Here is a 274,992-nt window from a genome sequence, read left to right as displayed (position 1 = left end):
CAAGTGAGGACCAAGGGTGGGCCAGTGTCCCCAGCGCCTTAACTCTGGGGCCCAGGGAGGCTTTCCAAGCTTGGGTGGGGCTTCCCTCCTGTGGAGTTCCCGGGGCTCTTTGGTTGGCTCTTATGCTAAGGGCCAAAGCAGGTACCCCCTGAGAGGGGTGGGGCACTATCCTTTTCTTTTGGGAAACTTTGGCTGCTGCAGTCATTTTGCCCTCATCTCAGGAGTGTTGAACCAAGGTCATCAGTCTCTAATCAGCCTCCCACCTCCACCCCTATCTGTTTCTCTCCCGAACCCCCTTATCCCCACCTCATGCTTCCTGACTCCACTGGGTCCCCAGCCCAGACCCTGCTTTCATTCTGATGGCCTTAACTGCACTGGAGGCAGAACTTCCCAGGAGGGGAAGGGACAGACTAGTGGCTGGGCCAACTTCTGATCATTCCAGGTAGAGGAGCTTCATCTAACACTCTGTGACTGAGCCTGTCCCCACGACGCTTCCTGTGCTGCCTGCCTCAGCAAATTCCCATGGGTTGTAAAGGCAGCAGGCAGGGACCTGGAAGGTGGAGCTGCTGACAGGTGCAAGGGTCCAGTCAGACCCACAGGCCCTGCTCTAGAGATGTCTTGTATAGGCTGTTGATTGTTATGAATAAACGTCCAACCCTCAGCCGACACTGCGAGTAGCCAGGCTTTCTGCTAATCATGGCCCCGGATTTTAGCTGCCACACTTATCCTGGTGCTGCCCTGGCTGGCATGTGAACTCCAAGGCCTGCACAGAAACCTCGACTTTCCCCGCTCCCAGCATCTAGTTACGTTTGAACCTAACTTTGGTCTCGGATCCCAGACTTCTCACGGGAGGAGCATGTCTGCAGGGGGAGAGCATTCATCGATGCCAACCGTCGCCAGCCTGCCCCCTGCTCCCATGGGGCAGGGCCGACCCCGGATCCTGACAGCCCTGCCGGCCCCCTCCCACCCGGGCTCGCCACGCCCCTCGCAGTCTGGCCGCAGGAATGCCGGGAGCCTCGTGTTGGATTCCGGGAAATGTAGTCCCTTGTTGGCACCTGCAACAAGGTCCTCGGTGGGGAGAGCTGGTTCCCGGGTTGTGCCGGCCAAACGCAGGCCTGGACCCAGGCTGTGGGCTGTCCCTCCCCAGCGGCTTCAGCCGCCCCTCCCCCGCGGGCGGACAGATTAGAGCAGCGCAGCGGGTGACTTTCTTCATTGCAACTTGGCATCGGGCGCTGGCCCTGTCCTCGAGAACCGCGTGTCGAGTGGCGTCTGTGGGTTCAGCTTGCTGTCAGGTCCGTGGGCGGAGCCTTCACTGCGGCCGTGACGGGGGTCGCGCCGGGGCCGGCGCCGACCCGGCTAAGTGCCGGAGTTGGGCCCATGGTTGTGGTGGCGGCCGCAGGCTTGGCAGCAGTCGTGCCTTCGCGCGGCCCTTCCAGCGGTCGCACCCTCGCGGGGGCTCGCGGCCTTTTCCGCCTTCGGGCCCCACCTGGCGTCCAGGCTTTCAGCGGGATAGCAGCGGCTGGACCAGGTTGGAGTGGAGACCGACACGCGGGCAACGGTGACTTCCGGCGCCGGGGTGGCCGCGGCGGGTACGCTCGCCGAGACCCGGGCCGCGGCGGGGGATGGCATCGGGCCGCCGAGAAAGTGTCCACCGCCCAAGGGCAGCGGACGCCAGGCCGGGAAAAAACGCAGCATATTGCATCATAGAGATGCGGGACGGCTCTGAGAGAAGGGGGGCGCCCGGAGCGGGCCGGGTCAGCCAATCCAATGTGAGCACTCTTCTCTTTCCCAGGAGTCTCTGCACGGGCTCTTTCAGTAAATCCAAGTCTCTACACATTACCTCCCCAAATGTCTTTGGTCAGTCTCCATATCCGAAAAAGTAAAAATTCAGGTCCTTGTGTCTAATAAAGTAGACATTAAACCCCTTGTTCAAGCTCAAGCCCAAGGGAGTGGGATAAAGATGCCAGAGTTTCTGAGGGGGCTCTGCCTTAGGGGCTGGTCAGATCCCTTCACTCAGGTTTGACCCCTTACAGCCCTCAGCAGTCCTGGGTGGCCTCAGCAGCTCTGATACCCTGGGCCCCTGGGATGGGCAGACCAAAGTTCCTCCTGAACAACCCTGACCTTAGCTGGCTTCAGGGGTGAGTGAGCAGATGTTGGCCTCAGCGGTCAAGGTGCCTGTCTTAGCCAGAACTAGGGCCACTTTTGTGTGATTGGCCAGAGTTCAGCAGAGCATCTGACACTGACCACTCTCTAAAACTTCCTTGGACTGTGGTGCTACAGTCTCTTGACTGTTCTCACACTGTCTTCTGCTGGTCCTATTCTCCACCCCTAAGCTCCACCCTTTCCTCTCCTCTCCACCACTCTCCCTGTATGTTTATCCGTGGCTTTGGCCACAGCTAAGCTGCTAAGATCCAGTGCTCCAGTGCAGTTCTCCTTCCTGAGTTCCAGACCTAGAAAAACAACACCGTGGGGGGCGGGGGGGGGGGCGGGTAAGGTCGTGACTCTCCTCCTCCCAATGGTGCTCTATCCCCCAAGTTCCAGGCAACACACTCTGGCTTCTGTTCTCTACCTCAATCTCTACCCTTCTATGCTTTAACCATCTCCTCTACCACCAAGTAACTTATATACGTTCTGTCCCCCACTCCACTCCTAACCCCTCCTCTCTGCTTCGGGTCACCTCCTCCAGCCAGCCTGATCTGCTGTGGCAGGTACCATGTCTCGGTCCACAGCCTTTTCTGCTAAGTCTGAACCGATAACTGTGCTCCAGTGCCTGTTCTTTCCCTGAAGTCCCCTCACTTCACTAAAGACTCCTGTGCTGGGATCAGGGCAGGGAACACAGAATGCAGGATAGACTTCACCCCACTCCTTGCTTTCCAGATGGGGAAGAGGGAGAGAGTGACCCTGTCCCAGAAGTCTGGGTCAGAGAGACACAGGGAAACTGGAGACAAAGCTTCCTGGGTGGGACAGAGGCAGGCTACAGATTAGAGCAAGTGTTGATCTCAGGGGGCCATGGGCAGGCGTAGGCCCAGGAGATGGTGCTGAAGCAAGCCTGGTATTGAGAATTCAGCAAGAGCAGTCCTGCCTGACCAGACAGTGTGGAGCCCAGGCCAGGCCCAGGCAGGCCCTGTGCTGGGGGAGGAGAGCCTCAGTTGGGTGCAGAGCCTGCTCCCGGCTGTTCTGGTTTCCCTCACTGCCTTGCTGTGATCTTGGGCAAGTGGCTTCCCTTCTCTGAGCCTCCCTATACAGTGAGGGCTCATGGGCTACATCCTGACAGTGAGGTCTCCACTCATCTCCTTGGGGTCTAGGAGGCTCTGGTCCACAGGAGGGCTGACTAGGCCCCAGGTGAACCAGGGAAGGTGCCACCAGCTTCTGGAATTAGATCTTCAGAGCTTTCCCTTGTGGCCATCTGGGAAGAGTGCAGTGGTTGTGGTCAGAGAGGCCTCCCCTGGGGCTGCATGGCTGGACTAGAGCCAGCTGTGGCCAGGGTCACCAGGCAGCCACCCAGCAGTCGCCATGTCATGCTGGTGGCAAAGCCAGGCACCAACAAGACCTGCTTGGCTCTGCCACCATCTCAGCACATTTCTCCCCCTTTCTCCCAAGGACATGGATTTAAAACAAATCCATAAACCCTCAGGCCTACCCGCAAACACTGTTTGGGGAGTTGAGGGCATCTGAGCAAAGGGTGCAGGTGCCTGGGCCGGGCTGAACTTTTGAGGTTACACACACAGCCTGGCTCTGGGGACAGGCTCCTTTAGCTTGCTCCAGGCTTGAAAGAGAAGACAGAAAACACCTGGGAAATCTTATTCCCTTTATTCTCTTCAACTAATCAACATGACCACCAGTGACACAACACTGTTATTGACACACAACACTCAAAAGTGGGGCCTCTCTTCACTCCACGGGAACAGGTCAGGTTGAGTGGGGCTTCCCTCATGGGGGCAAAGGAGTCTGGGGGCCCCCAGCTTGGGAGCAGTATCATGGAATTCCACCTCTTGGTTGTGATGGTTTCAAGTTTCCCCACCATTCAGGATTCATGCCCAGTTCTGCCGTGTTCCCACGTGACCTCCATAGCCAAAGAAGTTTCAAGTTGCACCCTAAGCTCAGATCAGCGTCTACTCTCCCCTCTGCTTTCACCAATGACTCTGTGACCCCGTCTGTTGGGCTCCTCCACCAGGGCACTTCTGAAGTCAGGCCTGCATGGAGCTGGACAAGAGGGTTTGGCTACACTGTGCCTTCTGGACGAAGTTCTGGTGGGCATGCACCGGCCGTCCCCTGGACCTTTGCCTAATCCGGTCAGAGGGACTCTGGCCACTGCCACCTCCCCAAGCCAGCTCCCTGCTTAGTTCCTCCCAAGATGTAGCTAGCTCTGGGAGGGAAGCACCTGGGTAAAGAAGTTTGGGGAGGTGGGCCAGAGAGAACAGGTCATGACCCAAAGGTCTCTGATTCTGCCCCTTTCCTGCTACGAAACCCCAGATCCCAACTTATCATGTCCACACCATCCATTCAGTACTGGAGCCAAGACCGCTGGCCCTCACCCGTCCCTACAACATGCGAGCATCCTACTACATATGCTACACCCTAGTCCTCAATAGGCCTACGGTTGGCCTTTGACCACACTGACACTTCCCCCACCCCCGCCCTGGACTGGCCTCCAAGCCCCAAAGGCTGCTCTCCAGTCTTCTGAAGACAGATTCCTCAGACCTGTTTCCGGGGGGAGCTGTTTCTAGCTTTTCAAGGGGGTCTGTCTCTACAACTGAAGCTTCTTCCTACTACCATCTTAGAAAAAAATCTGCTTTGACTTGGAGGATTGTCTCCTGTTCCTCAGTCTCATGGGACACCCCCTCTGTTGACACTTCTGTCAGTAGAGATTCGGCAGGCAGGCTCCTTCTCCCCTCTCAGTAGTGCTTCCTGACCTGGCACTTGGGTGGGGTGGGGTTTATGCAGATGGTGACAAGGGTCTCCCCACAATCATCCAAGGCCTGCCTTTTCCTTCTCCCCAGCAGGCCTTGGGTTTTTCCTCTTACAGTGTTCTAGATTTTGATCCTTTGAATTTAAGGTCATCCCTTTGGGGGGCAAGAGAGATGAAGGGTGAAGGGCTTTCACCTGTTGATCTTTTAGGTAATGGAATTAGAGGTTTCTTCCACAGCTCTGAGGAATCCGGGCCACCCTCTCCAGGGATGCGACTTCCGAAGGGCCCCCTCACCTGGCATCTCAGTTCTCTGACTCCTGGGCCACAGTGCACGACTGGTGCCAGCATCAGGTCAGGGGGCACTTCCTTTGGGCCCAGCGCCAGACAGAGTTCTCTCCTTCTTTAAGGGCCTCCAGGGTTAGGGGTGGGGTTCTTTTTACAGATGTTGCACGAGTTTCCACTCAACCATTTCCTAGGGCAGCAGCCTCTCTCCCCTCCTGCCACACACACCCAGTCACGTGAGCGGGTTTGGCTGGGTTAATGAAAGAGTGTGACGGTGTGGTGTACGAGGACAGGAGATGGGCCTGGCAGGGGTGTGGGTTTCTCATCTTTTCATTTCCCTCTGGCGGTTTCTGGCTAGGGAGGAGAGGAGCCACAGGGGTGGGATCTGTCCCCTCCTAAGGCCACGATCGGGCTGGGTCGTCACCACCTCAGAGAGCTCCGAGTACCAGGGTGAGGAAGGTGGTCAGGCCTCCATATGCTGTTCAGGGACCCATGCCCCAGTCTGCGGGGGTGCCTGGACACCCACCACTATGTGCTGGCTGGCTCATCCCGCCAGCAGCCTTGCTAACAGCTCAGATCAAGAGTGAGGTTTAAAAGCAGGTTGCTGGCTACTCAGAGTGCTCTATTCTGTCGACTTGCTGTCCCTCGTTGCCACAGAGAACCCACACGTGGCTCTCGTTGACTTGGAGAAGAGAAGTCTAGGGAGTATTTAACCACACACAGGCCTGGAGTCTCTGAAGGGCTTTATTCTTTGGAGGTCGACTAGCAGTGGTTCCCCTCTCCACTGAGGACAGAATTCGAGGAAGTGAGCTGCCACGGCAGCAAGACTGGTGGCAGTTGGGTTTCAGGAGACACCTCCTGACAGTGAGACCTGAGAATGAGCAGGAGGGCCCCTCCATCCCTGGAGCGTCTTGGAGTGGAAGTCCCCAGTCCTGCCTGGCTGCAGGGAGGGAGCCCTGGCGGCCTGAGCTGGGATCTGCTTGCACTTGCAGCTTAACAAGCTCCCGGAAACGGGGAGGAACAGGGCAGCCCCAAGAGTTTGCTGGGTTCCTTCCAGACGTGGCTTCACCTTGGTTCACGTTCCTCAAAGCACTCTAACAGAAATCCCTCCCTGCCCCCTAATTTTTTTGTGGTTTCCCAATATTCTTTAAAGTTTCTCTGCACCCCAAACTTCAGCCTTTAAAAAGGCTCGACATCACTTTTTTTTTCCTTCCCCATTTTTGGGTTCTTCCTGATAAGGAATTCCATGGGCCTCTTCCTCTAAAACGCAATCACCTAAGATCAGCCTCATCCCCCAAAGAACCCCCAGGGCAGCAAGCTGAACTTTCTCTTCCTAGTTCCCTGGGTCATTTCTTCTCTGTGGGCCTGGGGGCTCCTTATCGCTTATTTTTCTCCTCTCCCCACACTAGTCCCCAAGCGTTTTCCTCAGTATCATTGTCCAAGGTTTCTGGGAGAGAGGCTCCCTCCATACTCCAGGGGGAGAGAACACTGTGAAACAAGTTCATGGGAGGCTCTACTACACCTTCCAGGGGTCACTCCTCTTGAGTCAATGCCATTGGATTCCCTGCACTTCCATGACCCTATAGTTTCACAAGGATTTTGATACAGTTTTATAGGGTTGTCTAGAGACGTATTGGGACCTCTTCCTACAATTAATAGGGTTTTTATCCACTATGGTTTATAGGGTTTTTCTGCTACAGACTTAAGGGCTTTTTTTTTTCCTACATATTTATAGGGTTTCTAACCCAACAGTTTTTCTCTACTGCCTTATAAGTGGTTCCCACCAACAATTTTATAGGGTTTCTCATCACTGATGTAAAAGCACTATTTTTACCCAGGGTTCTTTATCCTCCACTTCTCTACAACCTGATAGGGTTTTCCTCCTTTCCCCACATGATTTTTGGGGAGATCCAGTGTTCCTCTCAGGAGAGAGAGGCCCCTGGTCTCCAGACCCATTTCACAAGGTGACCCCTGGGTGGCAGCTCCTATGGAGGAGGAGGGCTGCGACTTCTGTGAATCCATCTCCACACTCAGGGCACAAATAGGGCTTTTCTTCCAAGAGGGTCTTGGGGTTTTCCCCATCCCCATGGCTGCTGCTCCCCGTGGGGGTGGGGGCCTCTCCCTCACCTTCCTGGCTTGTAGACAGAGTGGCTGGCTCTGGAGGGGGATCCTCAGGTGTGGGGGACTTTTCCTGGGTGTGGGTCTCCTGGTGCCGGGACAACGCCAGGCGATCAAGAAAGGAGGCCCCACAATCTGAGCAGCTGTAGGGCCTGGCCCCCAGGGGGCTCCTGAGGTGCTCCAGGAGGACAGAAGAGCTCTTCCCCAGCTCCGGACTCTTCTGAGTTTTCCCACCCGCATGGACTTTCTGGTGCAGCAGCAGCTCGGAGCTGAGGGCAAAGCTTTTTTTGCATTCAGGGCATTTAAAGGGCTTTCCGCTCAGAAAGGGACTGGGCCCTGCCCCCTCCCCTAGACCAATCCTATAATCGGGGAAGAGAAAGGGCTTTTCGTTGCCGTGGGTGAGCTGATGTTGGAGGAGCACGGCGCGATCCAGAAAACTTTCTCCACAGTGGGAACAAATGTAGGATTTGGAGGAGAGGAGGCCCAGCCTTTGGCTGAAGCTCTCCTGTCCCTCCGGCGTTTTAAAGGGCTGTCCGGGGGGTTCAGCTCTGCCCTCCGCAGCACCTGGGTAGGAATTCCCTCCGAAAGGGAGCCTGGGGGGTCGGAACTGAGGCGCCTTGGGGGCTGGGTGTGCAATGAGGCCATCTGAATTTTTGTAGGGGTTTTCTCCAATATGGATCCGCTGATGCTGCATGAAGATACCCTCGTCGTTGAATCCCTTTCCGCAGACAAGACACTTGTGGGGTTTGGCTCCGGGGGGTGGCGTCAGCAGGGTGGGGTCACCCAGCCCCAGCAGGGTGTCACCCTGAGCTCTCCGGGCTGGTGTCTTGCCCCTTTCGTGGACCACCCGATGCTGCTCCAGCTCGTGTGCCTCCAGGAAGGCCTTTCCACAGTCGGAGCACACAAACAAGTTCTCATCCATGTGGGTGCGCACGTGGGTGATGAGGTTGGAGCTCTGGCTGAAGCTCTTGCCGCACTCAGGGCACTTGTAGGGCTTCTCGCCTGTGTGGGTGCGTCGGTGCTGGATGAGGTGGGAGCTCCGGATGAAGCTCTTGCCGCAGTCGGAGCACTTGTAGGGCTTCTCGCCCGTATGGATGCGCTGGTGGCGGATGAGGGTGGAGCTCATGATGAAGCTCTTGCCGCAGTCGGCACAGATGTAGGGCCGCTCGCCGCGGTGGATGCGCTGGTGGTTGATGAGGTTGGAGCTGACGCTGAAGCTCTTGCCGCACTCGGGGCACTTGTAGGGCCGCTCCCCTGTGTGCGTGCGCTGGTGCCGCAGCAGCGTGGCGCTCAGCGTGAAGGTCTTGCCGCACACCGGGCACTTGAAGGGGTCCTCTCGCAGGTGAGTCCGCTGGTGCTTGATGAGGGTGGAGCTGTGGCCAAAGCTCTTGCCGCACTCCAGGCACTCGTAGGGCTTCTCCCCGGTGTGCGTGCGCTGGTGCTGGGTCAGCTCGGAGCTCTGGATGAAGCTCTTGCCGCACTCGGTGCAGCGGTACGGCTTCTCGCCCGCGTGGATCTTCTGGTGCTTGAGGAGGTTGTGGTTCTGGCCGAAGCGCTTGCCGCACTCGGGGCACTTGTAGGGCTTCTCACCCGTGTGCGTGGCCTGGTGCTGAATGAGGTCCGAGCTGCGGTAGAAGGCCCGCCGGCACTCACCACACTTGTACGGCTTCTCGCCGGTGTGCGACCGCTGGTGCTTGATGAGATTGGTGCTCTGGGTGAAGGCCTTCTCGCACTCCGTGCACTTGTAGGGCTTCTCGCCCGTGTGCGTGCGCTGGTGCTGCACCAGGTTGGAGCTCCAGCTGAAGCACTTGCCGCAGTCGGGGCACTTGTAGGGCTTCTCGCCCGTGTGTGTGCGCTGGTGCTGCACCAGGTGCGAGCTCTGCGTGAAGCTCTTGCCGCACTCCGAGCAGGTGTTGGGCCGCTCGCCCGTGTGGATGCGCTGGTGCCGCAGCAACTTGGACCACTGGCTGAAGCTCTTGCCACACTCGTTGCAGATGTAGGGCTTCTCAGCTCCAGAGGGGCGGCCCTGCACCAGCTCCCGCAGGCTGGGCTCGTTCGCCGGGACCACTGGGGGGCTGTTCCACGTGGTCAGAGTCCCCCACTGCCAGCTGGCCTCACAGGCCTTGGTCCAGTCAGATGGGGTGGGGACTACCTCTGGGGTGGGGGGATCCAGAGGGGTCTGGTGGTCCAAGGGGCTGGGGTGATCCAGTGGGGTTGGGGGGTCCTGAGGACCTGAGGAATCCTGGGAGGGTCTCTCCAAAGGCATCTCTGATGGGTCCTTAAATTCTGGACTCTGAGCTGGATCTCCCAAGATGATCTCCTCCCCAGAACTTTCCTGCTGAGGGCTCTCCTCTTCATTTCCACTCTCGGTACCTACAGAGAGAAAGGGAGTCTCCAGCCCCTATCTCCTTTCAGAACATGGGGTTGGGTTTTGCTTCCCTCCCCTGGGTATCCCCCAGAATCTGGGCCCCTCCCTGCACTGGGGCCACTGTCTTGTCAGGACTGCAGTCCCTTCTGGTGCCCCTCACCTCTATGAGCATCGCTGGGGCTCTGTTCAGGACCCTGAAGACCTGAGCTCCACAGCACCGTGTCAGGCTCCATCCCAGAGCTCCGGACTGCCCGGTGTTCCAGGGACCCTGGTGGGAGGGGCAGGGGAGAAGACAGGAACACACAATGGCAGCGGATCTGCTTTTCTTTACTTCCGAGCTGGCTGGCCCGGGCACTAGTGCTCATCCTGTGAACTTCATTCAGTTCCCCACCTCCCCATTTCTCTGGGCCTGAATTCTCACCCTGGCCCCCCCCTCCCCTCTGCAGGCCTGATTCGGCTCCAAATCTTAAGATCACAACTAAGCCGGTAGGTGAATTTAAGAGTGTAATTACAAGCTCATCAGTCATAACCCTTTAAACCCAGACTGGGGGCTAGAGAAGTATCTGACACCCACAGGGGAAGGAGGCGCTCACCCCAGCCCTCTGATGCCCAGAGGCTGGGAAACCTGTTATTTCGCTAATCAGAGGAAGCTCATTAAGACTCTAATTTTCCTCCTTAATGGGGCTGCTAATTGGGACCAATAAACTTGCCTTATGAGCCCAGAGAACTGACAGTGCCTGGAAAACTTGAAGGGTTAAAAAAAAAAAAAAAAAGCAAAAAGCAAGAAAGCAATCAGATTTCCCTGAGGGGAAAAGGCCTCCGAAAAGGACTGGGGCCTTTTTCCGTTATCCAAGCACAGAAAGGTCAAGCCAGAGTTGTGGTGGTGATGGGGGGAGCAGTTTGAAGCCATCGGGGGCTTCTGCAGGGATGACCTTGAAAAGAAAATGGGAAGGAGAAGGGAAAAGTGGGTGGAGGCCACCCAGCTGTTGATTCGGTTGCCCATGCTGTCCTTATCTCTCCTGATCCTCCCCACAGACCTGCAAGAGGATCCAGGAGGCAGCTTGTCCATTTTACAGATCAGGAAATCAACACTCAGAGATTTCTCCAAGGTCACATACTGGTAAGTGTGGCAGGTCTAAGACCAGAAATGCAAGGTTCTGGGTCTGGCTTGCCCCGGCCTCTGCTAGGAAGATGACCTTGGGAGTCACATGAAACTCCTAAATGTGGGCTGCTGGCAGGAGACAGCTGAGGAGGAAAGCTTGGACACAACCTACAAGTCATGAGATGGAGAAATGCCCAGGACCACCAGCTTTCCTTGGCTTATTGCATCCAGTGATGATGTCCTGCAGTCTGGGTGGAAGCCCCCCATTAACACTCCCATCCCGGCACCCCTTCTTCTATTTTGTTTGATCTGTTGTTGTTGTATCCTGTGCCTAGGACGGTGCCTGATACGTAAGAGGTGCTTCATAAATTTTGTTGAACAAATGAAGGGGAGTGAGTGAGACCCCCTTGTTCCTGAAAAACCTGTCTGGTCTAATGCCTTTTAGGTCATTTTGCACGGGGGTTGGTGCCAAAGAAACAGGAGTTCGGAGTGGCCTTCAGGTAAAACCTAGCTTAGCTATCGCTCCAGAAAGGGTGACAGGATTCCAAGTTGAGGGAATAAGGCCGCCAGAGCTAAATTCTAGGTTCCCACAATGTTTAGGTTTTAACAGAGCCCCTGGGGAGGGCCCAGGCTCTGAGTGGCTGTGTGGGATGGGCACTGTGTATGGGGTCAGTGGTGCAAGACATGGCAAAGACAAGGAGGCAGCTGGGAGGCAACCAAAGTGAAGCAGGGGCAGGCTGAACCCTGCCAAATAGCGGTAGGGGATATAGGTGTTGGATTTGGGGAAGTAAATTAATTTCTTCACCTCCGCAGCTCCTAAAGCCACGAAATGCCCCTGCCCCCCCATCTGTAGGTGTCTTTGGAGGGTGGGAGCTGGGCGCGGTGGGCGCGGGGCCGTGGGAGCGGGGCCTCCGCCCAGCTGGGGGCTGCCTCTTCTGAAGAGTAAGGACAGGTAAGCGCCTCTGAAGCCTCATCGTCCTCATCGTCCGGAGAAATTCAAGCTCAGCGCTCCCGAGCGGAAGGGAAAGGGTTAAAGCCCAGGCCGCCATGGAGCAGAGAAGTGGGAACACCTAGGGAGGCGAGGAGGGCAGGCCCCGGGCACCGGCCTTGCACCCCGGCCGGCCTCACCGCGGAGGGCAGGGAAGGACGGGAGGAGGCGGCTGCCTCGCACGGAGGTGCGGAGAGCGGCCCAGGGTGACCCTGACACGAAGGCGGCTGCGGGAAGGCAGCCGCCCTGGCCCGGCCCCCCGCGCCCAACGCCCGCACCAGCTCGGCGCGGACCCCCGGACCGCTGCTCGGACGGCTCCCCGCGACCCTCTTCCGGCTCCGGGGCCGGAGCCCGGCATCCTGGCCCCCCACGGCCCGCGGGGCCCCCGGGATTCCGGCGCTCGCTGCGCCCCGGCCCGCCGGCGGCCCCATTCCCTCTTCCCAGAATGCTCACGCCCTCCTCCCCTCCCCCACGGCCAGACCCTCGCGCTCTTCCCAGAATCCTCGGCCCCTCGCGGCCCCGGCCCGGCCCCCACCCCACCGGCGCCCGGGGCGGGGAGGGGGCGCAGGCCCGCGCGCCCCCGCCTCCCGCGCCCCATTGTTCCCGGCGGCCGTCCCGGGCCCTCCGGGCCACCCCCCAGGAACCCAGGCGTCCCCAACTCACGGCTCTGGGGTCTGGGGAAGGCCGGAAGGCAGAATCCAGCCCCAGGGGACTTAACCCCTTGAATGCCCTGACTCGGGGGCCGGGCTGGACGCCGAGGACTCTGGGGTCCTTCTCAAGGGGTGATCCCAGGCTGAGGACCCGGGGACCAGTTCAGGGTGACTGGGACGGAGCAGGAAGTGACCCCAGCTTCCCGGGCCCCTCTAGCCTGGAGTCAGAGCATCAGCTCTATGGGATTTAACCCTTTGCCTCCCGCAGCCTGGGAAAAAAAGAGGACGGGGAGCAGAGAGGTGGCCGAGACGACGCCCCTCTCTCTGTCTCCAGCGGGAGCGGGGCCTCCGGGGGAGCCCAGATGCTAGTGGGGGGGTCTCTGGATTGCTGGCCACTATCCATCTCGGAGGGGCTCTACCGGCCACTCCCGGAAAGCCCCATTTCCGATTTGGTGGCTGCTGGTCACCCGGGGGCCTGCCTTTGTTGGGACTCAGACCCAGGGTTGGGGCTCAGATGCCTGGGTTGTAGGGTGGGAGCACGACAGGTGCCGACAGGGAACAGCCTACAGACTAGAAATGGCTTAAATGGAGTAGTAAGTCCAGGCAACTAGAGTTTGGGCTGAGGGGACAAGCCCAGCTGGGAGGGATTTGCAGCCTGCCTTGCCTCTTCCCCGTTAGCCCCCTCAGAGCTGCCTTGGTGGCTGGAGGGAAGTTGGGTGGGGGTGTCCCTGCCCTGGGGGGGGGGGGGCTTTCCCAGCCACTCAGGGGCACCTGGCTCAGAGCAGGAGAAGCCTTTCAAATCCCAAGGCCCAGGTGACCTAGGCTCCCAATTTTTATAGCCTTTATCTCATCCCTCCCCACCACAATCTGAGACCATCCGCATTTTACAGGAGGGGAAACTGAGTTGTGAGAAGTGAGGTAACTCACTTAAAGGCCAGGTCGTTACTGCCATTGCCCATATTTGTCTGGTGAAGCCCGGGCAGTGCGGGGAGCACGGTGGTGGAGAGATCTCCCAGGGGAACAGGAATTGAGCTTTCTATCCTTAAGATCTCAAGAAGTTTGACAGTGTGGAAGCTATAGACACAGGAGAGTCACAGGAGAAAGTGAACGGGACTAGCTGTCCAGGGACGCGAGGGAGCAAGCCCAGGAACAAACCGTGTGTCACACATTGCTGAAGAGGATGCGGTCCCTCTGGGCTACATCTGGGGTGCAGAGAGTGTGGTCACCAGGAGAAGAGGGGCCCCGGGTCCTGCCTCTGCTCGCTTCTCTGTCTCCTTCACCCACCTTCCCGTCCAGGCACGTGCCCCTCTTATCTCTGGCTCCCTCACCTGTGATTCCTTACTCTCACCTCAGGGCCTTGGCCCTTCCTGGCCTCCCCTTCTCTGCTCTGTTTCTCACAGCACAGCAGGCAGCAAACCCCAACAGAACGTTTGCGAGTTTGCCGTCTGTGTGCACCTGTGCCTCCCTCACACGCATACGCACACCGCACACCGTCACGTCAGCACCACCAGGGGAAGGGCTTGGTCTCTTGGCTTCCCTGCTGTCTCCCCAGCTCCTGGAACAGTGCCCAGCATGTAGTAGGTGCTCAGTTCACTCAACGCGTGGGATGAAGTCCTTCTCCTGCCTCCTCCATCCATTTCTGGATCAACCCCCAGGCGGGACAGATGTGGCCAAGTCAGGTAAAACTGGGCTCTGGCTTCATAATCACATTCATAGTTCAGACAACTTCACCCCCCGCCCCCCCCATCATTCTGAGAGACAGGTGAGGAAGAGGCAGACTGGGGATCGGGATCCGAGTGGTGGATCTGGCCCTCGCTACTGTCTCCTCCCCTGAACCACTGCAAAAGCCTGACCTGGCCTGGGGGCAGTAAGTCTGGGGGGCGAGGAGGGAAGCTGCACCTGGAGGCTCCCAGATTTTGATTTGGCCTACACCCTTTCTGGTGTGTGTGCATGTTTAACTGAATGAATCGCCACCTTTAAAAATCAGTACGTTTGGGGTACCTGGGTGGCTCAGTGGCTGAGTGTATGCCTTCGGCCCAGGTCCAGATCCTGGGGTCCTGGGATCAAGTCCCCCAGTAGGGAGCCTGCTTCTCCCTCTGCCTTTGTCTCTGTTTCTCTCTCTCGTGTCTCTCGTGAATACATAAAATCTTAAAAAGAAAAACATTAGGGCAGCCCTGGTGCCTCAGCGGTTTAGCGCCGCCTTCAGCCCAGAGCATGATCTTGGAGACCCAGGATCGAGTCCCGCATCGGGCTCCCTGCATGGAGCCTGCTTCTCCCTCTGCCTGTGTCTCTGCCTATCTCTCTCTCATAAACAAAATTAAAAAAAAAATTAGTATGTTTCACATGCAAGTCCAGATTTCCCACTTCTTTGGAAAATCCAAAGATGTGGCAACAAGACCCAAATGTGCACATGGGAGCCACTGGCTGAGCAGTAGCTTCCTTCCTTACAAGGCCACTGGCTTTCCAGTGTGTCAGTCCCTGTCACTCCTATTGTGTCTCCAACCCTGAGGCTGAGAGGTGGTTTCAGTATATCCGTGATCTTCCACTGTTGATGCTCCAACACCCACTTCATGGTAGGTGCTGATTCTGTGCCCCTTGGTGTGCTCCCCAGGTTCAGAGTGGTAAGTATGAGGATGATGTCTTCTGAGTAGTTACATTTATTGAGTATTTACTATGTGCCAGATGCTATTCCAAGGGCTCCATGAATCTTCACAATAATTTGCGAAACCAATATTATTCTGACAATAGAGTAAGTCCCTGGTACACAGCTAACAAGTGACAGAGCTGGATTCAGATCCAGGCACACTGACATTAGAACCACATGGCTACTAACCACAACTCTCAGAATGGCTCATGTGTGTCTGGGACCAGAGCGTGAGCCACTCAGCCTCGCCATCCTCTCCCACACCTTACTCCAGGAGCTGGAGAGAGGAATCAATTGGCAAGGGTGTTCAGGCCAAGCCATTCTCCAGCAACAGTTTGCTTGTCCTGCTCCTAGGGAAGCAAAGGGTACACTGACTGTAGGTGACAGTATGCTGTCCTGTCACCTACAGTCAGCTGGGACGCTGGACAGAAAGGAGACCCTCCTGGCAGAGTACACCTGGAAGGATGAGGACTGTTCTCCCTTTGGCTTTCCCGGGTAGACCACCGCCATGCTCTTCTCAGCCACAGCTTGGCAGCCTTCCACGTGGCCCCTTAGCCATGTGGGCCCTTGTGTTCTGAGCCCAGGGTTGTGTGAAAGCGGTGAGGTCCTGTAGGTGGACCCTGTCCGGACCCTGCTCTGTCCTCACTGCTCAGTGTGGTGGTCGTGGGCAACTCACTTTGCCTCTTGGAGATTTGGGTGCATCTTTGGAAAGGGGATGAGGTTTGGTTCCCAAAGGGACAGGAGGGTTAAATGAGATACGAGAATTCAGAGTCAGCCAGGGTGCCTCATTCTCTCTCATCAGAGTGCACAGCCCCCGGCCCGCTGGGCAGGAGAGCCAGGAGCCTGGAAAGTGTGTCCTGAGAGAGACGGGGAGTGCGTAACTTCAGAGGATCTGGGGCCGTGACCTGAGACTCCAATCCTCTGCTCTATGGAGGGGCCATTCTTAGGCAGGATGCAAGAGCTGAGGAGCTGCCACCTGAGAAGCCTGCTTCTGACCCCACCCTTCTCACTGGGACAGCTGCCAGGCAGGGGACCTCTAGCCAGTGCCACCAGGACCAGAAGGGCCTTCTTTCCTGGAGATGTGCATGCCCACAGGGTGTATTGGGGGCTGCTTCTTGGGAATGTGGTCCTCAACTGTAGAACAAGAGCAGGGTCCCAGGACTGGGAGATCCTGTCTGCCTCTAGAGTCCAGGATCGGTCACTCCTCTGCTCAAGAACCTTCCGTGGCTCCCTAAGACTTCTCACATTGAGTCCTACCCTCCTGGTGCCTCCTAACCACCATGTCCCTAAGGCTCAGAGCCACGTCCTTCCTTTACATTCTCTTCCTCAGACATTTCCTGTTCGATGTGGTCAGTTCCAAAAACCCTTCCATGTCAGCTGCTAGCCTTGTCCCTGACCTTGAGGCCTTGTTCTTTCTGTCCATTTGCCTAACAGACCTGTCCATGTCACGGTCATCCAGATTCACCAGCTTCATCGCTCTCCGTGATACCTAGTCATCCTGCTCCCCAAGGCCTGAGCGGCTCTCCTCTGTACCCTGTTCATTAGAAAGTCCTCAGGCCTATGGCACCTTGCTGAGTCTGCCCACCTCTTCTGTCGCCCTGCCCCAGGCCATTGTCATGCCCTGGTTCTCATCCCTGAATGACCACAGTAACTTTCTGACAGGTTCTCCTGCCTCCAGCTCCGTTGGCTTCTTCCCACCCATCTGGTCCCCCAAGGTTCTTCCAAAAAAGCACCAGTGTGTTCACCCTCAGAATGCCTCCTTCAGTCCTTATCATCAGTAGAGAAGGTTTTTGTTTTGTTTTTTAATTTTTGAAAATTAAGAACTTTTATAATTTTATATCTTAACAATAACTTTGATTAAGCTATAGAAAGTCACATAATTGGGTGAATAATACATATTTATATATTAAGTAAATGTAGGCATGTATAATTTAAAAATAAATATGGGGCACTTGGCTGGCTCAGTCAGTAAAACATTCAACTCTTGATCTCAGGGTCATGAGTTCAAGCCCCACGTTGGGCATGGAGCCTACTTAAAAAATTTTTTTTAATAAATAAAACATTAAAGTAAATAAGATATATGTATACTGTTTGTTACTAAGTATTTTCTTTTTTTTTTATAATTTTTATTTATTTATGATAGTCACACAGAGAGAGGAGAGAGGCTGAGACACAGGCAGAGAGAGAAGCAGGCTCCATGCAGCGGGAGCCCAACATGGGATTCGATCCTGGGTCTCCAGGATCGCGCCCTGGGCCAAAGGCAGGCACCAAACCGCTGTGCCACCCAGGGATCCCTGTTACTAAGTATTTTCATGAAGGTGTGAACTGAAGTAGCTCTGTCATCACGTGTCTGGGCCTCAGTCACCTCATCTGCAAAATGACACTTCAGATCAAATGTTCTCAACGGTAAGAGTCTGACCATATGGAAAACTTTTGTGTATACTTGACTATTTGGAGAGGATACATAAGTGCCTGGAAAGGACAGTGACTTCTGGGGAGGAGGCCTGAGGATCTGGGATAGGAGGAAGGCTTAACTTTGGATTCTTTGATTTTGTTTGATGATCTCCAATTTGTAAAAGTCACTTTTTATTTTTTATTTTTTTATTAAAAAATTTATTATTTTTATTTATTTTATTTTATTTTTTTAAAGATTTTATTTATTCATGAGAGACATAGAAAGAGAGAGAGAGGCAGAGGCACAGGCAGAGGGAGAAGCAAGCTCCATGCAAGGAGCCCGACGTGGGACTCGATCCTGGGACCCCAGGATCATGCCCTGGGCTGAAGACAGGGACTAAACAGCTGAGCCACCCAGGGATCCCCTAAAAATTTTTTTTAAATTTATTTATGATAGTCACACAGAGAGAGAGAGAGAGAGAGGCAGAGACACAGGCAGAGGGAGAAGCAGGCTCCATGCACTGGGAGCCCAATGTGGGACTCGATCCCGGGTCTCCAGGATTGTACCCTGGGCCAAAGGCAGGCACTAAACCGCTGCGCCACCTAGGGATCCCCAAAAGTCACTTTTTAAATGGTAAATGTTGGGACGCCTGGGTGGCTCAGCAGTTGAGCAGTTGAGCAGCTGCCTTCGGCTCAGGGCATGATCCCAGGGTTGTGGGATAAGGTCCTGCATCCAGCTCCCCTCAGGGAGCCTGCTTCTCTCTTTGCCTATGTTTCTGCCTTGTCTCTGTGTCTCTCATGAATAAATGATAAAATCTCAAAAAAGAAAAAAAGTATATAAATGGTAAACGTTTACAGTATAAGGCTGGACTGGAGATCATGGGTTAAAATAACACATTGATTTCTTTTTCAGGTTTGTTCTGATCCAAGTCACATTAAATTAAATTCAACTGATTTCCTACCCATATGTTACGCGTGGACTAACCTTCAAGAGAGGTCCCCATTCCCCCTGGAACAGATGCTCTACTGCAGCCTAAGCATGGGAAAGGAGATTGAAGACAGATGGAAGAGAGGATTATATTGTCACACACGGTTACAATACTTAAAAAAAAATCGGTAAGCTCCCAAACACTTGAAGCCTGATTCTACCCTTGGCACACCCCAAGGACCCTAGACTTGTGGCTGGAGAAGTCTAAATGCCAGAGCACCTGGTCCTTTTTGAAACCAACCAGCCTTTTCCCTCCTCTGCTCAGTGCCCCCCACCCCCAGTAATCCCCATTGTCATGCAATGTCTGTCCCAGGCTCCACCCCAACCCTCCCCCAACACAGGATGGTCCTGCTTCTGGGGCCTTTCATCAAGCACTGACTCCCTTGGCCTCCTCTAGAAGGCCTCTGCTTCTCCCCTCCACACAGACAAATCTTGTCTGTCTTCAGAGTCCTGTTCAAATGCCAGCCAACCTAAGTCTGGGCCCTGGTATTCACCCTCATTGATTGTTTTATAACCTATGATTTCACTCACATTAAGGCATTTGTTTCTCTTGGTAGAGGCAGTTATCCTCACCTTTTTATTCATGAGGGAACAGGACTTCAGACAGGCAACATGTTCCAGTCACAGAGCATCCATGAGAACTTGGGATCCATAGGTCTTGGATTTTCTGACTGCGAGTCTGAGACTTCCCTCATTCAGAATCCAGCTAAATTCCTCCTCTTCTCTCCTAAACTACATCGTCTCCTAGAGAACCATCCTCAGCTTTTGTCACAAACTGACTGCAGGGATTCCTATGTTTTACTAGCCAACTTGGCCACATCTGGGTACCCTGTATGGTGTTGATATTTTTCTTCAGTTCAGTGTGTTTGTCTTCACTGAAAGAAACATATCTGAGAAGGAAACTCAATATCAGTGTGATAAATAGAAAATTGCTTGTTGGGCAGCCCGGGTGGCTCAGTGGTTTAGCGGCCCAGGACCTGATCCTGGAGACCCTGGGATCAAGTCCCATGTCGGGCTCCCTGCATGGAGCCTGCTTCTCCCTCTGCCTGTGTCTCTGCCTCTCTCTCTGTGTGTCTCATGAATAAATAAATAAAATTTAAAAAAAAAGAAAAGAAAATTGCTTGTTACTGGGGAGCCTGGGTGGCTCAGTTAGAAGAGCATCCAACTCTTGATTGTGGGGTTGTGAATTTGAGCCCCACATTGGGTGGGTCTTAAATAACTAAGACTTAAAAAAAAAAGAAAATTGCTAATTATAAGTGTAAAAATAAATACAAGGCAAAAGTAATACCAAATGGTTCAAAGACCTAACACTATAGAATTTTTAGAAGAAAACTTAGGGGTTAATCTTCATGATCTTGGATTTGTCATTGGCTTCTTAGATATGATACCAAAAATACAAGCAACAAAAGAAAAAATAGGTAAATGGGACTTAATCAAATTTAAAAATTTTGTACATCGAAGGAAAGTATCAAGCAGGTGAAGACACCACAGAATGGGAGAGGAAATGTTAACAAACCATGTGTCTGGTAAGGGACTAGTATCCAGCATATATAAAAAACTGTAGGGGCACCTGGATGGCTCAGTCGGTTAAGGGTCTGACTCTTGTTTTCGGCTCAGGTCATGATCTCACTGAATGTGGAGCCTGCTTGAGATTCTCTCCCTCTCCCTCTGAAGAAAAGAAAGAAAGAAAGAGAAAGAAGAAAGAAAGAAAGAAGAAAGAAAGAAAGAAAGAAAGAAAGAAAGAAAGAAAGAAAGAAAGAAAGAAAGAAAGAGAAAGAGAAAGAAAAAGAGAGGAAAGGGATCCCTGGGTGGCGCAGCTGTTTGGCGCCTGCCTTTGGCCGGGGCGCGATCCTGGAGACCTGGGATCGAATCCCACGTCGGGCTCCCGGTGCATGGAGCCTGCTTCTCCCTCTGCCTGTGTCTCTGCCTCTCTCCCTCTCTCTCTCTCTCTCTCTCTCTCTCTCTCTGTGACTATCATAAATAAATAAAAATTAAAAGAAAGAGAAAGAAAGAAAGAAGAAAGAAAGAAAGAAAGAAAGAAAGAAAGAAAGAAAGAAAGAAAGAAAGAACTGTAAAAACTCAACAATAAAGTCAACTCAATCAAAACATGGGCAAAGAGCTTGGACATTTCTCCAGAGAAGATCTACAGATGGCCAACAAACACATGAAAAGATGGTTAACATCATTGGCCATGAGGAACATGCAAATCAAAACCCCATTGAGATCCCTCTTCACGCCCACAGGGACAGTTATAATAATACTTTCTAAAAACCTGAGAGTAACCAGTGTTGGTAAGGATGTGGAGAAACTTCAGCAACCCTCATACATTGCTGGTGGGAATGTAAAATGGTGCAGCCACTGGAAAACCACTGGGTGGTTCCTCAAAAAATTTCCTAATTTCCTAAACATAGGACCTACCTATGACAGAGCAATACCAGGTCTGTACCCAGGAGAAATGAAAACGTATGTTTACGCAAAAACTTGTACACAGATGCTCATAGCAGCACTATTCGTAATAGCCAAAAAGTGGAAACAACCCAAATGTCCATCAAGGTATGAATAGATGAACAAAATGTGGTGCGTATCCATACAATGGAATATCATTAAGCCATAAAAAGGAATAAATTGCTGCTATGTGTTACAACCTGGATGAACCTTGAAAACTTTGTTAAGTGCAATGTAATAGATATACAGGGGCTGCCTATTTTATGATTCTGTTTATATGAAGTATCCAGAACAGGTGAATCCAGAGAGACACAAAGCAGATGAATGGTTGCCAGGGGCTGGGGAGAGGTAGGAATGGGGAGTGATGGCTTAAAGGGTACAAGACTTCCTTTGAGGTGATGGAGTGTTCTGGAACTAGATAGACATGATGACTATAGATAAATGTATGAGATGTCACCGAATTGTATACTTCAAAATGATTGAAATTATGAATGTTATGTGAATTTTACAATTAAAAATTCAGTTAGAAAAAAAAAAATTCAGTTAGAGGTGCCTGGGAGACTCAGTTGGTTAAGCATCTGCCTTTGGCTCAGGTTATGATCTCAGGGTCCTGGGATCGAGCCCACATCAGGCTCCCTGCTCAGGGAGGAGTCTGCTTCTCCCTCTGCCCCTTCCCCTGCTCGTGCTCTCTCTCTCAGATAAATAAAATCTTTTTATTTTTTTTTTAATTTTATTTATTTATTCATGACACACACACACACACACACACACACACAGAGGCGGTCTGTGCCTCTGTGACAGACCGCAGAGGGAGAAGCAGGCTCCATGCAGGGAGCCCAATGTAGGACTCGATCCCAGGTCTCCAGGACCACACCCGGGACTGAAGGTGGTGCTACCACTGAGCCACCCGGGCTGCCCTAAAATCTTTTTAAAAATTCAATATTAAATTATGTTAATAAGTGCCTTCAATATATTGTTGCACAATTAGGGGAAGGCTCTGGTGAAGGGGCTCATTTCATGTGTATGTGAGAGTGACAGAGACAGAGGCACAGTGGGAGTTAGGAGGTGATAAAAGCCTCGCACCAACCTGAGACCCTGCCCTGGGTGGAATCAAAGGGTTCTCCTGGGAAGGAGAACAGGAAGGACCACCTTTCTCCTGGTGCTGTCTCAACCCACTGGCAGAGACACCTGATGCCACCTGGGCACACCTTGCCTGCCATGTGGATGCCGGTACAGGTTATGTCACCGGCTCCGGGGACAGATACCATGGCATTTCCACCTAGACTTAATCCAACAGCTGAAGGCCACATTGCGGGGGCTGCCTGCCCAGAGATGGGATCTTTCCGCAGTTTGTCTGTCCTGAGGGGGCACCTTTCTGTAAAGCACTGAAAGACACCACAGATTGGCAGTGGTCCTCTGTCGTGAGACAGCTGGCAGTGCAAGGGTAGGAACTGGAAAGCTGCCAGTCAGACTTTGTTTCAATTCTTGTTTCTGTCACATTCAGCTGTGAGACCTTGTTCTAATTACTGGACCTTCTCTGAATCTCCATTTCCTTGTCTGTAAAATAGGGAAATAACCCTTCCAGAGTGTGAAAACTGAGTGAGGTGTGTGCACATACCGTTAATTTTTTTTCCTGGTAGTTACCTTAAGCTTTCATCTTTGGCTTTTTTTTTTTTTTTTTTTGCGCTAGAAAAATAATATAACTAATGAAAATATTAAAAAGTGAAATTACTAAAAAAAGTGAAATTATTCATTTTTTCATCTCCTATTTCAACTATTTTTGCCTTTCGTTGTATTTCTTTCTAAGCTTTTTTTTTTTTTAAACTTAGTTATAGGTTTTTGTTGCTCCTTGTCTTCACGGCCATAACTTTAATGGCCATCTACACAATTCCTTCTATGTACACCATATTTTGCTCAGTCATTTCCATGTTGTTGAATATTTACACTGTCTCCTGTTTTTGTTCTAATAAAACTTCAGTGAACATCTCTGAGGATATATATCTCTGAAATTTTGTCTGTTTTTTTTTTAATTTTTATTTATTTATGATAGTCACACACACAGAGAGAGAGAGAGGCAGAGACATAGGCAGAGGGAGAAGCAGGCTCCATGCACCGGGAGCCTGACGTGGGATTCGATCCCGGGTCTCCAGGATCACGCCCTGGGCCAAAGGCAGGCGCTTAACCGCTGCGCCACCCAGGGACCCTTGTCTGTTTTCTTAAAAGACATTCCTAGCAATAGAAATGTTGGGTCAAATCTAGGAGAATTTCCCTGGCTTTGGTGATGCAAATTATTATGCAACCTTATAATTTGTTGTGACTCTAAATGCAGAATATGGGGCAGCCCGGGTGGCTCAGCGGTTTAGCGCCGCTTTCGGCCCAGGGCCTAATCCTGGAGACTGGGTATCAAGTCCTGTGTCAGGCTCCCTGCGTGGCACCTGCTTCTCCCTCTGCCTGTGTCTCTGCCTCTCTCTGCATCTCTCATGAATAAATAAATAAAACCTTAAAAAAAAATAAATGCCGAATACTCAGTCTCTGTCTTGCCTAAAGGATGTGAGGAGAGATTTGATTACATGCTTTGCTGAAGTCCATCTAAGTGAAATCTAGAACATTTCCTTGGTTTGTGAACCTAGTAAGTAACCTTATAACCATGAAAAATCATTCCTACTTCCTAGGGTTAAAGGCACTGTCACATGCCCGCCAGCATAAGTGAGCACTCGACCAGCATTCCTTTTTCTTGTTCTCACCTTGTAAAGTGTGTGAGAGTACTCTGGGACTACAGGTCTCTATGGCCTTCTAGTGATCTCTGCTTTCCTTACCAGGCTCTGAGGATTTGACTTCTGTAAGGTTATTATCACCTGATTAATGGCTTCTGATTGCTAAGAGGTTTTGTTTTGCTTTGTAGACTTGTTCATTTCCAAATACAGGTCCATAAGGAGAACTATGAAGTCAGGGATGTGCAGCCTTTCTCTAATAATATACGACAGTATAGATATTTAAAAGATATTAAATCAGATATTAAAAAGCCACCTTTAAGTGGGTACCATAAAGGAGATGAGGGAGTCTGGCAGTTGTGCTTGTTTCTTTATTTATACCTTGCTTGGTTTCAAAAAAGGACCCGAGGCATTTACAGAGCCACATATCCAAGGACAGGTGCCTGGCATCTAGTAAGACCCACAGCTGCTCAGCATCGGCGATTATCACTGACTATAGCAGTAGTGATAAAGGGTCATTAACAAGACAAAAACAAAAAACAAACCCAAAACCAGAAAAGGCAGAGGGAAAATAAAGGGGGAAATGATAACATGAATCCAGAGTTGGTGCACAGAACATATGTATAAAACTCTGCTGATAGAATTCCTAAAAGTGAGTTACACATTTGCTGAGCTTTCCAGAGGCCCAAGCAGAAGTTGGTTAGGTAATTCATGTGAGGTTCGGGAGAAAGTTCTGTCAGTCCTCATCAAAATGACATTTTGTAATTCAGAGGACCATGTCTTCAACCCTATCCCCTAATTCTGAATCCAGTCCAACACAGAGACAGATGTGCTGTAGGAGGTGGATCATGGCTGCGCTAAATTCATAAATTCAGCCAGTCTGCTTTTAAAGCCACTGTTACAAATCACACACCCCGGCCTTAAGCAACCCCAATAAGGGGATTAGCTACAACATATGTCCTTTGGCTCTAGGGGGTTGGTAGATACACATATTTCCTCCTTGCCAGCCCCAGGAGCCATTCACAAAGAATAGAACAGGGTGGCCCTTGAGATATACACTGGCAAGAAGATGGCTTTGTTTCCCATTGTATGGGGATGATATGTGGAGTGTCCGCTGTTTGGTTTTTCACCCTTGAGATCCGACCACCTGGTTTGGAGCAAGCCTGCCTTTCACAGGGGCAATCAAGCTGTGCTTGTGTCCAGCTGTTCTGTCTCCAGATCATCTCCCTGAGAAATCAGGGGTCTAGGGCCTATAATCCCAGAGGACTTGGATTTGACCTTCTTCCTTTCATTTTAGCTAACATCTTTTGTGCCAAGCATTTGACATGAATTATTTTAGTTTTACCATAACTCTGGCAGGTAGCTATTGCTGCCCCTTTTTTACACTGACACAATAAAATTCCAGAGATATACGAAGTGCTTTCCCCAAGGTTACCCTGCTAGTAAGAGCTGTGATTTAATGCAATTCTGTAGGATTCGAGATTCTTATTCTTCCCTGCACCAGATGATTCTTGTGAATCATCTATCCGACGGTCTGATTTAGGATTCCAACTGAGTTAAACATCAAGTTTTCTGACCTTTGGCTTGTGTTATTAATATCCTTCCCTTGTTTTGAAAACTGGTAGGTACTTCATTGGTCTGTTTCCAGATTTTCTATCTCTTCTCCAATGAGTCAGGTGTCAATTGCTCATTGGCGATTTTTCTCATTTTACTTCTCCAAGTCAGCTCAGGAGATGAGGATTGAGTCAAAGATTAATGCTCTTTAAAATTTTTTATACCTCTAATATCTAACTATTTCCTCTTACCAGTGTTTGTTATAAAAGAAATCTCAGGGGTGCCTGGGTGGCTCAGTCAGTTAAGCAAATGCCTTTGCTCAGGTCATGATCCCAGGATCCTGGGATTGAGCCTTGCCTGCATCAGGGCCCTGCTCACTGGGGAGTATGCTTCTCCTTTTGCCCCTCCCCCAGCTCATGCTTTCATTCTCTCTCTCTTTCTCTCTGAAATAAATAAATAATTTTTAAAACCCCAAGAAATCTCATAATAAAAAAACAACCCATGTAACACTATTTTTAACCTAAGAGGTTTGCAAATATAGTTTGCTTATAGACTATGTGGAGAATCAGGCACTCTCAAACATTAGTAGAGAGCAGACATCTGCACTGCCTCTTTTGGGGGAAGGAAAATTTGGCAACTGATCAAAATTTAAAATGTGCACACCCTTTGACCCAACAACTCCACTTCTAGAGCCTACAGGCATGGTGGCACGTGCACCCAAAGATGTGTTCACAGTGCTATTCAGCAAAATGTTGCTTCTATAGCAAAAGATTGAACATAATCTACATGTCCACTAACAGGGAAGTCAACTGAATAAATTATGGCATATCCATATACCAGAATACTCTGCAGCTGTGAAAATAGGAAGCAGCCATGTACAGACCGACACGAGACATTCTCCAAAATACGCTGTTATGTGAAAGAAGCAAGGGGAAAAGCAAGTAACTGCAGTGCGTTATCATATTTGTGTTTTTCTAAAAGGAGACACTTGCATATACATAGACTATCTTTAGAAAGACACACAAGAAATCAGTCACAGTGCTCAGGAGATGATGACGGGGGCTAGGGACAGGCAGAGGCAGGAGGGCAGCCCGTTTTTCCTTTTTTGCCTTTGTATATTATGTGAATTTTTCCCCCTAAATATAAAAAGAAGTGAAAAGGAAAAATGTAGGGGCGGCTGGGTGGCTCAGATGGTGAGGCATCTGCCTTTGGCTCATGTCATGATCTCAGGGTCCCGGGATCAAGCCCGACATCAGGGGGAAGGGAGCCCACTTCTCCCTCTGCCTTGCCTGCTGCTCCCTTTGCTGCACACACACTCTCTCTCTGTCAAATAAATAAAATTTTAAAAAAGAAAATTTTAAAAAGTAACCTTATTAGAAAACCTCTATCCTGTGTTGTAAGGGCATGATTTTTCTCGCTGAAGAAAGTGAATATGGCCCTTAGACCAGGGAGGCACCGGACTCCTCATTGCACCCTTGGGTGTGTGACATGAGATACCCAGAGCCCTGTTCTGACTAAACCACTAATTTGTGGAGTGACCCTGGGAAAACCTCACACTTCCCTGGTATTAGGGTGCAGAGGACAAAATGGACAATGTCCTGCCATCCAAAAGCTTAAACTAGGTAGAGGGAGTGGCGTGGCCAAGGGTGTGGAGGTGAGAAAGTCTCTGGTTCTTCATCTCTCAGGGCCACCCACCCCTGGCTCTCACAGCTCTCATGCTGGGACTCTCCCCAGCTGCCTTCCTGCAAGACTATCAAGGTACTAAATCTCTAGCGAACGAAAGGCAAGGACAGCCTGACCATGTCCTCCAGGCTCCATGAACCCTAATGAAAGGCTATTAGTACTAAACACTGGAGCCCAGCGGAAACTGCCCAGAAGGACCCCGAGAAGCAGGGAGAAGTGGCAGGCCGGACTGGTCCCTGAGGTTCCCACAGGTTGTGTCAAAGGTTGGACTGCTTTGTAATCATTTTTGCACATGAAAACATGAATTTACTTTATCCTTAAAAAATAAGGGTGCCTGGGGGCGCATGGGTTGCTCAGTTGGTTGAGCATCCAACTTTTGGTTTCTTCCCAGGTGTTGATCTCCAGGTCAGGAAATCCAGCCCCTCATGGGCCTCTGCACTCAGAGTGGAGTCTGCTTGAGGCTCTCTGTCTCCCTCTCCCTCTGCTCTTCCCCTGCGTGCTCTGTCTAAAATCAATCAATCAATCATTAAAAAAAAAAAAAATAGGGGTGCCTGGCTGGCTCAGTCAGAAGAGCATGCGACTCTTGATCTCCAGGTGGTGAGTTCCAGCCCCAAGTTGAGTGTAGAGATTGTTAAAATAATAATAATAATAATAATAATAATAATAATAAACTTTAAAATATATATTTCCTCAGTGCCTTTCTCTCTTTGGATGTCTGCAACTTGCTTCTTTTGAAGGTCACAGTATACTTGTCTTTAAGCAAGGAGAGCATCCTTGCTGGGGCAGCGCCTTCATTACTGAGATCAGCCTGGTTGGGAACTGGGTGGTTTTGCACAGCCTCCTCAGCTCTGGACTAGCGGGGCATCCGGGTCTGACAGCACTATTGCTTTCGGTTCAGAATTTCCAGAAAAGGTTTCCAAAATCAGAGCTGCAGTGTGGAGGAGAAAAAAAACCATGCGCCCTGCAGTCAGAGGGCCTTGAGTTCAAACCCTACGCCCACATCCCCTCAGTTCCTAACTCCCTCATAACATGGGAATACTAATACTGCCTTCACAGACCTGCCCTAGGGCTGTAGAGACAGGTGTGTCAGGAAGCCCGCACAAAGAAGGCCCTCCATAAATACCAGCTCTTATCATGTCCATTACGTTCTTCATTCTCATGCCACAAGACTGACCCTCGCGCACCTGCCTTTTTCCAAGGGGCGCAGTAAAAATCGTAGCAATGACGACTAGCATTTACTGAGCACTGATTAAGCGACAGACCCTCTTCTAAGTCCTTTACGGGTTCACTGAATCCTTACAGCCGCCTTTGCGGTAGATACGGGGATTTCACAGATCGGCCAGCAGAGGCTCAGAGAGGTTCAATAACCTGCCCGAGGCGGCCCAGCACCTCAGCCGAGCAGGCCCACGAGCCCAGCGAGTCGGGCGCTGTCCTTTAGATAAGGGCACGTTCGGTTCAAGGACCGAACCGAACGGTTGCGCAGGGAGAACACAAGTCAACTCAGCCCTTGGCGGGGCCGAAGGGGTTATTCCCACTGAGACGCCGGCGCCCGGGGCTGCTAGAGAGGCCGAGCCAGGGGCGGGAGGAGCGCGCACTTCCGGCCGCCGCGGGACTCGGGGCGCCCCGGGGCCGGCTCGCAGATCGGGGCGCGCGGGGCGGCCTCGGGGCGCAGAGGGCGGGGCCCCCGGGGCTCCAGAGTGGGAGCGCCGAGCGCGGAGGTGTCGGATCGTGGCCGCCCGGCGGCTCCTGGCCTCTCCCCATAGGCAGGCGGGCGGGCGGTCCCCCTCCCCGGGACCCCGACCCCCCCCCCCCCGGGACCCCGAGCCTCCGGGAGCCCCGGCTCCGAGAGCGCCTGCGCCTTCCGCCCCCTCCCCGGTGCCGGCCCGTCCGCCTCCCCCTTGGTCCCCACAGCCGCCCCGAGAAGCCGGTGGCTTCACCCCCACCTTATGGGCGACTCGCTCATACCGCCTGTTCCGTAAAGAGCCGGAGCCGCTTGCTGGGCCGGAGCGGAGCGGAGCGGGGCTGCGCGGCGCCGGGCGGGCCCTGGCGCTCCTGACCCCTCGGGACCGTGGGGCCGGCTTCTGGAACCTCTGCGGGCCCCCACCCGACCTGGCCGGCCCTGCCCTTTGGGGTGAGAGAGCCTCGCTCAGTTTTGCTCCCGCGGCCCCCGGCTTCCCGCATCCTCCAGTGCCTGGTACACTTCACCTTCTTCTTGTCCGCTCCGTTTTGCTCATCCCGCTGCCACCCTCTTCCAACCGCATTGCCACAAACCTGACTGCAGTGACCTTCAACTCTGACTGCTTCCTCGCTATTTCACATGCCGCTGTACACCTCACCGGTCCCCAAACCTCTGTATCAAGTCACACCCCTGTTCAAAGAAGGTTTTTGGTAAAAACTGAAGCTGTTAATGAGCTCAAGTCAAAACTCTTTAGCACAGCATTCGAGGCCACATAAAACTTTGCTTCACCCAATCTTCCTAACCGATCTCTCTCTTGGTTCCCTGAGGAGAAGTACAGACTGGTAGCTACGATTTGAAAGTGTGTTTCAACTGGTAGGCAATTTCTTTGGAAAATTAGAGTTGATATTTACTTTAGATTTGAGAGGTTCATTTGAAAAACAGTAAGAGCCAGATTTCTAGCTTTTGATGCATCAGTAGAGCTGGAAACGGTGTGCTCATGTTCTTACACTATGGAATGGGTTCAAAGTGAGAAGTGGGTGTCCCCCTGAGGAGGACTGCGTCCCCTGGTTCGCCCTCCACTCCCAAGTCTTCCCTGTCTCAGAGCCTGGGGATCAGCCGGCATGCTTGCACCGATGTTTTCCCCCTAAGAGAAGCAGGTTTGGGTTCCTGTGTCTCTATCAAAAGTGCACAAATGGAAGGTAAACCAAGAGGCATTCAGGTGTAAAGACCCCAGAGGATAAGCAGTCAGCCTCCACGCAGGTCCTATTCTTTCCTGTATCCCATAGCCATTTAAATTCCCTACTCGGGCAGCCCCGGTGGCGCAGCGGTTTGGCACCGCCTGCAGCCCGGGGTGTGATCCTGGAGACCAGGGATCGAGTCCCACGTCGGGCTCCCTGCGTGGAGCTTGCTTCTCCCTGTGTCTCTGCCTCTCTCTCGCTCTCTCTGAATGAATAAATAAATAAATCTTTTAAAAAAATAAAATAAATTTCCTACTCAAGGGCAGCCCCGGTGGCGCAGCGGTTTGGCGCCGCCTGCAGCCCGGGGTGTGATCCTGGGCACCCGGGATCGAGTCCCACGTCGGGCTCCCTGAACGGAGCCTGCTTCTCCCTCTGCCTGTGTCTCTGCCTCTTTCTCTCTGTGCCTCTCATGAATAAATAAAAATCTTAAAAAAAAAAATTTCCTAATCAGGCCCTAAAGGAATCCCTCACATACAGCCAGATAAATGGCCTCACAGACTCTCAAATGAACCTGAGGACTATATCTTTGCACCATCTCTAGTGAGTCAACTCTATTCTGCAAGGTCCTTGGCTAGATCTCCTACTGTGGGAAAGCTTCCCTGCCAGCCAGCCTTCCAACCAACTCCATCCATCCATCTTGTCATGATTTATGGAGGCCAGGCTCTGAGTTAGCTGGGTCATGACCAAACCACCACCACCTCCCTCCTGTGGATTTCTATGACTGTGACTCAATCAGAATCTTATACAATCTTGCACCCATGGTAGGTGATCGATAAATACTTATCAACTGGGTAAGTGGCATAGTCATGCCCATCATAGTCCCCTTGTTACGTGGTAAGATCTTTGAGGGAGGGGTCCGAATCGTATCCATCTTTGCACTGCCCTAGTGACTAACGCACTGCCTGGCACGTAGTGGGCATTTGGAAATATCCAAGGGGAAAAAAAAAAAAGGAAATATCCAAGGAAACATGTGCCATAAAGAGATGCCCCAGACAAGCAATAGATACCGAGATTCAGTCCAGTCCTGTGGCTGGAAGCAGCGCCCCCTCTCCCCTAACCCTGAGGGATGCAGGGGAATGGAAAGGCAGCCCCAGAGAATAGAGAACAGAGGGCTTACTCAGTCCTGACAGCCAGGAGCACTTCACAGACCCCTCGACCTGGAGGCTCTGCTCAGGATTCAGCTGAAGCTGTGTCCAGGACCCAGCTGTATCCATATGACCTTGTGAGTGAAACCCAACCCGATTCTGATTCTGAATTCCAAGCTCTAGAATAACAACAATGGTTAGCATGTACTGAGGGACTCTGAGCCAAGCACTGCCAAGTGCTTCATACCCATGGCCTCCTTCCAGCCCTACAACGCTGCGAAGTCAATGCTGTGAGTATCTCTTCTTTGCAGATGACAAGGCTGAGTCTCCAATAGAGAGCTCCGTGCCTAAGGCCACATAGTAACGGGCCGAGCCAGGAGTTCAAGTTCATGTGGGCTGAATCCAGGGCTCCTATGCTTAGCTCTGTGCTCCTTCCAAACATCCAAGGCTGTATTTAATACCACTGAACTGTACACTTCACAATATTAAGGTGGCAAATGTTATGTGTACTTTTATTTGATATTTAAAAAGCGAAACAAAAAACTCAAGGGGGATCCCTGGGTGGCGCAGCAGTTTAGCGCCTGCCTTGGCCCAGGGCACGATCCTGGAGACCTGGGATCGAATCCCACGTCGGGCTCCCGGTGCGTGGAGCCTGCTTCTCCCTCTGCCTATGTCTCTGCCTCTCTCTCTCTCTCTCTCTCTCTGTGACTATCATAAATAAATAAAAATTTTAAAAAAAGTTTCTAAATAACTCAAGGGGTGCCTGGGTGGCTCAGTGGTTGAGTGTCTGCCTTTGGCTCAGGTCGTGATCCCAGGGTCCTGGGATCAAGTCCCACATTAGGTTCCCTGCTGGAAGCCTGCTTCTCCCTCTGCCTATGTCTCTGCCTCTATGTGTGTGTCTCATGAATAAACGAATAAAAAAAAAAAAAAACTCAGGCTGGAGAGGGATTTGGGGCAGGTCCCAGGGACTGAGCATTCCACTTTACTAGGGTTCTGGATAATGTGCCAAGTAGTAAACATGAGGCAAATGCCAAACCCAACTCCCCATTCATTAATTTTGTCCCATGGCCTTTAACTCCCTACCTAAAGAATTAAAAATTATACTTTTAGAATTAATACATACCTTCAAAACTCCCTAAGAGTCCAAAGAGAAAATTTTGGCTTAAAAAAAAAATCAAACTGACAATGTAGCTTTAAACTCTTGAGGATCAAGCCTGGATTCACAGGAGAAAGTCACAGGAGAGAAAAGTAGTCCCCCCCACCCCAACCAAAATAAAGGGCAGAGAAGGAAAGCGATAATTAATCAAATGTTTACTATATGCCAGGGACTGACCGCTGCTTTCATATTTTATCTCACTGAATCCTTACAACTATGAGGGTTTTATCCTATTGTGCAGAAGAAGGAAGTGAAGCTTTAGAATGTTTCGTAATTTTGTGAACGTTAAACTGATTCTGAGAGCTGGCATTGGATCGGAAACCAGTCCTGGTTGTCAGAGAAATGACTGGAGGGGCACCTGGCTGGCCAGTTGGAGAAGCATGGGACTCCTGATCTTGAGGTTGTGGGTTTGAGCACCACATTGGGTGTAGAGATTACTTTAAAAAATAAAAAAAAAATTTTTTTTAAAAGGTGACCAGCATTCATCCTCTCTGCTGTCTCTATATGATTCAGTTAAAAAAGCTCTTAACTTATGAATTCATCACACTAGTTCCTCATCACCCAAATGATTCGGGGTTGGGGGGATCTCTTTCTGTCTCTTGCCTCACAGTTCCAAATCTGTTAGATTTACCACATACTTTTTTAAGATTTTCCTTTTTAAAAGATTTTATTTATTTATTCATGAGAGACACACACACACACAGAGGCAGAGACACAGGCAGAGGGAGAAGCAGGCTCACCACAGGGAGCCCGATGTGGGACCCTGGGATCATGACCTGAGCCAAAGGCAGCCATTCAACCACTGAGCCACCCAGGTGTCCCAAGACTTTCCCTTTTTGTTACAAAAGTGCCCCAGCATGTTGTAGTTCATTCATTTATTTATTTGCTCATTCAATAAGTATTGAGTGCTTGTTCTGGGCTCTTCTAGACACTGTAGATATACTTGTAAACAAGACAGCTAAAAATTAAAACCCAAACCCCCAAATCCCTGTCCTTACAGAGGTTAAACCCTAAGGAAGACAGATGGCTAATAAGAAGAAACAACAAAAGTAGCTGGGGAGTGTGGAGGGTAGGGAAGGTGTTGAAGTCTCAGGTAGAGAGGCCAGGGGAGACTTCTCTGACATGTGACGCTCCCTCCAAGAACTCCTCTAGGAAGAAGACAACCCAGACCAGGAGGAAGGCTACCCACACACTATCTGCTGTCTCTGAAGTAGCCCAGGAGGGGGAGAAAATCACAAAAGATTGATGCTGGTTTCTTTTCCTTCTCAACATTCCCTTTTGTTCTTTCTGATTTTCTCTTAGACGTCTCCCACTTCTTCACTCTCCCATGAGACTCACCTCTATACTGCGGTGTGTATACTTCTCCCCTCTCCTTTTTTTCCCCTCTCCTTTTAAATTTTTATTATTTTTAAAAGATTTTTTTTCATGAGAGACACACACAGAGAGGCAGAGACACAGGCAGAGGGAGAAGCAGGCTCTCTATGGGGAACCTGATGTGGGACTCGATCCCAAGACCCCAGAATCACGACCTGAGCCAAAGGCAGCTGCTCAATCACTGAGCCGCTTTTTATTTTTTAAATATTTTATTTACTTATGAGAAACACACACACAGAGAGGCAGAGACATAGACAGAGGGAGAAGCAGGCTCCATGCAGGGAGCCCGACGTGGTACTCGATCCGGGGGACTCCAGGATCACGCCCTGGGCCGAAGGCAGGTGCTAAACCGCTGAGCCACCCAGAGATCCCCACTGAGCCACTTTTAAAAGTCATCTCTACACCCAAAGTGGGGCTTGAACTCAACTCCAGACCAAGAGTTGCACTGACTGAGCCAGCCAAACGCCCCGTCTCCTTCCTTTCTTTATCCCAGTTCCAACCAGGGTAGACAAGAAATGAAGTGGCAGGGAGCAGGAGAACCAGCATGCTTCCTTCAGTTACATGGAGCCAGGCAGAGTGCAAAGTGGTGGTTGGAGCAGGAGGTAGACCACCTGGGGGTGATGCCCTTCGAGATTCAAGAATGTCTGCCAGGGCAGATACCCCAGAACGGCAACCCAGATTTCCTAAGAATGAGGGGATAGAACTCATAGAACCTAGGGAAGAAGCAAAGGCACGTTTTGGTTTGCTTTGTTATTGCTTTCTTTAAAAAAAATTTTTTTTAAGTGTTCTCTACATCCAATATGGGGCTTGAACTCATAACTCCAGGATCAGAGTGACATACTCCACTGACTGAGTCAGCCAGGCGCCCCTGTTATTCTTTCTGGCGGGTCTCCTTTGTTGTTGCAGCTTCATGGAGATAGGGTTCCCGTACTGTACACTTTGACTTCAAGTGTGGTGCACAGTCCAGTGAGTTTCAGTCTATTCAAGAGTTGTGCAACTGTCACCATAATTTTAGAACATTTTCATCACTCCTGGAACAAACTTTGTATGTATTAGGAATCACTTCTTGTTTCTCCTCAGTCTACACACACACACACACACACACACATGCACTTTAAGCAACCACTAATGTACTTTCTGTCTCTATAAGATTTGCCTCATCTGGATATTTCATCTAAACGTCACATTTGGGTTTGGGATTTAGTTGTGTTTTTGTTGTTGTTGTTGTTGTTGTTGTTTTTGCTTTTTAGTTGTGGGGTTTTTGTTTGTTTGTTTGTTTGTTTTTAGAAAGTAAGTGGATGACCACTGCAGAATATCACAGAGTGGGCTTTGGGAACACGAGAAGTTGAGAAGCTCTTCTGGGAAGATAAGGGTGACAGGAAAAGCAGAAGAGGGAAATAACTTGCTTCTGTTTTATTTTTTATTGCTGTGTCCTGCATTGTAGGTCACCCAAATGTAGGCAGGATACAAATCTCAAGTAAACAAACATGGGAAGTTTCTAATTAAATTGAAAAGATTTAAAGTTACAAACTAAATTGCTTTTATTTCTGTGGACAATTTCTTTATCTGCTTTTACATGTTTATGCCTTCTGTTTGCTGACACTATGTGCAAAGCGACTGATCATGCAGTCAAGTCAGAAAACCTGGGTTCTTCATATTTGCAGCCTGACTTAGCTACTCTCGTAGTTTTCTCTTCTGTAAAGTGTGAGGGTTAAAGGATGGAGGATTATTCCATTCTCCTCTCCAGCATCATCTCCTGAACTGCAGGCTTTCACTTCTTCAGTAACTGTTGACAGTCTACTTTATTTTTAGGTGCCATTCTACTTTTCCCTTCATTCCTGGAACTTCTGGGCACAGAAAGTGGAGGAGGATGAGCAGAGAGCAACATGAATCGCTTTTAACAGGTACACATGTTGAACATTTATAAGGAAACTCTACACGTGTTATCAAGGCTGCTTCATAACTAGGAAGAATAAAAAGGGACCTTAGAGGACATCTAGTCCAATGCCCTTCACAGTGAGATGAGAGGACAAGCATACAAACGAGATGTGACTTGTCCAAGGCCACACTAGTGAGTGCCAGAGCTGGGGCCAGTTCTGGGTTTCCCCATGCCTATTCATTTACACTTGAGAAAGCCAAGCCCACAGAAGCCCAGGGACTTCCGTAAAGAAAAGGACCTGTCAGATAGGGCAGGCTCCTTGGAAATCATCTGCTGAATCTGATTCCTCTTTTAACAGCGGCTTAGGCGAAGTGCCGGTCTTGGGCCGAGGTTTCTCGGAATCTCCGGGCTGGCACCGCAGTCTGAATGAATAACCGGAGAACCTGTGATCGCAGGATCCCGGGGCTGAGGCACGTTCCCCGCGCCGGCCCCGGACGATTACCTGGGGAAGGGCTCCTGCGTCCCGGGCTCCGAGGGCTCCTTGCCCGGCCCGAGCCTCGGAATCCTGCCCCCGGCTGCAAACCGCTGGGGGCGTGACGCGAGCCCTGTTGGGGGCGTGGCCCTATAGTATCCAGCCAATCCTAAGCCGCGCCGTGTTAGGGGCGGGAAACCCGATTCCACACCCCGCCCATTTGCCCTCTAGGCGGGGGTAGAGCTCCGCGGTGACCTAGGCAACCGCCCCAGCGTACCGCCCACCTGCTAAATTTGCTGCGTCCAGCCCTCTTGGCACCACCTTTCGGAAAGCGAAGTCCTTTAAGGGGCAGAAAGGACGGAGATTTTGATTGGTTGGCTGGATGAGTGACCCTGGCGCTGGGGGAAGGGGAGTCTCGCCCAGGTTGGACTTGGGAAGCTTGGAACACAGGCTTTGCAGAAGCTGAGCAGAGAAAGGGCTTTGGTGAACTAAAAATTCAGTGTTTGCAATCCAAAGTAGCTGCCTTTCTGGATGCGTGTGAAGGCAGTGGGAGTCCAAGAACCTTTGGGTCGCACCACCTGGTATTATTAGTCATACTTTAAAAATATATATAAATATATAAATAGATATTTAGAGAGAGTGAGCCAGTGGGGGACGGGATAGAGGAAGAGGGAGAGAGAGATGATCTAAAGCAGACTTCCTGATGAGTGCGGAGCCCCACGGTGGGGTGGGAGGGGCTTGATGTCTCGACCCTGAGGTCACAGCCTCAGCCAGAATCTAGAGTCCCCAGTTTAACTGACTGAACCACCCAGGCGCCCCATGTTAGACATACGGCATTTAAAGTTTAAATTTGGGGTGCCTGGGTGTCTCAGTTGATTAAGACTTTGCCTTTGGCTGGGGTCATGATCCCAGAGTCCTGGGATGGAGTCCCACAACGGGCTCCCTGCTCAGCAGAGAGTCTGCTTCTCCGCCTCTGTCTCCCCCTGCTTGTGCTCAAATAAATAAATAAATAAAATCTTTTAAAAAATCATTTAAATTTAACATTTATTGAGCACCTGCCACTGTGACAGACACTGTTCTAAGTTCTTGGGCTCAGTAAAGAAAACAGATTTCTGGTATCTTTTTTTTTTTTTTAAAGATTTTATTTATTTATTCATGAGAGACACACACACACACACACACACACAGAGGCCAAGACACAGGCAGAGGGAGAAGCAGGCTCCATGCAGAGAGCCCGATATGGGACTCAATCCTGGGTTTCCAGGATCATGTCCTGGGCAGAAGGCAGGCGCCAAACTGCTGAGCCACCCAGGGATCCGGTAGCTTCTGTTCTTAAATGAGGGAGACAATACGTTATGTAGTGTGTTAGAAGATGTGACAAGTCTATGGGGGGAAAAGCATAGTACAGATAAGGATTTCTACACTTATCTGTAGGTGTGCATGTAGGAATATATTCCAAGACTCCCAGTAGATGCCTGAAACTCCAGATAGTATTGAACCTAATATATACTATATTTTTTTTCTTATACATACATACCTATGATAAAGTTTAATTTATAAGTTAGGCACAGTAAGGCTAGATTTAATACCAGTGAGAAAGTGAGATCCAAACAAAGAATTGGAGGAAAGATGGTTAACCAATGAGCTTTCTGGTGGAAAAGCATGCCAGGCAGAGGGAACAGCTACTGGTGTTACTGGAGAACAGCAAGTGTGGGTGGAGCATTGTGAGTGAGAGGGGAGTGGTAGGAAGCGACTGGGGGGGGGGGTGCAGATTTTATTGGGTCTTGTATGGTTGGCTTTTACTCTCAAACAGGGACCCGTTGTAGTCTTTTTGAGCAAAAGAGTGACATCATCTGACTTATATTTTATTTTATTTTTATTTTTTTTTAAAGATTTTATTTATTTATTCATGATAGTCACAGAGAGAGAGAGAGAGAGACGCAGAGACACAGGCAGAGGGAGAAGCAGGCTCCATGCAGGGAGCCCGACGTGGGATTCGATCCCGAGTCTCCAGGATCGCGCCCTGGGCCAAAGGCAGGAGCCAAACCACTGCGCCACCCAGGGATCCCTGACTTATATTTTAAAACAACAATTCTGGCTGCTAGGTTGAGAACTAACCAGAGGGACAAGAAGAGAAATCAGCAGGCCTGCTAGAAGATTATTGCAATAATGCATGCCATGGCGTGCAGGAGGTGACGGTAGCTTGTACCAGATTGATGATGATACAAGCAGTGAGAAATGGTCAGATACTGTATGTATTCTGAAAGTAGAGCCCCCAGGATTTCTCAAGATGTTGGAAATGGGGGATCCCTGGGTGGCGCAGCGGTTTGGCGCCTGCCTTTGGCCCAGGGCGCGATCCTGGAGATCCGGGATCGAATCCCACGTCAGGCTCCAGGTGCATGGAGCCTGCTTCTCCCTCTGCCTATGTCTCTGCCTCTCTCTCTCTCTCTCTCTCTGTGACTATCATAAATGAATAAAAAATTTTAAAAAAATGTTGGAAATGGGTTATGAGATAGAGACACAAATTCAGAATCACTCCGAGGTTTTTGACGTGAGGAACTGAAGGAGGAGTTGCCATCAATCGAGATAGAAAAGGCTGAGAGGGAGCAGCCTTGGGGGCTTGGGAAAATAAATGTTTACAATATTTACAAGGAGAGTGTCTTTATTATTATTATTATTTTATTTTTAAGTAATCTCTACACCCAATGTGGGGCTCAAATTCTAACCTCTGAGATCAAAGTTCACATGCTCCACCAACGGGCCAGCCCACCGCTGCACAAGGAGATTCTTTCTTTCTTTCTTTCTTTCTTTCTTTCTTTCTTTCTTTCTTTCTTTCTTTCTTTCTTTCTTTCTTTCCTTTTTTTAAGATTTTATTTATTTATTCATGAGAGACACACACACACACACACAGAGGCAGAGAGAGAAGCAGGCTCCATGCAGGGAGCCGGAGGTGGGACTCGATCCTGGGTCTCAAGGATCACGCCCTGGGTTGAAGGTGGCGCTAAACCGCTGAGCCACCAGGGCTGCCCAAGGAGAATGTTTCAATCAGAGAAGCACAGAAGTGACCAGGCACAGAACAGGGTTTGGTAACATAGTCAAGAAGGCTTCCTCTTACCTCTGTAAGGGATAGGAGTTACGCCAGTGAGTCTCTAATGAGTGATAGTGGCCTATCAGAATCACTAGAGAAATCTTTTCCATCTAAGCCACTGAGAGGGGCGCCTGGTTGACTCAGTCACTTTAGTGTTCAACTCTTGATTTTGCCCAGGTCATGAACTCAGGGTCATGAGACTGAGTTCCATGTCAGGCTCTGCACTAGGCATGGAGCTTGCTTAACATTCTCTCCCTCCATTCCTTCTGCCCTTCTCTCCTCAACTCCCGCCCCCTTCTTTTGCATGTACTCTTAAACAAACAAACAAACAAACAAACAAACAATAAAACCACTGAGACTATCTTTACTCCCCTGAATCTTGTTTACTGGTGGGGGTTGGAAGGGGTGGTGGGAGCAGTGGCGGCCGGAGTGTGTGCAGTATGTCCATCAATGAGGACTGAGGGTGACAAGGAGGGAGGGCAGGAGGGTATCTACTCTTTAGTAAAGGGCTCATCTTGTGGAACAAGTATTTCCCTCAAGTTGGAAATCAGCCATCAAGTGACAGGACTGGAGAGAAGCATCCTGTTCAGTCTCTAGACTTTCATTCTTTTAGTCACATTTTTATTTGTAGAAATGGTATAATAAGACATTATCAGGAGACTCCTATTAAATATGGTAGTCTGCAGGCACTTATCTCTAGCTTTTCCAGAAAGTCTTTTAAAATAAGAGGGAAACCAGACACCTGGGTGGCTCGGCGGTTGGGCGTCAGCCTTCAGCTTAGGGCGTGATCCTGGAGTCCCGGGATCAAGTCCCAGTATCGAGTCCCATGTCCGGCTCCCCACAAGGAGCCTGCTTCTCCCTCTGCCTGTGTTTCTGCCTCTGTGTGTGTGTGTGTGTGTCTCATGAATAAATAAATAAAATCTTTAAAAAAAATAAGAGGGAAGGAATTCTTCTTAAAGATTTTATTTATTTACTCATGAGAGACAGAGAGGCAGAGGGAGAAGCAGGCTCCATGCAAGAAGCCTGATGCGAGACTCGACCCAGGTACTCTGGGATCATGCCCTGAGCCAAAGGCAGATGCTCAACCACTGAGCCATTCAGGCGTCCCAGGAATTTTTAAACAGGTCTAAGGACACAAAAACAAAGAACTATAGAGGAGATGAGAACTGGTAAGAGATAACTTTTTTTTTTTTTTTTAAGCTTAAAAGCAGAGAACCCGCTCGGGTAAATATAGCAGGCTATTCAAACTAATCTGCTTACTGAAAACAATGAAAATACAGAATAAAAGATATAAAATAATAATTAAAAAAATAACATTACTGTATTATTAGTTTCGGGGGTAGAACTTAGTGATTCATCAGTTGCATATCACACCCAGTGCTAGGTACATCACATGCCCTCCTTCATGCCCATCACCTAGTTACTCCTTTCCCCCACCTCCACAGTTTGTTTCCCGTAGTTGAAAGTCTCTTACGGTCTCTCTCTCTCTGTCTTTTTATCTATTTTATTTTTCCTTCCCTTCCCCAATGTTTATCTACTTTGTTTCTAAATTCCACATAATAATAAACTTCTTAAAAGTACCGAAGAAAGAGGGATCCCTGGGTGGCTCAGTGGTTTGGCACCTGCCTTCCGCCCAGGGCGTGATCCTGGAGTCCCAGGATTGAGTCCCACATCAGGTTCCCTACATGAAGCCTGATTCTCCCTCTGCCTGTATCTTTGCCTCTCTGTGTCTCTCATAAATAAATAAATAAAATCTTAAAAAAAAAAAGAAAAGTACTGAAGAACAGGGGTGCCTGGGTGGCTCAGTCCGTTAAGCATTTGCCTTTGGCTCAGGTCATGATCCTGGGGTCCTAGGATGGAGCCCCCTGCATGAGGTTCCCTGCTCAGAGGGAAGCCTGCTTCCCCCTCCTCCACTGCCCTTCTCTCTGCTTATGTGCTCTGTCAAATAAAAATCTAAAAAAAAAAAAAAAAAAGGTACTGAAGAACAAAGAGGAAGTATCAACCTAAAATCTAGGTGGAAATGTGAACCTAGAGAGAAACCTAAGCACTGATACTGCCTTCACCCTGAAAGCATTTGCTAAACTAGGTCAACTTGAGCAGGCGGTTCAGGACAGAAATCTAATCCTCCTCCCAGTGATTAAGAAGAGATGCCCCCTGCTGGATTAAGAAAGGAGTTAACCAAGAGTGACCTAACCCAGGCCCCCTGCCCTAGGGGAATTGCAAAGTAAGTTTCTAGGTGCTGAGCACAACATAGGGAAGAAACTATTTCTGAGTTGTGATAGGGAGGCAGGCCTGGAGTGGATATGTAGCTTCAAATCACATCATTTTGTAGTCAAAACCAAACCAAACCAAAACAAAAAAACACTCCAAAACAAAAACTCCTCAAGCTGTATATTTAGTTTACAGTGACCACAAATTGGAAGCGTTTAGGCAACTAGTAGAAGCAAATTACTTCAAATAAGTTCAAAGAGAATATACAGTTAGAAATATCCCAGCATACAGAAATGATAGAAAGCAGAAGCCAACACTTGTATTTCATATATTGGAATTATTACATAAAAATTATAATCTCTGGGATCCCTGGGTGGCGCAGCGGTTTGGCGCCTGCCTTTGGCCCAGGGCGCGATCCTGGAGACCCGGGATCGAATCCCACATCGGGCTCCCGGTGCATGGAGCCTGCTTCTCCCTCTGCCTGTGTCTCTGCCTCTCTCTCTCTCTCTCTGTGACTATCATAAATAAATAAAAATTAAAAAAATTATAATCTCTGATTATTATGTTTATTTATTTATGTATTATTTATGTATTTAAGTAATCTCTACACCCCAACATGGGGCTTGAACTCACAACCCCAAGATCAAGAGCCACATGTTCTACTCACTGAGCCAGCCAGGCACCTCTGATTATTATGTTCAAAGAAATAAAATATAAACTTGAAAAATAATTGCAAGAATCAGGAAACACCACCACTACCACCACCAAATAACCTAGCAGATTTGAAAAAAAGCCAAATAGAATATAAATACAATACAAATAGCCAAATATAATAACTGAAATTAAAAACTCAATAGAAAGGAACTGCCTCATCTCACAAAATATGTATAGAAAAAAATCTACAGGGGTACCTGGGTGGCTCAGTTGGTTAAGCATTTGACTCTTAATTTCTGCTCAGGTCATGATCTAGGGGTCATGAGCTCATGCCCAGTGCAGAGCCAGCTTAAGATTTTCTCTTTCCCTCTCCCTCTTCCCCTCCTCGTCCCTGTTCATACATACTCTCTCTCTAAGAAAATGATAATTAATTTAAAAAAAGAAAAAAAATCTATAGTCAAGATCATACTTAAAGGTAAAATATTGTGGGGTGGCACCTTGGTGGCTCAGTCAGTTAAGCATCTGCCTTCAGCTCAGGTCATGATCCCAGGGTCCTGGAACCGATCCCTGCTTTGGGCTCCTTGCTCGTCCAGGAGCTGGCTTCTCCCTCTCCCTCTGCCTGCCACTTCCCCTGCTTGAGCGCTCTCTCTGTCAAATAAATAAATAAAATATTTTTTAAAAAAGGTAAAATATGGGATCCCTGGGTGGCTCAGCGTTTTGGCGCCTGCCTTTGGCCCAGGGCGCGATCCTGGAGTCCCGGGATCGAGCTCCCGGCATGGAGCCTGCTTCTCCCTCCTCCTGTGTCTCTGCCTCTCTCTCTCTCTCTCTCTCTCTCTCTCTCTCTCTCATAAATAAATAAATACATCTTTAAAAAAAAAAAGGTAAAATATCGTATGCTTTCACTCTAAGATTGTGAACAAGCCAGAGATGACCACTTTCACCACACCTATTTGATTTTATTAGAGGTACTAGCTAGTGCAATGAGGCAAGTAAAACAAAAGGCATAAGTATCGGAAGAGAAGAAATAAATTGTCTCCATTTGGAGCTGACATTATTTATAAGGAAACCATAAAAACAGCTACTAGAACTAATAAATGAATTTAGCTGTGTCTAGGATATAAGGTCAAAATACAAAAATCAATTGTATTTTTTTAAGTTGGAGTTTTTGTTATAACGTTAACAACATTTGGAAAATAACATTTAAAGTGTCCATTCTCACCTCTCATATGCAACAAAATAATGGAAGTTCTAACTCATGCAATAGGGCAAGAAAATAAAATAAAAGGCATTTGGATTGTAATGAAAGAAACTAAATGCTCTACTTGTAGATAACATGATTGTTTACAGAGTAAATACCAGGACTCTACCAAAAAAACTCCTAGAATTCAGCAAGGTCTCAGAATGTAACAACATTAAAAAAATAAATTGTGCATCTATGTACTAGCAGTGAACATGTGGACACTGAAGTTAAAAACAGAATACCATTTAGATTCTCTCAAAACAACAAAAAAGAAATATTTTAGGTGTAAATCTAATAAAACATGTGTAGGACTTATATGCTGAAAATAACCCAATACAGATAAAAGAAATCAATGAAGATCTGGGGTGCCTGGGTGGCTCAGTTGGTTAAGTGTCTGACTCTTGGTTTCAGCCCAGGTTGTGATCTCAGGGTCATGAGATCAAGCCCCGTGTTCCGCTCCATGCTCAGTGGAGAATCTGCTTGAGGATTCTCTCCCTCTCCCTCTCTGTTCCTCCCCTCACTCATGTGAGCTCATGCACACACTTTCTCTGTCTCTAAAATAAATAAATTTTTAAAAAAGTAATCAATGAAGATCTATGTAAATGGAGAGACATACTGTGTTTCTGGGTTGGAAGTCTCAACAGCAAAAATATTAATTCTCCCTAAATTAACATACAGGTTCAACTATATTCCTATCAAAATCTCAGCAAGATGGATGCCTGAGTGGCTCAGAGGTTGAGCATTTGCCTTCAGCTCAGGGTGTGACCCCGGAGTTCCAGAATGGAGTCCTACATGGGGCTCCCTGTGTGGAGCCTGCTTCTCCTTTTGCCTGTGTCTCTGCTTCTCTCTGTGTCTTTCATGAATAAATAAATAAAATATATTATTTAAAGTCCCAGCAAGATTTTTTGTAGATATAGACAAGATTATTCCAAAATGTATATAAAAGGCAAAGGAACTAGAATAGCTAAAACAATTTTGAAAAAAGAAGGATAAAATGGAAAGAGTCAGTTTACCAGATTTTAAGACATTATACAGCTAGAAATTGATGCACACAAATATTCCCAGCTAATTTTTAAAAGATTTTATTTATTCATTCATGAGAGACACACAGAGAGAGTCAGAAACACAGGCAGAGGGAGAAGTAGGCTTCCCAGCTAATTTTTACAAAGGTACAGAAGCAATTCAATGGTGCTAGAGCAATTAGGCATCCATAGGCAAAAACAAAAACAAAAACAAACCCCAAAAGACCATACACAAAAATTAGCTCAAAATGAATTATAGCCTTAAATATTAAATGTAAAAACTATACAACATTTTTTTTAAAGCATAGAAGAAAATTTTCAGGCTTTAAGGTTAGACTAAGGGTTCTTTTTTTTTTTAAGATTTTATTTATCCATTCATGAGAGACAGAGAGAGAAGCAGAGACGCAGGCAGAGGGAGAAGCAGGCTCCATGCAGGGAGCCCGACGTGGACCTGATCCGAGACCCCGGGGTCATGCCCCAAGCTGAAGGCAGGCACCAAACCACGGAGCCACCCAGGGATCCCCTAGACTAAGGATTCTTAAACTTGACACTAGACTCATGATTCATAAAAGAAAAAACAATAAATGAACATCAAAATTTAAAACTTTAGGGACGCCTGGGTAGCCTGGGTAGCTCAATGGTTGACCGTCTGCCTTTGGCTCAGGGCATGATCCTGGAGTCCTGGGATCGAGTCCCGCATCGGGCTCCCTGAATGGAGGCTGCTTCTCCCTCTGCCTTTCTTTCTGTGTCTCTCATGAATAAATAAATAAAATCTTTTTTAAAAATTTAAAAATAGCTTTATTGATATATAATTCAGATACCATACATTCATCTATTTAAAGTGTACAATTCAATAGGCTCTTTATATGTCATTAATTTTTTAAAATTTGGTTATATGTAACATAAAGTTTACCATTTTAACTATTTTTAAATGTACAATTCAGTGATATTAATTGCATTCAATGTTGCATTAATGTTGTACAATCCTCACCACTATTTCCAAAACATTTTTAGACAGAACCCTATAATCATTAGGCAATAACTGCTCATTTCTCCCTCCTTTCAGAACCTGGTAACTTCTAATATCCTTTCCCTGTGAATTTGTCTATTCTAGAGATCTCATATAAGTGGAATCACACAATATTTGTTCTCTTGCATCTGGCTTATTTCACTTAGCATGTTTTCAAGTTTTATCTGTGTTGTAGTATGTACTAGAACTTCATTCCTTTATACGACTGAAAAAATTCCATTATGTGTATACACCACGTTTTGTTTATCCATTTATCCGTGGATAGTTTGGGTTATTTCCACCTTTTGGTTATTATGAGTAATGGTGCAATGAACATTGGCATGCAAGTGACTGCTTGAATCCTTGCTTTCAGTTTGTTTGGAAGGAAGAAATAGTTTAATCATATGGCAACTCTATGTGTATCCTTTTAAGTAACTACCCAACTATTTTCTACAGCTGAAAGTAGAGTATTGAGGGATCCCTGGGTGGCTCAGCGGTTAAGTGCCTGCCTTCTGTCCAGGGCGTGAACCTGGAGTCTTGGGATCAAGTCCCACATGGGGCTCTCTACATGGAGCCTGCTTCTCCCTCTGCCTGTGTCTCTGCCTCTCTCTGTGTCTCTCATAAATAAATAAATAAAATATTTTTTTAAAAAAAGTAGGGTATTGAAATCTCTAACTATTATTACTATAAAATTGTCTAGGGGTGCCTGGGTGGCTCGGTCAGTTAAGCATCTACCTTCAGCTCAGGTCATGATCTCGGGGTCCTGGGATCGAGCCCAACATTTGGTTCCCTGCTCCACAGGGAGCCTGCTTCTCCCTCTGCCTCTGCCTGATGCTCCCCCTGCTTATGTTCTCTCTCTGTGTCAAATAAATAAAGTCTTAAAAAATAAAATTGTCTATTTCTTCCTTTGATTCTGTCAATGTTTGCTTCATACACTAGAGGCTCTTTTATTAAATGTGAAAATATTTATAATTATTGTGACTCCTTTGTATTGAATCTTTTATCAATATATAATGTCCTTGGTCTCTTATTATCTTTTTCAATTTAAAGTCTATTTTGTCTAACAAACAAAAATTATATCTTGATAGTAATTTAGCCACCCCAGGTTTGTTTTGTTTACTGTTTGCATGGAATATCCTTTTCTATTCTTTTAGTTTCAACCTCTTTCAGATTTTTTAAAATTTACTTTGGAGAGAAAAGAGTGCAAGTGGGAGGAAAAGAAGAGGGAGAAGGACAAGTAGACTCCATGCTGAAGCAGGGCTCCATCTCATGACCCTGAAATCATGACCTGAGGTGAAATCAAGAGTCAGATACTTGGGTGGCTGGGTGGTACAATTGGTTAAAGCCTCTAACTCTTGGTTTTGGCTCAGGTCATGATCTTGGGGTCGTGGGATTGAGCCCCACATTAGTTCCAGCTCAGCATGGAGGCTGCTTGGAATTCTCTCCCTCTCCCCCTTTGCCCCTTTTCCTCCCCTGCATACACATGCACATGCACACACATACTCTCTGTAAAAATAAATAAATAAATAAATAAATAAATAAATACATCTTCTAAAAAACTATTAAAAAAAAAAGAGTTGGATGCCCAACCGCCTGAGCCACTTAGGCACCTCTCAACCTCTTTATATCCTTATATTTAAAGTGGATCTCAAAATAAATAAATAAATAAAATAAAGTGGATATCTTTTTTTAAAAAGATTTTATTTATTCATGAGAGACACACAGAGAGAGAGGCAGAGGCAGAGGGAGAAGCAGGCTCCATGCAGGGAGCCCAATGTGGGACTCAATCCTGGGACTCTAGGATCACACCCTGAGCTGAAGGCAGACGCTCAACCACTGAGCCACCCAGGCGTCCCTCTAGCATTTCTTAGGGCAGGTCTACTAATATTGATCTCCCTCAGCTTTCATTTATCTAAAAATATCTTAATTTCTCCTTCATTCTTGAAGGGTAATTTTTCCAGGTATAGAAATCTTGATTGACAGTTTATTTTTTGACAGAATTGAAGGAAGGAATAGATAATTCAATAATAATAATTGGAGTCTTCAATACGCCACTATCAATAATACATAGAGCTACTAGGCAGAAGATCAACAAAGGAGTAGACAACTTGAACAACACCATCAACCAATTAGCCTTAACATAAATCTGTAGAACACTCCATACTACAATAGCAGAATACACATTTTTATCAAGTGTGTATGGAATGTTGTTCAAGAGAGACCATATGTTAAGTCATAAAATATGTCTCAGGGCACCTAGGTGGCTCAGTTGGTTAAGTGTCTGACTCTTTGGACTCAGGTCATGATCTCAGGATCCTAGGATTGAGCCTATGTCAGGCTCCATTCTCAGCTGGGAGTCTGCTTGAGGATTCTTTCTCCCTCTTTTTTTTTTTTTTTAAGATTTTATTTATTTATTCGAGAGAGAGAGAGAGAGAGAGAGAGAGAGAGGCAGAGACCCAGGCATTGGGAGAAGCAGGCTCCACGCAGGGAATGCAGGGAGCCCAACGCGGGACTCAATCCCGGGATTCCAGGATCATGCCCTGGGCCAAAGGCAGGCAGTAATCTGCTGAGCCACCCAGGGATCCCTCTCTCCCTCTTTCTCTGCCCCTCCTTTCTGCTCATGCTCTCTCTCTCTCTCAAATAAATAAATAAATAAATAAATAATTTTAAAATGTCTCAGTAAATTTTTTATTTATTTTTGGTTTTAGTAAGTTTAAAAAGATTGAATCAAACAACTTTTTTTGAGGTATAATGAACACATAATATTATATTAGTTTCAGTGTGTAATGTAATGATTTGGTGTTTGTATACACTGTGAAATGAATCACAAAACTTTGACAAAAGTAGAATGATATTAGAAATCAGTAACAGGAGGAAATTTGAGAAATTCACAAATATGTGGAAATTAGGGAACATATTCTTACATAGCCAATGGAACAAAGGATAAATTATAATGAAAATTAGAAGACATTTTGAAATGAATGAAGATGAAAACATTACATACAAAATATATAAGATGCAGCTAATACAGTGTTTGGAGGGAATTTTACAGATATAAGTACCTACATTATATTTAATTTATCTATTCTTTTGTTATTCATGATTTTAGTATTTTTTAATGATTTTAGTATTATATCTAAAACTCCATTGTAGGGGATCCCTGGGTGGCTCAGTGGTTTAGCACCTGCCATGGGCCCAGGGCGTGATCCAGGAGACCCGGGATTGAGCCCTATATCGGGCTCCCTGCATGGAGCCTGCTTCTCCCTCTGCCTGTGTCTCTGTCTCTCTCTCTGTGTTTCTCATGAATAAATAAATAAAATCTTTAAAAATAAATAAATAAAAATAAAATTCCATTGCCAAATTCAATGTCATAAAGATTCACCACTTTATTTTCTTCTAAGAGTTATACTTTTAGCTCTTTTATTTAGGTCATTGATTCATTATGAGTTAATTTTTATATATGATGTAGGTATGGGTCCAGCTTTATGCTTTTGCATGTGGATATCCAGTTGTCCTAGTACCATTTCTTTCCACGTTGAATGGTTTGGCACCCTTACAAAAATCAATTGACCACAGATGTATGGCTTTATTTCTGGACTCTCATTTCTATCCCTTTGATCTATGTGTCTATTTCTAGGTAAGTACTATACTGTTTTGATTACTGAAGCACTGCAATAAGTTCTGAAATTGGGAAGTATGAATTCTCCAACTTTGTTCTCCTTTTTTGAAATTCTTTTGGCTCTCCAAAGACCCTTGCAACTTCATATAAATTTAAGGATTGGCTCTTCTATTTCTACAAAAAAAAAAAAAAAAGTCGTTGGCATTTTATAGGGATTGCATTGAATCTGTAGATCACTTTGGGTAGCATTGTCATCTTAACAATATTAAGTCTTTCAGTCCATAAACACATGGTGTCTTTCCATTAATCTGGGTCTTTAATTTCTTTCAACAATATTTAACAATTTTTAGCATACAGGTCTTTCACTTCTTTGGTTAAATTCATTCCTAGGTATTTTATTCTTTTTAAAGTTATTTTATTTATTTATTTATTAAATATATTTTTAAACACTTTCTTTTTTAAAAAGATTTATTATTTTATTTATTCATAGAGACACAGAGAGAGAAAGAGGCAGAGACACAGGCAGAGGGAGAAGCAGGCTCCATGCAGGGAGCCCGACGTGGGACTCGATCCCTAGTCTCCAGGATCACGCCCCGGGCTGCAGGCAGCACTAAATCGCTGCGCCACCGGGGCTGCCCTTTAAAGTTATTTTAAATAGAATTTTCCTTTTGGATGATTCATAGCTGATGTATAGAAACACAGCTGATTTTTTGGTATTAATCTTGTACCCTGCAACTTTGCTGAATTTGTTTATTAGTTCTAGTGATTTTTGTTTGGTGGAATCTTTGGGATTTATTTTCCATGCATAGGATCACATAATCTGTGAATAGAAATAGTTCTACTTCTTTTCCAGTTTGCATGCTTTTCATTTCTTTTCCTTGCCTAATTGCTCTGGCTAGAATTTGGAATAGCAATGGTGAAAGTGGGCATCCCAGTCTTGCCCTTGATCTTAGAGAGAAAACTTTCAGAGTTTCACCACCATGTTACCTGAGAGTTTTTCATAGCTGCACTTTATGATGTTGAAAATGAGTCCTTCTATTCCTAGTGTACTGAATGTTTTTATATTGAAAAGTATTGAAATTTATCATGTGTTATAGCATCAGTTAAGAAGATCATGTATTTTTTCCCCTTCATTCTGTTAGTGTGCTGTAGTACACTTATTAATTTTGTGTATTGAACCATGTTCGCATTTCTGGGATATATCCTAATTGGTCATGGTGTTTAATCCATTTATCTATCGATCAATTGATCGATCAATTTTATTTTCAAGTAATCTCTTCACCCAACATGAGGGTTGAACTTACAACCTTGAGATGAAGAGTCACATGCTCCAACAACTGAGCCAACCAGGCACTCCAATCCCCCAAATTTTGAGAACGTTTTCATTATTCTAAACAGAAATTCTGTACTCATTAAATAACAATCCTCTATTTTGTTTTGTTTTGTTTTGTTTTGAGAGAGAAAGAGAGAGAGAAGGAGCATGCAAGTGGGTGGGGGGGAAGGGTAGAGAGAGAAGGAGAGAGAATCTTAAGCAGGCTCCACTTTCAGTGCAGAGCCCAATATGGAGCTCGATCTCACAACCCTGAAATCATGATCTGAGCCGAAATCAACAGTCAGACATTTAACTGACTGAGCCACCCAGGTGCTCCTGCCCTAATCCTTTTAATATGCTATTGCATTTGTTTTCCTAATATTTTGTTGAGGATGTTTATACCAATATTCATAAGTAATACTGATCTACAATCTTCTCTTCTTGTGTTGTCTTGGTCTGACTTTGGTATCAGAGTAATCCTGGCTTCATGAGTTAGGAAGTATTTCTGCCTCTCATATTTTTTAAGAGTTTGAGAAGAATTAGTGTTAATTCTTCTTTAAATGTTCAGTAGAATTCAACAACGAAGCCATCAGGGATCACTGGCTTTTCTTGTTGTGTCCAGTGTCTTGAAAATCATTGTTTCATCTATTTTGTCCTGTTATTGTTATCTCAGGCAAGAGGGTAATCTGGTGTCAGTCACTCCATATTGGCCAGAGGTCAACATTAAGCCAATGCCTTTGTTTTTTATTGTGGTAAAATATATGTAACATAAAATTTACTATTTGTGATGGTTAATTATATGCATCTACCTGACTGAGCCTTGGGGTACCCAGATGTTTGGTTAAATACTATTTCTGGGTATGTCTGTGAGGATGTCTCTGGGTGATATTAAATCTGAGTTGGTAGACTGAGTAAAGCAGATTACCCTACCTAATGTGGATGGGTATCATTCCATGTGTTGAAGACCTGAATAGAATAAGAGGCTGTATAGGAAAGAATTCTCTCTGCCTGACTGTCTTTGAACTGGGATATCGGTCTTCTCCTTCTTTTGTTCTTAGACTGAAACTTATACCACTGGCTCCTGGGTTGGGACATCTCAGCCTCCATAATTGCAAGAGCCAATCCCTTTAAACAAATTTCTTCCTAAGATATATTGATTATGTTTCTCTAGAGAATTCTAATACTTAACCCTTTATAAGTGCACAATTCACTGGCAATTAAATACATTCTCGTGTTGTGCAATCATCAACGCTACCCATTTTGAGAACGTTTTCATTATTCTAAACAGAAACTCTGTACTCATTAAATAACAATCCTCTATTCCTGTTCCTACCATCCCTTGGTAACCTGTATTTTATCTTCTGTCTCTGTGAATTTACCTATTCTAGGGACCTCATATCTGTGGAATCATACAGTGTTTGTCTTTTTGTGACTGGCTCATTTTACTCATCATAAAGTCCTCGAGGGTCATCTGTGTTGTAGCAGGAGTCAGAATTTCCCTCCTTTTAAAGGCTGAATAATATTCCATTTTGTGTATATGTATCACATTTTGTTTATCAATTTGTCTATTGATGGAGATTGAGTTGTTTCTGCCTTTAGCTTTCATGAATAGTGCTGCTGTGGACTTGGGTATATAGTACATGTAAGGCATGCCTTTCTAAGCTCACGGTTCTTTTTTTTTTTAAAGATTTATTTATTTATGATAGACATAGAGAGAGAGAGAGGCAGAGACACAGGAGGAGGGAGAAGCAGGCTCCATGCTGGGAGCCCGTCGCGGGACTTGATCCCGGGACTCCAGGATTGCGCCCTGGGCCAAAGGCAGGCGCCAAACCGCTAAGCCACCCAGGGATTCCCGCTCACAGTTCTTTTCATCAAAGGAACCATGTAGTGGGCATCAGCTTTTTTCTGTCCAGTGACCCTCCCTTCTGTCATGGCCCTTCCTTCCCCATGAAAAGAAGAGAATCTATAATCAGGGATCAATCACCCCAATTGTGTGAAATATCTCCTCTGCCCCAATTGTGGTCACTTGGTCCCAAGCTGAACAAAGCAGGGCGGAGCTGAGGAAAGTGAGGTAGGGACACTGTTTGCAGCCTTACCACCAGCTATTTGGAAATTCCACTCTCAGGGAATAGAGCACACCTACATAAAGTATTGAGAGAGTTGGAGAGGATGCCCTGATTCCAGATGCCTCCATGGCCCAGGTGTACTTCTTTCCTTCCTGTGATGACTTGGATACTCCAATATCCCTCTCATCCTCTTGCCTAAGCTAGCACCTTTTGGATTTATGTCGTGTGCAACCAAAAGGACATAAACTCAAAAAAAAAAAAAAAAAAAAGATGTGAACTCACTACTCTGCTCGGTCCATGTCAGAATTCCTCCTGTCAGGAAGGAGTAAAGCAGTTTATCTTAGGTTAGATTCTCCTAGAAGCTTAACCCAGGCCAAGGATTAAAGGGCAAGTGATTTATTAAAGCAGTGGTCTCAGGAAAAACCATTAAGGGAATGAAGTAGGTGGATGAGTGAGGTAAGCAGGTGAAGAAGACTATAAAGTGTGTGTGCGCAGCTCTGGAGTAGAAATAGCACTGTAGGGATCCCTGGGTGGCGCAGTGGTTTAGCGCCTGCCTTTGGCCCAGGGCACGATCCTGGAGACCCGGGATCGAATCCCATGTTGGGTTCCCAGTGCATGGAGCCTGCTTCTCCCTCTGCCTGTGTCTCTGCCTCTCTCTCTCTCTCTCTCTGTGTGACTATCATAAATAAATAAAAATTAAAAAAAGAAAGAAAGAAATAGCACTGTATAATTGTCCTGCTCCAGTCCAAGGAGCTGGACTCCAGCACTGACATACCAGTCACCGACTATAAGCCCCCTTGGAGCAGGGAGGGTGTGAGGACATGAAAGTTCCCATGGATAAGTATGTTCTATATCCAAGGGCAAACCTCTGAAGGTTGCAGGTATAAGCCATTGGCAGGGAAACCCAGAATTCTGGCTCACAGTGCTGGTAAAAAGGATCTGAGGATCTGAGATGGAGGACACAGTGTTTGAAGTGACATCTGGGGAAAGCTTGGGCCTCTCTCTCTTCCTCGCAGCCCACCTGCCCCATCCCCCCCGTTAAGGCTGGAACTGCCATTAATACTCACATATCCATGAACTGGCTGACCCAGTGATCCATCATCAAAACTGATGTGTGTCACTCTGTGTTTGCATGCTGGGAAGCTGTCAGCTTTTCCTCGTTTTTCACAGTGACTTCTAATGTTCTACATGAGGCATTCTGTTTATCAAATGTGTACTGGCTAGAGAAAAAGAAAGAGGTTCTTTAAGGCCTTTTCTGCCTCCACAGCAAAGGCTCTGAATGCCAGCAATGGTCAGCCAGGCAATATAACAATGATTATAATAGTGAATTCTAGCTTTATTGAGCACTAAACTATGTACTATGCTTTATATTCATCTCATTTAATTGAATAATTATACAAGGGAGTTACCAGGGGGGGGGGGGTTGTCCCTTGGTGGCTCAACGGTTTAGCGCCTGCCTTCGGCCCAGGGTGTGATCCTGGAGTCCCAGGATCGAGTTCCCTGCAAGGAGCCTGCTTCTCCCTCTGCCTGCATTTCTGCCCCTCTCTCTCTCTCTCTCTCTCTCTGTCTCTCATGAATAAATAAATAAAGTCTTTAAAAACAAAAATAAAAAACAAGGGAGATACCATTATTATCTGCATTTTCCAGATAAGGAATCTAAGCTAATAAATGATGGAGGTGGGGTTTAAATCCAGGTTGTCTTGACTCCACAATTTAATTAATTTATCATGTGTTAAATAACAAAGATCCATGAAATAAAATATTGAATAATATTAGGAGAAACAGGGGAAGCTGGGTGGCTTAATGGTTGAGTGTCTGCCTTTGGCTCAGGTCATGGTCCCAGGGTCCTGGAATTGAGTCCCACATCCGGTTCCCCTCAGGGAGCCTGCTTCTCCCTCTGCCATGTCTCTGCCTTTCTCTCTGTGTCTCTCATGAATAGATTAAAAAAATCTTTTAAAAATATATATTAGGAGAAACATGAGAAACAGTTTTATTGGAAATATTCTAATACATTTTCTGAACAAGAAATCAAAAAATAAATAAGGACATAGCAGATATGAACATCCAAAGTTTTTTAACCTGAAAACAAATAGTGTACCTTCTATTCAAGTTCCATGGACAGTGACAAAATTCAACAAGAATATTAAGTTACAGAGAATATTTTGGTAAATTTTGAAAAGTGGAAATTCTAAAAGTCAGTCTCTGATCAAAATGCAATACAGCTAACAATAATATAAAACACGCCACTTAGAAATGGAAAAACATGAATAGCATATCAAATTACAAGAAGTAAATCAAGAGTAAAAAAACAAACCATTAGAAAATAATTTTAAAAACAGGATACAGTCAAAACTATCTGCAGAGGTAATTAACACCATTAAATGCTTTTAGGGTCAAAAAGAGAAAAATAAAATGAATTAAGCACATAAGTTGAGATTTTGGAAAAGAGCATAAAAATAGCCTTTCCTCCCCTAAAAAAAATGGAGAAAGGAAATACTTGAAATAGAAAACAGAAAAAAAAAACACACACCCAGAAGCTTAAGAGTAGGAGAGATGTGCCTTCCAGCCTGTTGACAGAGAGGTATATAGCAGCACTCAGCATGAACTTGGTCCTCTGACAGGTGTCCTCAATCCTCCCCCTCCTCACTGTGCATGCTCTGCTTGGTGTGCTATCTACTGCTGAGTTCAGTTACCCCAACTAGTAATGACTAGTAGTCATTTCTCCAACTAGTAACAATTTCTCTATGTCAGCACCACATCTTGTACACAATGTGCCTGCATGGTGGCATTTTCACATGCTTTACAACAAATTCTCTCCACTGTGATTCCTGTTCTATTAGACTTGCAGTCTTTAGAAGAGGAACTATGTCCTGATCATCAGTGTATCCTCAGGACTTGGGACAGGTGAGTCCTTAATAAATGTTTGTTGAATGAAGGAATGAGTGGATGGGCTCAAGCACTGACTCCTGAGTTACATTTGGTCGTGGGTTGCTTCTGTCCCCACTACCCAACCACAGGCTCCAAGCCAATGTCTTGAGGCCTGGAAATGAGTTATTCCAACAGTAAGAGGACTAACCATAAAGTAGCTGACTAATGGGATATTTATGTAACCGACAATGATTGTGTGGACAATGTCAATAAAATATGAGGAAAAAAGAAAAAAAAAAAGGAAAAAAAATATATGAGGAAAAAGGGCTTTGATTTTTTCCCTTATTTTTCTCTTCTGCTTGAATGATCAAATGTTTCCTTTGTGAAATGGAAAATAGTCCTCTCTGTCCTCAAGGCTTAGTTCAAATGCCACCTTCTCCAGAGAACTTTCTCTCATTTCTCCAACTAGTAATAATCTTGCCATTTCTGGCCTTCCAGAACATCTGCCCCTCCCTCTGGTCTCTTGAAATTCTACCTTTGCTTATTTGTGTCTCCATGAGCTGTGGATATTCTCTAGACAGGATTGTGGGTCTTCTGCATAGCACCACCCCTGATAAGTGAAGGATGCACTAGGATGTTCATCCAGACTCAGCCCATTTTCCTTGGCATGTGTAGGGGTGCAGACAGGACAGCATACTTTGAATGGGTGGTTGGTTGCCTGGCTGACAGACTACACTGAACTCAAAGCCTGTGAGGGCAGAGAATCACAGTGACCAAACAGACTCCCGCAAACCTCAGGATCAGCTTCCACCTACAATGCACCTTTTCACCTTTTCAATGGGCTTAGAAAAGATCCCAGAGGGAAGTTGTGCAGCTCCAGCTAGAATGAGCCAGGGAGATGAGGGATGCTATCATTACCAGAGGCTGAGAAATAGCCCTGAGGCAGATGTGTTGATCATCTTTTGTGCCCAGGTGGATAAGGAGAGGGCATTCCAGACACAGGGATCCATCTGAACAATTGTCAGTGGCAAGAGGATAGCAAATTTACTTTAGAAAGAACCATAGTGTTAGCCACTGCCATGACTCTCCCTCTTTACTTGGCTGTCAGAACAGTCTTTCTAAAACTCAGATCATACTGTGGCATTCACTCCCCTACTCAGAACTCTTCAGTGGTTCCCCATAGCCCTCAGTATTTGGTCTGACATTACAGGCTTCACACAACCTGGCCCCCCATCTCTCCATTGTCATCTCCTGCTACACACATCATGCCTCCAATCAGTGAACTCCCTTAGGATTCCTAGTCTTGCCTCTCTTTCCTCACTATACTTACAGCATTTCATCCAGGACCATGCATTCAAAAATCACCCATACATGGCAACTCCTAAATTGTCCTCTGCTCTGGACTTCTCTCCAGAACAAAACATATCCAATTACTACTTGACATCTTCACCTGGATGTCAAAGACATCTCAAACTCAACTATCTAAAATACCCATCTCAACTGACTCCCTTACTCTGCTTATCTTCCCCATATCAGTAAATATCTCCACCAACCACCCAGTTACTCCCTGGTCATTCCCTCTCTGTCCACTTGCACTTTCCCACACCATGAGTTCCCACCGATTCTATAGCCAAAGTTTCTTGAACATCCAAATTCATTCTCTGATCTAAGCCACATATCCCACCTGGACTACACAAGAGCCACCTGCCGGGTCTTCCTGCTTCCTCCTCTGAGCCCCTACAACATATTCTTACACACAGTCAGAGTCTAATATGCAAATTGAACAAAGCAGGGTAAAATCCAGGCTTCTAGTTTTAAGAGGCTTCTACTGGCCAAATCTGGGATAATTTGAGCACCAAAATAATTAAGGTTAATAACTAAGATTATTGGAAAGCAGTAGGAACCCAAAAGTCCCGGCTAATAATAAATATATAAATAAATAGGCAGGAAAATGTCAAGGGGAGAGAGAGCTGAAGCCATTCTGTAACCCTCCTAACACTGATTTGCTCCAGGCAAGAAGCCTCCTTGGATATTAAATCTCATCTACTTAGTAATCTCTGGAATAGGATATTTGCACATTTGTAACTATCTCCCTGATTGCTTATCAGTGACAAGGGAAAAACAGTAAGTACAGCTTAATCAGACAAAATTTAAATCACCAAGGAGGAGGAGATAGACTGTGTATGCCTTTTGTTGTCTCACGGGAAAGACACAGTAACATTTCTATCATCTTCCAGCAGGAATGTGTGATGAAGAAATAGAGGACAAATGAGGAACATTCTCTTAACGGGGAAAACTAAATTTTCCCATCATGTCAATGTCATGGAAGACAAAGCCAACTATTCCAGATTAAAGGAGACTAAAGAGGGATCCCTGGGTGGCGCAGCGGTTTGGCGCCTGCCTTTGGCCCAGGGCATGATCCTGGAGACCCGGGATCGAATCCCACATCAGGCTCCCGGTGCATGGAGCCTGCTTCTCCCTCTGCCTGTGTCTTTGCCTCTCTCTCTCTCTCTGTGACTACCATAAATAAATAAAAATTTTAAAAAAAGAGACTAAAGAGAAATAACAATGGAATGCATCACTTCATTTCTAGACTGGATTCTGGACTAGAGGGAAAATGCTATGTAAAGGACATTATTGAGCTAATTGACAAAAAAGGGTGGTAAATGAGATATTGTTTTGCATTATAGTTCAAAATAAGGGTCACATGTAACACTTCATATAGAGAAAGAATCGGTAATTTTAACAGGTGAATTTGGGACAAAGGACAGACGGATGCCCATTGTACTATTCACCTCTCTTTGTAACTTTGAAATTATTTCCAAATAAAAAGTTAACCCAAAGAATCCAGGCTCCTTAACATGGCCCACAAGGCACCTGCCACCCCCTTCCCCCCAGCCACCCTGTCCAGTCTTATCTTGACCAGTCTTATAACAGCCAGCATACTCAGCTCCATTAATCCATTGACATGGTTGCCTTTCAGGTTCCCCAACATAGCAGTTCTTGCTCACCCCTGGGTCTTCATGCGCACACCTACTATTGCCTTTATAAGGACTTCTCTTCCCCCAACTCAGTTCTCAGTGATACAATAATTATCATTTCTCAAAATGGTTTTTGACCCCCACTCTGACCTAATACAGACCTATTATATTCTTTCATAGCTCCTCGACTTTTGCTTCATGATACTTATCACAGTTTGTAATAGTTCATATTTTGGGAGGATTCCTTTTTTTTTTTTTTTTTTGGGAGGATTCCTAATGCCATCTTCTCTAGTAGCCTGAAAGCTCTCTAAAGCCAGGGATCTCATTTGTTTCACTCCTGAATGTTGTCCTCCATCCCTGCTACTGGACCTGGCACACTGCCAGGCACTTAGGACACAGCTAATTAAATGATGAATTCCACCCTCCAAGTTCACCCGCAAATTGTTGACAGCTCTCAGAGAACATACCCTACAATCCACATCTAGTTCCAGGAACGGATTCATGAGGCTCTGTCTATTCAGGCTTCTTGGATTCCCTATCACTACACCAGTGATTGAAACTAAGAGGCCATGGTAAGGAAGAAGGGGGACTTGGGGGAAGGCGTATGTTAATGGAGAGCTGATGAATTCAGCTGAGAGCCTGGAACCTCAGAGGGGGATGTCAAGGAGGTAGTTGGCTGGATTGAGCTGGTGCTCAGAGGGGCAGTTGGGATTAGAGAGGTGACCCATGGCCAAAGCTGTGGGCATCATCAGGAGGATCCCTCACACACCTGTATGTGCAAAAGAAAGATAAAAGAGTCCAAGGAATGGGGCCTGAAGGACCCAGACTTAAGGGCTACACAGGAAAAATGTCTCTGGAAGCAAAGAAACAGTGTCCAGAAAAGTAGGAGTAATATTGGGAAGGAGAAAGAGAAAGAGTTGTCATAGAATGCCAGAGAGGAGGCCAGTTAGGCGCTAAACCCCATACATTTGTGTTTCCTTTTTCCTTGTTCAAGCTCAGCATCTGGCATCCCATGAGTTAAGCTGGACTGGTGGGGACTAAGGGCTTGGACTCTTGCCTGAATCTTGACTCGACCACAAATAGGCTGTGTGACTTGGGGCCATGGACTTAATTCCCAGACTCCAAGCCCCTGTCTGTAAAACAGAAATTGTGCTAGTATTCACTTTTCAGGGCTGCTGCCAGGATTACATGAGCTCATCTCTGGAGAGCTCTTTGATCCATGTTTGGTTTATAGTCTGGGGAATGAGTGAACATCATAGGTGCACACATGGCAGGAGCCGGATGCACGGCCCAGCTAAGAGGATTGTTTTCCTAGGATTAGCCAATGATAGGGCTTCAGACAATAGTCAAAGAACCCCCTCACCACCTTCTATCCAGGTCCCCTTCCCCTGATCCAATCCCTATTAAACAAACCTATAGTGAGCAGATTCCATTTAACACAGTCCCTTCTCCAAAGCTTCTTTCTGAAAATTCTTTCCTTCCACCCTCCAAAGCGTGCCCAAGTCAGACGATGCCAGAGTCTGTCCACTTGATTGCAACTAAACCCTGTTTCCCAAGTAACCATGGTGACACCTCTTCCTCAACACAGCCACCTTCTGTGAATATCAGTAAGTATTCCCAGGCCTCTTACTCCCAGCTCTAATGTCTGTCAGTAACTTCTGACCATCCCATCTCTGAAGGAAAGAGAAGCATGTGGATACCACTTCACAGCTTAAAAAGCAAACATAACTCTCCTTTCATCCTCACAAAGGCCCTGTGAGGTAGATACAGCAGATGATAACTCCCCTGGCCCACGTTTATTGAGTATTTACACTGTACCATGCTCTGTGTGAGTCATTTTCATATGTGATCTCATTTAAACTCACCCAAATCCTATGAAGTGGGCTCAGTTTTTCCATTTTACAGAGGAGAAAAATGGGGCTCAGAGTGGCTAGAACTTGGCCCATATCAAAGAGGTAGTAAGTAATGGGTTCAAACCCTCAGACCATCTATTTGACTCTAAAGCCACACTTAACCCTTCAACAGTCTGGCCTCACAAAACAAGTATGTTATTTCCAGGCACCATCCTACCCATTAAATTGAAGCTCAGAGAGGTAAAGTAACTTGCCCAAAGTCTCACACCCAGGAACTAGCATGGAGCTGAGATCCACAATTGGATCTTCTGGCTCTGAGAGCCCTGAAACCAGGGAGCATCAGTGACTGGGCCTGATGATATACTAGGTAACTATTTCTGTAGTCAATTTGCCTTGCCAATCCTGCTCAGCCCAGGATAGTATTTCTATGCAGGAAGTCCTTCCTGATATTTTCTGGGAAATTTGTGTTTTTCTGAATCCCAAGACCAATCAGTAAAGAGATTGGGAAAATAGGAAAAAGTGTTCTAATTCTCCTGTGAGAATTCATGCTTAGCAATAAACATAGGGGCATTCCTGGTATGAAAGAATCACTGACATCCAGTAGAAAGCATGAGAAGAAAATACTGATATACAGAGTCCAAGATTAAGGCAGACGTGTCGGAAACTTGGGTCAGGAGGAGAGAAGTGGGGGTGCCTGGCTGGTTCAGTAAGAGGAGCATGTGACTCTTGATATTGTAAACAGAATATTAATCTGTTTACATGCATCATATATCTCATACAAATTCTATGAATGATGCTCCCAGAAATAAATTTTGGAAACAAGTCTTCAAATTGGCAATTTCAACACATACTTCTGTGTGGTACAGTTATCTTGATGAAGATTTAACATTTTGTTATTAAAATACTACCCAATAATGTTCTTTGATATTTTTTGGTTTTTCAATATTTGCTCTAGCCTACAGTTCTTTGTAACTACTCTCATTTATTTTAAAGAATACAGAAAATTATGAAAAATACAGAATAATATGATTTCAGGAATCCCAAAGAATTCCAATTTCTCATTTCCAAACCCTGAAGATGAGCATCTGTTGGGAAATTAGAAACCTTAGCCCAGAGGAAGTGGATGAGCTTCCAAGCAGCTTCTGGGATGGCAAACTACGAGGCCATCTTTCTTGGTTTTCAGGAAGTCTCTGCATAGGAGCAGATCCAAGAATAGAGCTTCCTTGGCCAATATCCCTCTAAAGGCAAGGATTCTGAGAAGAGGTTACTTCAGGGATCCATGGGCTGAGCCTGAAGTATTGGTCTTAATGTGGGATGTCTGAAGGCTCAAGTTTTATCTCAATCTCATTCCAGAGAGTATCTGCTCATTTTAATATACAAAGTTTTGTGCAATTATCATGAGAAAAATGGATGCTCCATAAATGGATGCCCTGTCAAACCTGCACTTTCACTCTTGTACCCGAAGAAGGGCTACAGCAAGCAGGGTGAGCTGTGGAATCAGGCGGGCAGACCTGGATCTGTATGCTGGTTTTGTGCCACATATGGGCTGTGTGACTTTGGGCAGGTCCCTTAACCTCTCTGAGATTTAGTTTCTCCATCTGTAAAATGTTGATAATGAAAACACCGGTGTCACTGGGATGTTGTGAGGATTAAATGAGATAATCGATGTAAATCACAATGCCTAGCACAGAGTAAGCTCTCAATAAATGGGAGACATTATTTGCTAATGTGACAGGCCCAGTGGTGGAGTCCGTGGAAGCTCTTGGAACCACTCAGGGCTCCTGTGCCCCCATCCTTCTGCAGGTGAGGATTTTCCAGGTCTCTGGGCTCTGCCAGAACCCTGGGATACCCCCTCCCAACACACACACACTAGCCCAGGATGCCTTCTCTGGTCCCTGCGGGGCCAGGCTGTGAGGCGAGTGGGCACCAGGGCAGAAAGGCCTCTGCCCCACGTGGTTCCCAGGGGACTGGCGAGTTTGGCACCAGGTGGAAGCTCTTGAAGCATGTCCTCTGGTGCTTGAGGTAACCCTGCCCCAGGCCTGGCATCCGTGGGCCCACCCAGGGTGGAGCTGGGTTTGGGGTTGAGGTGGGGCTGGAGGGGAGGTGGTGTTTGGGGTGGGAGATGGGGGTTCAGTGGGGGCGGGGTGCTGCATGGTTTCCATGTGTGCCCCCGCCCAGGGGGGTGGCTGGCGGTGTCGCAGGAGGCTGGAGGCCAGCAGACGCGGGGTGAGGGCACTGGTGACAGAGGAGGTGGGCATGGCGGAGCCTTCGCGGCCAAGTGTCCTCAGGCGCTGGGTGTGGTCCCAGTTGTGCCAGAGCCCTTTTCACACTTGGGGTGCCAGGGGAACCCGCTCACTGCGCGGGGGTCAGTGGCAAGCAAGATGGGTGCTGTGACCTTAGGTGCGGGGCAGGCTAGGGCAGCTCGCCACCCAAAGTTCTTGCTGTAGCTGTAGGGCTGGGAGGCTCCTTCCACCCTAGGGCATGGGCAGGTGGCTGGATCTTGGGGCGGCCAAGAGAGACCCAGGGGCCTCACCTTGCCTGGGGAGCCCACTCACCTCCCCTTCCCCTGGGGGATCGTCCTGGGTGCCCTAGGGGTCTTGCTTCCTCCCCCGGGGGCTCTGGTGTCTGGCAGCACCATGGAACCTGGCCGGGCATTTGTCCGGAGGCCTCTTCTGGGAAGGAGCCTCCTGAGGGGCTCTGTCTTCAGACCTTTCTCATGGAGGGCTCTTCTGGTCATTCTCACTCCCGAATCCTGCAGGAGGAAGAGAAGAATCTGGGTACTTACTGTTTTCTCCTCCCTCCACCCAATACTAGGAAAATTCTGCCTTGGGAATCTTCAGTGCAGCAACTTGGTGGGAAATCTGCCAAGGACAGAGTTTGGTGTTTCTGACAGCAGGTGGAGGTTGAGGTAGGGGTTTGTGGGAACCCAGATCCTGAAATTTGACAGAGCTGGGCCACTCTACACTTTGTTGCCATGTGATTGGAGGCAGGTTACACAACTTCTTACAGTCTTAGTGGGGATAATGGTGAAGGCAGCTTCAAAGGACTGTCAGTGTTCAGGGAGTCCACAGACCCTCAGGAGGGCAGGGCACAGCAGTGATACTTTAAATTGGAAAGGTCAAATATAAATCTGTGCCTTAAAATTTTTTCCAATTCTGTCGTTACCAGGTGAGGTCCAATATCCCCTCCCCCCCTACAAACTACCATGTATACCCCTAATGCCCAGATATCAGTGTCTTATATTATTTAGCATTAAAATAACTAGGAGTCCTTGGAGAGTAGCTGATTCCATTTCTTCTTCTTTTTTTTTTTTTTTTGATTCCATTTCTTAAACAAGAAAAATCTACAAGCATCTTGTTGATGCCAAAAAACAAGGATATTTTCAAGCATGTTAGGGTAGTGTTACAAAGACAAATATCCTAATTTTTTTCTTTTTAGATTGTATTTATTTATTCATTAGACACATACACACACACACACACACACACACACAGAAGCAGAGACACAGGCAGAAGCAGGCTCCATGTAGGAAGCCCAATGTGGGACTCGATCTCAGGACTCCAGGATCACGCCCCAAGCCAAAGGCAGATGCTCAACCGCTGAGCAATCCAGGCGTCCCGACAAATATCCTAATTAAATGGACTACCATTTTCAAAGCTATTACGATTTGAGCACCCTAAAATCTATAACAATCATTCTGCACAACTGAAATATCTGGGGAAGGCTGTGAGTCTCTCACCTACTCAAAAGTAGAAAGTTCAGGGATCCCTGGGTGGCGCAGCGGTTTGGCGCCTGCCTTTGGCCCAGGGCGCGATCCTGGAGACCTGGGATCGAATCCCACATCGGGCTCCCGGTGCATGGAGCCTGCTTCTCCCTCTGCCTGTGTCTCTGTGCCTCTCTCTCTCTGTGACTATCATAAAATAAAATCATCATACTATCATAAAATAAAAGCTACAGGTCCCATCACAAAAGATCCCCAGATTCTATAATAAGGGATTAATATTCAGGATAAAGAACTCTCACAGCTTAACAACCACAAAAGTAACAAACATTAAAAAATGGGCAAAGGACTCGAACAGACATTACTCCAAAGAACACCACAAATGGCTAACAAGCACATGAAAAGATGCTCAACATCGCTATTAGGGAAATGCAAATCAAAACCACAATGAGAAAACCACAAAACCACAAAAATCACACTCATTTGAATGGCTACTATTAAAGAAAACCCCAGAAAATAACAAATGTTGATGAGGGTATGGAGAAATTGAAACATTTGCAGACAGTTGGCAGGAATGTAAAATGGTGCAGCTATTGTGGAAAACAGTATGGCAGGCCTGAAAAGAGCTGGCAGGGAAGCACGCGTGGCTCAGCAGTTTAGCGCCGCCTTAGCCCATGGCATGACCCTGGAGTCCCGGGATTGAGTCCCGCATCGGGCTCCCTGCATGGAGCCTGCTTCTCCCTCTGCCTGTGTGTGTGTGTCTCTCTCTCCCTGAGTCTCTCATGAGTAAATAAATAAAATCTTAAAAAAAAAAAAAAAAAGAGAAGAGCTGGCAATTCCACTGCTGGGTAAACAAAAATAATTGAAAGCAGAGTCTTAAAGAAATGTTTGAACACCTAGTCAAGGGATGGAAGCAACCCAAGTGTCCATTGATGGATGAATGGATAAACAAAACATGGGATATTATATACAATGGAATATTATCCACTCCAAAAAAGGAAGGAACTTCTGACACGGGCTGCAACATGGGTAGATTATGAGGATATTCTGTTAAGTGAAATTAAGCCACAAAACAAAACAAGTACTGCATGATTTCATTCATAGGAGGCACCTAGGGTAGTCAAATTCAGAGCCAGAACGTGAAAGAGTGGGGGGTCAGAAATTGGGGGGAAAAGGGAAAGAGGAGTTACTGTTTAATGTGTACTGTTTCAGTTTTGCAGGATGAAAAGAGTTCTAGAGATTGATGGTGGTGATGGTTACACAACAAGATTAATGTACTCAATGCTACAGAATTTTCCACTTAAAAATGGTTAACATGGGGGTGACTGAGTAGCTCAGTTGGTTAAGCAGCTGCCTTTGGCTCAGGTCATGATCCCAAGGGACCTGGGATTGAGCCCCGCATCGGTGTCCCTGCTCAGTGGAGAGCGTGCTTCTCCCTCTCCCTCTGCCTGCTACTCCCCTTGCTTGTGCTCTCTGTCGTCAAATGAATAAATTTAAAAATCTTTTTTAAAAAAGATTTGCTTCAAAATAATAAGGGAGGAGAATCAGTAGCCATGAGTTGAAATTGTTTGAGTAGTAGGTGAGACACAAGCTGGGGGAGAAGCTGGCTCCATGCAGGGAGCCTGATGTGGGACTTGATCCCGAGACTCCAGGATCACAGCCAAAGAACACCAAACCGCAGGCAGGCACTAAACCGCTGAGCCACCCAGGGAGCCCTATATTTACCTTTCCATTTGTTTGACATTTCCATAAGTGTTTCTTTAAACATACAAAGGAAAGAGAGAGAGAGAAAGAGAAAAAAGAAAGAAGGAATAAACAAGAAATAAAGACAGAAAAAGAAAGAAACGTAAAAGCTACCCAAGGTAACAAGAAAACTTGATATAAACAGGAACCGGGGCTAAAGATCCTCAATTTTGAATCTTCATAACTGTGCAACCTGATCCCATGTCTCTGGCCAGAACCTGCATCTTGAGCTTATTCTGAGACAGTTTCCTTTTTCTTTTGGGTCTAGTAGGATTACAAAAACTCTTTAATGACTGTAGGATTACTGAAACCCGAGAAAGGTATAAAAATTGGAACCTCAGGAAGGTGTTGGAATTAAGTACAAGAGAGAAGGTTAAATCCATGGTTTTAGCACTTTTATAATCAGTTTTGATGGCCAGGTTTTAATAAATTCTGTAATTACTCCTTGTTTTGGGTTTTTAAAAAGATTCTGTTTACTTATTTGACAGAAAGCGAGAGTGCAAGAGCACAGCATGGGGATCAAAGCAGGGAGAGAAGCTGGCTCCCCACTGAGCAGGGAACCATAGTAGGGCTCAATCCCAGGATCCTGGGATCATGACCTGAGCTGAAGGCAGGCACCTAGCTGACTGAGCCACCCAGGCACCCCTACAATTACTCTATTTGTATATGCTTAAAGTATATGAGTAGTCAAAAGAATCCACCATATTAACTTTGTCTTTCTAGTTAAATTATTTAAAATAACTCAATCAGTTAAATTTGTAATCAACCCTAAGTCCCCTATGGGGGGGGGGAATGGCTTTCAATTGTTTCTTTTTGTTCTATAGAGTCTAATAAATTGAGCATATTTCTCTCCATCCCAGAACTCTCAAATATGAAATCATCTATCAGGGGATTCTTACCTCACATTAATGAGCAGATGCAGGTAGGACACTTGGCACAGGGCCTATAGCATAGGATGACCTCAAATCCAATTCAGATGAGCTCATTTATGGGAAAGGGAAGGGGTGCTGGTAGGGGTGGACATCAGAGAGGTGAAGCACAGAGAGGGGCTCTCACAGACGTGTGTCTGGTTGACTGAGTAGCTGCTTGATCCTTCAGCAAATGCTAACTGCACCAAGAGGGTGCCAGGTGCCAGAGATGTCATAGTTAAAAGGAGAGGCCCACCATTTCTCTTCCTTCCAAATCCCACTGGCCATCCCTGTCTTTCAGCCACAAACATCAACCTACCTTACTTTTTCCCTTTGGGCCACTCTCATGAATACAGCTACGATGTTCCAGGCCACTGAGGAGAAGCCCTGGCTTCTGGTCAAGAGGCAGAGAGTTAAGGTCTCAATTCAGGGCCTGGGAACTTACCTAATCTCCATCTAAGTGGTTAGAAGCATGGGCTTTGGATCCAATGGCATAGGTGTGAGTGAGTGAGTCCTGACTCAGTTGAACTTTTTGTTTTGGTTTGGGTTTTTGGGCTAGGTGGCTCAGCTTCTTTTATCCTTGACCTCCGGCAAGTAATATAACATCACTAGGCCTGTTTTCTTGCCTACCTCATCAGGGTAATGATCCCTACTCAACAGGGTTCCCAGGAAGATTTTTTAAAAATATTTTATTTATTCATGAGGCAGACACATAGGCAGAGGGAGAAGCAGGCTCTCTGTGGGGGCCCCGATGCGGGACTTGATCCCAAGAACCCGGCATCATGACCTGAGCCAAAGGCAGAAGCTCAACCACTGAGCCACCCAGGCACCCCTCCTGGGAGGATTACATGAGTTTATGTATATATGTGATTGTATGTAATATATCTATAATAATATGTAATATATGTATATAATATATAATATATACATATAATATATATGTATATAATATATCTATAATATATCTATAATAATATGTAATAATATGTAATATATCTATATCTGATCTATATCTTTATGTAGGTAGAGATATAAGCACTGAGGAACTTTAGTGGCTGTTATTACTTTAATATTATTACTTCAAAGTTGGCTCCTTAAAATATCTTTGCTTATGGATATAACCAAATAGATTAGATCAAACCACTGGCAAAAAGTATTGTTTGTTTTCCTGAGTATTAATTCATCACCCTATTCAGGCCAATTGATGGCTATTCTAGTTCACATTTTCCCCAAATCAACAACAGATAAAAATAGGTGAAGAATGTCAGAAAGAAGGTTCTGGGAAAACATGTCTCCAGAGACGACAGTGTGGGCAAGTGGTTGGAATGTAGAGGATGTATCTGATCTCCCTGGGACCAGGGCCACTGCTGAAAGCTTTGCAACCTACGCATGGCACAACTCTGCTTCCTGGTAACCAGAAATCTGTATAGTTATTACAACAGAGTTCCAATAGATGGCAGTAGATTGTTTTAAGGAAAGGGTACCTTTTCCTAATTCATGCAATCATGTTAGGAATTTATGAACCATTTGAAGAGTTGATTGTGGTCTGTCCAGATGAGAGGGCATATAACACACTTTACTGCCTTGTGTACCAGGCCAGGATCTAAGAAACCTGTGGCAGAGAGGAACTGCCTTCCCACAAGGTCTAGAGCAAAGATGAGAATTCCTGGTGTGGTAGACAGAATTCTAAAGATAATTCCCTAAAATTCCTGGCTCCTGGTTTTTCAATCAAACACTAAGCTAGGCACTGCTGCAAAGGGATTCTGAGGATATAACTAAAGGTGTAATTAAAGTTCCAAGACAGGGATCCCTGGGTGGCGCAGCGGTTTAGCGCTTGCCTTTGGCCCAGGGCGCGATCCTGGAGACCTGGGATCGAATCCCACGTCGGGCTCCCAGTACATGGAGCCTGCTTCTCCCTCTGCCTGTGTCTCTGCCCCTCTCTCTCTCTCTGTGTGTGACTATCATAAATAACTTTTAAAAATTAAAAAAAAAAGTACTATAAAAAAAAAGTTCCAAGACAGCTTATGTGAAGATATGGAGATTATTACCCCATCAACTAGTGACTTAAAAGCAGAGTTTTCTCCAGCTGGTAGCAGAAAAAGAAGTCAGAGACATGAAGCAGACTTGAAGCAGGAGGAAGACTGAGCTATTGCTGGCTTGAAGATGAAGGGAGCCATGGGATGAGGAATGTGACAGCCAGCAAGGAAACATCGAACACAACCCTACACAGCAAGGAATTGAATATGGCTAACCACCTGAACTCCTTTGGAAGTGGATTCTTCCCCTAAGCTTCTAAGTAAGAACCCAGCCCAGCCAACACCTTGACTTTGACCTTAAGAGACTAAGCTGAGAACCTCGTCAAACCAAGACACTGAGCAGAAAACCCAGCAAAGTCCATAGCATCTGTAAAGGGGTGTTGGTTTAAGCTGCTAAATTTGAGGTGATTTGTTATGCAGCCAGATAAGACTAATAGGCTTGGTTTCATGAAAGAGCTCAGTGGAAAGAACATGGGAACAGAACCCCTTCAGGAAAGGACTACAACATAACACTGGTGGGGAGGACACATTTTCCCCACTCCCAATATTTCTTTCCACATAGAGGGAGGACAACTGGTCTATACTCCTGCCTTTCCTCATCTCCTGGCCTACTTACGAAGGAGAAATATATTCATATACCAGTTCCTTCCTCTACTTTCCCTTGAGGGTACACCGGCTGGCTGAAACTTGGTTTCTCTTCTACTCCTCCACCTTCCAAGTTTTACAAGGGGAGAGTGGTCATGGTCCAGTGCTGCCAGTGACAGTAGACAAATAAATCATTCATTCTGGGAATTAATAACATGGCTCAGAACTCAAGAAGGGGGGTAAAAATATGGGACCCCTCCTCCTTCCCTGACATGTAACCCTGGAAGAGCCTACCTAACCTGCTCACCTGGAAGGGAGCTCTATAGGTAAACTGCTTACAGTTGACTGTGTGCTGCCTACATAAAAAAACGTATATGCCAAAGTTCTAACCCCTAGTACCTCCAGATGTGACTGTATTTGGAGAGAGGGTGTTTAAAGAGGCAATTAAGTTAAAATAAGGTCATAAGGGAGGGCCCTAAGCCAGCATGACTGGTGTCCTTAATAGGGAGAGATTAAGACACAGACACAAATCATATGCAGACACAGGGAGAAGATGACCATCTATAAGCCAAGGACAAGAGGTCTCAGAAGAAACCAAGCCTGCTGACACTTGGATTTCAGACTTCTAGCCCCTAGGACTGTGAGAGAATAAATTTTGTTGCTTCAGTCACCACTGTGGCACTTTGTTATGGTAGCCCTAGCAAACTAATACACTGGCCCCCATACCACTTCCCTGTTGGCAAGGACCTAGTATCCTGTTCTGGCTGCTAAGAGTAAAAAAAAAAATCATGAACAGTTAAAGAAAAGCTAATAGCCCACCTAAGGGGACCACACCGGACCCCTGGATGAAACAGTTCTAATTGAAATAAAAGTTGTTTGAAAAGGTCTGTTTAAAAAAAAAAAAAAAAGGTTACAAGAGGTCAAACTTCCTTGTCACCAGTCTTCTAATCCTATTCCTTCTGAGTCCCAGACCATCCAGCCAAATCATTAGCAACTGCCCCTGAATTAGCATAGTTGTGTACTTCTGGCCCTTTCTCATGCCACCCATACTGAACAACCAAAAGCACTTCTTGAAGTTCTGTCCACTGCAAGGACTTTTCTTCACCGCCATCCTTCAGGTTCACCCAAGTCAGGTTGCGGTCTCACAGCTGTCCCTGTCAGGTCACAAGAGCATATCAGACAGACTCATCTGTATAGGCTTGAGTTTTTTCTTCCTCAGTCAGCTGGGAATAAGGGCCACCCCAGCATGTCACAGGTACTGATTGAGGGAGAAAAGATGATGCAACAGGAATCACCTGCTCGTGTAAATGGCTCATGCCATCTGGATCTTTCCAAGCCTGGTCTCTTAGATATCATTTTCACTTGATAATACATTACTGCTGTTCACACCCAACCATACGGTTATATTGGCCAGACAACACTTCATTTGTGATGAGAATCTCAGGTTTCATGGTCACCTGAAGTCACCCAGGTAGGTGTTTGATCCCTACCAAGTCCCAATAGCAAACCAGAAACTGTTTCTCAAAAGAATGGTTGTCTGCAGAAGAGGGCCTCCATTTATCAAATATCCTGTGAGTCTTTCCTTTAATTTTGCTATTAACGAATACTGACTGGTTTCTGCTAAAGGATCGATATGGCATCCCTGTTTGCCATGGACACTTTGGGTGTCACTTGCCCTGCTAGATCAGCACCAAATGATAGGGCAGCATGTACAGCAGCCTCAACTGGTTGTAGGGTCTATTCTTATTCTGGTCCCTAGTCAAAACTGACCCCTCACGGTGACTCTATTGATGAGATATGTTATTTCCAAAATCCATGGGCCTACCAACCTTTGTGCATCTTTTGGAGTAACTAGTTGTATAAGGCACAACTCGTATTTCCCCTTGGAGAAGACATCCTTGCATACTCTAGACCACTGAATTTCTAGACACTTTCCTGAGTTGGTAGGCCCCTGAATTTTTTTGTGGAGTTTATCTCCTACTTTCTAGTTTGCATTTGTCTTACTATGGCAATTAAAATATTAAAAAAAAAGTATTTGTTACTTCCTGCTCATCAGCTCCAATAATATTGCCAATATAATGGATCAGTGTCATGTTTTGTGGAGTGCTAAGGTGATCAAGATCTCTGCATATTATATTATGTCAGGGTAGAACTGGCATAGCCCTGAAGATACATGATGGCCCTGCCAGCTAAAAGGAAAGTGCCCTGGTGAACCCTTCACACTGTCACTGAGAGGAAGCCAGGTGATAGCTACATGCCAAATATCCAGGGCTGTGCTGACTTTCCCTGGGAAAGACACTAAATCTGGGACAGTGGCTGCAAATGACATAAGTTCATGATGGTCCCCAGTCATTCTCCAAGACCCATCTGACTTCTGCACAGGCCATACTGTGGATTAAGTGGGTATGTGATAGGTCTCACTACAACTGCTTCTTTCAACTCTTTGACTGAGGCATCTGTGGCATGATGCACTTTTTCCAGGGATGTGGTATTTTTACTGGGTTGTTTTTGTAGGGAGGGGAAATTTCCAAGGCTTTCATTTAGTCCTTCCTACTCTGTTGGTTCCTAGTCTATGGATAAGAGAGCCTATATGGGGATTCTGCTACTATGTCAGTTTTTAATTTATTGCCTCTCATCTCCAAATTCACCCTCCAGTATCTGCCCTGAGATAATCAGTTGGACTATTTACGCATTTCTTGGCGCACTGAACGTGATGTTAAGCTTTACCAGTAGAGGGCACCCGAGGGCCATTGAACGAGGAAAGGGATGCCCTTCCTGGTTCTAGTTCTGTTGAGGTTTCAGTTTTCTCGTTTTTTTGCTGCGCAGTTTTGCCGCATGTATGTGGGCACATCCTTAGATATGTGTCCAGAGTAAGGAGTTCTTTGGTGGACCCCATAGATCCCAGCTTGCAACCGCCTTGCTGCACCTCCTCTTCCCGGACTCAGACACCAAAAGCCGGAGACCACATGCTGCCTTTGCGGTAAGTGGATTCCTTACCTCCTCCTTTTGCACACTCACCCACCCGTCTTGACCCTCATACAGCTTTTTCTAGCACTGAAGTTCTGCAGAGCAAGCTCTGTCTGGCCCTTGACTTCTATAGCAATCTGGTTTTCTCCTGCACTGTGCTCTTTCTTTCTCTCTCTCTCTTTTCTTTTTTTTTTTTTTTTTTTAACCAAATGCACTTTCTGTTTGACTCCCGCAATGGCTTGGCTTGCTACAGCGCTGGGCTCCTGTGTTGGCGCAGTTTTCTCCAGCACCAGGCTCTTGCATAGTAGTCATGCCCTGGCTCTTGACACCGGTCATGGCATGACTCTCTGCAGTGCTTAATCCCTGCACTAGCAAAGCTCTCGCGCGCCCTGGGCTCCTGCAAAACACACTTCCTATAGTCTTAGTTCCAGCAATACCCAGTAATTAACAACTTCACCTGACACTCTAGAGGACAGATTTCCAGAAAGTTCTATTGTGGGGGAAACATTGCTGACTTTCCTGCCATGCCCTTACCTTTTTTTTCTTTTTTTTTTCTAAGTTTCATTTACTTAAGTAGTCTCTATACCCAGCATGGTGCTCAAACTCACAACCCCAAGATCAACAGTTGGATGCTCTTCTGACTAAGCCAGACAGGAGCCCCTCTGCCAAGCCCTTTCAAATAAAGCTTGGATGTTACCTGGTGGAAGAGGACTCTTCTATCGGTGTTCTATCTCAGCCCTAGGGATAGGTAGCTAGCTGATCTTTATGCCTGCTACTTCTATATTCTTTAGAATTGTCTTTATTTTATTTTATTTTTAAGATTTTATTTATTCATTCATGATAGACATAGAGAGAGGCAGAGACACAGGCAGAGGGAGAGGGAGAAGCAGGCTCCCTCCCGGGAGTCTGACATGGGACTCGATTCTGGACTCCAGGATGGTGCCCTGGACCAAAGGCAGGTGCCAAACCGCTGAGCCACCCAGGGATCCCTAGAATTGTCTTTAGCTCTCATTAGCCTATTCTCTAATATTCCAGGCCCCTATTAATAATTCTTTATGTTAAACTTTCTCATTGTGGCTTCTGTCCCCTGATTGGATCTTGAATGATCTAATAATTGGTACTGGGAGTGGTCCTAGGAGACAGACCCACAAAGATGGGGTTTTGCAATTGATTTGGCCACACCCGGGCTTCAGCAGTGCTGAGTTCTTTGCCAGTGGGAACTGGTATGCTAATATTCCACAGTATGCAGCAGCATCACAGTTAAAGCTGTCACCTGTGGTTGATTGTGGTTGTGATGAAGGAACCCAAATGACTTCTACCCTTGACTACAATGGCAGTAGTAATGACTAATGACTGTGGAGTGGGATGGATTCTTTTCAGTGCATCTGCATGATCACAGAAAATGACAAGCTCAGGTCTACTAACTCTCAACACAAGTCAGTCTGAGAACCAGGGTGCTTCCATGACAGTCCTAAAACAATCTCTTAATTACATAGATCCAGTGCTAATACTGCTAAAAGTCAAACACAAAATGTGATTGTGCAGGTTGCTGAATTATAATGACAGTTGAATTCAGTATTATCAAATTTGTAATGGGAAAACTAGGGCATTGATCAGGAAAGAATAGGATCTAGAAATCCGGAATAGGGGGCAGCCCGGGTGGCTCAGCGGTTTAGCGCCACCTTCAGCCTAGGGCATGATCCTGGAGACCTGGAATAGAGTCCCACATCAGGCTCCCTGCATGGAGCCTGCTTCTCCCTCTGCCTGTGTCTCTGCCTCTCTCTCATTCTGTGTCTTTCATGAATAAATAAATAAAATCTTAAAAAACAAAAAAGAATAGGAATCTGGAATGGTGCATCTGGTTGGACCCAAATGAAGTGGACAGTATTGGGCAGCCTGGGTAGCTCAGCGGTTTAGCACCCCCTTCAGCTCAGGGTGTGATCCTGGAGAGCGAGATCGAGTCCCACGTCCAGCTCCCTGCATGGAGCCTGCTTCTCCCTCTGCCCGTGTCTCTGCCTCTCTCTCTCTCATGAATAAATAAATAAAATTTTAAAAAAATGAAGTGGACAATATTAAACTTCCAAGTCATTTTGCATCTCTCTTGCTGGGGAAATAGCTTACCTTCCTGTCTGAAGAGACCAGCCTTCCTGTCTGAAAACTGTGATAACTTCACTTGAGGCAAGTGCCTTAACAAAGGATGCTCATCCCCTCAAAATCTATCACAAGTTCCCTGTTGCCATCAGACCTTTAACAAGACCTTTAACAAGGATCAAATCTTAGTATGTTCCAGGAGGAGAGGTACACACTACAGTCCAGGAGAAAACAGTTAATATACCAAAAAGAATTGCAATATGTTGCTAATATGTTGGCAGAAACCTGGGAAGTGTGTGAAAATGGATTCTCGGGGTCTTAGACCAATGAGAGTAGAGCACTAAATAGGGCCAAATGCGTCAATATGGGTGTATTTACTAGGGATTCCAGACTTTTTATTTTATTTATTTATTTATAAGAGACATATAGAGAGAGGCAGAGACATAGAGGGAAAAGCAGGCTCTTGGCGGGGAACCTGATGCAGGGCTCAATCCCAGCAACGTAGGATCACAACCTGAGCCAAAGGAAGATGTTCAACCACTGAGCCACTCTGGCATCCCACCTTTGTATTTTCTGATAAGAAGTCAGGTATATAGGCTCCCTGCTCACTGGGGAGTCTGCTTTGCCTTCTCCCTCTGCATGCTCTCTCTCTCTCTCTCGTTCTCAAATCAATCATTTTTTTTTAAAGTCAGCTGTTAATCTTATTGAGGAGCCCTTGTACATGATGAATTACTTTTTTCTCTTGCTGCATTCAATATTCTCTGTCTTTTAAAGTTTGGCTATGATATGTTTAGATATGAAACTGTTTATCCTATTTTGAGCTTCTTGGATATATAGATTTTTTAAAATCAAAATTGGGAGGGTTTTGTCTATTATTTCTTCAAATATCCTTTCTATCCCGTTCTCTCCTCCCCTCTGGGACTCTCATTATATGTATGTTAATACACTTGATGTTGTCCCACAAATCTGTGGGGTGCTATTCATTTTTATTCATTCTTATTTCTTTCTGTTCCTCAGACTGAATAATCTCAGTTGACTTGTCTTGAAGGTTGCTGATTCTCCTGCTAGGTCAGATCTGCTACTGAGCCTTAGTGAATCGTTCATTCCAATTATTGTACTTTTTAACTCCAGAATTTTCATTTTACATATATATAATTTATATTATTATATTTATTATATACAGATTGTACATATGTAATTTTATCCACTTAATATTCTCTATTTGATAAGACATCTTTATACTTAAAATTTTTGAGACATGATTTTAGTTCTTTGAATATATTTATAATAGCTGATTTAAAGACTTTTTCTAGTAACTTCAATGTCTAGACTTTCTCTAGGACAGTTTCTTTTTACTGTTTTTTACCTTTACCTTTACACACTTTCCTGTTTCTTTGCATGTCATAATTTTTTGTTGAAAGTGACATCTTAAATATTTTAATGTGGCAACTCTGCAAATCAGATTCCACCCCTCCCCAGACTTTATTGTTGTTGCTGTTTGTTTGTTTAATGATTTTCCTAGAGTAATTCTGTAAAAAACTGTATTCTTTGCTGTGTGGCCACTGAAGTCTCTACTCAATTAGCTTAGTGATCAGCTAATGGTCGGACAGAGATTTCCTTAAATGCCTTCAACCAAGAAGTCTCCTGTGGGGCCTTGTGTGTCTGTGTGTGCAGTACTGCTTTAATCTTCACTTCTTGCTTGTACAAAACCCTCAAGGTTAGCTAGAGGTAAGAGCTTAGGATCTCCTCAGGTTTTTCCTGGGTATGCACACAACCCTACATTTGCTTATGAATGTCTAGGAATTTCCAGTAATATGCCAAAGCTTTCAAGGGCCTACATATCTCTCTCATTCCTTTTAAGTTGTTTGGTCAGCTTCTTGTGACCACAAACTGGTACCAGTCACCTTAGGCAGCTGAAATGTTAAACAATTGCCACTGATTGTTTTCTACACGTGCCCCAGAGTTATGGCCATTAGCATAGATAGAATTCTGATTTAGGTCAAAGACAAACTCTGAGAACAGGCTTTCTGGAGAGCTAACAGGTCAAATAGTGGCACTTCTCTGAGGATGGAGCTGTTGGAAAGCTTCAAACCTGTTCTGCCTCCTCTGGTGGCTGCTAAGCCATTGGTTTTCACAGCTCCCTTAGTTATAAGGCTTTTAGTTTTCAAGGTTTCTGTGGACCTGGAGAGAGAATGGGACTAGGGCAAGTTAAAATTTCACAGAGTTCACTGCTCTCATTAGAATACAGCTATTTTTCTTAAATAAACATTCCTTCAATTGGAGCTAACCTTTGGTTCATTTCCAGAGTTCTGAAAAAGCTTATTTTGACAATGTTTTTGCAGAGTTCTTGTTGCTTTAATGGAGGAGTAGATTTTTGGAAGTCTTTACTCCACTATTCTGGAAGTGTTTCTCTCCTGCTTGATCTATCTATACAATAGGAGAAATCATAGGTCTGGCAGCCAAAATACGAAGTGGAGAGTCACAGCCTCTTACCAGTTCCCAGACACAAGTCAATCATAGACTGAGAGCGCCTTGATTGAAGGTGATGCTAAGTCTCCTAGAGGAAGGAACCTGCATCACTGCTGCAAGTACTTATCATAAACCTTCTTCCCAGCCTTCCCCAGAAGGACCTACAGCTATTTAGTAGGGTATCTATGCACTGGGGAAAGAAAAATCCCAGATATTTCTGGGATTATTAGACATCTGGCTCTAAATAAGAAGTATTCCTGGGGACCTAAAATGCCACTGTGGTCCACCATTCAAAGTAGGGGCTTACTGCAATCAGGTGATAGATGGAGTCTTTTTACTCCAGGCTAATTAGTAGGCCCAGGTGGCTCATGGGTCGGCCCATGCTGTGGTTATTTCCTCAATGCCTGAATTTATAATTAGAATAGATACACTTGGTAATTGACACAGACACAAATGAGAGACTCAAAGATGCTGGAAGAAATCTTACAACACCTCAGACATATAAAGGAAAGGAAATCATGTCATTACATGTAAATTTTAAGGACAAATCCAAAAGACCTAACATGCAAATAGGAGTCCCCTAAGAAAAGAAAAGTAACGGATGGAAAGGGAGATTTGAGCCTAGGGATTAAAAGGAATCACATGAATAAAGATAAGTATCTAGACATTGCCTGATGAAATTCCTGAACTTCAGAAATAGAAAAAACAATAACAACAAAAAACTTACTTCTGGACTAGGTTATTTAAAAAAGGAATGAGAATCAGACTAGTTTTAAAGCCACCCATCTGCAATACTATGAGCTAGAAGACAGTAGAATACAGACTCTAGGAGAAAAGAACATAAGCCAAGAATCAAAAATGGCAATCATATCATTACCCAGCCAGGGCAAAAGAAGGACATCTAGCATACAAGATTCAGTGCATATATCATGTGCATGACCTTTCTGAGGGAAGTGCTCAAGAGTTCCTCAGTAATGATGGAGAGCTCGAGAAATGACAGATGAAGAAGTGAAGTAGCAGAGGTGAGCAATGAATCTTGCAATACATACATACATACATATAAATATAGTTCAGGGATCCCTGGGTGGCGCAGCGGTTTAGCGCCTGCCTTTGGCCCAGGGCGCGATCCTGGAGACCCGGGATCGAATCCCACGTCAGGCTCCTGGTGCATGGAGCCTGCTTCTCCCTCTGCCTGTGTCTCTGCCTCTCTCTCTCTCTCTGTGACTATCATAAATAAATAAAAATTAAAAAAATATATATATAGTTCAGCTTAAATGTTAGCAGTAGACTGGGAATTTGTGCTTTCTTAAGTGTTAAATAAGGATTCTTTTGCATAAGTGATTAACTTTAATGAAGAACCTAATAATAGATGAGGACAAAAAAATTGTAAAGTATCTTAGTAGTACTCTAGGAGAGTGAGGAAGGTCAAAGCATTCTAGAACTATCATCTTTTTTGGGGGTTTGTGAAAGAGAGGGCAAGTAAAATACTTGATGAAGGAGAAAGATTATGACCATGCACTGATAAAACAGTTTAAAAACAATTATGATTGGGATGCCTGGGTGGCTCAGTGTTTGAGTGTCTGCCTTTGGCTCAGGGCGTGATCCCAGAGTCCTGGGATCAAGTCCCGCATCAGGCTGCCTGCAGGGAGTCTGCTTCTCCCTCTGCCTATGTCTCTTTCTTTGTCTCTCATGAATAAAATAAATAAAATCTTTAAAAAAAAATAAAAACTATTAATAAAAATATAAAAAATAAAAAATATTATCATTGGGAAAAAGAAGATAAACACTAGCAGGTTCACAAAGAGGGGGAAAGGTTAGTAAATAGAAAATTGACCAAACCCATAAAAGTTTTTTTTAAGCAAACAGGGAAACATTAATGAAAAAATGAATAGTAAATATAAAATAAAGTGGCATGAAAAAAGTATGTAGATTAATTCAATAAACAGGAACACACTGAATTAATATCATGACAGAACTTGTCAGACTAAGTTACTTTTAAGATCTGCTATAAGCAGAAGAAAAAGTTAAAAATTCCTTTAATCTGCTATAAACAATTTATATGAAACATACATAAAACAAAAGTGAAAAAATATCTCAAATAAATAGATGGACAAAACAATTTCAGGCAAATGCAAACAGAAAACATGATTACGTAGGGGGTTTGCTGAGATTCTGGCAATGTTTATTTCTTGGTTTGGACAATGGTGGGTAGTTTACTTTAATAATATTATGCTAAAATGTGTATTTTCCTATGAATGTTTATGCATGTGGATGATATTTTATAACAGCAATAGGCAGAATAATCGCCCTTGCTCTAATTCCTAAAATGCCCATGTCCCAAACCCCAGGACCGGAGAATGTGTTACTTTACATGGCAGAAGGGACTTTGCAGATGTGATTAAGTTAAAGACCTTGAGATAGGGAGATTATCCTGGATTATCCAGGTGGCTCAGTATAATCACAAGGGTCCTTAAAATCAGAGAACATTTTCTGGCTATGGACAAAGGGAGATGTGACAGTGGAAGTAGGGTCACAGGGAAGTGACATTGCTGCTCTGAAGATGGGGGAAGAGGACGATAAGCCAAGGACTGTGGGTGGCTTCTGGAAACTGGAAAAGGCAAGGGAGTGGATTCTCTCCTAGACTATCAGAAGGAACATAGCCCTCGCCCACATCTTGACTTCTGAACTATAGAATTATAAGATAATAAATGTGTTGTTTTAAGGCACTAAATTTGTAGTAATTTGTTACAACAATAAAATACTAATCTCACAACAAAAAAAGATTTATTTTTTTTAAGATTTATTTATTTATTCATGAGAGATACAGAGAAAGAGAGGCAGAGACACAGGCAGAGGGAGAAGCAGGCTCCCTGCAGGGAGCCTGATGTGGGACTCGATCCCAGATCCTGGGATCAAGCTCTGAGCAGGAGGCAGATGCTCAACTGCTGAGCCACCCAGGTGTCCCCAAAAAACGATTTAAAAATTTTGCCTTCCTGGGTAGCTCAATAGGTTGAGCAACGAACTCCTGGTTTTGGATCAGGTCCTGATCAGGGTCTGCTTCTCTCTCTCCCTCTGCCCCTCCTGCTCATGCTCTCTCTCTCTCTGAAATAAATACATCTTTTAAAAAATTATCTTCTTGGGGCAGCCCGAGTGGCTCAGTGGTTTAGCGCCGCCTTCAGCCCAGGGCCTGATCCTGGAGACCAGGGATGGAGTCCCATGTCGGGCTCCCTAGCAGGGAACCTGCTTCTCCCTCTGCCTGTGTCTCTGCCTCTCTCTCTCTCTCATGAATAAATAAATAAAATCTTTAAAAAAATTATCTTCTTGTTAGGACTTCTGCTTCACCTTCCTTCTCTTCTCAGCATCACTTTTAATTTACAGTTTTCTCATGACCATAGCTTTGTGAGGCAGCAGTCAAGGGGAGAGAACAAGTGGAGAAAGCATCAAACCTGAAGGGGACTTGCTGAGTAACTCAGCCTATTGCTTTCCCTCTCTGAGCCCATAACTTTTAATTATTTTAATTGGATTTGTAATTATAATTATAAAGTGAACAAAGGCATTGTTCAGGAGTATAATCCTTTCCCAATCACAAAGTCTGCTTACACAAAACTCTTAAATATGTGGCTAACTACATACCTCTAGCATGCTCAGAACTTATGACAATCAAGTCTCCCCTCATAACTTTCCTAACGCTTAGGGCTAGGACCACCCTGTTGAGAATCCTTGCTATGGAAAGTTGAGTTCCTAAGCCTATCAGTGATTTGAGAGAGAAATGGTTCCTTTACTCCGAATGAACTGCAGATGTGGCTGCCCCTTGAATTAAGGAGACACCTAATATAAGGCCTTGACTTCTTTAACTGGGACTTCTCCCACCATGGGGGTTTGGAGGCATGTAATCATTTAAATTGGAGAAAGGGTACTATAATAAGTAGAGGCATTTCTATAAGGAAAGGGAACTGATCTTTATTTCATTATAAAAGCAGTGTACGTGCATTGTAGAAAGTTAAGAAACACAGATAAACAAAAATAAGAGTAACACTATAGTCATACCACCTAGTGATCCCTATTGCTAACATCTGGAATTGGTCTTTTCTAAGAGCCTGCCATGGAGACTAGCAGAGATTAGAACCTCCATGACTGGGATCCCTGGGTGGCGCAGTGGTTTAGCACCTGCCTTTGGCCCAGGGAGCGATCCTGGAGATCCCGGATCGAATCCCACGTCGGGCCCCCGGTGCATGGAGCCTGCTTCTTTCTCTGCCTCTCTCTCTCTCTGTGTGACTATCATAAATAAATTAAAAAAAAAAAAAAAGAACCTCCATGACTGCTGAAGGAGTGGACAGAAATTATTCCTTCCCTTTAAGTTAAGAAGTAGGATGAAGTGATCTCAACAAAACTCCCATCTAAAAATCTAGAAAAGTAGGGTGGTGGATAAAAATATGACCTCTAGCATATATATATATGTGTGTGTGTGTGTGTATGCATACACATTATACACACACAGCATTTAGCCCAGGGCCTGGCACCTTATTAAGACCCAGCAGAAAAAAAAAAAAAAAGACCCAGCAGATAAGCATTGTTATCACCACACAGGCTCAAGTGTCCCCATCTCTTCTCCAAACTCCAGCCCCCCAGCCTAGTTGCTGTTCTAGAACCCAGGCAGAAAATCTCTTTAGAACGTATGACTCCCCCCAAAAGGAAAGGAACTCCTTTATAAGAACTCTCTCTTGGGATCCCTGGGTGGCGCAGCAGTTTAGCGCCTGCCTTTGGCCCAGGGTGCGATCCTGGAGACCCGGGATCGAATCCCACATCGGGCTCCCGGTGCATGGAGCCTGCTTCATCCCTCTGCCTGTGTCTCTGCCTCTCTCTCTCTCTCTCACTGTGTGCCTATCATTAATAAGTAAAATAAAATAAAAAAATTAAAAAAAAGAGCTCTCTCTTTATAGTAGTCTTTGAGTCTAATTTTAAAATTGAAAATAAAACAAAACAAAACAAAACAGGGGCACCTGCGAGGCTCAGCTGCTTGGGCAAGTGATCTCAGGGTTGTGAGATGAGCCCTGGCTCCCCTGAGCATTCAGCGCTGAGTCAGCTTGTCCTCCTCCACCCCCCACTTGCACATGTGCAGTCTCTACCTCTAAAATAAGTAAGTAAAATCTTTAAAGAACAAAACAAAAAACTTTCTCCAACTTTTGTTAGAAAGTTGAGAGACGCCTGGGTGGCTCAGCGCTTGAGCGTCTGCCTTCAGCTCAGGGCATGATCCCGGGACTGGAGTCCGGCATCAGGCTCCCTGCAAGGAGCCTGCTTCTCCCTCTGCCTGTGTCTCTGCCTCTCTCTCTCTCTCACTGTGTCTCTCATGAATAAATAAACAAAATCAAAAAAAAAAAAAAAAAAGGAAGGAAGGAAGGAAGGAAAGAAAGAAGAAAGAAAGAAAGAAAGAAAGAGAGAAAGAAAAAAAGAAAAGAAAAGAAAAGAAAAGAAAAGAAAAGTTAGTTGAGAAACTAGAGGCGGGTAAAAAGAGATTTTGCAAATAAGGAAATGGAGCCAGAGAGAGTGAGAGGCTCACTTGGGTGCCACAGCCAGTTACCACCTCCCAGGAACCCACTTATGTGGTTCTCAACTCTGTCAGGTCACTAAAGCATTAACAGAGCAGGAGACTCAGAGATGGGCATTCAGGTTCCAATCCTGTTGCTCCATTCACTAGTTGTGTGATCCTGAGCAAGTCACTTGGCCTTCCTAAACCTGTTTGCTTGTCTATAAAATGGGGATAAGTCCTTATTGGGCTGTACCAAAGAACAGAGAAATTACACATTTACCCACCCATGTGGACACATAACAGTAACTTGGGTTAGCAGTCTTGAGGCAGGGTGAACAGCTTTAGTTAATTTATGCCCAGAGGCAGGAGCTGGGGAGGGAGAAAAGTGTCCTGAGTGAGAGATCCAAGTCTCAAAGTGCTCTGATTCCTCTTTGGGGAGGAGAGTCCTCAATTCTGCTTCCCAGGTAGCTACAAACTACTTTCCAATATATGGAATACTAAAGTATTGCTGTAAATGATGGAGGAGACAGTCTGACTTCTGAGTATGTGCTCTGTGTTTGAAAGCACACTCTGAAGTCAGATTATGTGGATTGAAACCTGTCTTTACTATTTACTACCTCTGGTGCCTGGGACAAAAGACTTAACTTCTCTGTGCCTCAGTTTTCCCATCTGTAAAATGGATACAATAATAGTACTTACCTCACAGAGTTGTTGAAATGATTTTTGTGAGATTATGCATATAGAGCTCTTAGAATAGTACCTGGATCAAAGTTAGTTATCTTGTTTTATAGTGGTCAAGAATTACTCTTAGATCTAAGCTGTTTGGGAGTTAGGGCTGAGACTCACTCAAGCTAACAATAGATGGACTTTTGATTGCCTTTGAAGGAGGACAGGGTATAGTTAACTTCAAGTTTGGGTCCAAGCTGAATTGCACAGCTACAAGATGAGAGGACTGAGTTACAAAGGTGTTGACAGCAGTGTGACAGGACTTGGTTGTTTTGTCTTCTATTTGTTTTTTGCTTAAGTTGAAGTTTAAAAATCAAACTCTCTCTGCCCTTGAGGAAAAGGAAACTAGTTTTATTGGAAATGGGCTTTGAGGGGCACCTAGGTGGCTTAGTCGGTTAAGAAGGTGCCTTTGGCTCAGGGCATGATCCCAGGGTCCTGGTTTTGAGGCCCACATCAGGCTCCCTGCTCGATGGGGAGCCTGCTTCTCCTCCTCCCTGTGTTGTTCCCCCTGCTTGTGCTCTCTCATTCTGTCAAATAAATAAAAATCTTAAAAAATAAAATAAAAAAGGAAAATGGGCTATGAGTTTAATGTGTTATTGAAACCCAGAGTAAAAAAAATTGAAGTGGAATAAGAAAGGTATATTAAGGGGAGAGGCAGAGTCCTGGTGCATGCCATGGCTGTGCTCCAGAAAGTAGCCAGTCTTGAGAGCAGATGGCTGCCTGGTATTCCAGGAAACATGGGAACCCTACATATAAGGAGTCTTCGCCCACCCAGAGATTCTGGTGTCCCACACAATATAGGGCAGAAGCCACTATGGGCTTGGATGGTGATTACCAACAGCAATCAAGATGAACCAGAGATTAGAGTCTCCTCAGCACCAAAACATGAGTGCTCAAGCACGCTCTCACACACGCACATACCCCTCGTTATCCAGGCAACACCTCCTGGGTTTTGATGTGCCCTTAAGAGAGGAAGAAAGCCCCAACAGTGACTGAGATGGGATTTCTGTTTAATCACAAATTAAGTTACTTTATAGAAATACGTGAATATTTGTTGAGATACCAAGAATAACAGAACCAGCCTGGGGACACCTGTGTGGCTCAGCGGTTGAACATCTGCCTTCGGCTCAGGGCATGATCTTGCAGTCCTGGGATCCAGTCCCACATTGGGCTCCCTGCATGGAGCCTGCTTCTCCCTCTGCCTCTGTCTCTCTCTCCATTTATCATGAATAAATAAAATCTTAAAAAAAAAAAAAAAGAACCAGCCTGGTTCCCACATATTTTGCTATCTTGGCTAGAATCTTCCCTCAAGGGATGGGTGGCGCAGCAGTTTAGCGCCTGCCTTTGGCCCAGGGAGCGATCCTGGAGATCCGGGATCGAATCCCACGTCGGGCTCCCGGTGCATGGAGCCTGCTTCTCCCTCTGCCTGTGTCTCTGCCTCTCTCTCTCTGTGTGATTATCAAAAATAAATAAAAATTAAAAAAAAAAATAGAATCTTCTCTCAAGCCTGCTCATCCATTCTTCTCCCTCAGTTTTAGGTCCAGATTTGTTAAGTAGTGGTGTTTGGAATTAGACCTTAGGTTAAGTCTAGGTTCTGTCACTGGTTGGGTGACCTCGGACAGGTTACCATACTAACTTTTCTGCGCCTGTTTCATGAGTAAGATGATGTACTGGAGAACCTCAAATCAATCTGGTGTTTCCCAAACTTCATTCATGTCTTACCTTCCCAACTTTTGGACATAATTGTGTACTATCTCTACTACTATTTATTTAATCTTGTCCTTTAAAAATGTTAACTCACTTTTTTTTTGGAAGCAAATTTATTCAGAAAGGAAATTTCATATCACTATCATAAAAAGGAAATACCTATCATTCATCCCAGAGTGGTAAAAACAAGTACAACAAAATCAAAGCAAGGCTATTCAATTCTAGCTGGGTATGGTTACAGGCCAAAGCTCTGAGCTGAGGCCTGGACTCTGTTTAAAAAAAGATTATCTCAGTCACAAAAGGCCATTTATGGCCTTATAGGAAATGGCAAATCTAGAGATACAAAGTAAAGTAGTGATAGTTTAAGACTGAGGGACAGGAAAGGGGGGGTTGTAATAAAAATGTTCTAGAGTTGACTATAGTGATAGCTGCACAATTCTATGAATATACTAAGAACCACTGAACTGTGGTGAACTGTATGATATGTGAACCTTATTTTAACAAAACTGTTATTAAAGGTGTTAAATCTGATTCTTTCACCTTGAGGAAAATGAAGGGATGCAGACACCTGACCCAAGCCCACTATTCTATAACCTGGCCAGGTCTGTGACACTCCCTCCCGCCCCCTTCACCTCTCAGCTTTTGCCCTTTGTGAAAGGATTTGGTCATAAGCCCTCAGTATTCCCCCTGCCCCCCCCCCCCCCCAAACATATCTGCCAGTCAAGGGAGACAAACCTGAGCTTACAGATCTCGCTACTCAGCCACTGACCTGCATCATCATGACTTTGGAGGAAATCGCTCTGAGCCTCACTTTTCTTACTGGTAAAGGTGGATACAACAGCACCTGCCTCAAGAGGTTGTAAAGAGGGTGAGAGGAGATACTCAGGTAGGGCTCCCGACACACAGAGACGTCCTTAGACTCCCCCTGCGGCGGCCTCAGTTTCCTTGACTGTGCGGTGGGAATACAGTGGATCCCGGGCTGCAAGTAATTTGAAGAAACCGACTCTCCTCGGCCTGTCCCGGGCTCCTCACGCCCCGCCTTACAGCAGGGGAAACCAAGGCCGCCCACGGTCGAACACCGCTAGTCCGGAACTCGGGGGCAGGGAGGCGGGGGCCCGCCCTAAAGGGCCCCGGGGGGAGGCCGCCGCGGGGCGGGCCTCAGAGGCACAGTCCTCCGCCGCGGCGCCGCCGGCCTACGGGGAAACCGCGAGCGCGCGGCGCAGCGCCACAGCCAGCCAGCGTCCTTCCCGAGGCGGCGGCGCGCTGACCAGCCCCCGGGGCGCCCCGCGCCGGAAGTCCGCCCGCGGCCGCTCTAGGACTGGAGCGCGGCGCTCGGTGCCCTTAACCCCCGCGGCGCCGGGGCGGGCTCGCCCGCGCTCGGCCGCTTCGGAGGCACGCGTCCCTCCTTTGTTTCCTCGGAGCTTCACAAAAGGCTGTGAGGGGAGAGGGCCTGGGGATCCCATTCTACAGGTGAGGGCACTGAAGTCACACCGCAGCTGAACCAAAGCCCAGGCGCCTTGTTTGGAGCTGTTTTCATTTACACCAACCGCGTCTCTCGGCATCCCTTACAGTATCTTAAAAGTATACACATTAAAACCTCAACTGGGGTTATTACAGATTACCACGAGCTTTTATTTTTCTTTGGCACTGAATTTCCTAATTTCCTAGAGTGCCTGCAATCCTACCCGTGATTCTCAAAATTAAAGGTTGGAAATAACTAGTACTTTCCAAAAATTTGGTTTACATACAGCTTCTCTCGTGTGCTGCAATTGGTTCCCACTGTTCCTGACATGTTCAAGGATGCTGGACCCCAAACATGAGGAAAAGATTATTGGCTCCAAGTTTCAGATGAGGCAACTGAGGTCCAGGCGGGGACGTGACTTGCCCAAGATCACACAAGTTCATGCAAATCAATTGCATCTGAAAAAACCTCCATTCCTATCCTATCCCGACCATCCACTACCCCACAGTTGCCTCTCAGAGCTGATCAGAGGAACAAAGGAAGGGACTGGAAGAAAAGCCACTGCCAACTGAAAATCAAATCGTAAGGGAATGGAAAGTTAGTTATTAGGCTCTACCCTTGTGCTTATCCCCTATGGGGCCTGGGTGGCCAACAGGACACAGCCCTGCCTTCACAGGCACGCAGAGACCCAGTCAACTGATGTGGGGATTCTCCCCATTGCTGAGTATGCCTATTCTAATTATGCATTCTGACACTGAGAAACAACCACAGAATGGGTTTGGGGACCCACTGGATTGTGAGATAGACCTGAGCTTAGTGAGGTTTGGGTCTCCAGGAGAACAGAGTTGAATACTATAGTAGAAGTGCAACCAGAAGGTAGAATTTTGCCAGTGGAGAAAGGAAGATGTGCTTCTTTCCTTCTTATATTCATTTGTCATTGATGAACACCTACTATTTACCAGACACTACATTATTTACCTAGATCCTAGGAGTACAGAGATGAGCAATGTAGCCTTATTCTAGCAAGGGAAGTGGGATGTCAAGCAAAAGAGGAAGTGCAGTGACTAACCAGTGACCTGACCTAGTTCAAGGGTCAGGGAAGCTTCCTGAAGGAGGTGAAATCTAAGCCAAGGCCTAAAAGGTAAGCAGGCATTGGCCAGGAAGAAAGAAAGAAGAGAGGAAGGGGAGAGTTATCCAGGCAGAGGGAGCTAGCCTGGCCAGCCTCAGTATTAGAAGTTCTGTGTGTTGGATGAATTTGGGAAAGAGGGGAGAGAGGGGTGGCTGTGGGCAAACAGAGCAAGGCCTTGTCTGCCTTGATAAGGAGTTTGGAGGAAGAATTGCATGGGCAAGAGCAGGTGTAGAAAGGTCGGGCAGCCCGTGTGGCTCAGTGGTTTAGCGCCACCTTTGGCCCAGGATGTGATCCTGGGGACCCGGGATCAAGCCCCATATCAGGTTCCCTGCATGGAGCCTGCTTCTCCCTCTGCCTGTGTCTCTGCCTCTCTCTCTGTGTCTTTCATGAATAAATAAAATCTAAAAAAAAAAAAAAAAAAAAGAAAGAAAGAAAGAAAAGAAAGAAAGAAAAGAAAGAAAGAAAGAAAGAAAGAAAGAAGAAAGAAAGAAAGAAAGAAGAAAGAAAGAAAGAAAGAAAGAAAGAAAGAAAGAAGAAAGAGAAAGAGGGATCCCTGGGTGGCGCAGCGGTTTAGCGCCTGCCTTTGGCCCAGGGCGCGATCCTGGAGACCCAGGATCGAATCCCACATCGGGCTCTCGGTGCATGGAGCCTGCTTCTCCCTCTGCCTATGTCTCTGCCTCTCTCTCTCTCTCTCTCTCTCTGTGACTATCATAAATAAATAAAAATTAAAAAAAAAAAAAAGAAAGAAAGAAAGGTAGGTACATAGGTCATGGCGGCGAGGCCTGTGTGGCTGGAGGGCAGGAAGTGAGATGAGGGTACTGGTACAGTTAGCAAAGAGGCCGTGGAGCCAGGATGTTAGCCTATAGGCCACGCAAAGGAACATAAAGGGAGCAGAGTAAGCACTAGGGAGTGGTGGAGATTGTGGTGATCAGAGAACACATGCTTTGTCTCCAAAAGCAGCAGAGCTCCACACCCCCTGGTGGTTACCATACTTGGAAGCACTCTATGTCTCAGACCTGCTTTGTCAAAAGTAGCTGGGAGTTGGTGGGCCTGGGTGGCTCAGTTGGTTGAGCTTCTGATTGATCGTTTCAGCTCAGGTCAGGATCTCATGGGTTGTGAGATCGAATCCTGTGCTGTGCCAGGGCTTGGGACTCGGTGCTCAGTGAGGAGTCGCTTGGGATTCTCTGTATCCCTCTCCCACTGCCCCTCCCCTGTCATGTGCATGCACGTGCTTGCTCTCTCTCACTCTCTCTAAAATAAATACATATATCTTTTTTAAAAATGTAGCTAGGAGTCTAGATTTTTCTATGGAATCTTTTGATTTTAAATGTTGACAACATAAGCAAGCAAATCATATCTATAGGCAAGTGGTTCCCAAACTGTGGCATATAAGCATCACCCATGGAGCTCTTGAAACTTTGTTTTGTTTTGTTTTGTTTTTGAAACTCCTAATGCCCAAGTCACATCCTATACCAATTAAAATGTCTGGAGTAGAAGCCAGGCATCAGAATTCCCCAGGTGGTTCCATTGTGCAGCAAAGTTCGAGAGCCACTGCCATAGGTTCAGTATATCTTTTGGGTTGCCAGGCAAAGCCATGAAGAGCCATGGGAGGTTTTAGAGCAGGGAAGAAGCAGATCAGTTTAGAATTTAAAGACAATCAAAACTTAGGAGGAACAAAGTATAGCCGGGGTGAGAAAAGGCCTGAGGCCCTAGGGACAGTGGTGGGATCCTGCCAGGACAACCACCCATTGCAGTTTTCCCAGGGATTCCCAGGAACAGGACTTGAAATGCTAAAACTCAGAAAGTCCTGGGCAAACCAGGATGCTTGGTCACCCTACATCCTGCTCCTGAAATAGTTCTGTCTCTCCAGATTTCTGGGGGACTGCGGTCATAAACTACATTCTGGAAAGGTCGTGGGGAACAAGCTATCTGTCTTCCTAGGATATAGTCATCCAGTGCTCTGATCCCTAGGCTTGACAGGCTTGTGCAGGGAGCTAGAAACAGGGAGAGGACTTGGACCTATCTGTTCTCCATCCAGCAGAGCATTCCTAGTCAAAGCAAAGCCTATGGACTATAACCTAGCAATAGAAAAGAGCATGCTATTGATCTAAGCAATGGTACAGATGACTCTCAAAAACATTATGCTGAAAGAAAGCAGATGCTAAGAAGTACATACTGTATAATTCCATGCATATGAAGTTCTAGAACAGGTTAACCTAATCAAAACAAAACCAGAACAGTAATTGCCTCTGGGGAGTTGGGGGTAGGATGAGGGGCAACAGGAAACTTTCCAGGAGGGATAATGATGTATTTGATAAGAGCTTGCATTATGCAGATGTGTGCATTTGTTGAAATTCACTGAATCATACAGTTAATAAGTATGCATTTTGCTATGTGGATATTTTGTTTCAAGGGCAAAGAAAGACAAACCTATAAGTTAATGACTGGCATACTGAAGTACTTAGAGGGAAGCACACCACTGTCTGCAACTTACTTTGAAATGTATCAAGAAAATACACTAGATGGATGGATGGATTAGGAGATATGATAAACAGATACAGTAAGATGTTATAGAATCTATGTGGTGGGTATATGAGTGTCACCTTTATAATTCTTCCAACTTTGCTGCATTCTTGAAACTTTTATAAAATATTGGAGGGGGGCATCTAAATCTGATCATGTCACCCCTCTTCGCAGACCTCTTCAATAGCTCTTCATCTTGCCCAGAATAAAAGCCAAAGTCTTGACAATGGCCTCCAAACAGGATAGCCATACATTCTGGTTATCACAGGTATTAGCTATTATCGGGCATAATTATTAATATATCCTCTTTTATTCTTGAAGTTTGATAGACATGTTATGTACCTGCTCTGCCTATGAGGTCCTACATGACCTGACCTCACTTCCCACTGCTCTCTCCCTTCTTCCCTGTGCCTCAGCCACACTTATCTCATTTCCAGGCACACTCCACCTCAGGACTATTGCACTTGCTATTCCCTCAGCCTGGAATACTCTTCCCCAAGATATCTGTATGGCTCTCTTCCTCACTCCTTCAAGCTTTTCTTCAGATGTTTCCTCAGTAGGGCATCTGATCTCCCTATTTTTTTCCATCTCCCTGACTTGATTTTTTTTTTTTTTTTACAAAGTAAAAAGTACTTCCTAAGGTGATATAATTTATTGAAGTTAAACTCCGTGAAGGCAAAGATTTTTTTTTCCATTTTGTTAATACTTTGTTCCCAGGGTCTAGAAGAGTCCCCAGTAAACAGCGCACAATAAATATATATCCCTATGAATAAATGAATTCTCCTGCCTTTGTTGAGCAGGTTATCTGGCACCAAAGATCGAAGCCAACTTGGACCATCACAAGGGAATATCTGATGTTCCAGGAAAAGGCAGAGGTGGAGGCAGAGGAGGAGGCAGGGGTGTGACAAAGGAAATCACCAGGAAACCAAGGTTAGGAAAAAAAAAAAAAAAAAAAGAATGCATCTCCAGGTGAAGAGAGGGGCACTCCTGGCAGAGCAAACAGCATTAGCAAAAATCTAGAGGTGAGCACAGCAGAGTGGATTACAAACAGTTCTGGGGAAGCAGGGTGGTATGGGGTGGAAGTGGCAGGGACAGCTCCATCCTGCAGGGAAGGAGGACAGCTATGGGGTTTTCACCCAGGGCAGGCACATGTAGGTTTCTGAGACTGCCCAGCTGCTGGGGGGAGAATGGACTGGAGGTGGGCAAGAGTGAAGCAGAAAACCCACCAGGAGGCATCTAGCAATCGAGAGCACCCTAGAGATAGGGGCAGATGGGAGACATACTCAGGGAAGAGACCTAATGAAACATGGTCACTCACAGGACTCTGACTTCTGGGGGCTCCAATCTGGGCCAACTCCTGGGATTAACAGGCCATTTCTGAGTATAGGCGATGGTAGGGACAGATTGGGAGAAGGAGGAGGCTGAGGGTCTGGACATCCCAGGGGTCTCTGAGTCTAGAGGTGGGGTGCAGCGCTTGGATGCTGAGACTTGGGAGCCATTAATTCAAAGAGTAGGCGGACTTGGCAGGGAGTATTCATGAAGAGAAGAGCTAGGCCAGGACAAGAGATATTTAAGGGCTCAGGAGGAGGCGAGAGTGACAGAGCAGAAGAGAAGGGGGGAGCACTAGAAGCCAGAGTCTGAGAGCCAGGAGTGGAAGAATTTCCCAAAAGAGAGTATGAACATTGGGAAGGAATGGGAAGAGGGGAGGCAGGGAGGGAGAGGGAAGGTGATGACTAGGGGTGTGGCTATGGAAGAGGTGGATTTTATTTTACTTTATTTTCTAAGTTGTTATTTATTTGACACACAGAAAGAGCGTGCACACAGAAGCAGGGGGAGCAGCAATCAGGAAAAGGAGGCTTCCCACTGAGCAAGGATCCTGATGAGGGCCTCCAACCCAGGACCCTGGGATCGTGACCTAAGCCAAAGGCAGAGAGCCACTTAACTGACTGAGCCATCCAGGGGCCCCAGAAGAGGTGGATTTTAAACCAAGTTACAGAGTGGATCACAGAGCTGGAGGGGAGAGGCCTGGGAATAGGGACAGATGCCTGGGGTCTGGGGCCAACAGAGGGACAGGAATCAATGGGGGTGACTCAAACTTTAGCCCTTCAAGTGTGCTCAGAAAAGGACTCTTCTTCCCCAGTCTCAGTGACAGGCAAGTCTCTGGCCTCTATCCCTACACCCTAGTATCCTCACCTGTAAAATGGAGTAATAGGAAAACAGCTGTCATTTATTGAATACTCACTGTGTGTCAAGCCAAGGACACTCTCCACATACTTCCTCACATAATCCTTACAACACGCTCACCAGGCTGTTAATATTATCCCCAGTTTACAGATGAGAAAACTGAAGCCCGGAGAGGTTAAGTCCCTTGGCTCAAGGTTATAAGCGAACAAATGGAGATGCTGATATTCAAACCCAGAGCCTGTTGTCTGGGCTTTAACACTGTACTGCTAACCCATACAAGGCACTTACAGTTTACAAAGGACTCCCATCACCTACTGTGGTGGTTGAAGGCAATAATGACCTCCACACCTCGAAAATGCTGAGATTACCATATGTAGTAGGCTGAATAATGGCCCTCAGAAGATGCCCCCGACCTAATCCTCAGAACCTGTGGAAGGAGCCCAAGTCAAGGAACGTGGGTGGTGTGTAGAAGCTGGAAAGGGCTGGGAAACAGATACTCCCCTACAGCCTTTTGGAGGAACCAGCCCTGCTGATACCTTGACTTTAGCCCACTGAGACTAATTTTGGACCTCTGGCCTCCAGAAGGGTAAGATAATAAATTTGTGTTTCTTTAAGTGGCTAAATACATTTATGGTAATCTGTTGCAGGAGCAATGAATATACCATGTCACCCTACATCTGGCTCCTCTGGCTAGCCCTGGTTCAACTATTACAACTTCAGCCGCTATCAGTAAACAGCCCTACATTTTAATATAGTTCTTTAAAGTTCCAGTTTGGTCCCTCTGAACCTCAGTCTCTTTCTTTGTTAGAAATAAAAATAGGGCTAATACACCTAAGACTCTTTGCCAGGCACAGAGTGAACGTACCTTCTATTATTTGAAGGTTTCCACAAACCACTAGGGCGGATGAGGCCTAATTATTGTCCCCATTGCTCAGATGAACAAACTAAGGCTCAGAGAGGGGGAAAGGCACGCATAGGGCCATACGCCTAGTGAGTAAACAGAGCCAGGATTTGAGCCAGAACTTCTGACTTCATATCTACCACACTGAGGTTCATATCTCACATTCCACCTCCTCAGGGAAGCCTTCCTGGATAGCCTCAGCACATTCATTTACTCATTCATTCACCAAACAGTTGCTATGATTGCTCTATGCCCAGTGTGGTTGCTAGATAAGGCTGGAGACCAAGTTCAGCTGTCAGGAGCCCAAAACCTAGTGGACAAGACAGACACACAAACCAGCCATCCCAAACAGCCTGATAAATGCCAAGACAAAGGGGGAGGAGGCACAGCAGGTGATGGAAGCCCAAAAGAAAGGAAACTGATTGAGCTAGGGGTCAGTCTGGCCCTGGCCAAGACTTCCTGGAGGAGGTGGTGATTGAGGTGAGGACAAGTAAGTGTGAGGAGGGGTTCCAGTGGAGTAATGGGTAAACGGAGGTGGGGGCAGGGGTACAATGTTGTGGCTTCTTGAGGACATGGAACGGGTTGGGTCATCTGAGACCCCAAAGTCCCTCTGGGCCTCTGTGTTCCTGTGTATGAACAGGAATCATGGGCCAGCTTCCCAGAGCTTTGGTAATTGCTGAGCCCAGGGGAGGGCTGAACAGGAAGAAGACCGGTCCTGGGTTTCCTAGAGGAGGAGGGCTGAAGGTCAGGAAGGGTCAAAGGTAAGGGGACAGGGCAGGGTGGAGGGAGTTCTGGAGAGGCAGGTCCTGGGCTCAAGCTCCCATTCTATGTCTGACTCATGGTATGATTACAGAAAAGTCCCCTTAGAGCCTCAGTGACTCCATCTGAGAAATGGAGCATGAGACAAAACTGTCTCCAAAGACCCTCCCCAGCCCTGAAGGGGAAATGACATGACACAAAATTACAAAAGGGTCTTTATTTGTAAAAAGCCAAAGGGGCCCTTGGGGCAACAGGACAGGCAGGCCGGCTTCTCAGGGGTCGGGGGCATTTGGGCAGATGCGCTTGAGTGGGGGGGCGCCCTCCGAGTCCTCTGTGTCACCCTGGGCTGCCTCGGGGACAGGTGGCACTGGCTCAAAGACGGGGTAAGCTTCGGGGGCCTGGAGAGGAAGGGCGGACAGGCGTGAGCTCCACCCAAACCCAGGAGTGCAGCCTCCTAGCCTCTGCCTTCTCCAAGCCTCCACTCCACTTCCCTTCTGCACCTAGGAGTCTAGCCCAGGGCTAGGGACCCAGGAAGCAGATGAATAGGGCACTGGAAATAACAACACTGTTTTGGGGAAAGAGACTGATACTTGATATTTCTGGAAAATGCCTCAAGGGAGTCCTTGGGGGAAAAGTCAGAAGTTTGTAGGGGTCTCTCTTAAGCTAATTTTATAGGTTAGGACTAAAATAAATAAAATAAAAATAAAATACTTGGAGGAGCACCACAATCTTTTCAGGCTTTTAATGGTCTTAAATCAGCCCCGATCCAGCCCACAGGACTTTGTCTTAAAACACCCTTTCCTTTTCAGACCCAAGAACCCAGCCTCTGAGACTTTGAGCTGTGTCTGAGGTCTATATTTCCTGCCTGGACCTCAGGAGTGCAGCCCCCAAGCCTTCAGCTGCCCCAGAACCCCCCACTGCCTCTGAGACCCAGGGGGCCCAGCCATCTGGCCTCTCTCACCTCAGCCTCCAGCAATTCTGGAACAGGCTCCTCCTTGGTCAGCATTGGGGGTTCATCCGTGCTGCCTGCAGTGATGCCCCCAGGATCTGGAACATCAAGTTAACAGAATTCCCTGAGTGGCTCCTCCGTGCCACAACACAGACCCTGGTTGGGGACACCAAGGAGTGAGCTGGGAACCTTGCTATTGGCCAGAGGAAGACACAGCAAGGACATTTAAGTGGGATCTTGATGGGTGAGTAGGATCTGATCGGGTAGACAAATGTGGAGATGGAGCACATTTTAGGCAGACAGACTATATGTTTGTGAGGACAGATTCTGAGGTTGGATTCCTCCGGTTCAAATCCTGACCTTGGGCAAGTGACTTAATTCCTCTGGACTTAGTTTCCCCACCTGCAAAGTGGGGATAATGATAGTAATTACCACATGAGACTGTTGTGAGGATGCAATGAGATAATACAGGTAAAGCCCTCAGTACAGTGTCTAGCACATAGAAAGCGCTCAATAAATGCCTGTTGTTTTTGTATTAGTAAAGGTACCCAAGTGCACGGTACAATCTAGACACAGCCCATAGGCCCATAGGCCCAAGTCATGGTATTCCTGGAAAGGAACAATGAGACCAACAGGGATAGTTCACGAAGGGCCGTGAGTGCCAAGTGGAGGAGTCAAAGGCCATAGGAGCCATTGAAGGCTTTGAAGCAGGAAAATGAGCCTGCCATATCTATGCTTTAGAAAAAGTTGCTCTGGCAGCTGTGTAGAGGTGACTAGGGAAGAGGAGACCCACAAGGAGGCTGGAGCCAGGCACAGGTAAGAGATGGCTCTTATAGGAAGGGAGACACATTTGCAAGGTGGTTCCGACCAGACAGGGGATTGACTATATGGAAGAAAGAGGAGCTAAGGCAAAATTATGCCCAAGATGCTGGCTCATTGGCCATGTGAGCTTAGGAGACTTCTCTGGGTTTCAGCTTCTCATCCACATGTGGGGATTATAACTTTCATAGGGTTATAGTGAGGATTAAATGAAATCAAACATGTTCAGTGCTTAGAATGGTATCTGGCACACAGAGCTCAATAAGTCTTAGCTATCATTATCACTTATTAATCACCCTCAGGAATATCACTATTATTCATTCCTTAACAAATATTTATTGAGTACATTCTATGTGTCCCACATTGTTCTGAGGATCTAGTAATGGACAGGAGCAACATGGGCCCAAAGTTCAGGAAGCCAACATGAGGTGGGAGTGGGGGAAGAAATTTGAGTAGTAAAAAATAAAATTTACATGAAAATCTCAGACAGTGATTAATTACATAAAGACCCAAAGGGAAAAAAAAAAGACCCAAAGAAGCCGGATGAATGAGACAGTTAGCTACTGGAGGTAGGATGGTGACTTTCTGCAGGAGTCAGGGAAGGCCTCTGGAAGGGGATAACAAGGAGGGGAGCAGGTGTAGGTAGGGGTAAGCTGATGGCTCCAACTCAGCCACCAGCCAACTCAGAAGAGAGGGCTGCAGGGAGGCACCTGGTCCTACCTCTCTCTTGGCCCAGCCGTGGGGGCTGAGCATCCTCTGGGACCCCTTCTGGTGGTCCAGCAGGTGACACAGGGCGGCTGGGCTGGGGGGTACCCCCAGGGCTGGGCTCGGTGCCCTTTTGCAGGGAGCCTTCCGAATGGAAACTCTGGTTACTGTTTTCATCTGTGGGAGCAAAAGCCGAGAGCATTGGGCCTGAGAGCCCCAATCTGCTCCCTCAATTCCCCATCCCACAACACCCCCCCAAATCCCAGGATCCCTACATACCATTGAGATCCAGCAGGATGAGGGGACCACCCCCTCGGGGACTGGTGCCCCTGCCCCGCCGCTCCCGGCCTCGGGATCTCTCTGTCCCGCCACCTGCCCTCCGTCGTTCCTGGGGGTTAGAGGGATAAGGGTCAGCTCCGGCTTTCCAGTTAGTGCTTGCAAAGCCCCCACTGTCCAAATAAGGAGACTGAGGCACAGAGCAGCAAAAGGCCCTACAGGAGGCTGGCACAGTGGATTAGGGCTTGAACTCAGGGGTCTGAAGCAGGAAAAAGGGAGAAGGGGGTGGAGTTGCTAATAATTGTTAACATCTGTCTTGGCTGCTGCATTTGAGGTCTCAGAGCAGGACTGGAGGTGGAGGCTGGGATTGGAAGGGGCTTGCCTGAGGGTGCACAGTGGGGGAGTTTGCTCACCTCCTCCTGGGGGTCCACCACTGGCACCCACTTGAAGATACGAAGGGAAGTGTCGCCCACAGTCACCCAGCGCTTCTCCCTGTGGGAGGGGGGGACTGGGTCAGAATTCTGAGGAGAGAGCCCCCCCCAGGAGCTGAACACATCTGGGGAGACCTGTAGACTTGGGGGTGCTGCGGTTTCGCTAATGGGGCATATGGTTAGAAGGAGAAAGAGAGTCCTGCAGACCCCAGGCCATAAACAGGGGTGCCTCTAAGGAGAGAGCACGGTTTGGGGCCATGGCTCTGCAGACCCCTGGGGTATACAAGGGAGCAAGGCTGAGGGCCTGGCTGGGGACCATAGCAATGAAGATCCTGGACATACTTGAGGGAGGAGTGTCAAAGCTTAAGGGGGCGGGGCATAAATGAGGGTACGGCTTGGGAACACGCTTTGTAGACCCTAGGGTGTAGCCAGAAGGGGGACAGAGCCCTGTAGCTCCGGGGGGCACACCTAACACCCTGCGGCCACGGCCGGCGAAGGGGAGGTTAGACGCATTTGGGGGAGGAGTGGTCCCGCCGGGTCCCATCCCTGGCCCCCGGGCAGCGCTCACCATCTCCGGACCTTCTCGATGGTCGCCATCACCTTCTTGATGTCATCTTTGGCCCGGCTCCGGGTCTCGGCCCGCACGGTCCGGCCGGCCATGCTGGCGGGACTGGGGCCGAGGCCGAGCCCGCGGCTGGGCCGCCTCCCGTCCGGCGGGCTCAGGCTCGGGCCAGACCCGGGCGCCGCTCTCTCGGCCTGCCGTCCCTCCGGGAGTTGGCCGCGCCCTCCCTCGCTCCCCAACGCCTCCGCGAGTCCCCGCCCCGTTTCCTGCTGCCGCGCCCCGCCCCGGCCCGTCCCCGGAGCGGCCCGGCGGTGCGGGCGGCCAAAGCCCAGGCCTGGAAGCCGGCCGGCCCCGCCCCGACCGGGCCCGCCCCCTCGGGGCGCCCCGACGCGCAGCGCCCCCTACCCGCCGCCAAGAGGGAGGGTTGGGGACAGCTTGGCGCCAGGGCGCGCGCCGCCGGGCCGGGGAGGTGCGTTCAGACCACGTGGGTGCGGGGAGGAGGAGGGGGCGCGAGAGGGTCACTCTCACGGCGAGCGTCTGTGGCGCGGGGGTGGCCCTCGTGCTGCGTGCAGAGCGTGTGTCCAGCCTCCCCTGGCTGTCGCTCCCGCCCTGTCCAGCTCTTCCTCAGCCATTCATTCAGCAGTCTATTCAGAGTGCCCATTTCTGGCCCGATGCTGCAAATATGAGTAGGTCTCCACCCACCAGAATGGCTAAAATGAGAACGACAGACCATATCAAGTGTAGACAAAGGAGTAGAGCAACCAGACCTCTCATGTTCCTGGGGTAGTGAAAATGGATAGAGATGCTTTGGAAAACGGGCAGGTTTTTTTTTTTAATTATTTATTTATTCATTCACAGAGACACAGAGAGAAAGAGAGAGGGGCAGAGAGACAAGCAGGCACCATGCAGAGAGCCTGACGTGGGACTCGATCTAGGGTCTTCAGGATCACGCCCTAGACTGCAGGCGGCGCTAAACAGCTGCACCACCGGGGCCACCCAAACTGGCAGTTTTCTAGAGAAGCTGAGAGAAATGCGTAGGTGTGAGCACCAAGTGATGTGTACTGGAATCTTCATAGCACCGTAGAGCACGGCCTCAAATTGGAAACAGCCCATCAGGAGTAGAGTGGAAAATGAATTGTAGCCTGTTCACACAGTGGACACAGCAGAGAGTGATATCCTGCTACACAGACAACAGGGACAAGTCTCATGAAAGAAATCAGATACAACAGTACGCATTATATGATTCCTTTTATATGAAATTCAAAACAAAACTAATTTGTGGTGTGAGAACTCAGGATAGTGGTCACTCTTGGGAGAGGCCAAAAGGGAGCTCTTGGACTGGTCACATTCAGTTTCTTAATCTGGTAATCTGGTGCTGATCCCCCCACCACCACCAGTACATTTACTCTGAATATTCACCGAACTGTACACTTTTCCCTATGTATATTATATGCTTCAATTAAAAGTTTACTTAAAATGCGTGTGTTTTGGTTGATTTTATTTGAATCTGTTTGCCAGTGTGTGTTGCTCTATGTGTGTGTTTCAAGGGTGTGTGGCTCTTGTCTCTGTGTGTTTTGGTGTGATTATGTCCAGAGGGATTAAGGTATAGGAGGGTGATTATGACCAAATTTCTAGAGCCTAACTGCTCCTGGGAAAATCCCAGCTCTTCATGTCCAGTGACCTTGGACAACTCATTTATCTTTATTCCCTCAACTGTAACATGAGAGTAAGTTAATATCTAATGCAATTCCTGGAGCCATGCCACGCACATAGTAAATGCCCAATAAATATTCACTGTTAATGACTGTGTGATTGTGGCCTCTACCAACAGTCTGGCTTCAGTTGCACCCACTTCCTCTAGTTAATATCTTCTTTTATTCTGGCAATTGTCTGCTCATGGTCACAGGCCTCCTTCCCAGTCCCTTCACTCATAAACCCCATTACCTGCTGTTGTTTATGGTTGCCTCCATAAGACTGTGGGCCCCTAAGGGGGCCAGAGACAACGTATGGATCATCTCTGGGTCCCAGAGCCCAGGACAAGTAGGTGCTTGGGAGCCATTTATGCGTTTAAGTGTGCACAGACCTTTCATCATTTATCTGCACCAGGACAGGGGTTGACATGTCAGTGTGACCCCCTGTACCTGTCTCTGAAGTTTGTTCCTGGGTGAGAATGAAGGTCTATATGCAGTAGATGTGGCTATGTCAGAGGGTTCTCTTACTGCGCCTGGTAAAGTGAAGTGAGCTGATGTATCTCTTTCCCTTTTAAGTGTGACAAGAGAGGGCGAGCAGAAAGTATCTAAGATAGGCCAGGAGGTATTTGTCTGGGCAGGTGTGGCCCAAGCCTGACGGCCCTCCGCGACCTAGCCTCTCTCGCACCCAGCTTCCCCCTTCCCCCTAGACAGGAGGGACGACCAGCACATTCCGGTCTTGCCAGCTCCACCCTCTCTTATCAAGCCCTCTCCTCCCACCCCCACCCCTACCCCCACCCCCTGCCTGCTTTCTCCAAAAAGAAGCTCGGTCACTAAGCCTTGCCTCAGGTCAGAGCCTGAGCCTCCTCCTCTCGCCGGTACAGGGCTGCCTCCCAGGCCCCAGCACACGCAACCTCAAGGTTTTGAGCCCACTACGCAGACAACCTGCCAACCCCCCGCCGGCCCCTTTCCTGACTGGGCAGCGCACGGAAGGAGCTGAGCTCAGAGCCAAGGAATCCTGCCTGGGGCGGGCGGTGGGGGGGGGGGGATTGTTTGGGGTCTGAGCCCTGATTGGCTGCGCCCGGGCCACGCCCCTACCCCTTTCCCCATCTCCCCCTTCGGAAGGGGGGCGTGGAGGCAACCGGGAGCAGCCTGGGGCCAGCATGAGCCGGAGGGAGGGAAGTCTGGGTAAGGGGCTTAAGGGCGAGATGCCGAGTGCCCGAGGGGAGCAGGGGTCAGAAGGGCTGGAAGCTTGGGGTCTGGGTCCCCGCCACCCCCGGGTCCGGGAAGGGAGCGGCCCGAGCTGGGGAGAGCAGGGCCCTGGTGTCAGGTAACGAGCCGGTGAGCTATGGGACAGGACAAGCGCCAGAGTTTAGCAGAGGCCTGGGCTGTGACTTCAGGGACTTGGGCTCAGGGTTTAGATCACAGGTTCGAGTACACCCTGAGAGAGAGGACTGGGGTCGCAGCTGGGGCTGGACGCCTGAATCCTCTGAGTATTGAGAAAGAATCCAACTGGGGACCAGAGGAAGGATAGAGTTAGGGAAGGAAGTCTTTGGGCCACAGGAGCTAATGAGTGACAACAGGAGACGAAAGTCGAGGCTGTTAAGAATAGAGCAAGCGGTGGGAAACTCAGGCGCGGGGGCGGGGGGCGGGGGACGGGGGGGAAGGACGGGGGCGGGGCGGGAGTTGCTGGGCCGGGACTACAGTCCCCAGTATGCCTTGGGCACACGCGCTGGGCATCTCGGAAAATGTAGTCATCCTTCCGGGGCTCCACCCCCTAGTTTGCACTAAGAAAGGCTAGTCATTGATGCTGCAGGTGCCCAGCCCAGCGTCTTGCAGAGACGGTCCATCCGGGAGAAAATGGGACTTCAGTCTCCCAATCTGTAGGATGGGCTTAAAGGAGCATTCTGATTTGAAGTTCTGTGCTTCAGTGATGGTAAATTTCACCAACAATCAGTGAGGTATGGAGATATGTGAAACCTTACCTCAAAGGGCTCCCAGGCTGAAGCAGATGCACCCAGATAAAAGAGCAATAAAAAAAAAAAACTACCTTGGGAGTGTGAACAAATGGCCTTAAGTAAAAGGAAAAAGTTAATTTAGGGGAGGGGTGAATCTGGAGGCCACACTGAGAAGGCAATATTTGAATTTGGCTTTAATAGGATTTCAACAGTGATTTGGAGTATACATATCAGGCAGGACAACTGTTTGGCAAATGTCCGGTTTGGTAAATGTTGGCCTCATTTACCATCACTTGAAATGGGACAGAGGCTGCCTGGCTTAAAAGTTGGAGAATTCAAAGCAGAACTTCTGGATTCAGGAAGGAAGAGCTAGCCTGGAAGAAATAGTCAAGGAGCAGGGGTTTGGGCTGCCCTCATTCATTCCCCTTTTCACCACCAGAAGATCCACAGGCTGACTCTTCCATCTCACCCCTTCCCCACTTGGAGGCCAAGATCCATCAGACACACAGCCTCGCCCGCCTCCTCACCAAATATGCTGAGCAGCTGCTCCAGGAATATGTGAGTGGGAATGGGAACGAGGGTGCCAGGGGCCTGAGGAATGGGGAAGTACAGATCACAGAGGTTCCTGACCACCCATTTCTCCAACCTCATTTCCCAGATGCAGAAATTGGGGCTCCTGGCCATACAGCAAACTGGAGGACCCTCTCTGTGCTCCAAATGCCCCTCTCTCTGTCTCAGCTTGGAGGTTCCCCCCACAGTGCCTTAAGGCAGAAGCTGAGAGAGTGAAGAGAATTCTGGTCTGGGAGTCAGGAAACCTAGGTTCCAGGCTCTCTATGATCTTGTCACCTCCCCTCCATGGGCCTTGGTCTCCCCAACTATAAAAGGAGACAGTTTAACAAGATGAGTTGTGAACTCTTCTACCTATGCTATGCAGAGAGACCAAGAAGGAGTTTCAATCTGGAGCAAAAGTTCCAGGCCAAGAGGGGACTTTTACAGAGGAGGAGGATCTGTCAATAGCTTTGGTCGGGCATAGGGCCCTGCCCAAGAAAGGAGAGTATTTCCATCAGTTACTCTGGCGTAATGGAAGAAGGGTGTGGTTTTGAGTCAAATAGACTTGTAGACCTGCTAACTTGCTGTGATGTTGGGTACTAATGATAAAATGAAAAAATGATGATGTAACAATCATGAAAGTGGGATAATAGAACTAGCTTTATAGTTCTATGAACTTTGGTTCAGAATCCAGCACTGTCCTTTCCTAGATGGATGACCTAGGGCAAGTCAATTTACCTCTCAGCTTCAGTATCCTCATTTATAAAATCAGCGGCATCATAATCACCATAACCATTATTGGAAAGATTAAGAATAATGTGTTTAAAGCAGCAAGCATGCCTGAACCAGAGACAAGATGTTAGCAAAAAATAAATGGTATTGTTGTAGATTTTTACAAATTACCAATCTCCTTCATCTTTAATTTGTTCATTCATATATCAGTTATTCATTGAGCCCCTACTGTGTGCCAGGCAGGTGCAGAGGTGGTAGCGGATGGGAGGAGAGAGCGAAACAGGTCGAGTTTCTGCAGTATCTGTGTGATTCTCAGGAGATCCCTGATAGAAAGACTGGCTGGGGATCTGATCCCCCATTTTACAGATGACAAGACTGAGACTCAGAGAAGGGAAATGGTTTTGTATGAAACTGCACAGCTAGCAAATGGGGGAGACCGGATTTTCACCCTGATCTGTAAGATAGCATTAATAAAATCGCTAACGTTTGTTGCGCCCTTCCGGTGGGCCAGGATTTGCCTGAACCATTTCAACGTGCTCCTAACTATCCTAATGAAGTTCAGACTGTTACCTCCATTTTAGAGATGGGTGTAAAGCCCACTTATTTTGTGGTTGTTTTGTAGTACCTCAAACACAACAGCTGTGTTGGGAGGAAGGCGTCATTTGAAAGCGGGGAAACTGAGGCTCCAGAGAGATAGAGGAGCGGAGAGCGCAGGGGTTCCGTCGCTCCTCGCGGGGGCTCCCCCCTGACTGCCTGTGTCTCCGCAGGTGCAGCACCAGGGAGACCCCTTCGGGCTGCCCGGCTTCTCGCCCCCGCGGCTGCCGGTGGCCGGCCTCAGCGCCCCGGCTCCGGGCCACGCGGGCCTGCCCGCGGCCGAGCGGCTGCAGCTGGACGCGGGGGCGCTGAGCGCGCTGCCGCCGCTGCTCGACGTGGTGCGGCGCCACCAGGCTGAGCTGAATCCGCGCGCGCTGCGCCTGCTGCGGCGCCTGGAGGACGCGGCGCGCCAGGCCCGGGCTCTGGGCGCCGCGGTGGAGGCCGTGCTGGCCGCGCTGGGCGCCGAGACCCGGGGGCCCCGGCCCGAGCCCGCCGTCGCCGCCGCCGCCGCCGCCACCGACGCGGGTGTCTTCCCTGCCAAGGTGCTGGGGCTCCGCGTGTGCGGCCTCTACCGCGAGTGGGTGAGCCGAACCGAGGGCGACCTGGGCCAGCTGGTGCCCGGGGGCCCGGCCTGAGCGCGGGGCGCGGGGCTGAGCTCGCTGTCCGCTCGGCGGCCGTCTCCGTCTCTCTGTCTCTGTCTGTCTCTGTCTGTCTCTGTCGTCTCCCTTCGCTTTGTAAGCGCTCCGTGTCTCCTCCATCGGACCAACTTGCGTTTGTGACTTCTAAGTCCCTTGCTTTCTTGCTTTCCCCCTCCTCTTCCCCGTCGCTTGGGCCTGCCTCCCCCTCTCTTTGACTCCCCCTTTACCCGTCTCTGGGGGGGCCTCTTTGTCTCCCCTTTTATCCATCCTTCGGCTTCCCCGGGCCCCACGTGAGCAGGCGTACCTCTCAGCCTCATCTCCAGGAGGGAACCTCTCATCAGCTTTGTTTCCCTCAGTGCCTCGCTCTGGCCTTTGCAGGCTGGCAGGGGACTTGCCTGCCAGCCCTGGTTGGAGGGCTACTCCAGACAAATTTCAGCCACTTGCCCGCAGCGTCACTCCGCCTGTTGCACCCTGGCTCCCCGATCCATCCGGGCCCCTTGGGTGGGCCCTGCTTGCTTCCCCCTTGGATGCCCTTCCCCTCCTCTGCCCCATCCCTACCCCTCCCCTGCCTCCCCACCCAAGCCAGGTCTATGGAGAGGAAAACCAACACCTTAAAAGAGTTTTATTTCTGAGAATAAATTAATTTTTTGTAAATAAAATGTTTAAAAATAAAAAGAACACTAAAGTTACCAGTATATATAGTTGTTGATAATGGGGAGACATTTGAGGAGAATAGGATCCTTGGGGCACAGCTGATGCCCCCGCTATACCCGAAAGCCGCAGTATAAATAGGAGATTCACAAATGCCCCCAGGACAAGGATATCAGTCACTCTAGAACAGGAAGTAGATGTGTCCTGAGCAGGAAACATCTGCACCAGTCCTTGTTTTTTCAACTGGACTTCCATTGATCAGGAAGTGAAGTCCCTCAAGATGAAAATTGGAACAGTGGCGGTAGTCAGGGAGGTAGACTAGGGGAGGCAATGAACTCCAGCAAGAAGGGAGGCCTCTCTGCTTGGAAAGCCCATAGCTTCATACAGGAAGTGAGGTAGAGACAAGAAGGCAGCCCTTGGACCTCCCAAAAACTTACAGGAAGAGGAAGAAGACCAACTGTCCTCTCCCTGTGGAGTGGGAAGTGAAGCCTCTTCAAAAAGGCACTTTTTTTCCACCCAAGATGTGGAGAACCAGGACCACTGGATTGAGAATCCACAAAATGGTATCTGTAGAGTCCCACCCAGATCTGGATGGGAGGCCATAGGACCTAGGCAGGAAAGGCCGGGGCAATAGAGACAAGAGGCCTGGTTCCTAGGAAATGCTCCCAAATATACATGCCCTGTCTGCTAGACAAGACGTGTCTCCTTTCTAGCCAAGAAGCAAGCCAGAAAAAGAGTAATTGGGAAAGAAGTATTACAGCCTCTGACAGGAAGTCCTGCCTCCTCTATCCAGGGTATTTGGCTTTGAGCAGAGCCAAGTCCCTCACAGCTCTGTCCGTCCACTGGCCGTATTCCCGGGTCACTACATAGCCTCGACATTTCCTCTCAAAGGCTGAGGCCCCAAAGGGGACAACCCCAAGAGTGTCCTCTTCTGGGGGGATGGGCAGGCCCAGGGCAGTCATGATGGCAGCCATGTTGCCCAGCAGGCCTTGGGCCCTGAGTCTTGCTGCCCCAAGCTGAGCCAGCAGGATAGGACTGCCAGGGTTCAGGTCTCTCTGGTCATCCCCCACGAGCTGGAGGTGCTGGGTCAAGGCCAGGAAGGCCCCCTGGGCATGGCCCAGCCGCTCCTCGTCATCCAGGGCATGCCAGATCTTGAAAGAGACAGCGGCAGGAGGCAGGCTGCTGAGCTGAAGCTCAGGTGCTGAGAAGCCAGGGTCGCTGAAGGGGCTGCCCTGGTACTGGAGCTGTATGAGAGAGACAGACAGGAATGCAGACTAATTCCTGGGGCTCCCCCTGACTTCACATCTGTCTTCTATAAGACTGGCATCTTCCCAGGGGGTGTTGGTGGCCATCTCCTAGCACAGAGCCCGGCCTCTGTTAGGTTCCAGGTTCCTGTACAAGTTGTACAACTTTGAATCACAGCTTCCATAATTCCCATGCATCAGCATTATTGTGCCAGTGATAAGAAGTCATATATATAAGGCACTTAGCACAGCACCTGGCATACAATAGGGCATGATAAGCCACTGTTTATAATATATTAATATCATGATGCTATGATTATATTATTTATTATATACTATTTTCACTCTAGATAATTGACAATGTGGTTATAGTCTATATGGTTCCTTTCTATTTATAGCATTTAGTCATTTATGTTTATTAATTTTATTATAATCTTTAATAAATAATTCTTAATATTATTAAATTTAGTTGAGTGCCTTCTCCATTAAACTTCTTGCTTCCACAAACCTAAACCCATGGAATCTTGGTGCATCCTGATAAATCCCCAAATGAATAGACCACCTGGTCCCATGTCCCTATTTCACAGGTGTGCCCAAAAGGGTGCCCAAAGCTACCCAAGGAATGGTGGCATCTATGGGACTAGAAACTAGATTTAGTAACTTCACATGGTCCTGGAATATAGTACAGCAGAGGAATCACAAACCCCAGGGCTTCTAGGGGCCAAGCAGATTGTGTAACTTGGGGAAGAAAGCAGAACTAAGATGGGATGAGGAGGGGGGCCAGGAGGGTCCCTGGGCCTGTTGTAGACAGGCCGTCATGTTCATAATTTGAACAAGTATTTCATGGCCCAAACAGAAAACATCTGTGGGTCAGATTCAGCCTGGGCTGCTAGTTTGAACTTCTGGACAGTGTGGGGGGTGGGAGAGGATTGGCATCTAATGCCACAGACCTGGTTTAAAATCCTGGCACTGCCAGTGATGAGCTGTGTGACCTTGAGCAAATTATTCACCCTCTCTAAGACTCAGTTTGCTCAACTGGATTCTAATTCCATCTCTCAGAACTGTTTGAAGAGTCAGCAATATAACGGGGATGAGTGCCTAGTGCCAGCATGTGGCTCCAGTAAGCACCCGGCACAAGGTGGTTGGAGAAGTCATCATAACCCTGTAAAGTCTTTCTCTGCATGGGCTGTCTTTGAATCTTGTAACAGTCCTGAAAGATGAGCAAACGCAGGATCACAATTCCATTTTGCAGATGAGGAAGCTGAGACGGAGAGAGAGAAGGAATGACTAGCTAAAGGTCACCAGCCATCAGTGACAGTGTTTGAGTGAGTCTCTAGTTGACAGAGCTCCTGTACTCTCAAACTCAGAGAAGAGCTTTCTCCTGGCTTTGCTCTGCTTCCCCTACCCGGGGCTGGGCCAGGAGGGCAGTGTCCCTCTCCCCTCAACCGCTGCTGGCGCTGTGTCACTCACGTAAGTCTGCAGCAGTGTTGATGTATTCTTCTGCATGTAGAGGGCCAGGCTGTAGGCTTGACTGATGGGCTCTGCTGGGGAGACGGGGGCCCCCGGCCTGGGAGGTGGCAGCAGCAGGGTCAGCAGGCAGAGCGGGGCTGGCAGAGGGAATCAAAGGTCATATCAAATCCCCGAGCCTGCCTGCTGATTCATTGATTCTTTGTCACAACTCCTCAAATGGGCACAGTCCTTGTGGCCTGTAATGATTTGGTGTATCCAAGTCGGGGCAGCATCACCCTGTAAGTAGATTATTTCCAGCCCAGACATTCCCCTGAACTCCAGACCCGATCTATTCAGCTTCCTGCTTGACATTATTGGATATTAATAAGCATCTCAACTCAAAATATCCAATACTCAACTCTGGATTCCCCTTCCACACTCCTCCCACAGTCATCCCCATCTCACACAAGGGTGCTTCCATTCTTCCAGTTGCTCAAAACCTGGGGTCCTCTTTGGTGCCTCATTCTCTCTTGCTCTCCACATTCACCCCCACAGTAAATCCCATCGGCTCTGTCCTTAAAAGGTAGTCAGCACAGCTCTGTGTTTCTTGATCTGAGTGCTCATGACACGGATACGATCACTTTGTGAAAATTCATGGAACTGTACACTTTATAAGTTGTGTCCTTTTCTGTTTGTTCTTTTTAATAAAAAGTTGTAAAAGTTGAAAAGCTGTATCCAGAATCTACCCACTTCCCCCCTCCTTCCATTGCCATCACCTGAGTCCCAGCCACCAACCCTCTCACCTGGACTGTTACAGGCAGTAGCCTCCCTGCACCCCGTCTCTGCTTCCACCTTTGCGGCCCAGCCCACAACAATTAGATTCCTCCTGTGCCCTAACACTCCCTCTGCTCCCACCTCACACAGAGGAAGTGTGGAAGCCAAAGCCCTCTGGTGACCTACAAAGGCCTGGCCCCACTGGACTGGCCTCCCATCCCATTCCTCCTCAGGCCCTGCCAGGACCAACCCCAGACCTTCCCAAGGCTGGCCCCTTCTTGTACTTCAGGCCTCCACTCAGATAAGCTGTCCTGACCATATATCAAAAACCCCTTCCCCCTCCCTGATTTATAGTCTTCAGAGACTTTTGCTATTTTGTTTATTTATTTATTTGTCTGCTTGTTTGTTACTGTCTCTCCCCCTAGAATGTTGGCTCCAGGAAAGAGGAGACCTCCCCTGATTCATTTGTTGCTGGTTCCCCAGCACCTAGCACAGAACTTAATAAATATTTGTTGCATGACTGAGTGCTGCCGTAAACAGCCATATCACAGATTCTTTGGGCACTTTTGAAAGTGGGGATATGCCCATTTTAAATTTGAGTAAAGGCTGCGAATTGTCCCCTTACAGGTCAGGGCCAATTATATTCCCAGCATAAGGCTGGGGGATGGTTACCTAAGGTCACCAGCAGGAAGCAATGGAGATGAGAGGCAAATCTGATGGCCTCCATTGTTCCCCTTTCTACGTTTCTGAGTTCCCTAAGTTCAGAACTTAAGAGAAGGCTGACAGTGAAGGCCCATTCATTCATTCCAAAAATTGGCTCGGTCCACTCACCTTCTATCACACTGACACTATAATTCACTTACTTTTAAAAAAGATTTTATTTATTTGGCAGGGGAGAGAAAGAGAAAGGACACAAGCCGTGGGGAGGGGCAGAGGGACAGGGAGAAGCAGACTCCCCACTGAGCCCCGACGGGGGACTTGATCCAAGGACCCTGGGATCATGACCTGAGCTGAAGGCAGACGCTTAACCGACTGAGTTGCCCAGGTGCCCTGTAATTTGCTTACTTATGACGATGATGTGTATTGTCTGTCTGCAGAATGAAATCCCCATGAGGCCGTAGATTTTTGTCTGTTTGTTCACTGCTGTATCAAATGTGCATAATAGGTGGTCAGTAATTCTTCTTGAATGAATGAATGAATGAATGAGTGAGGAATGAAGCCTTCTGTGTGTAAGGATTTGGAGGTTCCTAGCATTCAAAGATGGCCAGGCACAGGATTTCGAAGGACCAGAGAACCTAGTGAGTAGCCCCCCTCCTGGTCTCTAGGCTCTGGCACTCCATCCCCCGCACTCACCTAGCTGATAGCTCATGCTCTCTCCTTGGCTCCTTCTTCTCTCCAGGCTCAGGATCCTTCTGGGGCACCTGTCCTCCCACCCCTCAGGTGGCTTTATACCTGAGCTGAGTGCTGAGGCCGCCCAAGGAGGGAAGGAGTCACACCCTAGGGTGTGTGTGTGTGTGTGTGTGTGTGTGTGTGTGTGTGTGTGTGAGGGGGGGGGGGCACAGGTGCAGAAGTTCCAGAAACAAGGGACAGGCAAGGAAGGGGACACTGAGGTGACACCCTAGTCCCCAACAGTCCCCAAACTCGACCTTAAACCCTGGTTGCTAGGAGGGAGGGGTCAAGGCTGGGAGGGGATTATCGGGGGACAAAGGGGCCGCCCTGCTCCCTGCTGCTCCGCACGTCCTGGGATCCAGTTTCTTGTGAGGAGGCGGCCTCCTGCTCCGCCCCACTGGGACCCAGGCATTGGGCCCTGGCTTCCCTAGGAGTTTGGAAAAGGAATGGGAGTGGTGGCATGTGAGCAACATCACCCACAACCAAGGTACGCCCTTAGACACAGCAGCATGCACACGTCTACACACACACACAACACACACACACACACAGAGGCATAGACACATACATTGGCACACGGGCACACACCAGACGTGAGCACTTCCCTACCTTAATTCATTTAAGCAGTACTGGTGCCTACTATGTGCTGGGCCCTGTTCCAGGTGCTGGGGTAGAACCAAGAACAAGCTAGACAAAAAGCCCTGCCCTCGTGGACCTGACACCCTCGGGGACTCAGCCTGCACGTGTGCGGAATCACACACGCCCTGCCAGGCCTGCACGTGTTACAGAGGCACAGTGCACACGTGTCCCCACTGACACATGCAGACATGCAAACACATAGCCACACCCAGAGGCCCCACCAGAAGTACACGCGTGAAGCAGACACATACATACGTGGGGTGTGCACACATCATGGTCACATGCACACACAGACACACCTGTGGCTGGAGGTCAGGAATCCTGAGATCTTGCCATGTCTTAGTCCCTGCTATCCTGGAAGATCTTGGGCCAGTGGCTGCCCTCTGCCCAGACACAGCACATACAGACCACAGACACATACCTAAGGCCCTTTCTACCTGGGGAAGACTTGTGGCAGAGGAGGAGATGGGGAGATTGGTGCTGGGTTCTGATCCTTCTTCAAAACTTTGCCAGTCTCTCTATGAGGGGGCAGTTCAGTTCTCAGTCCCTGCCCACTCACTGGGTCAGAGTGCTCAGTCAGACCCCCACCCCACTTCTATGGATGGACTACTGCTCTACCTTCCTCCCTGGTGTGGAGAAAGAAGGCCCACACCCTTCCTGCAAAGGCAGGAGATACATCTGTTCATTCATTCACCCATGTATGCATTCAGTGGGCAGATACTAACGGAACCTCTTCTGTGTGCTGGTACCAGGGTGGATGTAAGATGGGCCGGGTCCTTGCTTCACAAGAGTACACAGTCCAGAGGGGGAGAGCAATAACAAAGGTGTGAGCTGATAAAAACAAAATGTCCTGAAGCAACAAAGTGCTGAGAAGAAGCCAACATAGGTTGCTGTGATTTACTGGGGAAGCAAGGAGATTTAATAAGGAGCTTGAGGCCCAGAGAGGGATAGCTACTTACCTGGAGTCACACAGCAAGGACAGAACTGATCCTAGACTCCTGCCCCCCAGCTCGGGACCAGATCTGGGGTGTCTCTGATCTGAACTGTGAGCTAAAGGAGGGAAGAGTTTGAAGGAAAGATGGGTTCTGGGGTAGGTAGGGGATCCTAAATGAGATCTCTGAGGTGGGGGGGGGGCTGCCAGGGCTGCTAGAAAGGGCCTGTGCTGGGCAGCAGTGATGTCAGAGGATTAGACTAGGCCCTTTGAGTGGGTGCACTGAGGCGTAGGCCAGGCTAGGTGGTGAAGGGGGAGGTGGTGGAGGAGGAGGAGGGCAGGAAGGGAGGAGGGCAGGAGGGAGGCAGATACTCGATCTGGTGCTATTCACAGGTAGACGGTGGACGTGGGGCTGGGCCTCACCCCAGAGGGCAGGCTTACCCTCACCCAACTCCACTGCCTCCTACCTCTCATGGGGGCTTCACTTTCTCTCTCATTGGATCCCTAGGTACCCTTCACAGCTGGAGGGATTGGCCCCCAACCCAGGCCCTGATTTATCCCAAGACATCTGTCTTGGTAAAGGTCATCAGCTCTGCCACCCTGACTGTCCCCACCTCACAGCCCATCTGTCTCCATCTCTGTAGTATCACCAGAAGCTGATGCTGTTCGTTGCCATCCCCAGATGAAGCTCCTTTGCTCTCCCATTATCTGCACCCCGTCTGTCCCCAAGGTGGTTGGACACCACAATGACCAAGCAAGACCCACAGATCCACCAGTGATCTGCCCATATGTCCTAATCCAGTCCCAACTCGGCCCTTTGCAACCTTGGGAATCCAGCCAAACTTGGCCTCTGCTTCCTGAGCAGCCCAAGGCCTGAGGAGGAAGGCCAGGGGAGTAGGTATAACAAGCCCTGTCTTAGGAGCAGAGGCTTCTGGTAGGTTAGGGTGTTGGATTAAAAACCAGGAGAAAGTGAAGTTAGAGCCAGCAGGGCTGTCCTTTATCCAGAGGTTACACTCTGAATTCTCATTCTGTGACCTGAACTTCCCAAAGACATAACACATAAACAGAGTCTAATCAAATGAGCAGACTCTGCCAAAAAGAAAACTTACCCAGGGTAGTGACACCTGGGTGGCTCAGGGGTTGAGCATCTGACTTTGGCACAGGTTGTGATCCTGGGGTCCTGGGATGGAGTCCTGCATCAGGCTCCCCCACAGGGACCCTGCCTCTCCCTCTGCCTATGTCTCTGCCTCTCTCTCTCTCTGTCTCTCATGAATAAATAAAATCTTTTAAAAAAGAAAAACTACCCCAAAACTCTACTATATTAAAACTGTGTGATGGAGATAAGGAACTGGACAAGTAGGTTAATGGAACAGAATAGAATAGAAGAAACTGGAATAGACCCATGTATACATTGCAATTTAGGATGTGATAAAAGGGCCATTTAAAATAAGGGAGAATAAGGATAAACCATTAAAATAAAAGGCAAGGTGCTGGGATAGCATAGTCCCTTGAGCGTCCAACTCTTGGTTTCGGCTCAGGTCCTTGATCACAGTGTGTGAGTTTGAGCCCAACGTTGGGCAACAAGATCAACAAGTAGTCTGCTTGAGATTCTCTCTCTCTTCCCCTCTGCCCCTTCAGCTCATGCTCTCTCTCTCAAATAAACAAGTAAATCTTTAAAATGAAATGAAATGGGGATCCCTGGGTGGCGCAGCGGTTTAGCGCCTGCCTTTGGCCCAGGGCACGATCCTGGAGACCCGGGATCGAATCCCACGTCGGGCTCCCGGTGCATGGAGCCTGCTTCTCCCTCTGCCTGTGTCTCTGCCCCTCTCTCTCTCTGTGACTATCATAAATAAATAAAAAATTAAAAAAAATGAAATGAAATGAAATGAAACAATAAAATAAAAGGTATTAGGACAGCTGGAAAGTTATAGGGAAAAGTTTGAATGAGATCCTGTAATGCATGCAACTGGTGTCCCACTCAGATCCCTTTTCTTTCTTTTTTTTTTTTTTAAGATTTTTAAAATGTATTTATTCATGAGAGACACAGAGAGAGAGGCACAGACACAGGCAGAGGGAGAAGCAGGCTCCATGCAGGGAGCCTGACGTGGGACTCGATCCCGGGATCACGCCCTGGGCTGAAGAAGGTGCTAAACCGCTGAGCCACCCGGCTGCCCCAGATCCCTTTTCCTAGCAGGGCACCTATCTCCTGGCTGATAGGACTGCAGGCAACCAAGGACTCATAGCTGCCTCCTCTGTCTGACCAAGGGACACATTTACAGTAAAGGAAATGCAGTGGTGGACACACTGCCATTTGATGTACCATCAAGAAGCTGCTGGCCTCTTAGGATAACGGAACAACCTCTGGAAGGTGAAGCTGAGATGCCAGCATGAAGAGGACACTGCAATGTCTTTTAGTATGCAATATATACCTTAAAGCAATGCTGCTTTATGGTGCTGTGCCCCAGAACATAGGTATATGAGTCTGGAAACCTAGGATTGGAAGCAGGAGTGGCCCTGTTTACCATTACTCCCAGTAACCTCCTTAAAAGAATTGTACTGCCAGCCCTCTAACTTTAGGCCCTGTGTCTAGAGATCACAATTCCCAGAGTAGGAAAGGACATTTCTGCCAGACCATGGAAAGAGTCCCTATTACTTTTGAGCTACATCTGCCACCTGGTCCGTTTGGTCTCCTTATGCCAACAGACCAGCAGACAAAGAAAGGACTTGCCGTACTGGCAGGGTTAATAGATCTCAGTCATCACCAGGAGGTAGGACTGCTGCTATGCAGTGCGGTCAGCAAGAATATGTTTAGTGCTCAGGTAATCCACTGGGATATCTCCAGATAGCCATGCTGAGTTTTAATTGTAAATGGGCAAGTACTATAAGCCATGGCCTGATAGGGCATGGTAACTAGGGACTCAACCCTTCAGATGAGGGCCAGGATCAACCCACCAGGTAGGCTATGGAGACCAGCAGAAATACTAGCTGAAGCCAGGAGTAGAAGGGAAGGGAGGGCTAGAATGAGTGAGTGTCAGAGGAAGGAGATGATGACTATCAGGGGAGGTTGTAGAACTAATTCTCCTCTTCTAAGTTTACCTAGAAATTGTGACCAATCAGGGACGCCTGGGTGGCTCAGTGGTTGAGCGTCTGCCTTTGGCTCAGGGTGTGATCCTAGGATCCGGGATCGAGTCCCACATCTGGCTCCTTGCGGGGAGCCTGCTTCTCCCTCTGTCTGTGTCTCTGCCTCTCTCTATGTGTCTATCATGAATAAATAAATAAAATCTTTAAAAAAAAATGAGTGTGGATGTGAATATTAAAAAAAAAAAAAAAGAAATTGTGACCAATCAGAATCCTGGAGAAATTGTACCTGCATGGAGTGAACTTTACGGGGAAAGCAAGTAGGTGTGAACGGTGCAAAAGTGAACTGTAGTGCACGCTGTGGGTGCCCTGCCAGATCCCTTTACAATAGTACACCCATCGCCCAGCTGCTCCCATCTCTGGATACCTGCCTAGCACTCCTCCTCCTCCTGGCATACCTTGGTCAATGGCAGACTGGCACAGATGTATGAAAGGCCTCACCTCCAGGTGGAACTAACCTGGTAGTACAATTTGGGCTTCAGAGCTTTCTCCAGGATCAAACCAAAGCTAATAAATAAGTGATTAAAGATTTACATGTAAAAGAGATCTCTGAAATTACTAAGCAAAAATATAGAAGAATATTTTATTTTTTTTTTTTTTTTTTTTTTTTTTTTTTTTTATTTACTTATGACAGTCAGAGAGAGAGAGAGAGAGGCGCAGAGACACAGGTAGAGGGAGAAGCAGGCTCCATGCACCAGGAGCCCGATGTGGGATTCGATCCCAGGTCTCCAGGATCGTGCCCTGGGCCAAAGGCAGGCGCCAAACCGCTGCGCCACCCAGGGATCCCTAGAAGAATATTTTAAAAGCTTGGGCTTGAGCATTATTTACAATAGCTAAGACAAGGCAATGACCTAAATGTCCATATGGATGAATGGATAAAGAAAATGTGGTATGGGCATACAATGGAATACTATTCAACCATAAATGAGAGGGAATCCTGATATTTGCAACAACATGGATGGACTTGAAGGGCATTGGCCTAAGTGAGGTAAGTCAGACCAAGAAAGACAAACACTGTATGATCTAATTTATTTGTGAAATCTCAAAAAACCGAACTCAGAAAAAGAGATCAGGGCAGCCCCGGTGGTACAGAGGTTTAGCGCCACCTTCAGCCCAGGGCGTGATCCTGGAGACCGGGGATCGAGTCCTGCGTCTGGCTCCCTGCATAGAACCTGCTTCTCCCTCTGCCTGTGTCTCTGTCTCTCTCTCTCTGTGTCTGTCGTGAATAAATAAATTAAAAATCTTTAAAAAAGAAGAAAAAGAGATCAGATTTGTGTTGTGAGGTAGGATTTGGGAGGGGGGCGGGGAGTGGAGGAATTGTGTGAAGATGGTCGAAAGGTCTAAACTTTGGTTTAGATAAATAAATAGTGAGGATATAATGTAAAACGTGATGACTATAGTTAACACTGCTGTGTGATATATTAGAAAGTTGCTGAGAGAGTAAATTCTAAAATTTTTCATCACAGGTAAAATTATTTTTGTGTAACTACATGAGGTGATGGATGTTAATTAAACTTATGGTGGTAATCATTTACATATATATATGACGTCTGGGTGGCGCCATCAGTTAAGTGGTTTCAGCTGTTCACGATCTCAGGGTCATGAGATCAAGCCACATCAGCTCAACATCTGCTTGAGATTCTCTCTCTCCCTCAGCCCTCCCCCCTGCTTGCTCTCTCTCTAAAATAAATAAATAAAATCTTTATTATTATTTTTAAATATTTTATTTATTTATTCATGAGAGACACACAGAGAGAGGCAGAGACACAGGCAGAGGGAGAAGCAGGCTCCATGCAGGGAGCCCAATGTGGAACTCGATCTCAGGACTCCAGGATCATGCCCTGGGCTGAAGGCCAATGCTCAACCGCTGAGCCACCAAGGCATCCTAATAAATAAAATCTTTAAAATGTATATATAGATGTCAAGTCATTGTGCTATACACCTTAAATTTGTACAGTGTTATATGTCAGTAATATCTTAAAACTGGAAGAAAAGGGCAGCCTGGGTGGCTCAGCGGTTTAGCGCTGCCTTCAGCCCAGGGCCTGATCCTGGAGACCTGGGATCAAGTCCCATGTCAGGCTCCCTGCATGGAGCCTGCTTCTCCCTCTGCCTCGCTTTCTCTCTGTCTCTCATGAGTAAATAAATAAAAATCTAAAAAAAAAAAAAAAAAAAAACTGGAAGAAGAAAAATCAAAGAAAAGCTTAGTCTAAGAGAAAGCCTTCTAAATCAAGTCATAAAATGCAACACCCATAATGTAAAAAATAAAAGGTTGATAAATTTAAGCACATCTTTCTTTCTCTCTCTTTTTTGTTTTACTGTCAGTACATCCAAATATTGCTCATAATTACTGACACGCACTGTCTCACAATACAGAAACACTGATGGGTTATGCTTCTACTGATATTTTCGTTCATAAAAAGATTTAAAAATATGTCCATTGGCCAGCCCGCGTGGCTCAGCGGTTTAGCGCCGCCTTCAGCCCAGGGTGTGATCCTGGAGACCCCGGATCCGAGTCCCATGTCAGGCTCCCTGCGTGGAGCCTGCTTCTCCCTCTGCCTGTGTCTCTGCCTCTTTCTCTCCCTGTGTGTGTCTCTCATGAATAAATAAAATCTTTTTAAAAATAAAAAAAAAAATGTCCATAAATCCTTTGGTATGCCTCCCTTTGAAAGGAGGAAGCTGAATTCTCCCACTCTTGAATGTGCACTTGTTTGAGTGACTCACTAGTAACAACCAGAATGAGGCCGAAGTGCTAGTGTGTGGCTTCTGAGGCTAAGTCATGAGAAATGTCTCTCTGGACACTTGCCCTTAAAACCCAGGCCATGTTGTGAGGAAAGCCAGGCCACATGAAAGGCCACAGGTGGGTGACAGCCCTAGGCTAGACCTTCAACCAGCAGCCAGCATTCACAGCCACACGTGTAAGTGAATGAACCTTCAGATGCCTCTAGTCCTCTTGCTTTCAAATCTAGCTAAGACGCCAGACATGGTGGAACAGACACAAGCCATTTCTGTTATGCCCTGACTCAATCGTGACCTGCATGAGATATCATAAAAGATTGTTGTTTTGAAGTCATTAAATTTAGGAAACAATAGAAAACTAAAAGAAGGACTGTGTGAAATATTTGGCATAAAGATGAAGAATAATTGAATGACATAGATTCAGTAGCAGTTTGCAGAAAGCATCCAAAGAAGTTCAAAAAAGGGTGTTTAGGGGCAGCCCGGTAGCTCAGCGGTTTAGCGCCGCCTTGGGTCCAGGGCGGGATCCTGGAGACCCGGGATCGAGTCCACGCTGAGCGCCCTGTGCAGGGCGCCCTGTGTAGGGCCTGCTTCTCCCTCTGCCTGTGTCTCTGCCTCTCTCTCTCTCTCTGTGTCTTTCATGAATAAATAAATAAATAATATATATATTTTAAAAAGGGTGTTTAGGGATCCCTGGGTGGCTCAGTGGTTTGGCACCTGCCTTTGGCCCAGGGCACGATCCTGGGGTCCCGGGATCGAGTTCCGCATCGGGCTCCTGGCCTGGAGCCTGCTTCTCCCTCTGCCTGTGTCTCTGACTCTCTCTCTCTCTCACTCTCTCTCATGAATAAATAAATTTTTTTAAAAAAGGTGTTTAACTTTTCAGACTCCCAAGAATTTCTTAAGTCTTCAACAGTTCACATGCAATTGGGTCTATTTCCCCATAAATAGTGGAAATTGCCTTAGAACGTAGAAGAAACTTCAGCAAACTGAGAAACCAAATTGGCTCTCCTGTGCAAGGACTTGAGTGTGTACATGTTTACTTGAGTGTGTACATGTTATTCAGTAACACTGAGTGTGTGAACCAGTAACACTGAGCATGTGAGGATGTGTGTGAGAACATCTCTAGGCCCAATTGCCCCACTCTACCTATAACTTAATCCCTTTCTCTCTCATGAAAGAGGGCAAATCCGTGAACCAAGAGAGTAGGAAAGGGAACAGCAAGGCACATCCTCCTACAGAGTAAATGCGATGAGGATCCTATCCTGCAGGTGAGGAGACAGAGGTTCAGATGATGAGAGAGGTGAGGCCACACAGTGCCCCACAGGTAGTGTTAAAGCCAAGCCTCCAAACCAACTTTGTCTGAGTCCAGCCTTCAGCAGACAAAAGGATCCCCTGGGATGCTCTTAGCAGTAGAGAGTCCTAGTCCCCTCAGAGATTCAGGAAGTTCCAAGGAGCCCAGGCATCTGTATTTTTAGTATGGGAGCCACTGCCACCCCATCTTCCTGGGGATTCTGGGTCCTGCTTTGAAGGACACTGAATAATACAACTTTGTCTTCCAAACAGGACCAGGCCTGGCAAGAAAAAGACCACAAGAGGTAAGTGAACTGTTGTAGATGAAAGAGATTCAGGAGGCATCAGAACAGGGTTAGTTATCTACTGCTGTGTAACAAGTTACCCCAGAACCCTGTGGTTTAAAATAATATTCATTATTTCCATTTCAGTCAGTCAGGGATCTGGGCTGAGAGGCTCTCACAAGCCTGCAAACAATGTCAGGACTGTAGTAGTTATTTCTCTCTTTTTTAAAGAATTTATTTATTTATTTTTGAGAGAGCACAAGTGGGAAGGAGGAGAGGGAGAAGCAGGCTCCCCACTGAGCAGAGAGCCTGAAACAGGCTCCATCCCTGGACCCTGACTTCATGACCTGAGCCAAAGGCAGATGCTTAACCAACTGAGCCACCCAGGTGCCCCTAGGGCTGCAATCATCTCAAGGCACACACATCTGCTTCCAAATTCACTTACGTGGTGTTGGCAGGATTCAGTTCTTCAAGGCTTGTTGGTTTGAGGGCCTCAGTCTTTCCCTGGCTTTTAGCAGGAGGCTGCTCTCAGTTCATGTGGACCTCTCCATAGGGCAGCTCACATGATGCCTTGCTTTATTTTTTAATTTTTTAAAAAGATTTTATTAATCATGACAGACACTCACACAGAGAGAAAGGCAGAGACACAGGCAGAGGGAGAAGCAGTTTCCATGCAGGGGGGCTGATGTGGGACTCCATTCCGGAACTCCAGGATCACGCCCTGAGCCAAAGGCAGACACTCAACTGCTAAGCCACCCAGGTGTCCCTGATGTCTTGCTGTATCAGAGAAGCAGAGAAGAGCCAAAGAAGAGTGCCAAGATGGAAGTCACAGTCTTTCGTAGCCTTATCTTGGAAGTGTGGTCCATCACTTTTTCTGATTCTATTCATCATACAAGCAAGTCACTAGGTCCAGCCTACAATAAGGGGAGATGAATACCAGCCAGCAAGGATCATTGGAGCCATGTCAGAAGCTCCCTATTTCTTTTCTTTTTTAAAAAGGATTTTATTTATTTATTCATGAGAGACACAAAGAGAGGCAGAGACATAGGCAGAGGGAGAAGCAGACTCCACGGAGAGCCTGATGTGGGACTCGATCCCAGGACCCCAGGATCAGGACCTGAGCCAAAGGCAGATGCTCAACCATGGAGCCACCCAGGCACCCCAGAAGCTCCCTATTTCAACAACCAAATACAATGTGTGAACTTGCTTTGGATTCTGATCTCAATAAACCAATTGTACAGAGACGTTTATGAGATAATCAAAGAAATTTGAACATGGACTATGTATTAGATAATATTAAGGAATTACCATTACTTATTTAGATGTGACAAACTTCCGTGGTCATGTTAAAAAAATTCCTTATGTCTTAGAGATATATCCTGAAGAATATATTTTTAAAGATTTTATTTATTTATTTGAGAAAGAGTACGTGAGCTACAGGGTTGGGGGCACGAGTAGGTACAGAAGGAGAGAGAAGCAGACTCCCAGCTGAGCTCAATCCCAGGACCCTGGTATCATGACCTGAGCTGAAGGCAGACTAAGCCACCCAGGTGTCCCTATCCTGAAGAACATTATAAAGGAAATGTTTTGAAGTGTAGAATTCGCTTTTTTTTTTAAAGATTTTTATTTATTTATTTGACAGAGAAAGAGATATATAGAGAGAGCACAAACAAGGGGAGCAACAGGCAGAGGGAGAGGGAGAAGTATGCTCTCCGTGGAGCAGGGAGCCAGAAGATGCTGGCTAGGCTCGATCCCAGGACCCTTGATCCCAGGACCCCAGGATCCTGACTGAGGTGAAGGCAAATGCTTAACTGACTGAGCCACCCAGGCACCCCAGGGATTTGCTTTAAAATAATACAATAGGGGCTGGAGGAGGGGAGGCCTGGGGGTACAGTTGAAACTGGATTTGTCATATGTGGGTAATGGTTATGTGGAATGAGGGGCTGTTATACTGCTCCTACTTTTACATGTGTTCAAAACTTTCCACAGTAAATTATTAAAAATCAAAGTGAATTGAAGCTAAAATTGGTACACGCAAGTTGAAAGAACATATAGGTTCTAAAGCTGTTGCATATTAACTGTATTTTAATCGTTAGAAAAGACAATAACAAAAGAAATATTAGATGACCATAAATATGAAAAAAGAAAAAAAAAGAAAGAGTGGAAAAAAAGAAAGGAAGATGGAATTAGGCTTGGCAGGTAGCTTGCTATGGAAGGTGGCTGATTCCTGACCTCTGTTTAACCAAAGGAAGTGGGATTCAGGTCATTCTTGTGGAACTGAGAGCTTTAGACAGCAGCAAATCCAAGTCCTCAGGGATTTCTAATATCTGTGAGGAACCAACTGGAATTTAGAATTTGCCTTGAGCCTAGAGGGTTGGGGAAGCTGGACTCATTTCAGAAAGGGCATGGAGGCAGGAGGCCCAGTAGCAGCTGGTGGGGAGGTATTACATGGGAGTTCAGGGCTCTTCATAGTGCTTTAGAAGGATGCCATATTATGCAGGAGGTCATGGTCTGTTTTGCAGATCTTAGAGTATAGGAGAATAAATCCCAAACTCTCCTCTTTAGACATTCTGAATTAGGCCAGGAATTTTGCATCATAGCTACCTAGCATGGGGCTTGGCATACAAGATGTGTTTAATATCCATTTATTCAATCCAGTGGTAGTAGTCCTTAACCAGATGGGTACCTCAGAATTTTCCAGAAAGATTGTAACACATTTTGATTCTTTACAATTGTGTATGGTTCTTTACAAGGTAATGTAGGTAATGTAATTATTTGGGGACAGGTAACTCATTTGGTTCAATATGCAAAAGGGTCAAAAGACATTTGATTAGTACAAGGGTTTCCTCCCACCTCTGCTCCCCAGCCACCCAGTTCCTCTCCCTGGACACAACCAAGGCTACTTGTTTCTTCTGAATACTTTTGAGGACGTTTTATGTACATGTAATCAAATACATATGTTTGAATTTTCCTTTTTTAAAACAAGCTGTAGCAAACCATACACATTATTCTGCATCTTGCTTTTTTCACTAAATAATGTTGCTCAACCATTTGTAACGACATAGATGAAGCTAGAGAGTATAATGCTAAGCGAAATACACCAGAGAAAGAAAAATACCATATGATTTTACTCAAATGTGGAATTTAGGAAACAAAACAAACAAGCAAAGAGAAAAAAGAGAAAGACAAAGAAACAGACTCTTTTTTCAAATTTTTATTTATTCACGAGAGACACACAGAGAGAGGCAGAGACATAGGCAGAGAGAAAAGATGCAGGACTCAATCCCAGGACCCCGGGATCACAACCTGAGTCAAAGGCAGACATTCAACCACTAAGCCATGCACGTGCCCCCGAAACACTCTCTTTTTATTTCAGAGAGAGTCCACACACACACACACACACACACACACACACACATGCATGCACAAGCACGCATGTGGGGAGAGGAGCAGGAGGGAATCTTAAAGCCAAATCCTTGCTGAGCAGGGAGCCATATGGGGAGAGAGGTTTCATCTCATGATCTGCAGATGCCCCCAAAGAAACAGACTCTTACCTATGGAGAACAAACGTTGTTAGCAGAAAAGAGAGTGGTGAAATAGAGGACGAGGATTAAGCAGTGCATTTGTCCTGATGAGCACAGGATGACGTATGGAATTGCTTAATCCCTATATTTTATATGTGAAACTAATACAACACTGTATATTAACTAATTGGAATTAAATTTTTTTTCTTTTTAAATTTATTTATTCATGATAGTCACACGGAGAGAGAGAGGCAGAGACACAGGCAGAGGGAGAAGCAGGCTCCAAGCACCGGGAGCCCGGTGTGGGATTCGCCCTGGGCCAAAGGCAGGCGCCAAACCGCTGCGCCACTCAGGGATCCCAACTAATTGGAATTAAAAGAAACACTTAAAAACAAATTTTTTAAAAAAACAAAAAATTTTTAAATGCTGCTCAAAATCATCTCATACTAGTTGTTTTTAAACCAATGTTAGGGATCCCTGGGTGGCGCAGCGGTTTGGCGCCTGCCTTTGGCCCAGGACGCGATCCTGGAGACCCAGGATCGAATCCCACGTCGGGCTCCCGGTGCATGGAGCCTGCTTCTCCCTCTGCCTCATTCTCTCTCTCTCTGTGACTATCACAAATAAAAAAAAAAAAAAAAAAAAAAAACCAATGTTATCAGAACACCTGAGTGGCTCAGCGGTTGAGCGACTGCCTTCAGCTCAGGGTGTGATCTCGGAGTCCTGGGATCAAGTCCCACATCGGGCTCCCTGCATGGAGCCTGCTTGTCCCTCTGCCTGTGTCTCTGCCTCTCTTTCTGTATCTTTCATGAATAAATAAATAAAATCTTAAAAAAATAAATGAATGTTATCTATTTGTTCTATTTTTGCAAGAAAGTGAACATGACTGGAATATAAATTTGACAAGTTTCCAAGTGGGGATCCCTGGGTGGCTCAGGGGTTTAGCGTCTGCCTTCGGCCCAGGGAGTGATCCTGGAGTCCCGGGATTGAGTCCCACATCGGGCTCCCTGCATGGAGCCTACTTCTCCCTCTGCCCATGTCTCAGCCTCTTTGTGTGTGTGTGTCTCTCATGAATAAATAAAATCTTTTTTAAAAAGTTTCCAAGTAATATTCTGAGTTCATTGCATAATTTAAGCCTATATCTTCTTTTTTTTATATCTTCTTTTTTTTTTAAAAAAAAAGATTTTACTTAGTTATTTGAGAGAGAGAGAGAGAGCATGAGCAGTAAGGAGGGGTAGAAGGGGAGGGAGACAAGGACACTTCATGCTGGGCAGGGTGCCCGACACAGGGCTCGATCCCAGGACCTTAAGATCAGGACCTGAGTGGGAGGCAGACATTTAACTGAGTGAGTCACCCAGGCACCCCTGTAATTACATTCTTAAAAATATACATCTAAAGGCCTAAGGACTTTATCATTTTTGTTCAAGTGATACATGTTCATCATAAAAATTCAAGCAAACTAGAACAAAAAAAAGAAACCAACCATCCTATTTTAGCACTGAGAAATAGCCATTATTGTACCAACATTCGATGAACATTATTTTAGACATCTCATAGGTTAAAAAAATAGAAAAAATTATCAATTCATACTATGTTCTATTTTAAAACAAAAACATTACCTTGAACTTTATTTGAATTTAATAGAAGAAAGAGATCGAAATGAAATTGAAAGAATGGTGGAACTTTAGATAAATGTTTCCTCATTACAAAATGACATTTCCTGTAATATTCCTCTGAAGTTAAGCAAAAAAGATTTTGAAAAACATGGGAGGATGGACTCATTATTATTAATCACATGCTTTCAAGGTAAACAGGCTAGTTGACTTCCTGCCCCAGTAGCCATTGCCAGTTAATTCCTAATATTTCTCTCACTGTCTTCCTCTATGTCCAAATTTTTTAGTTATATTATTATTGTTAGTTTTCTGATATTTATAACATCTATAGTATATTCTATTCTGCAACCTTGATTTCCTTAATTGTTTAGGATTAGACTGATAATTAAATATTTCTTCTCTTTAAAGATTTTATTTATTTATTCATGAGAGACAGAGAGAGAGAGAGAGGCAGAGACACGGGCAGAGGGAGAAGCAGGCTCCCTGCAGGGAGCTCAGTGTGGGACTCGATCCCAGGACACTGGGACCACCCCAGAGCCAAAGGCAAATGCCTAACCACTAAGCCACCCTGGCATCTCGATAATTAAATATTTTTTTGGTAACCAACAATTTTTTTTTGTGAGTACCTGTCTTGTGGTTTAGCTAGATTTTATCTTCAAATAGCTTTTTTTTAAAAAAGATTTTATTTAGGAATGCCTGGGTAGCTCAGCAGTTGAGCATCTGCCTTCAGCTCAGGGCGTGATCCTAGAGTCCTTGGATTTAGTCCTGCATCAACCTAGGTGGTTGTTGGTAGAACATGCAACTCTTGATCTCGGGGTCATGAGTTTGAGCCCCACATTGGGGCTCAAACATAATTTTAAAAATTTAAAAAAAGGGGGGACTTTTACAATGTCCAGAACCCTTGCTGCAGGAACCCACTTAGAGCACAGATCCTGGTTCCCAAATGGAAAGGTACATCTGCAAAAATAAATGATATTATGGGGCATCTGGGTGGCTCAGTCGGTTAAGTGGCCAACTCTTGGTTTTGGCTTGTCATATCTCAGGGTCCTGGGATCAAGCCCTGCATTGGGTGCCTCACTCATCAGGGAGTCTGCTTGTCCCTCTCCTTCTGTTCCTTCCCCCACTCACTCTCTCTCTCTAAAATAAATAAATAAATCTGTAAAAAGTGATATTATCTACATGATAAATTTAAAGAAGTTTAAGCCCATGCTTCCAGTAGAAACTCAGTTTGCTGTTGACATCAGATCCTCTGGGAACACTAGTAGAGCTCTACTGAAGGGTTGTGGGGCCACCTGAAGCCACGCTCATTGCTGAGCATTTCACTTCTGGGATCTTCACTAATCAGATCCAGGCAGCTTTTGCGCACTTTGCTGTTTTGCCTTTTTTTTTTTTTTTTGAAATTTATTTATTTCTTTATTTAGCAGGGGGAGGGATAGAGGAAGAAGGAAAGAGAGAATCTCTAGCAGACTCTGAGCTGAATGTGGAGCCTGACGTGGGGCTCAATCTCATGACCCTGAGCTCATGACCGGCGCCAAAACCAAGTTGGATGCTTCACCAGCTGAGTCACCTAGGCACCCCATGGGGCACCTTGCCTTTTGTGATGATTGATCCCAGAGCTGACCATCAACCTCTCACAGAGGGATTTTCTGTTCATTTGTCCATTATAGTTCAATGTATATCAGATTCCTCTCTACTTTATGTGGATGTCCCCATACCATATGATAACAAAAGAGCTCATTCACTGGGTGTCTCCTAGTGTATGCTTGCCCAGAAAATGCTCTAGATGGTGGCACTTTCTCCTAGGGCCCTTAGGAAGCTGTATTTGTTATTGGGGTTGCTCACAAGTATTCCAGTTCTTCTTCCAGGCATATGGAGAGATCTCTGTTCTGTCCCCTTCTGCAGTTAGGTGAGATTATGTACAGGTTGGTACAATGTGAGCAGAAATGTCACATGGAAGCTCGTATCAAGATGGAGCCTCTCCCCTGAGTGAATAGAATGAACAGACCATCCCCACTAGCCATGCAGCAGGAGTAAGAAACAGACCTTTGTTGTTATAAGCCACCCAAGCTTGTTGTTATTGCAACTTAACCTAGCCTATCCTGGCTGATACAGAAGCTATGAACGTATACAGAGATCCAGAAGAGATCGAGAAGAGAAGAGTAGCCATTGCTACTTCAGAACTTCCAAGATAAATGGGCTGCTCCAGCTCCTGAATTCAGTGTGCTCATTCCAAGATTTCAGATAGTTCTTTTTTTTTTTTAAGATTTTATTTATTTATTTGACAGAGAGAGAGAACACAGGCAGAGGGAGAGTCAGGCAGAGGGAGGAGAAGCAGGCAGGGAGCCTGATGTGGGGCTCAGTCCCAGAACCCTGGGATCATGACCTGAGCCAAAGACAGATGCTTAACCAACTGAGCCACCCAGGCGCCCCAAGATAGTTCTGAAAGTAGGAAGGTACCCTTCATTCCTTTTTAGCAGTTCCTCACTAGAGACTGAGTGGTCTGACCTGTTTCTGAAACTGGTCTGTAGTTCTACCACCCAGGCCCTCACAAAGAAAACCACCACCACTGAGTGGTCATAAGCCATCCTTCCAAAGTGTCTTATACAAAATGCATAAATAAGGTTGACAGAAAACAACCATCATTTTTGTACAAATGAAAAGGACTCATGAGTGCCGGATTCCTTGAGTTCACTTATTTTGAGGTCTGTCATTTTTATATTTTAATGTCAACATGGTTGGATTATAGTATTTTCAACTCCTGTAAATGTAATAATATCTGCTCATGGTAAAAATGTTAAGCTGTAGAGTGGGGTACAAAGTGCAAAGTAAAAGTTTGTTTTTGGTTTTAAGATTTTACTTACTTATTATTCATGAGAGACACAGAAAGAGAGAGGGGCAGAGACATAGGCAGAGGAAGAAGCAGGCTCCACTCAGGGAGCCCAATATGGGACTCGATCCCAGGGCAGAGCCAAAGGCAGATGTCTGCTCAACCACTGAGCCGCCCAGGTGCCCCAAGTAAAAGTTTTTCTATATTTTTTATATGCAATTTCATTCTGCCGTCCCCCTAACCCCCCTAACCACCTAGCTGTGGGTATAGAAATGGGGTCTGGCACAGGGGTGCTATATATACAGCATAAGAAATGGCCCTGACCCTCAATAGGCTTATTATGGTTGTCTCAGTTAATGGAGTGGGGCCCATAATGCTTACATTAGAACTAAAGCAAGCTAGTGGGGCTGGGTGGTGGTGGTGGGTGGTGGTGGACCCGACGAACGAACGGTGTTGAACTGGTAAGTACATGTCTTATCCAAAATGGCAGCCGTTTGCTCAGGTCCAGTTGTTTCTTGTCCAAGAAACAGGGGCTCGGTATTGCTAGATTTCAGGATTTCAAGTGAAAGTGGAAATTTCAAGAAATTTGTTGCTGTTGTGTCACATTAAGCACACACATTTGGCTGATCAGTTTGTGGATGTTGCAGTAGTCCTCAGGATGGGTCTGGAGTTCTGGGTTTGAATCCTGGCTCTATCACCCATTTGTTATAGCCCAGTCCATTTATAGCCCTCATCTATAAAATGGGATTTCTACATCATAGGATTCTTCTGAGGATCAGATGAGATATTGAAAACACTGACTTAACATGTGAGGTGGACACCTCATAAAGCTTACAATGTATTGAGTCAGTAAATAAATTTCATCTGGGAATTACAGGAAGACTTCACTGGGACAGTGGCATTTAAACAGAAACCTGAAGGATGAAGAGTAGAGAAGTGGGAAGGAGAAGGGGAAGGACCTAACAGGCAGCGGGAAAAGCCCTCGAGAAAGTCCTGATCACGGGAGCCAATGCTAAAGCAGTGAGGACACGGAGGAGACAATCATCTGGGGGCCAAGGATTTCCAGACAAGTAAGGAACTGGAAGGAGCTTCAGTTCAGCCTCAGGCCAGTCCCTACAAACTTAAGACCACATTAAACTGGCCAGCGTTAACTTCCCAGACAGAAAGACCACACCCACCGAGTCTTCCGCAGGGCCCCCTAACCCTCTTCTATCAAACACAGAAGAGAGAGGGGAGCAGGGGTGCTGCCTTGGGGTCAGAAGTGAGTAGTTTTCCAGGCAGAGGAGGAAGATCAAGAAGGCAGGTAAGAAGGCACAAAGGTGGGAAGCATTCCCATTTGCTTTGGCAGCTGAGATGTCTGGAGGGATGCCTCCAAGCCTGGCTGGGCAGTACGCAGAACCTACAACTTCAGGCTGAGGAATCTGACCGGGCTTCAGGACCTCAGTCAAATGGAGAATGGGCGCCCCCTGGGAGCAGTGCTCGGTAGTGGACGCTGGAGGACCCAGATGCGAGGGGAGGGCGGGGGAGGGGGTGCGGTTCAAGATGGGGGTAGATTGCCTGCCACAGTTTTCTTCTCACAGGAGCTAACCCCTTCCGGCGTGATGGATTCCTGGGATCCCAGAAGAGCTGGGCAGGAAGGGAACTCGAAAAAGGAACTACCAACACGTGCCCTGTGTCAGGCCCTGAACTGGGCACTTTCGTGAACACTGTCCTAACACACCTAAATCTACTTGGAGGTAGGTATCCTTATCCCCATTTTTCAGATGAGAAAATCGAGGTTTGGTGACTTCCCGAGGAGGGTAGGGGATTTTGTGTGACTTCAGAGCCTCTTCCCTGGAGTCCTCACGACCTGGAAGGTACCGATTCCATGAGGTTTGGGGGAACAAGCGTCGGGTGTGAGCGCCCAGGGATAGGAGCGTGATGGTACTTTCGGGGAGAACCACGCCTCCCTTGTCGCGACAATACTGATTACTGTTGCTCTCCTTTAAGAGCCTGGCCCTCAAATATGAAATCCTTGCTACACGCGGGGGCGGGCATTATATATATTCCTTAGATCTCCTGGACGTCTTTCTCCCTCACCCGCATTGAACCCCACTGGTGACATAAATTCTCCCTCTCCACTAGCGAGTGAAGGCGTGGGACTACAATTCCCGGCAGGTCGTTCAGAAAGAGGTGGTGGGGAGAGGAGGAAAGAGACTCTCGCTTCCCGTAGGCTCGCAATTTGCCGTGTCCGCGGTGATGCACATTTCAACAGCCCAACGTCTTTTCTCTGGCGAGCTAATGAAGGGACTACGTCCCCCAGCAGGCACTGCCGCAGAGAGCAAGTGATGGGCCGCCATCATTATTGTAGTCCTTACCCCCCGTTTTCCCAAGGGAGCGGCCCTAGTGCGTGGACTACAAATCCCAGATCGCCGCCTCCCCTTCCCTTCGGCCGCCATTTTTGCTGGTTGTCCCCGCCCCTTTCCCCTTCCATTGTCTCCACCAAAGATAATAGAGCGGAGCTGGGAAGACTGCAACTCCCGTCAGGCTCTGCGCCACCGGGAGGGGGATTTCGATGTTACAGGCGGGCGAGGTGCCCAAGGGAGTAGAATGAGGCGACGGGGAGAGGCCAGGTACCCTGCCATCTTTATGGTAGTCTCCTTATTCTCGTGGTTCCGCCATTCTTAAGGCACACTAGAAGGCTAGAAAACTACTATTCCCATCGCACCTCATAAGACCGACTATTAGGTGTACGCCCCTCTTCCGCCATCTTGCTTGTAGTCCTCGTTCCTTTTCACCTTTCCATTGTTCCCGACCAGTAGAAATGGCAGCGGGAAGGCAGCAGATGGACTGCGACTCCCGTCAGGTACCACACACGCGGAGGGTTGTGGATAGGAGGGCGTGTGAGTGCCTGGGAAGGAGGTCGGGTCCGGGGAGAAGGCCATCTTGTTTGTAGTCATCGTTCCCGCTCCTTCTCTATCGTCTGCAACGGGGAGCCTCGGGGCAACCGGACTATAACTCCCGGCATCCTTGGCTCCAGGCTTGGCACGCCCTCCGCCATCTTGTTTGTAGTCCCCGCTGGCCCCAGCATCCCATTGTTCCCACGGTATCCCCGGCGGCCGCAGGACTACGATTTCCGTCGTGCCCTGCGCGTGTTCGTCCTGGAAAGTGGAGGTGGTGGGGAAAGGAGGGGGCAGGGGGCGGGGTTCCTCTGGGAGAAGGAGGGAGTAAAGAGGAGGAGGAGGAGGGAAGGAGGAGGGAGGGGTGGGGGAAGAGAGGAGGAAGGAGGAAGGAGCTCAGGAGGGATGAGAGAGGCGGCCAGGGCCCCGGGCCGAAGCAGCGCGGGGCCGGGGGACCAGGGGGGCTGAGGCACCCCAATTGCCCCCTCCCCCTTTCCCTGCCCCCTTCCATCCTTTCCTTCCACCCTCCGGCTTGAGGAAGGGGATTTATTCAAATTTTATTTAAATCCCTATCTCTGGAGGGTCGCGCGCTGGGGGGGAGGGGGAAGAGGGCGGGGGCGCGCGCAGGCTGGGGGGGCGGGGCCGGAGCAGCTTCCTTCACCCCCCTCCACTCGCCCCGTAGCCCTAGGGCAGGGGGCCGCAGTCTAGGGGCGGGCCCAGGGGAGGGGGGCAGGTTACAGGGACCCCCCCCTCCCCGGGAACCGGCGGTGGGCGGGGCTTGAACCCCGGAAACTGTGGGGGGCCCAGGCCTGGCCCTGGACCCCTGGGCAGTGGGGGCCGGGAAGGGGCCAGTTAAAGGGCCGGGGGCGCTGGGGAGAGGCGGAGTGGGGGGAGGGGAGCTGTGACTCGGACCCCGGACTGAGTGGGGCCCGGGCAGAAGCTGAGCACCCTGCGCCCGAGGAGCCCCCGTTGGCCTGGGGGGGCTGAGGGACTGAGCCCCCCAGAGCAGGACCTCCCCCTGGAAGGGCCGCGCCGCAGCCCGTGGGAGGGCCTCGCCCCCGGCGCCCCCCATCTCCACTCGCCGCCGTCCCGGCCTCCGCCGGAGGGAGGGGCCGAGCGCCCTCGGGGGGCCGTGGACCCCGGCGTTCTGAGCGTTCCGCGCCCCGCGCCGCCCGGCCCCCCCGCCGCCGATGGCCGCCGACCCGCCGGGAGCTGCCGAGAAGGGAGAGATGGCTCCCGGGACACGTGTGAGGTGGGTTCATGCGGCTCCTCCTCACCCCCAGACCTGGGCAGCTCCCACTCCCATTCATCCTCAGCCCGGCCTCTCTCTACCTTCCCCGCCCCCAGCCTCGCCCTCTCCTTGCTCCAAACTCCTCATCTCCAGCCCTCCTTCCTGTTACCTCTCAACCCTGGGGAACTGGCCTTCCTTCCTAGACCCTGCTTCCCCTTGCAGACCCCCATCCCCGCCTGCAGTCGCCGCCCTCCAGGCCCCTCCCCTGGAGCGCTGGAGGGCCCCTTCCCCCCATGGATGGGGCTGGAAGTCCCTGGAAAGGGGGAAGCTAGGGTAAGACTCTGGCCACGAAGAGACCCCTCCAGGCCTGCTGAGTCTGTATGGGATCTTGGAGGATCTGGTTTCCATGGGAAGGGGAGCCCGAGGGATTCTAGACAATTAGGGATGGAAAGTAGCTTGGGAAGCTTGGGGGTGGGGGGGAAGACATGTAGGACTGAGTTCTGTGGAGATGTCAGGGTGGATTCTAGAATCCCAGGGAATCTGGGAGATTGCCCAGGCTGACCTGAGAGATCCAAGAGGAGGGTGTCTTGGGGCAGAAGGAGCTCTGTGGGGAACAAGCAGTTGAGATCTTGAACTGAGGAGGGGCTCTGAAGCAGCATGGGGGGGGGGTGTTTCAGAGCCCTAGGGATGGGGGAGGGCAAGCATCCCATTGGATCTGTTGACAACGTATGGGTTTTGGGGGAAGAGAGATTGGGTGGTAGTTGTGTGTGAGAGTGAGAAAGGAGGGAGGAAGAAAGGTCTGGAGCTTCTACTCGGGAATTTGGGTATCTTGGAGAGAGGTAAGTCTGGGGAATTTTAGGTTGGGAAATGCATGAGGTGTAGTAGATTTGGGTAACGGGGGAAGAGTGGGGCCTCTCTAAGGTAACTGCACAGACAAGGAGCCCTGGATTTCCAAGGAACTTTGGTGTAGGAATGTCAGTGCAGGGGCCCCATTCCCTTCCTCCTCCCTGGGCTAGGCAAGGGGCTGCTGAGCAAGTGTTAGAGTAAAAAGGGTGAGGTCTGGAAGCCAGTTCTCCTGAGGAGCCAGGTGAGCTGCTTTGGGAGAGAGAGGCTTTGAGTAGAGGGACTGGTGCCCCCCCACCCACCCAACCCTCTCCACCCAGGGATGATCTCCTTGTTCCCTGCCTCCCTCAGGAGAGCAAGCTCCGGCTGCCTAGGAATGGGGGGAGCTGCCAGGAGTTTCCCAGGCTGGGGCCTCAGTGGGCCCACCTGACCCTGCCACCATTCACCCACAGCCCTCGGCGTTGCTGACGCCCCCAATGTCGTCGAGCAGCCGAGGGCCGGGGGCCGGAGCGCGCCGACGCCGAACCCGCTGCCGCCGCTGCCGGGCCTGTGTGCGAACTGAGTGCGGGGACTGCCACTTCTGCCGAGACATGAAGAAGTTCGGGGGGCCCGGGCGCATGAAGCAGTCGTGCCTGCTCCGGCAGTGCACTGCCGTGAGTTCTGCCCCCAGTGCATCGGATACATTGGGGCTTTGGGTGTCCTTCTGGGGTGGCTGCTTCCTAGCACACACTGTAGAGTTGCTGTTTGTTCACGCGTTCATTCAGTGTTTTGTTCAGATGTTCTCCAGACCCATTTTTGCCTCCATTTCCAAGCTGGGGCCAATGTGAAGGCATCCAGAAGTATCTAATGTAGTGCTTGCTTTTGTGTTTTTCCCAGCGTCAGAGGCACAGACTCCTAGAGAGCTTGCCTGTCTCGTACTGTTCCTTAGAGGAATCTGTACACAGGGGCCCACTTCCAGAGCTGGCCCAAGTGAACAGATCTTAGCCTTCTTTGGCCTCATCTTCACCTGCCAGAGTGGTCTTGGATTTGAGGCCAGGCTTACCCTTTGTGTGACCTTGAACAAACATTTTGAACCTTGAGGTACCTTTTCTGTGAAACATTTTCTTTGCTGAGTTGTAAAGATTCAGCAATAGCACGGATGTCAGTGTGCCCAGCACACAGTAGGTATCGGAGAACAGGAGTTTCTTCCATTGAGCTCTGCAGGGCTCCAGAATGTGGCCCCTTTCCCTCTAGCCCCTCTGCTACCTCGGTACCCCACAGCCCCCCTCTTCTCTCCCTTTGTCCCTCAACCCTTGCTTCACTTTCCTGTTCCTCTTTGCCCTACCTCCTTTATCCTTGGGTCTGTCTCCCCACTGTCAGCATCCTTCAGATGATTCTCTATTACCCTGCCCTCCCCCAAATCCAATTGTCTGAGGGCTGCTCTCCCCCCTAGGACCAGCCAGCTGCCTTTAGTGTTCCCAGGAGTCTTGCCAAAACCTGATTCATTGTAGGGTCCGGTGCAACCCTTGGGCTGCCCCCTGTTTAAACTCAGAATCACCCAGAGCTGCGGCCACATGCCCTGCAGTGCTCTCTCTCTCAACAGTATTGTCCTGTTTGCTGTGGTTTTTATCCTTCCCCAAAGCCAGCTACAGTTTCAGGGTCACACACACAGACTCTGATTCCAGCTGCAACATTTTCAACAGTGATAACAACTATGTATCCAGTGTCTCTGGAGCATGATCTCATTCTTCCAAAGGTTTTGCAAAGAAAAATGCCTAGCCCCATTTTACAGATGCACAAACAGACAAGAGAAGGTTAAATCACTTGCTCAAGGTCATACTGCCAAAAAGGAACAAATTCAAGATTTGACCTAGTTTGACCCATGGGTTCTGAACCTCATCCAGTGGCTGGCCAGGCTTCCCAGAAGGAAGGGTCTCCCCACCCCTATTGCTTGCTTTCGGGGTCCCTAATACTCCCTCTTCCCCAACAGCCCGTGCTCCCACACACAGCTGTGTGCCTCTTGTGTGGGGAGGCTGGGAAGGAGGACACAGTGGAGGGAGAGGAAGAGAAATTTGGTTTGAGCCTCATGGAGTGTACAATCTGCAATGAGATCGTCCACCCTGGCTGCCTGAAGGTGATGGGCCTGGGGGCCCTGGAGTCTGAAGGTGATGGCCCTGGGGAGCACTGCCTCTGGGTTTACTGGCGCCCTACATGCACTCCCTGCCCTCTGCCTACAGATGGGGAAGGCTGAGGGTGTCATCAATGCGGAGATCCCTAACTGCTGGGAGTGCCCTCGCTGCACCCAGGAAGGCCGGACCAGCAAGGTAGGGGTAGGGGCTGAGCTGGGTGCTGGGTTCTGGGTAGATAGTGGATTGGGGAGCTGGAGAGAACCTCACCCCCAGCTTCCATCTCCCCAGGATTCAGGTGAGGGACCAGGCCGCCGCAGGGCTGACAACGGCGAGGAGGGCGCCAGCCTGGGGAGTGGATGGAAGCTGACGGAGGAGCCGCCGCTTCCACCACCCCCACCCAGGCGCAAGGGCCCCTTACCTGCTGGGCCCCCCCCAGAGGACGTGCCTGGGCCCCCCAAAAGAAAGGAGAGGGAGGCAGGGAATGAGCCCCCCACCCCAAGGAAAAAGGTGAGCAAGGGAGCATGCTCGTGAGGCCCAGCCCAAGGGATTCTGGGAGCAGTAGTCTAGTTCCTTTTTAGGGAGGGTGGGCCCGGGAGGCTGCGCTCTGTGGGTTCCCCAGGGGGTGTTGGGAGATGTAGTTCAAGAGATAGGAGTGGGGGAGGATGGAGCATGCTCAATGGGGAGGAGAGGTACAGGTGAGGGGCAACTGGCACTGGGCAGGGAAGGTTTGGGAGTCTTGGGTGCTTCAGGTAGGAGGAAAAGAGCATGCTCAAATTAGCTGCTACAGAAGAGGAAGGAGGGGCTGGAAAGGGCCTGAGGGGGAAGAAAGAGAAGAGGAGAGCATGCTCAGTGAGTCAAGACACTGGTTGGAAGGTGAGCATGCTCAGAGTTCTTCCTGAGATGGGGGCTTCTGGGATTTGTAGTCGAAGAAGACAGCATGGATCTTAGTTTTGTGGACAGTAAGGGGCTAATGGGGTCTCTCCCTTTCCCCATATTTCCCTCTTGCTCTGGTAGGTGAAAGGAGGCCGAGAGAGGCACCTGAAGAAGGTGGGTGGAGATGCCTGCCTCCTCCGAGGATCGGACCCAGGCGGCCCTGGCCTTCTGCCCCCCAGGGTTCTGAATCCGAGCCAGGCTTTCTCGTCCTGCCACCCTGGGCTCCCTCCCGAGAACTGGGAGGTGTGCCGGGGACCTCCTCCCTCCCCCTCCCACCTTTCCTTGCCCCACCCTCCACCCTGGAGAAGAGATCTGTCCCTTCCTACTCACCTTGTCCTGCCCCTGCCCCATTTGGCTACACTGGGCATCTGGACCCCTGGGAAGAGTGGAGGGGGAGGGGTGGGTTGGGGCCAGGCCACAGGACTTTCCAAGAACCCTTGGGGTATCATCTGACCCATTTGCGTCATCTTTCCAAACTTAAAGGGAAAAGAACTGAGTTCAAATCCCTGCCCACTGACTCCCTGTGTGGTCTTGGCAACTTGTCAGCTGCTCTGAGCCTCGCTTCCTCATCTGTGAAGGAGATGATACTACCTACTTTATCCACCCATTCCACAGAACTGTTTACATCTAATGAAAGTAAATGAGATTTGTGAACTGTGAAATGTACCTAGATTTGAGGAAGACGAGGCCCAGAGAGGTTAAAAGACTTGCCCAAGGTCACACAGCAAAGTTAGAATTCACTTGTCACTTTGCACTGACACGTAAATGCAAGGGTCTGCCTGATTGTGTTCAAATTCTGTTTCTGGCATTGGTCAGTTTGTAACCTTGGGTAAGTCATTTAGTCTGTCTGAACCTCAGTTTCTTTGAGTGTAAGAGTGGCCCAGGTTGCCACTCCATTGGAGCACTGTGAAGATGTGAGTCCGTGAGTATGAGGTGCTCTGTCACTCTCATGTCGTTGTCACTCTCACGTTGTTGAACAGACATCTAGTGGAATCATCTAGTCCAGTGTTCCGTGTTATAGATGATGAGGCCGGGGCTTCCCAAGGTCCCACAGAGAGTTGATAGCCAAGCTGATACTCAAAACTCTATCTCCAGCTCTTTTCAATATTTGACTGCCTTTGGAGATTCATAAGCTATTGAAACCCGTAAGGCTTCTAATTCTTTGAATCAGTGCCTTCATGTGACAGATAAGGAGACTGAGGTCCAGAGAGGGACATGATGATGTGGCTGAGGCCTCACATTGTTCAGGGGCAGAGCTATGGCTAGAACTCGGGACTCTCTTGGGCTGCTCATCCCCTGCTGACTCCTCAGGGCAGGGAGGTGGGAGAGTGTGTGTCAGGCCCTAGAACAGCCTCCCCTTTTCTCCTTGCAGAAACCAAAGCCGCCTTTGGCCTCTGCTGAGGGCCCGGCAGTACCATCCCCATCACCACAGAGGGAGAAGCTAGAGCGTTTCAAGCGCATGTGCCAGCTGCTGGAGCGGGTGCCTGACACCTCCTCGTCCTCCTCGGACTCGGATTCCGACTCTGACTCTTCAGGCACATCGCTGAGTGAGGATGAGGCCCCTGGCGAGGCCCGGAATGGGCGACGGCCAGCCCGGGGCGGCTCGGGCGAGAAGGAGAACCGCGGGGGGCGGCGGGCTGTGCGCCCTGGCAGTGGGGGGCCCCTCCTCAGCTGGCCCCTGGGCCCCGCCCCACCGCCCCGGCCCCCACAGCTGGAGAGGCACGTGGTACGGCCCCCACCTCGAAGCCCCGAGCCCGACACGCTGCCTTTGGCTGCTGGATCCGACCACCCTCTGCCCCGTGCCGCCTGGCTTCGTGTCTTCCAGCACCTCGGGCCCCGAGAGCTGTGTATTTGCATGCGAGTCTGCCGGACTTGGAGCCGCTGGTGAGTGGCCTAGACAGGCCTGGGTTCTCATTTGCTGAATGCCCTGTAACAGCAGGTTATGACCTCTCTGGGTCTTGGTGTTAGGTTGGTAGTACTATAGTACGTACACGTTAAAGTCTTCCATATTTGTTGTGCACAAACTACATCTTTGAGCTCGTTTGACCCTTGTAACAACTTTGTCAGGGTAGGTTCCCTTTTAAAGATGAAGCTGAGGTCAAAGTTGTGGAGAGGAGATAGTAGAACTAGGAATTTGAATCCAAGCACTGTGGCTCCAGCACCTTTTCTCTTCATAACCATCATTTATAAGTGTGTGTGTGTCAAGCATAGCACTAAATGCTATGTATGTGTCACCTGATTTGCTTTTCACAGTTCTTCTCCTGAAGACAGTCTTATTAGAGGTCCCATTTTCACATAAGAAAGCTCTCTGTGGAGGTGGCCCCTGCCTTCTCAGAGATAGCCATACATGAGGCCCTTGACCTCCCCCCCATCACTTCTCTATGCCCCAGAGCCACTGCAAGCTCCCTCTGCCTCTCTTCCACTCATCTTCCCACTGCTTCCTGAACCCTGTTTGTTCAGAAATGTTGGTCATCCTCCGAAGCCCCTGGTCTTCTCTTCAATCCTGCCCCCGACATAATCCCTCCCCAGTCCCATCAAACTGCCACAGTACCCTGTCCTCCTCACAGAGCACGTAGAGACCTTCCCCAAGTTGATGAACTTTTACTCATTTATTCATCCTCCCGTTCATATCGCTTGTCAGAGTGGGGCAGATACTGTGTCTTTATTATCTGCATGTTCCTCAGTGTGGGATGTGGGATGAGGGCAGTGTACGTTCCCAAGAAGTATTTTATTAAATGAATACATTCAGGGTTTTTCCCAGGCACTTACTGTGGGGCAGGCATCCTGGTGGACACTTTGTAGATTATTGGCCGACTTGTTCCTCATAATAGCAACTCTGTGAGAGAATGAGGGACGCCTGAAGTCACAGCACACGCTGGTGGCTGAACTCAAACTCCACTCTTTTTCCTTGGGACTCTGGGGCACTATTCACCGCTCTGATCTCTGGAGGCTAGTGAGCTAAGAGCATGGGAGTGCAGGCTCTGGAGGCAAATCTTGTTCTTCCCCTGATAAGCTGATGGCTGCTGGGCTAGTTTCTTAACTTCTCTGTGCTTCAGTTTCTTCCTCTGTTAAGCCAGGAGAACTAAAGCATTTACTTCATAGCATCTTTGTGAGCTAACATATATAAAGAACCAAGGACAGTACCCAGGAAATAGAAACTACTCAGTGCTTTAGCCAGTGTTATTCACTCACAGTTGCAAATATTGGCTGGAAGCACAGACTTTACATCCTCAGAACATAGGTCTGGGCCCTTGAGGAGCTCCCAATCAGCCTGCAATATAGAAGCAAAGAGAGCAATTGCCAGAGATTACTGCCTCTGCTCACATAGTGGTTGAGGGCATGTTTGCTGAGACCTCTTTGAGGCCAGCTCTGTGCTTGGCACATGGGATCCAGAACTGAAGAGGACTTGATTTCTACTTCAAGGAGAGACTTGTGACCAAAAGTGGACGAAGCAGAGAGGCTGGCTTGCACAGTGATTTCTAGCTTGGGCCCTGGAGTCTGCCAGCTGTGGGTGTCCTCTGCTGTGACTCCTGTACTGCCTGGATGTATGGCCATGGGTAGATAGCTGTACCTTTCAAGGCCTGTTTTCTCATCTGTGGTCTAGGGTTCATACTAATACCTCGTGAGGCTAAATGAGTGGTTTTTGCAAGGCACTTAGCACAGTACCTGAAAGGGACTAAACACTCCGTAAAATCGTGGTTTTTCCAATAGGGGTGAAGGTAGGGCAGAGCAGAGCTACGGTGGGAACAGGGAGGAGGCTCTGTCAGACATAGGGGCAGGAGGGGTAGAGGAGAGGAGGGACTCAGGCTGAGAACTTTTTTTCTTTTTAAAGATTTTATTTATTTATTCATGAAAGACAGAGAGAAAGAGAGAGGCAGAGACACAGGCAGAGGGAGAAGCAGGCTCCATGCAGGGAGCCCGACATGGGACTCGATCCCGGGTCTCCGGGATCACGTCCTGGGCTGAAGGCGGTGCTAAACCGCTGAGCCACCAGGGCTGCCCAGGCTGAGAACTTTTTAAGAAGCAGAATGGCTTGGCATTTGGTGACTAAATGGCTATGAGAGTTCCGGGTTATCTCTCAGCTGAGTTTCTGGCCCGTAAGCCTGGGTGGGCAGCAGTGCCATTCCCCAAGCTCAGGGACACCAGAGGAGGACCAGGTACCAGGAAAGCGAAGTGCTCAGATTTGACATGTTTGGTCCAAAAGGCCTGTGGGCCAGTCAGAGCTAGCAGGGCAGCAGATGGGTGTATAGGTCTGACACTTAAGAGATCCAGCTTTGGAAGTTCTTGCCATATAGGTAGCAGCTTCCAGAAAGGGAGAAGACAAAATGTCAGTATCTGTGAGTTAGAGAAAGAGCAACCAGAGACAGGGAGATGGTAGAGGTGTCCTGAAGAAGAGAGACGAGGAAGGAGTGAATGATAAAGTTTAGGATGTTGGCAGGAGGTCGTGGGAGACCCAGGACCAGAAATGGCAGTTGGATTTGCTACAAGAGGTCTTGGTATCCTTGGGTGTGCTACGTGGGAGTAGGAGACCAAGCCCAGTCTCATGAAGCTAAGGACATAAGCTCCAAGGCAGGGACTTAATCTGTTTGCTGCTGTGTCCCAGGTTCCTAAGATGGAGCCTGGCATACAATAGATTCTAAGACAATACTTGTTGGAGGGATGGATGGATGGATGGATGGATGGATGAATGGATGGAAGTGAGGAAATCAGGATGGAGTGTGGAAAGAGGTAGTGAGGGTGGAGCCAGAGAAATTTGTAGGTGGGAGAGCAGGAAGTTTCAGGCTTTCCTGTCTGGTGGCTTTTATCTCTCTCGGAACTGGGAGGCAAAGTGAACATACCAAGAGTGAAGGGAGGGGGGTGGGCAGAGGAAGCATGGACAGAGTTGTTAGTTGTAGAAAAAAGGGTTGGAGTTTGGAGGACTGAGCAGAGAGGGTGACAAGAAAGGGACTGGACCACAGGGTGAGGACCAGTGGATCTGGGAATAAAGGCCTGAAGATGGGTGGATAGGAGGACAGTGGGTTCTCAAGGAACCCAGAGAGCTGAAAGTCAAGAACCAGTTTTGGCTGGAGCTCCTTACAGGCACCAGTTGGGCTGCTGCATCTGCATCCCTAAAGGGCCTCTGCAACACAGGTTTAGGCCCAGAATTTCGAATTTGGGAGGTGAGCTTAATAGGCAGCTGAGTCAGCTGGGGTGGCTGGAGTCTAGGAAAAAGTGAATGGGTTAGGGAACTCAGACTCGAGCCCTGGTGCCCCTGGATGAGGGCATGCCGTGCCTCTTAAGAATTCTTCCTGCTTCTCACCGTAGTCATTCCACAGCTTAGAAAGAACCAATCCATGGTTACCTGCTACCTTCACAGTGAACTCCCACAGCCCTCTTGGACATTTGGACACATACAGTACCTTAGTGAGTGCATTAGATGACAGTCTAGCCTGGCATTACAGCCTGCTGTGACTTGGTGTGCCCACCCTGGGCCTCCTCTGCAGTCCTGTCCCTGCCTCTTCCCCAGACATGGTTCAGGCTCTCAATCTAGAGCAGCTTGGGTTAAAGCCTGGCTTTGCTGCTACTTAGTAGCTGTGGGACCTGGGACAAGTTTCTTGACCTCCATGGGCCTTATTTCTCTTAATTTGAAAGAGGAGATTATAGTAACAGTATTTATCTCCTAGGGCTGTTGTGAGGTTAACTGGCTATGCACAGACCAGTACCTGGCACATAGTAAACCCTTGATAAACACTAGGTATTAATGCCATAGTCAGCCCCATCTTCTTCATTATTAAGGCAAGGGAATGAATTACCCTTTGTTCCTGCTGCCTGGATTTCTCAGAGTTTTCTGTCTGTGTCCTAGGCCTGGACGCTGGTTCTTCCCCATCTGGAATGTACTCTCTCTTCCCTCCCCTTACGGTCTCCCTAGGAAGCTCTCTGTCAGTTCCTATCATTGACTGTTTTGTCCCTTGCTGCTTCAGTTACCGTGGACTGCCTACATTTCCCTTGTTTCCTGACAGCCCAGTGGAGGCCCCGAGTGGATTTTTGGCCACAACTGAGGCTTAAACCTAGTGTCCTAATCGTTCAAGGGCAAAGGGACCAATTAGTTCAAGCGAAGAAAAGTCATGGGAGACTTCCTGGAAGAGGAAACACTGGAGCTGAGTGTTGAAAGCTCTGGGTTGGTTGGCATTTGGGGCAGAAGCACAACATGTGCTAATATATGTTGGCACCAGGCAGCAATGTGTGTCTATAGGCAGGCAGGTGGTTTGGTCTGGCTTTTGTGGAATATGATACAGAAACACTTGGTGGGGGGTGCCTGTGTGGGCCCCTAGGGGGAAGAGTTCCTTTCTAGCCATGGAAGATCCAGGTCTTCTTCAAGGTGGGATAGTGGCAATTGAACTGAGACTCAAGACTGGATTGGAATGGGCAATTCCACTGGATGGAAAGTGGAAACGGGCGGGACCTAGGGACAGAAGCTGGGTTGAGGGTAGGTTGAGTTTTTTTCCTTTTCTGTTTTTTTTAGGATTTTGTTTATTTATTCATGAGAGACAGAAATGTAGGCAGAGGGAGAAGCAGGCTCCCCATGGGGAGCCCAATATGCAACTCGATCCCAGGACCTCGGGATTGTGACCTGAGTCAAAGGCAGACCTCAACCACTGAGCCACCCAGGCACCCCTTCCTTTTCTGTTTTATAATGGGAGAGATTTGCAAATGTTAATTGGTTGAGTGGAAGGAACCAGGAGAGGGAGAGGCTAGAATGCCAGAAGAGGCAGGGAAGGGGTAAGAAGCAGCAGGCAGAACAAGAAGTGGATTTGTTGGGATTGAAGCCTTAGTGTTTGTGCCCCCAGTGATTCCCTAAAATGTTGTACAGGGCTCTATGGAGAATGCCTGGCAGTTTCAAGTGGCACAAAACCATGCCTTAATCCTTCTATTAGTTTTGAAAAGGAAGTCTCACCATTGGGTGCTATTGTATCTTTAACACCTCTCTAATACTTATCTCCCTGTTTAACAAAAATAGTCTTCAGGTGGTAGCCTAAAGCCGCACCAACACCTGCCTAGAATTTAATAGCCCCAGTGTGTTTTTATTGTGCATATTTCTAAGGTTAACATTTTTATGCGAAACAATACTGGTTTTAAGTGCAAGGAGGGGATCCATTTAAAGATGAATTCATGTTCTGCAGAGAAGGAGATAGCAACTAACTGGAGTTGGTAAGCACTGCTCCAGCCCAGGGCTTCTCAAAGGGGGAACCCTTCAGGATGAGGGGAGGGGTGGGAGGGAGGTGAGACAGCTTCCTGGGCCTTCCTCACCTCTGCTGCTTCTGAAACAGCCCCTCTAGCCCAGTGGGAATTTCTGGACATGCATTGAGAACTGGAAGAGGCTTTTCAAACTAAGTCTCGAGGAGCTTTAGTGGCCACAGGGTGTTCACAGATGACCTTGGGAGAGGAGGGGAAGGGGTCCTGGTGAAATAATTTTGGGAAGCCCATCTCTGGTTTGCTGTACCGCGGACCAGTCAAAGTTGTCAGGGATCAGGAAACCTGTTTAACTTTGTGTAGGCCTCATGTTTCTTTGAAACTTTGATTCGGCCCTACCAGGCCTTCCATAAACAGTGAGTGAACAAATGAAAAGCTATAGACGAAGCATATTGTGGGGGAGTGCTCAGTGGAAGCTTCAGGGACCTCATATGGGCTTCGCAGCATTCATTCATTCAGAACACGTGCAGTAGATGATCTGCTATGCACCCGGCATGGGCTAGGCACTGGTGCTACCAGAGAGGAAAAGCTATACCTGCCCTTGTTGAGACTGTGCTCTAGTTGGAGGGACATAGCAATCCAAGGGAGGAGATAACAGGGCTGTAAGTCAGGCCTTGGGCAGCTGGCCACCAGAATGGGGCAGATAGGGCTCAGCGGCAGAGATTAATAGGGTAGATGAGAAATTCCCACGAGTCACCATAACTTAGCTAAGGAGAACTCCAGAAGTGCAAGGTGGGGGGTTTGTGGGGGCTGCTGACAGATCCCTTTGATGTTACATCAAATACAATGTGTAGGGTGCTTGTGTCTTTGGCAAAATGCTTTATAAGCTGTAAGGTCTGTGAACTGCAGTGACCTCATTTGATCTGACAGTAGCCCTGTGGGGCAGGCTGAGTCTGGATCATTATCTTCATTTTACAAATAGAGCGTCTGAGGCTCAGGGAGAGGAATGGACCTGCTTGGGGTCTCGCATCCAGTTAGTGATGAAGTTGAGCCCCAAATCCAGTGCTCTTGGCCTGAGGCTCTGTGAGCCAGGGCAGAGCTGTGGGGGACCCTTGAAGTAGGGAGTTTGGCAGGCTCCTGAAGAGCTAAGGGCTCTGTCTCCCTCTTGTGGCTGGCAGGTGCTATGACAAGCGTCTGTGGCCTCGAATGGACCTGAGCCGGCGAAAGTCACTGACCCCACCCATGCTCAGTGGTGTGGTTCGTCGCCAGCCCCGAGCCCTGGACCTCAGCTGGACAGGTGTCTCCAAGAAGCAGCTCATGTGGCTTCTGAACCGTTTGCAAGGTAGGGGGTGATGGCAAGGTAGGAGAGGGTAAAGAGGGAGATGGTCCTGACCTCCCCACCAACTTCCCGACCTCCCCACCCCCTGTCCAGGCCTGCAGGAGCTGGTGCTCTCCGGCTGCTCCTGGCTCTCTGTCTCTGCCCTGGGCTCTGCCCCACTGCCGGCCCTGCGGCTCCTGGACCTCCGCTGGATTGAGGACGTTAAAGACTCACAGCTCCGCGAGCTGCTGCTGCCTCCGCCAGACACCAAACCAGGTGTGGCCTCTGGTGGCTTATTTGTAAACTGGGTTGGGCAAGGGTCAGGGGGAGGTATGAGGCCTCCAAGGTCTCTTCTGACTCATGCTGAATGTTAAGAGATGTCAAGAAAGGGTAGAACACATGAGTTTGGTTAGAAGGCCTTGCTTGGCCACCATTTGTTCATTTACTCACCTGCTGTGCATTGGGCCCTGTGATAGGAACTGTGAGGGAACAGGGATGAAGGGGATGTAGCTTCTGCCCTCTAGAGGGGAGATGATGATGGGAGGAAACATGGTATAAGATAGGAGAATGACAGAAGAATTCTGGGATAAGCCAGGAGCATGGCTGATGGCAGATGAGAGTAAAGTCATAGGGTATGGTGGGCCTTACTTGGGAGCTTCCTCCAAAGGGAGCAGCATCAGTTGACATGGAAGAGCGCAGGCCCAGTATGGGCAGTCCCTTCCATTTGTCAAGGAGAGCCAGACACGTGGATTTTTCTCTGTAATATCCTTTATTTTATTTTATTATTTGTTTATTCTATTTGAGAAGGGGAGAATGAGAGAGTGAGTGAGCATGAGCAAGGGGAAAGGCAGAGGGAGAAACAGACACCCTGCTGAGTGGGGTGCCTGATGTGGGGCTTGATCCCAGGACCTTGAGATCATGACCTGAGCTGATGCTTAACTGACTGAGCCACCCAGGCTCCCTGAAATATCCTTAATTTTAAATGATAGCAGTTAATTTAACATTCTTTTAAAATTCATGTGTGGACCAGTACAAATATGGCTGAGAATAGATTTGGCCCTTCTGCCCCCCTTACCCTACACTGAAAGGTAAGGGTTTTCCTGAGGGAATGGAGCAGAAATGCAGAGCCAGTTGCCTTGGAAAGTTGCATAGGGGTGGTGGTGTCCTCTCCCAAGTGAGGCTAGCTACCTCTCCACCCCTGGGTCAGGCCCAGGTACCCTGCCAGGTAGAGACAGCTTTTACTATTGAACACATACTCCGGCCCTGGCCTGGTGGAAGGCCCTAGAGACTTCAAACAGCCTTATTCCCTACCCTGTAGAACCCCAATAATGCAGAAAAGAGAGGATCAGAAATAGAAGGTTATGGGGTGATATGGTTGAGTCTGTGGTTAGGGGTAGGGGGGACAGTAAGACAATCCCTGCCTGAGGAGATGCTGTTGGAACGGAGTCCTAAAAAGGGCAAGGGTGTCTCAGGGAGTGTGAGGCAGGAGTCAGCACCTCCGTAGGGCATGAGGTCCATACTGACAGAGGGGCATGCTTGGAGCATAGGCTGGTCACAGGAGGTGCAGGTTAAGAAGCGCTGAGGCCTAGGGATTCCTTGTCTAGCCAGGAGATGGGATACTCCCAACAGCTTCTCTGGCCCCCACTAGTCTATTTTCCACACTGATGCCAGGAAAACTTCCAGAAGGGCAAATCTCCATGTCACTCCTAGGCTCTAAACTTTCTCATAGCCCCCCAGTACTCTGGATAAAGACTGATATTTTTTGGGTAAGGCCTGGCATGGTATGGCTCCCACTGATCTATGCCATCCCCACATTTCAGCCTCTTCAGCCTCTTTACCAGGGTCCCTCCAGCCTAGGGCCTTTGCTTAGTTCTCTTTGTCTGAATGTTTTACCCCCCTTTGTGTCCTTTGTCTATTTAACATCTAACCATCCTTCAGGCTTCAGCATAAATGCCACTTCCTCCTAGAAGCCCTCCATGATCCTTCCTCCCACTGAGATCAAGGTTCCTTTAGAGCTTTGAGAGCAGTTTTCTCCCAGCTGTCCCTGCATGGTTGTGAAGTGATTTAATGAAAACCCATTTCTTCTCCCTGAGTTCGTAAGCTTTGGGAGGGCAGGGACTGTGCTTAGCCCAGAGCCTTGTTTTCACAGCTCACTTTTCAGTGCCCTTCTTTCCACTCTAGTCCCCTTCACAGCAGCCTTGGAAGGAGATAGAGCAACATCTAGGATTCTTACTATCTGGACAAGGCACCAGAGGCTCAGAGGGGTTGACAGCTACAAGTCACATGGGCATAGCTAGGCTGGAGAACTCCTCTGTTGCCTGCTCTTAGTGGAATGGGACTGAGCCAGGAAGATATAGGTGGAGGTGAGGGTGGGCATTAGGAACCATGGATTCCATGAGGTGAGCAAGTGCTGGTTGGCTGGCACACTGACACCAATTCCTCCTGCCTGATCTACCTCAGGAGCTTACAGAGATGAGCCTTCCAGGCACTTAAGACCAAGATTGCATTTAGTGTTGGGACTCTACACTCACCATCCTTACTTACCTTGGCTCTTTGGCTCTGTGCAGCATTCCTGGAGCAAAACTTAAAGTTCTTCTATTTCCCTGCTTTTGTCCCCACTGCCCTCTGCCTGGCCTGCTCTTATCTCACTTCTTTGCACATTCAAATCCTTGGAAGGCCACCCTAAATGCTGGCCCCTTGATGAAATCCTTGAGATGCCCACTTCCCCTGCCCAGGCCAGAAGTGACCTGTCTTTCCTCTGCTTCCCTCTAATGGCTTTTAGCTGTGGCCCAAGATTGAGGGTATCTGCAGATGTATCCCCTTCCAAGGCCCTCAGCTCTTTGAAGGAAAAAAACGAGGTGGAATTCAGAGTTTGCCAAGTCAAGTGCCCATGAAGGTGGCCAGGCAGGTGACAGGAGGGGCTTGGTGAATGACTTTAGGGAGTAGCATCTTGCAACCCAGTTTCCATCTAGACATTTTCAGGTGCAAGGGATAGCCCAGTGGTGCCAGATCTTAGAGCTTTTCAGAGAAAAGCTCTATCAAGATTTCTTTATGAAAAAAAAAAAAAAAAAGATTTCTTTATGGAAATTAGTCATTAAGAAAAATTTCAGCACTATAAAAATTTCAGATTCCATAAAATACTTGTATAGGCTAGTTTCATGAGTTTGTGATATCTGATCTAGTTTATCTATGGGCTAAGCTCATGCCTGGGAGGCAGATAGTATTGTGGTATGTTTGGTCTGGTGTCCTACTCTGTTTCTTCGGTCCTGTGACCTTGGATAGCTTGCTTAATGATTGGAGCCTCAGAATTCTCATCTGTAAGCAGGAGTGGTAATCGCACAGCTGTGGTTCTTAAAGCAAGGTCCAGACCAGCAGCATCACCATTACTGGAGAACTTGTTAGAAAAATAAACTCTGAGGTCCTACCTTAGATTCCCTAACCTCTGATGGTGGGACCAGCAACCATCCTAGGCAGCCCTCCAGGGGACATAGAAGAGCTGCTGGCCTAGGAGTAGGTTGCCACTTGGCCCACTTAGCTGGTGCCTGGCCCAAACTGAGTGCTCAATTAATGGTGGCTAGTGGACCAGAGGCACTTAGTTTAAAAACAAAACAAAACAAAACATAGGGGCACCTGGGTGGCTCAGCCAGTTAAGCGTTTGACTCTTGATTTTGGCCTGGGTGGCTCAGGTGATATCAGGGGAACCTACTTAAGATTCTTTTTCTCCCTCTGCCCCTACCCCCTCCTCTCAAAACCCCAAAAATGTAATGCAGGAATGTGGTAGACACAATCAAAGAAAAGCAGGCCACATGCCACATGCTTTGGATGTAGAGACGAGGGACATGAGCTCTTCTACCCTGGAGATGAGGGAAGAAGAGGTCTCTAAGCTCAAATCTAAAAGCCAGGGACACTGTCAAAGCCCAGGACAGAACATTGATTTCCATGGTCAGAGTCTAAGGGCAGTGTCACCTATGGAATCTGGCCCCAGTGTTTGAGAGTGGGAGGGGAGTTAGAAAGAGACAGGGATGAGACCTTATAGGAACTGGAATGTTCTAGCTAAGGAAGTGCCCTTAGAGTTTTTAGTAGAGGAGGGATGGCGTCCTACTTGTTTTTGGGCATGACTCAGGAGAGGCTGGACTGAGTGCGGAGGCTGAGGCTGGAGTTCAGGCAAGAGTGGTGGTTGTCCCAGAGCAGTGACCAGGGAATGGAGAGCAAGTGATCCAGCAGGTGATGTTACAAATGGAAGGAGAGGGAAGTAGGAGGGAGCCTGGGGTGGCAGTTCCATTAGGGACAGCACTTGTTGGATGAGTGAATCTATATGGAGCACCTCTGTCCCGATTGCTAGGGATAGAGCAAGAGCAAGAGAAGAATTCTTGCCTTTTTGGAATTAACATTCTAGTGGGAAGAGAGGAAAAAATAAGTCACATGTTGAGAGAAGGGGAACCATAATGGCAGGGAAGGGGTAGGACTGTGTGGAATGTTACCGTATCAAACAGAGTAATCATGGAGGGTCTCACTGAGGAGGTGATGTGAGCAATGGACAGATTAAAAGAGGTCGGTTATGGGGGTGTTTGGGAGAAGAGCAGGTGGAGGCTCTCTTGTGGGAGCAGGTTTAGGGGGTGGTGAGGACTCAGAGTGTGGAGACAGCTGGTCCGGATGCCTCGGTGCAGGCACAGGAACAGCCAGGAGTGCTAACCTCTTAACTACCTGCCCAGGGCAAACGGAGAGCCGTGGGCGGCTGCAGGGCGTAGCAGAGCTGCGCCTGGCAGGCCTGGAGCTGACAGATGCCTCCCTGCGGCTCCTGCTGCGCCACGCACCCCAGCTGAGTGCCCTGGACCTGAGCCACTGCGCCCACGTCGGGGACCCCAGTGTCCACCTACTCACAGCCCCCACTTCCCCACTCCGCGAGACCTTGGTGCACCTCAATCTTGCTGGTAAGTATTCTGTGTCCATCCCACTAGTGTGTTAAGTCCCCATCGCCAGTGTCCACTTCCTACACACCTTCATGGTCTCAGCTCCCACTGCCTCACCTCCAGGGTGCCACCGCCTCACGGACCACTGCCTCCCGCTGTTCCGCCGCTGCCCGCGCCTCCGCCGCCTAGACCTGCGCTCCTGTCGCCAGCTCTCACCTGAAGCTTGTGCCCGGCTGGCAGCCGCTGGGCCTCCTGGCCCCTTCCGCTGCCCAGAGGAGAAGCTACTTCTCAAGGACAGCTAGTTGGGTGCCCCCCACCCTCCCCCAGGACTCATCAGGAGCCTGGACCTCGGGCCTTCATTTTATCCCTGCCAGGAGGCCAGGTTACCCACCTCATGACTTGGGATTCCTGCCCAGGGACTCGAGCCAGCCTCCCCCTTCTCTACCCCCTGCACTGATATCTCTGGGGGTCTCTCCTTCCCATCCCCTCTCCCTTCCACCTGCTTCATTGTCCATCCCCTGGGGGGAGTGGGTCAGAGGTACTGGGGGGTGCTGAGCCAAAGGGATGGTGGGAGGGGGGTAAGGTGCAAGTTTGAGGGAGGGAAATGGGAAAAGGGTATCTGCACACAGGATACTGGGAGCCAGGGGGCTGGGGGAGGTGGAGGATGGGCTGGGGGAGGGGGGCAGAAAGCAGACCACCAAGGGTTCAGGGAACCAAGACCAGATACTTGGAGTTGGGGGGTGGGGGTGGGGCCAAAAAGGGAAACGAGAGGAGCAATTGGGGATCCAAGTGTCAGAGATGGGGGGGACTTGGGGAACCAGGGGAAAGCTAGGGCTGAGTGAAGGGTGAGGGCAAAGAGCAGGTGTGGGGGCAGTAGCACCCCCTCAGGGGGTCACACCCCTCTCCTTACTCCCTCCCCAGATTTCAGTTCCTTTCCCCCCCCCAACCCTGACTCCTTGAACGTCACTGACAATGGCAGCTATTGCGAGGAGTGGGGGCCGCCGGCCTTCCCGCTGTTCAGCGTGGCCCAGGGGAGTGGTGAGGGGTACCCCAGCCCCCTACCTGCCTCCCCGCACAATACTTGAACATTCATCTGTACTGAAGTGTTACTTGAACCGGGGGAACCTCGGACCTGGGGGAGCCGGAGTGAGGGGACTGATTCGCTTGGACTGAGACTGGACTGGTGGGCACCCAGCTTGGACTGCGCCACCCCCAGGCTCTCTCTTGCTTTACTGTATTGAGCAGCTCCACCCCTCCTGACCTGAGGTGGGGGTGGGGGTGGGGTGCCAGCCCAATGATGGGGAAGATGGGACTCCTCCAGCTTGGCTCTTCCCACTCTTTCATCGTCATGGAAACTTGTATCCCATTTGCCCAGGGAACTGCCACTCCTGGTTGCCATGGAAATAGCAGCCAATGGACACCTCCCGAAGCCAGTGCTAAGGCTGGAAAAGGCCCCTCTTAGTTGCCATGGGAACTTAGTAACAGACTCTTGGCCCGCCCCTCCTCCAGGGCGGGGGCGGGGCTTGGGGAGCCAGGGGGGAGGAGTTGGGACCAGATCCCGCCCCTCAGCCCAGGCCTCCCGGGGGAGCCGGGTTGTACCATGTAGGGGAGGGGGGAATCTATCCACATACCTCAGGTAACAGGGAGGTGCGAGGGTGGGGGGAGGGGCTGGGCGGACCAAAGGCCGGAGGGGAGGGGGTTCTGGGTATTGCGAAAGGCTTGAGGATGGGGCCGCTGGAGGGAGGGGGAGGAGGCAGCCCGGCGGGGTCAAGTGGGGGGTCCCAGCCGGGCTGGGCCCCTGGGCCCCGGGTCTGTACAATACGGTTTGCTATAAAACTCAAAATCTTCCAGCCAGGGCCGCCGCGTTCGTGTGTCTCTCTTCGGCGTTGAGGTGAGGGTAGAACGCCCAGAGGCCCGAGTGCTCGCTCATCTTTTGGGCGTCTGGGAGAAGGGGTCTGTTTGGATGCTTCTGGGGGTCCTTAGAACCTCCTACGGCTTCTCGGGACGGAGAATGCCGGACCCCCTGGTGTCCCTACAGGTGGATGGATTCACCTTCCCCCTGCTCACTACGGGGAGGGGTTTGGAGGTGGGTACCTAGGGGCGTCCGCGTACGCCGAATTGTCCGGGGCCCGGGAACTCCCAGTCACAGGCTGGGGCTGGGCGTTCCCCGGGGCGGGGCTCGGGCGCCGGGTTGGTGAAGTGGCCTGGGGTCGCGATCCCTCGGGATCTCTGCCGACGGCGCCCCCTCCCCCCGGCTCCACCCCATCATGTGGCTGCTCGGGCTCCGCCTCCGCCCCAGTTCCGGTTTCGGCCTCTGCGATCCCGCTTCGGCCCCGAGGGCTACCCGCAGACGCCTGCTTTCCTGCTGCGCCCGGGCTCCTCTTCCTGGGCGACCGCATCGCCGCTCGCCCGGCCGGGGGATGGGGCCTTCCGCCGGCCTGGGCCGGCCCTTGTGGGGCTCCCGGGGCGACTCGGCCCCCCCGTGACCCCCCGGCCCGCCCCGTGCTGCGGCCCCCAGGATGAAGGGCGGCGAGGGGGACGCGGGCGAGCAGGCCCCGCTGAACCCGGAGGCCGAGAGCCCCGCGGGCTCGGCCACGTACCGGGAGTTCGTGCACCGTGGCTACTTGGACCTCATGGGGGCCAGTCAGCACTCGCTGCGGGCGCTCAGCTGGCGCCGCCTCTACCTCAGCCGGGCCAAGCTCAAAGCCTCCAGCCGCACGTCTGCCCTGCTCTCGGGCTTCGCCATGGTGAGGGGAGGGAAGGGGCGCACCGGGTGGGGGTGAGGCACATGGGGGCATGGGGTCGTGGGCGAAGTAGACGGGGGCACCCAAGGGAGATGGGACAGAGGAAAGGGAAAGAAGGGTTAAAAGGTGGAGGAGTACAAGCAAGGTCCCAAGGGACCATACAAGTTCCTTTTTATGGGAGCGTGTGCCTGCGCGGGTACGTGCGTTACAGACCTCTAGAATAAACTGGACTGTAGGGAGGATAAGCAAGTCCCACAGGTGTCATGAGGGAGACAAATCACCAAGGGGGAATGCATATGTAAGGGTGGGGCAAAGAGATCCAGAAGGAGCATGGTTCCAGGCAGAAGTCATCATCAGGTTCCCATGAGAGGTTCAAAGAAATCAGAGCCATGTGGGGGCTATTAAGCAGGGCTGGGAGAGTCCAAGAAAACTGGTCGCAGTAGTCCCCATAACTGAAGGTGGCCCCATCCCCGGGGCCAGTCCCTAGCAGCCACAGAGTGCTTAGTGGACACTTTGGGCAGAGAGGATGCCTGTGAGGAAGCTGCTGGGGAAAGAGGGTGATTAGGAAGCTGATACATGATTCCTGATCTGATAAACTACACCTGTGGGAGGATACCAGCTAACGGTCCCAGCAGAGGCCCCATAGGAAATGGGACTGAGGGAGTCCCAGGGTCAGGAAGAATCAGCAGACACAAACCCTGCCTCCTCTGGGCCTGTGGCCAGCTGTGTGACCCTGGTCAGGCTTCCAGCCCCTCGCGGGCCAGTTGGGAACTGTGACATCACAGAGAGTACGCCCTCTGTAGCCTGCAAGTACCCGCCCCAGGATGAGCTAATTCTTGTCAAACTCTAGATCCCAGCATGTCAGAGCAAGACACATAAGAGATGGCTCAGGCTATCAGTTTCTTGGGCAGGCATTGGAAACCAAGGCCCAGAATGGGGCAGTGTCTCTGCCAAGAGTGCCCAGCAGATGAAGGTTGCAGAATGAACTAGGACCTTGGATCACTGAACTAATGGCCCAAAGTTTCTCCACCATTATGACAGCAAGGAGAAAGCAAGCTGGAAGGGAGGGGGTCTTCAGAGGAACATATGGAAATGGGGATGGAGGGGCCACAGCAGTAGGTGATTTGGGTTCATCACTGCCCCGCTCTCTACTACAGCCTCTGTATTTGAATGATGAGAGGAAAAGTCCCTGAGGGTCATCCAGGGTCTATGGTTTTCTAGGTAGGGGCCCAGTATCCACAGGCCAGCCCACTTTTCCTGATGTGGGGTCAGCTAGGGACAAGGAAGTGGCTCCCTTTAACCTATACAGACTGCACAGGGAAGGAAGCATCTCCATGGACCTAGCTGAGGGAGATCCCCCACCCCCATCCATCCCACGTTCCCGCCTGTTCCCAAGGGGACAATCCAGCTTGCTGCTGGGCTTGCACGTTGCTGGGGTGACAGCTTAAATGCCAGGACCTTCTCTGCAGGATCAAAAGGCCAGATGAGTAGGTTCTGGGGGCAGGACTGGCCCCAGTCCTACCAGAGGAGAGCAAGCCTGGGTCCGGCTCTGGGAGAAACCAGGCCTGGGCCTGGCCCAGATCTCTCTGGAAAACTGCTAACACTCGCCATGGCCCAATTTCCCAAAATACTTAGCCTTGTCTTCCTACTACCACCCTCCAGGCTCTGTACCTTCTTCCTTCCCCCAGGCCCAGAGCAATCTAATGGATCCTGCAAGAACCAGGCATGGGGAAAGATCCAGATCCTGGTATCTGGGTAGACTGGGTTAGAATAACATTATACAAATTGTATTGCCCTGTCATGCAGTATCAGGTAAGAGCTTAGAGCTTTAATGTATATCACACTGATTATTCTATGAAGTAGGTACCACTACTATGGCCATTTTACAGATGAGAAAACAGGATCAGAGATGTTAAGACACCTGTCCAGGATCCCACAGCAAATAAGTGGCAGGAATTTGAGCTTAGGTAGTCTGACTCTAGAATCCGAATTTATACAAGCCTAGAATAGGATCACCAATGCAAATGTCTGCAAGGGACACGCAGGTATTACAGTTGCCAAGTTGGCTGAGTGGAGACTGTGACTATGAGGAGACCCCATGACCTGTCCAAAGGGAGCAGTCATGACTTGACTCTAGCTGATACCAGACATGTAGGAACGTGACCTGGTGTAACCAGATCTTCCAAATTTTCTTTTTCTTTCCTTTTTTTTTTTTTTTTTTTTTTTTTAAGATTTTATTTATCCGTGAGAGAGACACACAGAGAGAGGCAGAGACATAGGCAGAAGGAGAAGCAGTCTCCCTGCGAGGAGCCCAATGTGAGACTCAATCCCAGAATCCTGGGATCATGACCTGAACCAAAGGCAGACACTTAACCACTGAGCCACCCAGGGGTCCCCAGATCTTCCAGTTTTTGAGAGGATCTGGAAATTGGGATAATTCATGAAATCTCTTGAGTTTCTAATTCCTCAAAAAATACACCATATGAGCCAAGCAAAACGTGTGCAAAGCTGGCTTGGGTTCATGCCATATCAATTTGCAACCTCTGGCTTGGACTTGTGTTCTTAACATTGTTAACAGTGTTAGTAACTGTTATTAACACTAGTGTTATTAGTTATTAACACTCATAGTAACAAACACCTAGCGCTTACTATGCGCCTTACACTATTATCGCTTGGTGTATGTTATCTCATATTTTCACAACAACCCTGTAAGGCAAGTAGGTGCCATTATGAATCCCCACTTTCCAGATGAGGAAGTTGAGGCAAGAACTAAGTCACTTGCTCAAGATTCCACAACTTCTAGAGCTGAGAGTGAACCCAGGCAGCCCAGCTCCAGAAACTGCCTTGTAAACCCTATAACAAGGTAAGCTTTTTGGAAATGTGTCAGCTCTCTCGATACCCAGGTGCAGAAGCCAAAGCTAGAACAGCACAGAGCCTTACCAGGGTTGCCAATTCATTCATTTAGCAGAGACTAAGCACCTTCTCCTGTCAGGCACCCTTCTTCTAGGTTCTAGGGATACACTGGTGACGTATACCAACAGGCAAAACAACCTTTTACTGCCAAAGAGGTTATGGGCACTCAATCCATCTCCTCTGTTCCCACAGGTGGCCATGGTGGAGGTACAGCTGGAGAGCAACCATGAATACCCGCCAGGCCTGCTGGTGGCCTTTAGTGCATGCACCACCGTGCTAGTAGCTGTGCACCTCTTTGCACTCATGGTCTCCACGTGTCTGCTGCCCCATATAGAAGCCGTTAGCAACATCCACAACCTCAACTCTGTCCACCAATCTCCACACCAGCGACTCCACCGCTATGTGGAGCTGGCCTGGGGCTTCTCCACTGCCTTGGGCACCTTCCTCTTCCTCGCTGAAGTTGTCCTGGTTGGCTGGGTCAAGTTTGTGCCCATTGGGACGCCCTTAGCTACACCAGCCCCTGTGGTGCCTGCCTCCCAGGTGCCTGGGACTCTGTTACCACTGACCACCTCCCTTAGTCCAGCTCCCAAGCCATCCTCTACTCCTGTAGCTCCATCGCAGGCTGAGCCAGCTGAGGCCTGCCCACCCTGGCAAGCATGTGTTGGTGGAGGGGCCCATGGACCCGGCTGGCAAGCAGCCATGGCCTCCACGGCAATCATGGTACCTGTGGGGCTTGTATTCGTGGCCTTCGCCCTGCATTTCTACCGCTCCTTGGTGGCTCACAAGACAGACCGCCACAAGCAGGAGCTGGAGGAGCTGAGTCGCCTGCAGGGGGAGCTGCAGGCTGTGTGAGGCTGATGTTAGCCACCATTGCAAACACTGCCTCCCTCTGGTCTGCGAGAGGACCCAGGTCCACAGACCCCATACCCTGCCCTGGTCTGGAACCACTTCCTGTGGCTGCTCTTAGGTAGAGCCCAGATTCCTGCCTTCAGGGTCCTTTGGGCTGGGCCTTGGGGCAGCTTCCACAATCCCAGGGATTCTCCCTGCCAGTCTATCCCGGTCAATCTACACCTGAGCTGGGAAGAGCAAGGGAGGAAGTAGTAGGTCCTCAGTCTAAGGATCATAGTAGATAGAGGGGAGGCAGGGAGACCCTGGTCAGACTTTGGTGCTGACCCTTAGCCACTTACTCTTGTACAGGCTGTGGAGGTCAGAAGGTTACACACCCACCCAGCTGCCTCAGAAGGCAGCCAACCCTTTATTTTTGTACAATCTACTTTATGGCTGGCATTTGGGGGAAGCTTTTCCCCATCTCCAGATTTTGATGGGTTCCACATTCTTGCTTTAGTTGCTGTAGAGAAGGATTTGGGTGTATCTATCGCAGATAGAGGTCCAGCCTTTCCTAGGGGGAGCCTTCCTATTTCTGGAGGTTCAAGTGCCTGCCCTACTGCCCTAGACCCACACTTAAGCTTCTATGTCTGGTTCTCACTCTCCTGGGCCAGGGTTGGAGATCTTTGGAGACTGAGGGCTTGTGTGCCCACCTAACTCCCTAGCAAGGGTTATAGGGTGAGGAGGTTTTAAGGTAGAAGGTCCAGTCACTAGCCATTGGAATACAGAGCTATTCTGACACTGAGTTTTTGGTGCACTTTGTTTTATATAATAAAATGTGTTTCACAGATGTCCCTGTGGCTATGAATGGGGTGAAGGGGAGGCCTCCTTGGGATCGAGTGATTCATTCGGTGATTTTTTTTAAGATTTTGAGAGAGGGAGAAGCGGATTCTCCATTGAGCAGGAAGCCTGACATGGGCTCAATCCCAGGACCATGGGATCATGACCTGAGTTAAAGGCAGACGCTTAACGAACTGAGCTGCCCAAGCGCCCCCAGGTGACTTATTCCTAAGAGCCAGGTACAAACAAGTGTACCTGGGGGTGGAGAAGAATGGTTTCAGATATGACCCCCTTCTGATGCTGACATGGGCCAGTAGCTCCTGTTTTGGAGATTGAGTTAATCTAAGGCTAAAAATTTTTGCACTCTTGTTCCTGAGCCCAGGCTCTCCATCTCTTCCATTGTGGATTTAGAATATTTCTTTTGGTGTAAGTTTCTTTCTTGAGTGACTCCCCATACTAGAAGCTGGTTATCTTATTTAACTCTCACAACCACCTCAAAGACAAGTTTTAACCGTTTCCATTTGAGAGATAAGGAAACGGGCTTGAGAAAGCTGAGGATCTTGCCCAAAGCCAATGAAAACTTAGACTATTTTTACCATAACATGGGGAATCTCTCTGATATTAGAAAAGAAGCCAATACATTTCAACTGAGAAAGAAATCTGCTCTCCTCACCTATGCTTTCATATAAATTTTTTTTTTAGAGGTTCTAATCCTCCCATCTATTCTTACTGTGTGAGACCTTGGTCAAGTCCCTTTTTTCTTTTCCTATTGCACAGAACTCTGAATTTGCAGGAACCAGGCCTCAGGGGCCTTTCCTGGAGTGTTCTGACGCCTACAATAGTCCTGCATGACAGGAATGAACATCTTTTCAGAGGAAGAGTCTTAAGTTTTGAGAGGTCAGTAGCTTGCCCAAGGTCACATAGCGAGGGACTAATGCAGGCCGACTTGTCTGAAAGCTAGGGCATCCTCAGCTCAAGCCGAGGGACCTCCTGGGAGTGCCGTTACCCAAAAACCAGGATGCCCTTCGTCCCAGCGAAAGAAAAGGGTGCCCAGCCTCGGGGACCTCAGCGCCTGGGCTGGTGCTGCCCTCGAGCGGCAGGACCATGTAAGCATAGGGAGCCCCCACCCCCACCCCCCAGGCTGAAAACGACGGGCACTGGGACCTTGATGCTTGGAGAATCGACCAGCCCAGCGCAGCCCAGCTCAGGTACGTAGTTATTTTTCACAAGACTTGTTCTAGGGCCTTTAGGCCCCACAAGTCTTATAACATCACTTTGAGGCAGTCTCCGTTTTAGTCACGAATGGTGGGTTGAGTATAGGTAAAATCTTCTGCAGGCCTCAGTCTTCCAATCTGTTAAATGGGCATCTTAAGCAGCTAGAGGCCCAAAGGGTATAGCGACAGGAAAACCTTCCCTTCAATATGTGCGACGCCAGGCAAAGGGCCTGAGTCACCGCTGCTGGTTGTATTTTTCCACCTCCTGGGCACCCCTCCCAGCCCGCACGGTTTAGGTGGGTCCTACAGGAAGCGCCCCCGCGACGCCGGGCTTTACACGCCCTGGCCACGCCCTCTGTGCGCGGCGCCTTGGCCCCGCCCACAGGAGGGTCCGCAGATTCGCTAGGCCGGCTCAGAATTACTTGGGCCTCTCTGTACGGGGCCGAAATTTCTCATCGTACTCCGAGGGAGGCTTTGGGCCGTAGCCATCTCCCCAGGGTCGGAGCTGGGCATCCCCTAAGCTGTGCTACTAAGAAAGATCCAGAAAAGGTGGCCAACTTTGCCAACGGGGCTTGGCTAACCAGGCATTATTTTCCTGACTCCACCAAAGCGGGCGAAGGGAGGCGACAACTGAGGCCAGGATCTGTGGCGAATCTGCAGCCTCTTAGGTCTTTGGCCGCGCGAAGAAGAGGCAGGAAAGAGGAGCGAAGGAGGTCGCATTCCGTCCACCGATTCGCCCCGCCCGCCTGACGAATCTGCGCCTGTTCAACGCGCCACTCAAATCTCCCCAGCCCTGGCTGGCCTCCTCCCCTCCGCCCCGCCCCCTTTTCCTCAGGGATTAGTCGCTGCTTTCGTCGCCGCCGATTCGTCAAGCACCCCAGGCCAGAGCAGAGGGATAGTCTTGGTGAAGCCCACTCTCCGGGGAATGCGGCCAATCTCCAGGCTCCCTGGGCCGCAACTCTCGACCCTTAAAGGGTGCCGGCCGAGGCGAAGCCGCTTTCCTCGGCCCCGTGGATCTCCTGGCGGCACCCGTAGCGAAAGTGCGAATGTAGACGCTGTGCCCGCTGGGCCTCGCGCAGGTGGCGGTGGTGTTTGGTGCGCGCGCCGGGGAGGTGGTGGTGGGGGGGCGCCGCCGCCGCCACCGCTGCGGGGCCGGGTCTCGCGCTGCCGCCGCCGCCACCGCCGCCTCGCGCCGCTGAGGTGCCGCGCGGGGTGGGGGGAGGGGGAGCCGCTCGCCACGAGCGGGTGAGTGAGGCCTCGCCGCGCGTGCGCGGAGATGGGGGGGCAGATCGCGCCGGGGCGGGAGGAGAGGGCAGCGGCGCGCGTTCCCCCCACCCCCCCGCCCGGATTCGGGGCCGAAGCCGGGTCTCGGGCTCGGTCTCGCGGTGTTTCCAACGCCCCGAAGAGGTGCCACCTCTTGGCCAGGGGATCGGGGCGCGGGGACGCGAGCGGGTGTGTGGGAGCGAGAGCCGGGCTCGGCCCGGGCCGCTGGCCGGTGAGGAGGCGGGAGGGGGCGGGGCCTGCCAGGGGGCGGGGGAGGGGTCTTGCTCTGAGGCCAAGTGGGGCGCGCGCTAGGCAGAGCGGGAAGGTAAGGGGGCGCGAGATGGGCCTGGGGGCCTGAAGGGAGAGTTGGGAGGTGGAGAGAGAATGGGGTGTTGTGGTGAAAGAGGGTACTTGGGGGAAAATCTAGGGGAGCCACGGGTCATGGTGAGGTGTGGAAACTGGGGTGATAAGAGGACCTGAAGTCTGGGCTAGTCGGTGAGGGGCAGCTAGGGAGTCAGGCCTAAGTCCTGAACACCCTTGCGTATCCCTCTTTACTAACAGTGTAAATGAGCAAAGATGGATCAGGAAGGTGGGGGAGATGGGCAGAAAGCCCCGAGCTTCCAGTGGCGGAACTACAAGCTCATCGTGGATCCTGCCTTGGACCCTGCCTTGCGCAGGCCTTCTCAAAAGGTGTACCGCTACGATGGAGTCCACTTCAGTGTCAACGTGAGTGCCCCGGGCCTTGCCATCTAGGGAACTCCAAGCCCCATTCTCCTCTGTTACCTCTGTTTGGCACCCTGAACTCCCATACCCTTGGTCTGCCTTCTTAAAAGTAGGCAACCAGAACCCAGCTCTTTTGCAGGTGGGACTCCAAATGGGCTTCCTAGAGCTCAACAGCTTGGTTTCACCTTGAGCTGTCTTTCTGTTCCTGCCTTCCTTCCTAGGACTCAAAGTATATACCAGTGGAAGACCTCCAAGACCCCCGTTGCCATGTCAGGTCCAAAAACAGAGACTTTTCCCTCCCAGTCCCTAAGTTTAAGGTATGTATCTGCTAGACTCTTGCTGTGATGGCCCTTGGAGGGGCGGTTGGTGCAGAAGATCCATTCTGGTAGTTTAGTCTCAAGCTAATAAAAGGGGGAAGGGAGTCCTTCTATAAAAGGGTAACAACCAGGTCTTATAATCTCTGAGGGTGTAAGACTGAGTTGTTCTGGAGAAGAGTTGTGCTCATCTTCTAGAAAGGTATAGGTGAGGTGTTCCAAACAGGATGCTGACTTTTTGAAGGATGAAGTAAAGGCATGCTTGATGCTGTACCCATCATTCTGTACTCCTAGAAATGCACAGCATGGCAGTGCCCTGGTGTGATGCCCATTTCTCAGCAATTAAGAGGAGTGACAAGGCCAAGGACTCCATCCTTTGAGTTCTCTACTCTTCACTCCTCATTTGGCCACTTGATCATCCATCTTGTTTCCTCAGAAGATTCCTATTTCCCTGTCTAGCCTGAATACTCATCAAAGGCCTTGGACTGGCCTTTGAAAACTGATGGTTCTTGGTTTCCTTCACTAATTCTTTATCTTTCTGCCTCTTTATATAAACTATTTGGAAGGTTTTTCTCACTGCATTTTGTTCGCTTTGTATATTGTTTCCGGATGGTCTTTTTCATGCCCGTAATTTTGATTATTACTGAAACATTGGTGATTTCCAAATTTCTGTTTCCAGCCAAAATCAGTCTCTTGAACTCCAGACTTGTATGCCTGGTAGAGGGACAGCTCCATCTGGAGGCCCCACAGACATTGCAGACTCGAGATTAAAAACAAGTTATCTTTACTCCTTCTATTTCTCTTTTACTGATGAGGGGTAACACCATCTATTCAGTTGCACAAACTGGAAACCTGGGAGTTCTCCCGTGATTGTCCTCTTCTTTATTACATAATCTGTCACCAAGTCCTCCTGACTCTTCTTCCCAAATCCATCTCCTTTTTATATTAGTTTTTTTATTTCTGTTGTTATTGCTATTTTTTTAATGTCTTGTATTCATTTTGCCAAGTTTCCTCGTCTGCGTTCTCTTCTCCGATTTCATGATCCACCCTGCCATTTGTCTTTTTTATTTTACTCCTATTACTTTAGTTGCCAAATCCGTGTTTTTGTGCATTGGCACATATGGTTATTGATCTGGCCAAGCCTTGTCTCCCACCTTCAGGTATACAAGTGTGTTCTACTCTATTATACATATTGTAGTTTCTAGAAAATGCCAGGTTATTTTATAGTTCCATGTCCCACAAGTCCTTATCATCTGTTGAACTCTTGCTACCCAAAAAGCTAAATGGGAACTGACACCATCTTTATGAATTCTTCCATGCCTCTACTCCTTCTCTGAGCTCCTAAACACCCTGTCTGCACTTACACTGACCTTGTGCTCTATCGGAACTGTGTGTGTCTGCCTGAACCTGCTTTTCTGAACAGAAGTCTTTTTTTTTTTTTTTCCATCTTTATATTCGTAGTGCCCTGTCCGTGGCAAAAACTGAGCTAGTGAGCTGTTCCCTACAATCGGTTTCTTCCAAGTATGTTTACTTCTCAGTTGTACATTTCTTGTCTTATTTCTTGTGTTATTCTGCAACGAGAAGAACTCGGAGCAGAGAGGGGTTAGACTCCCGTGTCACTTGTTGGGGCACTTCCCTGCATTTCTGTGCCTGTGTTTCCCGGTCCTCTCTCTGTCTGGACCCAAGGTTCCCAAAGGGAACAGTGGCCAGTATGGAGACCCCGACTCAAGACTCCCTGTCCTCTCCGCAGCTGGATGAGTTCTATATCGGACAGATCCCACTGAAGGAGGTGACCTTCGCAAGGCTGAATGACAACGTGCGGGAGACATTCCTGAAGGACATGTGCCGGAAGTACGGTGAGGTGGAAGAGGTAGAGATCCTTCTTCACCCCCGCACTCGCAAGCACCTGGGCCTGGCCCGCGTGCTTTTCACCAGCACTCGGGGAGCCAAGGAAACGGTCAAAAACCTCCACCTTACCTCCGTCATGGGCAACATCATCCATGCCCAGCTGGACATCAAAGGTGAGGGTTCTCTTGCCTGCTGCCTAAGGTTGAGCTCCAGTAGAGACTGTACGTGCAAATGCCTGCTATGGGGCCAGATGAACGATCAAGTTCATGATCCCTCATCTGAAACTCGAGGCCACATGTGTTTCTGAAATTAGAATTTTATAGAGGAATTATGGCTTTTACGCATTTCGCATGTGTATGATCTTTTGCAAGGTTGCGTAGCATCTTTTGGTCTAGCATGCGACTGTATTTGGGAATGTGTGAAGGGTCCCACTAAGAAGGATCAATAAAAACTAACTAGTAAATTGCTTTAGCTTGGGTCAGATTTTGAGATCGAATTAAAAAAAATGCTCGTCTGGAGTTTCGTGGGGTTTTGAAATTTGGGATGGAGAATCAGGGATCCGTACAGATGAGTGAAGTGGCCTGGGGTTCTGTGTTCAGAAGCAGCAAGGAAGAGTGGGGGACTTGGGGGATTGTAGAGCACTGTGCCACGGGAAGGAGGCAGCTGTTACTTGGCATTAGCCAGTTTGCAAGTGGGAACGAGGACTCGTGTTACCAAGGAATGTTTTTTTATTGTCAGAAGTCTAGGTTTTTGTGTGCTGTCTCATGTTTTTTAAATGCTGCAATCCCCTTCCCAAAATTTTTAAGAGATTTTAAAGGGCGAAGAAGCCACAGACGTGGCTTAGAGTTAGCTCTCAGGCTGTCACTTTGCACCCTTTAGTTTGTAGGCTGAAGAGTGTGATGGGATCTAGCATCAGACCACCTGGGGCTGAGTTCCAGTCTGTCACTGACCAACTTTGTGACTTTGTGCAGGTCAATTTTCTTCGAGTCTGTGAAACAGGGGTACTGATGCTTCTCTCTCCTGGTGATCATCCAGCTTCATAGTATAAGTAGAGGCGTTTATTTCTAAGCCGTGAAGTGTCATTCGGTATGTTGTTTATAGTGTCATGAGGTGGAGATGAGGCAGAAAGTCCCAAAGGTAGAGACGAGGTAGAACTGAAATCCCCGCACCCAGGACTCCAAGAAATCATAGGAAGCTTGAGGTCTGAGAAGGAAAGGGGAAAGACCAATCAGGAAGAGGAGTTTCTTCCTTCCGACATTGACACTTCCCACCTCTCTTCCTCCAGGACAACAGCGAATGAAGTACTATGAACTGATAGTCAATGGCTCCTACACCCCTCAGACGGTACCCACCGGGGGCAAGGCCCTGAGTGAGAAGTTCCAGGGCTCTGGTGCAGCCACTGAGACGGTACGTAGCTGGTGGTTGCCGTAGGCCTAGCCACATGGGCATAGTGCTTGGGTGCCAGGAACACTATTTGGGAGGTTCTGGGCTTCCTTGTTAAGGATAACAAGAGCCAAGAAAAGATGTTGAGATACTTTCAAAAGGCAGGGGCCTGAGGTTCTTGGTTCAGGGAAGGGCAAGTTGTCAAATGTACTTGATCTTCTTTCCTCCCTGCTCTACTTTTGCCCTCCAGACTGAATCCCGCCGCCGCTCCTCCTCTGACACAGCTGCCTACCCGGCAGGCACCACAGGCGTGGGCACTCCTGGAAATGGCACCCCTTGCTCCCAGGACACGAGCTTCTCCAGCAGCCGACAAGACACCCCATCTTCCTTTGGCCAATTCACCCCTCAGTCCTCCCAAGGAACCCCTTACACATCTCGGGGCAGCACCCCCTACTCTCAGGACTCTGCCTACTCCAGCAGGTACAGAGTAAACACCCTCTGGGGCCCCCAGATTCTGGGAGCGCCACTAGGAAGAAGATACCTGGAGTCTCTCTAGAAGGGAGCTGGGAGTAATTTGTCCTGGTTTCTCTGTGGGTTCAGCCTGTCGTCAGGGAACTCACTGCCTAGCCAGACACCCAGCAGTGTGTAGATTTTCCTATGGGGGCGGTGTTGGGGAGCTTTGGGTACTGAGAACCAGGACGCTAGGGTTTGGTCCTTTGGAGCTGAACCCCACTGACTCCTGCGCTTTTTCTCCAGCACCACTTCGACTTCCTTCAAGCCCCGGCGCTCAGAGAACAGCTACCAAGATTCCTTCTCCCGCCGCCATTTCTCTGCATCCTCAGCCCCCACGACCACCTCCGCAGCTGTCTCAGCCACTACTGCAGCCACTGCCTCGTCCTCATCCTCCTCCTCCTCCTCCTCCTCCTCCTCCTCGTTGTCCTCATCCTCCTCGTCGTCCTCTTCATCTTCATCCTCTCATTTTCGTGGTACTGACTCAAACTACCCGGCGTATTATGAAAGCTGGAATCGCTACCAGCGCCATGCTTCCTACCCTCCCCGTCGGGCCACACGGGAAGAGCCCCCTGGGGCATCTTTTGCTGAAAACACAGCTGAGCGCTTCCCACCTTCCTACACTTCCTACCTGCCCCCGGAGCCCAGCCGGCCTGCTGACCAGGACTACCGGCCACCTGCCTCAGAAGCACCACCCCCGGAGCCCCCAGAACCTGGTGGAGGTGGGGGTGGGGGGGGGCCCAGCCCTGAGAGAGAAGAAGCTCGGACCTCCCCCCGCCCAGCTTCACCTGCCCGCTCCGGCTCCCCGGCCCCAGAGACCACCAACGAGAGCGTGCCCTTCGCTCAACATAGCAGCCTGGATTCCCGCATCGAGATGTTGCTGAAGGAGCAGCGCTCCAAGTTCTCTTTCCTGGCGTCTGACACAGAGGAAGAGGAAGAGAGCAGCACCACAGGCCCTAGTTCTAGAGACACAGGGAGCGAGGCACCTCCTGGGTCTGGTCACGGGCCCTGCACACCCCCTCCAGCCCCTGCTAATTTTGAGGATGTGGCACCCACAGGAAGTGGGGAACCAGGGGCTCCCCGGGAGTCTCCCAAGGCCAACGGACAGAACCAGGTGAGGTTGGGGTCAGCTGGCAGAGGTACCGGGTTCCGGGAGGCAGGGCTGGGCCCGAGGTGGGGGTCAGGAAATTAGACATGAGAGCGGGTATTTGAGGGAAAGCCCTGGAGCAGACAGAGGCTTTCTGTGACCCTCGTCTGCATCCCTACAGGCTTCTCCATGCTCTTCTGGAGAGGACATGGAGATCTCCGATGACGACAGGGGCGGCTCACCCCCTCCGGCCCCGACACCCCCCCAGCAGCCTCCACCCCCTCCTCCTCCACCCCCTCCTCCTCCTCCATACCTGGCTTCCCTGCCCCTTGCTTATCCTCCCCACCAGCCCGCCTACCTCCTCCCACCGCGCCCTGATGGGCCGCCTCCCCCCGAGTACCCCCCACCTCCTCCGCCACCCCCCCACATTTATGACTTTGTGAACTCCCTAGAGCTCATGGATCGACTTGGGGCTCAGTGGGGGGGGATGCCCATGTCCTTCCAGATGCAAACCCAGATGTTAACTCGACTGCACCAGCTGCGGCAGGGCAAGGGATTGACTGCTGCCTCAGCTGGCCCCCCTGGTGGCGCCTTTGGGGAGGCGTTCCTCCCATTCCCACCCCCCCAGGAGGCAGCCTATGGCCTACCCTATGCTTTGTACACACAAGGGCAAGAAGGCCGGGGGGCATACTCCCGGGAAGCCTACCACCTGCCTTTGCCTGTAGCAGCTGAGCCCCTGCCCTCCTCCTCCGTGTCGGGAGAAGAGGCCCGGCTGCCTCCCAGGGAGGAAGCAGAGCTGGCAGAGGGCAAGGCCTTACCATCAGCAGGCACCGTGGGGCGTGTGCTGGCCACCCTCGTCCAAGAGATGAAGAGCATCATGCAGCGAGACCTCAACCGCAAGATGGTGGAGAATGTGGCCTTTGGAGCCTTTGATCAGTGGTGGGAGAGCAAAGAAGAGAAGGCCAAGGTGAGGGACAATGCCTGGGACTGAGGAACTCTTGGGGCTTTGCTGGAGAGAGTAGATTTCTGGCTTATATGGCCCTTAAGTCTCAATGAGCTTGGATTTTCAACATTTCCGTTTGTAGAGTGGGAATGATAGCTGCTTTGTAAGGTGGGTGGACTGAATGAGCAGACTTTGGAGAAAATGCCTGTACAGGGGCTGGTGCAAGGGAGGTGTGGCATAGATCTGTGTCAAATAGAGGAGTGAGTAGATGCATTTCTGTATTCTTGGGACCTGGGAGTAGTTCTCAGGCAGGAGGCAGGAGGGAGCGCCTAGGTTCTGGGGCTCAGTCCCCCTACTGCCTGCAGCCATTCCAGAACGCAGCCAAACAGCAAGCCAAGGAGGAGGATAAAGAGAAGACAAAACTCAAAGAGCCGGGCCTGCTGTCCCTCGTAGACTGGGCCAAGAGTGGGGGTACCACAGGCATCGAGGCCTTCGCCTTTGGGTCAGGGCTGCGAGGGGCCCTGCGGCTGCCTTCTTTCAAGGTACTCAGAGCTGGTCTCGCCTCATAGGGAGGAGAGGGTGTGGTGGGGACCTCCCTTCCTTGGGGGAGAGGTGGTTGGGATCTGTGACCGTTTGAGTTCGAAACCAGCCCTATCTCTTCCCACACCCCAGGTAAAGCGAAAAGAGCCTTCGGAAATTTCAGAGGCCAGTGAGGAAAAGAGGCCCCGTCCTTCCACTCCAGCTGAGGAAGATGAAGATGGTGAGTGAGGGGTCAGGTGGGAGGAGACAGGAGAGGGTGCCTGCTGCTGATAGGAATACAGGAGGCAGGGACAAAGGGGGAAGGTGTCTGGGGGCAAGTAGCCAAGTAGAGAGATTGAAGTAAAGTGCTGAGAAGTATGAAGAGCTTAAGAGAGGGTCATCCTTGAGTCCTAGTTGTGGTTCTCACTGTGTGCTGATAGAAGTTTCCTGTATTTCATTTTTCCAATGGAAAGTGGAAATGGTTAATTTCAACATCTAGGATCTTAGGGTTTCAAGGTTAAACGGGTCACTTACCCAGGTTTCCCATCCAGTGCTTAAGCTCTTCTCCAGCCTTCCTTCCACTTTTGTCTAAGTCTGAGCTGTTGGTTGATGGCTTACATGGCTAGGAAACTTCTTAGTCTGATTGGCTTCCCCAGAGACCCTTGGGCCTTAGTGCTGTTTTCTTGGGGCAGGCTCTCTCTTCCACCTAACCCAGAGAAGGATAAAAGGTTACACGGGTGCAGTGTGGCCAAGCTATAGAACTGTTAGGTAGCTCTGAGGTTTTTGTGTTCTCCTGTGGAACTTCACCTTCTTGTCTGTCAAATGAGGTTTGTCTTGTTGGACCGTTGGGAAGATCAGCAGTGGTGGGTGCAAAGCTCCTTTCAGGCCAGGGGAACAGGAACTGTTACTACTGATGGTAAATTGCCCTAACTGCCACTCCACTGGGTCTAGACCCTGAGCGAGACAAGGAGGCTGGAGAGCCCGGGCGTCCGGGGACCAAGCCCCCAAAGCGAGACGAAGAGCGAAGCAAGACCCAGGGCAAGCACCGCAAGTCCTTTGCTCTGGACAGTGAGGGGGAGGAGGCTTCCCAGGAGTCCTCCTCCGAGAAGGTGAGGGGCCATGACGCCCAGTCCCTGCCAGAAGCCTACTTCCTGAGTTCCCGTCCCCATAGCTGCTTCCTCTCTGGGCTGGAGCCTAGGCAGCGGTGCCTCCTGGAGGACCATTGTCCTTTACTTGTTAGTCCCTATTTTTTGTCCTTTTTTTTTTTTTAAGGAGGAGGAGGAGGAGGAGGAAGATGAAGAAGATGAAGAACGTGAGGAGGCCATGGACGCTGCAAAGAAGGAGACGGAGGCGTCTGATGGTAAGTACAGGCAGGAGGGGAGGATTCTGGCTTGGGGAGGAAGGGATTCCACTGCCTTCCTCGCCCTTTCCTGAGTCCACACAGAAACTTCATGCTGGATTTATTAGCCACCTTTGCTCCTTCCAAAGTAACTGTCTCTTAGCCCCATCTCTTGGAACCCTTGGCCTATTGTAAACAGTTAACTCTGATGTTCAACAGTTCCCTTCTGCTTAGCTTCTGTACTGACATGTGGCTGTCCCCTGAAGACCACCCAGCAGAACTTCCTTACTTTTCCCAACTCCTCAAGACGTGGGGTCCCGAGTTCTCCTGCTACCCCGCCCCCCTGATACTACCAGACTGTGCCTTTCTGCCTTCAAAGAAGAAGGCCCAGCCACCAAGCCGTGCTTCCCCTTCCTCTCCTCTCCCCTTAGCTGCCATCACCAGATACGACTCCACTCTTCAGTTGAACACCTGTTTGTCCATATGCATCCATTGAGTCTTGAGTACATAGTTTAGTCTTGTTTCTCGTCCATTTGTTCAGAATTAGCTCTTGAGCCCTTACTCGGTACTGGTAGCCATTCTGGGTATTGGGGACACATCTTTTATGGGACTTGGGATCAGTTGGAGGGGAGGAGGAGACTTGACAGATGAACAAATAGTAGCACCTCGGATAGAGATACGTAGTTTAAAGAAGAGAAACTAGGTTACTGGGGTAGAATAACGGGTGGGGGAGCTGGGGAAAGATGGGCTGTTCTAGATCTCTTGGAGAAGGAGCGCCTCTGAGAGGTACTGTCTCAGTGGAGGCCAGATGGGGATAGTGATGATCTGAGAGCCTGCCTTTTCAGGAAGGCAGAGGGCAGGGTCAGCTGTTCTAAGGGTGCAGATTGCTGCATGTCTGCTTGGTCACCACTTTCTGACTGTTGCACCACCTCAGTGTTCCTGGGATTTGTTGCCTTCTTTGTTCCTGCTGGCCTTTCTCACTGAGTCTTCTGCAGCAGTTAGACTGACTTCCGTGTCTTTAGTCCCATCATTCCTCTTCCATTCCAGTCCATTTTCTAGTCTGCTGATGGAATTCTCTTTCCTCCATTGCATACCTGACCCTGTGACTTCCCTCCATAAAGTCTATTTCTAGCTCCCTGTTTTCTAGAAGATGACTCTTCAGCCCGGTATTGTAGGCCATTTATAACCTAGCTTCTGTTTATCTGTTCAGTTCCCATCCTGCCATTCTCCAGACCCATCCCTGGCCACCCCATCTGTTCTAAATTCATCCAGGTGTGTTCCTCGGACACTTCACGGTTCTTAACTTAAAAGTCCTTCTGACATATTGCCATTTCCCAGAGGCATAAAGCCAGAACATTTTTAAAGCTTACTTTCCCCCAGGAATCTTTTTTATTAGTCTCATCCGGGTAGCATCTCTGAGACCCACCTTGGGAAAAGCTTCAGTGGTTAGAGCAGACTACTTACGGTTTCCAGGTCTCCCATCTCCCTGCACGTCTGACTGCCCTGTTGAGCCTTCACGTCTTCCTCGTGTTCTTCTACTTGTCGTTTCTTGATTTCAGCATCTCCCTCACAGGGATCCCTTCCCTGACTGGATCTTCCAGGCAGAATCTAGGACTTCCCTTGGCCAAGCTCCCGTGGTCTGTCTGTCTTTCTTTCTTTCTTTTTTTTTTTTTTTTTATTTCTTTTTATTTATGATAGTCACAGAAAGAGAGAGAGAGAGAGAGAGAGGCAGAGACACAGGCAGAGGGAGATGCAGGCTCCATGCACCGGGAGCCCGACGTGGAATTCGATCCCGGGTCTCCAGGATCGCGCCCTGGGCCAAAGGCAGGCACTAAACCGCTGCGCCACCCAGGGATCCCTCTCTCTCTCTTCTTTCTTTCTTTCTTTCTTTCTTTCTTTCTTTCTTTCTTTCTTTCTTTCTTTCTTTCTTTTTAAGATTTTATTTATTTATTCATGAGAGACAGAGAAAAAGAGAGGCAGAGACACAGGCAGAGGGAAAAGCAGAGAGCCATGCAGAGAGCCTGATGTGGGACTTGATCTGGGGACTCCAGGATCACGCCCTGGGCTGAAGGCAGGCGCTAAACTGCTGAGCCACCCAGGGATCCCCTCCCCTGCTCTTTCATACTGAAATTGGTCTCAACTGTGAACAAAGAGTGTGCTTACCCAACTCCTTGAGGGTTGGACTTCCCAGCACAGAGTGTAACCCATCCGTAGTAGTGAGTCAGTGAATGAATCCATGGCTTGACCAAGTGAGGAGTGTTCCCACCTCGCCTGATTGCCCCTTCTGGATTTCTAGGCGAGGACGGGGAAAGCGATTCGTCCTCCAAATGTTCTCTGTATGCTGACTCAGATGGTGAAAATGATAGCACGTCGGACTCCGAGAGCAGCAGCTCCTCCAGTTCCTCATCTTCCTCCTCATCGTCCTCATCATCCTCATCAGCCTCATCATCATCTGAGTCCTCCTCGGAAGAGGAAGAGGAAGAGGAGCCGCCAGCAACTGTACCCTCAGCATCACCTCCCCCCAGAGATGTCCCTGCGCCCCCACCAGCGCCTGCGGAAGAGCCTGAGCCAGAGCGGGTTGCAGGCTCCCCAGCTATGCCTCTCCCTGAACAGGAGAAGTCTCCAGCAAGACCTGCAGGTGGGTACTACGGAGCTGGTGATTTGGTCTCTGTTGATGCTGGTGTCGGTCTTTGTGAGAATGGTGGGGTCAGTATTTGTGAATTACGTACAAGTGCAGGGCTTTGTTTGAACGTGTGCAAGTTGGACTGAAATCACTATCTCCTGTCAGTCCTCCCTTGGAGACATTAACAGCCACATTCAAACTGTGCTGCTCTGAGCAGCTCACAGAGCCATAGCAGGGTGTACATCTACTAAGGAAAACGGTGGTCTCACCCCCTACCCCACCCATCCCAGAATGGTCTCTTTGTAAGTTAACTAAGGAGAAAATTCCCAACATGACAAATTCCTCCTACTGATTTTTCCTGAGCTTGTGCCTTAATATGTAGTGTGTGCTTGCAGGTGATTACATGGACAAACAGGTGGAAGATAGATATTGATAGTATTGACTCAGAAGTTAAATTTACCTTTGCTTTTCCTTTGTGAGTTTGTTCCTTTGTTGTTTTGTAGTACATACACGTAATTTGTCCTTCTGAGTGAACTGTTCAGGCAGTATGTATTTGTTTACTGAGTACAGTTGACTCTTGAACAATGCGAGGTTTAGGGGTGCTAATCCCCTGTACAGTTGAAAATACGTCTACAACTTTTGATTTCCCAAAAACTTAACTGTTAAATAGCCTACTATTGACTGGAAGTCTTACTGATGACTTAAGTAAGTAGTCGGTTAGCATATTTCCTGTACGTTATATGTATTGTATGCTATGTTCTCACGAGAGAATAAGTGTGAGAAAAAAAGTCTTTAAAATCTTTAGTAAGATACATTTACAAAACTATATCTGTCAGAAAAAGCATGTGTATAAGTAGCCTGCACAGTTCAAACCCATGTTGTTCTGGCATCATCTGTACTTACGGTAGGTGCAGGGGGCCCCGTTCTCCCCTCCTGAAGCTTATGGTCTATAGGGAGAGAGAGTTGAGTTGAGTAATAAATACCTAAGAAAGTCTGTGATGGCAAACTGTCAAGCACAACAAGAGAAAAGTGCAGGGTGCTCTGAAAACCTGAGTACGTCTGCAGGAATGTCTTTGCTGGTCTTTTCTGCTGAAGCCTCATCAGACTGAAATACAGGCAGAGCAGGCAGCCGGGCATGAGTAATACATACAAAGGCCAGAGGGCAGAGGAAACAGCATGCTGGAAGACAGAAACCTTACGGATGGTGAGAAGTGAGGGGAAACTGGGATGGCTGAAACTGGAGAGGTGAGCAAGGAGTGGGCCGTTCAAGGTGAATTGGCCATATTAGGAATTTGGTCTTTATTTTGAAGGCATTAAAATGCCATCAGAGGGGTGTGACAGGATCTTATTTGTGTTTTGAGGAGATGCAGTACAGAGAAGACTTGGAGATGGGCTAGAGCCCGTGTGGGCAGCTAGGAGGCTATGGTGGTTGGTGAGGAAGGCACACGACGGCGGGCACTGGGAGTCAGGTGTTCTTAGGTGGTGTCTGTCAGTTCTCAGACTGGACATGGCCTTCCACATAGCCCTCCCAAACGTAACTGAGAATCTGTGGTCTGAAATGAGCAGTGACCACAGGAAGAACCCCCAGCACTGTTACACTCTTCTGGTGCAGACCTTGCAAGAGGAGTTGAGGTTCTCAGTGATCTAAGATGCCTCTCCTGGCCTCTTTGAGCCCACTGGGAGCAGAAGAGCTGGTGATCAGAGGGCATCGCTCTCAGGGAGGTAGGAAGAGTAGGGCGTGGTCAATTTTGAATTTTGCCAGAAAGATCATTCTGGTAGGAAGGAGAGGGATTGGAAGAGGTGGGGAAGGAGGTAGGATGACCTATGGGAGAGTTTAAGAGAATGCAGGTGAATGAAGGGCATGAACCCAAGCAAGGCAGGTTACAATGAGCTGCATGGAGCGGAAGTAGGGATGAGGATTTGAGAGACATTTAGGAGATAGAACCACTTGCTTAAACTACTTCCCAGGAAAGGGAAGATAAAGGAGGAGGAGGAGAAGCGGCATTAGGAAGAAAGCTGATGCACTTCCTTGGGGTTTAGTTTGATATGCCTTTGCGACCTCCAGGTAAGAAACATCCAACAGGCAGCTGGATCAATGGATCTGAGGGTCTGGCAACAACAGCAGGCTGGAAACGAGGTAGGCAGATATTTGAGAGGAGCCCAGGCGTGGGTGTGAGCACATTTACACACCCTAGAACAACTCATGGATCAAGAGAAGGTGCCAGTGCATTGTATCTATAAGAGATAGATGGGCAAAGGGGAGCCGGAGGAGGCCGAGCAGGAACTATTAGCAGGACAGGAAAGAAAACCAGGGAGCTTGGTTTTCAAAAGGAGGGAGTGGTGTGTATCAGTAGGCCAAAAGAGAGATGGTAAGAGGAAAAGTTTCTGTTGGATTTAGCAGTTAGGGGGTCACTGGTGACCTTATCAATTTCAGTAGAGAAGATCAGATCAGAGGCAAGTTAGGAGTGTTAAAGGAGTGAGGGCAGGTGACAGAGAAAACTAGTCTTCTGGAAGGATAGACTACTCCTGTGAAGAGAGAGTTGAAAGGTTGTGATGAATATTATTAGTTAAGTGCTTGAGTGCTTCCTGTGTGCCAGGCTCTAGGCCTAGCACACTGCAGATTTGTTTTCTCATGTAGTCTTCATACCATCCCTGTTAATCTCATTTTCCAGATAAGGAATTTGAGGTTCAGTGAGATGCTCAAGGTCACCCAGCTGGGATTGGAGAGACAGGAGAAGGCAGGGTTGATGGAGGGTTAGTTTTTGCAAATAGGTGAGGCTTGAGATACAGATATGGGGCAGGAAGAGGGACACGCAGAGTGTGTAGTACCTGTTGGAGTGGCCTCCCTGGGGGTGCACAGGTGGACTCGAGGTCTGATACACATGTGCCTATAATTGGGATGGCAGGGAGATGTGGGCTTTCATGCCCAAGGACCCCCTGTTTCACTCTGCAGTAGGAAAGAAGCGTATTTTCTCAGCACAAGGGGGTGGATGGAGGAGGAGCCTTGATGAAGGAAGGAGAATGAGGATGAAAAGGCTTGTGACTCAGATTCCCTGCTGAGACTGGAGGTTCAGGGGAAAAGGTGGAGAAAATGCAGATAGGTCGGTTGGGCAGAGTCAGGTCAGGGTTGGGGTCTCCAGGGTGGCAGCAGTAGCTGAAGAATGTGGAAAGTGCTGTGAAAGGAGATGGCAGAGTGAGGGCCCTGTGGGCAGGCACAAGAAGGAAAGCAGCTGGTTTAGAAGGATGGTGACCGGCTAGAGGGAGCCAGGAGGTGGGGTGAACTGAAGGGACCTGGGGAACTGTGATCAGAGGGGAAGAGGTCCCAGTTGGGGCTGTTCCAGGGGTTAATGAAGTCATGTGTGTGACTTGGGGGCTAGCTGAGAACGAGTAAAGGAAGGCATGGGAGAAGGGAGAATAAGGGGAACGAGGTATATGGCAGAGTAGGGAGGAGAGAGGTAGATGGCAGAGTAGGGAGGAGAGAGGAAGGGTAAGGATGTTCATGTTCCATGGATGCAGCTGGAAAGAGGGAAATGTGGCCCGATGGCAAGAGAGGGCTTGTGTGGTGGAACCCAGAGATGGGACCTGGATGCCTTTGGGATTTGCCTTTCTTCTGTCTTTGGTCTGATTCATTCCTCTCTCCTGAAGATGGGCTTCCCCTGCTTCTGTCCAACCCTACGGAGAAACCCACTCCTCTCTTAGATCCTTATTTCCACGGAAGTCTCTCGTGACACTGGCTTGGGTCTAGTAGTCATCAGTTAATGAACGCCAGGGGCAGGGAGTGGGGCAGGTCATGTAGTAGAAACCTTGGCTTCTGGGAGATATATAGACTGGGTAGGTACCCCAGAAGTTATCTCCCTAAATGAAAGACATGGCCAGGTTTCTTTCAGAACAGGAAGCAAAGAGAACTCTGTGTGAAGAAGCTAAGCCAGGAGAGAAATTTGTTCCTAAGAGCCAGGCTTCCAGAGGGCACCGTGGCTAGGTTGGGATGATGGGTCAAAGGCAGGGCTGCCCCAAAACAGAGAAGAGAAGAGGCAAGGAGACTTGGAGAAGCTAGAGGATCTGGGACAAGCACCCAGGGCCTCACTAGCTTCAGAGCGTGGTTCACTGCTGGCTGAGACCCCAGCTGCTGTGCAGTCTTGGCAGATGGGGCTGAAGGCCTTGCTCAGGGTGCCTGGCTGGGGAGTGTCTGTTAGGGCAGCAGACAAGTGTTGCTCACTGCCTGCTTGGGTCAGACCTGGAGCTGGCCGCCTTTTAGCTCTGGGAGTGCCAGAGTCAGATGTGAAACCACTGACTTTCCACTGCAGGATGTCCAGGGGAGCATGGGGCAGTAGATGGAGCTTGAAATTCAACCCAGCCTGCCTGGGGTGCAGATCTTGTTCTGGCATTTGTGAGCTGTGTGACTTTGGGCCAGCTATTAACATTTCTCTGCCTCAGTTTCCTTCTCTGTAAGCTGGGTTTAATAATAGTACCCACCTCACAGGGTAGTTTTTGAGGAATGAAATGAGTAGTTAACATATGTGAAAGAAAGTCTTGGATTGATGCTTGGCATGAAGTATTAGTTATTAATCTGCTGCTGCCATCCTGAAGACTGGCACTTGAGAGCCGCCGGCCTTCTGGTTCTGAGAGGAAGTCACTACCAGCATAGCCTTCACAAAGATGGCATTGAGCTCGGTGAGCTTTCCCAGTAGGCAGGAGGGGAGAGGCACGTGTGAAAGGCCGCGGCTGTTCCAAGTGGCTGAAACCTAGGAGGGGAAAGGGTTAGTCTGCAACACAGGGTCTGCCCCAGAGAAAGGGCAGTGTAGTCTTGAGCTGTATTCAGGCTCCCACATTCAGTACCAGACTTGAGGGCCCCAGCAGAGGGAGGACAGGTTCCTGTCTGGGGGACTGGGGAGAGAGAATGCCACCTGCTCAAGATGGTGTGTCCCCTCCTCAGACCACTCCCTAACCTTGGGGTCTCACCTTCACCCTCAGCTTCTTTAGGGGAGTCTTCCTGACCCCTCCCCACTTTGGCAAACCCTGGTGCTCCTTGGCAGGTGGTGGCAAGGAAACAAATACTATGCAGTGTTTCAATACAAAGACTCAATGCTTACATTGTATCTTTACCACCTCACTGAACAGAGAACATTGTAGTTGAAATAATGGATACTTTAGTTCAGAGAGGGTTAATTGCATCATCATACCAGGCGGTGGTCCATCCTCTGTGCTCCTAGTCCTTGGACATAATTCAGTCACCACTAGTCTTGGTTAAAAGGATAGAGCTTGGGCAGCTCAGGTGGCTCAGCGCTTTAGCACCTGCCTTTGGCCCAGGGCGTGATCCTGGAGACCCAGGATCGAGTCCCACATCAGGCTCCCTGCGTGGAGCCTGCTTCTCCCTCTGCCTGTGTCTCTGCCTCTTTCTCTCTCTGTGTCTCTCATGAATAAATAAATAAAATCTAAAAAAAAAAAAAAAAGAACTTAAGTGTGTGTCTCCCTAGAGCCCCCACCTCAACTCTCCAGAGTTTGGGCTGGACATTGGTTTCCTGTCACAGTCCCCATTGGACTGTAATCTCTGTGAGGGCTTTGAAAGTGCCCAGCGTGTCGGCCCTATGCCTGACACACTTGTGCTCAGTGAATGTTTGTCGAATATATGAATGAGCAGGTGCAGAACCTCCTGCCAAGGGGAGCCCAAGGTGCAGAGGACTTGTTGCAGCTGTGAGGCAGCAGCATGTTTGCTGGGTGAGCACATGTGTGCCAGAAGCAGAGGAGAGCCTGCAGCCTTGGTGTGGACTCCCCAGTGAGACAGGCCAGTACCCTGCCCGCAAGCTGCTGACCTTCTCTTTTTCCCTGTGTGCTTCCTTCCCCAGGTTCCACTGAGGAACCACCTCCCAGTGTGCCCCAGCCTCCCCCTGAGCCGCCAGCGGGACCCCTGGCCCCCGTTCCCCGCCCTGATGAGCGCCCCTCCTCTCCTATCCCCCTCCTGCCCCCACCCAAGAAACGCCGGAAAACGGTCTCCTTCTCTGCCTTGGAGGAGGTGCCAGCGCCAGAGCCTCCCCCAGCCACCCCGCCACAGATCAAGTCTCCTGGCCCTGTGTCCCGCAAAGTCCCCCGGACTGTGGAGCGGACCATTCGAAACCTGCCCCTGGACCATGCATCTCTGGTCAAGAGTTGGCCTGAGGAGGTGTCCCGAGGAGGTCGGAGCCGGGCTGGAGGCCGAGGCCGTTCTACTGAGGAGGAGGAAGCTGACCCAGGGACCGAAGTGGACCTGGCGGTGCTGGCCGACCTGGCCCTGACCCCAGCCCGTCGTGGGCTGACTGCCCTGCCACCAGGTGACGACTCGGAGGCCACAGAGACATCGGATGAGGCCGACCGCCCAGGCCCCCTGCTCAGCCACATCCTCCTGGAACACAACTATGCCTTGGCTGTCAAGCCGCCGCCCTCCACTCCGGCCCCTCGGCCTCTGGAGCCAGTTCCTGCCCCTGCGGCCCTCTTCAGCTCTCCAGCAGATGAGGTCCTGGAGGCCCCCGAGGTGGTGGTGGCTGAGGCGGAGGAGCCAAAGCAGCAGCAGCAACAGCAGCAGCAGCAAGAGGAAGGAGAGGAGGAGGAGGAGGAAGAGGAGGAGTCCGAGTCTTCCGAGAGTAGCAGCAGCAGCAGTAGTGACGGGGAGGGCGCTGTCCGGCGGCGCAGCCTCCGCTCCCACACCCGGCGCAGGCGGCCACCCCCGCCCCCTCCACCCCCTCCACCCCCTTCCTTCGAACCCCGCAGTGAGTTTGAACAGATGACCATCTTGTATGACATTTGGAACTCGGGCCTGGACTTGGAGGACATGGGCTATCTGCGGCTCACGTACGAGCGGCTGCTGCAGCAGACAAGCGGGGCTGACTGGCTGAATGACACCCACTGGGTCCATCACACCAATATCCTGGGCCCTAGAGGCCAGCTTGCTCCGCACAAGAAGGCAGGCCCCAGGGGTGGGGGCAGGCTGCCCTGGGGTCGCACAGCTAGGGAGCAGCCCTCTCACATCGCAGCTAGCGTCTCTGTTTGCCTCCCTCCCTGTTCTCTCTGCCACATTCAGCCTGGTTGTTCTCCTCTGGCCCCCAGGCCATTCTTTTCTCTTTGCCTCTTGCCCCTTCTCTACCTCCCTGAGTTTTTTCTGGCAGAAAAGGTGAGATCTAAGGCTTTCTTCTCTCCATTTTTCTGCCCTCCTCATGCTAAATAATGCTTGGGCCCTCCTGCTAAGGTCAGTCACCCTTTCCATGGGCTGGGACTGGGTGGACCGAGGGGAGAGGGCCCCAGGGATCTGGCCAGCAAGGAACCCATTTTCTTCCTTAACACCCTGCACTCACCAACCTGAGCACTCCAAAACGCAAACGGCGGCCCCAGGATGGGCCCCGTGAGCACCAGACAGGCTCAGCCCGCAGTGAAGGCTATTACCCAATCAGCAAGAAGGAAAAAGACAGGTACCTGGATGTGTGCCCTGTTTCGGCCCGGCAGCTGGAAGGAGCAGACACTCAGGTAAGGCTCTGCCCTCATACCTGGCCCATTGGTGTCACTACTCACGGTTGCCCCTGTCACTTACCTCCCCCCCTGCATCCTGCTTCTCCCAGGGGACTAACCGTGTGCTCTCGGAGCGCCGGTCTGAGCAGCGGCGGTTGCTGAGTGCCATCGGCACCTCCGCCATCATGGACAGTGATCTGCTAAAGCTAAACCAGCTCAAGGTGAGGAGCAGGGACTTAGGGGAAGAGAGGCCCGGTGGGCGGGCAGCATCATGCGGTCTCCTGGGGTTGGGCATGGAGGTGAGTGGCCGAAGCACACTTCTCCCCTTGGAGGACTGCAGCAAAGGCAAGGAGTTAGGTTGAGGGAGGCGCCCAGCAGCACAGCCTGCATTCTGCCCTCTAGTTCCGGAAGAAGAAACTCCGCTTTGGTCGCAGCCGGATCCACGAGTGGGGTCTGTTTGCCATGGAGCCCATTGCAGCTGACGAGATGGTCATCGAATACGTGGGTCAGAACATCCGCCAGGTAAGGCCCTGTACCTGGCTCCCAGTAAGATGGCAGCATAGCAGCTGGCATGAGAAACACCTCATCTCTGGATAAAGGTCCACATAACCTCGCAGTTCCAAGACATAGTTGGTGAAACCTGCCTGTGTTTCCTTCGACAGTTAGTGATGGGTCCTTGTAAACTAGGTGGTGACAATCCAGCAAGGAGGAAGGGCCAATATTCTCTCTGGCTATGAGGGTCTCATAGTTCAGTGGGGGAAGAGCCACTGCATAAAGAACTGCACCAAAGGATGATGTCTGGTTGATGGGGAAGAGGAAGCTTGGGGAGGCACAGGTGGTGGGGCACAATGACGTGTAAGCCGGGAGCTGAAGGATGATGACTCCCCAACTCAGAGGAGGGGAAGGGTGCTCCCAGCCACTGGACAGCATGTGCAGAGGTCTGGAGGCAGGATAGTCTCAGTAGGGCAAGGAAGTCAGGATGGCAAGATGGAAAAACCAGGACTGGTGGCCACCAAGAGAGGCAGGTGGAGGCCACACTTCGTGGACCTTAGGTGCTTAGAAGCTGTGTTGTTGAGCTGGGGCCAGTGATAAGGGGAGGGAAGCCATGGCCAAGTGCCCAGCAGTGACAGGCTTTGCAGTCAGTAGGCTCCCTCTGGCTGCAGTGTGAAGGGACAGCCAGAGGCGGGGACAAGTGGGGGTGCGGTCACAGAGATCCCAGCAGAGGCCCAGGGGACCCAGACTAGGCAGTGGCAGCCAAGGTAACAGGAGTCTGTGGGTCCAAGGCAGCTGGCAGCACTGAGCAGCAAGTTGGCTCTAGAGAGTAGGGGAGGGAAAGAGGGGAGGCCATTTCTTGGGCTGCTGGTGAGGGGGGTGAGGAGGAGAAGCAGCTGTGTGGTGGAGAGGAGTTCCAGTCAGGGCCTGTAAAGCTGCAGGGCCCCAGGGACATCTAGAAATTGACGCCTAGCAGCTCCATTGAGGTGGATTTTGGCTGGAGATGGAAGTTTGGGAGGAGGCCCCACCACTTATCTGGCAGTTGAAGCCCTGGAAGAGAATGAGATCACCCCAAGGAGAGAGCACAGAGGGTTTATCATGCCATGTTCTGGGAAATAGGAATCACTCCTCCTCACACAAGAATGTGGACCTTGAGGGCATCAAGTGGCAGCCTGGGGGTGCCTGTCTTGGACAGAGGGTCCTGGGAGAAGAGACGAATAGGGTTCGGGCCCCAAAATGACCATGTCACATCAGGAACCAGCATGGCTTCACAGGAGGCTGGGGGCTCCACCATGGGCCAGGCAGAGGCTCCAGGAGGAGCCAGTGGCTGCTGCTCAAGTCCACTGAGCCCGGCACATTTTCCTGAGATCCCCTTTGGGAGACTTAAAGTGGCAGCCAAAGGTGTCGGTGTGGGGGGAACCTTGAGGAGGGGGCCCTTGGAAGCAGGTGGTTGACTCCTTGGGTGGGTGGGAGCCAGAGGAGGAGCTGCTCACCAAGACAGGTCAATGTGCCACCCACCCCAGGGTGGTAGCTGGAAGGCCAAGCGGGTCCCCTTCACTGGGGCTGGTGGGGTCAGGCCCAGTCTGGCAGGAAGCTGACTGGGACGGCACCCCGTCCTACCAGATGGTGGCTGACATGCGGGAGAAGCGCTACGTGCAGGAGGGTATTGGCAGCAGCTACCTGTTCCGGGTAGACCATGACACCATCATCGACGCTACCAAGTGCGGCAACCTGGCGCGGTTCATCAACCACTGCTGCACGGTGCGCAGGGGGGTGGGGGAACGGGGTGGGAGGTGCTCAGGGTGGGGCGGAGACTCCAGGACCAAGGGCGTAAGCTCACATGGCCCTCCCCTCCTACAGCCCAACTGCTATGCCAAGGTGATCACCATCGAGTCCCAGAAGAAGATCGTGATTTACTCCAAGCAGCCGATTGGTGTGGACGAGGAGATCACGTACGACTACAAGTTCCCTCTGGAGGACAACAAGATCCCGTGTCTGTGCGGCACCGAGAGCTGCCGGGGCTCCCTCAACTGAGGTGGGGCGGGACCGGCGCCCGCGCCTCTATTTATTTCCCCGGGGTCTGGGGAGCCCTAAGCCCAGTGAGGGAGCCTCAGTCCCCGGAGGTAACTCCTGCCTCCCCTGTCGCCCCTGCCCACCCACCTCCTAACTTTTTTTTCTTTGCGGAGAAGAAGCTGTAAATGTTTTGTAGCTGCCAGCAGCTGTTTCCTGTGGAAACCTGGGGTGCCGGCCTGTACAGATCCTGTTCTTGGGGGGCTGCATAGCCCCCTTGCTTTGTGTTAATGGGGACTTCCCCTTTGTGCCCTGCGTGCACCCCTCCCCAGTTCAGGGGTCTCTAGGGGCAGCGGCCATGTTCTCCCCCTGGGGGGGGTGCCCTGTGCCCCCAGTCCTAGGGACTCCGTGCCTGGAACCCTGCCTCATCTTCTGTTCCTGCCAGACCCTGTGGGTCACCCTCCCACCCTGGTTCCTGGAAGCTTCTGCTCTGCCAGACCAGGATGATGGGGGGTGGGCCCTTCCTATTGGGCTGGATTGTACATATGTTAATAGCGCAAACCCAACGCCACATTTTTATAATTGTGATTAAACTTTATTGTACAAAAGTGCTTGGTCAGTATCTTTGGGGAAGAGTAGGTGGGTGGCGGGGGGTTGGGGGTTCAGGACAGAGGATTGGTTGCAAGTGAAGAGAAGGGGAAATGGGTGGCCTGCAGGTTGGGTGGGTAGACCTGCAGACTCAACCACCATTGCTCTGGGTCACCTATTAGTCTGGAATAGTCATCCAGAAATCCCCCACCAAGGTCAGCCAGAGCTGGGCCAAGGTCAGCCTCCCTTCCCTTCCCAGAACCACAGCCGCTGCTGGGCTTCTGGTATCTTGGGAAATCCAGCAAAGGGGAAGGATTGACGTCATGAGGTGGGAGTGAGGTCATCCCACCTGTCCCATCCTCTGCCCACCCAGCGTGTTCTGGCTTCCCCGGGCCGTATTCCCCAAGTTCTTTGCCGGAAGCAGACGCCCGCGGAGCGCAGAGTGGCCGCCAGGGGGCGCCCTATGGCAAGAGCTCAGGGGACGGAGGGGTGGAGGCTGGGCTGGTGTCTGTTCCTGGAATGGGCCAGGAGGGAGGAGGAGCAAGCGGAAGGGGACGGTGTGTTGGCCGACCGCTGGGGCTCCGAAAGAAGACGGCCCCTCCGGTGGGCAGTTTGAGTATCTCGGGACCGTGGCTGCAGGTAGGCAGAGGTGATGCCAGGGCTCCCAGGTCCCCTTCCCTAGTCACAGCCCTTCCCATCTCCCTCTCCCTTCCTCTTCAACCCTTCACATCCTACCCTCCATTTTTGTCTTGGAACCTTCCCCTCCAGCTCAACCCCTGAGCCCTTCCTAAAACGCCAATCCCTCACCCTTTCAGTCGCAGTAGCTGCAGCTGGCAGGGTCAGAAGACAGGTGGTAGCCTAGCTGCTGTGCCACAGCCCCAGCTTTTGGGAGCCACTCTGGCCCCTGTGTCTCGGCTCCCGTCCCCTAGGCCAGAGGCCCCATCTCAGGGTCGCAGGTGTGCTGCTGGCGCTGGGTGGGTGGTGGCAGGTAACTCAGGTTCTCTTCCCGAGCCAGGCATGGCAGACTCCACAGAGGTCCGGGAGCTGGTGTACCTGGTCACAGGTGGCTGCGGCTTCCTGGGGGAGCATGTGGTGCGGATGCTTCTGCAGCGGGAACCCCGGCTCTTAGAGCTGCGGGTCTTTGACCTGCACCTGGGTGCCTGGCTGGAGGAGCTGAAGACAGGTAAATCACAGTGGGGAGGGAAGGAGTGGGGTGGGCGGACTCCCTTTGCCGTGGTGGAAAAGATGATGCCTGTTTATAACTTCCGCGCCCATGGATGGGATGAATGAGTCACTTTGGGAATATGTGGCTCCTAAGGGTGTAGGCTGAACCCAGCAGCTGGCCAGCGGCCCCAGCTCAAGACATTGCTTCTGGCTGCCTCTCCTATCCTTCCCAGGGCCTGTGCAGGTGACTGCCATCCAGGGGGATGTGACCCAAGCCCACGAGGTGGCAGCGGCTGTGGCTGGAGCCCACGTAGTCATCCACACAGCCGGGCTGGTGGATGTGTTTGGGAGGGCCAGCCCTGAGACCATCTATGAGGTCAACGTGCAGGGTGAGGTGGCTATTTGTTCCCTACCCCCTCTTTGACCTTGACTTCTGGGATTCTCTTGTGAAAACCTGTCCTCTGGACACTCCTGCCCCTGTAATGGCAATTTGGCTACCCTCACTGACCTGCTGTAGTTTTCCTTGGACCTGGGGAAGGAAGCCACGGGCCCTCATCCAGAGTGGAGATGGGGGGTGGGAAAGATGCTGCGAGGGAGGAAGTTTTAGCTTCAGTACACTCTTTCCCTCCCTGCCACCTCTCCCAGGCACAAAGAACGTGATTGAGGCTTGTGTGCAGACTGGAACACGGTTCTTAGTCTACACGAGCAGCATGGAAGTTGTGGGGCCCAACATTAAAGGCCACCACTTCTACAGGTAAGCTTAGTTTCCCCCCAGTACTTGAGAGCCCCATCTCCCCTCAGCATTAAGAATTTTCCTTCTTGGGCAGCCTGGGTGGCTTAGTGGTTTAGCGCTGCCTTTAGCCCGGGGCCTGATCCTGGAGCCCCGGGATCGAGTCCCACGTCGGGCTCCCTGCATGGAGCCTGCTTATCCCTCTACCTGTCTCTCTGCCTCTGTCTCTCTCTCTGTGTGTGTCTCTCATGAATTAATAAATAAAATCTTAAAAAAAAAAAAAAAGAATTTTCCTCTTCCTCAACTAGGGGCAATGAGGACACCCCATATGAAGCAGTACACAGGCACCCCTATCCTTGCAGCAAGGCCCAAGCTGAGCGGCTGGTCCTGGAAGCCAATGGAAGGAAGGTGAGACAGGAGGCGAAGAGACAAAGACGTGGTGGGCAGGGCTGCTAGTCAGAGGCAGAGCCAAGGCCAGAGGGACTACTTTACATCCTGCCCCAATCATCGATTTCGGGAGGCCAGGGCAGAGGGCAGGCTGCTGGGTCCTAGGTCTTAGCTATGCCTACCTCTTGCCCCCAGGTCCATGGGGGGCTGCCCCTGGTGACATGCGCCCTGCGTCCCACTGGCATCTACGGTGAAGGCCACCAGATCATGAGGGACTTCTACCACCAGGGCCTTCGTCTGGGGGGTCGACTCTTCCGGACCATCCCTGCCTCTGTGGAGCATGGCCGGGTCTATGTGGGTAAGGCCCGGGCTACACTGTGGAGGGGGGGTGGGGTGGCGGGGAAGGCTGAGAACGGGGCAGGACCCACGTAGTCCTGGGTGGGCAGTGTGTGCCCCGGCTAGCAAAGGGAGAGCCACACATGGGCCAGAGTAGCCGGATACTCGGGTATTATCTGCATGGCCACGGAGGACACACCAGCTGTGTGAGTTGGGAAGGCTAACATAAAAAACACATCACAGGCCAACTGGTTATGGGAACAGCATCTCTCCAGGAGAGGTGAGGGGCAGCGTCTACACAGGACCAACAGAAGTAGCAGCATCCACACAGGCTGGCCCAGGAGAGCAAGTGGCCACAGGGCCTGGGGAGGAAGCAGCCTTCACCAGGGCCCTGGTTCACAGGCACACCTACGTGAGCCCCAAGAAGGGGCAGCTTGGACACGGGCTGGCTCAGGAGAGCACAGAGTCTCCACAGCCTCCAGGGCACTCAGGGCCACATCTGCCCCCCTTCCCCCGCTGACAGGCAACGTGGCCTGGATGCACGTGTTGGTGGCTCGAGAGCTGCAGCAGCGAGCTGCCCTGATGGGCGGCCAGGTGTACTTCTGCTATGACCAGTCGCCCTATAAGAGCTACGAGGACTTCAACATGGAGTTCCTGGGCCCCTGCGGACTGCGGCTGGTGGAGACCCGCCCGCTGGTGCCCTACTGGCTGTTGATGCTTCTGGCTGCTCTCAACGCCCTGCTGCAGTGGCTGCTGCGGCCGCTGCTTCTCTATGCACCCCTGCTCAACCCCTACACGCTGGCTGTGGCCAACACCGCCTTCACTGTGAACACCGACAAGGCTCGGCGCCACTTCGGCTATGAGCCCCTGTTCTCGTGGGAGGACAGCCGGACCCGCACCATCCGCTGGGTGCAGGCCATGGAGGGCTCGGCCCGGTGACGGTGGAGCAGGGAGAGGGAGGCCCCCCGAGCCCTCAAACCCTGGGCAAGGAGGGAGGCCTGCCTCCTAGTGCTGGAGGGGCGTCTGGCACCACACTGACGCGCCCACAGCCCTCCACATCTTTAATCCACGGGAGCGAGCTGTGGGTTTGGTCCCGGTACCTCTGAGTTCTAGGGCAGGGTTTGGCAAATGTCTGATTCCCCTAATGTTCCCACCTGCCCCGTCCCTTTCTGGCTTTTCAAGCAGGAAGTGAAGAGTTCCACGGGCTTCATGCTGGCCTTCTGACGTCCAGGCAGGACCCTTGGGCCTGCATTTGGACTGAAGTTGCTTTGTGGCTCCTCCCACCACCTTTGGCCCTCCTTGGCGGTCAGCATCCCATTATTTTAAAATTTTTATTACCTTCGGACAGCTCTCTTTCCTGTGAAGCCTAAGCAAATCCGTGTACTTTCCCTTCTTCCCACCCGTCCACCCAAATTTGTTCCTATAATATTGTCAGAGCTCTGCCTGAGGGATCTGCCCCAGGAATGCTATACCTGGCCGAGCCCTGGATTAAAGCTCCTCACCCAGCTTGGGTCTATCCACCTGTCCGGCTTTGTCTCCCACCACGTCTCCCCCTCCCCACGGCGCCTGTCCCACACGGCGCCAGAAGGAAGTGACCACACAGCACGCCCGCTGTTGGATTGGTTGCTATTTCTCCCGTCCCACGGGGCCCGACCCGGCCCGGGGTGGGGGTGGGGGGCTCTGGGGACAGGACATGCAGGGTGGGGTGGGGGGGGCAGAATTTTCCTGTGTTTTATCCATTTGCAACTTGGTCACCAATAGAGAGAAATGGGACTCTGAGGGCTAACAGGAGAGGGAGGCCTGGCTCTGGGCCCCCAGCCAGGCCCCAGGAGTCCTGTCCCCTCGGGGAGGAAAAGGAAAGAGCTCTAGAAACCAACGGAGAAACAGAAGGGGCAAGGGCTCATGTCAGCAAACACGGCTACATCACGTGACACGCCAGCGACACGGAAACACACGCCAACGCACACGGCTGCACAGCGGGCAGGGGCAGGGGGAGAAGGGAGCCGGGGGCCACCCATCTTGTCCTCTGCGGGGCGGGCTGGGGGGACAGGGTGAATGCATAGAACACATCATGTACACACGCTCAAGGCGTGGCAAGAGCGTGCATCGACCCACAGGCACATGGGATGGACACGCAGTGTGCTTCGTGAGAGGCAGGGCTGGGGAGGGCAGGGAGGGGGAGCAGCGAGCCCTGGCCAGGCCCAGGACCACCCACAGGGCACACTCGGGCTTAGTGGGCTTAGTGGTGGTAGGTGTGTGGAGGGGGAGCAGCACACACTCGTCCAAGAACATGCAAAAGACACTGGCCCCCAGACAACGTTCCAGGACATGGGTGGACACGGCGGCCCATGAGCAAACACATCACGGGACACGTGGGACTCAAAAGAGCTGGGGTACAGCAGACCCTCAGGGATCTGGTGCAGCTGAGACCCGGAGAGGGGCAGCTATGGGTCTAAGGCCACCAGAGGAGGCAACGGCATCACTCCGGCCATGGCTCTAGCCTTGGCCTTTGTGGCCTCAGGGCTGTGGGAATTCCGGAAACACCTGGGCTGCGAGGGTGTCCTGGCTCGGCAGCAGGAAGGAAAAGGGGTGGGGGTGCTGGGGCCCGTTCTGATGTCCCCAAAGAAGCCTGAGAGGGCAGCAGGAGGGTTGTGATCAGAGACCGGGGGCAACTTCCTGTTCTGCAGGACATTCCTGAAAGGGACAGGGAGGTTCCTCTCTGCAAGAAAGCCCACCTGGGGGGGTTGTCCCATATACAGGCCTCACACAGGCAGGACTTCAACAGCTCAAGTAGGGAAGAGGTCAGCTACACGAGCTGGATGGGAGAGGGAGGGGTACTGTGTTCTGGAAGGCCACATCTGCATTGTCTCCCTGTCTCCGTCTCTCTCTCGCTCTCTCTCTCTCTCTCTCTCTCTCTCACACACACACACACACACACACACGCACACATGCACACATGCACTTACTTCACATGAGGTGGGACCCTGGAAAACCTCCTGCACACACATACCCAAGTCCTTCACTTTGCACACACGTATGTCCCACCCTGGGTGTTCAGTCCTGTACACATAGGTCCTTTGCTCAGGGACTTCTGCCTGCCACCAACCTCGCAAACCCACCTGTGCATTGTGTGTATATTGTCTACATGGTGAGCGAGGCGCTGGCCTTTTCCTTGTCTCAGTCTCAACCCTCGGGGGTGGGCAAAGGTGGGGACACCTATCCCAACATCTAGCAGGCAATGTGCCCCGGGGAGAGGGCACAGGACTCAGCTCCCCAGCCCCGCCACATTGGCCATTTCAGTTTGCCTGAAATTACCATTCCAGTCCCTGAGGCAGAGCCCAGAGCATCAAATGGGGGTGGTGAAGACAAACGCTAGCCTCTCCCAGCTCTGAGGTAAATGTGTGGAAGGCAAGAACGCCCTAATTCTCAATCTGTCTGGGGCAGCCCTCGACATTCACTTCATCAATAACATTTCCCACAAATTGACCTTCCGGGGGCATCTACGTGCAAATGAGTGCAGCCTCTGTGGGCACCACGCCCGTGTCAGCATGCACCTGTGCTCCAGCGGACATGCATGTGCCTGGGTGGGCCTGCTGCATGAGGCCTCCTCAGCCTGGGCCTGTGTGAGCACACTGAGGTATACCAGCTTTCACAAATGAAGGTCTACCCTCTGCAGAGACACAGAGAAAGACTGGCATGTGGGCCTGTGTGCACAGGGGCTCTGAGACCTGGCAGGGCAGGAAACTCCAGTTGCACAATGTTGGTGAAACAGTGTGTAGCCACACCAGATGTTGGTCGGCAGCTGTAGGGAGAGAGGGAGAGGGCAAATACGTCTGGATAAACAAACCTGGATGGCGCACGTGTCTTTAAAGAAGAACACGTGTGTGCATATAATACACAGGCGGGCAAAAATACACTACATAGAAAGCTTCTATACATACACACACACTCACACAGACATATCTACATAGCACAGAAATATAAATTTTTGTCCAGTGCACAACATGGAAGGTTCTGAGGAAACCTATCAACATTTCAAGCACATCTTTGAGACACACACACACACACACACACACACACACATATTCTTCACATTACCTGCTGGGAGAAATGCACATGTATATACAGGCTGAGCTAGGCTGTTTATACGTGTGTGCTTCCACTTACCTGCTTCCACTCACCTTGGTTAGACTCCACAGGCTCACAATGCACAACATGCACATACACACACACACTCCCTGGGGTGGCGAAGCCAGAAAGCTTTGCTCAACATCACACTGGGGTGTCTGCCGTGGCCTATGTGTATCTGGGCCTACCTGGATCCTCTGAAAACGAGTGTAAGCATCTGCACACTCCCAACCCGCCTTATCTATAGCAGATGTGGGGACGGCGGGGATCAGCGGAGGAAGTGCTGTTGTATTGGATTCAAACACTCAAACACAAAATTCCACGCACACAAATTGTGTCTGTGGATCCGTGGCCACACACACATGCACATGCGTGCGCACGCGCGCACACACACACACACACACACACACATCTATTCACAGAAGACAGAGGAGGGCTCGGTGGGCTGCTGTGTTACACCTGGCCACAATCTATACACAACAACCCCAGTGAAGGGGGAAGCTCAGATGACACAGACTTGAGGTGGGGGCCAGAGGGTGATTTGGTGCTTCTACACACATCTACACACATACACACACGCTGGGGTGTCCACACGTCTTGAGCATGTGCCAGCGGCGGCATGCATGATGGTGTGCATGTGTAATCACGCCTGCTGCTATCTACGTGCGGGGGCGGGGGTGGTCCATGGTGGGGGGAGGTCCAGGGACTCCAGGGTCTGACAGGAAGGGGGGAAGGGGGGGCTGCCTGGGTCTGTCTTGGGGGTGAGCCTGGAGCAGGGGAGAGTGAAAGGGGTGGTGGGGGTATTGCTCCCAATGTGGTGGGGAAGGGTCTGGGAGAGAGAGGGGTGAGGGGCCTACAAGCCCAGCGTCCCCCCAATGGATGACGCCAAGACCACCCCCAGCACCACACAGCAAATGATGATCATGATTTTCTTCTGCAGGCAGAAAGGGTGACAGGGAAGAAGGACAAGAGAGTCGGAGAGATAGAGATGGGGGGGGAGGAGCGGGGGGGGGGCGGGGGGGACGATGGGGGAGGAGGTGTGAGGAAAAAGGAGGGGAGAGAAAACAGAAAAAGGAAGAGGTCAGAGCCAGAAATAAGGCCTCCCTCTGGATTTCATCACTCACCTCAGCCCTGGCCTGAGCCCAACCCCAAGAGCTCACTCCAGCCCACCTGCCCCACAGGCTCTCCTGCCCCCCACCAGCCCACTCCCCACCTCCCCACCTCCGACTCCCCCTAACCACCCCCAATGCCATCCTGTCCCAGAGGCCCATCCAGCCCCCTGGCTCACCCTCCGGGCCTTGCTCTGATATTTCACAGCTTTCTTGGTGTCGGACACAGCTCGCTCCACATAGTCCACAGAATGTTCCACGTTGTACTCAATGCGGTCGATCATCTCACCCTGCAGAGGAGACATGCAGAGGATGAAGTGGGGGCTGGGCTGGAGAAGGGGGAACCCCAGGGACCTACAGAAGGCTCCTAGAATGTGCAGGAGGGGCAGTACCTGGCTTTCCACGAGCATGGCCATGTCCACAAACATGTCATGCAGCTCTCGGATGCTGGTTTCCAGTTTGATGATCTCGTTGTGCCTCGTCTCGATCTCATTCAGTGCCTGCTTCGTCATCTGGGAGTCCATTTTGATCTAGGGCAATGGGGGTGGGGGCAGGGGGAGGAGCTACAGATTCCCCTCTTACTCCCGTAAAAGTTTGGATTCTACAGCCAGAGTGGCTGGGTTCAAATCTGTCATTTACTAGCTCTAACTGTGGGCAAATTGTGCAATGTTTCTGGGCCTCAGTTTCCACACCTAGGAAAGGGGGATGATAGCAGTACCCACTTCCCAAGGTTGTTGTGAACTGAGTTAATGTGAAAAGATGTTTAAGTTACAAGAAATACAATTGTCCTGAGCCCACCACCCAGGGCTTCTTCTCTCACACACGTGCACACACACACACACGCACACACACACCAGGGAAGAGCAAAAAAGGTGCAGAGTCATCACTAGTATTGGCTGTTTGGCAAGTGGTCCACTCTCCCTGTCTTTGTTCAATCCGTCCCCTTTGTCTAGTGGGCCCTTTGCCCAACTCACTATGTCCAAATGTTCCTTGTTTCTTAAAGCACAGCTCAATAGCACTTCTCCCAGGAAGCGTTCCCTGATGGCAGTAGTTAACCACTACCTTAGGGCCTGTCAGCAGGGTGCACATCCCTCAGGCAAGACCCCAACCGCCTGCATTGTTGTAATGATGGGTTTCCATTGCAATGATGGTGGGTTCATTGGCAGGGATCAGTTCTGTCCTCTTAGAACCCACCAGGCTCCCCTCTATTCTCAGATAGCCAGCCTGGGCAGAGCTGTTTGGGAGGGCTCCAGGCTAACTGGTCCTAATAGATTTGCTCAAAGCTAATTTAACAAAGATCAGTTCTCGAAATAACAATTTGCTGAAAACTGCTAGACAGTCACTGAACATACTTGAATTCTGGTCTAGAAATCCTAACCAGAGCCACTCTGCCATCAGAAGCGGAGACAGAACTGGGCAGGCTAAGGCAAAATCTACAAAGAGAAAGAAGAACTATAGTAGGGGAAGCCCATCCATTCACATCTAAGATGACTAGGACAGGGCATAAAACTTTAGCAAAACTAAAACTGGTATTTTGTTTTAATTTCATTACATAGGCAAATTAGTCATCTGGTGAAATGACCTGCTTCAGTAGGGAGTAGTGTGTCTTAGTGCTTTAGAGCCCTGACAGGAGACCATGGATCTGAATCCTGTCTCTGAGGCCTTGGGCTAGGTATTTAACCTCTGCGGAGGTATTTAACCTCTCAATCAGATTTCCTCATTGATGAAATCCGGCTCCCTCAGAGGGTGGCGATGAGGATTAAATGAAGTAGCATTTGGTAAACGTAAATATGTAAAGTGCTTAGTGTCTGGCTGGTTTCTCAAAAAGGCTGGCCATTTGTATGGGAGCGCCTTCCTGCTCTTGTTCCCACGGAAATCCCCAGTTCCAGGTCTTGGCGTCCCACTGTTTTTGATTCCAAGGTGGACTTAGGACTTTAGTTTAACCTCAGCTTGGGGAGGGAGGAGAAGTAAATGTTTTCCAAAGCTAGATCCACCCCCACCAGGGACTCACATCATCGGTGAAGATGGCCAACTTCCCGCTCTCCAGCATGTCTTCCAGTTCTTCGTTCGTCGTGGTCCTGCCAGCTGTGGGGAGAAAGGCCTCCCGGCTCAGGGACTGGGCCAGTCTGGGGACCTGAGGTGGTGGGACGGGGCAGAGACCCAGGAGCCCACCCTCCCCCACGGAGAGGGCTGGGGCAAGGCTGGGCGCTCTGCAGCGGGGCACACGCACTGATCTCCAGCTGCCGCTGGATCCGGTCCTTGCAGCGGTCCCGGTACTTGGACTGGGTCGCGTTATATTCGGTCATTACTTCCACGAACTTCCGGGAGAGTGTGGAGTGCTAGGGTGCGGGGACAGACAATTAGGAGGCCGGACGAGGTGGCGAGGAGGCGAGGAGGCGAGGAGCCCAGCGGAGGGATGGGGCTGGGAGAGGGGGCGGAGTTGGCCTATGCGCCCAAGCTCAAACAGGTGCTGGGTCCCTGGCCGCCCGCCCCCCAGGCCCTCAGCCCCCCACGGAACCCCCCAGCCCGCCGCAGCCCCACCGGCGCAGATGGGGCCCTGCTCCGCCCCCGCCAGGACCCCGCCCAGACTCCGCCTTGGCCACGCCCCGCGCCGGCCCGCCCGCTCTCAGTTCGCGGCTCCCCCTCCCCGGGGCTCCTCTCCCTCCGTTTCGGTCCGGTTCCCGCCCCGCCAGGCAACTCCTTCCTACCTGGGTCTTGCGGATGCGCAGGTCCGCGGAGGAACGGTTCAGCCCCTCCTCTTGTTCAATGCTTTGCTCGATTGCTGCGGGAGAGAGGGTGCAGTGACCGGCGGGAGACCCGCGGCCTGTGGGGCGGGGGTCCGGGACATAGGAGGGGTCGACACCCCGAGGCAGGCCTGGGGCCTGTGAAGAGACGTCACACCCATGGCGAGGGCAGACGGTAAAGCATCCAGGGTGAGGGGGCAGGAGGCGGGTGAAGAGAGGGACAGACGTTTCAAGGGGTCCGGAAGGCAAGTAGGAGGGGAGGTTGAGGGTTGGTGGGTCACCAGGCAGAAAGGGGCTACGCTACGTGTTCTGGTGGAAGGATTGGGTCTTGGCGAGTCCCGCCGTGGTAACTCCTGCTTGGTCCCCGGAGGGTCCCCGTTATGTGGGGACCTCGCCACTTCCCACAGCCTCTGGAAAGAGGGCAGGAACCCATCCTGTGGTTTTTCTGGCGGGAGGCAAGCACTTCCAGATGGGTCAGGTTCTAGTGGCCGCCCTTTTCTCAGAAAATTCTAGGGTAAGGGGGTATGTTCCAACAGAAAATAGCTCTCCCCCAGCCCTGCAAGGTGATCTCTGTTTTGGGAATTCCCACTTCTAAAGGATGTTCTGGAAAAGCTCACAGATTAACTGGGATTCCTGCTTCTGGATCATGCACTCCTGACATCTATCATTCAGATTTTCTAAAAAAGAGCTTGCCAGCGATAAGATCTACAGCGCTCTGAAAATGCACAGGGATGAATCACCAGGCCCTCCAGACCTGGAAGGGCCTCCAGACCATTCCTGAGAACATCAGTTCTCTGTTCTGCTGGTAGCAGGGAGGTCTGGGACTGAACAGCATACCCCAGCGCTCCCCTGCCAGCAATGGTGGGCACAGTGACAGTGACACCTGTGGCCCACCGGAAAAGCACAGGAACACACAGCACACCCAGGGATGTCGGAACCTCTGGCCCATACGGAGACCCTATCGTCAAACTTAAGGGTGCAGCCGAACCCTGTAGTGAAAGGTCTTTTACAGGGTCTCATTGACTTCTTACAACAATCCTGAGAGTTCAGTGATACCAGCCCATGGATCACATCAGAAACTGAGTTTCGACTGGGTAACACAACTCACTTAAGGTCACACACAAAACTCCAGGTTCATGCCACCAAATAGCTGGAGAGAAATGGAGGAGAAAAAAATCTTCCCTTTTTCTGGAGGTCTGGAAGGTCAGCTTCTCTACATCCTGCTACTTTTCCTAGCTTCTTTCTTGGTCTATTCCTGGACTCATAATCCATGGAGCCCACCTTATGGTCTTACAGAGAGTGTTGAGGTCAGAGCTCAGTGGGCCCAAAGAAGTCTTTAAGCCCAGGGATTTTTTTAACGGTGTTCCATGGAACCCTGCTTCTGAGAAAGAACCTCAGGGGCTATTGCTGGGAGTAAAGGGGAGACCAGGTGGGGCCCTGGGCCACTGAACCCCAGGACAGCCAGAACAGCTTGTCTTTTACGTGTTGTATATATTGGAGTTCTTTGTAAGATGCCATTTAAGGAAAAAAACATATTTACTATTCCTCCCTCGAAAAAAAGTCAGCTTTGAAATTGCTTCTGTTTTTCTTACTGTACCAGTGAGGAAGCCGAGGGTAGGAATGAGTTGCTGATGGAAGTTGTCCAGAATAGAGCTGATGATGGAAGTTGAACTCCCTCTGCCTGGATTTGGATTTAATGTACTCCCAGCTTAAGTCATTTTCCTTTCCAAGACAAAAGTGTAAAGGGCTTATTTTTACAGATCAGCATTGGAGGCTCACACATGACCTCCCACTGAGTCCAGGAAGCATGGAGTCGCTATTCTTGTCTCTCTGGACCAAGGTTAGTGTGTTCAAGGCCAGGCATCTGACATGGCACCTGTCCCCCCATCCCCACAATGTGCCTCAGACAAAGTAGGTGCTTGGCAAATGTTTTCTGCTACTGAATTACCACATCACGGTAACACTGCTATTCCCCTGGCACCAGCAGACAAGGAGGTTCCCAACCCACAATGCTTTGGGGGAAGGTAGTTATTACCAGCACCCAAGTCCTTAAATTAGAGTGAATACATAAGCATTTGGCAGGTCCCTCCTGAAAGCTTGCCAGCTCCTGATGTCAGCCACACAAGTCCAATCTGTCCTGAGCTGAGGATACCAGTTCAGAAGCATTTGCTGAGCCCACCTACTGGGTGCTTAGCACTATGCCCGGCACCTGTTCTGGAGAAATAAGGATTTAATGAAACTGAAGCCACTTGGAAGACTATATTTTCTGGTGGACCTTCATGCTGGTGGATCCAGCAAAGCTCAGATGCAACTTGGACAGAAAGTTTCCTCTCCCTCATTTCTTTGTCATGTCTGTTTCTCCAAAGAATCTGGAACAAGGGGGGAAATCTGGGGTTTTGTGCTTTCTCACTGTTTAGGAATCTGGGCCCTGGAAACGTGTAGACATTCCTTATAGAAAGGCATGTTTGGTCCAATGAGGGCAGAGTTGTTTGTCTCCTTAGTCTGGGGATTGCATTCCTCACCTTTCAACTTGGACCGAACCTTGTTGGCCGTCTTCTTGATGTCTGCAGTGAGGTCCTCCAGCTCCTGTTTGGTCTCTGAGGGGACAGCCAAAGTGGATGAGATGTCTGGATGGGAGCCCAGACCCCATCCCTCACCCCCACCCCCCACACTGCCCAGCCCCACCCTCCCTTCTAGCCACCCAGCAGCAGTACTCACTCTCATCTGGGTTGGGGGCGGCCAGGATGGCACTATGCTGTTTTTTCACTTGCTCCACATCCTCTGACAGCTTCTCAATGCAGCCTCGGATCTCTTCCACCTGGGCCAGCAAATCAGCTATACCCAGCCAAGTCTCTGAGCCAGGCAAGGGGCCCTGGGGGCTTAGTCAGGGTTCAGGTAAATGGGCCAGAGGCAAGGGATCAGTAGAAGGCCAAGATGCTCCAGGAGTGGAGAGCAGGGGTGGAACAGGGCAAAGGAAATTGTTGGCTGGGGGTCAGCTCCTGAGTCCAAGAGCATCAGAAGCTCGGTTACCTGTTCAAAGAACTCATCCATGAAGTGGTCCCGATCCACATGGACCACCTCCTCTTCATCATCACTGTCTTTCGCCTGGGAGGCAGAGAAAGGCAGATTCCATGAACAGTCCCTACCCTGAATCGGATGCTCCCAGCTCTGGGTTCAGAGCAGAAATCTTGGGAGGGGTCCTATGCAGGGGGCAGGCCACACACAGGTCAAATGCAAGGGCACCATGCAGTCAGAATGAACCCCCAATATCTTGTGAAACAGGGTCCCAGAGGCCAGGTAGCTGAGAGCCCAAAGGACGCCTCGGAGGGAATTAGCAAAAGGCACCCCTTCAAAGGTGGAAGTGGCCCTGTGAAGGCAGTCACCTTGGAGGTGGGTGGTACCCAGGACAGCTGCCATTAACCGGTATCCTCCCGAGCAGCTAAATGTCAGCCTTGCAGGAACTGGCTCTGGGCTCCCAGAAGGGGTTGGGATTAGACACCCAGGAGGCTGACCCTGTCCACTGTCTCCCCAGCCCCTTCTGTCCAGGCCTCACTCTGCTCCCCCATCCCTTTCCCTCCAGCTTCCACCCAATCGGCCACGTCCCCTATGCAAGGTCACTTCACGGCCGGGGGCGGGAGCCAAGTTGAGCAAGCACAGTGAAGCCCTGGGAGGGCTGGAGGAGGGACCCGGGCAGCACCCTGAGCCCCAGCTCCCCGTGCCCGCCTCCACCCCCTCCGCTGCTCTGCCCCTCTCGTGTATTCACTTGCTTTCATCTAGCCTCTCCCAACTTCACACCCACCTACTCTCACTTGCTTGGATTTCCCAGTTGCAACCTGCAGCTGCTCAGCCCTCCACCCCCAGGGCTCAGAGACACAAAGGGATTTACCCACCCACACCGCCACCGCCACCGCCACCGCCAGACAGACCAGTGACACAGACAGAAGGGCTGACACACAAGGCACACAGAAATAGGCCCAATGACGCCCACACAGAGATACGCTGCCACGCTGATGCGCACCCACACATGGCCCCACAGTGAAGCCACTGCTGCCACCCGTGGCCACACAGTCACCCACACCCCCGGGGACGTTTAGGAGGGCCCACTGGGCCCCTTCTCCCAGCCTCCCTGAGCCTCAGGGCGGAACACTCATCCAGAGCCAGGAAAAGAAGATGGGACAGAGTGGGCTCCCCTGTGCTGCAGGCTCCTAACTGGACACACTTCTCTGCTTGGGGCAGAAATCTGAGGATAAAAGCTGAGCCCATCAAGCTTAATTAGAGGCGCAGCCCTAATCAGCCTCAGTGGAAATTGGAACAGAGTTCCCCCTGACTTCCAGAAAGAACCTAGCCCAAACAAGACGGATTCAGACTCCCAGAGCCCAAATGATCTCCAGACAGGACCCCAAAGTGTCCACCTGGAGCACCGCCAGTTGAAACCCAAAGGGAAAGGCTCCCATGGAGCCTCGACAGGGGCCAAGCCGATCGCAGACAGGACCTGATGGAAACCAGACAGGCTCAGACCCAACGAGACTCAGGGCAGACAGATCCCAGACAGCTTGGATCGAACCTAGACAGGGCCAGATGGGACCTGGATGCAACCTAGGCAGCCAAGTGAACTTGAAATCAGCAGAGCCCCAATAGCTCCGGGAGGAGCCCCCGGCTGCACGCTCTTCAGGCCGTGCCGGCTTCCTACCCACATGGAACTTGAGGGATTCTCCCCACAGATGCTGGGCCCCACCCCACGGCAGAAAATGTATTTAGCATTTACATTTAATTTCCAGACAATCGCAAACATCTGCTAGGAAAGGGAGGCTCCTCTGTCTCTGCCCACAGCTGCCCTCAGAAGGCGAATTGGCACCAGGGGGGGCTTGGGTACTCTGAGAGCACTTCTGGCTTCTCAAGTCTCCACCAGACCCAGGGCGGACCCAGGGCTACCCCGACAGACCCTGGCTCCGAGACGCTCAGCCCCTCTCTGAGGAGCCACCGGCTTCCCCTGATGCCCTGTCCTCAAGCTGGCCACCCTACAGGGTCTCCTGCCCCTGGAGCCAAAGCCATTCCTCCTGCCCCTCCCCTACCTTCTGGCCTCTGCCCCTCTGTACACAGGTCTTGAGGTGTCTCTCTGGTCCAGGTGCCCAGAAGCTTTCCCGGTCTTTGTCTCTTCCCCATGCTGACTTCCCACCTTCTGAAGTCTAATTTCCCTCTCTCCTGTTTGTTCCCAGAGCCAGGTCCCTTAGAGTCTACCCTGGGGCATCCCGGGCTGCCTGTTTACTTGTCCTTGAGAAAGGAAGAAAGGTAGAGACCCAAGTATGACTTATTTGGTATAATAATTACAGGGAGCTGAGAGCTAATAATCCTCTACAGTTCACAAACACTTTTACATCTATAATCCCTTTTGATCCTCACCACACGGCCCTGAAAGAAAGGCTGAGCAAATATCATTGCCCCCATTTCACAGATGAGGGAACAGGAGGTCGGGGGTGGGGGGTGGAAGGGAAGTGACCTGTCCAAGGGCACCTCAGCTGGAAATCATAAGCATCTAAATACACCTCCCCCACAGCCCCTTCTAGGGCTCTAGGCCAGGCCACCTCCTTCCAGCAACTCTGCCACTAGCTCTTCTCCCTGTCAGGTCAGCTCCTGCTAAGGCCCAATCTGGTGGGGCTCTGTGCCCTGAAATCCTAGGAAAATATCTTTTAACAGCATCTTCTACGTGGGTCTTACATTCTTGTTATCTCATTGAATCTTTATTTAAACTCTATAAGGACCATTGGCCAGCATAATTATAATTGTGGCAAACATTTACACAGCATGTTATAGTGAGCTGGGCACCGTTCTATGCCTTTGTGAATATTTGTCTACTTAACTCTTACAAAAGCCTCCCGAGGAAGGTATTATTATAGCTCCCTTTTATAGATGGGGAGACTGAGGCACAGAGAGGGTAGAGAACTTGCCCAGGTTAGCAGCTACAAGGCCACATGAGCTTCAGCCTCTGCTGGATGGTAATAATGTCTGCCCCAAACGCGGGGCAGGTGGAGGCAATGAGACGAGGTGGGGAAAATGCCTAATGCTGCCAGAAGACACAGTGTTTGGTGAGGCTTGGCTAGTGCCCCCTGCCCCTCCCATGTTACAGCTGAGGAAACAGGCTCAGAGAGGTTGCCTGACCTGCCGAAGGCTTCACAGCAAAGAAGGCCAGAGGTGGGATGCGACCTGCCAGTGCTTCATCCCAGGCTCCCACCCTGTCCCACTCTGCTTGTCCCCAGCACTGTGGAACTCCTGTGGCCAGGAGAGAAAACCAGGAAGATGGGCTGGGCTGCAGGAAGTGCCCAGATAGGAAGCCAGGCGTCCTACCTCCTCTCGCCCTGCTCTGTGATCCGAGGCAAATCGGAGCCCTTCTCAGTGCCCCCGTTCATCTGCAGAAAGGGCAGGCTGGTGCACCAGGGCCCCCGCCCCCGGCTCTGAGGGGTGCATGTTTAATAATGAGCACGGCCTCCATTCCTGGAAGAAGTTGGCCAGCTTAAAAGAATGCAAGCTGTGGGCAAAAGAGATCACCCAAAAAAAGGTGATCGTAGGTGCATGATCCACTTTATGGACAGTTCAAGCCTCAGTTTCTTCATGTGCAAAATGAAGAACATAAGAAATCTAACACGTGTACTGATTACAGTGAGCTGGGCCCTGTGACCAGTGCTTTGTGTGTCTCGTTTGACCCTTCGAAGCACTCCACGGAGCAGATACTATTCTTATACCCATTTGACAGAGGAGGAAACTGAGGCATGGAGAGATTAAGCGACTTGCTCAAGATGATACAGCAGGTGCTGTCTGGGGTTGCGGCAGGTTGGCACCTGGGTTGAACCCAGGCCCTCCGCTCTTCCTGCTTACCAATTCCTCGGGCACTGGAGAGGATTACATGAGAGAGTGCAGAGGGCCCAGGCACCTTGTGGAACTGCCCTGGGCATTGGAGGCCTCAGATCCAGCTTCAGCCTCTTCCCATCAGAGATACCAGGGGCCCCTGTGTGTGTCGGTGTGGGGAGACAACATAGACAGATGTGTGGATGGAAGGAGAGGGACACAGTGAGCCAGCAAGTCAGGGACCAGAGACAGATGGTGAGAAGGTGACTAACACAGAGGCAGAAAGAGCCTGGTGTTGGGTGACAGAAAAGTCATAGAGTGCGCACGCGTGTGTGTAAACACATGTGCACCCATGCACACGGCATACACGTGCATGCTCCTCAGGGGTACAAGCATCATTTGATCTAGAGGCAGCAGCCTCTCTCCGCTGCACCCCTGCTCCAGTCCATCTGTCTCCTGACTGGGCCCTTCCGCCCTCCCGGCACCCGGCCTTGCCCTCCCCACCACTCCGCCCTCCATCCTGACCCCCCTACTCCCTTCCTCGTCCTCCCTCCGCCCCACTGAGTCATTCATTCACCTAGCGGATATGTCTGAGCCGAGCCAAGTTCTCTGGCTGCTGCTGAGAACACAGTGGTGGACAAGACAGGAAGAAGGTCCTGCCTCCAAGTGGAGGGAGATGAACCCAACGTGAGAGACAGAAACGGCTCTCGGATGATGAGGGAGAGCCTGTCCGGGGGGGTGGGTGACGTTTTAACATTCAATGACACAGAACTTAAGGCGGAGGGAACAGTGGTCCAGGTGGAGAGAAGAGCGCTCAAAACAGGGCCCGGCAGAGGGAACAGCAAGTGCAAAGGCCTCGAAGCAGGGGTGAACTTGGTGTGTCTGCGCCACAGAAATGAGCCCTGTGCAGCGGGCGACAGCAGCCCTTCGCCGGCCCTCCTGGGCCCTGCCCACTCACGCTGGGCCGCTCTTCCCTTCTGTCATGCAGGCGTACCCGTACCAGCTCTAGCCCTTTCGGTGCCTATCCCATGCCCAAGCGCTACACAGATGACTCAGTCTCCGCCTTCAGGGTGCGTGGCTTGTCCCCTACCAGCCCCCATGCCCACCCGGACTCAAATTCGGGCCTCACGTTCCCCACCCCCCAGGCCTCCTGCCTTCCCACTCCACGGTCCACAACGCGACCCCACATGCTTCGCTCTCTCACCAGCCCTCCTCTCTGCCTCACTTGCTCTCCCTTCTCTCCTCGTGAGCCCCATCCTTGGCCCCACCACCCCTTGGGCCCTGGGACCCCAGTCTAGCTGATTAACTCCACTCCAGAGCTGGCGCCCAGAGGTGCTAGGTGAACTAGAACAGAAAACCTTGGTACCACACCAGCTCTGCCATTACCAGCTGTATGACCTTGGTCAGGTTGCCTCTCTGGCCCTCAATCAACTCTAGAATAAGTTAGGGGTTACATCCTGCCCATCCCGGGGTGGGGGCTGAGGTGAGGTTGAAGGGAAATAAGCAAGTCCACGTAGAACAACAAGCACTCATAGAGCACTGCTCTGCCCAGGCCTCTTCTAGGCACTTTTTGCATCTTATCTAATTTCAATCCTTAGGACAACCCTGCGAACAGGTACTATTCTTACTCCCAATTCACATGTGAAGAGGCTGAGGACCAGAGAGGTTAAGAAACTTACCCAAGGTCACACAGGAAGTTGCAAAACTAGGATCTGAACCCAGACAGTCTGGCTCCCAAATCTGTGCCCTCACCGGCTGTGTGATAAACAGATCTGAGAACCCCTTGGGAACACGGAGGTACTGCTGGAAAGATGATCAGGTCCCCTGAGCTGACATCCCCTCCTGCCACTGCCCCCTCATCCCTCTCAGCCTCTCAGAGACCTCTTTACCAGGCCTCTCCCACACTCTGCCCACTCTCCTGCCTTCTAGTCTCCTCGCTTTCAACTCTGGTGGGGAGACCCTTGCACTCCTTGCATCTGGCAGCTTCCCCACCCCCTCCCCAATCTCGTCTCCCTGAGCTGTGACTAACACCAGAGCCATTTACCCAGTTCCCTTTACCCCTCCACACCACCTCCCACCTCCCCCACTGACTGCCCACCCCCTGCAGCCCCAGCAGCCAAGACTCCTTGCCTCTGGGCCGGGGCTCCTTGACCCACTCGGATGAGGACTCCAGGCCGTGCCTCCCCCTCCATCCACATCTTAGAGATTTCCCTCCCTCACTGTAGTTATACCACAATTTCGCCACCACCTCACCTCAACTGCTTTCCGTTTCTCTGGGTTTTGGAGTCATGGAATAGTCTTGGCAGCAGGGGACCTGGGTTCAAATTTGCATTCCTCACTGGAGAGCTGTGTGACCTTGGGCAAGTTATTTAATCACTCCGGGCCTCAGTTTCCTCAGCTATAAGATGAGGTGGTCTCTCACTCTATATACTTTACCAAGAGGTCAGTGAGGGTCTAGTGAGATTATGGGTGGCAACCTGCTTTAAAAACTGCATGGTGAAAGAAGGGGAGTTTGGAGCACCCATGCTGGAGCCAGCCTGCCAGCCTTTTATTGCCTATGTGACGCTGATCAAGTTACTTAACCTCTCTGGGCCTCAATTTCCTTACCTATAAAATGGGTTGCGGCTAAGATCAAAATGGGTAAATATGAATAACACGCTTAGGACAGTATCTGGGACTAGAGGGTTGATTCTTTTTATTATTGTCACTTCACGGTTGCTTGGCCCCATATTCAGTGAAAGTTGAATTCAGAAACCTTTAAAATTCCCTCCTTCAACCACCAGTTTCTCCTTCCTTCCCATTTGTCAGCCCATCTTTCCCAGGAGACAACAGTCACTTTATCTTCGAGCCCCTTCCTCTCATCTTTGTCGCCTGGTTTCCCACGCCCATATCCCAGGGGCTCTCCAAAGACGAGATTTCTACCCGTAGGGTTGAGGCTTCTCTTTCAAAGACCAAAAAAGCAGAGACACATGTCAATTTGCCAGACTGGAAACCCAGATTCCAGTTGGATCCTCCCACCCACTGGCTTGGTGACCTTGGCCAAGCTCCTGCTATCTCCAGACCTCAGCTTCCTCATCTGTCAAATGGGGAAATAACCCTGGGTGAAGGGAGGCAACCAACAGGCTCCTCCTGGTAAAGACCTAGCGCATGAGGATGCATCCTGGCTGAGGCTAGTGCTTTAACACACCACCACAGGCCCTGAGCACACAGCAGGCTGTCAGCTCCCAGCGCCTCCCTGGCCCCCAGGTCATTTCTACAAATCCCCCAACATTCTCCCTACCCTAGAAACCATTCTCATCAAGCCCCCACTCCCCAGCCCCTCCAAACAGCAGCTTTCACTGCGGACATCCATGCGGCCCTCCTCCCTCTGTCACCCAAACACAAACTGCCTTGGCCAGCCTCCTGGAGCTGGGCCTCCTCAGGCCTGCCAAGCAGGAGGCCACAGCAACCTGCCCCTGACTGTTCAGGATGCCCCAATTCCCCCCAGCAGAGCACAGTCCATGTCACACAACCCAATTCCATGGCCCTGTGCATGGAACCTGCTCCCCCCTCCTCTGCATCCCATCTCCCACACCTGGGGTCACCCCATCTCAGGCCCTGGCCCTCTGGTCGGCTCCTGAGGCCACCCCTTCCCTCCTCACCTCTGAGCAGTGCCCCCTCCCCACCGGGAGCAACACACGCGTGCACACACACACACAGACACTTCATTCACTGCCAGGTGTTGGCATCTCTGTCCCAACCTGTGTCCTTCCCCAAGCACCCCCCAAATCTTGGTCCCCTAGACAGCCTGGCTCAGTAACCGCCCCCATCTTTCTAATTCTGCACATCTGCCCAGGGGATGAGAGGACCCTCCAATTCTCTGTTGATATTCACTCTCTCCCCTCCCCAGATTAGACCCCAGGGCCCTCCGGGAAGGTGGGTACCCAGAGCCCCTGAAACCTCTCCTGCCCCCTTGAGTCTTCATGGCCTCCAACCTCTTCCAGCCACTGTCCCCAAAATGCAGGTTCACTGGAGACATCAGGTGCCTCCAGATAGCGGGGTGCCCCTACCACCAACCTCCAGTCCCATCATTTGGCCCCATGTCCCAGCGCCTCCCCCACACCACCCCCACGCGCTCCCCAATATTGGGGTCCCGCCCCCCCATTTCCCCACCCCCAAGCTCACACTCCGCAGCTCCTGAGTCCGATCCTTCATCCTGCGACGGCTCCTCCTCCTCCTCCTCCTCGTCCTCCTGCCTCTGCTGCTGCTCCCTGCCTCCTGCCTCGGTGCTGGAGGCCGGAGTCTGGGGGCGCCGGGGGGCACCGGAGCCGCTGGGGGGGGCCCGCGGGCGGGGGCGGGGCCGGGGGCGGCGGGCCGAAGGCCGGGCAGGGGCAGGGGCCTGGGCCGGGCTCGGCTCTGCCGGGGCTGCGGTGGCGATGCGGCTGCGGCACAGGCTCGGATGGAGGGATGCGGGAGCCGAAGCGCGGGGGAGGGGGGCGGAGGGAGGTAAGGAGGAAGGGAGGGAGGGGGGAACCGGGAGGGGGCGGGGAGCAGGGGGCATGCGCAGCGCCCGGGGCTGGGGGCGCCTGGGGGTTGTAGTCCGGGGGAGGGGGGCCCCCGGGGAGGGGGTGGAGAGGCCCAGAGGCGGGTGGGGAAGGGCAGAGCCGGAGAAGGAGGGAGAGATTCGCAGAAAGACGGAGGAGATGCGGCGGCGGGAGGCAGCGAGCTGCTGGGTGGGGGGTGGGGGGCCGGCAGACAGGGGGTACGCGGGTGAATTCAGGGAATAACCCGGGGAGGGGTGCTGTGCATCCCTTTATACCAGGAGATAGAGGTAGATTTTATGTGTGGTGTCCGCGAGTATCTGTGGGAGCCGGGGCACGACCACCTCTGTGTGTGTGTCCCTGCAGGAGGTTCTTTGGACACTAGAAATAGCAAAACTGACCCTCTAGGTGGCTTTTGTGATGCAAGGAATCAGCCGAGCCTGAGAAGGACAGGGACTTGTTTGTTTTGGGGGTTATTTTGCACAGCCTTCCCCAATCTAACTGTGACAATTTTCTCTAGGCAGCAGTGGGTCTCAGAGCTCTGCTTGTCTACCTCCGAGGACAGGGGGCTCACTACCTTTCCAGAGCCCTTGGCCCATCTTTACATGGCTCTGACTGTTGAAAACGAAATTCGCCCTTATTGGGATAGGAATGCTGGTGTTTCTGAGGGTCCAAGTACCCCTGTTCTTCCTGATGCCCACCTCTGCTCTCCCCATCTCCATATTTTAACATCATGTCAACTACGCTACCCCTGCAGCGGGGCTTTGGCCCCTGCAGGCCTTGAACCTGCTTTTGCCAACTTACCCGACGACCTCCTTGATGCCAAATCCATCGGCCAGTGGTCAGGCCTGACCCTTCATGATCTTTGAACGACATATGACCCTGATGACCTCTCTTGACTCTCAGCCTGCTTCCTGCCTCCCTTCCCACCAACCCCCCAGCCTCTGAACATTGTTTTCCATCCTCCTTCCAGATCCATCCTTTCTCCCACAACCCCTCTACAACCGGGTTCCCTGGGGACCCACCACCACCACCACCACCACCCCGGGTTCTCTTCTCTGCTTTCTTTACTCTATCATTTCCCAGGGTCAGCTGCACCTACTTGCCCGCAGTACCCACATCTGCACCTGCAAGCCAGATCCTCCTCCTCAGAGGCAGCACCTACTATGAGCCAGAGACTGAGCTGAGCACCAAGGATACAGGCGATGTCCTCAGAGACATAAGTAGATCCATAACCGAAGTGAGTGAGGCCAGGGCTTTGATGGAACTTCCGAGACTGTGGTGGCCTTGCCTTCTCCTCCCATAGTGCTTCTTCCTGTGTTCTCCATCAGAGATGGCACCTCGGTCAGCCAGCCACTCAAAGCAGAGGGAAAGCTGACCTTGGCTCCCTCCCCTGTCCCCGTAATGCTGCCCTGTCCTGAGTGTCCACTGTGTCCTAGGTGCCAGGCTGAGTGACTCCTAGAATCTTCCTGACCACGTAGCTACTCCTGCCGTGATCCCAAGTGCACACAGATCAGGAAACTGAGGCTTGGAATGCTCGAATAACGGACCCGAGTTCACAAGGTTAGCAAAGGGCAGGGCTGGGGCTCTCAAGGGCATCTTGATTACAAAGCCTATTCCTGTAAAACCACAGTGTTATCGCTCATCCCTCAACTGCCAAACCCAGAGCTGTCCCCTGGGTCCTCTCCTTGCTCGCCACCTGGGGACAGGCTAAACTCTCACTGGCTTTCACCTGGGGTATCACAACAGCCTTCTCTGTGGTCTTCCCACCTGCAGCCCCTGCCCTGCGCGTCCAGTCTTTTCCCCAGGTGTTAGTGATTGTCCCTTAAAGGAATGTGATAATATCAATCCCCCACCCCAACGACTCCACCCCCACCCCCATCCCCACCCCATGGCCTTCCGTATCACTGCCCTGGTATTTGAATCCCACCACCCTCACCTCCTCTCTCCTACCACTTCCCTCCCTGGGCTGCAGACCCTAAGCTTTAACCACACCAAGGGATTCCGGACCCCAGGCACCTCGGGGTCTTTCCCTCTGCTGTTCCTCCGCCTGCTTCTGTTTTGCCCCTTCGTGGATAGTCAGACTTCCCATCCTTTAGGCCTCTCCCAGCAGTCTAGGCAAACAACCTCATGAGGTGTGGGCTGAGTCAGCTTCTCCACTAGACCAGACCAGGCCTGACTCATGTCTGCTTCTCTCCAACAACCAAGGTCAGGTACAAAGCAGATGTTCACTAAAAATCTCAATGAATAAATGAATGAATGAATGAATGAATGAATGGCATATTCCTTCATGCCCCAGGCATAAAGACAAAGGAAATACGAGTGCCCTGATAACTCAGTAGTTGAGTGTCTGCCTTTGGCTCAGGTCATGGTCCTGGGGTCCTGGGATCGAGTCCAGCATCGGGCTCCCTGCATGGAGCCTGCTTCTCCCTCTGCCTGTATCTCTGCCTCTCTCGACGTGTCTCTCATGAATAAATATATAAAATCTTAAAAAAAAAAAAAAAAGGACAAAGGAAATAAGTTCCATGAAGGCAGGAACTTTTGTTTGTTTTGCTCATGGCTAGTTCTCCAGTGGCATGATGGCACCCAGAGCACAGAATGTGCCAAAATATTTGTTAAATAAATGAATGAGTGAAAGGTTTACATCTTAAATCTGGCTGTGGCTCTAAAAACGGACACAAGAATATACCATGTGGGAGCAATCGTAATTCCTCTCATGGTTCAGTGATTCCTTTTTTCTTTTAAGGTTTTATTTATTTATTCATGAGAGACACACACAGAGAGAGAGAGGCAGAGACACAGGCAGAGGGAGAAGCAGGCTCCATGCAGGGAGCCTGACATGGGACTCGATCCTGGGTCTCCAGGATCTTGCCCTGGGCTGAAGGCAGGCGCTAAACCGCTGAGCCACTGGGGCTAACCCCCAAGCCTTACTCCTACCTGTCCTTCAAGTTTAGCTGCTCAGTCTTTCCTAACCCTTCTGAAGTCGGAAGAGAAAGCCTGTTACATACACAGATTACCAGGGTGCTTCCCTGGAAATTCTGATACTGTAGATCTGTGTTGCAGCCCAGGAATCCAGGTTTTTGAGCAACTACCTCTAGAAATTCTTATGTTTGGTCAAGTTTGGGAATAACAGTGTATCCAGGCAGTGCCAAGCCTAGGTTACGCTGCATAACAACATCCCCCAACCCTCAGTGATTTAATAGGGCCCAGGCTTATTTTTGCAGTGCGCTTGGGTTACTTCCTGTCCTTCAAGGAAGATTCAGTACTCCGGGTGGAGAAATTTATACGTAGCTGACAAGTCCACCCACTGGACTCTGAATCTGAGTGCCTCATGTTCAAGGATCCCACGTGATCAATCTCTGCCTCCCTGTGGTACCTGGTATAGGACCTGTCTATCACACCTGCAATGCTCAGGAACAGAAGAATGAATACCCGTTTGACCTATTCATCCATTAACCAGTGAGTAGTTATTGAGAACCTTCTCCTTGTGCCAGGACTATGCTGTGGTGCTGCAGATACAGTGATGAGTAAGACAAACATCAGCCTGTGGAGCCAGTGACCTGATATCTCTAAGTCCTAGGTTCCAAATCTGCAAAATGGGCTGTGATATTCGCCACCCCCACCCCACCCTAGCATAGTGTGAGGGTTTATTGAGAAAATGAGCATGGAAGCCATTTGCAACTAGAAAATCTCCAGTGAAGCAGATGTGAAAGAGCATTGTTGTCCTGTTTTTCCATCCCTCATATCCAGCTTTCAAGTTTTATTCATCAGGGCCCTGGAATTTGGCTGCACAAGCCTTCTCCCTATTGCCACAGCCCATTTGAACCATCGTGAACCTGGAAAGTGAATATGTCAATAACCTGAATAATAGTAGTGATGGTAGGAGCTGGGTCTTACATAGTGCTGGTCATGTGCCAAGCCCGGTTCTATGTGTTTTATGTGTATTACTTGATCTTCACAACAACCATCAGAGGTTACTGCCATTATCTCCATTCACAGACAAGGAAACGGAAACATAAGAATTTAAGTAATTTATTCCAGGCAGGAGCTGGGATCCAGTCCCGGCAGAAATCCTACACTATTGAAACATTCTCTTAGCCAATTGGTATCTGGCTCCCAGGGACCTTATTCCAGCCCTTCTCACCACCCAAACCAGAGTCCACATCATGCAGCAGAGACTGAATCATGGTGCTGACTTTGGAGAAATATTTTGGAAAAACTTATGTCATTACAATATTGACTCTCCCTGTTCATTTACATGGTGTATCTACCCACTAATTTTGGATTTCTTTTTTTTTTTAATTTTTTTTCTTTTTAAATTTATTTATTCATGATAGTCACACGGAGAGAGAGAAAGAGGCAGAGACACAGGCAGAGGGAGAAGCAGGCTCCAAGCACCGGGAGCCCGATGTGGGATTCGATCCCAGGTCTCCAGGATCGCGCCCTGGGCCAAAGGCAGGCGCCAAACCGCTGCGCCACCCAGGGATCCCTAATTTTGGATTTCTTTAAAAATATTTCAATAAAATTTAATATGTTCTGTCATGGGACACCTGGGTGGCTCAGTTGGTTGAGCATCTGACTCTTGAATCAACTCGGGTCATGATCTCAGGGTCATGAGATTGAGCCCCGCATCGGGCTCCCCACTCAGCAGGAATCTCCTTAAGATGTTCTCTCCCCTCTCGCTCTGCCCCCTCCCCCCTCTCTAAAATAAGTAAATAAAATCTGTTTTTAAAAAGTAAAATGTTCTGTCATAAAAGACATTAACATTTTTAAAAATTTTTATTTATTTATGATAGTCACAGAGAGAGAGAGGCAGAGACAAAGGCAGAGGGAGAAGCAGGTTCCATGCAGGGAGCCTGATGTGGGACTCGATCCTGGGTCTCCAGGATCACGCCCCGGGCCAAAGGTAGGCGCCAAACCGCTGCGCCACCCAGGGATCCCCATTAACATTTTTTAAAAAAGATTTTATTTACTTGTTTGACAGAGAGAGAGCACAAGCAGGGGAGCAGCAGGCAGGGGGAGCCTGATGCAGGGCTTGATCCTAGGACCTTGGGATCATGACCCTAGCCAAAGGCAGACCCTAACTTAGCCAACTGAGCCACCCAGGAGACCCTATTAACATATTTTTAAAAGGTTTATTTAGGCAGTATATATTTCTTTATTTTATTTTATTTTTTTAGTATATATTTCTATAAATAGTATTTTTACATTTCCTAATAGGCAATTTATTTTATTTTTTTAAAAAGATTTTATTTGTTAGAGAGAGAGAGCATAAGAAGAAGGGGCAGAGAGAGGGAGAGGCAGGCTCCTTGCTGAGCAGGGAGCCTGATGTGGCTCAACCCAGGGCCCAGGGATCATGACCCGAGCTAAAGGCAGACACTTAACTGACTGAGCCACCCAGGCGCCCCTATAGGGTGATTTATTTAAATAATTTCTCTTATTTGAGCAAACTTGCCTCCACCTATAGCAAAAGCCAGATATCCAGGAGTGATCTAGGTCCCTCTGATTCCCTTACCAATTTTTCCAAACTGCAACAATGTCTGATAGACTCTGTTACTTTAATGGATGCTCCATAACCACCTCATTATAATTTTTTTAAAGGATTTTATTTATTTATTCATGAGAGACACAGAGAAAAGGCAGAGACACAGGCAGAGGGAGAAGTAGGCTCCTCACCAGAAGCCTGATGTGGGACTTGATCCTGAAACTCCAGGATCATGCCCTGAGTCGAAGGCAGATGCTCAACTGAGCCACCCAGGCGTCCCATCACCTCATTATTTTTGGCCAGGGGGTGATTCATAACTGATTTCCCAATCAATCTTCTCCTGACCAGGGCTATTGCCAACCCCTATTGTGCCTTTGTGCAAATAGAAAAAGGTATCCCTTCCTCAATATGCTCTACCTCCATCTGCCAGACAATTGTAATAAATATTCAAATATGTAGGTGTCTAAGATGTGGCTGGTGCCTCTCTTGTGTGATAGCCCCCATGCGTACATAGGCACAGCCATCTGTATGGCCCTGCACATGGCCACTGGCAGAGTCCTTGTAAAATGAAAGTTTGATCATAGTATTCTATTGTGGGCTGAATGTCTGTGCCCTCCACCCCAAATTCATATGTTGAAGCCCTAATATCCGCCCCCCCTCCTGCTGTAATGGTATCAGGATGTGGGGCCCTTGGGAGATAATTAGATTTAAGTGAGGTTACAAGGTGGAGATTCTGATGGGATTAGAGATGTTCTAAGAAAAGGAAGAGACCTCAGGGCTTCTTCTTGCAAACATGCAGCAAGGCAGCCATCTGCAATCCAGGAAGAGACCCCGCTCCAAGAACTGAATCTTCAGGCCCCTTGATCTTCTCCTTCCAGCCGCCGGAACCGTGAGAAATAAATGTCTGTTGTTTAAGCCTGCCAGCCTGTGGTATTTTGTTATAGCAGCCCAAGCTGACTAAGACATATTTCTTTGTTTGAAATTATTCAAATGTACCTTCTTTCTTTGATACGATTATTTAAAATAGGTAATACTTGCACGTGATTCAAAAATCTAAATAATATAAAAGATTTACAGTGAACATTCTTACTTTTGACAGCTGTTCTTGCCAGCTTGTTCTCAGGAAACATCTGTAGGGAACCACTTTTATTAGTTTCTTCTGTAACTTTCCAGGATTTAACGATACAAGCAAACATATACACGTGTGTGCATGCATGCACACACTGACACATTTTTTTCTTTTTTTAAAAAATATTTTATTTATTTATTCATGAGAGACACACAGAGAGAGAGGCAGAGACAGAGAAGCAGGCTTCATGCAGGGAGCCCGACCCGGGACTCAATCCCGGGTCTCCAGGATCACGCCCTGGGCCGAAGGCAGGCGCCAAACCGGTAAGCCATCCAGGCATCCCAACACTTTTTTCTTATACCACAGTAGCATGATAACTCATTCCACATCTTGGTATTTGACTAATGATATTTTAAAGCACTCTCACATTATTTGTGATGAATATCCTCATCCTTTTTGACAGCTGCCTACCTGCTGATGGACAAATTTGCAAACAATATCCAAAGAATAACACCGATGTATACGTCATTTCTTATAGTGAAATATAGGAAAGATATATAGGGAAATATAGGAATATACAGTGAATTAAAATTCTGTTTCTCCCCTCCCCCCCCTTTGCAGCTGGCATGGACTTGTGACTTGCTTGGACTCATTGAATATGGCAGAAGCAATGTCACACAGCTTCTGAGCAGGGTCTCAAGAGACTTTGCAGCTTCTCCTCTCACCTTTTTGGAACCATGAGGACACTGTGCTAAGAAGAAACTCAGGCTGGGAGACCTGACTGGCTCAGTCAGTAGAGCATACAACCCTTGATCTCAGGGTTGTGAGTTCAAGCCCCACATGGGGGATAGAGCTTACCTATAAACAAACAATTAAACAAACTCAGGATGAAATACCACATGGAGAGAGTGGCTTAGCCATCCCTTGATTGAGCCATCAGAGTTAAGGTCTCATACTAGTGAGTGACAGCCATCACGGGCCATCCAGCCCCAGCTGAGGTGCCAGCTGACTGCTACCACTTGAGTAATCTAAGGTAAGATCAGCAGGAAAACCATCTGACCATTCTTAGAATCTGGAGAAACAATAAATCATTGTTATTTTATGCCAGTAAGTGTTAAGGTGGTTTCCTGGGAAGCAATAGCTAAGTGATCCAGATAGATTTTCAGATAGATTTTCACAAGTGAGAAAGCTGATTCAAAGTGTACATAAGTTTATAATTTTGATAAATATTGTCTGATTTGTATCATTTTGCATTCCTACCAACAAGTTTCCCATGGTATTGCCAAAAGAGTGTTTTGTCAGACAAATGGGTTAAAATTGCTAATGCAATAAAGGAAAAAATGGTATTTCAGTATTGTCTTTTCATTTCTCTCATTATGTGTGAAAGTGAACATCTGCATATGTGTTTAAGACCTTATATATTTTCTCTTTTGTGATCTGTCATGTTCTTTGCCCAGTTTTTATTAAATTGTTGGTCTTTCTTATCAATATGAGGAAGCTCTTTAAATAGTAGAAAGATTACCCTTTGTATATGATAAGAATTGCAAATATTTTTTTCTTACATTTGTTGTTTGTCTTTTGATTTTGCTTTAATGTTTTTTTGCCATGCAGATTTTTTCCAGGTAGACAACTGTATTAATCTTTTATAGCTTTAGAATTTTGAGATGGAGTTGGAAAGGCTTCCTCACTCCAAGTGTTAGAAAGGATTTTTCCATATTTTCTTCTAGTATTTTTAGGGGAGCTTATCATGACAAATTGTGTGATCCATCCCTTTAAAATGAAGTTCAAGGCCAAGGTTATGGCACACGTGATCGGGAATAACCCACAGGGAGAGGCAACAGGAGAAACAGAAGCTTGTTTAGGAGAGTCTCAGGGGAGAGACGATGCATCCTGTTTGAAACAGGTTGAATTTAAGGTGCCTATGGGACCTCCAGGAGGAGATGTCCGGTAGGCAAGTGGAATCAGAAGTCTGGAGCTCAGGAGAAAACTTAGGCCTGGAGACACGAATTTGGGAGCTAGCATATGCATGCCAGTTAAAGTCACAAGAGTGTATGTAGCGTTTGATTAGAAGTTCTCAGGTAGAACTCTAGGGAGTGGTCAAGGTCAGGCCATGAACATAATCACGAAGAGAGAGCTGTGGGGGCTTGGCACAAAACAGCCTCAGAGACTTGTAGGATAAACGGATGCCCTTTATATGAAACATGCATAGATATCCTTGGCTTCTGGGGACAGAGCAAACAGGGAGATGGGAGAGGACAAACAGGCTCCCCAGCGGTCAGCCCCACCCAGCAGGTGTGGGAGAGAGACCCTGTGACAGAGGAGGGGAGAAGGCTCAGTCTTGCAGGCAAAGTCTTCCCCCTCCTCCCCACAGATGATGAGCAGGGCATCAATAGGTGGCAGCAAGTTACCAAAGGTAGGTGGACACAGGGAACCCACGTTTTCCTTGGATCATAGTGGAGTGGATAAGAGCTCAAGAGAACCTCACAGAACCCAGAGCTCCACTCTCTGGGTTCAAATCCCAACTCTGTCCTGCACTAATGTGAAGCCTTGGGCAAATGACTTAATACCTCTGTGGGTCAGTTTCCTCCTCTGTAAAATATGGACAGTAACAGTACCTATCCCATAGAACTGCTATGAAAATTAAATGAGTTAGTATTTCCAAGGTGCTTATGTTGGTGCTGGGCACATAGTAAATGCTATATAAAAATTAAATTAGAAAGTAATTTCATTCATTCATTCATTCATTCATTCATTCATATTTATTTACCAGCTACCATTTGCCAGGCAGTGTTGGACGTACTGGGGACACAGCAGTGAATAATGCAGGTGAAATCCCTGTCTTCACGGAGCTTATATTCTGGTAGGTGGACAGGAAGGGGTAAAGACAGACAACATATAAAATAAATATAAATAATACTTTAAAATATATGGTGTGTCAGATCCAGGGCGAAACAGGAGAGACGTGCAGACCATGGCAAGGCCTCTAGCCTGGTATCTGATGCACAGTCAGGCACAGATGGAAAGCGGAAGAAGAATCTGAACAACCCACAGAGTGGAATCCCTGCGGAGACACTGGCACTGCTGACACCCTCAGGCAACAATCACCATCATCACCAGCATATAACAGCAGCAAACACATACATAGCATTTATTCTGTACCACACTCTGTTCTATTCACTTTACACGTATCATCTCATTTAATTTTTCTGGCAATCCTATGAGGTTGGTACTGTTATGGTTCCCATTTCTCAAATGAGGGAACTGAGGCATAGCAAGGTTATGTAACTTGCCTTGGAGAATTGTGTGATGAGGTGAAGGAGCTGGGATTCCAGCCCGGGGCTTCTGGCTCCAGTATAGGTAGGATGTTGGTAGGATGGACCTGCAGTGGAGAAGACAGGACAGACCACCATGCCTCAGGACTGGGTAGGGCCTGACCTTCCTGCACGCTGGAAGGAAAACACACACGTCCCTAGTATCTACCCCTCCCAGACCCAGTATGCTTAATACATTCATCAAGGTTGTTCAGAGGGGCCAAGAGGAATAACGCCCAAAACCATGAAATAGAGATAAGGGCTCAGCTCTGGAAGCTCCATCCCCAGAGCTATTCTCCCTGCATGGCCTGTGCTCCCCAGGAGCACAGGAGACGGTGCTCCCCACTGTCTCTACATACCACTCCATGAGGCTTTAAGCTCAGCCTCCTGCGACCTTAAGCCACCATTCCAAAGCCCTGTGATCCCACCCAGAGACCACAAATACAATAATGAATATTATAGTCCTGGGAAATTTAACAAAGGCACCAACAACTCTAGATCAAAGCTGGGAACCAAGAAGCAAACCATCAAGAGACTAACAGAGAGGCAAGTGGGCCTGGTGGTCCTAGAGATAGCTGGAGTCCATGATCATAACAGCCCCGAGAGTGGGCAACCCTTGGTAGTTCATAGGAGCTTTCCAGAGTCTTTCTCACCTCACTTGATACTGTTCAATTCTTTTTTTTTAAAAAAAAGACTTATTTATTTATTCATGAGAGACACAGACTGAGAGAGATAGAGAGGCAGAGACACCCTCAGAGGAAGAAGCAGGCTCCCCGCAGGGAGCCCAATGCGGACCCAATCCCTGATCCCGGGATCATGACCTAAGCCGAAGGCAGGCACTCAACCTCTGAGCCACCAGGCCTCCTGATACTGTTCAATTCTTACCTTAGAAATCACCAGACCAAGTTGTCAAATGGAGAAACTAATTCCCAGAGAAGAGCAACGAGTTATTCAAGATCAAGATCATTAAGTTATTCAGGACTGGGAGTCCAAGTTCCTAAAGCCCTTCCACTGCCCTCCCCCCCGCCCCTTGAGACAGAGTATGAGACACAGACAGACAGAAAGAAGGAAAGGGAGGCAGGGAGGCAGGGAGGCTGACATTGAAGACCCAAGAGTGGGGAAACCTTTCATGATCTCCAGGAGACCCCAAGGAGCAGGGCTTGGCCTCTGGAAAAACCCTCCAACCCTTCATTTCTCCTGTAGGTTGATCAGAGCAGCACACCATTTTCACTCCTTTGTTCCCTACCCCAGGCGAGCTGGGTTCTGAAGGGGACAGAAGGGAAGGGAAGGATCAAAGCCCTTCTAATAGAATCAGACAGCAGTTTATACTTTCCAACCTCATAATCAATGGACTTTAGAGCAGGGAAAGATGATCTAAAGATGATCTCTCCATCTTGCTATGCCATCTATCCTACAGATGGGATACTGAGGCCCAGAGACAAAGACATGACTTTCCAGAAATCCATAGCAACTCAATCACAGAGTTGATCACAATACAGATTTCCTTACCAGGACATACTAGAGAGGGGCCAGTCTTTCTTTTGCTTGAACCTTCATGTAAGTTCTCTGGAAAGAGTCCTGGGATCCAGGAGACCTGATTTTTATTCTGGCTATGCTGAGACTCACTTTGTGGCCTTGGAGACTGGTCTCACATAATGTAAGTTTCACAAGTGAAAGGTTTTTGTCAGTTAGGCCTTGATTTATCTCCGACCCCTACAACAGTCTCTGGCCCATAATAAGTGCCCAATAAATGGATATCCATTGAATGAATGACCATCTAGTGGGCTAGGGCAGTGTCACCGTGAGAGGCTGAAGCCCAAAAGACAAGCTTTATCTTCAGATACATGAAAGGTTAAAGTTCTGTCCACAGATATTTATTGAGGGCCCATATGTGATAGGTACTGAAATAGGCCCTGGGGATTCAGGTAAGAACAAGACTGCGGCGCCCTGACCTCAAGAGCCCACGGTCCACTATAATGGGGAATGTGTGCAGATTTTTTTGCGGGCTTCAGAGGGTAGACCCAGATGCTAGGGAGGGAGGGAGTTAGATGTTAAGTGGCAGACTCCTCAATGTAATACAGACACTTTTCTCAGCTTTAGTTGCCCTGAAATGGTCTTATGCTCGGAAGGTGGTGAGTGCGGCGGAACTGCAGTGTTCATGCAGGGCGCCAGCCGCCCACCTGTCAGAGGCTGCGCCAGGAGGATGCGGGAGGAGAGATTTCTGCCTTGGGTGAGGTCACTTTCCACCCCCAGATTCTCTGCCTACAAAACCCTGCAATTCTCTGACGCTGGATCTTATTATTTTCTGAATCTCAAGGTCCCATGATGCTGACAGCCCCGAATTCTAAGTTCTCCGTCTGCCCACGTCCCTGGACCCAAAAGAAAATGAAGCCGAATTCAGCGAGGGTCCTACCACCCACTGCCTCAAACGGTCTCTGGGGGTAGTCAGCAGCCCCCGCCCCGCCTCGCGAGGGCTGGAGGGGCGTAGCTTGGGCGCCAGGGTCCCGGAGACGTCGTGGGGAGAAAGGTGCTCCAGAGACGGAGTTGACAGCGCCGGGGCACGTGACAATCAAAGTGTCACGTTCCGAGGTCCGCGAGGGTGGGACCGGGCTGGTCATGTGACGTGGGGGGGCACCATGGGGTGATGCGAGATGCAGGGCCTCTGAGATTACGTATCAATGACGCACTCCCACCCGGTCTGGCAACTAGATTTCCGTTGGTAGATGCGACAGTTCCGGCGAAGGGGGCGGGTTCTCACGTCCTGGCAGCTTTGCTTCCGTTCGGGGCGCCGCAGCTTCCGACCTCAGGCTCCCTCCGGCGAGGAAGAGACGCGACCCCGTGCGCATGCCCCGATCATCCCAGAGGGGCGGGGCCGAGGCTACGGGGACGGGAGGGGGGGAAGAAAAGGGAATTCCAACCTGTGGAATCTTGGGGGGTCCCCGGGGTCGGCTGCTTCCCACTGACTGTGGATGGTGCCCGGGACGGAGCCTCTGGTGGCTCGTGGGGGGGCCCGGGGGTCCGCAGGGTGAGGGCGGAGGGAAGTGTCAGTGTCAGAGTGTGAGTGGGGTACGGGAGTTCCAAACTTAGTCTCGAGGCCCTCGGGGCTCCGGCGCCGGGAAGAGGGAGCTCGGGCCGCCATGCGCGACCGGACCCACGAACTGAGACAGGTGAGAGGGGGCTGCAGGGCTGGGGGTGGGCGGACGGGCTGGGGTCTGGCTGGCATACAGGACTCCCGGTCTTCGGGACAGGGAGGGGTGGCTGAGGGCTAGGAAGGAAAGACCCGGAAGTCTGTGAGTCCTGCGGGGAGAGAGCAACCGCAGGGAAGTGATGCCAGTGACCACCCCGGCCGTGGCAGGGGGATGACAGTTCGGACGATGAGGACAAGGAGCGGGTCGCGCTGGTGGTACACCCGGGCACGGCACGGCTGGGGAGCCCGGACGAGGAGTTCTTCCAAAAGGTAAGAGGCTGGGGTCTCCGCCTGTCTTCATGAGGGGGCTGGATGATCCGAGGAGCAGCGCGGTCCGGAGTATCCCCCATCTCCCTCAGCCCTCTCGGTCACCTTCCCCAGGTCCGGACAATTCGACAGACTATTGTCAAGCTGGAGAATAAAGTCCGGGAGTTGGAGAAGCAGCAGGTCACCATCCTGGCCACGCCCCTTCCCGAGGAGAGTGAGTGAAACCCCAAGTGCAAACGCATGCTCAGCCAGAGGGATTGTGGGGATTGTAGTTCCGTGCAGGTGGTGGCCAGGCAGGTTGGTTTGAGGTAGGAGCCGCTGTCTGGGAGTCATGGCTTTCTCTTCTTCAGGTATGAAGCAGGACCTGCAGAACCTGCGTGAGGAGATCAAACAGCTGGGGAGGGAGATCCGAGCACAGCTGAAGGGTGAGCCCCTAGGACCTCAGACAGACCCTTCCCTGTGGTCCTGCCCAGCTCCTGGTATATCTGGGGACTGTGTGGCTCAGTATTGCAAAGAAAAATACACTTGAGCTACCGTCAGAGGCTCATAATTAGTCATTTATGATAAAATATAATTCCCAAAATAATTCTGTGGAGATAAGCACCTCTCTATTGTATGGATGGGGTATGGCCCTGGCCCTGTGTCCTGGTTCCCACATGATTTTCTGAAGCCACACAGATCAAATCTCCTTCCCCACCAATCCCCTTGTGTCTTCCCACAGCCATAGAGCCCCAGAATGAAGAAGCTGATGAGAATTATAACTCAGTCAACACGAGGATGAGAAAAACCCAGGTGGGTTTATTATTCCCAGAACTAAGACATTTTGCAGGGTTTCATAGACCATTAGGTGGCAAAAGTAAGGGGAAAGGGCCCTTAGAGATCATCAAGTCCAACCTAATGATTTTCAAGTGGGGAAACTGAGGCTGAGAGAAAAAAAATCTCACCCAAAGTCTCCTGACTCCCAATCCACCTAACATCCTGTCGCCTTCTCCATTCATGAGAAGTTGCTGAATCCCCAGATGTGATCTGGGCTTGGTTGTGGAAGGCATGCTTTCTAGAAACCAACATGGTGAGTCAAGCTTGACTAGATGACAAAGACATTACTCAGGTAGGGTGTGGTAGCTAATAACCCCGCCCAGGGAAGAAGAGGGAAAGGTCATAAATGACAGGGAGCTTTCCTGCCCATATGACAGGGTCATCCTCTGCCCCATGGGCAGAATTCAAGAAATCAAGAAGAGGAACTTCCCTGGAGGGAGAAGGTCACTGAATCAACATCTTAGTGAGGAGATTTGAGGCGATCTAACTGCCCTTGTCTGGGTGCCCAGGGAGGAGTAATTTGGAGTTCCTGGAGGTCAGAGTTGGTGTAGGTGGGCCCAGAAAGTACCCTGGATTGAAGATAGGGCAGTTTGGGTATCTTACAATGATGTGGTGAAGGCAGGAGAGCAAATATGTCTCTAAGGAAGGAACTCCAAGGAATGAGCACATTGAAGGAAGCAAGAGAATGGACAAGATAAGAGGATGTTTCAGGGGGAAACTGTGGTAGTCATTGGTGTGAGAGGCTGAGGGTCCAGCCGGACCTGTAAGAGCTGGGCAATGGGCTGACCTCCAGGCATACCTTTAGTCTAAGCTGCAAGGCTGGTGTTCAGCAAGCATTCAAAGGTATTTATTGAGTGCCTACTGTGTGCTAGGCCCTTTTCTAGCTGTTTAGGATGCAGCAGTGAACCAAAGAGCCCAATCTTCATGGAACTTATGTTCTGGTGGGGCGAGACACACACCATAATAAATATGCCCACTATTTTAGAACGTAGGGTTTTTTTTAATTTATTTATTCATAAGAGACAGAGAGAGAAAGGCAGAAACACAGGCAGAGGGAGAAGCAGGCTCCATGCAGGGAGCCCAACATGGGACTCGATCCCAGGTCCCCAGGATCACACCCTGGGCCAAAGGCGGCGCCAAACCACTGAGCCACCCGGGCTGCCCAGACGGTAGTTAAGTATTAAGGGAAAAACTGAGGAGAAGAGGATTGAGAGTGACGGGAGAAGGCAGGTTGCAGTTTTAATAAGGTAGAGAAAACTTCATTCAGAAGGTGACATTGGAATAAAGATTTAAAGGCCTCTGTGAATAAATAAATAAATAAATAAATGAATGAATGAATGAATGAATGTATGTATGTCTCTGTGAGGCATGAGTATTCTAGGCCCAAAGAGCAGTGAATGCCAAAGCCTGAAGTAGGGGTGGCTTTGGTGGGGGGAGGAAGGAGTCCACTGTGGTCAGAGGGTGCGAGTGAGGCAACAGCTGGAGGACATAAAGTCAGAGGGGAAATGGGGAAGGGAAGGTCCAATAGGGCCTTATAAGCCCTAGTAAAGGCTTTGGCTTTGACCTTTAGAGAATGGTGGTCAAGGCAGCAGGCTCCTAGAACAGCTTATGCTGTTTGCTCCCTATACTTATGGGGATGTTAAGGCCAAATCCTTCCGGGGTGCCCAGCCTATATTTTCTATCATCAGCATGGGGTCCTGTCCCAGCAATTCGTGGAGCTCATCAACAAGTGCAACTTGATGCAGTCCGAGTACCGGGAGAAGAATGTGGAGCGGATTCGGAGGCAGCTGAAGATCAGTGAGTTGTGGTGTCTGGCCTACAGGGTCAGGTAACCTGACCCAGCTCTGAGCCTGACCTTTTCCTTCACAGCAAATGCTGGAATGGTGTCTGATGAGGAGCTGGAGCAGATGCTGGACAGTGGGCAAAGCGAGGTGTTTGTATCCAATGTGAGTGGTCATGGCTAGCCTCCCTCTTCTGGGACTCTCATCTTCGCTGAGGCCTGGTCCCCTTTGATTGAGGGAATACAGAGGCCTGGAAGGGAATGACTTAGCATGCCTAGGGTCGCTCATCAAGGTCCTGGCCCCAGTTCTAAGCCTGAGGGCTGCCTGAAAGCTCAACAGGAACTTCTGATCTGCTGCTGGATTCCCTGTGACCTGTCTGGCCATTCCTATCTGCTCCCCAGATCCTGAAGGACACGCAGGTGACTCGACAGGCCCTAAATGAGATCTCAGCCCGGCACAGTGAGATACAGCAGCTTGAACGCAGCATCCGTGAACTTCATGAGATTTTCACTTTCCTGGCTACAGAAGTGGAGATGCAGGTGGGCAAGACAGCTGGCTGGGCTTGATGTGAGACCGTGTTCAGTCAGAAACCCCACTGTGTCTGTCAGTCCATCTCCACTCTCTAGCCTCTCTCCCCGAGGCTTTCATCCCCCTCCAGGCTGGGCCATGCCCCCAGGCTGGCCCTCACTCCCATCTGTAGCTGAGCCCCAGAATTGCTTCCACCTCCACATTACACAAATGGCCACTCCTCTACACTCACCATCTTACCCTGTCTCCCAGTTGAGCTACCCAGGATGTAGCCCAACTCTGGCTCCTCCTCCACCAATAGAATCCACCCTTATACCTCTAAGAGTTCTACTCAAAGATGCTCCTTAGGGGGCATGCCTCCACAGATCTGAATGAGGTTGGGGTGGGAGGTGGTGTTCTTCTGCTGCCCCCGTTGTGTGAGGTGAGGTAAGCTGCCGGCCTCTAGTGCTGCAGCCAATGCCCTTGTGCAGCTGGGATTCATGGGGAAGGCATTTCATTCAGTAGGAGTACCAGGACCTGAAGGCTGGCAGTGCCATGAGGAGGCAGGGTTGGGGAGGGCTTCACAGCTGTTGAGAGGCAAGCCTAGAAGAATGAGCAAATTCAGACAGATTTACAAAGAGACAGAAGTTCACCCTCTGTGACAAGGTATGAGCTTCTTAAGGCGCTTGGCTCCAAGCCACCACTGCAAATGAAGGTTGTAGGGGGTAAGGGAGCAGGGCAGAAGGGACTACATAATAAAAGGGATCCTGGAAGCCACCCTCAGGAGTGTGCACTTTGGTCAGATGTGGTCCTACCCCCACACCTTTGTTAGTGCTGCATTTCCTGCCAGAAAATGTCCTTTAGGCAGCTAGTGTGAGCAAGCAGAGGAGCTGATGGGCTCTCCACCCCCAGTCATCCCTACCTGCCTGAACTGTCCCCCTCCTCTGAGCAGGGGGAGATGATCAACCGGATTGAGAAGAACATCCTGAGCTCAGCAGACTATGTGGAACGCGGGCAGGAACATGTCAAGATTGCCCTGGAGAACCAGAAGAAGGCTCGGAAGGTGAGCCTTGACACCCCTTCCCTCCCCTCTAGTCTGAGGCCCTGGTTGCCTTCCCTCCCCTTCTGAGTTTGTTTCCCTGAACTCTCCCACAGAAGAAAGTCTTGATCGCCATTTGTGTGTCTGTCACTGTCGTCATTCTGGCAGTCATCATTGGTATCGCCACATTGGTTTGAGAGCATTGCACATTCTTGGTGAGCTATTGTGGGCCTGCCCCCTGGCCTGCCTCGTCCTGGGCCCCTGCCTTTCCTCCTCCCCTCAGACCCTCTTCTCCCTCCTTCCCTTACAGGCTCTAAGAACACCGGGGACCCGGGTCCGCCTTCTCTCCCAGCAGCTGAGGGGGGAGGGCAGGACAGAGCCTCCAACTGGACCCCCTTCCTCACACTGGCCCTGTGCAGAGGGGCAGACAGTTCTTCTGGGGTTGGCAGCCACTCATTCATGGGGGCTTCTCCACTCAGGCCACAATGCCTGGGGGAAGGCCTGCAGCGTCCTGTTTGGCTGGGACACATGGTTTTGTAAGAAAGTAAAAAAAGACAAACAGAAAAATGAGCTTGGAGACTGCCCCGTGCATGTATGTTCCTAGAAGAGCTGGCCCAGGGCCTCTACGTAGGCGGCCTCCTCTTTCCGTGGCCATCTTTGGGGCCAGGCCCATCCGAGGAAGACTCAGATCAGACTGTTCAGGTGCTGTGACCACAGCAGGCTAGCACTGCCCTTCTACTCTCCCTTAGGAACAGGTGGGCAGGGAGGGGCTAACACCCACATCTGGCTCAGTATTGTCCTTGGGGAAGGATTACTGTGAGTACCTAACCCCAAAGCAGTGAAGCTGGGCCTGGTAGGCTGGGACATAGGTGAGGTGTGTGTGGGCATCCATCGGCCTTCCTGAGGCCACGAGGCACCGTTGAGTAATGGAGGCTGTTACTCCAGATACAGTGAACAGGGAAAGTCCTGTCTCAGAAAGGGTGACATTTCAGTGGGCTGTTAAATGAGGAGGAGCCAGTTATGAGAAGAAGCAGGGGGAGAGGCTGCAGGGCAGAGCCCAGAAAAAGGCATAGCCTTTGACATAAGAGTTTAGCTTAAAGCACTGGGGACTCCGGATCAACACACCTGGCTTCTAGGGAGTTAGGTGGCTGAAGCAGTAGAGGTGACAGAGGAGCCTGACCCTTGGTTTCTAAGAGCTCTGGGCCCCAACTCTAAATTTCTAAGAGTTCCGAGTCCAGAAGCCTAGCTTCCAGAGCTGGGTGTGGCACCTGTCGCCAGACACCTGGTTTCAAGGGGTAAGCTAGCTCCTGGCTCCGAAGCTTGGTTGGAGTGGAGCAGCGCCTGACCCCAATCAAGTCCTGGAGGCCGGGTTCCAGCTGCCACAGCCCATCCCGCTTTCGATCCCACAGGCCCCTGCTGCTGCTGTCGTCGCTGCTACTCCAAGCTGCCCTTGCCTGGGCCGTCGGGCCAAAGTACCACACATGTGGGTGCTGGGTGACGCGAATCATAGAAGGGGTGGACGCGATGCCCTGGGTGCAGTCTCGGACCCAGCCCCTGGACCTGCGGGGGGGAGGGCAGGAGCCAGAGGACGGGATTAGGCTCCAGAGACCCCTGCCTGCTTTGCCTCCACCCATCTGGGCGTCCTCCTGCAGCGCCTCCCAGTGGGCTTAGAGCGACCCTCGCCTGGCAGTTGCAAGGCGCCTGCGCCAGGTCCGAGGGTCCGCTTTGCCCCGCGTGTAGGGGGCGTGGCCTGGCCGCAAGTGGAACACGATTGGGCGCGCTAGTAAACGCCGCCTCTGAGGAGCAGCGGGATTGGTCCCTAGGACGTCCAGGGACCTCCTGGGGGAGTGAGGAGTGGCTATTCAGCCGCAAGCCTCCCTGAACTGACGTGGGAGGAGCCTCGGCGAGTCCTCAGTCGCACCCACAAGTGATTGGATCGCAGGGCGAGGCACGACCAAACCTCTAGAGGCGGAGGCGGCCCTGGCTTGTGAGAGTCTGGCGGGGGTAGGTGAGTCAGGGACTTCACCGGAGAAGGCGTGGCTGGGTCCCCCTCCCTAGCCGCCGAGCTTGGCAGCTGGGAGGGTACCCACGCCTTCGTCACGGGCGTGGGTACCCTGGGATCCTGTGTACAGATGAAGCCCTAGATACCTACAGGAAAGAGCTCCTCATTCTCCCCAGTGTGCAAACACAATCTGGATGTGCGCTCGAGGGGAAAACTGCTGGGCGGCACAGATCCTGCCCCCGTAAAACATTGATTTGAGTACGGGGCTTCTGGGCTTCCCTGAATCTCCAGCTCTCCCCCCTGCGGCCTGCATCTTCGGCGGAATCCTGTCCTGTAGGTCGCCTTTGTCCACCCCTCACCTTTCTGCCTTCAGAGGAAAACTGCCCCACCCGTGGCACCTACTGGGATCTGATAGAGACTATCAGATGTGTCAGTGTGCGTTATGTGACTTCAGACTGGCTTTGCGGGACGGCGCCACCCCTGAAAGCCTGCTTACCTGTCCGCCTTACCCAGGAAGCCGTGTGGAACCTCCTGATAGGAGTATCTAGATGGCCGAGTGAGGCTTCAGATGCCGGGCCCAGTAATTTGAACTTTTCCTGTGGGCTAGGGGACATATGCAAGGTTTTTGAACAGGTGAGTGGCAAGTTTGGGGCAGACCTAGAGGTCAGGTGGACTCATGCATTGGAGTTTTCACAGGTTCCCTTGTATATACCCTTTCGCTGGGGAAAACTGAACTGAATGAGGAGTTATAGGCAGGTTTTGCACTGAAATCCTGTCTTTGCTGTCAGCCCAACTTTCAGGGAACAGGGTCTTGGTTGGGTGTGGCTTTTCCGAATCCATCTTGCATCATAACTTTTCAGCTGTAGCTCCCCCCAGTTATTGCCTCATTCATTCAACATTTTGTGGTTCAAATTACCAGGAAAAGGAACATGGTTGTCTGAGTCAGGCTACTTTGACCAGCCTATAAATTGTCTAATTCAAGTCAAGACTTTAACTTTGATCATGATGTATGTAAAGTGTTTACATGGTACAAAACACTGCAGCAGAGTGTGTATAAAGGAGGAGTAGACGAGCATTTCTCGTGCAGCCCTGTGATACCCTGTATTGTTCCAAATTTATACTGTCCTTCCTACTGGACCACTCACTATAGGATAATACACATTCATGCCTCACTTACAGTAGGCTTGGCTATATGATTTGCTTTGGCCAGTGAGATATGAGTAGAGATGTAAAGTATCACTTCCAGATAGAAGCTTTAAGCATCAGTGAGTAGTCTGGTAGCTTGCCTTTTCTTTTCCCACTTGCTGCGAACTGCTGATATTTGGAGACTAGTTGTTGCCACATCAGAATAAGTTAAAACCAACTGTCCCAGAACTAGTACCCAGAAGTGGGGTGCTGCCACACTAAAAATTAACCTGAATTAAGTGGCATTGGCTTTGGAGCTGGATGACGGCTGATGAGGAAACCATCAGTGGAAATTGGAAAGATGGTGTTGTGTGTTAGGCAGTGGTGAAGCATTTGGTTAAACTGTAAGCCAGAAATAAGTAAGAATTGTAAATAATGTACAAATGAGCTTGGGGCTTTAGGGGGAAATTTTTTTAAAGATTTTATTTATTTATTCATGAGAGACACACACACACAGAGGCAGAGACAAAGGCAGAGGGAGAAGGAGGCTTTATGCAGGGAGCCCAATGAGGGACTTGATCCTGGGACCCCAGGATCATGCCCTTAGCCAAAGGCAGATGCTTAACCACTGAAACACCCAGGTGTCCCTAGGGGGAACATTTTTTGAGAAAGAATATTAGTAGCATGACTTGATTGCTTTGGGGGTACATTTGACAAGCTACTGTAAGAAAGAGATGACTCCGAAAATCATTGGCCAGTTTTTAAGCAGAAATGGAAGATATCATAGAAACTCCAGGCAGGTGATCTACATTTTTAACCATACAATTGACAAGGCCATTAAACCACAAAGTTTGAGTAAAACTCATCTTTGTAGCACGGGCCTTATCAAGTGTATGGCTCTCATGCCTTTTGTAGAAACCTCTGAATTGGTCAAAGTGGTTTTCCTTAAAGCCTTTCATTTAGTCAGGATGATTCAGAAAAGAGAGATTAGGAGTACAACTCTCCCAAAGGAGCTGGTAGGCTCCATTTGCTTACAATTAAGTCTAAAGAGAGAGGCATATCTGAAAAGAATTGTGGTTTGGCAGTTAGCCCATAGAACTGACTGGAATCAAAGAGATAAGAAGCTTCTTTCCCTCTTCACAAAAAGCCACCAGCTTGGATTTTTAAAAGACCATGAGTGTTCAAGACTTTGAAGGCTCCTAAATTTCTATGAGCATGAAAGAAACAGCTGCTTTGCTTCAGAAGGGCATAACCTCTGGTGTTTTCTCAAATGTGGCCAAGGAGGATAAATGGGAAAGGATGAGCTACTCTGTGGAACTAGAGAACCAGTCTCAGGAAGCACTCCTAGTCCCGGGTAAAGGTGGGGGGCCTTTGCAACGTCTGCCCAGGAGGATGTTGCCATTACTATGGACCAGTAAGTGCTGTGTGTCTTCCATTCTTCCTTCTTTTTTTTTTTTTTTTTTTAAAGATTTTATTTATTTATGCATGATAGTCACAGAGAGAGAGAGAGAGAGAGGCAGAGACACAGGCAGAGGGAGAAGCAGGCTCCATGCACCGGGAGCCTGACGTGGGATTCGATCCCGGGTCTCCAGGATCGCGCCCTGGGCCAAAGGCAGGCGCCAAACCGCTGCGCCACCCAGGGATCCCTCCATTCTTCCTTCTAAATGGGGATGTTTACTGCTATTATCCTGTCCCTGTTCCACTTCATGTATTGGATGTGTATGAGGAGGTGGGGCAGAGATAAGTTGTGATGATGTTGATGATGATGGTGATGATTTTGGTTCATAGGTCTCTGGATCAAGAGAAGCCACCTCTGGACCTGATACAGAGACTATTAGTGGTCCTGGACTTGAGCCTGATGCCATGATTAAATGGGTCATTTGAGTGGTCTCCCTTGGGAAGGATATGTATTTATTTTGCATGTGGAAGAAACACTAAGGTTGTATTTGTGACAAAGATGGCAGACTAGGAAGATTTCACAATTGTTCAAAAATCCTCATTCATTAACCCTCTCTGTGGGGCACCTCATGCAAAAAGATTATATATCCCTAGTCCACCAACATCAGCTTTGGGCATGTGGCTTGCTTTAGGCAATGGAACTCGAGTAGGAGTAACATGTACCACTTCCAAGAAGAAGCTTTAAGAGCGATCGTGGGGCCTAACACCTTTCTTCTCTTCTTTGTCTTGAGATTGAGAATTCCAGATTGAGGCTGTTCCTTTAGATTCTAGAATGAAGATGATGTAGAAAAGACCCATAGCTGTTCCATTGAGGATGTTGTGAACCAAGTGAAATCTGAAACCAGCCCCTGTATGCAGAGGGCAGGGAGAGATTGAAAAAAGAGACAGGCCCCTGCAGATTGGTAGGTGGCAGGGTTAAGAAGCAAGGGGACTCACATATAACGCTTGTCTTGGGCAACTACCAGATGAGTAGATCTCTGCACCTCCCACCATATCTCCCATATCTCTTATTTTCTTTTTGTATCTCCCATCAATATTAAAAATTTATATAGAAGCCTCAGGGTGCCTGGCTGGTTTGGTCAGTAGAGCACATCAGGGTCATGAGTTCCAGCCCCACATTAGGCATGCAACCTACTTTTAAAAAATGTTTTTAGGGATGCCTGGGTGGCTCAGCAGTTGAGTGTCCGTCTTCAGCTCAGGGCCTGATCCTGGGGTCGGGGAATGGAGTCCTGCATCAGGCTCTCTGCAAGGAACCTGCTTCTCTCTCTGTCTATATCTCTGCCTCTCTCTCTGTGTCTCTCATAAATAAATGAAATCTTAAAAAAAATTTTTTTTATATAGGCCTTAACTGAGTTCACGTATACCATCCTAATGGTCTCAACAACCCATTGCTCTCTCAAGGCTGCATCCTTGGGGCAGCCTCTGGGGGCAGGGAAGGCAAGCCTTGTGTATATCCCAGGGATGGGGGAGGGGTATGAGGAGCCTTTGATTATGAGGGTGCCACTCATAGATCCACTGGTGGTCACATCCTCTTGATGACCTCCCCCAACAGAGGACATGGAATATGAGTGAGAAAAACACATTTGTTGTGAGCCACTGAAATTTTGAGATGGTTATTACTACAGCATAATTGATCCTAGCCGACTAATAAAGCTCCCTCCATGTTGTAGAGATTCTGTATTCAGTTTTCCTTTCCTATCATCAGGACAGTTGGCATACCCTTAGAGCTGTGGTGGCACTCTGAGGTCTGAGGCTTGCCCCTTGTTTGGAGGTACTTACCCTCAGGTCCAGTGAGCCTTCTTGATTCTATTTTTTTTTTTTTTAAGATTTTATTTATTTATTTGAGAGAGACAAAGAACATGACCAGGGGGAGGAGCAAAGGGAAAGGGACAAGCAGATTCCTCCCTGAGCAGGGAGCTGGATGCAGGGCTCGATCCCAGGACCTTGAGATCATGACCTGAGTAGAAGGCAGACACTTAACCTACTCAGCCACCCAGGTGCCTGAGCCTTCTTGATTCTTACTGGTTGTTGGCAACTTGTGGTAGCTGTTTACATGGACTAGAAAAACATCCGGGGGGATGGGGTCCCAGACCTTCTAACATCAACTTGGTGCCTAGTAAATGCCAATCTCACATATATCCTAAGACCACAATGGCATTATTACAAAGGACTTGTCCTAAAGGAAAAAAAAAAAAAAAGAAAGTAAAACTCAAACTTGCCTTAAATGCATGGATGTCTGCCCTTCCAAGAGGCCCCAATATCATGGATAGTAAATGGAAATTCTGTGTTTGTGTATGGGTAGATCTACATGAAACAGAGATCCAAGCTAACCATGGCTTAAACAAGGTAAGAGTTTTATTTATCTCTTACATAAAAGTCCAAAGTAGTATGGTGGGTTTTTGCATGAAGTCATCAGGACCCATGAATAATAAAATAATACTAATAATAATACTTGTATTTCTCTCGTTGCTATTTGATATGGCCCTCACTCACATGGTCTAAGATGGTCCACCACCACTTCCACAGCTTAGCCCTTGTAAAGCAGAAAAGTGAAGGGCATGGCTTGTCCTTTACCCTAAATTGCAGAAGTTGTACCCAGAATTTCTGCTGTAATCCTATTGGCCAGAATGTAGTCACATGGCCAAGAAATAGAATCTTCACCCTGGGCAAGCTTTTTGTCCAGATAAAAGTTCTAGGGGAACAGGGGAACTATTCCCAGGAAACAATCTAACTGTGGAAGAATGAATATTGGGGGGCCACCAGCAGTTACAGCCATACACCATTGGTGTTAGCCCATCCCAGTTGTAGGAGTTTCCTATTACTGCTGTTACAAATTACCATCAACATAGTGGCTTAAAACAACATACATTTATTCTTTTATATTCCCGAGATCAGAAATCCAAAATTAGTTTAACTGGACTAAAGTCAAGGAGTTAGCAGGGCTGGCTCCTTCTGGAGGAAACATTTGCTTGCATTTTTCAGCTTCTGTTGGATGCTGTATCCCTTGACTAGTGGTCTCATCCTCCATTTCAAAGAACGTTATTCCATCCTCAGCTTCCATTGTCGCATCACCTTCTGCTCTGATTCTGACCTTCCTGTCTCCCTCTTATTTTTTTTTTAAGATTTTATTTACTTATTCATGAGAGACACAGAGAGAGAGGCAGAGGGAAAAGCACACGCCCTGTGGGGACCCCGATGCGCAACTCTATCCCCAGGGCCCCGGATCACGACCTGAGCCAAAGGCAGACGCTCAACCACTGAGTCACCCAGGTACGCCCCCTGTCTCCCTCTTATAAGGATGCTTGTGATTACTTTGAGCCCACCCAGATACTCCAGGATAACTTCCCATTTTACAATGCTTAATTACATCTGCAAAGTCCCTTTTGTCACATAAAATGATATTCTCAGGTTCCAGGGATTAGGATGTGGACATGTTTAGGAGGTCATTGTTAGCCTACCGTACTGCCTCATTCTACATTTAAGTCATTCATTCACTTATTCATAAAAGGTTTATTGAGCAAGAGTTACGTACTTGGTATTATGGAAAGTGCTGGAGAATCAAAGGTGAAAATACAGACAAGGTCTCTGCCTCTCATGGAGTTTATATTTTGGAAGGACAAAGAAATAACTAAGAGAGACACCTGGGTGGCTCAGTGGTTGAGCGTCTGCCTTTGGCTCAGAGTGTGATCCTGGAGTCCTGGGATCAAGTCCTACATCAGGCTCTCCACAGGGAGCCTGCTTCTCCCTCTGCCTATGTCTCTGCCTCTCTCTGTGTCTCTCATGAATAAATAGATAAATAAAATCTTTGAAAAAAGGAAAGAAAGCACTAAGGTATCAAAACCATGACATGTGTTATTAAAAATTAAGCAGCATGCTATGACAAAAAATGACAAGGAGTTGGAGATGTCTGTGCTAATAGGTAGTCAGAAATGGTTTCTTAGAGAATGTGACTAATCCAAAGGGCAGACCTGAGAGCTCAGTGCAGAATAGAGCTATGGAGGATTCCTTCTAGGCCTGGAAACGTAAGGGAATTTGCTTAGCTGGATTCTGGAATTGCTTTGGATCAGTGACTCCTTTTTACCTTCCATTTCTCCTAATTTTGAACCAGAATGTCTATATTATCCTATACATGTCCCACCATTGCACATTGGGAGTACATGACTCGTCTCTTTAGTGTCATAGGTCCACAGACGGCAGGAATAGTGCTCCAGGAAGGATTATACCCAGAGCCCTCATCTGCATTTACTTTTAGGTAATGAAATTTAGAACTTTGGGCTTGATAATATTTGTATGGGATTTTTTTGGACTCTGACTTCATACTGTAATAGGATGAGACTTTTTTTTAAAGATTTTATTTATTCATGAGAGACACAGAGAGAGAGGCAGAGACACACACAGGCAGAGGGAGAAGCAGGCTCCTTACAGGGAGCCCGATGCGGGACTCGATTCCAGACCCCGGGATCATACCCTGAGCCAAAGGCAGATGCTCAATTGCTGAGCCACCCAGGAGTCCCGAGACCTTTTTTTTTAAACTATTTTTTAAAATTTATTATTCGACAGAGAGAGGAGGTAAAGAACACAAGCAGGTGGAGCAGCAGGCAGAGGGAGAGGGAAAAGCAGGCTCCCTGCTGAGCAGGGAGTTGGTTGTGGGGCTCAATCATAGGACGCCGGGATCACAACCTGAGCCGAAGGCAGACACTGAACTGACTGAGCGGCCCAGGTGCCCCTGGAATGAGACTTTTAGGGACTTGGGAGGAAGTGAATGTATTTTGCATGTGGAACAGATACAAAGCTTTGAGGGCTAGAGATTGAACTGTAGTAAGGAGAATAATGGCCTCCAAAGATTCCATGCCCTAATCTCCTGTGAACATATTACCTTAAATGGCAAAAGGGACTCTGCACATGTAATTGAGTTTACTAATTGGTTAAACTTAAGGAGAGCATCCTGAATTATTCAGGTGGACCCAATGTAATTACACGAACTCTTAAAAGCAGAGAAGCTTCTCCAGCTAGCAACAGAAGAGGAAGACAGAAGTCAGAGAAATTCAAAACAGGAGGATTCGATGTGTCATTGCCAGTTTTGAACCACCTCCCCCAAACACACACCAAGTAATGTAGACAGCCTCTAGAAGCTGAGAACACCCTCTGACTGGCAGCCAGCAAAGAAAATGGACCTGAGTTCTATAGACAAATGGAGCTGAGTTCAGTGAATAAGCTGGATAAATCTTGAAGTGGACTCTGGGAGAGCCTCCAGATAACAGCCCAGATTGGCCAAGACCTTGATTTTGCCTTTGTGAAACCCTAAGTAGAGGGCCCATCTGAGTCAGCCTACACTACTGACCTTCGGAACTATGAAATAAGCGCCTGTGTGGCTCAGTCAGTTAAGTTTCCGACTCCTGATTTCAGCTCAGGTCATGAGCTCAAGGTCTGGGGATCAAGTCCCACGTTGGGCTCTGCACTCAGCGGGGAGTATATTTCTCCCTCTGCCCCCCTGCTGGTGCTCTCTCAAGTAAATAAATGAATCTTTTTTATTTTTTAATTTATTATTTTTTTTAAAGATTTTGTTTATTTATTTGACAGAGAGGTAGAGCCACCAGCAGGGGGAGCTGCAGAGAGGGAGAAGCAGGCTCTCCACTGGGGATGGACCATAGATGGGGGCTCAATCACAGGACTCTGGGATCATGACCTGAGCCAAAGGCAGACACTTAACCGACTGAGCCACCTAGATGCCCTGGGTAATGTTCTTAAAATGCTAAGTTTGTGGTTATTTAATATGTAGGAATAGAAACCTAATACAGTGTGACTGGAGCTGAGACTTGAATGAAGAGAAAGAACATCAGGGATGAGCAAATCTAGGGCAGTGTGTTCTATCCCCAGGGAAGAGCAAGTGCAAAGGCCCCAAGAATGGGAAGAAACAAACAAATTTCTTTGTTTGCTGGAGTCTGCTAAGTAGTAGTAGGTAGGTAGGTCAGAGCAGGGATAGGGGCTGAAAGGAAGGATCCCAGGTGGAAGGATTTCTGTTGAGAGTGGACTATGTGTAGATAATTGAGAACTGGCCTCCAAATTTCCTTGGTTGAATCCAGAATGACTGCCCCACCTACAAAGCTTGATGCCTTCCCCTATTTCCTCCTTGGCTCTGGTCCTGGAGCATTCTCTTGTGAGAAGCCTGTAATTCATCCAGCCATTTGGCGGGGAAGGGGATGATGACCGTAGTCCATAATACAGACTGAGAAGTGATGCTACTGCTCCAGCTGCAGGGCATATGATTTTGCATTCCCAAGGTATACTCACTACCTGGGACCATCCTGGTAGATAGCCAGGGAGGCAAATGAAGTTAGGACAGAAGAAAAATGAAGGCCAGAAGTTAGACTGGACATTTTCCATATAATAAAACTGGACAAAGACATCACAAGAAAACTACAGATCAATATTTCTTATAAGAATCCTCAACAAAGGGATCCCTGGGTGGCGCAGAGGTTTAGTGCCTGCCTTTGGCCCAGGGCACGATCCTGGAGACCTGGGATCGAATCCCATGTCAGGCTCCTGGTGCATGGAGCCTGTTTCTGCCTCTGCCTATGTCTCTGCCTCTCTCTCTCTCTCTCTCTCTCTCTCTGTGACTATCATAAAAAAAAAAGAATCCTTAACAAAATACTAACAAGGGGATCCCTGGGTGGCGCAGCGGTTTGGCGCCTGCCTTTGGCCCAGGGCGCGATCCTGGAGACCCGGGATCGAATCCCACATCAGGCTCCCGGCGCATGGAGCCTGCTTCTCCCTCTGCCTGTGTCTCTGCCTCTCTCTCTCTCTCTCTGTAACTATCATAAATAAATAAAAAAAATTAAAAAAAAAACAAAATACTAACAAACCAAATCTATCAATATCTAATAATTATTATACACCATGACCAAGTGGGATTTTTTTCCTCAGGAATGCAAAGTTGGTTTAACATCCAAAAATCAATTAATGTGATTTTTTAAAGTTTTATTTATTTAAATAATCTCTACACCCAATGTAGGGCTTGAACTCATAACTCTTAGATCAAGAGTTGAATGCTCTTCCAACTGAGCCAGCCAGGCACCCTTCAATTAATGTAATTCTGAATATGTTTTTAAAGATTTTATTTATTTATTTATTTATTTATTTATTTATTTATTTATTTATTTATTTATGAGAGAACATGAACGGAAGGGAGGAACAGAAGGAGAGGGAGAAGCAGACTCTCTACTGAGCAGAGAGTCCTACATGGGGCTCAATCCCAGGACCTCAAGATCATGACCTGAGTCAAAGGCAGACACTTAACTGACTGAGCCGCTCAGGCACCCCTAATTCTGAATATAATAAAGAACAACATTTGACACAATCCAACACTCTTTAATTACAAAAATAAAAAGGCTTAAGAAACTAGGAATAATATGAAACTTCCTTAGCTTTCTAGGTATCAAAGGGCATCTATAAGAAATTCATAGTTATTATCATACTTAAATGATGAAAGACTGGATGTTTCCCCCCTGAGATCAGGGTATCTGTTCCCTTTAACATTGTACTGAAAGTTCTAGCTGGAGCAATTAGGCAAGAAAAAGAAATAAAAGACATCCAGATTGGAAAAGAAGAAGTAGGGATCCCCGGGTGGCGCAGCGGTTTGGCGCCTGCCTTTGGCCCGGGGCGTGATCCTGGAGACCCGGGATCGAATCCCACATCGGGCTCGCGGTGCATGGAGCCTGCTTCTCCCTCTGCCTGTGTCTCTGCCTCTCTGTCTCTCTCTGTGTGACTATCATGAATAAATAAATAAAATCTTTTAAAAAAAAAAAAAAGGAAAAGAAGAAGTAGATTACCCAGATGACGTGATCTTGTATATAGAAAACCCTTAGGAATACACATACAAAAACTATTAAAGCTAATAAGCTAGTTTAGCAAGGTTGCAAAATATAAGACTAATGTACAAAAATCTGTTTTACTTCTCATTACTAGCAATGAAACAATCCAAAAATGAAGTAATAATGCCATTTATAATAGAAACAGAGGGAATAAAATACTTAGATATAAATTTAACAAAAGGAGTAAGATTTATATACTGAAAATGACAAACACCCTGTGAAAAGAAATTTAAAATTGAAATAGATTTTTTAAATCTCAAGTTCATGGGTCCTGTGACCCATTAAATGACCCATTTAATATTGTTAAGATGGCAACACTTCTCAAACTGATCTACAGATTCAATGAAATCCCCATCAAAATCCTGGCTTCTTTTTCTTTTTTGAAAAAGTTGGCAAGTAGATCCCAAAATTCTTATGGAAACGCAGGAATCCAGAAAAAAATGAAATGGAAGAATAATTTGGAGGAATCACTTGATAAGACTTACTACAAAGCTACAATAAGCAAAGTAGTGTGGTACTAGCATAAAGAAAGCAAAGATATAGATAGGTAGATGATTGAGATAGATAGATAGATAGATAGATAGATAGATAGATAGATAGATTCACTCATTCATGGAATATAGTTGAGATTCCAGAAATAAACTATGTGTGCAGTTACTTTATCTTCAACAAGGGTATCAAGACCACTCAATGGAGAAAGAACAGTCTTTTTAACTAATAGTGCTGGGACAATTGGATATCCATGTACAAAAGAATGAAATCAGACTCCTCTCAAACACATACAAACATTACCTCAACATGGATCAAAGATCCAAGCATAAGAGCTTTTAGCTATAAAACATTTATAGTTTACAAAATATTTTATAATTTTTTAAAAGATTTTAGAGAGAGAGCATGTGTGCGGGGGGTGGGGGTGGGGGGAGGGGCAGGTGGAGAAGGAGAGAATCCTCAAGCTGACTCCTGGAGCTCCATCCCAGGGCTCTGAGATCACGACTTAAGCCAAAATCAAGAGTTGGCTGCTTAACTGACTCAGACACCCAGGTGCCCCCAAAATTTTATAAATTTTTTAAGCTTGTAACTTTATAACTAGATTGTAAACTTTATAAATGTTTCTAACACTCTTAGATAAAAACATAGGCATAGGGATCCCTGGGTGGCGCAGCGGTTTGGTGCCTGCCTTTGGCCCAGGGCGCGATCCTGGAGACCCGGGATCGAATCCCACGTCAGGCTCCCGGTGCATGGAGCCTGCTTCTCCCTCTGCCTGTGTCTCTGCCTCTCTCTCTCTCTGTAACTATCATAAATAAATAAAAATTAAAAAAAAAAAACATAGGCATAAATCTTCATGATCTTGGGTTAGGAAATGGTTTCTTACATATGGCTCACAAAGCAGAAGCAACAAAAGAAAAAATAGGTAAATAAGATCTCAAAATTAAAAACGTTTGTGCTTCAAAGGGCATCCAGAAAGTAAAAGTTGGTTAAGCAGCCAACTGTTGATTTTAGCTCAGGTCATGATCTCAGGGTGGTGAGATCGAGCCTCTTGTTAGACTTAGGTGCTGAGTGTGGAGCCTACTTTAGATTCTCTCTCTGTGACCTGGATGGCTCATTAGTTGAACATCTGCCTTTGGCTCAGGTGGTGATCCCGGGGTCCTGGGGTCAAGTCCTACATCTGGCTCCCCGCAGGGAGCCTGCTTCTCCCTCTGCCTATGTCTCTGTCTCTCATGAATAAACAAAAAATCTTTTAAAAAAAATCTCTTTCCCCCTTCTTTTGCCGCCCCCCCCCCCAAAAAAAATAAATTAAAAAAAATGTATCTTCCTGCAATGGACTATTATTTGACAATGAAGAGGAATGGAGTACTGACATATGCTACAGCATGGCTAAACCTTGAGAACATCGTGCTAAGTGAAAGAGGCCAGTTACAAAGACCACATATTGTTTGATTCTGTTTGCATGAAATGTCCACAAGGGGCAACTCTAGAGGGAGAAAAAGTAGATTAGTGATTGACTATGGCTAAGGGAAAGGAGTTGCGGGGAGGGGGAGGTTGGTGATAGGTAGTGACAGCTAATGGATATGGAGTTTTTCAAGCGATGGATCTAATTCTAAAATTAGATTGCGATGGTTGCATAATCCCATGAATATACTAAAAACCACTGAGTTGGATAATTTAAATGAGTTAATTGTATGGCATGTTAATTATATCTTTATAAAGCTGCTAAAATAATTTTTTAAAAAAGTCAGATTGAGTCCTTAGAAAGCAGGAACTGGGGCTGGGGTATGGGATGTCTGGGGTATCAGAGAAGGACCAAGGGATGGGTGCGCTGTCTGGTCCCAGGAAGGGAGCAGAGGCTGTGGACCCCTTCTAAACATTTCATAGGACCCGGTTCATCCTTCTTTGTAGATACTCATGGGTATATGTTGATCAGGGTATATGGTATCTCCATTCCAACTTTTAAAAAGGTGCCTAATCATTCCCAACATAAATCACCCTGCTCAAGGTCACAAATCAAGTTTGCTAATTAGCAAAATCCCCGTTTCCAATACCCCAGTCCAGTCTGTTTCTGTCCTGGACTCTTGTCAGCCTTTGGGTCCAACCTGGACAGGTAGAAGGTCTGGGGTCAGTGCTTATCCTGCTTTGGGCAGTGAGTGTCCTTGGACAAACTGGTGTCTCTTCATGCAGCCATGACACCCTAGTCCCTGCTCTTGCCATGTGGGCCCTCTGTCCTGCCATGGGGAGCAAGAATAAGAACGTTTTCTAAAGCTACCGTCTGAGGACTGGGCATGACAACCCTGAGTGAAGTCCCTGACATCAGGGAGATCCTTGATACTTCTGCTCCTGAAAGCCACCTGGTGTTAACAGTCCTGACTCTCCCAGCTGCAAAGTCCCCTACGACTGGCATGTGGGCCTGGAGATGGGCTGTGCACTGGTCACTTCCTGAGGCTGCCAGCTTGGTCTAGCGCTGATAAGAGCATGGAAAGGAGGATCTGCTTCACTCTAACCTTTGGCTTCATTTTGGCTTACAAATTGGGAAGGACCTTGTGGCTGAGCTTTATAATCCAAAATCAGTTCTTGAGTGTTCTTCTAAAGATACTCTATAGGAATTTGAGTACTAATGTGTAATTTGGCCCAGATGGGAGAATACTAACCACCTTATTTTTCTCACTTGACATATTTTTGGGGTATCTTTCAACAACATGGGTTAATAAGTCTCATTTTTTTTTAAACAGCTGCATAATATATTTTAGAGTGGCTAGCCTTGATTAGTCCTTTGCTAATGGACACTTAGGGTATTCCTGGTTATCACAAATTTTGCTGCACTGAACAATGTTCTCTTCAATTTTGCCATGGAAGTGGAAAAAGAACTCTGGTGTAAATTCTTTGACGAGTGCTTGCTGAGTCAAAGGGTATATGCATTTAACTTTTTTTTTTTTAAGATTTTAGGGATCCCTGGATGGCGCAGCGGTTTAGCGCCTGCCTTTGGCCCAGGGCGCGATCCTGGAGACCCGGGATGGAATCCCACGTCGGGCTCCCGGTGCATGGAGCCTGCTTCTCCCTCTGCCTGTGTCTCTGCCTCTCTCTCACTGTGTGCCTATCATAAATAAATAAAAAATTTAAAAAAAGATTTTATTTATTCATGAGAGACACAGAGAGAGAGAAAGAGAGAGGCAGAGACGCAGGCAGAAAGAGAAGCAGGCTCCATGCAGGGAGCCAATGCAAGACTCAATCTCAGGACCCCAGGATGACGCCCTGGGCCGAAGGCAGGTGCTAAACTGCTGAGCCACCCAGGGATCCCCTGCATTTAACTTTTTAATACATGATCAAATCATTTTCCCAAATGGTTGTACCAATTTACACTAAACATGGGGCTTCTTTTTCTTTAGTTATGTAGCAGTCCAGAAAATGGATATGATTGTAATTTAACAGCCTACTTTCCCCTACTGATTTGAATAATCATATTTATCATAAACTCCCCAAAATAAGGCTGTTTCTAAATCTTTCCCCCCACTCCATTGGCTAATTTATTCTTGTGCCAATAATAACCTGCTTTAACTTCAGTGTGTTGGTGTTTATCTAGTATGTCAAATACATCACCCCCATTTGTTCTTAAAAATATATTACATAGGAATTTTGGGTGTTCAAGTTGTGTTAAAATACTTTTTTGGGAGTGCCTGGGTGGCTTAGTCCGTTAAGCCTTCGACTCTTGATTTAGGCTCAGATCACAATCTCAGGGCTGTGGGATTGAGCTCCATGCTCAGTGCAGAGTCTGCTGGAGATTCTCTCCTCTTTCTCTGCCCCTCTTACCCCCTCCGCACTCATGCAATGCTCTCCAAAATTAAAAAAAAAAAAAAAAAAAAAAAAAAGGACACTCCGGTGGCTCAGCGGTTGGGCGGCTCCCTTTGGCTTAGAGCGTGATCCCAGATTCCCGGGATTGGGTCCCACATCAGGCTCCTTCCATGGAGCCTGCTTCCCCTCCCTCTGCCTGTGTGTCCGCCTCTCTGTGTCTTTTATGAATAAATGAATAAAATCTTTAAAAATAAAATAAAAAATTTTAAAAATCTTAAAAAAAACACAAAAAAACCCTTTTTGGATGATACTGAGTTTAAGGATTAAAATTCCTTTTTTAAAAAAAGATTTTATTTATTTATTAATGAGAGGCCCAGAGAGAGAGAGAGAGAGGCAGAGACACAGGCAGAGGGAGAAGCAGGCTCCATGCAGGGAGCTACCTGGGCTGCCTTTTTAAAAAAAAAGATTCTACCCATTTATTTGACAGAGAGAAAGTGAGAGAGCACAAGTGGGGTGAGCTGCAGGCAGAGAGAGAGGCAGAAGCAGGCTCACCACTGAGCGGGGAGCCTGATGTAGGGCCTGATCCCAGGACCCTGGGATCATGACCCAAGTCAAAGGCAGACGCTTAACTAACTGAGCCACTCAGGGACCCCAAGAATCAACATTTTTTGATAATGTCTTTCCATTCAGGTACATGGTATGTCTCCATTCAGTTAGGACTTAGTGATAGGGGCAGTCCAGGTGGCTCAGTGGTTTAGCGCCGCCATCAGCTAAAGGCATGATCCTGGAGACCCTGGATTGAGTCCCACATCGGGCTCCCTGAATGGAGCCTGCTTCTCCCTCTGCCTGTGTCTCTGCCTCTCTCTGTGTCTCTCATGAATAAATAAATAAAATCTTAAAAAAAAAAGACTTAGTGATATACATTTCTTCATATGTGTTTTGCATATTTCTTATAAGGTTTATTCCTTCACCGTTTATGGGTTTTCTTGTCACTATGAATGGAACCCTTTTATCCCACGAGTAGATTATTGCAGTATACAGGAAATGTACTGATTTTGGACCTCAGTGTATTATCTGTAAAAGGACAGAAATACTCAGTAAAAGGTTTCCATGATGAAATAACAATGGACTAAACAAAGATAAGTAGATTTGTTCATTTTTGGACTTATCAGTGACTTTAATACACTTTTGATCATCAATAATCCCCAAGAAGGGCACAGGGAATTTCCTGCACTTCCCTGACCAGGGAACCTTTTGTCAAGATATTCTGAAAATATATTTTGGGAAACATTGCAGCCAAAGACCCTCTAGTTTCTAATCTGTCATTCTAGCAGTCTCACTGAACCTTATCTGATGCCCAAAATCCCACTCCCTTTCCCCCAACTGAAACACAGAAGACAACTCAGTGTCAAAGTAAATGCTTTAATGAGTGTTACTCAGAGTGACACGTGTCTCTCAACAGCTGCTGCCCGCCTCCATTGTCCCCAGCTCTTTGTTGGCAAGGAAGAGCTAGCGGCCTGGGGGGGGTGGGCAAGGATCTGGAGTTTAAAGAGTGAGCTGGGGCAGAGAGGTTCAGGAGGCCTCCTAGGAGGTCTGGGCTCCTGGGAGTGAGGTGTAGGGGACATGGGCCTCAAGCTGGTCCCTCTTCAGGCATTCCTAGCAAAGCCACAAGGGGCTCGAGGGGCGTGGGGGTCCCGATGGACACAGGGTGGGTGCGCTCGTGCTTGCGCAGGTCGCTGGCACTCAAGAAGGCCTTGGGGCAGTGGGGGCAGGTGTAGGGGCGCACAGAGCTGTGGGTGCGGCTGTGTTTGCGCAGCCCTGCCCGGTCAGAGAAGCTCTTGCCGCACTGGGTGCAGGGAAAGGGCCGGAGCTCTGGGTGTGAGCGCTCATGCCGTCGCAGCAACGTCAGAGTGGAGAATGTCTCCTTGCACTCCCGGCACACAAACTGCGGTGGCTTCTCATCCACCTCCTCGCCCCCCACCTCGCCTGCCCCTCCCAAGGGACCAGGAGCCTCCCCAACCCCAGCATCTTGGCACTCCACGTGTTCCACCGTCATGCCCACCACTTGCCACTGGGTGGCCATCACCCCACCTGATTCCGGGGGCAGCCCCAGCAGCCCTGCCGGAGGGTCCCCTAGGCCTGCACCTGCCCCCGGGGCTGCAGAGCCCTCGCCCGCCACGCTGACCGGCAGTGCCAGCCCCACTACCAGCTCCTGTTGCGGGGGAGCCCCTGCAGCCTCACTACTTCGATGGGTCCGCTCGTGCTTCCTCAGGCTTGAAGATACCACGAAGGACTTTCCACAGGCATTACAGTGGAAGGGGCGCTCACCTGAGTGCACCCGGCTGTGCTTGGTGAGGCTGGCTCGCTCGGCAAAGGCTCGCCCGCACTCCTCACAGCGGAAGGGCCGCTGACCTGAGTGCACCAAAGCATGGCGCTTGAGGTCCCAAGACGCCACAAACGTCTTGTCACACTGCAGGCACTTGAACGGCCGGTCACCCGTGTGCACCCGCCGGTGCATGGCCAGGTCTGCAGGCTGCCGGAAGTCTTTGCCGCACTTCTCGCAGCGGTATGGCTTCACGCCCTCGTGCGCCCGCTGGTGGCGCCGGAAGCTCGAGGGGTCGGAGAACATGCGGCCGCAACGTGGGCACAGGAAGGGCTTCTCGCCGGAGTGCGTGCGCTCATGGCTCTGGTAGGAGCTGAGCTGCGTGAAGCCCTTGCCACAGGCTGGGCAGCGATAGGGCTTCTGTGCCGCATGGATGCGCTGGTGGCACGTGAGCGAAGATGAGCGGGAGAAGCTCTTCCCACACTCCGAGCAGAGGAAGGGGCGCTCACCCGTGTGGGACCTGCGGAGTACGGAGGACGGGACGTGAAGGTGGCAGGCCTATCATCTGACCCCTGCTGCCTGTCTGCACGGTACGGCAGGGGCTCCTGACATCCCTGGGGACCACGAGGCTGCACCCCAGAGTAGGAAACCTTCAGGATGGGTGCCTAGGTCCCAGAGAAGACCCCGCTCTGCACACCACAGCCAGGCTCCACTCCCACCTACTGGCCTCCACCAGCGATCCTCTGAGCTGCACAACTTCCAGCCCTGCCCCCTCTCCAGCTGTCCAGGGACCCAGGCCAGTTAGGTCCCAGCAGCTCCCTCCCGACGCAGTCTGCCCCGCCCCACCCCCCTTCCCATTGGCTGAGACTGAGGCTCCGCCCCAGGCCCTATTGGCCACAGGGCAGCCTTGCCCCGCCTCCGCCCCACTGGCCAGCTCTCCCCGCACCCCCAGGGCCTGGTCACCCCAGTTCAGGTGTTCTCACCGCTCGTGGTTGCGTAGGTCCTTGAGCTCGGCGTAGGCCTTGCCGCAGCGCTCACAGCTGTAGGGCCGCAGGCCTGCGTGCGTGCGCCGGTGTTTGCGGAACACCGAAGGGTCAGCGAAGCTCTTGCCGCAGTCGGCACAAGCGTAGGGCCGCTCACCAGTGTGACCGCGCTGGTGAATCTTGAGCTTGGAGAGCGCGCCGTAGGCCTTGGGGCAGTGAGCGCAGCGGAAAGGCAGCTCACCAGCATGTGAGGCCAGGTGCACGCGCAGGCACACGGGCTGCATGAAGCGGCGGCCGCACTCAGGGCAAGGGAAGGGCTTTTCGCCAGTGTGGCTGCGACCGTGACTGCGCAGCTCGGGTGCTGTTTTGTAGGCCTTGGGGCACAGCGGGCATGCATAGGGCCGAGGCTTAGCCGATGCACCTGACACCTTGTCCCCGCCCGCATCCTCTGCTTTGGGTTCTGTCTCTGGCTTCAGCATCGCATCCGCCACCTCCTCCGCGCAGTCTGCAGGACCATGTGTGGCAGCATGTCGCGCTGCCCTGGGCGCATTTGGAAATGTCTTAGTACAGGACAGGCACTTGTAGCGGCGGCCGGAGCGCTTGTAGCCAGGGGCAGAGGACGGGGCCTCCGCAGACTCCACCTCCATGGCTTCAATGGGCGGAGCTTCTCTAGGAAAGAAGCAAAGTGAGACACAAGCCACATCTCTCTGCAATTTGCTAAGGCCTCAAAGGGGGAAAATTCTGTCTTATCTGCATTTCCTGCCAGGGATGGCCATATCCCTCCTTCCAAACATTCCTGGCTTGTACACTCTGCCCTGGATGTCCTCCCTGGTCTGTTCATTGATGAAAGAAGTTGGACCAGGTAACCTCAGAGGGGCTCTAAACCCCGTTGCATTCCCCGACAGCCCAGATTCCATCCATCTCACCATCTTTTTCCTTCAGCTCAGGGTCTAAGGCCTGTGCCAGGGCACAGGGTCCTATACAGGCTGCAGGCACAGAGGCTACCCAGATGCGGGTCTGCCCTGAAGGCTGTCAAGTGCCCAGGGAAGACAGAGGTAGGTCCAGAAGAAGGCAGAGCTAGTGGGCTAACTGGCGACTGGCACTGTCTGTCTGAAGTGATAGGTCCCCAGCGGATGTATTTTGTCTTTCCCCTCTGGTTAGTCAGAGGCAGCAACTGTTCCCACTGAATTCTGGCCTTGCACAGCTGTAAGGGACTCCACCCCAGACAGGAATCCTGGTCCACCCTCTGCTCTGGCATCGCTGTTGGGCTCCTGCTCCCATAGCTCTGGTAATGGGGAGCTCATTACTCTCAAGGCAGCTTGAGCCATTTCTAGAAGTTAGAAGTGTCTCGGTCATAATCAATATATCTGATTTAGCCTGGTCTCCTGGGGCACTTGCTCTAGCTAAAGCAGCTTCTTTCTCATTCAGTGCCCAGACACCCCCCACCCAGCTGCTCCTGGGGATCATGGCTGGGAGGAAATAGGATTAATGGATGCATTAGTCTTAACACCAGCTCATCCTCCCTAGGGGATGAAAAGAAGAGGATTATGGGCAGATCCACTTAGGGAATGCTCAGCACCAGCTGCTGGGGGCGGCCAGGGTGAGGGGGAAGGATGCAGCTATAGGCAGGGGAGGGAGCCAGGTGTGTCCAGAAGCTAGGCTGGGAGGCAGAAGGCCTGAATCTAGTGCTCCTTTCTAGACCTCTTTCCTCAGCTGTATACCTCAGGGGTGGGTAGCTTCAAAATTATGACCCACAGGAGCCCTTGGGGTAAGTGGCAAGGGCTGCTGCATCTTTAAAATCAGCACTCTTCTACCTAGTGGCCCAGCATCAGTCTTCTGCCCCTAGACACATACATGCTATGTATACAGGCAGCCAGAATCTTCTTCGTAAAGTTTCATGTATCCCCTGCTCAATAACTTTCCATGACTTCCATCACATCATGCAAACCCTTAGGTCCTTCCTGTCTATTACAAATCCCACCAATCCTTCCTTTGAGCCCCACTTTCCCCAGGAAGCTCTTCCTGCATCTCCTCTATGGTTTTCGGCCCCAATCCCACACAACTCTGTTCCAACCTCAGCTTGTTTTTTCTTTTGTTTGTTTTGTTTTGTTTTATGTTCCCTCCCCCACACTTTTCCCACTAAATGCTGGGGCTGGAAGGTGAGTTAAAGGGCATGAGGCTTAACCTTCCCTGGGCTTGAAACCCCCTAGAGTTTCCAGAGGATCCTTCGCTATCTCTGGAGGAGGCAGTCACTACCTCCTTTCCAGACATCTCTGGACAGTCTGACTGGTGAAGTTTCTCTTTAATAAAAATGATAGTTCATATTTACTGAGCACTTGCTAAATAAAAGGCAGTATCCTAAGCTCTTTATATGTATTAACTCAAACTTCATGTCAACACCATGAGAGTTCTGTTATATATATTCCTTTTTTACAGAGAAGGAAACAGGCCCAGAGAAACAATGTAGCTTTGTGGTTAAGTGTCCCATCTCTGAAGCCAAACTGCCAGGCTTCCAATCTTGTCTCACTCACTTCCTAGCTGTAACCTTGTGCCATTTACTTCATGCCATAGTACCTCAATTGTCTCATCTGAAAAATGGAAGTAATATTAGTACTTACTTCACAGTGTTGGGTGAGTTATATCAATAACTGCCCTAAACTATTAGGAGTCTTCTTAGAGCCAGACACTTTGCTGAGTGTGTTGCTACATTATTTAATTCTCTCACAGTTTCCTAAGATGGAGGTTCTTGTCCTCATTTTATGAACAAATGAACTGAGGTTCTAAGAGGTTTAGTGACTAGCCCATGGTCACAAAGCTAGACTCATAGCTGGGACTTGAATCCAACTGCTTAACTTGCCTTGAGTTGCTGGGCTCTTGATTGGCTTTCTGGGCTTCCCACACTTGTCTGCTGCCTGGGCCAGCCCTACACTTACCAGAACACTGAGTTCAGGCCACATCTTATCTTCTCTCATTCCCAGGGAACTGCCTTGAGACCAGAACCAGCACCCTTTATGCTGCTGTTTCCCTCTCAGAAGGCTTGACCCCTGGGTTCCAAGCTCCAAGCCTCAGTATTTCTCTGTGAACCAGAAACCAGATAGCTAGAGGTATACATCTCTCCTCCTAAAGCACTTCCCTGAGGAAAAGGAAGGGACACACCAGGTGCCCAGCTCCATGAAGAGCAGAGGACCACATAGGCGAAGCCCTAATTAAAATCCTACCATTAGCTCACTTCATTGTTCACTAAGGGCTCTTCCACCCATCACTCCCTAGACTGATGTTTCTTCAAGTCAGATCTGTGACCCCCCTGCCCCCGCATGAGAATAATCATCAGGGAATCTGGGGTTAGATTCACAAATCTGTACTTCAGATACACTCTTGGGGTCATGCCAGCCAACACAGAAGACTTAAGAACCAAAGACTTATCCTTAGGTCTTCACAAAGCCTCTGAGAGAGGCATTTTTACTACACCTCTCTTTCAGATATGGAGATTAAGGCCCCCATAAGGGACAATACTTGTTCAAGGACACCTAGCTAGTCAAGAAGCCCAGACTCAAATCCAAGTCTTCAGGTGCGTGGGCTGGGTTCTTTCTCTACCAGTCTGTATTCATTTGGGTTTTATGAGTCAACTCAGGAGACTTTCCACTGCTCCTAGGACAAAGGCCAGGATCTTTTCCCTGGCCAGCAAGGCTCTAACTCTTGCCTACCTCACTCTCACTCCTCTTTGTGGTCTCACTAGGCCTGACCTACACAGGCTCGCTTTCCCTTCCAAAAAGAGCTAAATTCTTTTCCACCTCAGGGCCTTTGTACCAGTAGTTTCCTCTGCCAGAAACACTGTTCCCGGAGGATCACTGTGTAGCTATCTCTTTGATTTCATTTGGGCCTCAGCCCTGTCACCTCCTCAAAGGATTTCCTGACCACCTTTCTTAACGCTATCTGCATCCTTGTTCATCACTGTCCCCTCCTCTTTAGTCTCTCTTATGGTGCTCATCTGGATAACATTCCTTGCAAGCTTATCACGGGCCAGGTATCATTCTATGCATTTTGTTTGTATTACTCAAGCTAAGCTTCACAATTGCCTAGAAATTTCCAATGGACTGAAGGTGCACATGCATGGAGAAGACCATGTGAGGACATAACAAGAAGGTGGACATCTACAAGCCAGAAAAAGACTCCTCACCAGGAGCTAAATTGGCCAGCATCTTGATCTTGGACTTCCCAGCCTCCAGAACTGTGAGAAATAAATTTCTGTTCCTTAAGCCCCTCAGCCTGTGTGGGGTTTTGTTGTTGTTATTATGGTTGGCCTGAACAAAGTTAAACAGTATTATTTCCCCCATTTTATAGACAGGGATACTGAGGCACACAGAAATGAAGACTGGTCATGGCCATAACTAGTTTTCAAAGCCAGGTGGTCTGGCTCTCAAACTTCTTCGTTCTCTCCTGATTGTTGCTTTGGTAGCACTTACACATTTTATGGCTGGATTATTAATTCTTGGTCTCCAGCAGCACCAGAGTCTAGGCTGGCAAAGAGCCAGGAACCTTTATTATTTTGTATCCCCTACACCTAGAACTGTGGCTAATGCCCCAGAACAAAGTAAATGAATCAAGCTCTGAGACAGAATTCAAACTCAGGTGGGGTGGTATGTTCTCTGCCTCCCCCATAGTAGGGGTTTGTGAGAATATCTGTCAACAACTATTTATTAGCTGAATTTCTCTGCTGATCCAAGTTCACAAGGTCCAAATATCACCCCAATATCCCACGGTGGCTTCATTGCTCTGGTGAGGGAGGCTTGACTTTGCTTCCTTCACTACTGGCTTAGAAGGGAGATGCAGGCCTGCTGCCTGCTGCCAGAACAGCCTGTAAATGCCAGAGATGCACTGATTTCATTCCCAGACAACTTAGGCTAGGACCCTGCAAGCTGACATGAAGTGAAAAAGGAATCACTTTTTATCCCTTCTGCACCTTGGTCTCCCCATGTGTACACAGGTAGCCCTGAGACCTGCTGAGATGAATAGGGAACTGTGAACCATGCAGAAGTGAGTGCTAATCATCTCCTAGACCTCCAAACTGGCCAATTCACAATCTAACCCTAACCCACTTCTTCAGCCTCAGCTCCCGCAGCAGTGTCTCCGTCCCAACAGCAAACTAAGCTCCAGCCTCAATTCTCAAACTTTGTCACCTAAACGCACCTCCACCTGCAGTTCTCTCTTATCTCCGGAGCCTCGCTGGCCTTCTCCTATGGGGAAACTCTTTTGCATCCTTCAAATGCCCCCCTTCCCCAGTGCCCTCAAGAATACTTAATAGGCAGTAGAGGTAAGGGTGCCACGGCGTTCTGGGCCTCAGTTTTCTCATCAGTAAAATGCGGACTCTGAAGTACGTGGGAGTTTTTGAAGGGCGTTAGGGCCTAGGAGACGCGCTGAGAGGGGGCCTAGGGCTGCAGAAACCCTGCGCCTCCCGCTCCCTGCAGCTGTCCACACGTCGCCGCCCCCACTAGACAGACCCGCAGGGCACAGCCCTGGGCGGACTCGTCTCGGAAGGCTAGCAAAACGTTGCCTTGGAGAACGAGTCAAGAAAGAGCGAACGAAGAAGAGAACGAGCAAATGAATGGGCCAAGGGCCGGGCGCTGGACAAAGGCCTGCAAGATGGCGTTCTCTAGGACCGCGGGAGGGGCGGCCAGGACCTCGGCCGGGGAGGGGTGGCGCAGACGCCGGGGACCTGGTTAGGCAGCCCGCGCGCCTGGGACAAAAGCCCGCAACATGGCGGGCTCTAGGACCCCCAAGGCCCGCACCGCGCAAGGCGGGCAGCCGCGCCGGCCGAGCCCCGGCGTCCGCAGCAGCCGGCCCGCGGGGACAGCCGGCGGGTTCTAGGACCCGCTGGGCCGGAGCCCGCCGGCGCCCTCCCGGGGCCGCACTCCTCCCGCCCCGCCCGCGCTGCTCGCGCCAGGCCAACCCCATCCGCCCTCTGCAACCACAGAGAAACTGAGGCCTCTCAGACTGCGTCCGGGCTGGGGCGGCCCGGGGGTCCCCGCGGCTTCCCACTGGCATTTCCTACCTTAACGAACTTGGGCTGGCTCCGCGGCGTCAGCGGCGGCCGCTCTCGCCGACGGAGCCCGGGACACTGCCAGGGAGAGGCAGGCACTAGGACCCAGCGGGGGGGGGGGGGAGGGGGAGGCGGGGCTGGCAAGCGGAAGTGGGCGGGAGCTCTTCTCGCCCGGGAGGAAGGCAAAGTTTACCTGGACACAGCAGGCGAAGGTGGCGGAGAAACATCTTGCAAGGGTTTCTGTGGGTGCTAATGACAGGGGACGCCAGGCAGGTTTACGGTATATACCGGGCCATTGCTAGCTTGGGGCCAGATCACCAAGAACTGGAAGGCGGGAGGACAGAAGGGCCATGCGCAAGCTTTGTAGTACCCAAATCCGCTTATACTCCACCACGTTTCCCTCAGTACAAGGAGTGAATGAAACTCCCTCCATCTGCCTTGGGAAGTTTTTCAGGGAGCCGCACGAAAAGTGTCGCTAAAGTACCGAGGCTAGCGCAGCAGAACCCTTTTTTTCCTCTTCTGCTTTGAATCAATATGCACCGGAACAATTTTAGCAGCTCTTGCCGGAAGTGTGGCTAAGACTAGCGCAAAACAGCGCCGTGTTTTGACCCTCGTGGGCGGGGTCAGAATCGCGCTTCGGCTCCCTCTCCCTTAGCCCCGGAACTGTGTCTGTGTAGAAGCGCTGCTTGGAGGCGGCACAGGAAGTGTTCTCGAGGCAGAGGTTTCGGGGGGAACCTTTTGCGGCTAGGACACTTCCTGTTTCCTAGTAACAATAGGAAGTGTCCGCGGAGCTGGGGGTAGACTCTGGCTCCGGCCAGCTGCGCCCTCTTTCCTTTGCCTCCTTCCTTCTCCCTTTTCTCCTTTCCTTCTTTCCATCCCTTCCCGCCTCCCAGGAGCCCTGGCGAAGTGTGCGTGTGTGGGAGCGCGAGAGCCCCCCACAGCCACCCCTTGGGGCGCGCGGCTGCAGTTAGGGTGAGGGTCCCAGTGCGCAGGCGCGCTCCCGTTCGCGGTCCCCAACGGACTCACCCGCGGCGGGAACGAAAAGGGGCCACCCGAGCGAGGTAGGGGTCCTGAGAGGAAATTGGCCGAGGAGATGAGTGAGGGGAGAACACCTGGTTGGTGGTTGATCAGGAGAAGGGGCTCGAGCGAAGGAGCTTTGTGAGGTGAGAAGTCGCGAAGCAGGTTGAGTGAGGGGGTTTAGATCCGGAGGTTTGAGTTGTAGGCGCGTAGGGGTCCCATGAGAGTGAAGAATCAGAGTCCGCGAAGGCCAAGGTGATGGAAGGGGCATGGGGGCCTGCTATGGAGAGAGTAAGGGCTCCGGAGAGAAGATCGCCGGAGTCATTGGGTTTGCTCCTGTGAAACTGGGATAAGAGGAGCAGCAGTGTGTTGCGAGGATTAAGTGACACAAGAATATTCTTTACTTAGCACAGGACCCCGCGCATGCCCAGTAATGCCCAGGTAATGCCCAGTTAGCGTGAGTTGATGTCAACATAAGTATTTTAAAAGGGGATAGGAGAAAAAAAAGGAAAAGGGTATAGTGAGGATGTGTAAGAAAGAAAACGGTAGGGGGTGAAGACCAACCAGAAATGGGTTGGAATTTTCCAAGATGTAAGATAATTTGGGTTCAGGGGCAAGTAGGTGAAGGAGGTGGCTCACATAGTCTTTCAGTGACCCTGAAGGAATAAGAGGTTGGGGGAACAAGCCAGCCCTTTCTCTGAAGAGGGCTCCTACCCTACTTCTCAGGTCCTCCGCTGTCACCTGGAGAAAAAGGCTGCTTTTCAGTGTCTCTAGGCTGTGTGCTGTTTAGCTAAGGGATCAGGGAGAGAAGACTGAACTTCTCATATTGAAGGTCCTAGAAAAGGTTCAGGTTTCCTTGAAGAGCTCTCAGGAGATAGGTTGGTTGGTTGGTTGGTTGGTTGAGAAGTATACAGAAAAGAGGGTTAGAGACAGTAGGTTTTTTTGGATTTGGTCTGTGAACAGAGGTAGGTAGGACTGTGGTCAGAGATAGGTTGCATCCCTCTAGACTCGTTTCCTTATCTATATCTCTAGGGATGAGTTAGGCCTAGGAGCTTGTGTGCAAGGAGGCCTTAAATGATGCTTTTAGATTAGATCCAGCAGAAAGCAAGTCCCTGGGGATTACTGCTTGGGGAACATCTCTGTGACCTCTGTGAGCTTGTTGCTTATAGAGCCAAGAGGCAAAGTTAACTGAGGCCTGCCTTCTGACCGCTGCCCGCCTCTTCCTAGGCCTTGGTCCCACCACCAGAGGAAGATGCTGTTGCCACCTGCCTGCTCTTCCTGAACCTCCAGGTTTCTGCCACACTGCCCCATGGAGGACACACCCACCTCACTCAGCTGCTCTGACTGTCAGCGCCACTTTCCTAGTCTCCCAGAGCTGTCCCGGCACCGAGAGCTGCTCCATCCATCTTCCAAGCAGGACAGTGAGGAGGCAGACAGTATCCCTCGGCCCTACCGCTGTCAGCAGTGTGGGCGGGGCTACCGTCACCCAGGGAGTTTGGTCAACCACCGGCGGACCCACGAGACTGGCCTTTTCCCTTGTACCACCTGTGGCAAGGACTTTACCAACCCTGTGGCCCTCAAGAGCCACATGAGGACTCATGCTCCTGAGGGCCGCCGGAGGCGCAGGCCTCCCCGCTCCAAGGAAGTTGTTCCACGCCTGCAGGGAGAAACAACATCCTCTGACTCCAGGGACCAGAGGCTCAGCCCTGGGGAAAGCTGGACAAGCCAGGAAAAACCTGTTGAAGAGACATCTGGCTCTGGGCCTGAGCCCAGGGAAGATCCATCCACCAGACAAAGAGGCTGGGAAAGCCAGCCAGATTCCGAAGAGGGTGCGGAGGGCTGGGGGCCCACCACCAATTCTGCGAGAGCCACCCCGCTGCCCACCCCAGCCAGCAGCCTCCTTAGCAATTTGGAACAGTATTTGGCTGAATCAGTTGTGAATTTCACAGGGGGCCAGGAGCCGGCTCAGCCACCTCCTGCTGAGGAGGAACGGCGGTACAAGTGCAGTCAGTGTGGCAAGACTTACAAGCATGCCGGGAGCCTCACCAACCACCGGCAGAGCCACACCCTGGGCATCTACCCTTGTGCCATCTGCTTCAAGGAGTTTTCTAACCTAATGGCTCTGAAGAACCACTCCCGACTCCATGCCCAGTATCAGCCTTACCAGTGTCCCCACTGTCCCCGTGCCTTCCGGCTCCCCCGAGAGCTGCTGGACCACCAACAGTCCCATGAGGGGGCAAGGCAGGAGCAGCTATGGGAAGAGAAAGGGATGCCCACAACCAATGGGCACACAGATCAGAGCAGCCAGGACCAGCTCCCTAGTACACAGATGCTGAACTGCTCCGGGGAGCTCAGCACCTCTGGGGAGCTGGAGGACTGCGGCCCTGAGGAGTACCGGCCTTTCCGCTGTGGGGACTGTGGCCGTACATACCGCCATGCCGGGAGCCTCATCAACCATCGTAAGAGCCACCAGACAGGTGTCTACCCCTGCTCCATCTGTTCGAAGCAGTTGTTCAATGCAGCTGCCCTCAAAAACCACGTGCGGGCTCATCACAGACCCCGGCAAGGAGCTGGGGAAGATGGGCAGCCATCAGTGCCATCAACTCCCCTGCCTCTGGCAGATACAACTCACAAAGAGGAAGAAGTCCCCACCATCACCCTGGACCACCGCCCCTATAAGTGCGATGAGTGTGGTCGGGCTTACCGCCACCGGGGGAGCCTGGTGAACCACCGCCACAGCCATCGGACTGGAGAATACCAGTGCTCCCTCTGTCCCCGCAAGTACCCCAACCTTATGGCCCTGCGCAACCATGTACGAGTCCATTGCAAAGCCGCTCGCCGCAGTGCAGGACCAGGGGCTGAGGGACCCCCCAGTCACCTCAAGGTAGAGCTCCCTCCTGACCAAGTGGAAGCAGAGGCAGCCCCGCATATGGATCAGGGGCATGGGTGCAAACATGAAGAGGAGGCCACAGGTGTCTCCCCAGCAGCAGAGAGGACAGCACCACAGATGTGTAACCTCTGTGGGATGCTCTTTGAAGACCCTGAGAGCCTTGAACACCATGGCCGGACTCATGGGGAAGGGGAAGACAGTAGGACAGAGACCAGGGTGTCCCCTCCTCGGGCATTTGCCTGCCAAGATTGTGGGAAGAGCTATCGCCACTCAGGGAGCCTTATCAACCACAGGCAGACCCACCAGACAGGGGACTTCAGTTGCGGGGCCTGTGCCAAGCACTTCCACACCATGGCTGCCATGAAGAACCATTTGCGACGCCACAGTGGGCGGTGGAGCAGGCAGCACCGGAGGAGGGCTAGCAGTGCTGGCAGTGGCGGGGAAGCCAAACTCCCATCAGGCGGGAACTGGGCGCAGGAGTTGGTGGAAAGCAATGAGGGCCTGGACGATCCGCAAGAGCCTCCAGGCGGAGGTCCTAACGGAGCCGAAGGCAGCTTGGAAAGCGACAGGGGCTCTTTGCAGGTTGAAGCCGAAAGAGATAGATGTGGGCTTGAGCGGGCTGAGGCCCATAGCCAGGGTGATAAAGAGAGCAGCGGTAGTGAGGAAGGGCTGAAAAGGAAGGAGGCATGTTTCCTTGACAACTCAGACATCCCAGGCCATGAGGAGAGCAATGGGACTCGCTTCTGTGATGGTGCCACAGGGGTGAATGAAGACCAGAAACCAGCCACTGGCCAGTGCAGCTCCCCTCGCCAACCTCCTGAAGCTGTCACCAGCTGGCAGGCTGAGGTCTCCCACACGTGTTCTGACTGTGGGCATTCTTTCCCTCATGCCACTGGCCTGCTGAGCCATAGGCCCTGCCATCCACCAGGCATCTATCAGTGCTCCCTCTGCCCGAAGGAGTTCGACTCTCTGCCTGCCCTGCGCAGCCACTTCCAGAACCACGGGCCCGGGGAGGCAGCCCCTGCGCAGCCTTTCCTCTGCTGCCTCTGCGGCATGATCTTCCCAGGACGGGCTGGCTACAGGCTTCACCGACGCCAGGCTCATGACTCTTCTGGTCTGACTGAGGGCTCCGAGGAGGAGGGGGAAGAGGAAGGAGCCTCAGGGGCAACCTCCACCCAGAGCCCTCCGCTACAGCTCTCGGAAGCAGAGCTATTGAATCAGCTGCAGCGGGAGGTGGAGGCACTGGATGGAGCTGGTTATGGGCACATCTGTGGCTGCTGTGGTCAGACTTATGATGACCTGGGGAGCTTGGAGCGTCACCACCAGAGTCAGAGTTCTGGGAACACCACAGACAAAGCTCCCAGCCACTTAGGAGAGTCAGATGATGCCATGGGAAGGATTGCAGATGGTGACTGTGTCTTTGAGGGCACAGCAGTGGCTTCTCTCTCTGGGGAGGGTGGGGACACAAAGTCTGGAGAGGGAGCAGGTGCCATGGTTGTAGACAGCGTTTGCCTGCAGGGCGGGGAAAGCCCACCTGAGACCCAACCCCGCCCCTTTCGCTGCAATCAGTGTGGTAAGACCTATCGCCATGGCGGCAGCCTGGTAAACCACCGCAAGATCCACCAGACTGGAGACTTCATCTGTCCTGTCTGCTCCCGCTGCTACCCCAACCTGGCTGCCTACCGTAATCATCTGCGAAACCACCCACGCTGCAAAGGCTCTGAGCCCCAGGTGGGGCTTGTGCCAGAGGCCGGAGGTAGCAGAGAGCCTCCGAAAGTGGCAGAAGGACCGGGGCAGGCAGACATGGGAAAATTCCAGGAAGAACTTAAAGCAGAGCCCTCAGAGGAGGAGGCAAAGGTGAAAGAGGAGGAGTGGGAGGAGGCCTCTGTGAAGGCGGGCGAGGCAGAGCCGAGGCTGGAGACGGCAGAGAAGAGCTGCCAGACTGAGGCCAGCTCAGAGCGTCCCTTCAGCTGTGAGGTGTGTGGCCGGTCCTACAAGCATGCTGGCAGCCTCATCAATCACCGACAGAGCCACCAGACTGGCCATTTTGGCTGTCAGGCCTGTTCCAAGGGCTTCTCCAACCTCATGTCCCTCAAGAACCACCGGCGCATCCATGCAGATCCTCGGCGTTTCCGCTGCAGTGAATGTGGGAAGGCCTTCCGCCTGCGGAAACAGCTGGCCAGCCACCAACGGGTCCACACCGAGCGAGGTGGGAGCGGGGGCGCCCGGAAGCTGACTCGGGAAGATCGACCCTTCAGGTGTGGGCAGTGCGGGCGGGCCTACCGCCACGCGGGCAGCCTCCTGAACCACCGGCGCAGCCACGAGACAGGTCACTACAGCTGTCCCACTTGCCCCAAGACCTACTCCAATGGCGTGGCCCTGAAGGACCACCAGAGGCTGCACTCAGAGAGCCGGCGGCGGCGAGCAGGGCTGTCACGGCGGATGGCCGTGCGCTGTGCCCTGTGTGGCCGGGGTTTCCCTGGCCGGGGATCTCTGGAGCGGCACCTCCGGGAGCATGAAGCAGAGACTGAAAGGGATCAGAGGGGCCTGGAGGGCCCAGAGGGGAACCAGGCTGATGGCCAGGGACTAGAAGACAGATCAGGTGATACTGAGGCAGTTCTCCAGCTGGAGGACAGACCCGGGAGGCTGGAGGAGCAGAATCAGAGCCCCATTGGGGCAGCAGGTTCAGAACCCACTGAGCTAGTATCCAGGGACATGGGGAATGTCGAAGGGAGGCAAGGAGATGGGGGACCGGTGAATCATGGTGAAGGTTGGGTTCCTCTGGGTCATGTACTGACCAAGCCAGAAGATGAGTCAGGGGACAGTATCCCCAAGAGTTCTTGCCACCTTGGCAACAGCCAGCCCAATGGCCCTAGTCTGAGTCCTGTGGAGAGCTGGGACAATGGAGATAGCAAACCTCAGCTCCAGCCAGAGAGTCACCCCTTTTCCTGCAGCTGTTGTGGCAAGACGTACTGCCAGTCAGAAGGCCCTCTGAACTGCCACAGCACCCCCAAGACAGACTGCCACCATTGCCTGCTCTGCTCCAAGGAGGTCTCAAATCCTGTGGCCACAAGGAGCCACAGCTGCAACCACATAGCTGCCCAGACCTTTGCCTGCCCTGACTGTGGTAAGGCTTTTCAGTCCCATCATGAACTAGCCAGTCACCTGCACACTCATGCCAGCAGCCTCAGTCAGGTGCCACCCCAGACACAGGAGGCCAGAGGTACTGCCAGTGGGATTGTGGAAGCTGAGGCAGATCCCTCTGGCCAAGGGGGAATCCAGAAGTCCCCATCAGAACCCCACACAGCCCCAGGAGAGAATGCTGGGAGAGCTAATGGGGGCCAAGGAGTAAAGTCCACGGTGGCTGAAGACGAGGAACGGCCCTTCCGCTGTGCCCAGTGTGGGCGGTCCTACCGCCATGCCGGTAGCCTGCTAAACCATCAGAAGGCTCACACCACTGGACTCTACCCATGCTCCCTCTGCCCCAAACTTCTACCTAACCTGTTGTCCCTTAAAAACCATGGCAGGACCCACACAGACCCCAAGCGCCACCGTTGCAGCATCTGTGGCAAGGCCTTCCGGACAGCTGCCCGGCTGGAGGGTCATGGGCGGGTCCATGCACCTCGGGAGGGGCCCTTCACTTGCCCCCATTGTCCCCGCCACTTCCGCCGCCGAATCAGCTTCCAGCAGCACCAGCAGCAGCACCAGGAGGAGTGGACAGTGGCCAGCTCTGGTACGGGGGCATGAATGGCTTGGGCAGAGAATGGAAGGGTCCCAGAGGAGATGGGCACAGAGTGGGGGGGCAAGGAGTGAGGGGGGGAAGGTCACATGACTTCCTAGCGGGGGTGGGGCAGGTGCAGCTTGGATATGGAGAAAATCAGTTTGAGGATGCCACCTTGGGAGGACTGACATTGGAACCTCTGGGTCAGGTGAACAGCCTGCTGGGCTGAACTGTGGGGTGGGGTAGGGTGTGGGCAGAGGCTGAGGCAGCCGCAGGGCAGGAACCAAAGAAGAAGGGGTGTTTTGTTTGAGGAGAGGAGGCAGCTATCTGGCTACTACATCTGGAAACTCCTGATCCAGCCAGTCAAAGAATGATTTCCAGAGAGAATGGTCTCCAGAGAAAGGTGGTGCTCTTTCCTTGAGGCAGGTAGCAAGAGTGAGGAATGGGGTGTGGGAGGCACCCCCAGACTAGACTGCTCTGTGGGTTTTGTGGCTTTTGTGTTGACTTGGCCAGGGAAGCTGGGCCACTGGTTAGCCCCCCAGCTTGCTGTCCCTCTTCCCTGCATCTTGTCTCTGGTCCCCCTCCTCATTGCTTGGAAACTAGATCTCTGGTCATTTGCTACTGATACTGCCCCCTGTCTCTTCTCCCCTTTATTGAACCCTTTCTTCTCTCTGCTGTGCATCTCCTTTTTAGGAGCCAACCAAACCACTCTTTCTACCTGCATCCCCCCTTCCCGCCAGCACACCTTTAACTGGAGGACTGAGTCACAGATAATTGTTTCTTTGAAGCCAGGCCCAGCTGTAGCAACAGCAGCCATTAGCCCCTATCTCCCATCGTCTATCAGGGAAGATTTCCATGGAAAGCCACCCCACCCAGCCCTGCTGGAGGAGGAGGCTATGGGGGAGTGGGGCAGCCTGTTTCCTCAGCCTGTTCCTGGGCCCTCGGCTCATGCCGTCAGCCTCCTCTAGAGATCTGTAGGCCTTGTCCCAGAACCCCTCCATATAGTGGCCACCAAGGGCGGGTGTCCCTGAGATGGCTGGTCTTTGACCAGGGACTCAGGGAAGGAGGGGATGGTGAGTGAGAGTGCCCTGAGAGAGTGCTGACACGATGGCTTTCAGAATAAAAGATTTCTCGTGACCTCAAGGGAATGAGCGAGAGGCCAGTCAATGAGGCCTAGAAAAATAATTAGGAGTTCTCACGCAGGCCTCTGGGGCCCCGCGGGGTGCTGTCAGGATGGCCTGCGGGGCTAGGGAACAAGGGGTGCAAGCTGTGTGGGGTTTGCTGCCCTGAGTCAGTGATTTCCTTTCTTTCTCCCCAGGAGCCCCAAAGGCACCAGCAGCAGGCAGAGGGGGCTTGTCATTGCCCCCTCCACCTACCCCCACGACCTCACTTCTGGATCCTTCACCCCAGTGGCCTGCAGACCTCAGCTTCTCCCTCTAAACTTCAAGTCTCCAAAGATCAGAATACGGGCGGGGAGGGGGGGCAGGTTGCAGGGAAAGGCTTGATCTCCATGTTTTGCTCAGGAGTAGTTAGGCTTCCCCATCTCTTATTCTCTCCCACTGTGCAGAGGACCCAGATCTGGCTGCTTGCATTAGGAGGGGGTGAGGTATCCCTCATGTCCCTGTCCTTGAAGGCTTTCCTTTCCCCATTCTTTGTCACTATGCTCTTCCTTATGACCAGCCCTGCAAGAAACCCGGTGCCAGGCTCTGCCATGATGTGGGGCCACTGTCACCAGCCAGATTCCAACACCAGGGAGAGGCCATTCAGAGAGCCACAGGTGGGAATGTTGCCTGTGGAAGGGGAGCCTTTTGCTACAATTTGTAACTTATTTTCTAAAGTCTATTTTGTAACAATTTATTTAAGTTTTAAAAAAAAGGAAAATTGCTCCCCCAACCCCCAAAAAATGAATTTTCAAAGTAAGTGGCTGGTGTGATCGTATCTGAGGGGGTGAAGACTAGGGAAGGCTGGGGACGCCTGCGTCGGACAGCAGAGCTGGGTGTAGGGGAGCATCCATAGGTGACACCTCCCTGTCCTGCAGGGTAGGGAGTGAGGGCAGCAGCTGGTCTGGGCAGGCTTCTTCCCAGAGCCCCCTGGGCTGTTGGGCCTGCCCCGTGCCTGGCGTCACATGTGGGTTGGGGAAGTGGGAGAGGGACAAGGGCAGTGACGCACGGATTGTCTCACTGTGTCTGCAGTATCCCAGAGCCACCTGTTAACAGCCAGTTGGTTTGCCTGTCAGGAAGAGGAAGGAGGGCGGGGTTGGCCTCATCCTCAGAACTTTCCTCCCTCCCTGGAAGAAGAGGAAGAAGATGCTACTTAACCCCCATGACATGAGAAAACTGAGGTTTGAAGTTGAGAGGCCTGCTCCAAGTCATAATAATGAAGAACCAGAATTCTGTCCTATCCCAGGGCAACCTAGAGGTGGGTCAGAACAGATCTTTCCCTGGATGGAGAGAGGATGGGTCTAAAGAGGGAAGTGTCAGCAGGGAAGCCCTAGGGCCACGTACTCATGTTGGCCAAGCAGCTTCCAGGCTCAGTCTCAGGCTCCGGCTCCTCAGCAAAATAGACCTGCCAGTCCAAACTGCTGACCCAGCTCTCATAGGCGGGGAGTGCCATGAAGACTGCGGGCCTTGCCGGGCCTTGGCAGGCATCTCCAAAGCTGTGTAGCCCAGCCAGGAACCATGTGCCCCTCACCTCATGCACCAGTGGTGTCCCAGAGAGACCCTGTAAGGGGTCAGGTGACAGTGGGTGACTTCCTCTTCTCCCTAGGCAGCGGTGGGGGCAGAAGGGGCTAGGGGCTGGGCCGAGGCTCTGGCTGCTTGGGAGCCAGCTGGCAGAAAGGCCCGATTTCAAGTGAGAGGCAGGCCTGGAGGCCAAGCCTGGCAGAAGGTCTGTGAGTTACAGGATAAAGATGCCGGGGTCTGTGGAGTGAGGTCTGGGGGACTGGGGCTCACCTCACAGTGGGGTGGCTCACCCACAACACTGGTACACACCATCCCTGGCAGAATGGGGATGTTGTCGCTCCCAGGAGTTGTATGCAGCCGGCTGCAGGCCCTGGGTCCCAGGAGGGTCACAGGCACAGTCTGAGGGGAGCTGATGCCTGTAGGGTGAAGGTAAAGACCCAGCTGTCCCAGCAGCCTCTAGGATGGATGGACAGCTGCTGGGGCCTGTCCTACATACCTGCTCCTTGGCGGGGCAGCCCCAGGACCCAGCCACGTTCCCCGTCAGGCAGATGGTGGTCAGAATAGGGCAGGCAGAGGGGCCGAAGGCTGGGGCCTAGTGTCACAGGTTGGGCCAGCAACAGGAAGGCCACATCGTAGCCCCCCTCTGGGTGGGTATAAGCCCCATGCAGGATGAGTTGCTTCAGGCCTCGCTCCTCTGCTCCAGTCCCCAGTGCTATGGTCCATTCCTCTGGGGTCTGGCGCCTGTGTAGAGGCAGCATCGGGTGGTGGGGCTGCCAGTGAGGGCAGGAGAGGGGGTGGGGGTGGGCACAAAGGCAAGAGAGATGGCTCACCCAATGAAGCAGTGGGCAGCAGTCAGCACTACCTCCTCTGACACCAGGGCTCCACCACAGGCCAGCTTCCCCTGGTGCTTCAGCCTGGCATCCCAGGGCCATGGGGAGGGGACTCCTGCCTGGGGACCTTCTCTCCTCAAGGATCCACAGGCTGGAACAGACGGATTACATCACCTGCCTTCTTGCTAAGTGCTTACTGCATGCCTGGCCCTGTGCTAAGCACTGCCCACGATATCCTTTAAGCTGGATCTTGTTACCCTTGTTACCGACATAACCAAAGTTCCAGAGAGGTCAAGTGACTTTCTAGCTCATTAAACACAGGCAGGTTGCTGACTTGAGACTCAAAAGCTAAGACCTAAGCTCTTAAACCCTGATGGTCTAGCCTCATGGGAGTGGCCCTGCTCATCATTCTCCTACCCCATCTGTCTGTACCCCTCCAGGCTTGGACTGGCCCCAGAATTCTGGCTCACTAGTACTGCTCTTACCATCAAGACACAGCTTCCATCCTAAGAATTACTTTTCATGAAATTTGCATGTTAGTCACTTAATGCTAGAATTCTGAGTGGGAGCCCTGCCCTGTCCAATCTCACTGGGTCCCTGCTTGGAAACTTGCAGCTTACCCCTACAACCTTCAATTAGATCTCAGATCCCTCGTCTCACCTAAACTCTAAATGCACAGAGTTCTGAAGTAACTATGCCTCTCAGCCCTAAATGGGGGTGTTACTATCTTAGGGGCTGAAAGGGGCCTTAAAAGCCCCCTAATTAGTACGTGAACGTTTTGTCCCAATTTTCTATTCTGAGCTGAAACTTGCTTCACTGTGCTTCTGTCTGCTGCCCAGAAGTCCTTATGCAGGCCTGGGTGTCCCGACATGTCCCACTCCTAATGCGCCCTGCTCATACCTACACAGCTGTCCTCATCACTCATCTCTGGGGTCTCTGGGTTCTGGGACAGGAAGACTGCCCCCTGAGCCTGAGCCTGCAGCCAGGAGCTGTAAGCAGCTGTGTTGGTCAGCAGCACGGGAGTGTCTTCTTGGGCACAGCTTGATGCAAAGCTGATGATCCCAGCCTGGACCCAGTATCCATCAGGCTCGCGGCACAGCACGGGGCCCCCGGAATCTCCCTGGAGCCAGGCAAAGGAGTCAAGGATAGACACTTGAGCCCCAGCCATGGGCAGACACCCTCTAACAGTGGCACTGCCACCCATCCCTATGGATTGAGTACCAAGCCCAGGGCTAGGTCCCCCCTCCCCTTCTGTTCCCTTCCCTTGTCTTCCCCATCAGACCTGACAAGGCCCCTGCACCCCAGGCTGGGCGCCCCCACACAGCATCCCAGGCCGAGCTGGGCTGGCCAGCAGACGCTGGTGCAGCCGGTTGTAGAGACAGTTACATGTGGGGCGGCTGATTAGACGCAGGCGCAGATTTCGCAGAGTCCTGGGAGCTGGCAAAAGAAAGGGGGTTGGGAGACCAAGAGACGTTGAGTAGAGGGACAGTTGGCAGCTGAGGCTATGTGACCTTGGGCAAGCATAGGGCCTCTGGGCTTCAGTCTGGGCCAGTACTTACCACCATTGGTGTCCTGATCCCAGCCAGTGGCCCAGCAGGAGGTCCCAAAAGGAAAGCGATGGGTAGGTTGGGGCAAGCAGAGGGGTGTGTGGGCCATGGGGTGGGCAAGTTGTAGCAGGGCCAGGTCTGAGCCCTGGCTGTAGTGGCTATAGGCCCGTGGCAGCTGCAGAGCCGTCACTCCTACCTCCTCAGCCCCTGGGCTCAGCCCCTCACGTTGCAGAGAACCCAGGACAACCGACCAGGAGTTCAGTTCTGTCACTGCTGCCCTGAAAGAGGAGGGACAAGGCCGAGGCACTGAATGCAAAGGGGGACAGTGGCAAAAGCCAGAAGCTCTGCCTGACTCCAGCCACGACTCACTTTTCAAAGCAGTGAGCAGCAGTGAGGACCCAGGTGTCCGCCACCAGGGATCCGCTGCAGATGTGGACTCCCCGCCTCCTCACACTCACTTGCCACGGCCACTCGCCAGGTACCGTGATGCCCTCCTGAGGCTCAGGGGGGCCAGGGCCACGCTGCCCACACACTGTGAAGAGGGGCGGATCAGACTGGCAGAAGGCCTATCCTGTCCTCCCCAAGGCCAGACGGAGCCCCAAGAAAGGCCTGGCCCCATGTCCCCAGAGCTTACCATGCTGAGCTGCTCGAAGACCTGGGAAGAGAGAGACACAGGTGAGACCTGGGGGAGCCTTACCTGCCTAGCCCAGCCTTGGTGGAAGGCATAGGTTTTGGGGGTCGGGCCCTGGGTCCTTGCCTATGACTGTGCAGCTACCTCACCGGCCCCTCCCAGAATGAAAATATATGAGGTCAAGAAACAGCTTTTATTGGAAGCTATTCAGAGTGTACACTTAGTAATTAATTCTCCTCCCTTAGCTGTGCTCAGCACTCCTGGGCCAGGGTTCAGCTTGGGACCAGTCCAACCCTCCTCCAGGCTTCAGAACCCCCAACTCCAGCCCCCGCCACTGAGTCAGGGAGGCGGCCCATAAATGTGGTGAGCATTAGCTTAATTGTGCTTTCAGCCGTGATGCCTAAGAGGAAGGATTAGAGGCCAACGTCACGTCCAAGTGGGGGAGGGCTCCAGGAGATGGAGACTCACCACCCCTGTTCTGACAACTCAGACACCCCCACTTTTCCCAGAAACTGCCAGAAATTCTACTAAAGGATCCCCTGCCTTCCCTCTTTCCCGTCACAGGCATATCAACATCTGGGCCAGGAGAGATGGGACATACGGAGAGACAGGGAGACAAAGGAGCCAAAGAGCTCCCAGAACTCGCCAAAGGTCATTCTGGAAGAGGAGAGGCAGAGAGGGGAACAGGGTACACGCACACGGGCACATACAGATACAGACTAAAGTCTAGCCCAAGAAAGTCACTCCTGTTCTGACATGAGTGGCCGCATACACCTCCCCTGCTACACAGCCAGACACAGTTACATCACCACAGACAGCCTGTCCACCCCACTGGCATGCTCCCTCACACGCACCAAGATGTGAGGCGGCCGGGGCAGAGGGTGGCCCCTGAACACCCACTGCACCACTCCCCTACCCACACAAACACAGGGGTGCTCACCCTTCATGAGGACCACTGCTCCCAGGATGAGCAGCCCGGGTCCCCAGCTCTGCTTCATGCTGCTCCAGGCCACTCTGCTGCCTAAGCTCTGGGTTTCAGAGAGGCCACCTGGGTTTCCCTAGCTCCACCTCTGCTCCGCCCCCAAGTTGGCTCAGAGTCAGGTGTCCTTGCTTTTCCTCAGCCCTGGAAGGGAGCCTGAGCAGCTCCCAGCTCTGGGGCTATGGCTGTGTTACCCTGGGCTATTCGCCACCCCTCTCTGGGCTGTAGCCGTGGCCACATTTTGTGGATTCAAATCCTAGCTGCCCCCATTTACTGCTTGAGTGACCTTGGACAATTAGCCTGTCTGTGAACTCAGAATTGTTGAAGGTCAAAGGGCTTGGACCAGAGTCTGACATAGAGTAGACTTGCTCCCAGCATGGAAGCTGTCCTCTGGGAACTGGGAGGGGCACTCACTTGATTTCAGCTTTCCCACCTCTCTCCCAGGCCCACTCCCAGAGGCCATGTGTGCAGGGCTGGGTATTGAGGCCCAGGGCTCACTGTTACTTGCTGGCAATGAGACTGACGAATCTCAACACCTCTCTGCTGCCTTCCCAGAGACCAGGGTCATAGTGGTTCCCACCTTTCTTGCAGGTGGTGGAAGACTCAGTTGGGAGGGAAGAACACTCAGAGTGTACTCTTTTTTTCTTCCCAACTTCTAACTCAGGTCAGCCCAAACTTCTAGGGAATCCTGACCCCAACACAGATGCAGCTGTGTTAAGAACATAGACACGAGGGATCCCTGGGTGGCGCAGTGGTTTGGCGCCTGCCTTTGGCCCAGGGCGCGATCCTGGAGACCCGGGATCGAATCCCACGTCGGGCTCCCGGTGCATGGAGCCTGCTTCTCCCTCTGCCTGTGTCTCTGCCTCTCTCTCTCTCTCTGTGACTATCATAAATCAATAAAAAAAAAAAAAAAAAAAAAGAACATAGACACGAGCCAGATGGCCCCTGTGGATCCAAATCCTGAGAGCCCACTAATCCCCTCCCTGGCACTAGCTGTGTGGTCTTACATAAATTACTTACCCTCTCTGTCCCCATTTCCTCATCAAGATAGGGATAATACAATTGGATATATAAGGGTTACATGAGTTAACATATGTTCTTAAGCAGTCCTTGGCATGTGGCTAAGTGCTTGGTATATATTAGGAAAAATAAAACAAAAATACTCAAAATGTGTCCCTGGTCTTCCAGGGCTGCCAAGACTGACTTGGGGTGATAGATAAGGCAGCTGAAGGGGTTACAGTTAGACCACAGGAAGAACTTGCCAGCAAGCATGTGCAGAAGTAGAAAAGTAGTTTGCCCATGCAGGCTGTCCCCGAAGAGAAAGTCTGGCTCTCATTGGGCAGCAAGGATGAGCTGCCAGCCTGTTTCTTAGGGGTGGGGCTGATGGTACACCAACTCTTACTGACTATACACGCTGAAGAAGGGACTAACCATCCTTTCTAGGTAGGTCCTCCACTCTCCCTCTCACTCATATGCTTCTAGTACAGAGGAGGCAAGACGGGGGGAGGCCCAACACTAGGGTCCCTCGCAGACAGATGGCTCAGACTTAGCCAATTTATTTAAGAAATTTTATTGCTCAGAACCTTCCCTCCTTGGGCGATGGCAGGAACTTTGGAAACCAGCCCTTGGGGACAGAGCCAGAGGCACTAGGGTGGAGGAAAGAGTGTGGCACATTTGGTCCATTGTCTTGTGTGGGAGTATGGTGGTGTTAGGTTGCAGACTCTTCTAAGGACCCAGACATGGCCCCCTTGGCAGGGCATGAGGTCAGCCTGGCTTGGGTGAGGGCTCAGTGCCCCTTGACCTTGCCCTGCGGCTCCTGGACCTTCCGGAAGCTGAGCACAACCAGGCCCACATTGATGGCATAGGTGGTGATGCAAACGATGCAGAAATCATAGAGTACGAAGAATAGGATCCAGGCCAGGTAGACAGAACCGATAAGAGACACCAGGGAACTCAGCACCAGCAGGATAGATGCCCAGCGGGCCCGGAGGCAACCTGCAAGGCAGACAAGGCTCAGGCATGGGCTTCAGGGACTGGCCACCTCTAGAACACTGCTTTGACTTCAGGGTACCCCCCTAGACTCTGCTGGGTAAGAGTCTCTAAAATGAGAGGCTCTGATGGGCCTCACGAAGGCCTTTGTTCTCCTATCAGTTCAATGATCCCTAGAACCCAAATAGTGAATTTTCCCGCTGAGCTCTACATGAGATGAAAGAGAAGCAGTCCTTGGAGTCCCCTCAGAGAGTAACTACGGAGTCTTTTCCACAAAAGTGTGGAGTCTTAGGATCCTTTAAGAGCCCTGCTGGCTTTGACAGTACCTAAACCAAGTGAGACTTGTTAGTTCCCGCCCCCAGGTGCTCAGCCCGTCTGGGTCACCAAGATTGCCAGGGATGGGGTTGAGCTGGGCTGGCCAAGGGGGAGGGGGCCTGTCAGGAAGAGGCGGGGCCTACAGGGAAGGGGCGGGACCACTCACCTAATAACAGCTGTAAAGTGTAGAAGATGCAACCGAATATGCTATTGGATTGATTGAGGATGCTGTCCTGGCCGAGCACCTGTTCCACCAGTCCAAAGCCCCGGCCCCACCTGGTGGAGGGAAGGGCCCAGGTGAGGAGTGGTAACCCAGTGCCTTGGCCCTGTCCTGGACGGGTGATTTTCTAAAAGCCACCTAGGCTGTACTTCCCCCTTCCCTCCCCATGCCCTCCAGAGTCCAACGGTCAATGACCTCCTCGCTAGCCTCCCTTTGGCCAGATCAGGATTCCATGTCACTCCTGTCCTCCCCTACCTCCAGGCCAGGCCAGCCTAGCCATGGCTCCACCATACACGCCCCTCTTTGCATCCTAGACCTTTAATAATTCTTAAGATGGCAAGGTAGATAGAAAGTTGACCTTGCTTTTACAGAGTTACCAGAGACTGGGCATACAGTGCAGAATCTCTCCGTCCTGGTCCTCTAAATCTCCAGCTCCCTGTCCGCCCACTCCCCACTTTGTATTCGACCAACCCCAGGCCCTCATGCATAGCCAGCCCAGCCCTTATCCCCAGTCACAGCCATCCTCAAGACCATCATCAGTCGCTCTACGCTATTCCATTCCCTCTTCTACCCGGTTACCCTTATTCCTTGTTATCAGGATCTACGTGCTACTCCCCGGAATAAACCCAGTGCCCAACAACACTGTCTACACCCCCTCACCCCAGGCCCCACACTTCCATCTCCAGGCAACGACCCTTCAAGCAGCCCCGCCCCCACGGGTCCGCTCACGGGGCATCCCGATCCCAGGCTCCAGAAGCGGTTGGCAACCTGGCCGCCCAGCCGAGCAGCCCCGTTCCCCCAAGCCTTGCACTCCCGCGCGCACCTGGAGGAGAAAACGCGCGAACAGCTGATGGCGGTGCCCACGTCGCAGAGCGCACGGTAATCCCGGTCCCGGGCGCGCGCCGCCTTCACGTGCAGCGCGTACAGGGAGAGCACTAAGCCCGCGAGGCACAGCGCGAGCCTCACCCATCCCGGGTTCCCCCAGGTAGCGCTCATGTCTCCTGGTCACGCCCGAGGCGCTAGTCCGCAGGGAACGAGCCACGGAGCAGGGGCGGGGCCAGGGTGTGGCCACGCCTTCTCCCGCCCCTCCGGCGAGGCGATTGGCCTGCCTGGCCTTGCACTCCTTGACCCAATTGGTTGTTCCGGCAACCCGTTTAGGCGTGCGGGCAGGGTAGGAAAACAGGGAGGAATGCTGGGAGTGGAAAACCAGATTGGGGGACCAGGGAATTTCAGCGCACACGGCCTGCCTGGCATGATGGGACTTGTAGTCGGAGCGGCCGCAATGCCTCAAGGGAAATGGAGTCTCCGAGTTTTAAAAAATTATATTACTGCGGCTAACAGTTTAGCGTTTACGCTACGCCAAGCTGTTTTAAGCCTTGGCACATCCAAGGCTTAGGGACCGAGGGATCAGGGAATCCAGAAAACGCTGCGATCCAATTAAGAACCAGCATTTTCGCTGAAATTATTATTTCAGATACTATTAGGTCTATAATCTCCAATCCTCATAGCTTGCTCAGCCATTCCCTCCTGCCTCATCAGCGCCACCTGCAGGCCAATCTCCCTCCCTCCCTCCCTCTCCTCCGCCTCTCCCTCCTCTCCTTCCCCTACTTCTCTCACCCTTAAATTCCCAGGTCCATTACCACCGCCACACTCTTGACATTATCCTAACTTCTTTTTTCTTTTTAAGAATATTTTATTACTTATTCATGAGAGACACACAGAGAGGCAGAAGGAGAAGCAGGCTCCAAGCAGGGAGTCTGATCCTGGGATGGCGGGATTATGACCTGAGCCAAAGGCAGAAGCTCAACTGCTGAGCCACCCAGGCGTCCCAGACATTATCCTAACTTCTGTTCTACTGTCGTGCCAGCCTGGCAAACCTGAGTCTAGATCGACCCAAGGATACCTCTTTTCCAAGCCTTCCCTGGGTTAGCTGCACTCTTTCCCTTGCAGACATCACATCTAATGATGACCCATCTCTCCTATACCTCTCCTTCCTTCTCCTCTGCATTGAAACTTGCTTCTCTTTCCTCATTTTAGAAACAGTAACAAATCTCCCTTCACAGTCAAGTTTTGGGGAAGATTTTACACTTCTACTTTGTACTTACTCACTTCTTCCTTGCTGCCCACCACACCATAAGTTAGTTAGTTCCTGCCCCCAAACTCTTCCCTGACAACTAATAGCTGATGTCATCAGAATGCTAAATCCAATGGATGTGTGTGTGTGTGTGTGTGTGTGTAGTAATTTCTGCATCCAATATCGAGCTCAGATTCACAAACCCGAGATCAAGAGTCTTATATTCTTCCTACTGAGCAGCCAAGTACCCCTCCCATGGATATTTTTGAGTGCTTATCATGATTGACCTATCAACAGTATTAGTCACTATTGAGCACTCCTGCCCAGGAACTTTCTCTGGATTCTGTGATATTTCACTCTCCTGCTGGCTCTCCTGTCTCTCTGGCTGTTCCTTCTCAGACCCACTCTTCTTCCAGGGAGCATGGTCAACAGAATAATGGCTTCCAAAGATGCCCATGTTCTAATCCCAAGGACCTATGAATATGTTTGGTTCCATGGCAAACAGGAATTAAGATTGCAGATGGAATTAAGATTACTAATCTGCTGGTTTTTAAAACAGATTATCCTGTGCATCCAATATAATCACAAGCATCCTTAAAAATGATAAAGGTTGAGGGGCGAAATGAGAAAGGGTATTAGAAGAAGAGAATCAGAGAGGGGACTACAGAAAAAAGGCATAGAGAGGTTGGAATGTTGTTGGCTTTGAAGATGGAGGAAGGAGGTCATGAACTCAGAAATGTTGGGTGTCCTCTAGAAAAAGCAGAGAAATGGACTCTGCCCAAAAGTGTCTGGAAAGGAACTGTTGATATCTTGGTTTTAGCCCAGTGAGACACTTGTCAGACTTCGGAACTGCAAAACTATGAGAGAATAAAGTTGTGTTGTTTTAAGCGACTAAGTTTGTGGTAATTTTTTTATAAAGATTTTATTCATTTATTCATGAGAGACACAGAGAGAGGGGCAGAGATGCAGGCAGAGGGAGAAGCGGGCTCCATGCAGGGAGCCCGATGTGGGACTCGATCCCGGATCTCCAGGATCACGCCCTGAGCTGAAGGCAGACGCTCAACCGCTGAGACACCCAAGCATCCCAAGTTTGTGGTAATTTGTCACAGCAGCCTTAGGCCATTGTCTCATCTCCATTACCCTGTGGGGACACATCAGCCCTAGTCAGTTCTGGAAGAGAATACAGAGTAGTGTGAATACCAGAAGGTGGGAATCATTGAGGGTGTACTGCTGTTCAACAAATCATCACAAAAAAGAATGGCTTGAAATAAAAATGGTCATTTTCTTTTCTTTTTTTAAAAAAGATTTATTTATGATAGACTTAGAGAGAGAGAAAGAGAGAGACAGAGAGAGAGAGAGAGGCAGAGACACAGGAGGAGGGAGAAGCAGGCTCCATGCAGGGAGCCTGATGTAGAACTCGATCCCGGGACTCCAGGATTGTGCCCTGGGCCAAAGGCAGGCGCTAAACTGCTGAGCCACCCAGGGATCCCCTATTTTATTTTCTCTTACAGATTTTATAGGTTGGGAATTTGGGAAGAGAATTTTGGCTGAGAATGCTGGCTCCCATAGCTGCAGTCAAATGATGGCTAATGCTGGAACAATGGGAGTTTGAAGCAGCTGGGGGCTAACCTAGCAATTCTTTCTCTTTTTTTGTAGTCTCAGGATCCATATAGTCTCTCTGTATGGGCTAGTTTGGGCTTCCTCACAGCATGCAGTCTCGAGGCTACAATAGCCAGCTTTCAAAATTGTCCTGAATGAGTTCCATTTTCTAGTATTCATTTCATTCATTATGTAGTCTCTTTCTACACTAGACAGGGCTGACCTGAGCCCATAGGATAATACAGAAATTATGGTGTATTGTTTTAATGGCTAAGTCATAAAGATACTGCGGCTTCTATCTTGTGCCCTCTCAGATCACTGGCTCTGTGTGAAGCCAGTTGCCATGTTATGAGGACACTCAGGCAGTCTAGGGAATGGACCACTTAGTAAGGAACTGATTCCTTTTGCCAACAACCAGCATGAACTTGTAAGGCATGTGAGAGCCACCCTGGAATTGGATCCTCCAGCATCAGTCAAGCCTTCAGATGACTGTAGTTTTAACCAACGTCTTGACTGGAACTTCATGTGAGATCCTGAGCCAGAACCACATAACTTAGCTGCTTCTAGATTCCTGACCCAAAGAAACTGTATGAGATACTAAATGTTTATTGTTTTGAGCCGGGATGTTGTGGGGGTGATTTGTTACACAGTGATAGGTGATTGATACAGGACAGTCAAACTGCCTGCATAGCAGCTCAGGATTCTAGTACAAGCGCTCCAGGGAGTGAAGTGGAAGCTGAATCATCTTTTATGATGTAGCTTTAAAAGTCATATAGTAGGGCACCTTGCTAAGTTAGTGGAGCATTTGACTCTTGATCTTAGGGTTGTAAGTTTGAGCCCCACATTGAGCATACATATTACTTAAATATAAAATGTTTAGGGGATCCCTGGGTGGCTCAGCAGTTTAGCGCCTGCCTTTGGCCCAGGGCGTGATCCTGGAGTCCCAGGATCGAGTCCAGCATCGGGCTCCCTGCATGGAGCCTGCTTCTCCCTCTGCCTGTGTCTTTGCCTCTCTCTCTTTCTCTCTCTCTCTCTCTCTCTCTGTCTCTCGTGAAAAAATAAAAATAAAATCTTAAAAAAAATAAAATGTTTAAAACAAAGTCACATGGTATCCCTTCCACTGTAACACAAGCCTCCTCAGTTCCAAGGGAAGGAACATAGAATTGCATTTTTAAAAATATTTATTTATTTATTTATTTATTTATTTATTTATTTATAGATTTTGTTTATTTTTTCATGAGAGACACAGGGAGAAAGGCAGAGACATAGGCAGAGGGAGAAGCAGGCTCTCTGCGGGGAGCCCAATGCAGGACTTGATCCCAGGACCCCAGGATCACGACCTGAGCTGAAGGCAGACACTCAACCACTAAGCCATCCAGGTGTTTCAGATTTTATTTATTTATTTAAGAGAGAGAGAGAGCAAGTGTGCACATGGGGGACGGACAGAGAGAGAAGAGAATTCCAAGCAGACTCCACGCTGAGCATGGAGTCTGACTTGGGGCTCCAACCCAGGACCCCAAGATCATAACCTGAGTCAAAAACTAGAGTCAGCCACTTAACCAACTATGCCACCCAGGTGCCCTAGAACTCCATCTCTTGATTTGAGAAGTGTCAAAGTAATATTCTAAGAAGTTCATGTGCAGTGGGCCATTCTTGGAAATACAGACTGCCACATGGGACAGCGTTATTTTCTCCCATCTCCTCTTACTCCCTACAGGTCACAGCCTCCAACTTCTGACCTGAGCCTAGATCTCTCTCCTCGGCTCCAAACCCCATAATAGAAATACCTCTTGGATGTCACCACCTGGATGCCTCAAGGTCATTCAGATGTAATGCAATTCACCCAAAAGTGAACCCCTTAAACTTCCCCAAACCTGTTCTTCCTATGGGATTTCCCATCTTATTTTTTATTATTTCTTTTTTTTAAAGATTTATTTATTTATTTATGATAGACATAGAGAGAGAGAGAGAGAGAGAGAGAGAGGCAGAGACACAGGCAGAGGGAGAGCAGGCTCCATGCCGGGAGCCTAACGTGGGACTCGATCCTGGGACTCGATCCTGGGACTCGATCCTGGGACTCGATCCCGGGACTCAAGGATTGCGCCCTGGGCCAGAGGCAGGCGCTAAACCACTGAGCCACCCAGGGATCCCCGGGATTTCCCATTTTAAATATGCCCCCTTCATTCACCCAAGCCACTCCTCCTGGACCACTCTCTCAATCCCTGTAATCTATGCAGACCACTACTCTGGTTCAAGCTATCTTCATCTCCTTCCTAGATAAATGCAGTAGTCTCCTTACTATTCTCCTGGGTATACTTGTTCCTCATCCACACTGCAATCAAAGTGATCCTTTCAAAAAAGAATGATTGTAGGGGTGTCTGCCTAGCTCGGTTGGTAGAGCATGTGACTCTTGATCTGGGGGTCATGAGTCCAAGTCCCACGGTTGGTTTAGAGTTTACTTAAAAAAAATAATGAGGGACGCCTAGCTGGCTCAGCGGTTGAGCGTCTACCTTTGATTCAGGGTGTGATCCCGGAGTCCCAGGATCGAGTCCCACATCCGGCTCCCTGAGTGTAGCCTGCTTCTTCCTCTGCCTGTGTCTCTGCCTCTCTCTCTCTCTGTCTCTCATAAATAAATAAACAAAACAAACAAACAAACAAAACTAAAAAAAAGAGAAAAATGAGCAATTAATATAATCAACACATAAAGTATGTAGTATGTTGGTGACAAATGCTACAATAAAAATAAAAAATTAAAAATAAAATAAAAAATTGAACGGGGTGAGGGGAATGGAGGTGACTGCAAGTTTAAATAGGATGGTGAGGGTGGGCTTCATTCAGTTGACATTTGGGCAAAAGCTTGAAGGAGGGGAGAGGTAAGCTATGTGGATATCTAGGGGAAGGGTGTTCCCGGCAGAGGGAACAGCCAGTGCAAGGCTCAGAGGCAGAACATACCTGGTATGTTTAGGGAGCAACAGGGAGATGAGCCTGGCTGGAGCCGTTGCGTGTGGGGTAAGGACAGAGGGAGACAAGAGGGGGAGGAGTCTTTGGATCTTACTGTAAAGTGAGAATAGTGATCGAAACTGCCTCAGAGGGATCCCTGGGTGGCGCAGCGTTTAGCGCCTGCCTTTGGCCCAGGGCGCGATCCTGGAGACCCGGGATCGAATCCCACATCGGGCTCCCAGTGCATGGAGCCTGCTTCTCCCTCTGCCTGTGTCTCTGCCTCTCTCTCTCTCTCTGTGTGACTATCATAAATAAATAAAAATTAAAAAAAAAAAAAGAAAGAAAGAAACTGCCTCAGAGAGTTGCTCCGAAGATGAGATTAATCCAACAGGAGGCCCTTAGAGGAGGGCCGGACCAGTCTGAACTGTGACTATTAGGAACCCCGTGGGTGCATGGCCCACCTCCGCCGCCGGGTGACAGCAGCGAGTTCAGGCCGAGCGCGGCTGGAGCGCGCCGTGTCAAATGGGGTGAAGTCCTGCCCAGACTCCGGGCCGTCTCGGGCCACGCCGCGGCCGCGTGAGCGCGGGTTCTGACACCCTGCGAGCCCGGCGAGTCCCTTGCGTGTCGGCGCGTGCTGTCCTCCCCACCGGGGCCACCCACCCCTCTCCCCTCGTCCCCCACTCGAGGCGCGCCTTCCTCCAGAGCTCAGTGGCCTCCTGGCCTCGCTCCCGGATGTCGCCAGGCTGCTGGGAAAGAAAGGGTGGGAATGGTGTGCGGATGCGGCGGAAAGGAGGAAATCCCGAGCCTCAGGGAGCCCTCTCCTCCTGCGCGGTATACAGACCTCCCCAGGCTTCCCCAGGCCTGCTGGCCGGCTGTGGTAAAGGGCCCCACCTCTGCTGAAGTTTAAAGACGGCTCCGAAGATGTTCCCTGCTTCAACTAGTCCTTTTTTTTAATTTAAAAATTAAAAAAAAAAAATTTAGAAAATACATACCTACTATGGTAAAGAAAAATCTGATCAGTGCAAATACAAGTACACACACACACACACACAGTCTTACACGCTGAAAAGTCTCTCCATCAACTCCTTAGAAAAAGTAAGTTGCTTTTTCACTGGTTTCTCTGCATTTGGTTTCAACCACCCAAACACTACAGCCACAGGGTTCTAAGGAGCAGATCAAATTAAATCCCTTCAGTGACTTCTTACTGTCTCAGGACAAATGCAGACTCCTTGCCCTTGGTGATCTGGTTCTGGTCGCCCCATTCAGCCCCTCTCCTTCCTAGCCTCCACATGGCTGCCCTCAGATTTTCCAGGCTATCCTCTGTCTTGTCATGCCCTTCCCACTCCAGCTTGGGCACCTGGGCTCCTCCTACTCATTCTGCACCTGTACCAATGTCCCAGATCCTATTTGAGGCTTCCATCATGTGCAGCCTTCTTCAGGATTAATGACGCTGAAGCTTTCCTCTGGGGGAGGGAAAAAACACTCACATAGTGTTAATTCCACCTTGGCGCTGTTCTAGGCACTTGACATACATAAACTCATATATCCACACAACCCCAGAGTTGATACATCCTCATTATACCAACACAGATATTAAAGCATTCAGTTTTTTTTTTAAAGATTTTATTTATTTATTCATAGAGACACACAGAGAGAGACAGAGGCAGAGAGAGAAGCGGGCTCCATGCAGGGAGTCCGATGTGGGACTCGATCCTAGGTCTCCAGGATCACGCCCCGGGCTGCAGGCGGCGCTAAACTGCTGCGCCACTGGGGCTGCCCCATTCAGCAGTTTTTAAGTAAATTGCCCCGGATAGTAAAAGGCTGAACTGGGATTTGAACCAGCAGTCTGATTTGCCACAAATCAGTCAAAAAATGGAAGGATGGGACCACAGGGAAGGGAACCAGGTAGGGTTTGGTCTGTGTGCTTTACATCGAAGGGTCTTTCCGCCCTCTCCCATTTCTTTCCCAGGAAGCCCATTTTATAAAGCAGCAGACAGAGACCCAGGGAGACCACAGATAACTCCGAAAGAATTGTAAAGGGAGCTGTGGAATTCACTTGGGGGTCCAGGAGCCTCGAGAGGAGTAGCTGGGATGGTCTGGCTCCGAACTACAACTCCCAGGAGGCACCGGGCCCCCAAAGCCCACATGACGTCACGGCGGCAGAGGGCGCAGGCGGCTCGGCTAGCCCGGCCGGTCGACTGTTGGGCCGTTCCGCTCGGACCTCGGGCCCGGCCCTGGCCCTGGCCCCGCGGTAAGTGGAACGACCCGCGCAGACCCTGCCTGCGGAGGCTCGGCGGCGCGTGCTCGTAGCCGCCGCTATTGAGCGGGACCGCGGCGTGCGCGTGGACCGGGGTGGCATCTACCATACAGGGGGGATTCGGGCCGAACCAAGTGACCCTGCGGAGGGGGAGCCCAGACGGCGACTCCAGGGCTGCCGCTTCGGTACAGCCGGCCCCCGGGGGCACGAAGCTGTGTGCCTTGCACGCGCGGGCCACGCTTGTGGGGGGCCCGAGCCTGAAGGCACTGAGTAGGGGTCAGCCCCGCCCCCTGAACGAGGGTGCCCAGGACCACAGGGAGCGAGGCTGGTGTTTTCCGACTGGACGGGTCTGAGGATCCCCTCCCCTCCAGGCACCGGGTAGAGCCTCAAGTTGAAGAGTAGCCCGGGCAAACGAGGTTGTGCAGGCTCGGCCTGTAGGTGTTTGGGGAGGTGGTTGGATGGGTGGGTAGAGATTACCCAGGTCTGATGGTACCCGTGTCCACGTGGAGAGATGGTGCGGATGGTCTGGATTCAGACCCTTACAACTCCCCCTTCCCCGTCCACTCCGCAGATGGGAGCTGCTCCCTGGGGGCTGAGCTCGTCAGCATCCTTGACCTGCCGTCACTCCTGAAGTCGGAGAAGAGCCCCTTGCCCACCCACATAGCCCCTTGCTCCGTTTTGGGGTCGCCTCCGTCCATCCGGTCCTCTGCCCTAGCGGCTGCCCAGTCTAACAAAGAAACAAAGGAACAGGGCAGGAAGATGATACTGGCGTCCGTGTTGGGGAGCGGTCCCCGGAGCGGACCTCCACTCCGGCCCTTGCTGGGGCCTGCACTCTCTCTCCGGGCCCGCTCCACGTCAGCCACCGACACGCACCACGTGGAGATGGCGCGGGAGCGCTCCAAGACTGTCACCTCCTTTTACAACCAGTCGGCCATCGATGTGGCAGCGGAGAAGGTGCGCAGCTGGCCAGGGGCCAGTCTGGGCTGGAGTGGGTGTCCAGGGAAGGGGTGGAGCTAATGTGGTGGAGGCGGGGTGTTGCAGATACAGTGCTCAAAGCCCATCTGCCCCTCCAGCCCTCAGTCCGCCTCACTCCGACCATGATGCTCTATTCAGGCCGCTCTCAGGATGGCAGCCACCTTCTGGTAAGATTCCAGCCCTCTATTTGTGTCTTGGTTCCTGGGGCTCTGGTGCAGCCACTGAGGCCCTGTGCCTGACTTCCCTCCTTTTTCCTAGAAAAGTGCCCGGTACTTGCAGCAAGAGTTGCCAGTGAGGATCGCTCACCGAATCAAGGGTTTCCGTAGCCTTCCTTTTATCATTGGCTGCAACCCCACCATACTGCACGTGGTAAGGTGGCCTCAGGAGGTGTGGGGTTCTGGGTTTTTCTAGACAGGACTGTAGATCAATGTCCCCACTGCCCAAGGGGCACATTGGGAGATGGGACTTGGGTGGCAGAGACTTGCCTGCCATAAGGTTTCAGGGCCACAGAGGGCTCAGACCCAAGCCTTCAGAGGCTAAGGCTGCATATTTATCGAGGCTTGAAAGGCCATGATGAGGATTTAAACCAAGTGAGTTGGGGTGGCTGGCAATCTCTATGGGTAAGCTTGGTGGGTGGCTGTTCTCTATACAGTGCCCACAGCATCCCTGTGAATTCCCACACCTCTTTCTTGCAGCACGAGTTGTACATCCGTGCCTTCCAGAAGCTGACAGACTTCCCTCCGGTGAGGGCTGGGCCAGGGCAGGGTGAGGGGCTGAGAGGTCAGGACTGGAACGTCCATGCTCATGACTCTGTGGCCTGTAGATCAAGGACCAGGCAGACGAGGCCCAGTACTGCCAGCTGGTGCGACAGCTGCTGGACGATCACAAGGATGTGGTGACCCTCTTAGCTGAGGGCCTACGTGAGAGCCGGAAGCACATACAGGTCAGGGGCAGCACAGTGGGCACCCGGGCCTACGGGGGGACTTGGGAAAGGCATGGCATTTCTGAGGCTCCACTCTTCACAGGATGAGAAGCTTGTCCGCTTCTTCTTGGACAAAACACTGACTTCGAGGCTTGGGATCCGCATGTTGGCCACACATCATCTGGCGCTGCATGAGGACAAGGTGGGCTGCTGGGATCTGAGATCTACTAGGTGGGGCAGAAGGGACTGACCCAGGGTCCCCCTTGGACTGAGGACTGGACCAAGGGCCTGGGGAGAGGCCTGGGCTGCTTCAGAGGTCCAGAGATTGCAAGCATTTGGAGGCTGAGGTGTGGGTCGAGGTGCTGCTTAATCCTAACTTTCTTTCTCCTGCCAGCCCGACTTTGTTGGCATCATCTGCACTCGCTTGTCACCAAAGAAGATTATTGAAAAGTGGGTGGACTTTGCCAGGTAAGGCGAGAACAGCTAAGGGGGTGGATATCTTTGGCTGGGAAGGCTTGGGCCTGAGCCCTTGCCTACAGCAGGGATTCTCCAACGTGGCACTCTTAACATTTTGGGTCAGATTATTCTTAGGGGCTACCCTGTGCTTGTTAGGGTCTTTAGAAGAATCCCTGGCTTCTATTCAATGCAACTCCCAGTTGTGGCAAGGAAAAATATCTCTAGAAATTGCCAAGTTTCTCTGGGCATAGTTGGGGCAGCATCACCTTCATCTGAGACTCACTAGTCTAGGTTTGAACCTTTGCTCCTATCCACAGACGCCTATGTGAGCACAAGTATGGCAATGCCCCCCGTGTCCGCATCAACGGACATGTGGCCGCCCGCTTCCCCTTCATTCCTATGCCGCTGGACTACATCCTGCCTGAACTCCTCAAGAATGCTATGAGGTGGGCTGGCTGAATATGTTGGAAGGGGGCAGACAGGAACTGGGATGAGGCTGGGGTACCACCACCTACTGGTCTTTCCTCCTGCATAGAGCCACGATGGAGAGTCACCTAGACACTCCCTACAATGTTCCAGATGTGGTCATCACCATCGCCAACAATGATATCGATCTCGTCATCAGGTTTGCCCTGAGTGAGAGTTAGGCTGGGATACATGGGAGTTCCAGGCACTGTCTCTGACTTCCTGCATGACCTTGAGCCAGTAGCTGCCCTACTCTGAGACTTGGTCCCTGGTGGTTCTAAGAATGCCATGAGCTGGATGTGAGTGGATCTGGGGCCAGCTGCAGGTCCCAGAGCGCTATCCTTGTCAGCAACCGAGGGACCTGGAGTGGGGAGTTAGGGTAACTAGTCCACGATGTTGAGTTGACAATAAGTGTAAAATCCCATGAGAATGTAAAAGCAGCCAGTGGCCCAGGTAGAAAAGTGAGGATGGAAGGATGTTACTTATAAAAAAACAAGGCCCAAGGGTCTAGGTAGATCACATTCCATCTTTGGGTGGAAGGGGCGGGAAGGCAGACCTAGCACTATTTGGGAAGTAGTGAGGCCCCCCCACCGTAGCTGAGCCAAGCCCATGTTATTAACAACTTGCCAGGATTTCAGACCGAGGCGGGGGAATTGCTCACAAAGACCTGGATCGGGTTATGGACTACCACTTCACTACAGCTGAGGCCAGCACCCAGGACCCCCGGATCAGCCCCCTTTTTGGCCACCTGGACATGCACAGTGGCGGCCAGTCGGGGCCCATGCATGGGTGAGGCCCCACCTGGCCAGGGTGGAGGGCTGGGGGGATGCTCAGGAGGCTTAAGCCTCTGAAGCCTCTCTCCTCTTCCTCTGCCCATCCCAGCTTTGGCTTCGGGCTGCCCACCTCACGGGCCTACGCAGAGTACCTCGGCGGTTCTCTCCACCTGCAATCCTTGCAGGGCATTGGCACAGATGTCTACTTGCGGCTCCGTCACATCGATGGTCGAGAGGAAAGCTTCCGCATCTGACCCCACAGCCCTTGGCCCACTTGCCTGCCTAGCCTGGGCTCCACACCCTGCCAGGACCTTCTGGGCAAGGCAGGATGCCACCCTGCTCCACATGCTGCTGCATCTTGGGTCTTAGGGCCCCAAATAGATGGAATTACATGGAGCCCGGTGCCACCCCTCCTCTACAGAGGTCCCCTGCTTCCCTGCCTCCAGGCCTTGGAGGAGAGGAAGTGGGGGCCCCTGAGGCCTCCAGCACCAGCTCCGTTATTCTTGTTCCTGGGGAACCCCACCTTGACCTGCTGTTTGTTATTAAAGTTCACATTTTGAATGCCCTTTTGGGCCCCATGTGTGGGGAGGGCAGGTGAGCTTTTGTTTCCACCCTGTTTTGGTTCCCTGGGCCCTTGGGTTTAAGTAGCTTATGTCCCAGTCTCTAACTGTCCAGACAGTCTGGTAGGCCAGGTATAGAATTGCCCCCAAATCTCTTCATTTAACAAATGTTTCTGGGCCCCAGGCAGTATCAACAGCCCAAGTTGGCACAGCTTCCAGGCCTCAGTTCTGACCCTCCCTTCCTGGCAGTCACAGGTTCTGGAGGTGAAGGTTACCAGACTGGGCAATCTCCTGAGCCACCTGATTCCTGAGCTTGAGTAAGATTAAAAATACTGCCTGCCAGCTGTGCTTGCTTCTGCCAAGGAAAAGGAACACATAAGATTATACCCTGGCAGGCCCTGGGGGACAGTGGGGCCCTGGTAGGGAAGGCAGAAGGAAAGGGCTCCAGACAGCAGGTGTGGACCCAAGGGAGGGGAAGAAAGGCCTGAAATTCTGCTTGGTGGGACTGGTGATGAGGTGGCGGATTGAGGAGAGACAGGAATTGTATCTGGAGGTCAGATGCCACGTGGCGGAAACCACAGTGACCAGGATGAAAATCCTGCTGGCTGCAGCCCAGGGGGTAAGGCTGGAGTACAGCCAGGAAGCATGGGATTTATCCCGTAGGCAGCAGGAATCCATGGACAGATTTTCAGCTAGGAAGGGATGTTTACAGTTGGATTTCCTAGAAGCAGACACTGAAAGGAGGTTTATGTCCATGTGATTTGTTGAAAAAAGGCTCCAGTTAGGAAGTAGGGGGAAGCAGGAAAGGGAAGGGCAGGAGGCTAAACAAGGATGTCATCTCAGGCAAAAGTTCAGAGTTTGCTAGTAAGTTCTGCCTTAGAGTTGGAGGCAAGAGAGCTATATGTTCCACAGTCATGGATGAACTCTGCTTGACAATGGTTCGTTAATGTCTGTGTTGGGAAGCAGGGGTGGGTAGGTACTTAAGCTTCCAAACTGAAAACTTCCCTTTGCAGCCTTTTTAAATATTATTATTTAATGATTTTATTTATTTGAGAGAGAGGAGGAGGGGGAGAGGGAGAAGGAGAGAAAGAATCCTAAGCAGACTCTGCGCTGTGCTCTGAGCAGAGCCCAACATAGGGCTCAGT

General features: G+C 50.2%; 16 protein-coding genes and 3 long non-coding RNA genes across 53 annotated transcripts in view; 12 read left to right on the top strand and 7 right to left on the bottom strand.

Annotated features, from left to right (window-relative positions):
• RNF40 (ring finger protein 40) overlaps positions 1-668 on the top strand; it is a 12,378-nt gene extending 11,710 nt beyond the window's left edge. Inside the window, exon 20 of the mRNA XM_025415884.3 lies at positions 1-668. This exon is cut by the window's left edge and continues 599 nt beyond it. The gene's annotated coding sequence lies outside the window, so the exon portion shown is untranslated.
• A 3,127-nt stretch (positions 669-3,795) lies between these two features.
• Positions 3,796-85,370, bottom strand: ZNF629 (zinc finger protein 629). 6 transcript variants are annotated; one of them, XM_035718395.2, is made up of 5 exons: positions 84,891-85,370; positions 53,007-53,159; positions 30,870-31,016; positions 9,838-9,945; positions 3,796-9,682 (listed from the first exon to the last, which is right to left on the bottom strand). In XM_035718395.2, the coding sequence occupies exons 3-5, from the start codon at positions 30,964-30,966 to the stop codon at positions 7,149-7,151; spliced, it is 2,739 nt and encodes a 912-aa protein (XP_035574288.1). In that variant the 5' UTR covers positions 30,967-31,016; positions 53,007-53,159; positions 84,891-85,370; the 3' UTR covers positions 3,796-7,148. The 6 variants fall into 6 exon arrangements, with proteins under 6 accessions (XP_035574288.1, XP_048967208.1, XP_048967207.1 ...); XM_049111251.1 differs by lacking the exons at positions 53,007-53,159; positions 84,891-85,370 and adding exons at positions 28,780-28,960; positions 29,108-29,204 and having other exon boundaries at positions 30,870-31,021; XM_049111250.1 differs by lacking the exons at positions 53,007-53,159; positions 84,891-85,370 and having other exon boundaries at positions 3,796-9,095; positions 9,180-9,682; positions 30,870-31,022.
• On the top strand, positions 13,171-19,514 carry LOC112640116 (uncharacterized). The gene is made up of 4 exons (XR_003123849.3): positions 13,171-14,096; positions 17,205-17,467; positions 18,369-18,571; positions 19,001-19,514. It is a non-coding gene; the product is annotated as an uncharacterized LOC112640116 (long non-coding RNA).
• On the top strand, positions 30,753-57,338 carry LOC112640115 (uncharacterized). Of its 2 annotated transcripts, none has more exons than XR_003123848.3 (4): positions 30,753-31,127; positions 35,180-35,271; positions 54,780-54,843; positions 57,045-57,338. It is a non-coding gene; the product is annotated as an uncharacterized LOC112640115 (long non-coding RNA). The 2 variants fall into 2 exon arrangements; XR_003123847.3 differs by having other exon boundaries at positions 30,811-31,127; positions 57,048-57,338.
• On the bottom strand, positions 48,699-97,077 carry BCL7C (BAF chromatin remodeling complex subunit BCL7C). Of its 3 annotated transcripts, XM_049111252.1 has the most exons (7): positions 96,828-97,077; positions 96,242-96,320; positions 95,832-95,940; positions 95,568-95,729; positions 94,041-94,126; positions 62,197-62,393; positions 48,699-48,735 (listed from the first exon to the last, which is right to left on the bottom strand). In XM_049111252.1, exons 1-7 carry the CDS (start codon positions 96,917-96,919, stop codon positions 48,714-48,716), a joined length of 747 nt encoding a protein of 248 aa, XP_048967209.1. In that variant the 5' UTR covers positions 96,920-97,077; the 3' UTR covers positions 48,699-48,713. The 3 variants fall into 3 exon arrangements, with proteins under 3 accessions (XP_048967209.1, XP_048967210.1, XP_025271682.3); XM_049111253.1 differs by lacking the exon at positions 48,699-48,735 and having other exon boundaries at positions 58,013-62,393; positions 96,828-97,076; XM_025415897.3 differs by lacking the exons at positions 48,699-48,735; positions 62,197-62,393 and adding an exon at positions 93,282-93,477 and having other exon boundaries at positions 96,828-97,066.
• On the top strand, positions 67,821-98,296 carry LOC112640118 (uncharacterized). Of its 3 annotated transcripts, none has more exons than XR_007411210.1 (5): positions 67,821-71,614; positions 90,036-90,165; positions 91,043-91,208; positions 92,067-94,272; positions 97,680-98,296. It is a non-coding gene; the product is annotated as an uncharacterized LOC112640118 (long non-coding RNA). The 3 variants fall into 3 exon arrangements; XR_003123852.3 differs by having other exon boundaries at positions 70,017-71,614; positions 91,043-92,005; positions 93,889-94,272; XR_004817011.2 differs by having other exon boundaries at positions 69,952-71,614; positions 91,043-94,272.
• A 1,300-nt stretch (positions 98,297-99,596) lies between these two features.
• On the top strand, positions 99,597-103,669 carry CTF1 (cardiotrophin 1). Its single transcript, XM_025415916.3, has 3 exons — positions 99,597-99,697; positions 100,907-101,025; positions 102,516-103,669. Exons 1-3 carry the CDS (start codon positions 99,673-99,675, stop codon positions 102,975-102,977), a joined length of 606 nt encoding a protein of 201 aa, XP_025271701.1. The 5' UTR covers positions 99,597-99,672; the 3' UTR covers positions 102,978-103,669.
• A 747-nt stretch (positions 103,670-104,416) lies between these two features.
• On the bottom strand, positions 104,417-108,467 carry LOC112679039 (cardiotrophin-2-like). The gene is made up of 3 exons (XM_035717933.2): positions 108,452-108,467; positions 106,346-106,482; positions 104,417-104,875 (listed from the first exon to the last, which is right to left on the bottom strand). The coding sequence occupies exons 1-3, from the start codon at positions 108,465-108,467 to the stop codon at positions 104,417-104,419; spliced, it is 612 nt and encodes a 203-aa protein (XP_035573826.1).
• Positions 108,468-127,015: 18,548 nt separating this feature from the next.
• FBXL19 (F-box and leucine rich repeat protein 19) lies at positions 127,016-147,953 on the top strand. 8 transcript variants are annotated; one of them, XM_035718384.2, is made up of 11 exons: positions 127,016-127,199; positions 130,869-131,069; positions 132,386-132,529; positions 132,633-132,719; positions 132,813-133,031; positions 133,539-133,700; positions 134,830-135,341; positions 141,806-141,969; positions 142,060-142,221; positions 146,658-146,876; positions 146,979-147,953. In XM_035718384.2, exons 2-11 carry the CDS (start codon positions 130,893-130,895, stop codon positions 147,155-147,157), a joined length of 2,025 nt encoding a protein of 674 aa, XP_035574277.1. In that variant the 5' UTR covers positions 127,016-127,199; positions 130,869-130,892; the 3' UTR covers positions 147,158-147,953. The 8 variants fall into 8 exon arrangements, with proteins under 8 accessions (XP_035574277.1, XP_035574278.1, XP_035574274.1 ...); XM_035718385.2 differs by lacking the exon at positions 127,016-127,199 and adding an exon at positions 127,317-128,308 and having other exon boundaries at positions 133,539-133,571; XM_035718381.2 differs by lacking the exon at positions 127,016-127,199 and adding an exon at positions 127,324-128,308.
• A 1,192-nt stretch (positions 147,954-149,145) lies between these two features.
• ORAI3 (ORAI calcium release-activated calcium modulator 3) lies at positions 149,146-154,187 on the top strand. 2 transcript variants are annotated; one of them, XM_025415914.3, is made up of 2 exons: positions 149,146-149,602; positions 152,705-154,187. In XM_025415914.3, the coding sequence occupies exons 1-2, from the start codon at positions 149,375-149,377 to the stop codon at positions 153,362-153,364; spliced, it is 888 nt and encodes a 295-aa protein (XP_025271699.1). In that variant the 5' UTR covers positions 149,146-149,374; the 3' UTR covers positions 153,365-154,187. The 2 variants fall into 2 exon arrangements, with proteins under 2 accessions (XP_025271699.1, XP_048967201.1); XM_049111244.1 differs by lacking the exon at positions 149,146-149,602 and adding an exon at positions 149,910-151,411.
• A 1,596-nt stretch (positions 154,188-155,783) lies between these two features.
• Positions 155,784-178,526, top strand: SETD1A (SET domain containing 1A, histone lysine methyltransferase). Of its 6 annotated transcripts, none has more exons than XM_025415899.3 (19): positions 155,784-156,431; positions 157,216-157,380; positions 157,599-157,694; positions 159,442-159,712; positions 160,825-160,946; positions 161,173-161,402; positions 161,679-162,546; positions 162,701-163,486; positions 163,828-164,004; positions 164,135-164,222; positions 164,933-165,090; positions 165,254-165,341; positions 167,617-167,958; positions 173,787-174,836; positions 175,262-175,434; positions 175,527-175,637; positions 175,819-175,938; positions 177,532-177,669; positions 177,769-178,526. In XM_025415899.3, the coding sequence occupies exons 2-19, from the start codon at positions 157,231-157,233 to the stop codon at positions 177,940-177,942; spliced, it is 5,142 nt and encodes a 1,713-aa protein (XP_025271684.3). In that variant the 5' UTR covers positions 155,784-156,431; positions 157,216-157,230; the 3' UTR covers positions 177,943-178,526. The 6 variants fall into 6 exon arrangements, with proteins under 6 accessions (XP_025271684.3, XP_025271685.3, XP_048967198.1 ...); XM_025415900.3 differs by having other exon boundaries at positions 155,784-156,470; XM_049111241.1 differs by lacking the exon at positions 155,784-156,431 and adding an exon at positions 156,503-156,636 and having other exon boundaries at positions 167,671-167,958.
• Positions 178,527-178,964: 438 nt separating this feature from the next.
• On the top strand, positions 178,965-182,639 carry HSD3B7 (hydroxy-delta-5-steroid dehydrogenase, 3 beta- and steroid delta-isomerase 7). 3 transcript variants are annotated; one of them, XM_035718391.2, is made up of 7 exons: positions 178,977-179,145; positions 179,522-179,689; positions 179,904-180,059; positions 180,316-180,424; positions 180,709-180,808; positions 181,076-181,145; positions 181,647-182,639. In XM_035718391.2, the coding sequence occupies exons 2-7, from the start codon at positions 179,524-179,526 to the stop codon at positions 182,060-182,062; spliced, it is 1,017 nt and encodes a 338-aa protein (XP_035574284.1). In that variant the 5' UTR covers positions 178,977-179,145; positions 179,522-179,523; the 3' UTR covers positions 182,063-182,639. The 3 variants fall into 3 exon arrangements, with proteins under 3 accessions (XP_025271698.1, XP_035574284.1, XP_025271697.1); XM_025415912.3 differs by having other exon boundaries at positions 178,988-179,145; positions 180,983-181,145; XM_025415913.3 differs by lacking the exon at positions 179,904-180,059 and having other exon boundaries at positions 178,965-179,145; positions 180,983-181,145.
• Positions 182,640-182,844: 205 nt separating this feature from the next.
• STX1B (syntaxin 1B) lies at positions 182,845-200,291 on the bottom strand. Its single transcript, XM_025415915.3, has 10 exons — positions 200,109-200,291; positions 192,135-192,209; positions 191,823-191,922; positions 191,627-191,701; positions 189,069-189,142; positions 188,591-188,699; positions 188,372-188,445; positions 186,753-186,890; positions 186,540-186,650; positions 182,845-186,185 (listed from the first exon to the last, which is right to left on the bottom strand). Exons 1-10 carry the CDS (start codon positions 200,136-200,138, stop codon positions 186,105-186,107), a joined length of 867 nt encoding a protein of 288 aa, XP_025271700.1. The 5' UTR covers positions 200,139-200,291; the 3' UTR covers positions 182,845-186,104.
• Positions 200,292-213,118: 12,827 nt separating this feature from the next.
• Positions 213,119-218,496, top strand: STX4 (syntaxin 4). The gene is made up of 11 exons (XM_025415917.3): positions 213,119-213,496; positions 213,685-213,786; positions 213,898-213,997; positions 214,134-214,208; positions 214,505-214,575; positions 216,288-216,396; positions 216,469-216,545; positions 216,782-216,919; positions 217,840-217,950; positions 218,043-218,141; positions 218,237-218,496. The coding sequence occupies exons 1-10, from the start codon at positions 213,467-213,469 to the stop codon at positions 218,121-218,123; spliced, it is 894 nt and encodes a 297-aa protein (XP_025271702.1). The 5' UTR covers positions 213,119-213,466; the 3' UTR covers positions 218,124-218,141; positions 218,237-218,496.
• Positions 218,497-236,071: 17,575 nt separating this feature from the next.
• On the bottom strand, positions 236,072-244,733 carry ZNF668 (zinc finger protein 668). Of its 4 annotated transcripts, none has more exons than XM_025415922.3 (3): positions 244,200-244,733; positions 237,970-238,638; positions 236,072-237,506 (listed from the first exon to the last, which is right to left on the bottom strand). In XM_025415922.3, exons 2-3 carry the CDS (start codon positions 238,614-238,616, stop codon positions 236,294-236,296), a joined length of 1,860 nt encoding a protein of 619 aa, XP_025271707.1. In that variant the 5' UTR covers positions 238,617-238,638; positions 244,200-244,733; the 3' UTR covers positions 236,072-236,293. The 4 variants fall into 4 exon arrangements, with proteins under 4 accessions (XP_025271707.1, XP_025271705.1, XP_025271706.1 ...); XM_025415920.3 differs by having other exon boundaries at positions 237,970-238,633; XM_025415921.3 differs by lacking the exon at positions 244,200-244,733 and adding an exon at positions 244,019-244,155.
• A 45-nt stretch (positions 244,734-244,778) lies between these two features.
• On the top strand, positions 244,779-253,554 carry ZNF646 (zinc finger protein 646). 2 transcript variants are annotated; one of them, XM_025415918.3, is made up of 3 exons: positions 244,779-245,067; positions 246,251-251,646; positions 252,953-253,554. In XM_025415918.3, exons 2-3 carry the CDS (start codon positions 246,333-246,335, stop codon positions 253,072-253,074), a joined length of 5,436 nt encoding a protein of 1,811 aa, XP_025271703.1. In that variant the 5' UTR covers positions 244,779-245,067; positions 246,251-246,332; the 3' UTR covers positions 253,075-253,554. The 2 variants fall into 2 exon arrangements, with proteins under 2 accessions (XP_025271703.1, XP_025271704.1); XM_025415919.2 differs by having other exon boundaries at positions 245,013-245,169.
• PRSS53 (serine protease 53) lies at positions 253,473-259,715 on the bottom strand. 4 transcript variants are annotated; one of them, XM_025415924.3, is made up of 11 exons: positions 258,264-259,715; positions 257,327-257,347; positions 257,062-257,224; positions 256,705-256,970; positions 256,428-256,582; positions 256,046-256,265; positions 255,146-255,296; positions 254,812-255,056; positions 254,586-254,731; positions 254,139-254,355; positions 253,473-253,921 (listed from the first exon to the last, which is right to left on the bottom strand). In XM_025415924.3, exons 1-11 carry the CDS (start codon positions 258,319-258,321, stop codon positions 253,812-253,814), a joined length of 1,752 nt encoding a protein of 583 aa, XP_025271709.1. In that variant the 5' UTR covers positions 258,322-259,715; the 3' UTR covers positions 253,473-253,811. The 4 variants fall into 4 exon arrangements, with proteins under 4 accessions (XP_025271709.1, XP_025271710.1, XP_025271712.1 ...); XM_025415925.3 differs by having other exon boundaries at positions 254,625-254,731; XM_025415927.3 differs by lacking the exon at positions 254,139-254,355 and having other exon boundaries at positions 253,473-253,863.
• Positions 259,716-259,856: 141 nt separating this feature from the next.
• On the bottom strand, positions 259,857-261,903 carry VKORC1 (vitamin K epoxide reductase complex subunit 1). 2 transcript variants are annotated; one of them, XM_025415929.3, is made up of 3 exons: positions 261,650-261,903; positions 260,773-260,882; positions 259,857-260,297 (listed from the first exon to the last, which is right to left on the bottom strand). In XM_025415929.3, the coding sequence occupies exons 1-3, from the start codon at positions 261,820-261,822 to the stop codon at positions 260,089-260,091; spliced, it is 492 nt and encodes a 163-aa protein (XP_025271714.1). In that variant the 5' UTR covers positions 261,823-261,903; the 3' UTR covers positions 259,857-260,088. The 2 variants fall into 2 exon arrangements, with proteins under 2 accessions (XP_025271714.1, XP_025271716.1); XM_025415931.3 differs by lacking the exon at positions 260,773-260,882 and having other exon boundaries at positions 260,192-260,297; positions 261,650-261,901.
• Positions 261,904-269,562: 7,659 nt separating this feature from the next.
• Positions 269,563-273,852, top strand: BCKDK (branched chain keto acid dehydrogenase kinase). Of its 2 annotated transcripts, none has more exons than XM_025415932.3 (12): positions 269,563-269,690; positions 270,268-270,650; positions 270,770-270,838; positions 270,930-271,040; positions 271,367-271,414; positions 271,495-271,614; positions 271,697-271,795; positions 271,988-272,061; positions 272,367-272,495; positions 272,585-272,674; positions 273,145-273,303; positions 273,397-273,852. In XM_025415932.3, exons 1-12 carry the CDS (start codon positions 269,585-269,587, stop codon positions 273,539-273,541), a joined length of 1,533 nt encoding a protein of 510 aa, XP_025271717.1. In that variant the 5' UTR covers positions 269,563-269,584; the 3' UTR covers positions 273,542-273,852. The 2 variants fall into 2 exon arrangements, with proteins under 2 accessions (XP_025271717.1, XP_035574269.1); XM_035718376.2 differs by lacking the exon at positions 269,563-269,690 and adding an exon at positions 270,091-270,112.
• Positions 273,853-274,992: the final 1,140 nt, after the last annotated feature.

Source organism: Canis lupus, chromosome 6 (genome assembly GCF_003254725.2).
Source record: "Canis lupus dingo isolate Sandy chromosome 6, ASM325472v2, whole genome shotgun sequence".
Classification (NCBI taxonomy): Eukaryota; Metazoa; Chordata; class Mammalia; order Carnivora; family Canidae; genus Canis; species Canis lupus.
The sequence above is the reverse complement of the archived record's forward strand: the minus strand, read 5'-3'. Positions and strand labels throughout refer to the sequence as shown.

Excerpts from the sequence above, each read along its gene's own strand:
- ZNF629 (XM_035718395.2), bottom strand. The coding sequence starts at position 30,966 with ATGGATACAGCTGGGTCCTGGACACAGCTTCAGCTGAATCCTGAGCAG. Across the intron at positions 9,946-30,869 it reads CTCCTGGCTGTCAGGACTGA|GGTCCCTGGAACACCGGGCA; the intron begins GTAAGCCCTCTG and ends CCCTCCCACCAG. Across the intron at positions 9,683-9,837 it reads CCCCAGCGATGCTCATAGAG|GTACCGAGAGTGGAAATGAA; the intron begins GTGAGGGGCACC and ends TTCTCTCTGTAG.
- BCL7C (XM_049111252.1), bottom strand. The coding sequence starts at position 96,919 with ATGGCCGGCCGGACCGTGCGGGCCGAGACCCGGAGCCGGGCCAAAGAT. Across the intron at positions 95,941-96,241 it reads TGGTGGACCCCCAGGAGGAG|GAACGACGGAGGGCAGGTGG; the intron begins GTGAGCAAACTC and ends TCTAACCCCCAG. Across the intron at positions 48,736-62,196 it reads ATCCCCCAGGGGAAGGGGAG|AAATAGAAGAGCCAATCCTT; the intron begins GTGAGTGGGCTC and ends TTTTTTTTGTAG.
- CTF1 (XM_025415916.3), top strand. The coding sequence starts at position 99,673 with ATGAGCCGGAGGGAGGGAAGTCTGG. Across the intron at positions 99,698-100,906 it reads CCGGAGGGAGGGAAGTCTGG|AAGATCCACAGGCTGACTCT; the intron begins GTAAGGGGCTTA and ends TTTCACCACCAG. Across the intron at positions 101,026-102,515 it reads AGCAGCTGCTCCAGGAATAT|GTGCAGCACCAGGGAGACCC; the intron begins GTGAGTGGGAAT and ends GTGTCTCCGCAG.
- LOC112679039 (XM_035717933.2), bottom strand. Across the intron at positions 104,876-106,345 it reads CAACACTGCTGCAGACTTAC|CTCCAGTACCAGGGCAGCCC; the intron begins GTGAGTGACACA and ends TCTCTCATACAG.
- FBXL19 (XM_035718381.2), top strand. The coding sequence starts at position 128,267 with ATGGCAGCGGGAAGGCAGCAGATGGACTGCGACTCCCGTCAG. Across the intron at positions 131,070-132,385 it reads TGCTCCGGCAGTGCACTGCC|CCCGTGCTCCCACACACAGC; the intron begins GTGAGTTCTGCC and ends CTTCCCCAACAG. Across the intron at positions 133,701-134,829 it reads TCCCTCCCGAGAACTGGGAG|AAACCAAAGCCGCCTTTGGC; the intron begins GTGTGCCGGGGA and ends TTCTCCTTGCAG.
- ORAI3 (XM_025415914.3), top strand. The coding sequence starts at position 149,375 with ATGAAGGGCGGCGAGGGGGACGCGGGCGAGCAGGCCCCGCTGAACCCG. Across the intron at positions 149,603-152,704 it reads TGCTCTCGGGCTTCGCCATG|GTGGCCATGGTGGAGGTACA; the intron begins GTGAGGGGAGGG and ends CTGTTCCCACAG.
- SETD1A (XM_025415899.3), top strand. The coding sequence starts at position 157,231 with ATGGATCAGGAAGGTGGGGGAGATGGGCAGAAAGCCCCGAGCTTCCAG. Across the intron at positions 160,947-161,172 it reads CTGGTGCAGCCACTGAGACG|ACTGAATCCCGCCGCCGCTC; the intron begins GTACGTAGCTGG and ends TTTGCCCTCCAG. Across the intron at positions 165,091-165,253 it reads AGGAGTCCTCCTCCGAGAAG|GAGGAGGAGGAGGAGGAGGA; the intron begins GTGAGGGGCCAT and ends TTTTTTTTTAAG.
- HSD3B7 (XM_025415912.3), top strand. The coding sequence starts at position 179,524 with ATGGCAGACTCCACAGAGGTCCGGGAGCTGGTGTACCTGGTCACAGGT. Across the intron at positions 180,060-180,315 it reads CTATGAGGTCAACGTGCAGG|GCACAAAGAACGTGATTGAG; the intron begins GTGAGGTGGCTA and ends CACCTCTCCCAG. Across the intron at positions 180,425-180,708 it reads AAAGGCCACCACTTCTACAG|GGGCAATGAGGACACCCCAT; the intron begins GTAAGCTTAGTT and ends TTCCTCAACTAG.
- STX1B (XM_025415915.3), bottom strand. The coding sequence starts at position 200,138 with ATGAAGGATCGGACTCAGGAGCTGCGGAGT. Across the intron at positions 191,702-191,822 it reads CGCCCCCAACCCAGATGAGA|AGACCAAACAGGAGCTGGAG; the intron begins GTGAGTACTGCT and ends CTGTCCCCTCAG. Across the intron at positions 188,446-188,590 it reads CCAGCGGCAGCTGGAGATCA|CTGGCAGGACCACGACGAAC; the intron begins GTGCGTGTGCCC and ends TTCTCCCCACAG.
- STX4 (XM_025415917.3), top strand. The coding sequence starts at position 213,467 with ATGCGCGACCGGACCCACGAACTGAGACAG. Across the intron at positions 213,497-213,684 it reads GGACCCACGAACTGAGACAG|GGGGATGACAGTTCGGACGA; the intron begins GTGAGAGGGGGC and ends CGGCCGTGGCAG. Across the intron at positions 213,998-214,133 it reads CACGCCCCTTCCCGAGGAGA|GTATGAAGCAGGACCTGCAG; the intron begins GTGAGTGAAACC and ends TCTCTTCTTCAG.
- ZNF668 (XM_025415920.3), bottom strand. The coding sequence starts at position 244,233 with ATGTTTCTCCGCCACCTTCGCCTGCTGTGTCCAG. Across the intron at positions 238,634-244,199 it reads CCTTCGCCTGCTGTGTCCAG|CTCCGCCCATTGAAGCCATG; the intron begins GTAAACTTTGCC and ends TTCCTAGAGAAG. Across the intron at positions 237,507-237,969 it reads GACCTACGCAACCACGAGCG|GTCCCACACGGGTGAGCGCC; the intron begins GTGAGAACACCT and ends CGTACTCCGCAG.
- ZNF646 (XM_025415918.3), top strand. The coding sequence starts at position 246,333 with ATGGAGGACACACCCACCTCACTCAGCTGCTCTGACTGTCAGCGCCAC. Across the intron at positions 251,647-252,952 it reads GTGGACAGTGGCCAGCTCTG|GAGCCCCAAAGGCACCAGCA; the intron begins GTACGGGGGCAT and ends CTTTCTCCCCAG.
- PRSS53 (XM_025415924.3), bottom strand. The coding sequence starts at position 258,321 with ATGAAGCAGAGCTGGGGACCCGGGCTGCTCATCCTGGGAGCAGTGGTC. Across the intron at positions 257,348-258,263 it reads AGCAGTGGTCCTCATGAAGG|GTCTTCGAGCAGCTCAGCAT; the intron begins GTGAGCACCCCT and ends CTCTCTTCCCAG. Across the intron at positions 255,297-256,045 it reads TGATGAGGACAGCTGTGTAG|CCTGTGGATCCTTGAGGAGA; the intron begins GTATGAGCAGGG and ends CGTCTGTTCCAG.
- VKORC1 (XM_025415929.3), bottom strand. The coding sequence starts at position 261,822 with ATGAGCGCTACCTGGGGGAACCCGGGATGGGTGAGGCTCGCGCTGTGC. Across the intron at positions 260,883-261,649 it reads TCGCGCGTTTTCTCCTCCAG|GTGGGGCCGGGGCTTTGGAC; the intron begins GTGCGCGCGGGA and ends TCCCTCCACCAG. Across the intron at positions 260,298-260,772 it reads CACTTTACAGCTGTTATTAG|GTTGCCTCCGGGCCCGCTGG; the intron begins GTGAGTGGTCCC and ends TCTGCCTTGCAG.
- BCKDK (XM_025415932.3), top strand. The coding sequence starts at position 269,585 with ATGACGTCACGGCGGCAGAGGGCGCAGGCGGCTCGGCTAGCCCGGCCG. Across the intron at positions 270,839-270,929 it reads AGGATGGCAGCCACCTTCTG|AAAAGTGCCCGGTACTTGCA; the intron begins GTAAGATTCCAG and ends CCTTTTTCCTAG. Across the intron at positions 271,041-271,366 it reads ACCCCACCATACTGCACGTG|CACGAGTTGTACATCCGTGC; the intron begins GTAAGGTGGCCT and ends TCTTTCTTGCAG.